Source organism: Castor canadensis, chromosome X (genome assembly GCF_047511655.1).
Source record: "Castor canadensis chromosome X, mCasCan1.hap1v2, whole genome shotgun sequence".
NCBI lineage: Eukaryota > Metazoa > Chordata > Mammalia > Rodentia > Castoridae > Castor > Castor canadensis.
This window is the reverse complement of record NC_133405.1, coordinates 135365813-135654170: the sequence shown is the minus strand read 5'-3', so window position 1 is coordinate 135654170 and position 288358 is coordinate 135365813. Positions and strand designations below refer to the sequence as shown.

Below are 288358 nucleotides of genomic sequence, written 5' to 3'. Positions count from 1 at the left end.
CATGAAGAAGAACGAAATGTTATCATTCGCTGGTAAATGGATGGAATTGGAGAACATCATTCTGAGTGAGGTTAGCCTGGCTCAAAAGGCCAAAAATTGTATGTTCTCCCTCATATGTGGACATTAGATCAAGGGCAAACACAACAAGGGGATTGGACTATGAGCACATGATAAAAGCGAGAGCACACAAGGGAGGGGTGAGGATAGGTAAGACACCTAAAAAACTAGCTAGCATTTGTTGCCCTTAACGCAGAGAAACTAAAGCAGATACCTTAAAGCAACTGAGGCCAATAGGAAAAGGGGACCAGGAACTAGAGAAAAGGTTAGATTAAAAAGAATTAACCTAGAAGGTAACACCCACGCACAGGAAATCAATGTGAGTCAATGCCCTGTATAGCTATCCTTATCTCAACCAGCAAAACCTCTTGTTCCTTCCTATTATTGCTTATACTCTCTCTACAACAAAATTAGAGATAAGGGCAAAATAGTTTCAAAAAGTCTTTGTTAAGCTGTCTTGAGGTGTTGGGAAGTCGGAGGCAAGTGGAAGGAGGCATGCAGTATACAAGAGCACATGAGGAAACTTTGATGTGAGACCTGGGGGTGTAGGTGCTCAGTGCTGCCCCAAACCCAGGCATTCTCACTCAAAGTCCTCCAGGGGCCCTGAGGAACAGTCAGGGTCCACAAGTGTACACTGACCTGTTTGAGAATGTCTGACCTGGAGGGCTGATGGTAGTTCTGTTACGAATGCTTGTCTGTTGCAGGTTCCCCTACAAAAGGAAGTTTAATGATGGGACTTGTTAAAGTTTGCATTATAGGAAGAGAATTAGTTCAAAGCACATTGTATGCATGTATGGAAATATCACAACAAAACCCCTTTGTACAATTAATATATACTAATAAAACGTTTGCAAGTAAAAGCATATATTATTAAACAACAGGACATTTCTGTGTGTTGACTGTTTGAATTGGACCAACTTCCTCTGCCTGGTCCAGGATTTGTGATAATGGTAGTCCTTGTGGAAGAGACCCAGCAGCCTGAATCCTGGGTGGGAATTTCTGGAATTTCCAAATAGAACCACACAGTGGAGCCTGGTGCAGTTACTCCAACTCCCTGCTATTTGGGAGGCTCAGGGAGGAGGATCGCTTGAGCCCTGGAGTTCACAACAAGCCTGAGCAACATAGTGAGGCCCCATCTGCAAAACAGAACTGCATATTGTTAGCAGGGGGAAAGTGGCAGGCATTGGGTCTATATGTTTCTACCCCAGAAGAGACCCTGAATTTCTGCTTGACTTTCATGGAAGACAAAGAATATGGGGCAGCATGAGTAAGACCTTCGTGATAAATTCTGTGTTCTAACCTTTCTACAAGATTGATAGTCAATGCCAAATTACTTTACGTGGGTACCATTCTGTTCAATTTTACATGCAATGGGTATGTACCTCCAACCCAACTAAAACCCAGGATATTTAATTGTGTGACTTTCAACGAGTTAACTGTCCTCTTTGAACATCATGTTCAAATATACATAACCAGATGATCATAAACCCCACAAGGGTAGGAAGGGTCTTGTCAGCCAAAATCATCACGTGTTCAACTAAAAAGACCCCACCAAGATCTCAAAATGGTCCACCCATAGACGGAATGCAGGACAGAGTCCTCTCTAAGGGAACTGTGTTGTCACAGGACAGACTGTTGTCTCAAAATCTTTGAAAGCCCATGTCTGTACTTTGCTAATGGCACTTCAACAAAGACAGGGGAATTATTTTAATAAAATTTGCATAAGATATATAAACAAATCATACATAATCACATAAACATACAGTTTTAAATCATAAGGAAAGAATATGTCTTACCATCCTATGCAGCTAGAACATTACCTAGAAAAGACAGAGCAATATATAAGTTCCATGTGGTCCCTCTTTTCGTTTTTTTGTGGTACTGAGGTTTTAATTCAGGACCTACACCTTGAGCCATTCCACCAGCCCTTTTTGTGTTCTGGGCTTTTTTCACGCGCGGGTCTTGTGAACTACTTGCCCAGGCTGGCTTTGAACTACTTGTCTTCATGCCAGGCCTTCAAGCCTAGAACTCTCTGTTGGAGAGCTGCACTAAGACAAGATCTCTTGTCTGTGGAGCATACTGTCACCTGTTTGCTGAGCTCTGCCAGCTCCCTAAGGGAACAGAGTCCTAACTAGACCTTCATGCTCACATTGATTGAATCTTAATTTTGGATTTTGCACCACAGACGATTTCCATCTTCAGTTCTCTCACCATGGGCGGTGATGCCCACATGATGTCTAGGCGTCAGACCTTAGGGAACCCTGGTGGTGTGTGGAAGACTGGTTTAGTGGAGAGCTTCTTATGCAAGGCTGGTGGCAGTGACAGTTGTCCAAAGGCAGCATGCGACTTTTTTCTAAGCATTGGTTGCATTTTTGGTGCTAGGAGTGGAATCCAGAGGCTTATGCATGGTAAGCAAATGCTCTAACACTGAGTTACATCCCCAGCTAACCATTGGTTCTAGACAATTCACCCTGACTGGGAAAACTCCCTCTGCAATGTGCTGTGGATGCTTTCAGTGGCCGAAAGATGGCTGTAGTTATAAGATAGTGATTTTCTAGTGCAAATCTTGCCTTTTGTGCTCCTATTCAGACACATGTCTATGTGTGATCATTGATGATAATTGCTACTTATCTCTTTTGGCCTCCAAGTCTGTTACCATCCCATGAGGGCTACATTCCATGTATTATAAGATCCCTTCCTCTGGTTTTTTGGAGGTTCTAGGGACTATCTCATACCTAAACTTGATTTTTTTCTGCCATAGAGTTTAAAAGTTCTGTGCCCTTTTTACTGATTGAAATAGCAAGATTCTAAAGAGACTCTTACTCATTAAAACAGGACTGTCATAACGTCAATTTCCAATTGTCAAGTCACACACTGGTAGAAAAAACTTGCAAATCTTGTCTCTAATAAAGGATTTGTATCCCAAGTGTATAAAGAACACTCATAACCTAACAGTATTAAAAAGTGGGCAGAAGACTTGCATAGACATTTCACCAAAGAGGATGTATGCATGGCAAATAAGCACATGAAATATGTTTAGCATTGATGGTTTGGGTTTAGCTTACTTATTTTATCTAATAATTGTGGATCCGGTGTAGTTCTTCAAAACATGTTCATTTAATGAAATGCATGGGTAATGGAGAGCAAGTCCCTCAGATGACTTGATGTTTGGTAATATAGCCTTTGTTCTATCAGGGATCATCTTAATCCTCATTTGCCCTTAATCCCATAAAGAAGTTCCAGCTGGTGGGAAGATTTCCTTCTATCCACAGTGACACAAAGCACACATGTACACATGACAAATGTGCACATGTGTATGCTGACACGCACACACACACAGATGTCTTAAAGCAGTGAAATCCATGCTTCCTGAGTCACAGGCACTTGTGCAGATCTTCATGCCCTCCATACAGCCAAATCCAGACGGCAAAACGTTAACAGTGCAGGCAATAAACGGCATTTTAGGCAACCAGCCAATGCCAATAGTATGACTATCCTTGCAAAAGTGATTATTGTTCTTATATACAGCTATTTCTACCTTGCAAAGTCATTGCTCTGCCCCTCAGCATCCTTCTCTTTCCCTCCTGGTCATCCCTTGCTGCTAACACGGATAATGTCAGAAAAGGTAAGGACGGCTGTAAATGAAATCCTGGCATTCACGTTATGGGTTTCATAATATCACACTTGCTGACTTTTCATCGACCATTGTATGACAAATAGACAAATTCAAAGGTAGTGGACCAGGTTCCAACTGCCCAACAGAAGGAGCTGTTTAGACATATGGCAAAGTGTAATACTGGGAGAGTGAAAGAATTGGGGCTGTTAGTGGGCTCCATCTGCCATAGCAATGTCTGCTAATACAGAGTGGCACTAAAACATTCAAAACCACAGAGTAAACTTGCCCACAACAAAGCCACCTCTGTCATCTCCTAGTTGCATGGCCATGAACAAATGAACTAGCATCTTTGGACTAATCATATCCTCCCTTGTAATTGGAGGTGAACTGTTGTGATGTGAGCCAGTGTGTTAATGTTAGGCTGGAAGCCTTGCCTGGCTCAGAGAGTGCTGTCCAAGCTGTGAGTGCATCGTCCCCACTTATCCATGAGAGATACCTTCCAAAACCCCCAGTGGATGCCTGAAGCTAGGCAGTGGTTTAGATAGTGTAGGTCAATTCATGTCCCTGTGTCATTTTTTCTATTTTAATAGACAACTAGCTGTCAACAAAGAAAATTAGATAAATATATTATGGGACAATAAAGAACAAAGAAAATCGCTTGTCATCAGATAGAAGCACTATATCAGTTTCCTATTTTTTTTGTCTTTTCTTTCTTGGTGCTGGGATTGAACCCAGGCAAGCACTGTACCACCAAGCTACATCCCAGCCCTTCAGTTTCCTATTTTTGCTTTAACTAATTTTTGCAAATGTAGGCCAGATGTCCTGATGCACTCATCCCAGTACAAAGGAGGCTGAGATAGTAGAATCATGATTTTGAGGTCAACTTACAATACATAGTAAGACCTTGTTTCAAAAAAAATATGGCTACAAAGGTAGTGGTATAAACAATATTGATTTATTGTTACCACTGTGAATATCAGTGTATGGAATCAATGTCACTGAACTAAAGTGAAAGTTGTGAAAGTATTAGTAGAGGCTCTGAAAAATTTAATTCCTGTCTATTCCAGCTTCTATAGGCTATCCCACTAGTTGTCTCTTGCCACTTCCTCCACCTACAGAGCTGGCAGTTTAGCATTTTCAGTCTCTCTTTGCCCTTGCTTATACCATCATATCTCCTCCACTGACCCTCCCAACTACTGCCTCCCCATTACAAGACCCCACGTGGTGTATTGGGCCCTAACAAATAATCAAAGTCATCTCCCCATCTCAGTATTCTAAACTTAGTCACACCTGCAAAGTCTCTATTGCAATGAAAGGCAATTTATCCATTATTCCCTCCCTATCTCTTCCTTCCTTCCTTCTATTTCTCCTTTCCTTCTTTTCTCCTTCCTTCCTTCCTTCCTTCCTATGTTCCTGCCCTATTCTTCCCTTTGTTGCTTGCTCCTGTTCTCCTTTTCTTCCTTCCTCTTTCTTTGCCTCCATCTTTCCTTCCCTCATCATTTCCCTCCTTCCATCATTATACCCATTTTCCTTATTCTTACCTCTTTCCTCCTTCCTCCATTCTTCTCACCTTCCCATCTTCTATCTTACTCTCTTTATCCTGTCCTTCCCTCCTCATGTCATGACTTCCTCTCTCCCTCCCTCTCTTCCTTCCTCCCTCCATCTCTTCCTTTTCAGTTTGCTTTTTTAAAAATAGAAATACGATTATGCCAATGACACATTTTTGAATTCCGCTTTTGGTGTTTGGAGCTTTCCTTAATTATACTTCAACATAATATAGATTTGAGTTGTAATATCCTATTATAAGGATATGCAATGCTTTTCTAAATGTATTTTCTAAACGTTTTTCCCCATTTTTGTATGAGATATATAATCTCACTGGGTATACATTGCACTTAAATCTTCGTACATGAGTCTGGTCATTTGCTTGGAATAAATTCCTTATCATGGAAATGCTGCATACATAGAATTCCACTGAAATTTTGGTTTCTATATACTTGGTCCTAGTGCTGCATAACTAACATCCTTTGCCTTTTGGCGACTTTATTTCTCACACAAGGTATCCCAAATTTAGCAGGCCAATTTGTTCCAAATTAAGGATCATTGTCCATGTTCCACTTTCTTACCCATGTGAACCATGTTCCAACAAGCTATAATTCAAGGCCCTACTAGAAAGAGGCCATTTCCCATAAATTAAACCACATCTTTCCTAGGGGCTTAGTTGTCAGAGTGTTAAAATGCAGGAGGATGTCACTCTGCTAAAATCTGGGTTTATACATGGTCATTGCCTTTTCCAAAATGTCATTACCTCCTGAAATATGGAGTAGAAACCATTTCTGGTGATGGACAACAAAGAAAGTGACAGCAGACTGTTCTGAATTAGTCGGAGGGATCCTAAACATGGACTCTGGTGGTCCATAGGAAACACACCATACCCCACAAAGGCTGACAAAGAGGATACATGACAAGAAGGAAATTAAATAAATTGCCATGGTCAACCCTAAAATGGTGTTGCCATGACATTCGTGAGCTACCAGTTGAGAATTTGTAAGGCAAGGAACAGTGGGTAGTGGAACCTTCAGACAGAATAGAAGGGAGGAAGTACAGGAAGTGACAGTTGGGCCCATAACTGCCTGGACCACAGAGCTGGTGGTGAGGGGCTGTGAAGGACACTGGAGAGGAGCTGTGTCCACATCAGCAGCGCTGGCCAGTGAGCTGACTGTCGTCCTGCCACATCACTGGTTCCCTTGAAGACCATACTGTTGGTTAGTAGAGACTCTGTCGTTCTTTGTTGTGTTTTCTTTAAACTGTAGTAAAATATACAAAATGAAATTGACTCCTTTAACCAATTCTAAGTGTACAGTTAAGTGGCATTAGGTATATTCACATGGTTGGGCAACGGCCACCACAATTGATCCATAGGACATTTTTATATCCACCCCACACTTAAGCACTATCCCTATCATTATTGTTATTACTGTTATTATTTTCAGTACTTCATTTTTCCCTGGGTCAGTCTTGGACCGTGACTCTTTTATGTATGCCTCTCACATAGCTGGGATTTACAGGCATGTGCCAACATGCCCAGAATACTGCCCACATTCAATGCCATTTCCCATTCCTCCCTGCTCTCACTCCCTGGCAACCACCATTCTTTCTTTCTCTGTGAATTTGACTCCTTTGGGGATATCATAAGTGGAATTACAAAGTATTTGCTTTTTTGTGACTGGCAGCTCATGCTATAATTTCCTTCCTTTGTAAGGCTGTGAGTTGGAATATTTCATTATCAGTAATAGACAAATGGTCCTAGATTTATAATGTTAGGTATGATATTTAGAATCGTGGTTTAGATACGAAGTATTGCTTGAAAAGGTTCATGTATTAAATGCTTGGTCCCCACCTGGTAGCACTATTTGGGGAGGTAATGGAAACATTATGTTGTGGGTCCTCCTAAGGGGGTGTATCTTGTCCTGGGTGCCTCTCTCTCTCTCTCTCTCTCTTTCTCTCTCTCTCCCCTTATTTCCCTACCTTCCTCCATCCCTCTCTTTACCTCTCCTGGCCATTACGAGGTGAGTAGCTCTTCAGCACTCTTCTACCACCATAATGTGCTGCCTCTCCAAGGACCCAGAATCAAGAGAACCAAATGACCATGGACTAAACCCCTGAAGTTGGGAACAAAGCAAATAATTCCTCCTTTAAGATGTTCTCTCAGTTATATTGGCTAAGGCTATGAAAAGCAACTAACTCAGAGGATTTGACTTATGATGTCTCGACCCATTGCCTTCCAATTTTATGGTGTTAAGGAAGCAACAACACATTCAATAGAAACCATATGTAGAACTTTCAATTTGGATCTTCCCCTAGGATAGCCAAATGCTGTGTGATCAACACTGTCATAACACCAGGCAGGAGCATATCATTTCAGAGCAAGACTAAGGGCTACACAATTACCCACATATACTTACAGGAACATACATTGACTACATAAATGTTCATGGATTCATTTGCATCCTTTTCCCAACTCAATATACAGTGTGGATCTCCTATTATTAAACATTATTGAGCATTTCACTTGAGTAATATGCCATCTGCTCTGGAATTAGGACATTCTTTGAGCATTGCACATTAGTCTACATACTAATGGCCTCCATATTTTCCTGTTTACTGCTGTTAACAGTGTTCTGAGTATCACAGCCTTTTCCACTAGAATTGACTCCATGAAGTGGGGGATTGAGTAGGAAGATGCTCATGTTTCATTACTCTCGGTAATGAACTCATTAGCTGGTTCACTTGTATGTTTGGATCTCCATACGTCCCACCGTTTTCTCTGGTTAAAAAAGTGAGAGAGCCTGTGGCTCATACATGTAAACCTTGGTACTGGAGAGGGTGGGATAGGGGTAATCATGCTTCCAGGCCAGCCTGGGTTAAAAAAGTTAGTGATACCCCATCTCAGTCAGAAAAACAGCATGGTAGCACAAGACTGTCATCGCAGCGATGGCATGAAGCCTAAAAAGGGAGGGTCACAGTCCAGGCCTGCCTGAGCCTAAAGTGAGACCCTACCTCCAAACAAATAGGACACAAAATGTCTTCAGGTATGGCTCAAGCAGTAGATCTCCTCTAGCAAGTATCAAGCTCTAACTTCAAACAACAATACCACCAAAAAAATGATAAAGTCATCCTAAAACAAAGAAGAAAAGGGAAATACTTGGGAATCTGGGTGTTCAGATAAATCTTGCTTTATATTACCTGAACATATTTCATGATGGGCAAGAAACAGACCATAGTTGTCTTAACATGAGTCAATTTTGATTCCTAGAAAGTTAAGCGACCGATGTAATAAAGTAGGATACTTCTACACATAAACCCTTATAGTTCATCAAAAACAGTTAAAATTCCTGTCCAAAAATATAACTGCTCTATACAGGAAAGTTAGCCACACACATCTCCAGCAACAATGAAAATATAGACTTTTCACCTTTGTTTTGGGGGTTTCTGTTTGTTCAGGGTATTTATGTTCTAGCATTCTTGTTTTCCTTAGTGTTTCTTTCATACTTTTGTGGTTTTTATACGTGAGAAACATATATATTCATGGATGTATACTCACCTATATATCCACTTATGTAACCAACCCTCTTTAGTATTCAATTTTAACCATGTATTCTCCCCCTTTCTCCCATTGCCCTCCCCGATTTCTACTTCCTTCTGTTCACAATTGAACTAGGTTTCTTTTTTCTTCTCTCTCTATTCCCCTGTCCTTCCAGGGAATTCTCCCTGTCCTTTCTCCTTTCTTTCTCACTATACCTTTATGTTTTCTATCTCCTTCTTCTCCCTCAGTAACCCCCTCTATTTACATTAGACATGTCCCCTTCCATCCTTATTGTACCATACATCTTGTATGATGTATTAGAGTTCTCACTCTTACTTTCCTTCCATTACTACCCTATTAACTAATGTCTTCCTAGTTCTTGAAGTAGTAGATATAAGAAGTCAACATACTGCATTCTAAACTTATTTGGCATAATGATTTTCTTTGTATGGCTACATCAACACCTTGATAAGCAAGTTTTAGCTTGTTTTCTAGTTTTGAGATTGCTTTTACCTTTTTGACAGAAGCTTCTTTAGGAATGTGTGAAAAAGTTACCTAATTTCCAGTGAAAATTCTAAAAACAAGCTTATCCTGGAAGACCTCTGAATAAACTTTTGTTCTTATCCCATGTCTATTCTCCCCCAACTTCAGTAACTCTTCAATTTTTTGGTTCATTTTCAATTTTTTTTGCAAATATAAAGACATGTGTTTAGCATGTATACAGTCACTTTCACAATGCTCTCATGTTATGTACATTGTTTGCCACCTTCCCTTTTTGTCAGGTGACATTCAATTCCTGCAGGACACTCTACATCGTGTATAGAGACCAATTAATTTTTAATTGATACATAACAATATGCATATTAATGTGGTACCATGTAATGCTATTATATATTATAGAACTGTATTATGTAATGCTTAAATGAGGTAATCATTTCTATCTCCTCTAACACTGACCATTTCTTATTGTAAAATCATTTCTTATGGTAAAACATTTTCTTTTATCATGTTAAAATGTACAGTATAGTTTTGTTACCTGTGGTCACCCTCCTGTGCAATTTCACAACAGGCTTCTTATTCTTGAAAGTAACTTACTTTCATTGATCAAACTTTGCCTCATCTCTCCTTTCCACTACACATATTTCTTAATTATTTTGTCAGTGCTAGGATTTGAACTCAGGGCATACACTTGCTAGGCAATGGCTCTACGACTTTAGCCATGCCCCCAGTCCTTTCCTCACTGTTTTTGTAGCTGCTTATTCTTCCATCATATGAATGTACACTAGTTGGTTGAAGCAGTGATGCATGCATGAGTGTGTACATTATAACTGTGCTTTTACCATTATGTACTTTTGCCAGTTCATCCTTGGGATAGATTCCTATCACTGCTGATGAAACGGTTCATGAGTCTATGTGTATGTATATCTATCTATCTATCTATCTATCTATATGCATATGCATATATTTTTTACCTGCACTGGGAATAGAACACAAGGCTTCAGGCTCTCGGGCCAAGCCTTCTACCATTTCAGGTGAGCCCCCAAACTTGTAATATTTTTAAATTTCTAATTCTGTTATTATCAGAATATTCCGCTTTTTACCCCAATAAGCAATCTATGAAATGGTCTGCTCCTCACAAGCTTGTCAGAATAATACACTGTAAGACATCTGAATTGTGCTTCAATGCGAATGTCAGAAATGCTATCTCAGCATCCATTTTAATGTGTATTTCTTGTATTAGTGAAGTTGAGCATTTTTTCATAGCTTTAGACCAGTTTCCAGTATTATCTTTGTGATATTGTGTTACTCAGCTTCCTGTTGCTATAACAAAATACCCAACAAAAATCATCTAAGGGAAGAAAGATTTATTTTAGCTCAAGGTTTCAGTCCATGGCAGGCTGGCTCCATTGTTTTTAGGCCTGTGGCAAGGCAGGAACATCATGGCAGAAGGGCATGTGGAGAAAAGCTCCACACCTCGTGCCATCCAGGGAACAGACAGAGGAAGGACGTGGGAAAAGAGGTACCCTTCCAGTGAGTATTTGATGCAAACTATGTATATGCCTTGGTATGTGTCCATTACACAGAATTCCCCAACCAGCCCTGATAGTCATGGAAACTTACGCATGTTTGAGTTATTTCTGTTACTTCTGGCAATCACCACCATTTGTGTTTCTGAGAAGAGGTCCCTGAGATCATTGAGCCTTCCAGGGCACCAGCTTTAATCATTTCATGATCTTCATGAAATGGTCTAATGTTGTTGGATGGTTCCACAAAAGATGTCTGTGGGGAGTGGATTATGAGAAGCCTATGAGAACTTGATCCACAGGCTGAGTTTGGCATGGCTCCAGCTGCAGAAGAGATCCAGAGGCAAGATGCCTCACAGCTGCTTTCCTAAGTCGTTTACGTTCAGAGAAGTAGGAACACAGGTTTCTCTTGTTACAATGTCACGCCCCTCCCCGAGAACTGTTGCCCCACCTCCTTGTTAACCACTGGCTGTAAAAGACTCGCTGAGCTATTCACAATAGCCAAGTTATGGAAACAACCAAGATGCCCCAATACTGATGAATGGATCAAGAAACTGTGGTACTTGTACACAATGGAATTTTACTCAGCCATGAAGGAGAATGAAATCTTATCATTTGCAGGTAAATGGGTGGAACTGGAGAACATCATTCTGAGTGAAGTCAGCCAGGCTCATAAGACCAAAAATCATATGTTCTCCCTCATATGCGGACTTTAGATCTAGGGGAAATGCAGCAGTGTGGTTGGACTTGGATCACATGACAAGGGGAGAGCACATACGGGAGATATAGGAATAGGTAGAAAACCCAAAACATGAAGGCGTTTGATGTCCCCGCTCCAGAGGCACTAATAACAAAAACCTTAAAGCGACAGAGGTTATCATGAGAAGGGGATAAGTAACCAGTGTAAAGATCAGTTAGAGATGAATCAACATAGGTCATAACACATGTGTACACGAAAGCAATGCTAGGAATATTTCTGTATATCTATCCTTAACTCAGTAGCAAAAACGCTTTGTCTTCCTTACTATGCTTATGTTTTTTCTTCAACCAAATTAGTGATAAGGGCAGAACAGGACCTGCCTGGAAGTGAGGGGGGAGAGGGGAAGAGGGTAGGGGAGGGGGGCAGGGGAGAGAAATGACCAAACAATGGAAGGACATGTGAACAAATGAATAATTTTTAAAAAAGACTCAATGAAGTAGGATGTGGGGTTTTTTGATGGGGGATGGATTGATTGATTGGCTGCTTGTGAGTATGACGCTGCTGGTGGGCTGCTGAGTTATACTAGAGATTAAAAAGGACATGGGACAGTGTAAGTCTAAGGAACAAGACTTTAAGGGTTATGCTAATGCAGTTTTTAGGTGTGCCTGCTGTTGTTTGTTTGCAAGTCTGAGCACCGAGACTTTAAGAAAGTTAAAGAAAGAACATGACACAGGGCAAGTCTGATGGGACAGTGCAAGTCTGAGGGCGAAGACTTTAAGAGAGATTATGCTAAAGAAAAGTTAAGAGAAAACATGGGACAGAGCGAGTCTAAGGAAAGAGACTTTAAAGAATATAATAGAAGCACGGTTTTACAGAATTGTAAAGGAGTAAGACCTTAAAGAATAAAGATAGAGAAAAGAAGCCACATAAAAGAAGAGTTATTAGAAAAAAGAAGCAACGAGGCTGTTGTGCGTCCCCATCCAAGTGCCCAGCACACCTGGCCCCAACTTTCTGCATGTTTGTCTATCGTTTATCCTTTCTGCATGGCCTGTCGTCCCCCAGTAGCCCCAGTTAGGGTCAGTAGTAACAAGAGAACGAGAGAAAGCTCACTCCAGAATAGGGAAAGGGAAGAAAACCTAAAACTTGAATGCATTTGGTGTGCTCACTATATAGGAGTGAATACAGTAATCTTAAACTGGCAGAAGCAGTAGTAACAGGAGCTAGAGAAAGCTCACTCCAGATGTCATCTCAGCTGAAACTTATTTTACATAAAGGGTCCTCATTATATTTCAGCATGATCTACTAAAACAGTTGGCATTTTTAGGTGAAACCATCTGCACGTCACTTAGAATGTGAATCGTGACTCCTGCTGTGGCTAATATCATCTCCATAGTCACACTGGAATATGCACATAAACAATTGCGTGATTGAATGTCCATGGGCAAAATAAAAAATAACTTATGACATAGAAACTGAAGTGATGATGTTGCCAAGCCACCTAGTGTCTTTCCTTTTATAAATGAAACATTTCTTTGCTCTTGTAAAGCACCTGCCCTTTTTGCAGGTAAGTTTTACTATGGCAACATACAGACATAACATAAAATTTCCATCGTAACCCTTCTGAAGAGTATAGACCACTGGGAGGATGTACATTTAATTGTTTAAATCCATCTCTAGAACATTTTTATCATGCACAAGTGAAACTCTGTCCACACTCACCCCCAGACCCTCCTCTCCCCAGTCCCTGGAGACCACCATGCTACTCTGCCTGCGTGACTTTCACTCCTCTAGGTAGCTCATATATGTGGAATCATACAGTAGTTGTTCTGTTGTGACTGGTTCACTACACTTAGCATTATGTCTTCCGGGCTCATCCATTTGTAGCATTTGTCAGAATTTTCCGTCTTGCATGCATGTATAGACCGCTTTTGTGTATTCATTCATCAGTCTCTGGACATGCAGAATTGTTTCTACCTTTTGGGTATTGTGAAAAATGCCATGAACGTAGATGTACGGAGCACCCTGAATGCTCTTAGGTACATGCCTCAAGTGGAACTGCTGGGCCATGTGGTAATTGTGGGTTTAAGTATTTGAATAATCACTGCTGCACCCACTTTACTTTCCCACCAGCAGTGTACAAGCATTGCCATTTCTCCACATCCTCACTGACATTTGTATTTTTCCTTTTACATGAAACTATTGTCCTTTAAACCATCTTTATTCAAGTTGACATAAAGGTAACGAGGAGGCAAGTATTTTACAATTTCCATTACACTTGTGTCATTTATTTTCATTTTATATAGAGCAATGATGGCCATTGTAATTGACATGTGATAAGTCTGCTTGCTGACACGTTTTTGATGGAGTAAGTCCCATCCGAATAAAGAGACTCAGAGGCACTGAATCTAGCCATCAGGCACCTGAGACCTTCATTGCCCTTTGTACCTGTGTAACTCAGAACTTGAGCATGTAATTTAAGCTGTGCTCTGCCTCCTTATGCATAACATGGGGATCACAAGTGTATGCCTATCATTGGACTGTCCAGAGAACTGAATGTGACAATCTTACTGAAGTGTTTACAATGGGCTTGGCCTATGCAAAGTGTAGGGTAAGCATGTAATGGATATTTTATGAAAAACAGGAGATTTGTGACACTTTGTTCAAGCCCCAATCTCTACCTCACATTACTGCTTTTGCTGTAGGTGGTTCACCACATTCTGGGGACATTTCCGGGTTGGCTAGACGTTCCCCTTCCAGTACAACACTTCCTACTTCTTCAAGAACATTTGTGATCCTTCCATCATCGAAATGTGTGAACTCATACACATGATAGAAAGGTAAATAAAAAGAATATGTTATGAGAAACTTTTAAAATTTGGAGGGTTCTCTTGGAGCATCATTATCTGACTATTTCTAGCACACCAAAGGATTCAAATCAACAGGTGATCCAAATAATTTGGTCCACAGTCTAAATGCAATGTCTCAGTTCTCTTTTCTTTCCTTTCTTCTTCTTCTCCTTCTCCTCTTTATTTTGATGGTACTATGGTTTGAACTGAGGCACTTACATTGCAAGGCAGGCATACACCACTTAACAAATGCTCCATTCCACTTTTTGTTATTTTTAAGACAGGGTCTTGCATTTTTTCCAGGACTGGCCTCAAACCATGATACTTCTATCTATGCCTTACCCATAGCTTGGATTGCAGATTTAAGGAAACAACCCAAGCTAATTTGGAGAGATGGGGGTCTCTACTTTTTTTCTGGGCTGGCCTCAAATCTCAGGATCTCCCTGCTGAGAAACTGGGATTATTGTCCTGAGTCACCTCACTTGGCCCAAGTGTGAGGATTTCTTCATTGGAGATATTTAATTCCTGTAAAATACATCAGGATGCTTCTATGTTGCACATCAAAACAGCAGTATCTAATGGTGTAGATTTTAGTAAGTCATGGGTAAAATATGTGAATGGCCATGATTTGTCATGTTTCCCATACAGATCTTTAAGGTCCTGGTCACTCTGTTTTTAATTATAAAGTATGTATAGGTTTTATTAAAAACTTATAAACTTTAGAAAAGATATATAACAATGAGTGTCTCTCCTAGATCTTATTGATAGCCCTAGAATGACTCTCTTTTTGTGTGTCTTCTTAACTTAAAAATGTTCAATTCTATTTGTATAAGGAACATGGTCAGGAAATGTTTTCTTTTGAGACAAATGGGTGTGCCATATGTATTATTCATTGTGCTTTTTTTGGTGTTTTCCTGCTGTTCATATAGATTCAATCACTGCTGGTAATAGCAATTTTATACTCCACGACAATCTCAGTATACCATAATTCAATGGAGCATTCCTCTATTCATACCCAATTAGGTTATTTCTAATTTTTCTCTATTGCAAGTGGTGCTGAAACAACTAACTCTTTATGGATGAGTTTGCAAATTCTCATCCGAATATAAATTCCCAGAATGGGAGTTGTAGATAAGATGCACAAACATTGCAACTTTTGAAAGATATAGCCAAATTATCCTCCAAAATAGCTCACAAAATTTTTTGCATCCCTGCGATGCCGGAGATGTAATTCAGGGCCTTGCACATGCTAGGCAAGCTCTCTGCCTCTCAGTTACATCCCCAGCATGTCTTAGAAATGGGTACTCTTGCCAGAGTCATGAGTTTGTCATCTTATACTCATCTAAAATTTTAGAACAATGATAGGTATATAGAATTCTTACATATGTCTTTCAGACAAAAATGACTAGATGTAATAATTAGCACTGTATGAATCATGACACATGCTCTCTGTTCCCCTCCCCGTCCCCTTTCTTTTCTGTTCCTAGGCTGAGGTTTCATGTACTGAAGAACTGCAAAATTCTTGCCTTTCTTTGCACGATTATTGCCTTGGTTCTTGGGATAATTATAGAAAAGAGCACATGCTGGCGTGTGTGGGAATTCCACAGCCATTCTGTCCATATTGTGTTTATTGGGTTCTGGGAAGCATATTATTGTCAAGTGGATAACATCACAGGTTCACTGGTTGAATGCCCAATACACACCACTGTCAACGAGAGCTGGATCATTCCTCCTGAACTTTACTATGGAAAAGACCTGATACTATTGGCTAATTTTATGAAGTTAGTAGTCCTTACTTTCATGATGGATGCTGCTTTTGTCTACTGGATAAATGTCCCACATCCAGATTTCCATAAATCATGTGATAACTACTCTGTCCTTTTACTTCTACTCAGCAGTTGTAGTACAATGATTGCTGTCACCTGGAACTTGGCAATGGAATTTTACGGCCAAACCACTCTTGAATTTCCAGGAAACTTTCCAGTTACAAAAGAAGCCCTGAGAAAGAAATATCTCGCCTATGTGTTCCCACTAGGGATGCTAACATCCACTATCTCGCTCTTTGTTGTCACCATACTAGTCTGTAAGAGGAGTTCAATGAACCGCAGAAGGTATTTATACCGCAGGTATCTGGCCAAGCATGTCTTAAGAAAGGGGTGAACTTGGTGTCTGCATATGGACTGCTGCCAATCATTTTTAAAGCAGTTCCTCAAATGCCCACAATACTGTGGAATTCATCCACTCATTTAAAATAAAACACTGATGTGATTTCCCACGGTGTGTCTAAAGTTTATATCCTCCTCACTCTACAAGTCCATTCCTTTCCCGAATGTTTTCAATTCCTGAAATCTGCAGGCAAACATCCCTGCATATAATGGGGAAAATCAAAGCAGGGAAAGCACAGGTGTAATGAAAGCATGCATCATTGAACACAACTGACTCCAAGCTGAAAGAGAGTTTGTTATAAGCTCACATATACACACAGGAAAATATCCATATTATAGCTTCGTGATCCTAAAGACCTATTGGTCAGCTGAGCAGGGTTTCTCGAACTTGGCACTGTTGACACTTTCAGTTGAGACCTTTTGGGGAAGCTGTCATTGAGGATGATTGGTAGAATCTGCCTGTTCTCCCCATTAAATGTTAGTAACACTCTCCGCAGTTGTGAAAACCAAACATGTCCAGACATTTACAAATATCTTCTGATGGGCAACGGGACCCATAGAAGACCATTGTGCTGCATTTAGGGGATGACACATGCTAGAGAGCTATTGTATATAGATAAGATTTTAAAGAAAATTGCTAACCAAATAAAAGTGCACAGTCTCAGGGTAGCATCTGCTGGCTACCGTGGAGTTTATAGGTGATGATTTTCCTTACTTTTGCAGGGGTCTATTGCAACGTCAATCAAAAATGTAATCTTCAAGTTAACAAACCTTGCAGAGGGTTTCAGTAGCTGGGTATAAAAGAGGTGGTAGGCACCCCTACTCCCTGGGGAACACAGAGACAACTTAAGCATTCTTAGAACAGGTGTGAAACACTCTTAAAGCACTATTGCAGATGAGCCTTTGTTGTAAGCACCCTTTTGAAAGTTTACTTTCCCTTAATGTGCTAAGATCTTAGGAGTCTGGGAAGGGTTGAGTCCTTAATTAATAGTTGTTAGACATTTCTCCGGTACCCTGGCTGCTCGCCAGGCACTCAGCCTGTCCTCATGCCAGCTCAACCACACTGAATCCAAAGCAGGACTTCACACTGAGAAGGTACTTGAGCTTGCAAGAGTTTTTGGCCACCACAGCGGCAAGTTCCACCGAGGCCACAGGAGGAGCACTCCTTCTGGTCATGGCCCCAATGATATAACTGTGATCAGTGACAGGGACTGTGTTTTGATTGATGCAAACACAACTGTTCATTTTCATTTGGGGTGTGTCATAATCAGGGTTGACACCTCATTATCGCTTTCTGCCTATATAAGCAGACTGCTCAACTCACTTCTTGACCAGACAGGAGACATCATCCTGTGCTGTTTCCTGGTGCTGTAGCAGCAGGCCCAATAAAGACCTCTTTGTAGTGGTCTTCCTTCCATACTACTGAGTCTCATCATTAGTAGAGCAGCTGAGCTGGTAACAGGAAGAAAAGAGGAAGAGAAGATGTGGCAGTGCAGGCAACAGACACAGCAGGAGGGGAGGTGGGAGATTTTGCCCTGCAGCTGAGCAGCAGCAAGGACACCAAGTGATTGCCATGGTCGAGGGAGCAGACAGCAGAAACAGCATCTTGTCGACAGTGGCCAACCAGTCCTGCTCAGCAGAGGCTGAAGTATCAGTGATGGGGTAGAAAGAACAGCAATAGGGCAAGCGACAAATATAGCTGCAGCCTGGGGCAGGGAGCAAAACGGGTATCAATAGCCAGGGCTTAAATGAAACTGACAGGGTACAGGGACTCTGTGGGCAGAGAGACCCTTCCCACCTTCCCGCCACAGATGCCTGCCTGAAATGAAATGAGATTAATCACTGCAGGCCACGGGCCCCATGCTACACCCTAGCAGTAAAGGCCTCTGGCTGATTGCCGCTGCCTACTGTCTTCCACTACCACTGCTTGCAAACACCCAGAAGGGTTTGAAATTACTGGAGGAGTGACTCCTCCTCTAAATATGAATTCCATCTGGGTAGAACAGAAGGACTCAGTCAGCATTCACCGCATTAGCCTGTATGGGACATTTCATACTCGAACCATAACAAATGACAAAAAACATACAATCATCTCAACAGAAGCAGCAAAGACATTTGAGAAAATTCAATGTATTTCCATTAATAAATAATCCCATCAAATTAGGTAAACAAAGAGTTTTTCTCAAAACAATAATATCCATGTATGGCAACCCACAGCTCATATCATAATAAATTTTAAAAAGTTGAAAGCTTTTCCCTTAAGATCAGGAAAAAGACCAGGAACACCTTTCTTGACACTTCTATTCAACAGAGCACTGGAAGATCTTGTGAAAGCAATTAGGCAAGAGGAAGAAACGACTAGCATGGACATTAGAAAGGAAGAAGTTAAACTGTCCCTCTTTACAGATGATAGGCTCCTATATACAGAAAATTCTAAGAAAACCTCCCCAAAATGTTAGAACTCATAAGAATTTCAAAAACATTGCAGGATACATACGCAACTATAAAACTCAATGACACTTCTGCACAGTAACTACAAACTATCTAAAAATAAAATGATATAAAGAACCTCACTAAAGTAGATTCCACTGTGCTTGGTGACACACAGCTACAATCCCAGCACTCAAGAGGCTTAGACAAGAGATCCAGGGTTTGATCCCAGCCTGCTCTACATATGGAGACTTTGTCTCAAAAAAGTTACCAATAAATCAATTACCTTGGATTGAATTCAACCCAAGAAGTGACTATCCTGTACACTGAAAACTATAAACCATTGATGAAAGAAATTAAAGAAGACACCAATAAGCAGGAGGGTAGTCCGTGTTCATAGATTGAAAGAATTAATAATGCTTAAAATGTCATTATACCAGTGTGATCTAAAGACTCAATGCCTTTGTTATCAAAATACCAATGGCAGTTTTCATCCAAATACAAAAGCAATCTTGAAATTCATAGTGCGACCATGTTTACATACCAATAATCACAGCTACTCAGCCTGGCCATCTTATGTGAGACACTGTCTCAAAATACAATGATAGAATAAAGGGTTGGAGATATAGTGGTAGAAATCTTGCCTAAAATGTGAGAGCCCTGACATTTGCAAAATGTGCAAATATATATTTATATATGTTTATTTATATATCATTATTTATATATTTATGTATATCGTTAACAGGGGGTCTTGTGAACGGTTTGCCAATCTGGACTTAAGCCATGATCTTCCTGATTTCTACCTTCCAAGTAACTAGGATAAGAGACTTGACTGACATCTGGCTCAGGCAGTTGTTTTTCACAGTGGACCCAGGAACATACAGTGGAGAAGTGAAAGTCTCCTCAGTAATGTGTTGTGACAAGTGGGTGTCCATATGAAAAAAAATAATAGTAGTCCCTCATATCACACCATATAAAAATACCTCAAAGTGAATTATAGACATAAATATAAGACTGGCAAGTGTGAAGCTACTAGAGAAAACAGGGCACAGCTTCACGGCATGGGTCTGGACAAGGGGTTTTGGGATATGAACCTGAAAGCACAAGCAGCAAAAGCAAAAATAGACACATGGGATAATATCAAACTAAATTGTGAACATCAAAGGAAACAGCCAACAAAGTGAGGAGACTGGTTATGGAATGAGAGAAAGCATCCATAAACCATACACATGGTAAGTGATTAATATTCAAACTATATAAAGAAATCTACTCAGTAGTAAGAAACCAAATAACTCAATAATAACATAAGCAAAGGGCCTGAATAGATCTTCTCAAAAGAAGAGAAGCAAATAGCCAATAGGTGTGTGAAAAATTGCTTATCAGTCCTAATCATCAGAGAGTTATAAATTAAAACCACAATGACATATTCTTTCACAGCTGATAGGGTGACTGCTATCAAAAAAATAAATTAAAATGTTTGGCTAGTCAAGGGAATGACAAACTCTCGCTTTGCCTGGGGGTCAGAACTGGCTGAGCATCCACCTCCTCTAGCTTCCCTTAGTACTTGTTGATCCCAGAAAAATCTGTCCAACTAAACTGCCCCTCCAGACCCCTCCCCTATACCTACTCCAAGTCTGTAAGCAGCAGTGGAATTCTGGCTTTGACTGGAAAATCTCCTCCATAGGGTTCCCTTCAGAATAAATCCTTTAATGGTGTTTGAAAAACAAAATGTTTGGCTAGGATGTGGAAAGTCCTTGACATTACTATTGAGGAAGGTAATTAATGCAGGTGTTATGAAATAAATCTGTAGGTACCTCAAGACATATATCCATTGTTGGTGCCCTAACCACGGCCACTGCAACTTGGACTATTAACATAATTTCTACATGCATTCCATCATTCCCACATAGTAGGATGTTTCTGCTCCTTCTCTATTGTGAACACCGATGCCCAAGTACCTTTATCTTGTACACTTCATTGTTACCTTGCTTACTCACAGAAATCTGGTTTAGAGATCTAGCTGGGTATCTATACAAGGTATAAATGATAACACTTTTTGCAAATGCCATCAATTGAAGGCAGAAATGTATTAACTTTCAGAGTGATAAATATACAAATCCTATAATCAGAGACTGGTGAACTTAAATTCAGTGACCTACAAATGAGGATATGTTGGTAGATACAGTTTATGAATTTGTGTGACAATGAGAATCTAAAAGAACCAACACAAATTTTCTAACAATCTGTTTAATTAGATTTTCATTTTTTCCTTGTTTTACCTTTTACTTACATTGGCATTTTTCACATGTGAAGCAGCAAGGCATTCTGGAAGTTGAGTGCCTGAACTACAGGTGAAGAATAAGAAGTCCTTGGCCTGGAAGAGCAAAGATTGAGAGGGATGTGTGTGTGGGCAAGGTCACAAAGGGTGACTTCAATTGAAGCAGCATAAATGTTTGAGGGCTTGCTTGTCACTGCACAAACCAAGTCTGTAGGTGGGTCAGACATGGAGCCCCACATGACAAGGATGGCAAGTAGCTGTGTCCATGGCCACACAGTTGTCTCCAGACCCACTGGCTATGGACTACAGACCCTACTGCCACTGTGAGTGTGCCCACTTCAGGGCAGTAAGCCGCCATTCTCCTAAAGAAGGAAGACCTTTTGGACCCCTGACAAGAATTGGTATGAATTTCACCCTCAGAACTGAAGTCATCTAATTATGGCTAGGGTTTCACAGATGGAGTACTTAGCACTCATCTCATTTTTAGACTGTTTTGACTCAAAGAATCATGTCTCCAGAAATACCAGAGCATATGAGCAATTTTAAGAATCTTAAAACAGCTTGAGTTAGTCTAAATCAGCGGTTCTCAACTGGGATCATTTTGACCCCACAGGGAACAATGTCCACAGACATTTTTGCTGTCACAACTTTAAGGGTGCAGTGATACTGCTGTGTAATGGATGGGGGCCAGAATTACTGCTAAACAACTCATGGTGTGAGGACAACCACAACCACAAAGAATTATCCAACCCAAATGTCTGCTGTACTTAATTGAGGAAACTTGGCCTAAGCCAAAAAGTAAACTATAAAACAAAACAGAGTTTATTGGAAGAGTCTGGAGTAATTCATAGACTATGAAAACTTGAAACAGTCTTTTCTTCTATTTCACTGCTTATCCATGATTCTGAGCAATAGAAGAAAATCATGGACATCCCACATGGTCAAATGTATCTATGACTTATCTCCCTAATTCTCAGTGTCTCAGGTGAGAATTTCATTGTCTAGCTTAGATCACAGTGTACTCCATGGAAATCTGGCTATGACCAAGCTCAGGGTCATGTGGTAGAGAAGTGGCACATTCAGGGCATTCCATAGACTTGTCTACATGAAGGAATGACTTGACTGCTGGTGGCCAATCCTGTGAGCTGGGATTGTGTTCTTGAAGATTCACACATATAAATCAATATATTTTCCTTCAGGATTAGCTTTGTCAACTATTGTTCATCCCTTTCTGTTCATTCTCTCCTGAACCCTCTTAACAACTGCCATCAAACCCCCAATTTCATTGATATAGGCAGTCAAGAACATAGGCTAAAGTCTCCTGTATATTTTAGCAATCTCCAAATCTTCTGAAAACCAGGAGCAATTTTCTTTGACCTTCAATCCCAATCCAACCCATTTTTAACGATTTTATTGCACAGGGGGGATATATGGTGATATTTACATAATGTGTTTAAAATACATCTTAGTTGGATTTACCCTCTCCATCATTCTCCCTCTCCCCTCTTTCCCCTTTTTTATAACATTTTCAACAGGATTCATTCTTCTATTTTCATATATGGATACAGAATACATCTACCATGTACACCCTCATTCTCCCTTTCCTTGTGCCTACCCCCCTCCATTGATACCAATCCTCAGAAAATATTTATTTTTCTGCCTTTCATTTTTTTTGATTAGCTGTATGGTCCAAGTGGGTTTCACTTTGGTACTATATATATCATGCTTTAATCAAATTACCCCCCTCCTTCTGTTACTCATTCTCTATCACCATGTTACCCTAATATTCCTGAGCTTATTATATATTCACATATACATGGGTTCTTTCAATGATTTTCATTCTCTAACATTTATCTCTCTCAGCTCCCATAGCCCCCTCAGATGGATTCACTAATACAACTTAGTTCATTCTCTCTCTCTCTCTATATATATATATAAAATCATATTTACACTGCTTTTGAGAACTGTCTGTTCAGTTCCAAGCCAGCTCATTCTTATAGCACCTAATTTCCTTATAGCACCTAATTCTAGGAAATACCTAGAGTTTTCCTGACCCAAACTGGTTGATAGCAGCAATGGTTTCCAACACTCCTCATTCCACCCTTGATGACTGTAAGCCATTTATCGGCAGAACGAAGCCATAAAAGATGAGGGGACTACTGAGTCCTGCTCAATAGCCACTTTAATGAAACATATTACTACTTTTATAAACTCCTTTTACACAGAGAGCATTTGGTCAGAAAAAGCATGTCAAGTATTACATGTCCAGGTTACATTAGTACAAGGAAGACAGTTAAAATTAACTCTTTGTTATGTCTCCTTTAAAACGGGAACAGAGAAGCAGGAGAAGCACACGGTCAGTATAACTTTCTTATTTACATCTGAGGGACAAGAAGCCATCTGGGAACCTTGAATACTGTTTTTCTGGATGTCTGGCTTTCTCACAAGGCCAGAAACCAACTCACACAGGCACAGTCTGGTCTGAGACTTTTGCCCCAGATCCTTGGGGCTTTCTCACAAGGCCAGATGCCGACTCACACAGGCAAGTTCCCACTGCTGGCTCTGACAGATGATCTGTTGGCTAATAGTCTTGTGGAAGTCTCATAGTCTTCTGAACCCAGAAATCTATCTGCCCTTCACCAGGTCCAACTTGATTGCAAAGTAGAAATTACTCAGGATGGACTGTGTATTTCCATCCCCAGAGGACTGTTAAAACACAGTTCTTGGACTCCAGCCACTCATTTCTTGTTCACTTAGTTGTACTGTAACTCTGCGTTTTCATTTATATTTCTTTTTCTTGTTCTTGTTGTTACTGGAGATCAGCTCAGTGCCTGTCATGATAGGTGAGTGATCTACCAGTGCACTACACCCTAGCCCAGGAATCCCCATTTCTAAAAAGAAAAAAAAAAAAACAGGTGAATTCTGATGCTGTTGGTGCAGGTCCATGTCCTGGAGAAATTCCTAACTAGTCCTGTCAGTTCTCCCTCAAGTTCACCCACTTTAAATCTCTGGCTGATTAATAATTTTATTTAAAAGGTGATTCTCCAGTGAATACTTGTGGCAAGAGTGGCATTATGCTTTGCAACTTCCCACTCTAGCTTTTTACCACCCCAAAGTCTGTGTTGTTCAGGCAAAGAAAGCTGGCTTTGGACAGGGTGAGATACTTCATTTTGAAATAGGAAAACTGAGCATGTATTCGCCACTTCAAGGGAACTTTTCAGTTGACATTTAATGGAGAGCAGTAACAGGTTGAAAATAAACCAAATCCCTCCTGTCAGCTCCAATGTGAGTCCACTCTTCTGTCAACCAATCAGAATGCAGCTGCTTTGTAAAGCATGATTCCTGGAAGCCAGATGGCTATTATTCAGCTTTTAATGTGAATGAACACATACTGTTAAAATAGGCTGATAGACAACCTGCAGCCACTAATGGGTCAGGTGGACATATCTGCAGCTCGGGACTAGAAAGTAGGCTTAGATAATTCTCTGTGTTGTCAACAGTATTCATTTTTGCAGTGGTTAAACACTTTGAAATATGGTATTAAAGTCATTAAGTTTTTCAAGGGGAACAGGTACTAGAGAAAAGGTTAGATCAAAAAGAATTAACCTAGAAGGTAACACCCACGCACAGGAAATCAATGTGAGTCAATGCCCTGTATAGTTATCCTTATCTCAACCAGCAAAAACCCTTGTTCCTTCCTATTATTGCTTATACTCTCTCTACAACAAAATTAGAAATAAGGGCAAAATAGTTTCTGCTGGGTATTGACGGGGGGGGAGAGGGAGGGGGTGGAGTGGGTGGTAAGGGAGGGGGTGGGGGCAGGGGGGAAAAATGAACCAAGCCTTGTATGCACATATGAATAATAAAAGAAAAATGAAAAAAAATAAATAAAGTCATTAAGTTTTTCAAAGAACAATGTATTTATTTTAAAATTATTTAAAATTTTGTTATATTGCCTACTTCAAGGCTTAGTATCTGCTTCTGTCCTTCCTAAATCCATGTTCATAGATAAACTCTACTTACCCACACCATCCACTAAAAGAAAAGATTTAGATCTTCTTTAAGTAAAAGAGACATACACTTAACATCCAGCAGTCTGCTTTTTGTGTTTATCCAAACAAGTTCACATCTCCTATTCACATAAAAATCTGCCCTCACATGTTTATGGAAGCTTTATTCACAATTGACAAAATTAATCACTACCTTATCCCAGGAAGTGAATAGATAATTAAGCTGTAGTTCATCAAGACAATGGATATTTTTAAGTTGTAAAAGAAGTGAGCTACCAAGCCATGAAGACACATAAGAGCCTTAAATGCATTTACTCAGTCAAAACAGCCAACTGACAAGGCTACATAATATATGTTTCAAATGATTTAAATTCTAGAATAGTTCTAACTATAGAGTCATTGTAAGGATAAGTGTTTGCCAGGGGTAGGGGCAAGGGAAGGGTGAATAGTTGGAGCAAAGAGGATTTTTAAGTCAATGAAAGAAATCCATATGAAATTATTATGGCAGATGCATGTCATTACGCATTTCTCCAAATGCACCAGATGCACAACACCTTGAGTGGACCATAATATAAGCTAGAGATTTTAGATGATAGTGATGGGCCTACAGTGTCATAGTGCAACTATGGTTGGGAGATTTTGCTTCTGCTGCAGTTGTGTGCTCTGGGGCCAGCAGGAGCTTTCTGTACATTCTGCTTAATTTTGCAGTGAATCTAAATAGTCTCTAAAATGTAGTGTAAACTATTCTTTAAAAGAGAAGGTAAAAGGGAGGGAGAGAGGAAGAGAGAGAGAGAGAGAAAGAGAGAGAGAGAGAGAGACTAATATGTGTTCCTCCAGTTCCAACAAAAAAAAAGCTTGTCATAGACAATGATAAGGGAGAATTCTAAAGCTGTTTTCTTTTGAGTCCAGAATAATGATCAGATCCCTCAGGTTGCTTTTGGTTTCTTCATGAAATTTGCCCTCAGTAATCCTCTGTGTGGAGAGCTCTCTATAGTCTCTTCTCCACTTGTATCATTGGCACCAGCCAAGGCCATGCTCACAACATTCTCTCCTGGAGTGCTTCATGCTCATCTCTGCCTGTTGAAGTCTTGAGCATTCTGGACGCCTCTCTCAAATGACCTCTTCTCCAAGAGGTGCTTCCTGATCTATCCACCCCTCCACATTTCTCTTCTTTAGGATGGACCCCACACTGCTCACATTTTGTTTTGGGGGAATAGTGTTAGTGTCCATGTTTCATGATCTGTGACTTCTTCAAAAAGGGAGAGACTTGTCATAAAATGTCACACCAGCCTAGACATGGTGGTGTTTGCCTGTATTCCCAGCACTTAGGAGGCTGAGGTGAGAAAGCCCTTGAAGCCAGAAGTGTGAGGCCATCCTGGGCAAATAAAAAGAAGGTAAGGGAAAGGTCCCAAACCACTGAGACAAACCAAATTGAATAGCTATTCCCATATCAAACTTCTTCCAGAAGAGCTAATGAAATTAGGGCTAGCAGCACAGTATATATGCTTACACCATCATGCCAGTGGGCATGGAGTGTTGGATACTAGTGGATACAAACTGAGCATGGAGCCCTGAGGTGGCCTTGAGAATGCCTAGTGAGAGTAGATCCCTGGGACAGGCATGCTTTCTCTGCTGCAGAGACCATCCACCTGATTGGGCAATACCAACCTCTTCACACAAGACAGAGTCCTGAAGAACAGCACAGCCCTGACACTAGCCACAGGTGTTTCTGGGAAATCATGGAGCAGACCAAATCTGCCATGATAATGTGAAGAGTCAGCAGTCCCAGATCCCAGGGGGAACAATGCCAGTTCAGAGAAGAACAGCCTGTGATTGGGCGGGGGCCTGTGAGATGTGGAGCATGCCACAGGTGAAGCGGAGAGTAAATCTGGTGTCTGGGAGCAAGTAGGGGAACTTTCAATCAGAATTTTAAGTATATTTTTCAGTACTGGGGCCCTAGTTCAGGACCATGAGTGGCCACATTTCCATTGAGTTAAATTTCCAAAGCAGACAGTCCTTACTAGTCTTATCAGTTCAAACTTAAAAACGAAATGAAAGAAAACAAAACAAAAACCCTTCTCAGGAAAGGAAAGGTAGCCACCTTCTTCCTAAGCAATGAAGAAAATACTGACCATTTTGTATCTTGATTTCTTGGGTACATTTTTGGGGAAAAATTTTTGTTCTTTCCTGCATGCTTCCTTTTTTGTTATTCTTTTTCTCCTTCCTTTTTTGTGCAGTCATTGTATGTGAGCTACTACATCCAACTTTTAATATTCTATTTTAACTATGTTTTTACCTCCCTCTCCTACTACCCTCCCCCATTTCTATTTTCTCTCTGTCCACAATTAGCGTAGTTCTCTTTTATTTTTCTTCTCTCCCTATCATCATCTATAAATTGTTCTTTATTCTCATCATTTTAGCAGGTTGTTAGATAGCCTGATCCCTTTTATTCCTCTTTTACACAATACCTTTAGCTGGATTGTTTCTATATATGTCTTTCGTCTTTCACATTATCCTCCTCTATTTGCTTTAACCTTCCATTTTTATTACACCATACATCATGTACTATTCATTAGCATTTCACCCATCTTCCTCCTGTTACTACCCTTATTAACTAATGTCTTTCCAGTTCACAAAGAATTATTTTTGCTACTTTATTGCTCTAAAGATACTGGAACATAGAGGTGATCTTTATGGATTACTATCAGTCTCATACTGGGTGTGTCTATTGACTGTGATTGACTCTACAGATAATCATCTTCTCCTTCAGTGGAGTATGGAGTCAAATGCTTCAAAACTGAGCCACACCCCCATTTCAGTGGTGAGAGAATACACCACAACCAGGCCACTACTCAATATTGCCTAAACATTTTCAATACTCCCACTGAAAGGTCACAGGAAGTTGAAACCTACAACCAAAACTTGGCCATAGATATGTAAATTACAGTGGAGAAACACAGGTAATATGAAAAGAACAAGTCATTATATCTCCTCAAAAAGTCAGTAATTCCACAATAAAGGTCTTGAATGATCATGAAGTAGAAGAAATCTCAAACAGTGAGCTCAAAAGAACAATGATAAGAATGATCAATGAAATTGAAGTGGACATTTATAAGTACAAAGAGAATACAAACAAACAGGTGAATGAACTCAAAGAGAATTCAAATAAACTGCTATGGCAAATATGGAAGAAAATACAGGATACGAAAGAGGAATTCAACAAAAATATAGAAATCATGAAAAATATCAATACTGGAAATGAAAACTTCAATACCTCAAAAAACCCAGTAGAAATCCTTGTTAATAGAATTGAACAAGGTGAAAGTAGAATATCAGGGTTTGCAGATAAGGTAGAGAAATTAGAACACTCAGATAAAGACAAAGAAAACATATTAAGAAAGTATGAATGAAACATGCAAGACCTCTGGGACATGATAAAAAGATCAAACCTTTTAATCATGTGTACAGAAGAAGAAAAAGGGGTCAAGTCAAAGGCATAGGTAACATTAAATAAAATAATAGTAGTAAAATTTCCTCATTTTAAAGAGAGGCTTATATAGGCACAGGAGGCTTTTAGTGCAACAACAAACAAGTTCATAAAAGAAGTTTACAAATATATAAACTAAATATAGTTAAAACACTATATTTACAAGCCAAAGTGAAAATATTGAAAGCTGTGAGAGTGAAGTGACAAGTCATATATAAAGGCAAACCAATCAGAATAACAACAGATTTCTGAACACAAATTCTAAAAGCAATCATTCTAAGACTTAAATGAAAATAAATATCCACCTAGATTACTATATCTGGTAAAGCTTTCATTCATAATTGAAAAATAGAAACTTTCCACAATAAAATAAATATAAAGGAATTCATAATCACAAAAAATGGCACTACTGAAAATTCTTAAGGGAATCTGTTACACAGAAGATGAAGATAAATGCAACCAGAAAAATATGAAAAGAATAAGTCCCACTACACATGAATATAAAAGGGGTTATGGGAGATGGACCAGTGAGAGGGGACAGGGGGTTAAGAAAGGGTACTATGGGGTGAAGAAGTTCAAAATATATTACATAAATATTTATGAAGATACCAAAATGGAACCCATCAAATGTTGCTTTGAAAAATGGGGAGGAGGAGGGGGGCCTAGGGGAATACAATGGAGTGTTCAAAGTATACAGTACACATCTGTGAAATTGTCACAGTGTAACTCCCTAGTACTTTTAATGATTCCTAAAAATAAAAAAGAATAAATCCCACTTCACTTGTATATAAGCAAATGAGAATTAGGAAAGAAATAAACATCTTAAAAACAACAAAATGACAGGAAATACTACATACCATTCAATGATAACACAGAATATTAATTGTCTCAATTCTCCTATCAAAAGACATGGACAGGCATATTGGCTAAAAGATAAAACCTGCTATTTGTTGTGTATAAAAAATTCACTTAACTGACAAAGATTGGATTAGAGTGAAAGAATGGAAAATGATATTATAAGCTAAAGAACCTAGTAGTTGTTCTCATACATAACAAATCAGAGTTTAAACCAATGTTAATCATAAGACACAAAGAATTTCAATTTATATTGATAAAAGGAACAATCCATCAAGAGGAGATAACAAATACAAACAGATATGTACCAAATGTTGGCATGCCCAATGTCACAAAAACTCTACTGGAAAAAAAAGCACAGATAGACCCCAAAGCAATAACAGCGGGCCACATCAGCACCTCATGATCACTAATATAGGTCACCCAGGCAAAAAAGCCAACCAAGAAAGTTCATGATTAAAAGACACTACAGATTTAGAGATTCATATGACGTAATGGACATCATGGGTTACTATGATATTATTTCAGTTGGCCAACAATTTGAGTTATATGCAAAGATTATATAATGCCTAGTCAGGTTACCGTTGGTTACAGGACTTGCCTACAGGATCTCACCATGCTTCTTGACCTTTTCTTTCCCATGAGGCACTAGAAAGTGGAGGGCTTGTAAAAATGACAGGTGTGGTGGTAGGATTCAAAATCAGTGACTTGTATCACAAAGGTGGCAGAAGCTGTGAGACCGAACAATGACCTACAATTATCTTGGTCCAATCTTCTATGCAATTGCTCTTCACTTATATTATTCTTTTAAAAAAAGGATGTACCCTTGAAGAGAACAGAATCATAAACTGCATCTTTGCAAAAACCCATAAGCAATTTGAAAGAAGTAGTGTTAAATACAACCAAGTTGTTGAAATTGACTGGGTTCACTATTTTAAAAATCCCAACCAGAGCATTGTGATCACTTATACATGCACATGTGCATTCAGAAAATGAGCATTTGGGGATATCTGTGATGTGCCAGGCTCCATTCTAGGCACTGGGAGGCAAACACATGAAGGTGTGAGGTCAGGGTACTCTGGGAAGCTGGGCACACACTGGAACTATGGCAGTGGGGGAGCATTCATGTCAGACTGGATGTGGGCATGATCGTGAGGTAGAAGAGCAGAGGGTGAAGCACAAGAAATAGGCAGAGGAGACCTCTCATGGAATTGACATGGGGTGGGAAGAGAGGCATGAAGGGGATTTACATTTTGAGAAAATCCTTCTGTCTATAAGTGAGAAGGGGCAGCTGTTCCAAGTACCTGGTGGCAAGAAATGAGACTGCCTTTGTGTGAAAAGTGAGAGCTGTGCACGTGAGACCTCCTGGCTGTCCCAAGCAAGTATAAGCCAGGGTGAAAAGCTCACCAGGTTGCTTACCTGTTGAGGGCCCAAGCTGGGTGTTGGACAGAGCTGAGTTCACATTCTGCCACTGCCACTTATTACTTAGGGGAAACTGGGCAAACTGCCAAATCACTTTGAGCCCCAACTGAGATCTTGGTAAATATGGTTTCAGTGGTGTGTAGGGCCAGTGTAGATCACCTTCAGAGCTGTATCAGAGTGAGAAGGAGGTATGGTGAAGCAGTGTGGGGCAGAGGAGGAAAGTTGAGTTGGCAGAGGTCTGCATTGTGAGCTTAATTTGGTTTTGCTTGGAGAAGGACATAGGGACAGGTACTGAGTAAATCTTGTGAGTGGTTTTGAAACCTTCTCTCTTAGATCTCACTGAACATTCTCTGAGTCATTTAGGTGGAGCAAAGGGAAGGGGCATTCCCAATGGGATTCCTTCATTCTCTCCCTCATGTCTCAAAGGAACAATGCTTACCAGGCCCAGATCTGGTGCACAGGAGACACTTAAGCTTGTCCTCCTCGGAGGGTGCTCCTGCCATTGGGTTGCAGAGACCAGGCATGCTGTTAGTCCTACAGTGCCCCAAGTCAGCACCCATGTTAAGCCATCATCTGGCCCCAAATGTCACCAGTGCTGGGGCTGAACAAATGAGATTAAAGCACTACTCCTTGAAGACCTACTATATGCCAGCCTCAGAAGCCTAGAATAGGGTGGTGATGCTGTGCCTGGTTCCCAGAAGGAAGACAGAACATGTAAATGAGAATGGCACTCCCTCTGCCCAGGGCCATCATATGGGGAACAGGGGCTGCTAAAGAAGCCCAGACAGCTTCAATTGATCAGAAAGCACTCTTGGGCTGGGACAGACATCAAAACCATGCTCAAAGAAGGGGACATGGTTGCCTTTAAAAGGCATGTGGAGGCCTGAATTCAGGGAACTTTTTCCAGGAGAAGGTAGGTGCAAAAAGCCCAGAACTGAGATCAGCATGCTCCCCTGGGAGTACAGAGAAGGGAGGTGGAGAAGGACCAGGCAAGAGAAGGAGTCTAGGGGCCCTGCAAGCTCATCAGTACTACAGCATCAGAAGCCAGAGGGCTCCGTGGATGCAGGCCTGTTAGGAAGTTGGAGAACTATGGGGACCTGATTGGCCCTTACTGTGGGGCTAAAAATCAACAACTTTTCCATGCATCTTCAATATTCAATCAGAAATTAAAATTGAAACAACATCATTTAACAAAAGCAATAAACTCTGAGACGCCTAGCAATAAACTTAACATGACAGGTACAGGCCCCTGTACATTGCAATTCAATGTTACTAAACTGAAAAGAAGCTATAGAGACATGGTTCAGTCCCTGATGAGAGGATCTGACCTTGCAGAGTTTGTCCTGGATTAATTTGCTGACTTGCTGTGACTCTAACCAAATTTCTTATGATGCAGTGACATATGAAAATAATGTGTAAAATCTACATATCTTAAGAGTAATGTAGTTGAATGTGGTGGGCCGCTTATAATTCCAACACTTGGGAGGCTTTGGCAGGAGGAAGATGAAGAACCAAATGAACAATGAACACAATAGACAAAAGCTGAAATGCCCATCAGGGTACAAAGAAACATAAATTAGCAATCTCACTGATAATAGAAGAAATACAAACCTAAACGATAAAAGGATATAATTTTCTACTTTGAAAACTGGCAAAAATTAGATGGAAAAGTTGAATGGTATTTGGTGTTGCTCAAGTCTGGGGACTAGGAAACAAGTACTCTTGCACTGATGGAAAGCATAAAGTGATGCAACCATCTGAAAGACAATTTGACAGTATTTATTGAATTCATAAATGCATACAGCCATTGACTGACACTTTGCTTGGAATTTACACTCTGTAAATATTTATAGACTTTTACCACATTTAACTATATACAAACATTTTTATCATAGGAAATAAAAGGAAGAACTTAAATCAACCATGGTATACGAATACGGTGAAACTGTTTGCTACTTTCATGAATAAAGAAACTTGGGTTGGGGAGATGACTCAAGTGGTCGCATGTCTTATGAATAAAGAAACTTGATTATCAGTAAGCAAAGCAACAATCACATATCAGAACCAAGTCCAAGGTTAGCATCCAAATAACAGAAAAGCTGACTTTATACTGAGAGAAGTACTGCACCCCAATGTTTACATCCTCCGTCCAGGAACTCAGAATCTTGAGTTAATACTGAAGACAAATTGTTAAGTCTCCTTCCTTCCTTCCTTCCTTCCTTCCTTCCTTCCTTCCTTCCTTCCTTCCTTCCTTCCTTCCTTCCTTCCTTCCTTCCTTCCTTCCTTCCTTCCCGCCTTCCTGCCTTCCTGCCTTCTTTTCTGTCTTCCTTTCTTTCTTTCTCTGTTACTTTCTTTTCTACTTCTTTGTTTCTTAAGTGTCTCAATATGTAACTCATGCTGCCTTGTTAATTCCAGATCGCCAATTGTCAGTAACTGCATTCATTAAACATTTCATTTGTCCCCTGAATGGCAGCCTAAATACAGCAAATACTACCAACAAAAATAGGCTCGAGCTACATGGCAAAGTATTCTTCCATTTGTGCACAGGACACCAGCATAAATCCATCAGATACACTAGTCACAAGAACAATCTCAGAATATGTGGTCTGAAATTGAGTGCTTCTGTTAATTGCTCGCTTATTTTTGACATGTTACATACAGAAACAAATCATTCATTAGTTCCAATTCTGATGAAATGACTAAATATTCCTTGCAAACTTGGTATATAGGATAAAACACAAGTCATCTACTGTGGCAATAGGCAGGTGTAGGTTGAATTCTAAAATTTATCCTCATGTCTATAGATACATGATGTCAAGAGGAAGATACAAATTTTAAACCAAAATATGCCACCCTTACCACTGTTTTTTAATCTGTCCTTGTTAGCAATATGTCTTGAGCATTTTCCCTTTAGTGATTGCATGTATAATCCCAAATGCAAACCTGCCTCTGAGTGTGTGTGTGTGTGTGTGTGTGTGTGTGTGTGTTACAAGCATGTTTCTGCATGTCTGAGCATGTGATGACATACAGAAGTGGGAATATCTGCAAGGCACAGCAGCTTCCAATGAAGTAGTCATTCTTTCTCTCATTGGTCATAATACATGACTGCTTCTAAAGGTTTTACTGCTGAAATGATTGGCAGCCCAATTTAGAAAGGTCTACTCCTGTGTATATGGCAGTTTCCCACAAGTCACATAAAATATTGCAACTGATATAAAGAGTTCAGAACAAAGCTGTATCTGAGAACTTTCACAAAAAATACGTTTTTATAAATTTTTTTAATTATTTAATTAAAGGAATGTACATTTATGTCTGTATTCGATCAGTGTGTTTTTACTACTTCATGATTCTCATATAATATACCACCATATAGCCTTATGCTGTCTGACAAGTATTAGGAACTGCTACTGGATTAGGTGGCAACGGGTACAGGTATGGGAAAACATATGGATTCAACTTCTTAAAGTGGCCTAAGGGGTTTTTCAAGATACAGGCCCACTTGCATGCAGGAAGGAGGAATTCATGTAACTTTTATTCATTCTTTCTCTAGACAAGTAGATGCCCAGTGTTAGTAAGTCAGTCCAGGAACATCACAAGATCCACCAAATCAGAACCCACGGATCCTGTCCACATCATCTGAATCATCCCATACTTGGGAAGCCCAGAGCTGCCCCAGGATGACCAGAGCTTAGAGGGAAATCTACCTTGAGAGTACAGGTACTATGAGGTGAACACACCCACAGACTTGGGACACCGAGCCCAGGCAGCCCTTTGTCCCTACATGTTCAGGAACATGATTCATGGCTGCTGAGCTCAGCTCTGCTCCACAAAAAGCCAGCCCCACAGAAGGCTTCAGAGCCCAAGAATGAACCTGGGTAGTATAGGGTAGCTGACAGCACAACTGCAGATGCTAACCAGATGATACTTGCCTGGACCTTCCCAATGCAGTCTCAGGAGACCCTGGATGCATGTGTGACCCACCTATCCCACTCCCACAGCCCCTGTGCCCAGCCCCAAGACCACCAATATGTGAATGAGGACAGATCTGGTCATAGGCCAGACAAAAAAGCACTGCTCCTTTCCAAGATCTGGCACCTGCAGACTTCTGCCAGGGAAACCTCTTGCTCCTCTTTGCCTCAGGTTGCCCCAGATAATCTGCCTGACAAGACTCCCCTTAATGAGGTGTCAGGCTTTCATCTCCTGTTACTAACTGTCTTCTATAGGCAAAGTCTTCAGCATTTGCAACTGGTGCCTTGCTTCAGCTTGAGACACTGGATTTCAAGAAAATGACCTAGAGGAAAAGTGATGGCTGCAGGGATCAGTTGGGTTTTTAACTCGCTGGGGGGCTGCCCTTGCCTACAGAAAACGGCCACCCCCAATCCCCTTCACCTGAGCTGAATGCATTTATACCTGCGTGACCCACAGTGTCTGCAGACTAGGAGTGTTTGTCCCATGCATTTAATATTTATGGTCACAGTCAGGGTTTTCCTAAGCAAGATATCTCTAGGTAAAATTGGTCTTTTGTGTAAAGTGCAGTACTTAAATACTCCTTTTATCTGCATTTTTTAAACGACACAAAGTTCATCAGGTACATACCTCCTATTAAACAGAAGAAAAAAATGACTAATCCCATGGTGTCAGAATTTCAGGCAGAAATGGTCTATGCTGACTGTCAAGATGCTGATGAGTGCTGCCAGGCAAGTAGACAGGGCAGATCAGAGGTGGCTGAAAGGAAATGAAAGAGTTAACGTAAAACTTCATGTAGTCAGCTAAACAACTCCAAAGTCTGCCCCCAACTGCCCATATTGTCCGTTTTGTGGTAGGTAGCAAGGAAGAATCTCATCAGACAGTAGAGTATGTGTAGAAATACCATTCGATATACTTAATTGACTTTTTCAGCCACTTTTCTACTTCAGACCTCATGCATATTACCCACACCTCATGCATACCATTTAAAAACCCTGGAATCAGTATAACAAGACCTTGTCAGTCAAACCTGCTAATCACCCTAGCTCCTGCAAAGACCACCCAGGTTTTCCCTGCTAGCCTGACCCTACCACATAGAAGACAGATAAATTCCTGATGGTGGGCTTCCTGTGCTACTCCCTGCTCAGAGCCTGTGGTCCACCCTTGATGGTGTAATATCACTTTCTATCACTTTAATAAACTTTAGCTTTGCTTGGCACTCTGTCTCCTCATTCAATTCTTGGCTCAAGACATCAGACAAGGACCCAATAACCATCTGAGGATCACCATAGTCCACCAGTTAACATCTAGATGGTGAGCCAGCCAGGAGGTAAGGAGTGCCTCATTTTCCCCATGAAACATATTTTCTGCAACTATTTTTGTTTTGACTGGGAATCCTAAGGACTCTAATTTGTCTCATCATTTATTCCCCTTGTGCCTTCCTAGAGGTCCTGTTCATTCTGCTTTAATTTGAATACTTGTAACCACTTCTATGTCCTCTTTCATCATTGCAGCCTCCCTTGTCTTCTAATATTCCCTAGGGAATGGAGAAGTTTTTTTTACATCTCATTTCTGTGACCCTTCTCAGTATACAAGTCCCTATTTTTGGATCTAGAACCTTTACTTCTGGATGGGTCTGATCCTCCTTCACTCCTCCAATACATCAGCCTCTTCCCTTGAGTCAGGGACCATCATATCTCTTTAAAAATACTTACTCTCAAGGGTCCAATTCAACCATCTCTGCTACCAAAACTATTTAGATGCACGTAGATGAGCCATCCACTTTGTCATCCCCCACCTCATCATGAGACATGGCCTTTGGAGGACTCCATTGGACAAGAGGTGTACACCCATTTCTGACCAAAGAAAAAAGAAAGCAGAGACACATTTCTACTTCCCAAATCCAAGGACCCCCATGGGGGTGCTGGATGAAACCTTAGTATTTGACCCTTCTCCAGAGGCAGAAAATGGAACTACTTACTTTTGCCTTTTTTTCCTAAAAGGGGATCCAATTACATTCCAGCTGAATCAGGGCTTGGTCACGCCTGAGGCATGGGGACCGCTTTGATCTGGATAACCTGAGAAAGGAACACCTCAACTGTTGTAATGTATCATGGCCCCAATATATGCTGGAGGATCAAGAGAAATGGTCCAAAAACGGTTGTTTAAACCACAAGACAATTTTACAGCTAGATCTTTTTTGTAGGAGACAAGGGAAGTGGATGGAAATCACGTAAATCCAGGCTTTCATGGCTCTGTACCCTGACTCCTCTCTCTGTTGAGAAACTCCCAATAAAGGGGAAAAGGAGCTTGATGAGGAACCTGTATACTTTCAAGATGATCCTGGAGTGCAAGGAGTAGCCCACGGCTCTTAGGGCGGAAGTACCTCTCCTTGTCACATCCTACCTCAATCCTCCTGGCTGTCTTAAACCCTATGGCCAAAGGTCAGTCCTTGTGGATCTTTGCTTAGTCCCACTCAAACTTGCAGTGGGACCTCTTATTCCCCAAACCCATCCTTTATGTTCCTGTGAGAAGCAGTAGGTTCAGAAGGAGTCCTTATGCTCATCCAAGTCCCCTTTTCTGTGGCAGATATTCAACAATGCAAGGAAAGTCTGACCCATTATTCCAAAGACCCAGGCAGATTTACTACATTATTCCATACTCTAACCTTGACTTTTGACTTGTCATGGAGAGATATTCAGTTCATCCTAGCCAGTTGCCGCACTACAGTATAAAAAAAGAAAGGATTCTTACAACTGCCCGAGGAGAAGCAGGTATGTTTGCTAACAATTCTGCTGACCAAGTGGCATGGGCAGATACTTTTCCCCACAGAAAACCTCTCTGGATCTAAAACACCCATGAAGGTGTGCTAAGAAAGGAGAAGATGAGCAAAGCCCTGTTAGCAGGAATGGAGGCAGGTATGACTAAACCTGTAAACTATGGCAAGTTTAAGGGCATTACTGAGGGGCCAAATGAGAATCCTATGTCCTTTTATGATAGACTAGAAGAAACTCTTAGTAAATATACTAACATTCGTCCCACCTCCAGAGAGGGTGGAGCACTGTTGGTACATTTTATTACCCAGCTGACCCTAGCTATTAGGCGTGAGCTCCAAAAGTTGCAGCTGTGTCCACAAACAACTAAGACTCAACTGTTGTATGCAGCCTTTCTAGTATATAGTAATCTTGATCTGGAGGAGGAAAAAGGGACAATATAACAAAAAACGGCAAGCCAAAATTATGGCAGTCATGATTGGGGAAGCCCTGAAGGGCCCTAGGAGGTCCCAAAGATAAAAAGTGAGATAAACCCGATGAGTCCACTTGCTGCAAGTGCAAAAAGCTAGGGCATTTTGCAAGGGAATGTACCTCTTCCCGGTCCTCATTGCATCTTATTTAAAGAGGACTCAGGTCACTGGAAGTTTGGCTGTTCCTGTTCCCAATGAGGAGAGCAGCCAGACAAGAACTTGGTTGCCAGCTTAGCATCTGAAATGGAATGGGGAGGTTTGAGACACCCTCTACTGCCACCACAGAGAATCGTCATCTCCTAGGAGAAAGTTCAAATAAACATGGACTTCCTGGGTGAGCAAATTTCATTCCTTTTAGATATGGGGACTGTATATTCTTGTCTACTCTCCTATGTGGGGGAACATTACTCCCAGACCACAATAATAATGGGGGTCAAAGGAAATCATAGAATTCATAAGTCACTCCCAAGATACCATGCAAAATTGGGGAGCCAATGTTTTTACATAGATAGATTACTTATAATTCCAGAATGCCTCACCCTTTTCCTGGGATGATATATAATGACTACATCGGGCATGGCTTTGGCAATGTGTTCCAGACCTGGGCGATTCATGCTCAGGGACTCTGTTCCCCAAATCCCAATTCCCCATATTCCAAATAAAATATATTTTCAAGTCAACCTTCCACCTTGGTTTGACAGAATCCCAGGTAGCACTAGGACTTTGGTCTTTGTTAAAATAAGACTTAAAGATCATTATCATTTCCCCAACCCAAATAGTATACAATCAAAAGAGAAGACAGGGAGGGACTTTAGCTCATCCACAAGAGGTTCTTTCAACATGGATGTCTGGTGCCTTGTCAGTCTCCTTGTAATATCCTTATCCTACCTATTCTAAAGCCCACCAGGAAATATGGGATGGTGCAGAATCTCAGATTGATGAATGAGACTATGGCTTCAGTACACCCCTAGTAGCTGATCCTTAACCATGTTGGCACGAATACCTGAGGATAGTGACTGCTCTATTGTTCTGGAACTTCTCTGTTCTCTTATATACTCAGACTCTTCATTTCTTTTTGCATTTGAATGGGAAGATTTAGATAATAAAAATAAACAACTGACCTGGACAGTCTCACCCTAAGGATGCTGGGACAGTCCTCACCTGTTTGCTAGGGTTTTAGCCAGGGATTTAAGAGATCTCTAGTTTACCTCAGGAAGAATTCTTCTTTATGTAGGTGACCTCCTGATTTGCAGTCCTACTTGTGAAATCTCAAATGCAAATGCCATTATGATCCTAAATTTTCTGGCATATAGGAGATATAAAGTATGAAGGAAGAAGACCCAGATTTCCCAACAAGATGCACAATACTTGGGGTATGTTTTAACTCCAAGAACCAGACATATATCAGCTGGAAGGGTTGGAGCCATTTGCAAACTGGATGAACCTTTTACAAAACACCATTTATGCTCATTTTGGGGCATGGCAATCTTCTCTCATAACCGGATCACAAATTTTGGACAAAGCCCCTATATGAGGCCACAAGGGGATCAGAGCGTGAACTCCCTAATATGGACTAAGGAAATGGAACAATCCTTCAAGGCTCTAAAATGAGCATTAATGGAGGCACCAGCACTGGGGATTCCTGATTTTACTAAACCTTTTACCATATACGTTTCTAAAAGGAAAGGGATAGTGGTTGGGTATTAATCCAAAAGTGGGGAACAGAAACTTGTCCCATAGCATATTTGTCAGAAAAGCTAAATGGAACTGCCTCGGGGATGACCTGGAAGCTTATAGGTGATGACTGTTACCATATACAGGTGGGGGCGGCAAGTGAAATTAGTCCAGGACATCCCTTGGTTGCTCTCACTCACCATTGAGTAAAGGCTATCATGGAAATGAAAGGCCATGTTTGGAGGACAGGAAAGCACTTAACTAAATATCTGTCTACCCTCTTAAAAATGCAGAGGTGACCATGCAAATCTGTAATACCTTGAATCCTGCCTCTTTATTTTTCTTCGAGCTAATAAATGAGCACCTCTGTGAGGAAATAATATCCCAAACCATTGCTAGTAGACTAGACCTAACCGACAAGCCTCTTGAGAAGCCTGATGCTCAGTGGTTACAGATGGGACTAGCTTGGTACTATATGGGATGCAAAAGGCATGCTATTCAGTAGTTAGCTAAGAGGAAGCCATTGAATCACGCCCTTTACCAGCAGGTACTGCTTTCCAGAAGGCTGAATTGATAGCCTAAGCAGAGCTCTGATTGTGAGAAAAGGCAAAAGACTTAAGGTTTATACTCAAAATATGCATCCTTGATACTCCATGCACACACAGACATACATAAAGAAGGAGGTCTCCTGACTGGTCACCAGCCTCCAATTAAACATAGTAAGGAGATCCTCCAGCTACAGGAGGCAGGGCAACTACCCTAGGAAGTAGCTGTGATTCACTGCAGAAGCCATGAAAAGGACTTGTGCTTGGTATCAACGGCAATAATAGTGCAGGTAAGGAAGCCTGCCAGATGGCTTTCAGGAGCCCCACTACTGTGCTTGCTCTAGTGCCTTCCCCAATAGAACAGATCCCCAATAAAACCCGAGGAGGAAAGGGATGCTTCCCAAAAAGGGGGACATAAAGAGTGGACATGGTGGGAAGTGGATACAAATTATACCTACCCAAAACAGACCAACGGAAGCTAATTACATCTGTATACAGTTCCTTCCACATGGGCCACAGTGCCACCCAGGTAAGGTAAATAAACTGTTCACAGGACAATGATGAAGTGCTGTCACCAAACAAGTCTACAGGGGTTGTTCCCTATGTGCTTACAATAACCAGGGACCTACATTGCCTCCTTTAGTAGAACTGTTACAAAGAGAGGTACCTATCCTGGGGAAGATTGGCAGGTGCACTTCACTCATATGGTCAAGGACACCAGCTCGTGCTAACCTTTAGTGATACATTTACTGGGTGACTCCGGGCTTTACCTTCTAGAACAGAAAGGTCTATGGAAGTGGTAAAAATCCTTTTGAAAAGAAACTATTCCTAGATTGGGGTTAGCTAAGAACATTCAAAGTGAAAACTGCCCTGATGTTGGTTTGCAGGTTACCCAGGGGACAGCCAGGTCTTTGGGCATTAATTATTTACACTCAGCTTGGAGGCCTCAAGTCTCCAGAAAGGTTGAAAGAGATAACCAGACCTTAAAGAGGATGTTGGCTCAACTTTGCCAACAAACTTCTGAATTCTGGGTAACTCTTCAGCCTATATCTCTCCTAAGCATGAAAAATTCTCCAAGACCCCAAATTCACCTGAGCCCTTATGTAATATTATATGGCAGACTTTTTCTTTCTGATGACTTACTCATTAATTCTACAGTAAATGATCTGATAAGGTACATAACCACCTGGGTCAGGTCCTACAGGCCATTAACGACATGGGGGAAAATGTTTTCCCCTCCCCACAAAAAGGGGAAAAACTCCAAATTACTGTAGAGGAGCAAGTGCTCATGCACACCTAGAGGGATGGATGTCCTGCAGATCAACTATAATCTAAATGGAAGAGATGCTACTCAGTGATCATGGCCACTCCCACTGCCATTAAGATACAGGGAATAGATAGCTGGATTCATTATTCCAGGGGAAAAAGTTCCCGGAGGAAACTCCCTTGAATCTCAGGTGCCTGAGGACTCCTATTCCTGTGAGCCAGTGGAGGAGCTGAAGTCCCTCTTCTAGAAAAACAAACAATATTCAGATAAGTAATGACCAACACTCATCCTCTATCTGGCTTGTGCTAATTCTGGGAAATTTTGTCGTGATTTTTGACTGGTACATGAGAACATGTATGCTCCCAGATGGGTGGAATACTGCCAAGGCACAGTCTGAATCTCCTCTCTGGTGTTACTGGAGCTGACAGGTTCTTCCTAATAATTCTTTTGTTCTTTTTCTTGGGGACCTATTACAACGTCCATCATCCACTGCCCTCTGTTTCCTTCACTATGGGAAGAGTAAGGGCCCCATTCTTGGTTTTCTTAATGCCTTGTTCTGCATTTTGACTCCTCTAGTCAGGATTTGGAATGGGAACCCTGGAACAGGGAGGACAAATAAGTTCTCTATAAAAACACATTCCTGTTTTGGGGAGGCTCTTTTCTTAATGCCACTAAGAGGGATATGAATGAGACCTTTGCAGTAATTAATAGCTCATTTTCCAACTGCTATGACATAGAGATGGGACAGCGTACTGGACAACTACTCAGTATCTCTGCCTACACAAACGGGAGCTGGCCTCCTAGGGTTTAGCTTAAGAACGATGTGATACAAATGGTGTTTTGAACTTGGTTTGTCAAATCGCTTGCATACTCACAGTGTTCCTCACCCATCCATTTCATCTTTTCGCATAGATGTTTACTTTTAAGGCAGGAGACCACTAGGAAAATCTTGGATTGCCTGAGAACCCACTATATGGGGACCTGTTTGTCGCCACCACCTATACTAAGTCTTGGATACAGGGATAAAACACACAAGTGAATCTTTGAGGAACTGGGTTCGGCTTCCCCTGTGGAGATTAGCTCTATTTTATACTTCCCAGGAGCTGGTCTAGACATTGTGGCATTTTAGCTACTGTCCCTGATGTCACCTATCTCCAGCCTTCTGAAATGAATACCTACCTCTAAAGGATCCCTAACCTAGGATCCTTCCTGAAGCTGTCCCTTCAGGACAAAAAAAACCTCCTGGCCACTGATTTGATCAACATGGATTGGGGAGGGCATGCTCACAACAATTCTATTCATAGGAACCCAGGCATCAGTCACAGCATTTGGAGAGGGTTCTTCTGATTTACTGGAATCCCCCTTGTGGGAAGGACAATACTCAACCTCACCATCATGGTCCATGAGTCTTAGAGGGCAACTATTAATGCCTTTGATCTCCCTCAAAAGAGTACAGACTCATTAGCTGAGATGGCTTTCCAGAACCAAGGTATCTGGGTCTCCTCACTGCATGTCAGGGTGAACTTTTTCCAGTGCTTAATGGGACGAAAAAGTTATCAACTCCTCAGGAGTTATGAAAGAAAACTTCAAAAAATTAAAAAAAATTAGGATTATTGACAAAGTAAAAAAAATAAGCCTGTGTGGAACAGAGTCAGTTGTCAAGCCTCCAGTCCTCAAACAGGAATAAATTGGTCATTTGCCTACTTCCTTTTGTTACCCTGTTGTCCTTAGTTTTTCTCTGTTTCTGTTTTGGCCCATATCTACTAAGCTTGTGAACTCACTTTATCTCTTCTAAATTACAGGCCATCCACCTGCATATGATGCTCCAAGCTCCAGGGAAATCTCCCTTTCTGTTTTTAGGACAATCAGATCAAGCTGGAAAAGTCTTTCAGTGCCTAGCAACTATGTCTTCTTAAGCTAGATTAGAGACACTCGTTCCCTCTTAGGTAGGGCCTATGACTCCCTTTTCAGCCTTGAGGCAGATATAGAAACCAGACTTTTGTCCTTCAAAACCCCAAAAGAATTTAGGGATCTTGTCTCTCAGGGGGAAGTGGTAACAGGGCAAACTGGACGGAGACTAAAGGGTTAACATAAAACTGCAAGTGGTCAGCTAAGCTACAGCTCCACCCAACTTCTTCCCCTAACTGCCCATACCACCCATTTTGCAGTTAGTAGTATCTGCTTTGTGGTTAGAAAAATCCTTTTAGAAAGGGAGGTATAGGGAACTGGCTCTCACCAGACCATAGAGCAGAAATAGCATCTGATGTCTTTAGTTGACCTTTTCAGCCATTTTTCCCTTCTTAAGACCTTATGAATATTACTTACGTCTCATGCACATCATTAAAAACCTGGGAATCAGCATAAGTGCATGCACAGCATACCCTGTTATATAACAAGACCTTATGAGTGAAACCTGCTAATCACCCTAGCCCCTCCTGCAAAGACCATCCAGATTTTTCCCAGCAGACTGACCCTATCCACATAAAAGACAGATAAACCCCTGAGGGCAGGCCTCTTTAGCCAGAGCTCAGAGCTGGCCATCCCCTCCTTGATGGTCTAATATGGCTTTTTTTTTTGGTGGCTCTGGGATTTGAACTTGGGACTTCATGCTTGCTAGGTGGAGACTCTTTACTGCTTGAGCTACTCTGCCAGTGATGTCTTTCTATCACTTTAATAAACTGGCTTTGCTTCACACTGTTTGTTCTTCATTCAGTTCTGTGCTTGTGGCATCAGACAAGTACCTGATAACCAACTGAGAACCACTATAGCCCACTGTCACTCTGCCTTCTGTCAGGTTGCCCTGAAGATGGTGACTGACAAGTCTCTATTTTCTTACAATCATATTCTCAGTTTCTATTTGCATTTGAATGTGTCAGAATTTCAGGCAGAAATGCTTTGTGCTGACAGTTAAGATACTGATGAGGGTTGCCAGGTAGTGTGGAATGATTATTCAAGAGTACTGACTGCTTTACTGTTTTCACACAGTAGTCCCCCTCCATGAGAGACTTTTAGGAACTGAGGAATGGAAGATGAGGAGAACTTTCTTCTCATTCTGTACAGCAGTGGTTCTCAATCTGGAAGATGCAATGCAGTGTGGGAGCCCAGGGGACCTGTGGAAGTGTCCAGAGACAGTATTTGTGGTCATACAGATGCTGCTGGCATCTAGAGGATGGGGCCAGGGAAACTGTTGACCACCTACAATGCACAGGAAGTCCACACAATGGAGTTATTGGGCCTCATGTGTCAATTGGCACTGAGATTGAGAAGTCCACTCTAGAGCTGATCTGTGCAGTACAGAGGACAACTGTCACTTGTGCTGTTAAGTTAATGAAAACCAAAGGAAAGGAATTCAGCACCTTGACTGCACCAGGTGTGGTTTGTGACTGCTGTACTGGAGCACACAGAACAGATATTTCCCTCATTGCACAGAGTTCTCTTGGATCTCATTGCTGTGAAGTATCAAGCTATTTTTGGTTTTATCTTTAGAAAGACTCAGCAGGAAAGGATGTTTTTGATACTGTTACATCTCCAACAGTGGCACTGAAGCCATAGCTTTATCCATGTGCCTAGACTCTGCTTTGTATCATTTAAAGTGTAGATACCATGTAATGATCTTTCAATTGATATCATTATAGGTTCTGAAAGCAGTGGTTTTGTCCATCAGGACTGCTATAACAAAATACCAGATGTGCAGTGGCTTATAAACAAGAGAGATATATTGCTCTCCATTCTGGAGGCTGGAAGTCCAAGCTCAAAGCATGGCAGATTTGATGTCTAATGAGGCTGCTTTCTGGAAGGGGCAAGGAGCTCTTTTATAAGAACACTAATCCCATTGATATGGCTCTACCCTTATGACTTAATCATCTGTCCGAAACCTCTCCTTCTAATGCCATCACTTGGGGGTTCAGATTCAACCTAGGAGCTCTGAAGGCACACATTCAGGTCATAACAGAAGGAAAAAGCAATAATGTGATCTCTGGGGTAGGTCAAATGTGGGGCATTTTCTCACATGAGTCCAGGTTCTGTAATGGGAAGAAGTGGACATGACAGCTTGCACCTGCGTGGGCTTTAGGAGGTGGGGAGTATCTTTCATTTGTTCTTGTTCACGTTAAGTGTGAGTTTTCTCACCCTGTCTCTTCTATGTGTTCAAGAGGGATTAAAACCATCTTCAATAAGTGAAGGGATAGGCATTATTTCATGTTCCCATACAACACATCTTTTGGGACAAAATGGTGGCTGCAATCTATGCCTTAGGCTCTGATGTTGGCTCGAGCCAATACCCTGTAGTATGTGAGCCACTTTCTAGTTGAGAGCTCAAGAACAGTCATAGCCTGTGTTCCCACTATTCTTCTCTGGAAATATAGTCAGGCAGATGATGGTCATACCACCTAGAATGTTGCTACCATGGAGGTCATTCATCATGCACTGAATTGAATGTCACCGTCCCAGGGTGTGTGTTATTAATTAGTGTTAGTATGAAAATGTGGAATCCCAATTACCACTAAGACTCTTAAGAAGCAGGAGTTCAGCAAGGGTTCTGTCGCAGCTCTGAACCGGGGTGAATAACTGACAGTCTTCCAATAAAGTAGCTTCCCAAACTCCTGTCACATGGACATGGCTCAGAAACACTCTTTTCATCTTACCTCCTGGTGGCTTCTTTTGATTTCTTGAGCATTACCACCCATGTTATGTCTGTCCCTCTTCTTCCATTTACTGTGAACGTCCATGCAAGCTGTAACTCGTGGCAGGCATTCATTTCTCAATCAGCTTCAGTGTGTAGCAGGTAAAGGTTGGCAGTACAGATGCAGAGAGAGAAAGTAGAACACCCAGGAAACTTACTCTTAAAACTTTTTAAATTCTCTGAAATTTTGGATTTGTTTTGGTTTGATTTTTAAATTTTGAAACAGCAATGATGGGCAGTAGAATCTTCTCTTTTGTGGGTGAAACTGAGAGGTGTGATTATTCTCAGAAGCATTCTTGTGCATATTTTCTTTTCTATATATGGGAGTGTGTTTGAGCAAGAGTGAATGAGGTTGCTCCTGACAGTATTGTTGAAATTGGTGTTGGCAAATCTTCTGGGCAGGACACATGGAGACACAGAACAGCAGACTGGACTGCAGGGTGCCCACTTGTGACTGTGTGAGTGGAGCACTTGTTCTGCTCTATGACAGCTGCATCCCTTGTGCAGCTGGCCACTCACCTGGAGGGAGGTTTGTGCTCTGAAAGGAGCCACATTACCTGCCACCTGGCCTGAATTATCACAACGAAACCATTTTTACAATTAATATATGCTAATAAAAAAGTATGCATTATCATTGCAACAAGCAAATAATATTAAGCATCCAGAAGCTGAATTTGGACATCTGCATGTGCGTGCTGATAGCTTGAATTGGACCAACCTCTTCTAACTGGTCCAGGACATGTGATCACAGTGGTCTTTGGATAAAGGAACCAGCAGTATGAGGCCTGGGTCATAGTCTCTGGAATTCCAAGATAGAACCAAATATTGGTGTAGTGACTCCAACTCCCAGCTATTTATGAGACTGAGGCCAAAGTATCGAATGAATACAGGAAGTCATGACAAGTCTGGGCTACATAGCAAAGTCCTATCCAAAAACAAAAAAAGCAAACCTGTATGTTGAGGGTAGTCAGCAAGTGGGAGATACTGAAATATGCATTTCTAATTCAGAACAGATTCTGCACCACATATCTGAGGACATTTCTGATCAGCTTTCATGTGGTGCAGCATAAGTAAGCCCTTTGTGATTAAACATGTGTTCTAATCTCTTTACAAGTTTAAGAACCAATGTCAAATTACTTTAAGTGGGTACAAGTCTGTTTAATTTTAAGTCAAATATATATGTCCATTGTATACCAGCAAAAATCCAGGGGACTTAACGTTGTGGATTTCAATGTGTCACCTGTTCTCTTTGAACAGAAAGTTCAAATATCCATAGCTAGATGATCATAAATCCAGCAGTGGATCACAGAGTGATTTGTCAGTCAAAGTCATCATGTGTTCAATTCCAATGACTTCACTAAGGCCCTGGAAGAGCACTCTCTAAGGGAGTTGTGTTGTCATGGCACTGACCCTTGTATCAAAATCTTTGAAAACCAATGTCCATACTTTGTCAATGGCACATCAACAAAGACAGAAGAAATATTTTAATATAATTTGCATAAAAAACATAAATGTATCAATAATGAACTTCAAAACTCTCCAGAGTGTCCAGTTTCAGGGTATTCTGGCTAGCGTGGATTTCAGAGGAAGGTTTTCAAATACAGGTGTAAAATTCTTAATCACCATAATTGCTAAAGAATGTTGACACTGAAAAATTACTCAGGGACTAGGGGGTTAGTTCAGTGGTAAAACATATGCTTAGCATGTGCAAGGTTCTGGGTACTACCTAATCTGTAGATATCTACATTGCTCTAACTGTTTGTTTAGGTTAGGACTAGTGTCAGGCAAGAATCTAGAAAGTTCTTTACCCATTTTCTGTTTTGTTCTTTTCCCTCAACTGACAAATATCTAAAATATGGCCATATTCTTGCCATGAATTTGAAGTTTATTTCACAAATCTCTCCAGATAGGTAGGGAAACAAACAAAAAGATGAACATGTGAATATGCACACACACACATACACATAATCATAAAAGAAGGGCTGGAAATGTAGCTCAGTGGTAGACTGCTTGCCTAGAATGTGCAAGGCCCAGGGTTCCATACAAGGCACTGCCAGTAAGTGAATAAAATTAAAAGAAATCTAGAAATACACATTTTTTATGTTGTAAGGAAAGAAAATGTCTTGCCTTTATGTAGCTAGAGGCCAACCGAGAAAACACAGAGCAATTTGTAAGTTCCACGTGAACCCTCTTTGGAGAACTTAACAATTAGCAGGTTGGTATGACAGTGACAGCCTGTGAAAATAATCCCCATTTGATCTAAGGGAAGGCCAGAAACACTGCTCATCCTAAAGCAGACTGAGCCAAGAGGAGCTCATGCATTTCACATTTGTGGGCTTCGTTTGCATCCATACATGCTGGGTCACAAGAGCTATTCATCCCTCACTCTACAAATGAAACATTAAACTGGAGGACTGAGTAGAAAAGGGAAAAGCTTGGCGTGGACAAGACAGAGCTGCCACTGGATTTTCCGAACAGGTCAAGGTATGGGTTTTGAGAGTGGCAGAGTGTTCCCTAACCCATTAGCTGTACTCAGAGTTCTTGCCAACAACCTCTGACTCTAACTTCACATATGTGGAACCTCCTCACCACACAACAGGGCAGTCCAACCCCTGGGAATTGCTGCTACTCCACAGAACCTTCCCTGCCTCACTCCAGCAGCTACCCTTGGTCCAGAGCCTTAACTGACCTTGGAACACCACATCCAGACTTCATTCACACAATCAAGGGCCCAGAGGGAATATGTGAGTCAGCGCATGAGGTGAATTTTAGACAAAAAGCTTAGGACCAGAGATTGGAGGAGAGTATCAACTGTATTGATAGAGCCCAGGAGGCATAAACTTTTCTCAAAAAGGAAGAAATACTGACTTAAAAAAAATTTCCAATTTAAAATTTTTTAAATTCTCATTTACAGTTTTTTGATTGGTGGCTTATTCTACTGCCTTGTTAAATTACTCTAAACTGTTTTTGTAGCTTTACAATCCCTGAGTAATTATATTCTTGCACATTAATATTTTGTTTACTTTTAGCCCACACACTGAACCCCACTTCTTACTTCTTCCTTATTTCTTCCTTCACCCTCCTTATTTTTTTACCACCTAGCTTTAACTCCTATGCAAATTTTTTTCTAACCCACTACTGTACCACATAAGGATGCTCATCTCTTTCACATACAGTGTGATTGGTTGTATAGGTGATGTCATCAATAGTTTTTCACTTCATATTAATACCTGGTTTGGTATTCAATTCATGCATTTGTTATTGCTGAGATATACCCCAGGCCTGTAGTGACAAATGGCACATCAACCCTGCCACTATCCAGTCCTGCCAGAACATAGAGGATAATTCAACAGAAAAAATTCAGGTGATTAAAATCTTCAACCAACAACTTTACTTCAGATGAGCAAAACTCAATGTAGAAACACAGGAAGTATAAAAAAGCAAGGCAACAGTGAGGAGATGAAATCTCAAATCTTGAGCACAAGAGAATAATGAGAAGAATAATCAATGAGATGAACAGGACACATATAAAAACCTCAATGAAACCAAAGAGAATTCAAATAAACAGTTGAACAAATTCAAAGAGAATACAAAACAGCTATATGAACTCAAACAGGATATAAATAAGCAACTAAATAAACTAAAAGGAGAGACAAATAAACAGATATATGAAATAAGGAAGACAATGCAAGACATGAAAGGGGACTTCAATAAAAGTATAGAAATCCTGAAAAAAATAAAATTAAAGTTCTGGAAATGAAAATCTTTTTAAGTCAAATAAAACATTCAGTTGAAGCAGTCAAAAAGAGTCTTTTAGCAAAGAAAAGCCTAGGACAAGATAGATTCACTGCTGAATTATACCAGACCTTTAAAGAACTAGCACCAATGCTCCTCAAGCTATTCATAAATCACAAAGGTAAGGAACACTACCAAACTCATTCTGTGAAGCCAGTATTACCCTCATATGAAATCTGGAAAAGGACTTGTAACAAAAGAAAATGATAGACCAATTTTGCTGATGAGCATAGATACAAAACTTCTTAATGAAATACAAACTGAATTAAACAGCACATTAAAAAGAGCACACATCATGATCAAATTGATATCATTTCAGGGATGTAAGGATGGTCAACATACATGCAAATGAATGTAAGGCAGCACATAGATCAAATAAGAGACAAAAATCACATGGTTGTCTCAATAGATGCAGAAAAAGCCTTTGGCAAAATTCAGCATTCCTTTAGGATAAAAGCCTTCTAGAAACAATAACTAGATGGAGCATCCATCAATGTAGTAAAGACTGTATGTATGTTGAATGTAAACATTGCAACCAAAAACATTACAAATGGGGAAAAACTGAAGCCATTTCCTCTCATATCAGGAATGAGACAGGGGTGTCCACTCTCTCCACTCTTATTCAATCTAGTGTTAGAACCATAGCCAAGAAAAGAAATAAAAGGAATACAAGTAAGAAAGGCAGAAGTCAAAGTATCCTTACTTGCAGGTGATATGATCCTATTCTTAAAGGACCTAAAGACTCCACCAAAAACCACATAGTTCTGATAAACATTACTGGTCAAGAATCAGGATGCAAAATAGACATAAACTATATACCAACAATAAACAGACTGAAAAAGAAATCAGGAAAGCAATCGCATGTATACCCCACCAATTGACCATTTGCTACACAGCTGTGTGGCCAGCCCCCAAATGCTGCCATGCTTTCAAGGAATTGGCCAGATTCCTTCCTTAGTCATGACCTGAAGGGGGCACTGTTTCTCACGCTCCCTACCTTGCTGGAGCAAGGTTTTCTTCTCTTGCTCCTTGGTTATTACTGAACCTAACTGGGCTTAACTGGGGGGTGATTGGAGATTTTACAAAATATACAGGATAGACAGAAAGAAATTTGGGGTCAGGTGTGTTGTATGCTTGGCTGGAGATGCTCAATTCTCATTGCTTCTCTTCTCTATCTTGATTTTTTAAGGCCTTACTCCTTGTAGTTCTTTAAAACCTTGCTTCTAAAGCCTTCTTTAAAACCATGCTTAAAACCTCTTTCCTTAGGCTCGCTCTGTCTCATGTTTGCTCTTAATTTATCTTTACCTTAATTGCTCTTAAAGTCTTTTGCCCCTAGGCTTGCACTGTCCCATCTCTCTTTACCTCTCTTAAAGCCTCAGTGCTACAAATGTGCAAACAGCCCTACCTATGACCTGCAAGTTCATAACTTTTAAAGTCTGGGTCCTTAGACTTGCACTGTGCACTGCCCCATGTTCTCCTTGGTTTTTCTTTAGCTTTAGCTTTCCTAAGGCCTAAGTATAAAGTTCTTTCTCAGCTTTGTTTTCTGAAGCCTATGTTAAAGTTCCCGGTGCAGACTTTCTATCAAAGCCTCTTGAGCATTTTCCCTTCAGCAATTTTCCCTTTAGCATTTTCCCTTCAGCAATTTTTCCCTTTTTCCTTTAGTATTTTCCCTTCAACAATTCTTTTCCCTTATGCAATTTTCCCCTTCAATAATTCTTTTCCCTTCCAAAAGCTTCCCACACCAAAAGCCCAAAGGAAAGCCCCAATAATCAAAGGCAAAAGCCAAAAGCCCCTCTTCCTCCTTCATGGGTCTTTTATAGCAGCAAACAAGGTGGAGCCACTGGGAGGAGCATGACATTGTAACAGGAGAAACCTGCATTCCTGCTTCTCTGGAATCCCGGCCACCTACCTCAGAGAGGAACACTTTGTAAAGATGAAGTCTGCCTCATCATCGAGCAGCAGGAGCTGGAGGACAAAATCCACCTCGGTGAAGAGCAGCTGAAGTGCTTGTTTGACAGCCTGCAGCCCGAGAGAGGCAAATGAGAGCCCCACACTGCAAAGGCCGACTTGGAGCCTTGGAGCCCTGGAGCTCTGCTCAGATGTGCAAGTGAGACCCCAGCCAGTCATTATCTCCTGGAGGGAGATTCCTCCCAGAACAAAGTGGCTGGTAGAAAAGCAGTAACGTCCATGTTTGTCTGGCATGATTTAGTTAATTTTTTATTCCTGCGGATGACAAGCCGTGATCCACCCCCTATGACTATACACGATGCAGGGCTCTGCTGGCTCACCAGGTCCCCTGTGGCTGTGAAGGGCTGGGACCACAGCAGGTGGTGGATTTCCACTGTAGGGCTGTAGATCCTCTCCTGTTCAGAGGCCCAGGTCGTCCTCAAAGTGCAGGAGAGGGGAGACCCTGGGTCTTCTCTTGTGATTGACCCTGGCACAGATTATTATGTTTTATCCTTGCTCTTTCAATACCCGGAGCATTCATTGTCTCTGCAGAGGGCTGGCCTCACAGTACATGCAAGAGGTCATTTTCCACTGTTGGTCCAAGGAAGGAGGTACTTAGTAACAAGGCAGGGTGTGACATGGGGAGGTGTAAAGAATTAGGGCTCTTAAGAGACTCCATTTGTCATAGCAATGTCTATTAATACAGAGTAAAACATTCAAAACCCCACACTAATTCCCACTCAGCAAAGTCACTTCTGTCACCTCCTCGTTGCATGGCCATGAACAAATGACCTAGTGTCTCTGAGCCTACCAGGCCCTCCCCTGTAATTGGAGATGAGCTGTTGTAACATGAGTGGGTGTGTAAATGTCAGGCCGGAAGCCTTGCCTGGCTCAGAGAGTGCTGACCAAGTCGTGAATGCAGAATTCTCCCCTTATCCAGGGGACTTACAGTCTAAGACCCCTAGTGGATGCCTGAAACCAGGCAGGGGTTTAGACAGTAGCAGTCAGTTGATATGTCTGTGTGCTGTTCTTCCTTTAAAAGATAACCAGCTGCAATTACAGAAAATTGACACAGTATAGGCCAATAAAGAACAAATCACTTGTCATCTCACAGCCAGGTAGAGGCTGTAAATTAGTTTCCTTGCTGCTATAACAAATTGCTACAAACTTAGGCTGGATGTCCTGGTACACTCTGTTGTTTCAGCCCTCAGGAGGCTGAAACAGGAGGGTCAGAACTTTGAGGTCAACCTAGGCTGTCGGCAAACCTTGGTTGGTAACAAATACTGCCACAAACTTAGTGGTGTAGAGAACAAAACTGATTTCTTGTCACCATTATGCAGGTCACAAGCTGGAATTAAGGTCACTCAGCTAAAGTCAAGGTTGTAGAAGTAGTAACAGAGGTTCTGAAAAATTCATTTTCTTACATTCCAGTTTTCAGAGCTTGCCCCAATTACCTGTCTCCTGGCCCCTCCTCCATTTACAGAGCTGGCTGGCAGTTTAGCATGTTTAATCTATCTCTGACACCACTTCCGACATCCCATCCTCTCCACTGACCCTCCCACTCCTGCCTCCCCTTGGGATGCACTGGGCCCATGCAGGCAATCCAGGCTCATCTCCTCACCTCAGGATCCTTAATTTAGTCACATTTGCAAATTCTCTGTTGCAATGGAAGGCGACATACCCATTATTCCCTCCCTCCCTCCCCCTTCCTTTCCTCCTTCTTTCCTTCTATCCATCCTTCATTCATTCTTTCCTTCTTCCTCCCTTCTTTTCTCATCCCACACTCCTCCCTTCCTTCCTCCCTGTCTTTTCAACTCCTCTTCCTTTAATTCCTGCCTTTTCCCCTCTCCCACCTTCCCTCATTACTTCCCTCCTTTTCTTCTTCTTGTCTCACTTCTATTTCTACTTTCTACCTACTTTCCTCCTTCCTCTATTCTTCTTCCATTCCTCCCTCCTTCCTTCTTTCCTCCTGTCATCCTGTCCTCTATTTCCTGTTTTTCTCATTCCTCTCTCCCTTCTATCTTAGCTCCTTCCTTTCTTTCATCACTTTCAACTTTTTCTCCTCTATCCCTTTTCATTTTGCTTTTTTAAAAAAGAAATAGGATTGTGACAATACACACTTTTGAAATGTGATTATGACACTGGAAACTTTCCTTAAACAAATTTCAACATAAGGTTTATTTGCAGTGTAATATCCCATCATAAGTATATAAAATGGTTTACTGGATGTATTTTCTAAATATGTCTTCAGGAGTTTTTCCATTTCTAGTTAAGGTATACTCTCACTGGATGTACTTGCACTTATGTCTTCATCCACCTCTTTGGTCATTTGCTTGGGATAAATTCTTCATCATGAAAAGGCTGAAAGCATAGAATTCCACTGGGATTTTGGCTTCTATATAACACATGATCCTAAGTACTGCCTCACTGACATTCTTTGCCTTTTTGGCAGGTTAGTTTATTGTAGAAGCTCCATTTGAAGCCTTCCCAATCTCAGCAGGACAATTTCTAACTAATTTAGGGACCATCTTTCATTTTCTACTCTCTTACCCATGTGAATCTCTGCCCTAGAGCCTTAGTTATCAGCATGTAGCAAACAAAACTTACCCAGGTGGATGTCCCTTCTGCTAGTATCTGTGTTTATACATACAACAGTCTTTTCTAAACTGTCACTGCATCCTACGATATGGAATAAAAACTACTTCTGAAGTGAAACAAAGAAAGTGATAGCAGACAGGTATGATTCAGTCAGAGGAATTTTAAGCATGGACTCTGGTGGTCCACAGGAAAGAACCCCAACCCCCAAAGGCTTAAAAGGGATAAATGACAAAAGGAAATGAAAATGGAGCTGTCATGGCATTCATGAGCTAGTCAGTGAGAATGTGGAAGGCAAGGACAATGGGTGATAGAATCTTGTGATAAAATAGAAGGTCTAGGCCTGGACCGTGAAGCAGTAGTGAAGGGCTGTGAGGCACTGTGTCCACATTAGTGTCACTGGCCTCTGAGCTGACCATCATCCTGCCTTGTTGCTGGTTCACTTAAAGATCATACTGCTGGACAGTGGAGGCTCCATTCTTCTGTGTTGGGTTTTCTTTTTATCGTGGTAAGATATACACAACAAAACTGACCCCCTTAACCAAGTTTAAATATACAGTTAAGTGGCATTAAATGGGTAACCATCACACCACCAATTCACAGGATATTTTCATCTTCCCCAACTTGAGCATTCTCCCCATTATTATTACTATTACTACTACTTCTATTTTTATTTTTGGCACTATGTTTCTCTCTGGGCCAGCCTCAGACCACGATCCTCCTATGTATGCCTCCCACCTCATTGGGATTGTTTTTCTGTGTCAACATGCCCCGCATGTTGCCCACATTAAATGCCATCTCCTCATTCCTCCCTGCTCCCAGCCTCTGGCAACCACCATTCTACCTTCTGTCTCTGTGGAATTGACTCCTCTAGGGACCTCATAAGTGGAATCACAGAGTATGTGAGCATTTCTGACTCGCTTCTTCCAATTTGTATCATGTTCTCAAGGTTCATCCATATTGTGGTTCATCTCAGAATTTCCTTCTTGTTTAAGACTATGAATTGAAATAATATTCCAATGTCTGTACAGATACAAGGTCCTTATTTATGATCATATTATGGTTCAGATATGAAGTGTCCCTCCAAAAGGCTCATGTTTCAGAGAATTGGTCTGTAACTGGTTGCACCATTTTAGGAGGTGAAAGAGATATTAGGAAGTGGGACTAAGCTGAGGAAACAGAGCTCTGGTTGCATCTTGTCTTGATTCAATTTTTGGTCTTCCAACTTCACAGTGATGTGGAAACAATAGCACATTTAATACAAACTGTATTTAGAATTTTAAATTTGGATCTTCCCCAGCCTAGCTCAGTGCAGTGTGATCTATACTCTCTCATGTTGCAGGGCTTTGGTATATTTTTAAATAGCAGACTGAGAGTCATACAATTACATGCGCATACACACACACAGGGACATACATAACTACATGCATGCTCGTGCATTCATTTGCATCCATTTCCCTGCTCAACGTACAGTGAGGATCTCCTGTTAGTAAAACGTTTTTGAGGATCTCCCATTGAACAATATGGCATGTCCTATGGAATTAGGACATTTCCTTGAGCATCCCACATTGCCTCACAAACTAATGGCCTCTAAACTTCATGTATTCTTGCTGTCATCACTGCTCTGAGTATAACAAATCCATGTAGAATTGACTCTGGGAAGTGGAGGATTGAGTAGAACGATACATTTTATTACTCTAGGTATTCATTAGCCAGTACATTTCTGTGTTTGTATCTCTGTATGCTCCACCATTTTCTCCAATTAATAAACTGATAGAGTAGCATGTAATCCTAGCTAATAAAGAGACTGGAATCGGGGGGGCCCATGGTTCCAAGCTAGCACAAGCTTATATAGTTATGGGAACTCATCTCAATACAATGTAGCTGGGTATTGTGGCACAGCCTCTCATCCCAACAATGATAGGAAACCTAAAAAAGGGAGGATCTCAATCCAGGATGGCCTGGGCAAAAACAGAGACCCTATCCCATGATTAAAAGGGCAAAAAGGTCTGGAGGCATGGCCCAAGCAATAGAGAACACGCCTAGCAACCTCAAAGCCCTAAGTTCAAATCCCAGTACTGATAAAAAAAAGTGATAGATGTATCCTAAAACAAAAATGGAAAGAAAAATCATGAGTAATCCCAGTGTTCAGATGAATTTCGTTTTGTATTATCCCAGCATATTTCATGATGGCCAAAAAATAAAAAGACATAGTGTTGTATGTACTTACTATTGTGTGTGCATTTTAGATGTTGATTCATCATCATTTGTTCAGTTCCTAAAATGGATTGCTTCACAGTACCATATATTAAAGTGAATATTTGTACCAGAATTAATTCATTCCTATATTACTTAACAACATATTAATGAAGTCTTTTTTGTTTTCTTATTCTAAAAAATCATCCTCATGACAGAAATATGTAAAGGTACTGAACAGCTAGGCATTATTTAAAAACCACAAGCTGAGCGTCATAAGCACAATGGCTAAGTGACAGAAAGCTGGCCACATAGCAGTGCCAACTCCACAGCTCCCAGTGTGAAAAACAGGAAAATTACACAGAGATGTTTGGGGATGCATGCTGAGTGGAGTGGGTACAGGTAGAGAGAAATGAATGGAAGCAGTTATGCGGTACCTTTAACGGACTGGTGGCTACATGGATGTGTGCCTCAGGGTGATTCATTCAACCAGATTTTAGATTTCCTCTAGTTTTCCATAGGTATGTGATGCTTCACAACCCCAACAGCTTTAAAAATACCTCATAATCCTTCAAACACAGTTAAAATGGCTCCCTAAAAAAATACAACTGCTTTGGAGAGAAAAGGGAGCCATCCACCACCCTAACAACGAGAAAATACTGACAGTTTTGTCTTTGTCTTTTGAGATTTTTTGTTTGATTGGCATGTTTATGTTATCTAATCTGTGCTTTTTTTGTTCTTTTCTCCCTTCCTTTTTGTCTAGTCACACAAATAGATATCTTGTTCCAGCCACAATATATATTCACATATATATACCTGGCTTTTAAAAATATTCAACTTTTAACCATGTCTTCTCCCTCTTTCTCCTGCCACCCTCCTCCATTTCTACTTCTTTCTGTCCACAATTGAAGTAAATCTGCCATTGTTTTTCTTTTCTCCCTATTTGCCCCTCTTTCAGAGGCATTTACACCCCCACACTTCTTTCTCCTTTCTTTCTCACAGTGCATTTAGCTGGATCTTTCTATCTATCTCCTCCTCCTTTCTCATTACCCTTCTATTTACATTAGCCACCTTCCCTTTCATTTTATTACCCCACATCTTGTATGACTCCATAATATTATCCCTCCTACCTTCTCTCCATTACTGCTCCCATTAACCAAAGTCTTCCCAGTTGATGAAGTATTAGATAAAAGTAGTCAGAACACTGCATTCTAAAGTTATTTGGTATAATGAGTTTCTTTGTGTGGTTACATTGGAGGATTGTAAGTAAGTTTTAGCTTATTTTCTACTTTTAGGGATTGCTTTTGCCTTGTTGGTAGTGGCTTCTTTTGGAATATCTGAAATATTTACATAATTTCAAAGTCAAAATTATAAGAACCAGGCTGATTCAGAACAAAGGCTGAATAAACTTTTGTTCTCATCCCCTTTCTGAACTCCCCAATCATAGGTAACGTTTGAATTTTTTGGTTTATTTTGATCATTTTCTTTTACAAATATATAGGGGAGGCACTTAACATTTACCAACTCTTTGAAAATGCTGTCATAATATGTATATTATTTGGTACCTTCCTTTTTGCAATTGACAATAAATTCCTACAGATCACTATATAGAAGTGTATAGAGACATTTATTCATTTATTTATTTATTGTGGCACTGGGGTTTGAACTCAGGGCCTACACCTTGAGTCACTCCATCAGCCACTTTTTTTATGTGATGGGCTTTTTCAAGATGAGGTCTCACAAACTATTTGTCTGGGCTGGCTTTGAACTGCGATAGTCCTGATCTCCGTCTCCTGAGTAGCAAAGACTATAGGTGTGAGCCACTGGGCACCAGGCAGATTTAAACATTTTTTTTTACATTATGTAAAAATATAGATATTAATTTGGTACAATGAAATCTCTTGTTTTATGACTATATTGTTCAGCCCAGCCTTGGTGGCTTATGCCTATAATCCTAGTTACCTAAGAGGCACAGATCAGGAGGATCAGACCTTTAAAGAAGAACTGATACCAACCCTCCTTAAACTGTTCCATGAACTAGAAAGGGACGGAAAACTGCCAAACACATTTTATGAAGCCAGTATTACACTTATCCCAAAACCAGGCAAAGACACCTCCAAAAAGGAGAACTATAGGCCAATCTCCTTAATGAACATTGATGCAAAAATCCTCAACAAAATAATGGCAAACCGAATTCAGCAACATATCAAAAAGATTATTCACCACGACCAGGTAGGCTTTATCCCAGGGATGCAGGGGTGGTTCAAAATACGAAAATCAATAAACGTAATAAACCACATTAACAGAAGCAAAGACAAAAACCACTTGATCATCTCAATAGATGCAGAAAAAGCCTTTGATAAGATCCAACATCATTTCATGATAAAAGCTCTAAGAAAACTAGGAATAGAAGGAAAGTACCTCAACATTATAAAAGCTATATATGACAAACCTACAGCCAGCATTATACTTAATGGAGAAAAATTAAAACCATTCCCTCTAAAATCAGGAACCAGACAAGAATGCCCACTATCTCCACTCCTATTCAACATAGTACTGGAATTCCTAGCCAGAGCAATTAGGCAAGAAGAAGGAATAAAAGGAATACAAATAGGTAAAGAAACTGTCAGAATATCCCTATTTGCAGATGACATGATCCTATACCTTAAAGACCCAAAAAACTCTACTCAGAAGCTTCTAGACATCATCAATAGCTATAGCAAGGTAGCAGGATATAAAATCAACATAGAAAAATCATTACCATTTCTATACACTAACAATGAGCAAACGGAAAAAGAATGTATGAAAACAATTCCATTTACAATAGCCTCAAACAAAATCAAATACCTAGGTGTAAACCTAACAAAAGATGTGAAAGACCTCTACAAGGAAAACTATACACTTCTGAAGAAAGAGATTGAGGAAGACTATAGAAAGTGGAGAGATCTCCCATGCTCATGGATTAGTAGAATCAACATAGTAAAAATGTCGATACTCCCCAAAGTAATCTACATGTTTAATGCAATTCCCATCAAAATTCCAATGACATTCATTAAAGAGATTGAAAAATCTACTGTGAAATTTATATGGAAACACAAGAGGCCACGAATAGCCAAGGCAATACTCAGTCAAAAGAACAATGCAGGAGGTATCACAATACCTGACTTCAAACTATATTACAAAGCAATAACAATAAAAACAGCATGGTACTGGCACAAAAACAGACATGAAGACCAGTGGAACAGAATAGAGGATCCAGATATGAAGCCACACAACTATGAGCAACTTATCTTTGACAAAGGAGCTAAAAATATACAATGGAGAAATAGCAGCCTCTTCAACAAAAACTGCTGGGAAAACTGGTTAGCAGTCTGCAAAAAACTGAAACTAGATCCATATATATCACCCTATACCAAGATTAACTCAAAATGGATCAAGGATCTTAATATCAGACCCCAAACTCTTAAGTTGATACAAGAAAGAGTAGGAAATACTCTGGAGTTAGTAGGTATAGGTAAGAACTTTCTCAATGAAACCCCAGCAGCACAGCAACTAAGAGATAGCATAGATAAATGGGACCTCATAAAACTAAAAAGCTTCTGTTCATCAAAAGAAATGGTCTCTAAACTGAAGAGAACACCCACAGAGTGGGAGAAAATATTTGCCAATTATACATCAAAGGACTGATAACCAGAATATACAGGGAACTTAAAAAATTAAATTCTCCCAAAACTAATGAACCAATAAAGAAATGGGCATGTGAACTAAACAGAACTTTCTCAAAAGAAGAAATTCAAATGGCCAGAAAACACATGAAAAAATGCTCACCATCTCTAGCAATAAAGGAAATGCAAATTAAAACCACACTAAGATTCCACCTCACCCCTGTTAGAATAGCCATCATCAGCAACACCACCAACAACAGGTGTTGGCGAGGATGCGGGGAAAAAGGAACCCTCTTACACTGTTGGTGGGAATGTAGACTAGTACAACCACTCTGGAAAAAAATTTGGAGGCTACTTAAAAAGATGGACATCGATCTACCATTTGATCCAGCAATACCACTCTTGGGGATATACCCAAAAGACTGTTACTCCAGAGGCACCTGCACATCCATGTTTATTGTGGCACTATTCACAATAGCCAAGTTATGGAAACAGCCAAGATGCCCCAGCACTGACGAATGGATTAAGAAAATGTGGTATCTATACACAATGGAATTTTATGCAGCCATGAAGAAGAACGAAATGTTATCATTCGCTGGTAAATGGATGGAATTGGAGAACATCATTCTGAGTGAGGTTAGCCTGGCTCAAAAAACCAAAAATCGTATGTTCTCCCTCATATGTGGACATTAGATCAAGGGCAAACACAACAAGGAGATTGGACTATGAGCACATGATAAAAGCGAGAGCACACAAGGGAGGGGTGAGGATAGGTAAGACACTTAAAAAACTAGCTAGCATTTGTTGCCCTTAACGCAGAGAAACTAAAGCAGATACCTTAAAGCAACTGAGGCCAATGGGAAAAGGGGAACAGGTACTAGAGAAAAGGTTAGATCAAAAAGAATTAACCTAGAAGGTAACACCCACGCACAGGAAATCAATGTGAGTCAATGCCCTGTATAGCTATCCTTATCTCAACCAGCAAAAACCCTTGTTCCTTCCTATTATTGCTTATACTCTCTCTCTACAACAAAATTAGAGATAAGGGCAAAATAGTTCCTGCTGGGTATTGAGGGGGGGGAGCGGGAGGGGGTGGAGTGGGTGGTAAGGGAGGGGGTGGGGGCAGGGGGGAGAAATGAACCAAGCCTTGTATGCACATATGAATAATAAAAGAAAAATGAAAAAAAAATACACAACACAAACAATAAAAAGGTCTGGTGGAGTGACTCAAGGGTACAGCACCCGCCTAGCAAGTGTGAGGCCCTGAATTCAAGCCACAGCTTATATATATTCAATGGACATTTTGTCAATGACAGGGATTTGAGAGGCTTTGTTCTGAGTCTCAAATACTCCCTAACGTTATTTCATTTCCTGTAGGTCATTCTCCACTGTCTGGGGATCTTTTTAGGTTGACTGGACTTTCCCCTCCCTGTTCAACATTTCCTACTTCTGCAGAGAATATTTGTCATCCTCCCGGCTTCCAAATGCATGAATTTCTGTACAAGATACACAGGTAATTTAAAAAAATAAGTTATAAGGAAGTTTTCAAATTTCGGGGGTGCTCTTGGAGCATCGTTATCTATTTATCCCTAACACAGCAAAGGATTTAAATTGATAAGTGATCCAAATAATTTGGTTCACAGTTTAAAAGTGAGGTCTAAGACTTTCTTTTCCTTTGTATTATAGTTTCTGGCGGTACTAAGGTTTTAACTCAGGGCCTGTGCTTGCTAGGCAGCCATTCACCACTTGAGCCATGCCTGATCCCATTTTTCCTTTAGTTATTTTTCAGAAAGTGTCTTGCATTTTTGGCCAGGGCCAGCCTCAAACCACAATACACCTACTTACGAGATTGCAGGTGTGTGCCACCATGTCAGGCTAATTTGCTCAGATGTAGTTTCCCTGACCTTGGGTTGAGCTGGTGAGTGGCTGGGATTACAGGCACGATCAGCCACAAATGCTCCCAGCATAAGTTTTTCTTCATAGAAGATACTGGGTTTGTGCAAAACACAACAGGATATTTTTAAGTTGCCCTTAAAAGAATCTGATGTCTAGCACTAGAGTTTTGAAGAAGTGATGGGTACAAAATATAAATGGTCATGATTTGTCAAGTTTCACCTGCAGGTCATGGTCACTCTGGTTTTAACTAAAAAAGTATGTATAGGTTTTAACGAGAACTTACAAATTTTAGAAAATAATAAGTAAATAAGATTGAATGTCTCTCCAGGACCCCACTGATATCCTTAGAATTACTTGTCCCACGTGCATACTTTAAACATAAAGAAATGTTTGCATCTATTTGTATGAAGAAAGAAAATAAGGAAGTGTTGTCTCTTGAGACAAATGAGCATATCGCACGTTTTATTCATCTTCCTTTTTTCCCTGCTGTTCATATACACAAAATCATGCTTGGTAACGACCATTTTTAACTCCACGACAGTCTTGGTCATACACAGTTCATTTGCGCCTTCCTCTATTCATAGCCATGCCATTCAGGTTATTTCCAATTGTTCTCTATTCCAAGTGGTGCTGACACAAATATTCCTTTAGAGATCAGTTTGCAAATGCTCATCGTACTACTAATTCCCAGAGTCGGAGTTGCTAAACAAGAGGTTGGAACATTTCAACTTTTAAAGGAGTCTGCCAGATTGTCCCCCAAAATGTCTTATAAAATTTTGGCATGGATGTGAAGCTGGTGCTGGAACTGAAGGGCCTTGCACATACTAGGCAAGCACCCTCCTTCTGAGCTACATGCCCAGCATGTCTGAGTGCATAGTCATGGATTTTAAACTTCTTTTATTCTTTTTTGGACTTTTATATTCTTATCTAAAACATTTAGAGCACTGATAAGTATGTAGCATGTTGCTGCACATCTTTTAGACAAGATGGATTAGATGTGACTACTTAGTGCTGAATAAACTATAATATATGCTCTTTGTTCCCCTCCCCTCCCCGCTTCTCTGCTGTTCCTGACCTGATTGATGCCTCCTGAACATCATCTTCAGCTTTCCCGAGTTGAAGAACTGGAACTACAAACTGGCTGGTGTGGTTTGCAGTTTTATTGCGTGGTTCTTGGGTATAGTCCTAGCCAATAGCAGATTCTGGCGTGTGTGGGAATTTGAGAGCAATACTGTCCACTTCGTATATATTGGATTTTGGGAAGCTTATTATAATCTAAAGGTTAACATCTCAGGTTCAGTATTTGAGTGGACAGTACACACCACGATCAGCATGAGCTGGACCATTCCTCCTGAACTGCACTATGGGAAAGACCTGATACTCTTGGCTAATTTTATGAAGTTGGTAGTCCTGATTTTCAGCACGGAGGCATATTTCCTCAGCTGGGTCAATGCCCTGTACCCAAATTTCCGGCGATCTTGTTACAATATGTCCATCTTCTTTCTTGTCCTCAGCAGTGCTTGTACAATGGGTGCCGTGATCTGGAACTATGCTGTGGACTTTTATGGCCAAACCACCCTTGACTTTCCAGGTACCTTTCCAGTTACAAAAGAAGCCCTAATAAAGAAACACCTCTCCCATGTGTTCCCATTAGGGATGCTAACGGCCACCTTCTCACTGATTAGTGCTGTCATATTTCTGTGTGAGACATATCTAATGAAGCAAGGGACCGAAGGAAGCCCACGGCTCTGGCTCAATATGGGCAACATAAGGACTGGGCTCAGGGTTACTTATCATTTTTGAAGCAATTCCCCACATGCACACAATGCTGTGGCATTCATCTACTCGTTTAAAATAAAATACTGCTATGATCTCACTGTGTGTCCGAAGCTTATATCCTCCCCGCTCTGGAAGGCCATTCCTTTCTTTGAACGTTTTCACTTCCTGAAATCTGCAGGCAAACATCTCTGCGTATAATGGCAAAAATCAAAGGCAGGGGAAAGCACAGAGAAAACACAAGCATGCACCAATGAACACAACTGACTCCAGGCTGAAAGAGAGTTTTCAAATAATCTCACAAATACACACAGGAAAATAACCAGTTTACTGATCTTTAAGACGTTATAACTGGTGGCTGGGCTGGGTTTCTCAACCTTGGCACTGTTGACACTTTGGGTTGAGATCTTTTGGGGAGGCTGTCATTGAGGATGATTGGTAGAACCTGCATGCTCTCCCCACTAAAAGCCAGCAACACTCTCCCTTTTCCCACTTGTGAAAACTAAAAATAACCAGACGTTCACAGGTGTCCTCTGCTGGGCAAATGGGACCCATGGACAACCACTGGGCTGCATGCAGATGATGACCCAGGCTAATGAAGTGATAATAAGCTAAAAGGATTTTGAAGACAATGGCTAACCAAGTTAAACTTTGCAGTATGAATGTACCGTCTCTAGGCTACTCTGGAGTCTACTGGTGATGATTTAGCTTTACCTTTCAGAGGTCACTTTGCAATTACAACATCGACATAAAATGTAAACTTCAAGGTGCCAATCTCAACAGAAGGCTTCCATAGCTGGGCACGAAACAGATGGCAGGCACCCCTCAATGCCTAGGGCTCCCAGTCAGGACTTAAGAAATTGTTAGAGCAGCATTAAATACTGTTAAAGCACTGTTGCACATGAGCCCTTGTTATAAGCATCCTATTGAAAGTTTATTTATCTTTTAATGCACTGAGATGTTACTGATTTCTTAATTGAAAGCTGTTAGACATTTCTTCATGGGCCTGGTGGCCTTAAGCAAAAGACTGCCAGCTGAGCAAAAGATTGCCAGCCGAGTAGCCAGACTTTCCATACGTCAGCACAAACTGCATTGAACTCAAAGCATGACTCCAGATCCAGAATGTACTGCTCCATTAAGAAACTTGCACTGGATTTTTGCCACCACACTAGCTAGCAACTTCCACCCAGGCCAGAGGGGGAGAGGACATAACTGTGATTGGTGATAGGGACTATGCTGTGATTAGTGCAAACTTAATCACTCATCTGCATGAACTGAGTGCCATTATGGGTACATATGCTCCCTTCTTCCTAAAGAAGCAGGCTGCTCAGCTCACTTTGTGACCAGCCAGGAGACACAGTCCTATGCTGCCCCCTGGTGTTGTAGCAGCAGGCCCAATAAAGACTTCTAAGGAGTGGTCTTCCTTCCCTACTTCTGATTCTCTTCATTAGTAGAGCAGCTGAGCTGGAAACACGACGAAAAGAGGAAGGGAATGTGGCAGAGCAGGTGGCAGAAACAGTAGGAGGGCGGGTGGGAGCTTTGGCCCTGCAGCTGAGCAGCAGCAAGCAGTTGCCATGGTAGAGGGAGCTGACAGCAGAAGCAGCATCTTGCTGAGACAGTGGCCAACAAGTCCTGCCCAGCAGAGGCTGCAGCAGCAGTGCTGGGGTAGAAAAAGCAGCAACAGGGCATCCAACAGGAGCAGCCAGAGAGAGCAGCAGGCACCGGCAGAGAGAGCAAAAGTGGCATGGGTGAATAAGTGAAACTCCTCCCACCACAGACTCTGGATGAGGTCTAAAAGAGATGTAACACCTCAAGCCATGGGTCTGAACCCTGAGTCCCAGGACCCTGTGCCACAGCCTGAGCTGTCTGCCACTGCCTGCTGTCATCCACTTCAGCCACTTTCAAACACTCACCAAGGGCCTAAAATAACTGGAGGAGCTTCTCCTCACCTATCCATGATTTCCACTGGGGGGAGCAGAAGGACCAGCCAGCATCCAAAACAGGAGCCTGTGTGGGACAGTTCGTATCCAAACCATAACAAATGACAAAAACCATAGGATCATCTCAACACAGGCAGCAAAAAAAAAATAATTTTATGTTTTAAAACTCTCATCAAGGGCTGGTAGAGTGGCTCAAGTGGTAGAACTCTTGCATAGCATGAATCCCTGAGTTCAAATGCCAGTACCACCAAAAAATCTCATCAAATTAGATATAGAAGGAATATTTCTCTGCACAATAAAATACACATAAGACAAACCCACAGTTCACATCATAGGCAGCGATAAAAATTTGGACGTTTTTCCCCTAAGATCAGGAAAAACACATGGCTGGGCACTCTTGCCACTTCTATTCAACATAGTTCTGGAAGATCATGCAAGAGAAATTAGGCAAAGGAAAGAAACAAATGGCATAAATTTGGGAAAGGAAGACTTTACATTCTCCCTGTTTGCAGATGACCTGGTCCTATATATAGAAAATCCTAAGGACTACACCAAAACACTCTCAGAACTAATCAAAAAGATTCATAAAAGTTTCAAGGTACATAATCAACATATACAAGGCAGTAGCCCTTCTGCACAGTGACAACAAAATATCTAAAAATGAAATGAAAGCAACCCCATTCAAATAGATATGCCTGTGCTTGGTGGCCCACACCTGTCAACCCATCACTCAGGTGGCTGAGGCAGTAGCATCCTGAGTTTGAGGCCAGCCTGGGCTACATAGGAAGATTCTATCTCAAAGAAAATTTTATCAAAAACATTATGTGCCCTGGAACGAATTCAACCAAGGGGTTGACAACCCTGAATGCTGAAAACTATAAAACATTGCTGAAAGAAATTGTAGAAGACACAAACAACTGGGAGGATAGCCCATGTCCACAGATTAACATAATACTGTTTAAACTGTCTACTACACCAGTATGATCTACAGATTCAATGCAACCCTTATCAAAATACCCATGACATTTTCTGTTGAAATACAAAAAGTAATCCTAAAACTCACACTCACAACTGGTGGCACACACCTATAATCACAGCTACTCGCCTGGCCAAAGTAATTGAGACTGTCTCAAAATACAATAATAAAATGAAGAGTTGGGGATGCAGTTCAGTGGTAGACAGTTTGCCTAACATTTGTGAGACCCTGGGTTCAATCCCTAGGACTACAATATATGTACATACATATGTATTACTACCACTCTAAATGGTGTAGTAATCAAAATGGACAAAAACTGACACATTGACTAATGTAAGCAAGAGCCTCTTGCTTACTAGGCAGGGACTTTACCACTTGAGCCATTCTGCCAGCCCTTGCTTTCATTGGTTATTTTTGAAATAGAGTCTATCTTTAGCCCAGGTTAACTTGCACCTCACAGCTGGGATGTACAGGTGTGCACCATAATACTCAGCCATTTGTGGAGATGGGGGGGGTCTCATGAACTTTTTGTCCAGGATGGCCTTGAACCATGATCCTCCTGATCTCCACTCCTGGAGTAGCTAGGGTAGAAAGGCTTTACCCACCATTCCTGGCTTAAGCAAATGCTTTTTCACAAAGGGCCCAAGAACACACGGTGGAGAAAGGACCAGTGCCCTCAATAACTTGTGTTCTGACAAGTGGATATGCACATGCAAAAGAATAATAGGAGTCCTTCATCTGGTACCACATAAAGACACCTCAAAGTGAATTACAGACATGCACATTAGACTGGTTAGTGTGAAGCTAATAGAGAAAACAGGGCACAGCTCCATGGCATGGGCCTGGACAAGGGGTTTTGAGATAGGAACCTGAAAACACAAGCAGCAATTGCAACAATAGACAAATGGAATAGTATCAAAAACTAACTTGTGAACATCAAAGGAAACAACCAACAACAGAGTGAAGAGACAACTTATGGGATGCGAGAAAATATCCCTAAACCATACACATGGTGTAAGTTGTTAATATTCAAAATGTACAAAGAAATCAACTCAGTAGTAAGAAACCGAATTACAAGCTAATAAGAAGAGCAAAGGGGAATGCAGTGTGCCCAGGTACTGCGCAGGCAGCTGTAGAGTGGCTCCTGGGCCTATAAAGGGGACAAGGTGGCGCCCCAGGAAGGGGGGGATGGAGGGCAGGTGGAAGGGACAGCCCAGACACACATCATCCACAGGCCCTCGGGACTGGAGGGACTAATGAGCCGGAGCCCAGACACTGCGGTCCCTCACAGGCTGTCGGGAGCCTGCGTGCCACCTACCGCGAGGGCTTCTCCAAGGAGTGCATGCAGCGTGTCTCTAAGTACCAGGGTGAGCAGAGCTGTCTACCAGGCCGTCCCCCTGTCGCAGACTGGCTGCAGTTTGTGGCCAAGCAGGACTCCTGCGTCGAGGTTATGGATGCCAACACCTTTGGTGTGGAGAGTACCGTCGCTCCGCCAGCCACCATGGCCTGTTCCGCCAAATCCTCGGCAACCCGTCGGGGTCCCACGCGAGGGGACTGCTGAGGCTGCGACCATCCCCCACACAGCTGTGCGCGGTGCCCGCCGACGAGCGCGAGCGCCAGGCGCTCATCGACGAGCTGCGCGCGCGGGGCTTGGCGTGCACTTCCAGCGCGTCTTCCACGGAGCGTCAATGCCAACGGCGGCTGCGTGCTGTTCCCGCGCAGCGGCTTCTCCTTGCCCCACCTCACACAGGAGGCGCAGAGGGCCGAGCCCAGCGCTTTCCGCGCCACCATGGTGCTAAAGCAGATGTGCGCCACCACCTGCGACTGGTGCCCAAGGTGCGCTGAGCACGGCCGCCTGCAGGGGGCGCCCCGAGCGAACCTGCCGGGGAGTGGGGAGGAGGGCATGGGGGAGAAACGGGAAAGACAGTCTGGTTTTCTACTCGCTAGGCCCTTTCGCTTCCGTAGGTCCCTCCGGAGATTTCTGGAACTTCGTTCATTTGGGGGCTGGCAGCGCGGTTCCGAGCCGCCCCCTATCTATGCAGTTAACCAGGCCGGCTGCCTCGCCACTTCCGCTGCAAACCATCAGCTCTGCAGTCTGGCCACACCTTGGAAAGCAGCAGTGTTTAAAATACGAACGGGAAGAAGGGGCTTTCTGACAGGTGAAAGTAGGAACACCTTCCACTGCTTTAAGTGCTGCTAAAGTCAAGGTTGTAAAAATAATAGCAAAGGCTCTGAAATTTTCACTTCCTTGCTATGCTGGCTTGTAGAGGCTATTCAAGTTCCCTGTCTCCTGGCCCCTCCTCCATCTACAGGGCTGGCAGTTTAGCATTTTAATCTCTCTGCCCCTGATTCCACAATCCCATCTCCTCCACGGATAGTCCCCCTTCTGCCTCTCCCTTACAAAACCCTTTGTGATGTATTGGGCCCACACAGATAATCCAGGGTCCTCCCTTCCTTTCTTCTTTCCTTCCTTGCATCCCTCACTCCTTCTTTCCTCCTTCCTCCTTTTCTCTCTCCCTCCCACACTCCTGCCTTCCTTCCTCCCTTTCTCCTTTCCTTTTCTTCCTCCCTGCCTCCCTCCTTTCCTTCTTCCTCTCTTTATCCTGTCCTCCTGTTTCTCCTACTTTTCTGCCTCCCATCCTCCTTCCTCTCTCCCTCTCTTGCTCCTCCTTTCTCTTCTTCCTTTCTTCCCCACTTTCGTTCTTTTTCTCCCTCCATCTCTTCCCTTTCAAAAAATGAAGTAATACGATTATGCCAGTGACTGATTTTTGAAATTTGCTTTTTACATTGGGAAATTTCCTTAATTACACTTCAACATAATGTTGACTTATAGTGTAATATCCCATTATAAGGATATAAAATGGTTTACTAAATATACTTTCTACATGTTTTTAGGAGTTTTTTCACTTTCTGTATCAGTTACAATCTCACTGGGTGTACTTTGCACTTATATCTTTGTACACATCTCTGCTCATTTGCTTGGGATAAATTCCTTACCATGGAAATGCTGCAAGCATAGAATTCCAGTGGAATTTGGGCTTTTATATAACATATGGTCTTAAGTATGCCTTGCTGATAGCCTTTGCCTTTTGACAGTTTTGTTTCTTCCAGAATCTCCATTTAAAGCTATCCCAATCTTAGCAGGTCAATTTCTCACAAATTAGGAATCATTTCCTATGTTCCAGTTGTCTTACCCATATGAACCATGTTCCCACAAGTCTATAATTCATGCACCACCTAGAAGGAGGTCATTTCCTATGAATTAAACAGTGCCCCTCCTAAGGGCTTGAATGTCAAAGTGTCAAAACTAAATCTCATGCCTCTTCTGCTAAAATCTGTGTTTATACATAGCTATTGCCCTTTCTAATATGTCATCACCTCCAGTGATATGAATTAGACATTTCTTCCAGGCTGAAACAAAGTGATAGCCAACAAGTATGAATCAATCAAAGGGATCTTGAACATGTACTCTGGTGGTCCATAGGAAAGACACCCCATCCCCCATATGCCGACAAAACAGATAGATGACTAAAGGAAACCAAAGATAGTGCCATGGCCAACCCCAAAATGGTGTTGCCATGCATTCATGAGCTAGCACTTGAGGATCTGGAAGGCAAGGACAGTGGGTAATGGAATCTTCTGACAGAATAGAGGGTGGGGAAGGTCCTGGAACTGCCAGTTAGGCCTATAACTGCCTGAACCACAAAGCTAGTGGTAAAGGGTCATAAAGGATACCTGAGAGGACCTGTATCCACATTAGTGGTGGTGGCCAGTGAACTGTCTTCTTGACCCCTTGAAGACTGTACTGCAGGTTAGTAGAGACTATGTCCTTCTTCGTTGTGTTTACTTTTTATTGTGGTAAGATATGCATACCAAAACTTACATTCAACCATTTTTAAGTGTACTGTTAAGGACATTAAGTATATTTATATTTTTGGGCAATGATCACCACCATTCATCCATAGTGTTTCTGCCACTTGAGACATGTCGCCAGGCTTTTTTTGCTCTGGTTTTTATTTTTTTTTTTTTTTAGTATTGTGGTTATTTTTGTTTGATTGTTTTTATTTGAGTCAAGGTCTCACTATTTTTACCCAGGCTGGCCTTTTAAACTCCTGGGCTCAAGCAATCTTCCTGCCTCAGCTTCCCCAGTAGTTGGGATTAAGGTACATGCCAGGGCACCCAGCTAGTTATGCTATTATTCTATGTTGTTTTAGAAGTTCTTACCAATTCGAAAAGACCTAGAAGGTTTGTTTTCTTTTTTGTTTTGTTTTGGTTTGGTTTTTTGGCGGCACTGGGATATGAACTCAGGGCCTCACGCTTGCTAGTCAGGCACTCTTATGCTTGAGCCATTCTTCCGTTATTGTATTGATAAGACCTAAAACAGAAATAAGATATTTAACTGTTGGGAAGAAAATAAGATTATCTTGCCAGGCACTGGTGGCTCACACATAATCCTAGCTACTCAGGAGGCAGAGATCAGGAGGATCTCTGTTTGAGGCCAGTGGGGGCAAATAGTTTGAGAGACCCTATCTCAAAAATACCCAACACAAAAGGGCTGTCAGAATGGCTCAAGTGGTAGAGTGCCTGCCTAGCTAATGTTAGGCCCTGAGTTCAAACACCATTGCTGTCAAAGAAAATTTTTAATAAATAAAAATAAAAAATCTTGTGTAAACTAATATGATGAAACCCCTCAAGACTTTATAGAGAGTTGGTAAATAGTGTAACAACTTTGTTTTATATTTAAACATGTAATTATAAAGGCATCAGTAAAAACAATATATACATTCCATAATATTTAGAAATTCTTGCAGTTACTAGTGACATATCCTAATTGTTAGCAAACATATTTATATTGCTTCTATCTCTCCATTCTCAACAGTATCCATTAGCCACATGAATTATAGCCAGTCTATACTATCTGAATTGATACATATAAAACACACAGATTTGGAAGACTTGGTATGAAATAAAATGTTTTTTTAAAATCTCACTTATAATTATGTTATTACATGTTTAAATAATATTTTGGATGTGCTGGGTATGCTCATTGTGTTATTAAAGTTGTGGTTATTACAAATTTAATAAATGTTGGGTCACTTTTGTGACTGGCATTACATTTCTGTTGGTCTTTTACATATATTCTTTTGTACCTTACTGCCTATTAGAATTACCTGGGAGCTTTTTTTTTTTTTTTTTTTAATTTATTTATTTATTTATTTATTTTTTTATTATTCATATGTGCATACAAGGCTTGGTTCATTTCTCCCCCCTGCCCCCACCCCCTCCCTTACCACCCACTCCACCCCCTCCCGCTCCCCCCCTCAATACCCAGCAGAAACTATTTTGCCCTTATCTCTAATTTTGTTGTAGAGAGAGTATAAGCAATAATAGGAAGGAACAAGGGGTTTTGCTGGTTGAGATAAGGATAGCTATACAGGGCATTGACTCACATTGATTTCCTGTGCGTGGGTGTTACCTTCTAGGTTAATTCTTTTTGATCTAACCTTTTCTCTAGTTCCTGGTCCCCTTTTCCTATTGGCCTCAGTTGCTTTAAGGTGTCTGCTTTAGTTTCTCTGCATTAAGGGCAACAAATGCTAGCTAGTTTTTTAGGTGTCTTACCTATCCTCACCCCTCCCTTGTGTGCTCTCGCTTTTATCATGTGCTCATAGTCCAATCCCCTTGTTGTGTTTGCCCTTGATCTAATGTCCACATATGAGGGAGAACATACGATTTTTGGTCTTTTGAGCCAGGCTAACCTCACTCAGAATGATGTTCTCCAATTCCATCCATTTACCAGCGAATGATAACATTTCGTTCTTCTTCATGGCTACATAAAATTCCATTGTGTATAGATACCACATTTTCTTAATCCATTCGTCTGTGCTGGGGCATCTTGGCTGTTTCCATAACTTGGCTATTGTGAATAGTGCCGCAATAAACATGGATGTGCAGGTGCCTCTGGAGTAACAGTCTTTTGGGTATATCCCCAAGAGTGGTATTGCTGGATCAAATGGTAGATCGATGTCCATCTTTTTAAGTAGCCTCCAAATTTTTTTCCAGAGTGGTTGTACTAGTCTACATTCCCACCAACAGTGTAAGAGGGTTCCTTTTTCCCCGCATCCTCGCCAACACCTGTTGTTGGTGGTGTTGCTGATGATGGCTATTCTAACAGGGGTGAGGTGGAATCTTAGTGTGGTTTTAATTTGCATTTCCTTTATTGCTAGAGATGGTGAGCATTTTTTCATGTGTTTTCTGGCCATTTGAATTTCTTCTTTTGAGAAAGTTCTGTTTAGTTCACATGCCCATTTCTTTATTGGTTCATTAGTTTTGGGAGAATTTAGTTTTTTAAGTTCCCTGTGTATTCTGGTTGGTACCACATTTTTAAGGGGTTCTTTTTGAGACAGTGTCCCTCAATGTAGAACAGGGTGGCCCAGAACTCTAGATCCTCCTGCTTCCACCCCCCACTTCTGTTATTACAGGTGTGCACCCCCATGCTGGACTCATGCTTGGTACTACTGACATTTAGTGCGAGATAAATCTTTATGGTGGGAGCTGTTCATGTGCCTCGTAGGATGCTGAGCAGCATCTTTGATCCTACCCACTGGATGCATCAGCACCTGTACCCGGTGTGACAACCAAAAAGACTGTGACATACAGAATCCCCATCAGTCACTCATATGCTGCCACCCTTGATGTGTTACCTGCTGTATATACATGAAGTGGCCAGGGCCACTTATCCCAACGCAGGGCACAGCTTGTGGCCTTCAACAAACATTGACAGTGTGGTCTTGGATAGACCTTTAACTATGCCCCTCAGTTTCTGCATCTCTAAAACTGAAGCATTAGTTGTTTTCTCTTCATATGAATGTGGTGAGACTAAATAATACAAGCAATGTCCTGCAAAATTTCTAGGCACATATTATACATTCAACATACATCTGTTGTCACTGCTATCACCACGGCCACTGCAACTTGGACTATTAACATAATTTCTATATGCATTCTTTCATTCCTAGATTTATGGTTGTTTTTATGTTCTTTCTCTATTATGAGCAATGTTGTCCAAGCATCTTTATCTTGGCCAAGTCTTAGGTACTTTGCTTATTCACAGGAGTCTAGTCTAGCAGTATGGCTGGTTTCTACACAGAGCATGTATCATAATACTTCTTTTTGCCAATAAGAAAATGCCAGCAGCTGAAGGCAGAAATGTATTAACTTGATTTTTAGAGAGAAAAATAAGCAAATCCTAGATTCTGAGAACTGATAAACAATTTCAACTATCTGCAAAGTAAAATATGATGGTGGATATAATTTATAAACTCATGGGACAATAGCAATCTTCAATAACCAACACAACATTTCAAAGAACAGTCTCGCTAATTAGATTTTTCCTAGTTTACTTGCTACTTAGATCAATTAATATTTTAGGCAGAAGGAGAAGCAGGCATTCTGGGATTTGAGTGGCTGAACTGAGGGGGAAGAGCCAGGAGACCTAGGCCTGGTAGAACAAAGATTGTGTGGGAGGTGTGGGTGTGGTCACAAAGGGTGACTTCAGTTGAGACAGCATAGTTGTTTGAGGCCATGCTCTTCACCCCACAAACCAGACAAGGAGCCAGAGAAGAAGCCACACGAGAAATAGATGGCAACAAACCCAGTTAGTGCTGTAGGAAGGGACCACAAATACACAAAATGGCTGTCTATGGCCACAAGGCTGACTCCACACCCTACTGATAATGGATTGCAGGCCTGACTGCCACTGTGAGTGTGCCCATATCTGGACTCATTGCCCATTTAAGGGTAGTAGCCTGTGTTCCTCCTGGAGAACCAAGATCTCTTGGACCCCTGACAGAAGTTGACATGAATGTCACCCTCAGCCCTGAAGCCATGTAATTATGGCTTGGCTTTCACATTGAGAAGTTATTGCTCATCCAATTTTGAGACTCTCCTGAGTAGAAGAATCATGTCTTCCAGAAATATTGTGACCTTTATTTCAGGTAAGAGAAACCAACTTGAGTTAGTCCAAACCAGTGGTTCTCAACTAGAATGATTTTCTCCCTGTAGGGCTTCAGTGCCACTGGCATCTAGTGGATGGGGACCAGGGACAGTGCTAAACAATTTCTGCTGAGAGGACAGACTTATCTGGCTGTACTTAATTGAGAAAACCTGACCTAAGCCAAAAAGTAAACTAATAAACAAAACAGAATTTACTAGGACAGTCCTGGGATAATTCATAAGGTATGAAAACTTGAATAAGACTTTACAATGAGTCTTTTCTTCTATTTCACTACTTACCCATGTCCTGGGCAACAGAAGAAGATCATAGACATCCCACATGGTCAAATGTCTTTATGCCTTATCTCCCCAATTTCCAGTCTCTCAGGCATGAATTTGGTCTATCGTGGGTCAGAGAGTACTCCATGGAAATTCAGCTGTGGCCGAAAAGCAGGGTCATGTGGTAGAAAAGTGGCACACAGAGGACATTACACAGATAACACCTCATGAAAGAATGACACAGTTTCTGGTGGCCACTCTTGGGAGCTGGAATTGTGTTCTTGAAGATGAGGTGGAAACTCACAAGTAAATCAATACATTGGCCTTCAGTGTTAGCTCTTGTTAACCTGTGTTTATCCCTTTCTGTTGTTTAGTCTCCAGAGCCCTCTAGTATTCACCCTCAAATCCCCAGTTTCAGTGATACAGGCAGCCATGAACATAGGCTAAAGTTTCCTGGCATTTCAGCAATCTCCGGATTTTCTGAAAACCAGCAGCAATTTTCTTGGACCTTCACTCCTCAAGCCAGCCTATTCTTGCAGCATCTAATTCCCTGTATTAAATCCTGTCTGTTTGAAATACTTACAGTTTTCCTCACATAGCAGGAATGGCTTCCAACACGCCTCATTCCACATAGTCTGGTGGAAGGCTACCTCTGATCCCAGAAATCTATTTCCTTCCTCCCAGGTCTAATCTGATTGAAAAACATGGATTCTCCAAATTGACTATGCATCCATATCCCTGGAGAACTTGCTAAAACACAGATCCTGGACTCCAGTTCCTCATTTCTTCTTCACTTTCTTGTTGAGGTCTGCATTGGAAATTTACATTTCCTTCTTTTTTCATTGTTGAAGACCAAACATAGTGCTTCACATAATAGGAAGTACTCTATCATTGTGCTACACCCAAGCCAAGGAATTCACATTTCCAGCCAGCTCCCAGTGAATGCTGATGCTGTTGGTTGGTCCAAAACCAAGTCCTGGTAAACATTCCTCACTAGTCCTGCATTTCTATCTAAAGTCACTTATTTTGAACCCATGGCCAATTTATTAGTAATTTTATTTAAAAGTGACTCTTTAGTGAATACTTTGCTATTAATACTTTGTGTCAGGAATGCTGTAAAAAGGCATTATGTATTGCTATTTCCCAATCATTGATCTTTTCACCTTTCCAAAGTTGTGAGCTTTCAAACACAGAATGAGCTGACTTTGCTTATCACACATTGTGTGATAAATGAGAATGATAACTGAGCATAAATTTGCCTCTTCAAGGAAAAATTTTGGTTGAAATTAAATGGAGAGCAAAAACAGATTAAAATTAAACCAAAACTGTGGTGGAAAAAGAAAGAAGAAAGAAAGAAGCTCAATATCTGGAAGATGAGCAAAACAAGACTTGCATCGGAAATATTCTTAAGGAAGCTTGAGATCAGTCATGTAGTTTTTAAACAAAATCTACTTCCATTACTATCCTTATTAACTAATATCTTCCTAGATCACAAAGTATTATCTTTATTACTCTAAAGATACTGGAGCAGTGGTCTCTACTGTTGTTCTTAATTACAAATTACTGTATTCTCAGAGTGGCTGTTTCTATCACCTGTGATGGATTCTACAGCAAATCTTCTCCCTAAGGGAAGTAAGTGGATAGACTCGATGTCTTCAGCATGGTATCTTTCACTACTGAGCCACACCCCCATTCCAGTAGAGAGAAAATGCACCACAACTTAGCCACTACCCAGTATTGCCCACGCATTGTCAATATTTGAACTGAAAGGACACAGAAGATTAAAACCTCCAAACAAAACTTGGCCTCAGATATGTAAATCCAAATGGAGAAGCAGAAGTAATATGAAAAAAACAAAGCCATATATTGCCACTAAAAGTCAACAGTTCCACAAAAAAGGACTTAAATGATTGTGCAGTGGAAATCTCAATGAACTCAAAAGAACTATGATAAGAATGATCAATGAAATTAAAGAGGTTATATCCAAAAAAACAGACTATATATATATATATATATATATATATATATATATATATATATATATCTGAATGAAAGCAAAGAGAATACAAATAAATAGCTGAATCAACTCAAAGATAATTCAAATAAACAGATGAATGAAATAAGGAAGACAATACAAGCTATCAAAAAGGAATTCAATAAAGATATAGAAGTGATGACAATACTCAAATGGAAATTCTAGAAATGAAAACCTCAATAATCCAAATAAAGACTCAGTTGAAATCTTCACTAATAGAATGGAACAAGGAGAAAATAGAAAATCAGGGCTAGAAGATAAAGTAGAGGAATTAGAGTACTCAGATAAAGACAAAGAAAATACTGAAAGTATGAATGAAACATGCAAGATCTGTGGGACTCCTTTAAAAGAGCAAATCTTGGGCTGGTGGAGAGGCTGAAATGGTATGGCACATGCCTTAGAAAGGACAAGATCTTGAGTTCAATCCCCAGTACCACCAAAAAAAAAATAATAAAGATCAAACCTCTTAATCATGGGTATAGAAGAAGAAGAGATGCAAATTAAAGGCATAGGTAACATATTCAATTAAAAAATAGCAGCAAAAATTTTCCCAATCTTAAGAAAGAGATGGTTATCCAGTTATGGGAGGCTGTTAGGACACAAACAGACAAGATAAAAAAGGAAGGTCCCCAAGACATGTTATAGTTAAAACACTAAATATACAGAACAAAGGAATATTGGAATCTGCAAGAGAGAAGTGAAAAGTCACATATAAAGGCAAACTAATCAGAATAACAGCAGATTTCTCAATGCAAACTCTAAAAGCAGAGGACATGGAATTATATATTCTAAGTCCTGAATGAAAATAGCTGTCAACTTAGATTACTGTATCCAATAAAGCTCTCCTTCAGAATTGAAAAATAAAACCTTCTACAATAAAGAAAACTAAAGAAAATCATGACCATTAAACCAGCACTGCAGAAGATACATCCTACATATAGAAGACAAAGATAAATGTAGCCAGGAAAATATGGAAATAATAAATATAAATATAATTGGGGGGTTGGGGAGAATCAGTGGGAGGGGGAGGGAACAAGAGCTGTTCCATGGGTAAAGAGTTTCAAAGTAGATCACATGTATATTTATGAATATAGCATACCGAAACCCACCAAATACTGTTTAGAAAGACCAGGAGGAGGGAGGGACTAGGGGAATATAATGGAGTATTCAAAGTACACATCTATGAAATTGTCACAATGTAACTCACTTATACTATTAATGATTCCTAAAAATAAAAAAGGAATAAGTCCCACTAGACAAAGTAGATAAGCAAGTGAGGATTAGGAAAAAAACAACAAAATGACAGAAAACACCATATATCTTTCAATAATAATACAGAATGTTAATGGTCTAAATTCTCCTCTCAAAAGACAAAGACTGGCATGTTGGGTAAGAAAACAACACCCAACCATTTGCTGTTTACAAGAAATGCAACTCACTGGCAAAGCAAACATTGGTTTAGAGTGAATTGATGGAAAAAGATTTTCAAAGCAAATGGAGCCCAAAAGCAAGCAAGAGTCACAATTCACATATCTGGCAAAAAAGATTTAAAACCAAAATTAGTCATGAGGTACAATGAATGTCAATTCATATTGATAACGGTAGCAATCTATCAAGAAAAGATAACAAGTATAAACACATATGCACCAAACTTTGGCACACCCAGTTTCATAAAACAAACTCTACTGGACACAAAAGCACAGGTAGACTCCAACACAATAATAGTATGTGACTTTAACACTTTACTCTCACCAATCGATAGATAATCCAGGCCAAAAAATCAACAAATTTCAGAATTAAATGACACCATGAATGAAATGGACTTAATAGACATCTATAGAATATATTATCCAATAGCTGCACAGTACATATTCCTTTCAGCAGCTCATGAAACTTTCTCCAAAATAGATATTTCACACATACAGCAAGTCTTCACAAATTCAAGAAAATTGAAACTACCCATTGTATTTTATCAAACTACAATGGAATAAAACTAGAAAACAACAGCAAAAGAAACTAGAGTAAATATTCAAATATATGGAGACTTGTTGGCCAGTGCAGGTCATCAAAGAAATAAAAAAATTCATCCCAGACCATGTAATAAATCTCCTTTCTCTGCAAAAAAAATGACTTCATGGATTCCTACATCTCACATGGACTTTCTTACTTCTGTGAACCAAATCTGAAGGAACCCCAACTTTTGAATCCTAGGCAAGGACTTCAGACACACCCATGTTTGACTATTGAAGGACACTAATTAGCTTCTTATGAGAGAAAACGGTTTCACTCTGGCCTAACCCAGATCACATGTTGTTACCTGACAACATAGAGGAGCTAACACACAAATAGCTTGAAATCCTTCTCACCCAGGAAGAATGTATCTTCTTGGAGCAGCTCCCAGAATAATCTACACGTCATCAAGAAGCCTGAAGGGATTGTGCACAAACTTGCATCAGGACAATGACACTTCTGGCCTCAGTGTCAGGAGACATGAGCAGCTGTCTACAGGAATGTACAAGACCTCCTGCCTGTCCTGAGCTAGTGTAACCCAGGGTGAGAAGCTAGGCAAGGCTCAGCTATTGATGGATGTTCAACAGAGCTGAGTTCAAATTCTGAAACTGCCACATATTAGTTATGGAACATGGACAAACTGCTAAATCTCTCTGAGCCTCACTTGAGATTTTGGTAAATGTGGTTTGAGTGCTGTGTAGGGCCAGTGTAGGTGGCCTATTGGAGCTGTATTGATGTGAGAAGGTATAGGGAATCAGTGTGGGACATGGGAGGAAAGCAAGTTGTCAGAGGTCTGCATTGTGGACATGGTTTTGTTTTGCATGGAGAGAGACATGAATTAGGGTACAGAGTAAACCTTTCTTAGATCTCACTGCATATTCTCTGAGTCATTTAGATGGAGCAAAAGAAAAGTGGCATACTTGACAGGATTCCTTCATTCCCTCCCTCAAGTCTCAAAGTAGCAATGCTCAGTCAGGCTCAGCTCTGGCTCCAAAAGATTATTAGGTTTGCCCTGATCAGAAGGGTGCTCCTGGCATCGGGTTGGCGAGACCAAGCATGCTGTGAGTCCTCCTACATGCCCAGGTCAGCACCAAGAACAAGCCACCACCTGTCTCCAAACATTACCAGTGCTGGGGTTAAACAAATTGGATGAAAGCACTACTCCTTGAAGATCCACAAGGTGCCAGGCTTAAGAGCTGGGAAAAAGGGTGGTGACTCTATGCCTGGTTCACTGAGGAAGGACAGAACATATAGATCAGAACTTAGCTCCCTTTGCCCAGGGACACTGTATGGAACTAAAGAGACCCAGGCAGCCTCAGTGGATGGGGTGTGTGTAGACATCAAAAGCACACTGCAAAAAGGAGGATTGGTTGGCCAAGGAAAGACTGGGAGGGCCTGAGTGAAGGGAAAGTTTTCCAGGAGAGAAACAACCGGTGCAAAGGTCCAGAGGTGAGAGCCATATGGTTCCTAGGAATGGAGAGGGTGACTGGGAGGTGGAGCAGGACCAGGCTGGAGAGGAAGGCTGAAAGCCCCTGCAGGCTCGCCAGCATCACAGTGGCCAAGGCCAGTGGTTCCTATGGGCCTAGGCCCTGCATGAGTCTGGGGAGTGACAAGGCTGGATGGGTCCTTACTGCAGGGATCATGCTGGCACACAGAGCCACCGGAGCCAGGCTGGGGACCCACGGGGGACAGCAATTTCAAGGAGTGATGGTAGCCTGAGCAGGTGGCAAAGGCAATGTAGAGAAGATGAGGAGAGATGGAGGAGGAGGCAGTGGGGGATATGGGGGTAGTGGGAAGAGGACAGCAAGTGTGCCCACTAAAGGGTTGCCTGTGAGTCTGCCTTGAGTCACCTATGCACTCACAAGACACAGCAACCAAAGACTGAAGATCCTACCTGAAAGATATTCATTCCTCAAGCCTTAGGTTTCCTGGCTACTAGGGACCAGCTAGCATTGGGGTACCTGAGAGTAACCCAAGAGAGACCAAAGACATGTTAACACACCCAACCAAAGGGCACTGAAGAGATCTTGCAAGGTCATCACACCCAGGCTGTGAATGGAGCTCTGCTAAGACATCATAGGTCTGGGATGGCAACTGTCATGCACACAAGGATAAACTTAGTAGCACAATCTGAATCCTCTGACTTGAAACAGGTGAGCTTAGTGGGAAGAAATCAGGAAAGGCTTTTTTTCCTCTACTGCGTACAACCTTGAAAACAGATGTTGGGTAAGGTCACAGCATCCATCTGTGACAGGCAAGGTCACAGATAGTACAACTGTGCCCTTTTGAAATGTCCAGAGTAAACACATTCGTAGAAGCAGAAAGTAGAGTAATGGTTGGCAGAGGCTGGGAGGAGGAATGGGGAGTGACTACTATGGGGACGGGTATTTTGGGAGGTGATGAAAATGTTCTATAATTGATGAAAACCACTGGCCTCTGAACTCTAAATGAGGGAAATTGTGTTTTATGTAGATTATAGCTCAATATAATTATTATATATACCTACATAAATAGAGCTCCACACCATCAATACTTAAGAAACACTTTTTGTAAACTCAGAAACAAGGCACTTCATTCAATGATACTTCTTTATGTACCTTAGTGAAACAACCTTAGTGCCACTGTTTCCTAACCCCAGTGGCAGGTCATCTCAGAATCACCTCTGGAGCCTTTCAAATGACCGTACCCCCTTGTCACCTAGAAAAGCATTGCATACTCACATACATACACCGAGACTGTCACTGGGATTCACTGCATTAGAGGAGTTTCCTGAAAATAAGGAAGCAGACTCAAAAACTTGTCATTACCACTGTCACATAAATTTGCTCTGGGGCCAGGCATCAGTGGTTCATGGATATAATCCTGGCTACTTGGGAGGCTCAGATTGGGAGTTTGAGGCCAGCCTGAGCAAGTTGTTCATGAGACCCCCATGTCCAGGAAAATCACAGCAAAAAATGGACAGGAGGCATGCCTCAAGAGGTAGAGTGCCTGCTTTGCCAGGTGCAAAGCCCTGAGCTCAAACTCTAGACCCACGCCCCCCAAAAAAAAGATTGCTCTGGAAGTTGTAACTCAGGAGTGAGCGCAAAGAAGTCTAATCATCTCAGAGGGGTGTGTGAATCCTTGCTCTGCTAAGTTGATCCTAAACCCAAAAGCCCCAAGAAAATCCCAGGAAAAGTTTTTCCAGTCTAGCAGAAAGGTCAGTTAAGTAGCTGGACCCTAACTACTACAAACATCAATAACTTCCACGTAGCTTCACTAGTCAGTCAGAAATTAGAATTGAAACAAAGTCGTTTAATGAAAGCAATGAACTCTCAAGTATCCAGCAATAAGCTTAACACGATAGGTGCAGGCCCCTGTACATTGCAACTCGCTGTTACTAAGAATGCAAAAGAAACGGTAGAGACAAAGCCCAGTCCCAGGTGGGAGGACCAGATCTTGATTAGTTGGTTCACCTTCCTGGATTAATTTGTTGATTTGCTGTGACTCTAAGCCAGCTGTTTATGGTGAAGTGACATTGAAAAGAATGAGTAAAACCTACATATCTTAAGAGTGATGTGGCTGGGTGTGGTGATACACACTTGTAATTCCAGCACCCCCGGAAACTTTGGTGGAAGACTGTGAGTTAGAGGCCAGCCTGGGCTTCATAATGAGACCTTGTCTCAATAATATATGTGCATGCATGGAAATGTCATAATGAAACCCATTACTTCGTACAATTAATATACACTAATAAAAATAAAATAAAATAATAATGCATTGTGGATATCAATGAGCTACAGGACAAGATTACGAGTGTTCTGATCATAAAAAATTATAAACAATTGAGGTGATGAATATGTTACTTACCCTAATTGGATCATTACAAATGCACACATATATTGAAACATCACATTATACCCCATTAATATGTTCAATTGTCATGTATCAAATAAAAATAAAAATAAAACATGAAAACAGTGATACATTTATCAATATGTAAAGAACAGGCAGGGTGTGGTGGGGCATGTCTGTAATCGAAGCCAGCCTGGGCAAGTTAGCATGAGATCTTTCTGAAAAAGAAACTACAAAAGCAAAAAAGACTGGGGGGATGACTCAAGTGGTAGACAGCTTGGTAGCAAGCCTGAAGCGAGGCCCTGATTTCAATCCACCATATTGAAAGAAGAGTGAAGATATATCTATATTTTAGCACCTATTCTTTTTTTTATTTATTGTCATACTGGGGGTACATTGTGACATCTACAAAAGTTTTTACAAAATATCATAGCTGAATTCACCCCCTCCATCATTCTCCCTTATCCTCCCTCCCCCCATTCTTAGAATAGTTCTAACAGGTCTCATTTTTCCATTTTCATACATGAGTACACAGTAGTTCCAGCATATTCACCCTCCTATAGGAGGTATACCCTTTCCTTATATCCTCCCCCTGCAAGCATGCTTCCATTTCTCCACAGGATGGCAGCACAACCACGTGACAGCCAGTGCCAGCAATACTAGCTGCTCTACATTTATAAAGCATTGTTCTCCTTCTCCACAGGATGGGAGCATGAACACATCAAGCAAAACACCAGCAAAATAATCCCAGAGTATTTGATCTGAAATTGACAGCTGTTGTTAATTCCCCAGGTTTTTTTTTTTACATGTTGCTAACACAAATTATTCATCAGATTGTTTTTCTGATAAAACAAGTACATATTCATTGTAAACTTGGTACACGGGAGAAAAACAACCATGGCCATGCTCAGGCATGGCCAAGGTTAACAGTTTAATGTGTTTCTTCATATTTACAGATACGTGATGAAAGAGGAAGCTACATGATTTCAAAAGAAAGTTTTCCTTGCATACCATTGTTTTCTATCTAATCTGCCCTTTCTTATCAAATATGTCTTGGTGTTTTCCCTAAATCCCTTGATATGGCAATTTTTAAAGGGTATACAAAGTGTTCATCCTATGGACACATTGCAACTTGCTTCACAATTTAGAGTACTTATTTAGGCTGCTTAACTGAACTTTTTTTTCCCTGGCAGCACTGGGGCTTGAACTCAGGGCCTCACACTTGCTAGGCAGGCGTTTTTATCTCTTAAGCCACTCCACCAGCCTTTTATTGTGATGGGTTTTTTCGAGATAGGGTCTTGGAAACTATTTGCCCAGGGCTGGCTCTAAACCTCTATCCTCTTGATCTCTGTCTCCTGAGTAGTTAGGATTACAGGCGTGAGCCACCAGGATAGGCCTGTTTAACTAACTTTTAAATTATACAAGATTTCCCATGCTGGATGCTAGTGGCTCACACCTGTAATCCTAGTTACTCAGGAGGCAGAGGTCAGGAGGATTTCGGTTCAAAGCCAGCCCGGGCAAATAGTTCCTGAGAACCTATCTTGAGGAAACCCATCACAAAAAAAGGCTGGTGCTATGGTCCAAGGTGTAGGCCCTGAGTTCAAACTTCAGTACCACACACAAAAAACGATTTCCCGTATACAAAATGTGTAAAAACAATACAACTACCAAAATAATAATGATGCAAATTTGATACATGTTAAATTTTTGCAAACTTTGCTTCAGACATTTTTAAAGTAATGGTTTACAGGTACAGCTGAAGGGTCCCTTTCTGGAGTTTAACCCAATTCTTTCATTCCCCAAAGGAGTTCTTATTCTGAAATTATTGTACCTTCTTCCTATTCTTTTTTTTTTTTTTGGTGGACCTGGGGTTTGAACTCAGGGCTTCATGCTTGCAAAGTAAGCGCTCTTGCCACTTGAGCCACTCCTCCAGTCCCATCCTTCCTGTTCTTGATCTCAGACTGTAACTACAAAACTATGTTCCATAAGTAATATAATATTGTTCCGAGTTTTAAAATTCTACCCATAAATACAATCACATGGATATATCATTTATTACTTAGCATTATGACTGGTTAAGTATACTCCAAGCTAATTTTGATTGTTCCGAGATATAATTTATCAATATAACATAATTTATTAACACACTCCCCTTGAGATGAACTCTCATGGTTTCCCATCATTGGACATCAGAGCTCCTGTGATGGGCAGGTGGATGGATGGATGGATGGTGCTAGGAGAAGTCCCAGCCAAGAAGAATGGAGGGAGGAGGTGGGGATTCTTAGAGGAGGTGTTGCTGATTGACAATGGTGAGTCTCTTTAATTCCCCTAGAAATCACCAAATTGCACTCCCCAGATCCTCCAGGTTACAACGGAACCAGCAGCGAGTGAACTATTTCCTCACACCTCAGCACTGCTGCGTCTTATGCTTCTAGGCCAGCAAGTTTTGACTTTTGTGAATTCCTTTCTGTCACCATTGCTTGTCATCTTGTTGGATTTTGTCCTTTTTTTTCTAGTGCTGGGGAAGAACCTAGGACCTCTTGCATACCAGGCAAGTGCTCTACCACTGAGCTTAATCCCCAGCCCGGACCAGATCTCTACAAGAAGAATGTGGCTTATGTAGACCAGATAATTTAAGGACAGTTTAATAAAGTAAGCCTGTAATCCCAGCACTCAAGAGGCTACGGAGTAGGACCTTGAGTTGGAGGCTAGTTTGGGCTATGTAGTAAGACCCTTTTTCAAAAAGCCAAAAAAAAAAAAAAAAGGAGGACATTGGAACATGTGTTTATACCAGTCTAAGTAGGTTTCACGAGGCAGGGAGGACAGAACCTGGCAACAGTGATCTGTGCTCAGCATGGCTGGTCTGAAGTAGGGGGGAAAGTATTGGATGACAATTCTCCCTGGATTTCCCAGCATTCCCTTGCCACAGGGTGTTCAAAGCAAAGGGCGCTGACAAGCTTTGTTCCAGTTGATTGAATAGCAACTAGCCTTGGGAGCTGCAGATAGTGGGCCTCATAAAGATAGGGAACATATCCCTCCCCAGGGGCATTATGACATCCTAAATTCCTCTTCCCCTCCCTGGAGCTCACCTTCCAGCTACAAACCCAGGGACCCTTTCCCCTCTGCCCCCAAGGCAGTTAGTGACATTCCAGGTAATGGGTAGGTACCCTGGAGGAGAGGATAAGCAGCCCTGATAAGCGCTAGGTGTCCCAATTCAGCAGTCCTTTCCTGTGGTGCAACCCAGGCAGGTGCAGACAAATGCTTGGCCCTCCCGGTGTGGCCTGTGGGAACTGGGGTATTGGGAATCAACCAGGGAGAATGCTTAGGGCTGATGCTTTTTACTGTGACTAACAGTCTGTATCATATCTCTGCCCACTGCTCTGGGGTCTTGGTTAGGATACGCACAGGAAACTGAGGCAGACGACCCCCTCGGATGACAGGAGGGGAAAATCTTGGCCCTTCCACAGTGTCTGACTTCACAGGATGAGGAGCCAGAACTGAACTATACAAAGAGGAGCTAGGCTTTGATGGAATGACACAGACAGTCCTGAGCTCATTTCATACGTGGATACCAAAGAGTAGTGGTTGGGGTCTGGGAGAGAGAAGAGTGGGGAGATGGCCCAAGGGTATAATAAAATTTCTGTTATGCCAGATGAGGAAATTCTGGAGACCAAACACAGCATGGCAACATGTAGGTAAAAACACCATTCTGGGTACTTGAAATGTGTGAAGAGGCTTGATCCTAAGTGTTCTCAGGACAAAGAGAAAAAAAGGAAAAGGAAAGGATATGAAGTGGTACATAATAAGCTTGATTGTGGTGATTGTTTCAGTGTATGTGTACATCAAATCATCAAATTGTACACCTTAAATACATACAATAAAACATGTTTTTCTAATCTAAAATGTTAAAAAAATCTTTCCACATATCTGTTTTTTGTGTGCTTTCATTTTGGACCATCATAGGGTTGATTTAGTTGAGAAGTGAGTTACTAATGTGTATGAGATAGAGTGAAACTTAGCCTGCTTTAAAAGTAAGACTCAAAAAATTCAGCAACTTAAAGTACAAACCTCACAAAGTGACTGAGATGAACATTCCAGATCTGTGGGTGCCTTGGTTCCAAACTGCCACTTAAGGATTTATGCTACACCTTGTTCCCCTACCTCCTCTAGTAGTAACCCTTGTCTCCAGGTCAGTGCTGTGGAGCCCCCATGCTGGGAAGCAACAAGTAAGAAAACAATGCACAATTATTATTTTACGTTCCATCAACAACTTTGGAGTAAAGCCACCCCCAAACACAAATGGGGCTACCAAATTGATTCATGTGTCCTGGAAGAAGAGGAAATGGGTTTGGGTAAGAACCACCAGTCCCTGCCTCAGGATCCAGAACAACTTTTTTTTTCCACATGCATTTGTACTGCTGCTTTATCATATTCTAATGTTTCTTTCTTTCTTTTTTCCTTCCTTCCCTCCCTCCTTCCTTCCCTCCTTGCTTCCTTCCTTCCTTCCTTCCTTCTTTCCTTCCTTCCATTCTTTCTTTTCTTTCCTTTTTTTTTGACAGTGCTGGGAACTGAACCCAGGGCCTTGCTCACACTAGGAAAGCACTTTACCAACTGATCTACCCCCCATTCCTTGGTTTTCTGAGACAAGGTCTCAGTATATAGCCCAGGCTGGCTTTGAACTTTAGATCCTACTGCCTCAGCCTAAACAGTGCTGGGATTGCAGACCTGTACTTTCACACCCAGCATACACTAATTTCTTATACTATGTAGTAATTTCAGACCATTTCTATTAATCTATCTGCTTATTAATGCTTCAGTAATGTTTTTTAAAAATTATGGCAGCTTTATGGTACGTTTTCCTACCTAATAGATGGAATACTCGCTCCTGTACTTTTCCCTTTTAAAATGTCTTCTGCCTTCGATTCCTTATTTTTCCATATTAACCTTAAGATAGCTAGGTTATTATAACAATATGCTGTTACATTTGAGACTTTGTAAATACTGTAGGTTAATTTGGAGTTTCTTACTCAAGTGCTTCCATCTCTTCAAGGCTTTGTCTTCTAATAGTGTTTTAAATAATAACAATAAAAAAAACCACATAGATTTTACCTGTTTCTTCTTCGGTTGATCCATGTCAGTTCCTTGAGTATAGACTTTAAATGATTGGCTTCTCGCTGGTGTAAGACACTATTTCATACCTTTCCTGATTTCTTTTTGTTATTGACATGATTCCTATTGTCAACTGCTGCATGATTTCTTCTGCAGGTGATTCTTTACTATCCATTGCTTTTTACAATTTTCTCTTGGCTTTTGTCTTCTGAAGGCTTTGCTTTTGGTTTTGGTGGTACGGGGGTTTGAACTCAGGGCCTCATGCTTGCTAGGCAGGCACTCTACCACTTAAGCCTCAACCTCAGTTCTTTTTGCTTTAGTTATTTGGGGGATAGAGTCTCACCTTTTCAACTAGGCTGGCCTGGACTGTGATCCTCCTAGTTCTGCTTCCTACATAGCTGAGATCACAGGCAGGTGCCACCACACACAGCTTTACTGGTTGATATGGGTTCTTGCTAACTTTTTGTCCCAGATGGCCTTGAACCATGATCTTCCTAATCTCTGCCTCCTGAGTAGCTAGGATTACAGACATGAGATACAGTGCCAGGCCTGAAGTTTTAATATGATATGTACAGATGTGGATTTGATTTTGTTCATCTGCTCAGAGAATTTGTGTATTCCATCAATGCCAAAAATTCTCAGCTGCTATCTTTTCTAATATTGCCACTTCCACATTTTCTCTATTCCCTCCTTTGGAGCACGTTAGACATGTGTTGGAATCTCTCGTTTTATCCATTATGTCTCTTAGGCTTCCATTGTTCTCACTTTCAATCTTTCTGTAGTATATCCATGGTAACTTTCTCAAATCTGTTTTCCAGGTTCACAAATTTTCTCTTTAGCTCTTTAATCCATTGTTTTAGTCTATTTCAATGACATTCTTTACCCCTTGAGGTTCTCTTTTGTTCTTCTAATTTTCTCCCTACTATTTTGTTGCTGTACCTGGTTATTTTATTATTGTTTCCGGTTCCTTCTTTTATGTTTGTAAACAATTGAAACCATTTACTTGATGGGGCTGTCGCAAATGGTTTTACTGCCGTAAATTCTCAGGCCTGGGATCCTCCCTGCTGGGAGACCTTTCTCACTTTCTGCAGGATGATTCTTCTTGGAGGAGCACAGAATGCCTTGGGTCATAGAAGAGCCCTGTGGAGAGTAGATTGCCTTTGTTTCTGCCAGACACACCAGGGCTGGGCTGGGGCCAGTTTTCCCTTAACTTTCTCACCTTAGGATTTCCCTGCCCCAAGGATAGTGCACATTCTCATTCTGAAAGTATGGTGCATGTGTTTGAGGTTTTCTTTTCTCAGAGCATTCCTCCAGCTCCCTCCCTTGTAGTGTCCTCAAGAAGCGAGGCTGCTTGCCTTTTGCCTGGGAGGATGCGATGTTGACCTTGTCCTTCCTTTCGTGGAGAAGGTAGTCAGTCAGTCCATGTCCCAGCTTTATGCAGCAGTCCCAGTTTTAGTCCCCATTTTGGGGTATCAACATCACGTCTTTGATTCCTATACTAGTATTGTAATACCTCAGCCCCTAACACAGAGGGTCTATGATCCAGGAAAGAGATCTGTCTTCCTGGTAGTCTGTGTATTACATATTTGTGTTACTTTTTATGCAGCATGTCTATGTGTTTGGAGAAATATTGGGAGCATGGGATGCATTACTTCAAGCTGCCCAATTGCCAAATGTGGAAGTTGGAGTCTGTTTTCAATTTTTCAACACCGTAAATAATTCTATGATGAATATCCTTGCCCATTAATCTCTATGCACATCTCTGGTTATTTTCTTTGGATAAATGCCTAGAAATGGTCAAAGGGTATGAACATTTTAAGGCATTTGATATGTATATATAAATGCCCCATTGCTAACCCCAAAGAATGCATGGCTTTATATTCCCCAAGAAGTCCGGTTTACCAGCACCCTTGCCAACATTTGGAAGCTTCTACAAATATTTGCCATTTAGTTAGGTAAAAAGTATAGTGTGAAAACAATAGTTTTAAACATTTTTAACTTGTTAGTAGAAAATTGAAGGAGGAATGAAATTTTGTGACATTATAGAATTACACGAAAGTCAAATTTCAGCACTAACACAGTTTTATATTGGAGTACAACCATACCCATTTGTTTACGTATCATCTATGACTGCTTTCTAAGCACAATGGCAGAAATACTTGTGACACACTCATGGACTACTGCAAAAAATATTTACTATCTGACCATTTACAGAAAAAGTGTGCCAAACCAGTTAGATAAAATAAGCCCACATACACAATGGCATATACAAATTGTGGCATGCCATTACAATGGAGTTCTTACCATTTTTGGGAACAAATGAGCTACAACTCACAAGAATGAATCTCACAAGCATAAAGTTGAAAAAAAAGAAAAAAAGAAGCCAGATGCAAAAAGTACAAGTAGCAGGAGCTGGACATAGTGGCTCATGCCTGTAATCTCAGCTATTTGGGAGGCAGAGATCAGGACAATCATGGTTCGAGGCCAGTCTGGGCAAAAAAATTAGCAAGACCCCATCTCAACAAACAAACCAGGCATATTGTGGTGTGCCTGTGATCCCAATTACGTGGGAGGCAAAAGTAGGAAGAACAAGGTCTAAGGCCAACCCTAGGCAAAACCCACAAGACCCTATGGGAAGAGGGAGGAACAACTAAAGTAAAAAAGGGCTGGGGGCGTGGCTCAAGTGGTAGAGCACCTGCCTAGCAAGCCAGAGACCTTGAGTCCAAACCCCATTAAATCCTCCAAAAAAAGTACAGGTAGTATGCATCCTATGGGGTCAAGTGTGTTGGTATACTCCTGTAATCCCAGCACTTTGGAGGCTGAGGAAGAGGGATTGTGAGTTCGAGACCAGCCTAAGTTACATAGTGAGACCTTGTCTGAAACAGGCATGGGTAATCTATGCTGACCAAAGTCAGGAGAGTGGAAGTTTTTGGAGGAGCAGGATAGTGACCAGAAGAAGCCATAAAGTCCAAAGGTATACTCACTCAAAAAAGAGAGGAAATAGGCTCCTGTGGCCTTCTTTAATCCACCCAGGCCTTTCTCTAGGGTAATAGAGGAGATGACTGGAGTTTACGCCACTTCCTAGAATCTCTATGGTGCAAGGGCCTCAATGGATCACTGCAGATACTTCTTTACCCTTTCCATGGCATGGAAGATTTCTGCAGCACTATTAATGTAGCATGTTTATGGCAAGCGCCATTTGCGTTAGCTCAATAACAAATACACACACAATGTAGTAATTGCAGAGATGATATACAGTTAATTGAACTGGAAAATGTTAAACAAGCAAACAAGCTACTGAGCATGAAACTCAAACAAGACATCACTGAGAGAGATCACTGTGACCTGAATTCTTGTCTAGGTTGATGTTAATTGAAATTGAATGTACATGGGCTCAGGTTAGGATCTGGCTACAAAATAGGTTCTGATTCTTCAGGGCTCAGCTGTAGTGTTGGATTTCTCATTTCTAATGCAGATGTTGCTGGTGCAACTTTGTGGACCACAAAGGACGGTTAGCTCACACTATTGTCGGCCACAATTAGACCACAATGGGATTCACCCAATCAGAGCTCAGTAACTTCCAAAGCCCATACTGGCTACAAAAATGGCTACTTGGACCTTCCATCAACACTTCCTTGCTATATTGGTATGCAATTAAGCTGATCCTCTATTAGGAGCATAAATCAGTTGACTAACCATGAAGTGATTTCTTCAGTGGACAGTCAAGCCCCCCACCATCCCCATGTGCACATGCACCTGTGCACACACAGATTTATAAATGGGAGAGAAAGTGACAAGAGCAGAAAATTAGATTCAGATTGTGCAAAAACAGAAACACAAGCACCTTAGGAGGAATGAAACTTGCATCATATCAGATTTTATCGGCTCTGGATTGCTGAGCAAGATTTTAGGTTTGGGTGGAATGTCTCTGGTAAACAATATTGGTATTTGTGTTATCTACACAGGGTTACTAAGATGGATTTGTGATTTTTTATGTAAGCACATTAATTTGGACATTGTACACTCCTTCAAAAGCATTCACTATAGCCCTCAAGAGTGGTGTGTATACAAAAATATTTTATACAAAATTGATAGCCAATTTATTCAAGTTAAAATTTCAAATGCCTAGTTTTTGCTATCCTTGTAAGTGCAGTCTAGAAACTTTATCATTATTTTTTTCTTTTTAAATTCTGTTTTAAGTATAGCAAATGCCAACCACTTTTAAGGGACCTTTGGAAAATAGCTGATCTGATTTGCTTAATTAATTAAACATATTCATGCATTTTAAAGCACATTTAAAGCTTTTGGTATACTGCACTCATTCCCTTTTTAATCACTTTAGTTGTCACCGTTAAATACATTCCTGAGTAGACAAACAATTTTTTGATATTTTATGAATCAAATTTACCTAGTGAATCTTAAGGTCTCTTAAAATGTTCAAATACGTATATAAAATTAGTTTTCAACTAAAATCACTAGTTTAGATTGCTCAATTATACATGTTAGAGTGATTTCCAAAACTCAGAAATTCTTTTAAACTTTACAAATACAGTTGGCTCTCTGTATTCACATGTATTCAACTAAGTACAGATCTTAAAAAATTGCATCTGGACTGAATATGTATTGACTTTTTTCTTTGTTACTACAAAGCTACTTACATAGCATTTATGCTGTATTAGCTGTTATGTGTCATCAATAGGTGATCAAAAGTATACAGGAGGATGTATGTAGGTTACATGGAAACACTACAGCATTTTATGTAAGGGACTTGAGCAGCCTCGGATTTTAGTATATTCAGGGGTCATGGAACCAATTACCTATGAATACCAAGGGACAACTGTATACACAGATTCCTTCTACATCCCAAATATGAATCCTATAGTTTTGATTCTCGTGAAGGTTTTTGTGCTTTTCTACAATCTTCCTGGAACTGAAAGATTCTCCTGTATTGTAGATGAGAGTTACCAGCCCAGGAAGTGAGCCTGCATGCACACCCAAGATTTGAGCCTAACCTTGACTACATTCTTGTCAGTGTCCCTGATACAATATGTAACTCAATTAATAAATTTTGTGTCCATGACCCCATAATTCATGAGAAGTTGTCTCAAGGCCCCTGACCTTTAGTTTTAAGTTACATACATTACTGATTCTCCTGTGCACACGTAGACATTTGTAGAGCTGGTAGCATTGATCATTTGATTGGATTTTGCATTTTTTTTTGTTCTCAAGATATGAATTTTTCCCTCTAGCAGTAAAGACCTTTGCACTTAAAGGAATCCTATTGTAGATAAGTGTTCTTTCTATGTACTCAGAAAGACCTTTGGAATCCATGGAATTTTTCTGGAAGCTTTGATCGGATTTGGGTTAGGGGCAGGATTGCCTCACAGTTGGCGGTATTTGTTTTCTTCCCTGGAGGCACATCATGTTTGGTGTCATCTCTTTGTGATATCAGCAGAAACATGTATTTTTTGAATATTCCAAATAGTGATCAGTTTTGGACGTCTTGCATGGCTTTGTCTGAGTTACGATAATTGGTTTTGAGGTCATTTTGATGAGAAGGTATGATGTAATGATTAACAAGATCATACTTTATTCATTCAACAAATACATCTTGATTACCTTTTCCTTGCAGATATGCACTAGAGAATAACACCTGCTCTTTGCTCTGTTGCTTCCTACCCAGGGTTTCTCAACCTTGGTACTGTTGACATTTAGGGCTAGATAAGTCTTTGTTGTCCAGGGTTTATATGAGGGTTAGCAGCTTCCTATCAGCAACCTCTACCCACTGAGATTCCAGTAGCTCTGCTTCCTGCCCCCCATCCCCAGTCTTGACAATGGAAACTGTTTCCAGACATCCCTAAATGTCTCTGGGAGGCAAAATCATCTGGTTAAGAGACCCTGTTCTAGTCTAGTTGTAGAGAACTGATATCAACAAATAAACACAAATGCAAATTTGAAAGGAGCCATTAAGGGAAATGATGTGGTACTATGAGAGATAGTAACAGACAAATCCTAATGTCTTAGTCCATGTGGGCTGCTATAATAAAATACCATAGGCCAGGAAGATTAAACAGTAGACATTAATTTCTCACCATTGTAGAAGCTGTACTGGGGTTTGACCTCAGGGCTTTGCACTTGCTAGACATGTGCTCTACCACTTGAGCCACGCTTCTATGAATTGAAAGTCTGAGATTAGACACCAAAATATCATGGTTGGGTTCTGGTGAGGGCCTTCTCCAGGGTTGCAGACTGCCAACCTCTCATTGTATCCTCACATGATATAGAAAGACAGCGAACTAATTCTCTGACCCCTTTTTTATAAGGGCACTAATCCCATTCATGAGGGCTCTATGCCAACACCTAATTAGTTCCAAAGGTCTTACCTCCTAACCATTTTAACCACTATTTGGGGTTAGGATTACATTGCATGAATTTGAGGGGATATAAATATTTCATCCATTCTCTGATCTAGTCCTGTAGTCAGCAAATGTTTTCTACAAAAGGTCAGATGGTAAATATTTTCAGCTTTGGGGTCCATGACTTCTCTGTTGCAACTTCTCAACTCTACCATTGTACCTTAGGGGATCAATCACATGCAATATATAAATAAATGATCATGGCTGTGTCTAATAAAGCTTTATTTACAAAAGAAAAAAGCAACTTGCAAGATTTGGCCTGTGGAAGTCAACCAAAGGAGAACATGATACGTTATGCTTACTGTCTTAGCGACATCAAAGAAATGTTTGACATGTCTTATTGCACGGCCAATTGAAGCTTAATTTTCACACATCTCCCATTTCCTGGAATATGGCAACTAGATCCACAGGCTTGGATCCCATTCAGGTTGACTTTTTGGCAAGACTATGTTGTAGGTGATATGCTCTTCTATGAAAGCACATTAAGTCTGGTTGTCTCTTTTTTTGTGATATTAGCAACTGTTGATGCTCAAAGTTGGGTTCTAGTCAATTCTTGGAAGTTATAGTCCTTTGTTTTAATTACATCACCCCTTTAGGACTACCTGGAATGCTTCTATAAAGAGACACTTCCCTCATCTATAGGGTGGATAGCCAGCCAGAGGTCCAGAGTAAATCTGAGCTTTGAGCAGCATGTGGCAGATATGGACCCTTCTGGTTTGCCTCTGGCCTCCACTGGATGTTAGCTATTATATTTTATGGAATGCATTCATGGACTCAAGTGTGTTCTACCTGGGGCTCCTGGGTTTGGCAGGATTTCATGGGGTGAGTTTCTGTTTCTTGGGATTTCCTGGCACTGATTGGGACAGAATTATATAGACTCCAATCCCCACAAAAGCATCAGCAGAAGCCTGGGGACAATTCCAGGCACATTAGTTCTTAGGGCCACTGCAAGAAAGTGCCATACACTAGGGAGCTTCAAGCAACACAAATTTATTCTTGCCCATCTCTGGAGGCTAGTGATCTGCAATCAAGGTTTGAGCAGGGCCATGCACACTCTGAAGGCTCTTGGGAGGAATCTGTTCCGTGTCTTTCTTTATCTTAGCATCTGGTGGCTACCAGCAGTCTTTGGCATTCCTTGGTTCATGGCTGCAGCACCCCAGCCTCTCTGCCTCTGCCTGCATTTTCACATGGCCCTCTCCCTGGATGTCCACCTCTTCTCTCCCTCCCATAAGGACAGCGGTTATATTGGGGTAAAGGCACACTATACTCTAGTGTGACCTAATCTTAACTGATTACATCTGCAAAGACCTAATTTCCAATCTCCAATTAGGAGACCTAATTTCCCTGTCCCTGCATCTGTGGGAACCAGAAGTTGGAACCTGGACACGTTTTTGTGGCAAAAGGGGCACAATTCAACCCCAATCCTAGGGAACCCAAGGAGTCAGCAGGGTCATGCTGACCTTGGGGAGGTAACTGGGCAGGTAGAGAAGGCTTGGGCAACAAATGTTTTTATTTGCAGGGACAGGGCTGCCTTCTCCCAAAACAGTCTCTCCTGCTGTCACTGAAAATTGGTACTTATTTGGAATTTTCAAAGGACACAGTGATCAAATCTCAAAGAGCCGACTTCACGGGTTGCTACTTGTGCAGTCATCATGCTTACTTTATTTTATTAATTTATTTTTGAGACAGGGTCTTGCTATGCAGCCCAGGTTGGCCTGGAACTTGCCATTCTCCTGTCTTGCCTCACAAGTGCTGGCATTACAGTACACACCACTATACTGGGCTCGTGCTCATTTTAATGTCCTACTGTTATAAACTTGAAATTCTTTGGACTTTCTGAGCAAGGAGCTAAATGCATTTTCATTTTGCATTGCAAATATAGGCCATAAATTATATAGTCTGTCCTGGGTAGGGACAAAAATCAAACTGCTTATAGTATGGTTGGCCTAGCAGCTGCTTTTTGTCCATTTCTACTTCCATACCTGAGCAGCCAGACTGAATTTCCCAGTGACACAATGTAAAGCTGAGTCAGAAAAAGATCCAGGCTCTTAAATATGCTCACTCTGCACAGCGAATGTGAAAGTGGCATGCGATTACACTTTGATTAGTGCCTGGTATAGGGCCCAGCACCCCTAAATGAAAACAGACCCTTAGAGATTATGGGGTGAAGTGAGGAAAACACTACCCAGATAGGTCTTGAATCAGTATTGTAGTATAAATGTTATTGAAAATTGCATTCATTTGTAAGATTTCTCAACCTCAGCACTTGTGATATTAGGGGGATTGTTCTCTGTTGTGGAGGCTGACACTGTGGGTAATGTAAGAACTGTTGCCGCCACCCCCCCCACCCCCCCACCCCGGTCTTTACCTACTAGATACCAGTCCTGCCCCTGTCCTAGTTGTGACAAATAAACATGTCTTTAGACATTGTCAAATGTCCTTGGGGCATACAATTGCCCTCCCTAGTTGACTGTTACTGATAAATACCAGCCATCTTGGGACATTGCTTCAGGATCCAATGAGGTTACTTGTGTTCACAGGCTGTTCCATTCATGCTACAAAACAGACTAATTTGTAACACTAGTGTCATAAAAAAAAAAAGATTGCTCATTTCTGTGTCAGATAAATTCTCCTTGTTTCTGCAAGCTGAGACTTCTGAGCTATTCTGCTTAGCTCATCCAGCAGAGATCTGCAGTTTTAAGAATCTGTTTTTTCAGATACACAGGGGACCAGAGTCATAATCCTAAACAGGAGAGAATTCAGCTAGAAGAAATCATCTTGTATGCTGGCTCATGGCAGCTGCATCTTCCTAAAATTATGGTTTGTCTGAAATAAATGTTAAATTGGCTTGCCAACATTTCATTGAACAGAACCCATGGGATGGAAAGAAAAAGAAGTAAAAATATAGTATTGGGAGAGGAGGGATAGAAGGGAAAATCATGGGTGACTTTCTTTTCTTTCTTTCTTTCTTTCTTTCTTTCTTTCTTTCTTTCTTTCTTTCTTCTTCCTTCCTTCTTTCCTTCCTTCCTTCCTTTCTTCCTTCTTTTTTTTTGAGTCAGGGTCTCAAAAAAAGCTTCCTCAAACTCTCAATCCTCCTGCAATCTCCCAAGTGCTGGGATTATGGGTGTGCACCACCACCACACTCAGTCCCAAGGTTTCTTAAATTTGGGAGATAAATTGGTATTTTTTTAATCTGCACTTTAATAATCCAGGTACATACCTACACAAATCAAGGAAGTCCCACGTGAGAACAGTGCTTCCAGGCTCCCAGTCTACCCACAAAATTCTAAACAATGACCTTTTTAAAAAAAATTACAAGTCAAATAAATGTCTAAAGTTCGTGTCTTCACATAAAACCATGAAATAGGCATCAAGGAACAACCGCATCCCACCTCAATTTCAATTCCTGAGCCTGGGGAGAGAGCTCCTCAGGAATCTTTGCACTTCCCTCCTTCTCAACCTCCAAACCAGCAAGACAGGAATGAACAAGAATAACTTCTCCTAATCTTCTCTGCTACTGGAGGATTTGCATTATTTAAATATATGAAAAGCACCTATAATTGAGTAATTATTCTACCATTTAAAGATCACCAAATAATGAACCATTTCTTCTTCAGAGCCAATCCAGCCCCATTTCCGTTGTAGTTTTAGCACAATGTGTAGAATTACTCAATGTGTCACTTCCTAGAACACTTGATTGTTTATACAAGGTAGGCAAGACTCCTTATCAGTACTGTACTTATTTTTTCTCATTTTAGACTTTATGATTTCAGCCTTCATGGATTTTCCTTTTCTAGAAGCTTCTAAGTATTGTATATGTATAGATCCAATTTTGTATCTTCCTTTTTAAAATAAAGGTTGTCTTTGTAGAGACAGGTAGGGAGAGAAGGCATAATCTAACAGAGTAAAAATCTTCAATCTCTGTCCTTGATTGTCTGATTTACTCTATAACAACCATTTTAAAGACAGCATTCTGCAAGTTATATATTGGTGCATTTTAACAGCTTTAGAAAGGGGACTTCCCCAGAGGGCTTGGGGGTAAGAGAACAAAAACAGTTTTGCATATCCTTTACCCAGAGCCAAAGTGGATTTTTCTGAGCTGTTTTTCCATCTGAAATCTTAGTGGGAGGATGGATCACTACATTGCTGTTACTTTTTTGTTGGCATGGCTGTTGGTTTTAATGTAGAGGAAATAAAAAATGCATAATTGTGTATTCAGTTAAGACTAAACACTCTTTTACCCTGCAGTGTTGTATGTATGCATGTATTTTTTAGTTCAACATGGAATGAAAGTACCCTTTGACTGCAAGAATGACAGGTCTTATTTTCCCTCAAGGTACACACACACACACACAGCCCTTTCCAAATTATGGCAAAGCTGGGAAGTCATGGGCTTCTTCATTCCTCTACTAACCTTTTTTCCTTACCAACTCCATTCATAGGTTTTTAGGGATAATCAACAGATGCCTGCACAAACATTGCAAATCAGATAGTACTAATGGGGTGATCAAGGTCGTGGTCACCCCAAACATTGGCTTCTTTGTCTCTGGCTCTGCTCCTTTTATGATGACAAATCTTAAACCCAGCTCCACTTTAGTTATCTTAAGCAGAGTGGTCCAGAGGTAGTGGTGGGTGGGCTTGTGGATTAAGCTTTTTCAGGGAGAGTCTCCAATCTCTCATCACTGGCATGCCATGTCACTGTCCTTTCTTCTTTTTGTATGTGCAGATGAAAACAAGAATACTTACAGACATTGTGATGATGAATTGAGCTCAGATTTACTAAGTGCTTAGACAAGAGCAGACATGCAGGAAACTATTCCTCGTCAGGCTCCTGAGAAGCAGTGGCTGAGATGGGTTTCTCCTATGAGCAACTGACTGGGGCATATTTACATGGATGTGGGAGGCAGGATGGGGCAAGGGAGGAGCTGGCAAAGCAATGGTTTGGAGAAGGTTAGCCTCAGTCCAATCCTCTGGGCAGCTTTGAGTGTGAAGGGCACTAGAATTTGTCCCACTGAAGAAAAGTGGGCAGACTGTTATACTGCATAGTCTGTCCCTGGGGTTGGACTGGGGTGGATGTGAGTGTGCGACCTCTCAGATAGCTCCTGTCAAGGAAGGATTATCATCAGTATCTTCTAGAGAAAGGAGCTTGCCTCAACCAAGGACAGGCCACAGCAGCATTTGCTACACAAATCAACAAGGATTTGATGACAGCAGCTCCATGTACCAAGGCACACGAGCTCAGAACCCAGGAATCCAAAAGACTGGAGCCTCAGTTTTCCCAATTAAGCCATCTTCCTTTCAGTCTCACAAGACCTCCCCTGAGTCCTCAACTTGAGGCTGGCACCTGGCTTCATTTGTGCACAAGTCACTATGGTATTACAATTGCTTATTTGTTTGTCTAGTCCCTAACTGTGTATGGGGGTCTGTTGGAGCACAGACTCTGTGCTGTGCTGTGTTGTGTTGTGCAATATCCCAACACTCAGCATAATATCTGTGCATAGTGGGCCAACAGCCCACACTTGGGACCAGTAGAATGGGTATAGAGGGCCCCTTACTCCAGTGAAGGCCAGTCAATACTGTCTGTGAGCTACTGATTGAATGCAGATCCATCCATCCCTCCTTATCAGTGCCTTCTTCATCTTGCCTTGTCATCTATGGGTCCTTCCATGTGTGGAATAGCTGCTCTCCCTCTCTTTCCATCTCTCTCTTTAGAGGATGGTTTCACTTCAGTATGCTCTAGTTCCATTCAGGGTAGTTTTGAATGCTACATTTTTGGCAGATTTGTGAGATTCTGAAATGACAATGTGTCCAGGAGGGTGGAAATATAGCATCAGAAGGGCCATGTTGGGTGGTAAGATGATTTCACAGTGGGGTAGAAAGGGAGAGGAAATGAAGGCAGTGGCAGCCCCATTGGGCACAAATCATGCTAATCAGAAGAGATCAGAGAGGGGACACCCAGCATTTGAGACATTCTGTAGCACATGCAACATCACAAAGTACAGTTGTTCTTCCATGTCCACCGGGCATTGGTTCCAGGACACCTTCTCCACTGGATATCAAAATCCTTAGATGCTCAGGGCCCTTATATAATATAGTGTGATATTTGCTTATAATCTATGCAATCCTCCCTAATACTTTAAATCCTCTCTGGATTAATTGTAATACCTAATACAATGTTAATGCTATGCAAATAGTTGTTATACTGCATTGTTTAGGGAATAATAGCAAGAAAAGAGTCTGCACATGTCCAGCACAGATACAACCATTGTAGGCCTAACTATGTAATACATACCAGCAACAACGTGACATTTTCTACTCTTGGTTGGTAAAATCTGTGAGTGTAGAACCCATGGAGGGCTGACTGCATTTGCTTTTATGATTCTCCTCTCCTTTCCCTTGGACACCTAATAATCGTTCATGGTTCACTAAAAGTGTCTAACTGCTACCTATTAAAAGGACCCAAGTGATGGAATTTCTAACATAGAACATTCTGGGTGGGGTAGGCAGATACTTGAGGAGCAAGGAAATTTCAGGGTTGTAGTGGGAGGTGGGAAAGAAAGACCTTCCTTGGAGAGACTCCTGGCAGTCTTTGTATTTTCACATTTTTCTTTTTAGAAACAATTCTTTTCCTTATAAAATAGTATCATCTTACAAAAAATTCGGAAGGTGAATAATTAAAAAAAAAACCCCAAAACATCTTACGCAAGGAATGCAAAGTACTGTGAGCACTTGGGGGGACATTTTTCTTTAGTTCCTCCCTCTCCGTACATTGGATACAGACTTGTTAGACGTTTTAATAGATGTTGTGTATCACTGTAATAGTATTTTAAAACTTCCCTGACACTTTCCTGCATTTCCTGGCATGGTGTGTTATGGCCCTCAGGCTGAATAAGGGGATTTGGAGCAAGGCACAGCTCCAACCCTGGGACTTTCCATTTCCCTACCAAGGAGATGTGCACAGAAGTTGCCACCTAGGTTTCAAGTTTTAGGAGTCGGTCTGGCGTCCTGTCCAGCAGTGGCCTATGTGGGTCTCTGCTCAAACTGCTGGGCCCCAGGAACTGGATGAAGAGCTCAAGGAGGGTAATGGGGCCCCTGCCTAGGGTGAGGCGCTGCCTTTTTCCAGGTGTGGCTTCCCTGCTCCACCCGAAAGGGTCTTGAGGGTTCCTCATTCAGCTCCCGAGCTCCCGCCGCCTTCCTTAGGGGGTTTCGCCCACTTCTGTGGGGCCGGCTTGGGGATTCGGGAGACCAAAGGCGCAGCCTCCACTCAGATGTACAGACGGGAGGATTCCAGACGTCCAGGGTCTGCAAGCAGGTGAAGTAAGGTGACTGCCTTCTCCCTCGAGAATTATTTGGGCTCTAGGAGTCAGCCCCAAGCCCGCGGCGCCGGCAGCCCGGGTAGAGCTTAGTCTTCCCAGCCCTCCTTTCTCTCGGCTGTGGCCCGGGGGCGGATTGACGTGGCGGCGCCCATCCTGGCCCCCTTGCGGTTTCCCGAGGTGGGAGGAGGTGGGGCTGCAGGGAAGAGGGAGGAGCGCACGGAGCCGGGGAACCAAGGCGGAGGAGGAGCCTCTGGCGGGCGTGGGGGGAGGGGCAGAATAGCTAAGCGCAGAGGAGGGGGCCCCGTGGGAGACTGGAGGAGGAGCATCCAGCAGGGAGGAGTCGCTGAGGGAAAAGGCAGAGAAGCGGGAGGCGGAGTTAGGGGCAGTGGGAGGGAGGGAAGCAGAGGTCGAGGGAGGAGGAGGAGCCTTGGAGGGATACTGAGCCGAAGAGTAGCGAGCAGGGGCGGAGCAGCTGGGGAGGAGGCGGAGCCTGCTAGCGCCCCGCCCTCCAGACCCGGTTGCGCGCAGGAGCGAAGATGGCCGGAGGGGCCACAGGAGTGAAGGGGTTGCCGGTTGCGGCGGCTGCAGCTCCGGTTCTGGGGCTGTGACTTCACGCGCGGCAGTGACCCAAGCCACCCGGGCGAAGCGGGCGGCGCAGGCAGCGGCGCACGCAGAGGCGCACAAAGCCGGTTGGGCGCCGGTGCGCGGGCGCCCGGCGGAGGATGCGCCGGGTGCAGTGGGCGGCTTTCCGTGGCCGCCCCCGCGCCCTGGGCGCCGGGCCTTAGTGCTGGCTGAGGAGGCGACGCGCGCGGGACGGCCGGGCGGTGGCGGGGCCCGCGCCGTCATGCCGTGGCTGAGCGGTGGCCGGCGGCGACGGCGGGGACAGTCGCGGGAGGCCCAGCGGGATCCGCCGCCTCCCGCGCAGCCCCAGCGGGAACCGCCGCCAGCGGCGTCCCCCGCCGTGGTCCCCGCAACCTCGGTGCCCTCCGCTCCGCCGCCGCCGCGGGCCCGGGAAAGCGCCGAGTTGCCGCTGCCTGCCGGCTGGGAGGAGGCGCGCGACTACGACGGCCGCGTCTTCTACATCGACCACAACACCCGCCAGACGTCGTGGATCGATCCTCGCGACCGGTAAGGGGGCCTCCGGGACCCGGCGTGGGTGCCACCACAGGGGATGCGCTGGCAACACGCCCAGATCAGCGCGGGGCTGCCAAGAACCCAGGGGTGCCCCTGTCCGCGTTCCCCAGGGCCAAGATGGGTACTATGATCCGGGAGTCTCCACTCCCGGAGTTGGAAGTTTCCTGGAGTCCCTAATTCGGGGTATGGTCCTGCCGACTCTAACCTTTGGGCCCAGGGAGAAGATTGAGCACACCAGGAGGCCCCCGGGCCTGGCCAAAGTTCGTGCATCTCTGGCGTTGGGACGAGGATCCGAGCCCCTCCACCCCCACACCTCTACACCCAGGGTTTTGCCCAAGGATGGAGGCTCCTGCTCTCCAGGGCCTTGAGTCCCAGGAGCGAGTAGCCCTGGGCTCCTGTAGGTCCCCTGTCGCGGGGCAGACGCTGTGATTCGGTTCCCTCACGTCACCCGCTGTCCGGAGCCTGGGAGCTGGGCCCCTGGAATTTCCTCTCCCGAGGTTGACGGATGACCCTCTTTTCCTTTTTCTATGGTGGCCTCGCCCATGCCTGTCCCGGGCCCCTGCGGCCCACGGGCAGGCATTCCCTGTCCCCGTAGTGGCAAGATGCACTGTCACCTTGATCACAGACGTGCACCCCAGCTTTGGGGTGTGGGTTCCTTGTCTGCGGGTTCAGACTAGTTTCCATCCACAGCCTGGTGCCAGATGGACAGTAAAGGGATTCGCAACCCTTTCGGAATTAGGAGAGACTGTTCCCAAACTCTCTTGGTTGTTCTAGCGCCTTAAAAATCAAGTGAGGTAAAATTCTGTTTGAAATAGCCTTGTGTACTGTGGCCAGAATGGGATATGATTAGTCCCATATGCTTTTGGAATAAGTGAAAAACAAGTTGTATTTTAAGTTTCCTTTTAGTGTAAGATATGCACAGGGCACAGAGTTGTCATACTATTCGTGTAAAAAATCGGATCCAGTGAAAGCACTACCAGATTTCATTTAGTTAATTTCATGAGTGAAGTTATTTCCTTAACTTTTGCCTGATTGATTGCTGGTTCCAATGGTTTAGCTGCTTTTGGAGAGATGTATTTTTTGTGGAATTAGGAATTCTGTTGAAACCAAGTGTTTCCACTGGTTATCTGATATCTTGTCCTTTTTAGAGCAACTTCTCTCCACCCTGGTCTGAGTGCCAAAAAGGAAATACTGCAGGCTTCCTAGTAATTTCAAGACTTGAAAAGGCCCAGTGTGGTGACATTGTGCCTGCTTCCTCCCACCTACACAGGAAAGGCAGGCTGCATGGCACTAGTGTTTGAAAATAAACTTTTGAGGAGGGAAACTGCTAACATGTTTGAAGATTTCTATGGCTTTAGATAGGAAAAACAAGACCAAACAAAAGGATCATGGTTCCCCAACATTCTCTTGGAACATTGCAGACCTCTGGGCTCAGAAATTTACATAAATCCTAGCACAGTTTTGTGGGTTAAAAAGATGCTTAGTTATTTTGAAAATCAGGTGACATCATATAATTTTAGCCAAATGTGAGAGCCACATCTGTTTGATCAAATCTTGGACAGTTCTGGAATTGGTAGAAAGAACTGCTTGGAATATGGCACTCTTTTGTATGGTATGTCTGTTAAAAGCCCAAATGACAAGAAAATGAACCAACTAAAATAGTATTTTGCACCCGGTGTGAAGGTACAGGCTTGCAATCCTTTGAGAGACTGAGGCAGGAGGACCTCGAGTTCGAGGCCAGCCTGGGCTGCATAGCAAGACCCTATCTCAAAAAAAAAAAAAGAGTTTTGCTTAGGGAAAGGTAAGGCTCATTTTATAAGGCAGTTGGAATATTGGAATGGGAATTCTTAATGAAAGATAAATATAAATGTTTTTGTTTTAATGCAATAACCCACAAGAGAGGTACTCAGACCCTACAGAAATCAGCATGTAGGATCTTTGTTTCCATGTATTTCATATACATTTCCTATGTTCCTCTTTCCAGAAATCTGTTTGTTACTGAATAACATTTTTCAGTCTTTTCAGACATCACTTAGCTTGCAGGTTTTTTAAAGTCCTGTTTCTAGTGCTAAATGTTGATTGAGTGAACAAAAGTGGGTATTTTACATTTTTTGTAAAGTAAAAACATGTGTGTATTTTATGAGACATTGTTTTTATAGTGAGTGAAAATTCAGCTGGAGACAGCTTGAACTTCAGCTCCCATAATACCTTGCCCGAAATATGTATGGAATGTTCAGCAAGCCACAAACATTTCAGTGGAGTTGGCTGAAGGGTGTAATAGTCATTCTTCTTTCTCTTTCAAAATACAACGTTGCTGACTTTTATAGGTGACCAAGAATCCTTTAAAGTTGTAATTAACTTTTATTATATGGACAGGACTGTATGTCAGAGTGCAGTGTTTTCTCCATGTGCATTTGACAGTTAAAACCCTTTTTGAATCTTGTTTGATTCATAGGACTGGAAAATGGTCTTCAAGAAATAAGAACTTCCACCAAACAGTTTCCAAATAGAGAGCCGACAGGAAAGGCAGAAACAAAGTTTTTAAAGAAAATGAAATTATGGAGGAATAAATGAATATAGTAGGTTAAGCGAAATTGCCAACTTTAAATAGTATTTTATATGTAATTTAGCAATTACTGCAATAGCATGAGATATGCTGTTGTAAGCGAAATAATTGAGGGCCAAGGGATGTAAACAAAATCTTTTCTAAATTTACAACATTTGATATTGCCAGCTCAGTATATTGGTGAATTACTGAAACTCTATCTCTTTTTTTTTTTTTCAGAGACAGGGTCTCATAGCCCAGGCTGGTCTGGAATTTATCCTGTAGCCCAGGTTGGTCTCAAACTTGAGATCCTCCTGCCTCTGCCTCCTGAGTGCTGGGATTATAGGCTTATGCCGCCATTGCTACCTTCTTAGAACCTTTATTCAGTATTAATTAATAGGACTTTGATAATACTTATCCTACAGAGTCTGTTTCTGGATTATATGAATGATCAAGTTGAACTTTCTGGTAAACAACTAATGATTTCTCTATTTTTCATTTCTTTTTTTTCTGAGTCAGGGTCTGTTTATGTAGCTCAGACTGATCTTGAACTTGCCATCCTCCTGCCTCATCCTCCTAAGTGCTGGAATTATGGGCATGGGCCTGGTTCATTTTTAATTTTTTTAAGATTATTGCTAATGTTTGTATGAACATGAGGAAGTGTCTGGCTTTTAACACCATCAGTTATCAGCTCCTGGAAGAATCTTCTCTTGCTTCCATTTAGAATCTCAACAACAATTTCTTGGTCTATTATCTTTCTTTTCCTTTTTTTTTTCCAAAAAAAGTTAATGGAAAAGTCATTTACTTCCCAAAATAGCTCCCGGATGTTTGGAAATATCCCAGCTTCCTTCTCTTTTCCTTTCACTCCGATTTGGGAAATGGAAATAATGTGTATCACTGTCTCTGGTAGGTTCTACTTCAGGAACTTGTGGGTACAGTGACATGATCAAGGTAAGCCTGAGGTGAGCCTTTGCCTTCTATCTAGCCCATGTCCTTTGCTAATGTTGTCTACCTTTCCAATAAATTCAATAAAATTACTCTGATGGAAGAAACGTAAAGTTTAATTCTGCTGATCTCAGGTATCCACATTTCAGTTTAATAAAACAAAGAAATATTTATGGAAATTCCTGGCCTCTTTGTGCCTGGACTGTATATTTAGACCAAGTTTGTCTAGGAGATGGGAGACAAACATGTAAAATTAAGGCAGTAATGGTCACAAGACATCTCAGGATTTCAATTCCTTATGTGGTAATCATGTCCATGAAAAGGAGGGGCTGTTCTTTTGAATCTGGGGTGGCATTTTTCCTTGTCCATTAATCTCCCAAAGTGAGGAATTTTAGTGCTTTTATAGTGATGAGCAAGATAAGGTGGGACATGAGAAAAATGCTGGAGATGAGGAAGTTCTGCATGTGTTCAGAATAAATGAGGGAATAAGGTGATTTGACTGACCTAGAGGTTTCCAGTGAAGGATGGAAGACTTGGGGTAAACCATGCATAGCTTAGACAGCTTTGGGATCAAAAGAGTAAGGAACATCTTGTTTGAACTCCTCTTTTTGCACATGAAAGCATAGCCAAGTGGTGTGTTCTGCAGGTAGTTAGAAGGGCATGGACTTGTGCTGGGGTCTTCTGACCCATGATCCATTGCTGTTTCCTATATGCCACCCAACTGCCCAATCCTCACCCATTTTCAAACATCCTACCTCTGTTGATTCATTTGTTCATTCATTCATTCAACAACTGTTTATTACATATCCTCTTAGTCTTGGGCCTTCTTCCAGGGTTCTTAACTGCAAGGGTGGGTGACACCATGCAGGTCCCTGTCTCTGTGAGGCTTATACTACATTGGTGTTCTTCTCCATGAGGCCTTGCCATGCTGTCCCTGCCTGCTGGTTTTTCCCTGCTGGGATCCCTTGGTTCTGTGCTTTTTTTTTGTAGTGTTGGTGATGGAACCAGGGCATCGTGCATGCTAGGTGAGTGCTCTACCACTTAGTTTCCCCAGCCCCTGGCTCAGTGAATATGGTGAACATATGTTGAGTGCTTATCATGTGCCAGCACTTTAGGCATTTGCATGGATGCTTTCATCAAAAATCCCCAATGGCTGTGGGAGGTGCAGGTAGACATGATGAAACTGAAGCCAAGGGAAGTTGAATTGCATCTCATTCTCATAGCCAATGAGTGGACTAGAGATGAGCCCTGATCCACTACCTGTATTTTATTTTCCCTTGGCTGGGTAGCTGTATGCATCTTGCAATAAGCTATACTGGTTATTTTGATCTTGTGTTCCTTGTTGTTTGATATTTTATATCCCCCATGGTATGGCCCCTAAAAGATGTCACTCTCTTAATTCCTGAAACCTGATAAATCACCTTCCATGGCAAAAGAGACTTTGAAGGTGTGATTAGATTAAGGATCCTGTGATAGGGAGATGATCTTGGATTATCTTGGTGGGCTCAGTGTTATCACAAGGGGTCTCGGAGAGAAGCAGGAGGGTGAGAGTCAGAGGCAGAGATATGACGACAGAAGCAGAGGTTGGAGTGATGTGTCCATGAGCCATGGACTGCAGGTGGCCTCTCAAAGCTGGAAAACGCAAGGAAATGGATTCTACCCTTGAGCCTGCAGATGAGACACAGCCTTGCCTACACTTTGACTTTAGCCCAGCGAAACTGATGTTAGACTTTGGACTACTAGAATTGTAAGATAATAAATTGGTGGTGTTTGAAGTCCCTTGATTTGTGGCAGTTTTTCACAGCATTAGTAGGACTAACTACCACAGTTCCAACCATTCTCAGTGAGAATGGAAGCATCTGGTCAGCTTGGTGTGTTTGATAACAATCTCAACAACTGAAATTTGTCACAGGTGCCTTGCTAAGCATTTTTCAGCTGTTTTCTTTCCCTGGCTCCTCACAGTACCATTAGTGTGTCCTCATTTCTGGTGGACCAGGTGTGGAGACTCACATCAGATGCAATACACCAAGTCATATGTGATGAGCTAGTCATGTATGGGGTGGTGGGCAAGTTGGATTTTTGAGGGCAGAGGCAGTTGGAGACTATTGGGCTATGGGTGATGGGCTTGAACTAGAGAGATTGGAGTACTGGGGCTAAAAAAAGGCAGACACTATGTCATAGAACTTGTGAGGAAAACAAGAAGTATGGAGGATTTAGGTAATGCTTGAACTAAGTCCAGTGCAGTCAGGAAGGGGTCAGAGGAATCTTTCTGACACCTTAGAAGTAGTTGAGGCACACTAAGGCCAACCTGAAGGCCTTTTAACCACACTTGGAAGCCTTCATTGTTTGCTGTTATTTTGTGTGCTCAGTAACTTGGTTACAATAGAGAAACGTATTCAGTCATTCAAGTTACTGCTGATGGGTAGTATCCTAAAAGGTATCCAAAGCATGAAAGTGTTACTTTAGGGTATTTTGGGCATTCTTTGTTTGGGATTGTCTTGTGTAGCATAGGATGTTAGATCTAGATACCAGTAGCAACCTTCCCAGACCCCAAGTTCTGACAATCAAAATTGTCTCCAGACATTTCCAAATGCTCTCTGAGGATAACAGCCACTGGTTACAACATTTAGCAGAAGTTTTAAGCTGACTGAGAATTCCTAAGGTACTGTGTGATGGCAGGTAAGACCACAGAGGCTTTATTTCTGTGCTTTCACAAAGAACAGAAGTTAAAGATATTTATGTGAAAACCCTGAACCAGTGTATAAATTTTGGGAACATATATTACTATACATATTACTTAATTCTGAGAATACTCTCAACTGACAGGTATTTCTGGACATGTGTATACAACACATGTACAGTGGAACAGCAGAAAATGATTCTATTCACACTTCATTGTTTTGTAGCAGCCCAGATTGTTGACTGGCCTTTTGAATATGCACATGTGCGTGTGGGATCAGCTGCCTGAGATGCTTCAAACTGTAGAGTCTTCCTTCTGTGAATGAAGGAGGATTGAGAGGATTGCTCCTGCCTTTGCTCAGAAGGTCTAGAAACACAGAGTTAGCACATTTCAAAAGGCTGTTCATGGAACTTTGAGCTCCCCAGTGTTTTCTATCTGGAAAGTTCTCTCTATTTCCTTAAAGTGGAAGTGGATCAGAAAGAGTGGAAATGAGGCAGGAGGAATGTTGATGCTGAGAATGAGGAGGGGGCTGACTGTGCCAACCCCCAGGCAGCCAGCCCTGTGTATTGCTGGGTGGACCATTGAGGCAGATGGGAGGTGCCTCGAGCAGCAAATAGCACCAACCTCACTGCCCACAGGAGAGTGCCCCTACCTACGTGACAGTGGCAGTGCCTCCAGACTACCTGGAGCTCAGCCAGGAGACCCCATGGTCATGGCTATGCTTTAGAACTCTATATCCCACAGTGGAGGAGGCCTCAAAGTGTGCAGTTGAGTGATTTGCCCACGAAATTATCTGTCTCAAAATTTTGAGATCTGATTCATATACTATAAGATGTATCATTTTAAAGTGTACAATTTAGTAGTTTTTGGTATTGATAAGGTTGGGCAACCATCACAACTATCTAATTCTAATTATACCCAAAGAAACCCCATGTTCATTATCGGTCACTCCCTATCTCCCCAAACCCTGCAAACCATTAATCTCATTTCTGTACCTATCAGTTTGTCTCTTCTAGACTTTCACAGGGACCTCTCTGGGTAATTCTTTATAACTTTCTGTGAATCTCTTAATTATTTCAAATTAAAAATTTTAAAAAGGAAATTGAGGAATGAAGGAACCAAGCAGAGACCTATTTATTTATAGTTCTTTCAAAATTAGATCATCTCCTTTCCTTTAACTCAATTAATTTTATTTTGCTTTGTCTACACAGTGCTGACATATTAGTACATCCTCAATAAATATTTATTAAATGTAATCATGCATACAGGCACAGATTTTATTGCTTTATCGGGATCATTTTGTATTTCTGTATTTCACTGCGTTTTTCTCAGTTCTAGAGTTCTCAAGAGCAGTTCCTTCTTGCATGCTGTTAGTACCCTCGTTTTGGGGTGGCCTGTCTTCATTTTGACTCAGGGGAATGGGACCCTGTCTGCAGTTCCTGGTGAAGTCCAGATTGCTCTAAGCCAGTATCTCTCAACTGGGGAGTATTTGCTCTCCAGGGGGGCATTTGGCAACATTTGGAGACATATAGGGTGTGGGTTCAACTGACATCTAGTGGGTAAAGGCCAAGGATGATGCTAAATGTCCTACAATGCATAGGATAGTTCTTCACTACAGTAAAGAATGACTCGAATCCAAATATCAGTAGTGCCTATATTGAGCAGAGCCAATTATACAGCATCTATTCCTGCAATTGACTTAGACAGGAGCTTATGACTCAAACCTGTCCAGTGAGCAGTTAGGGGAGGTATGAGGCAGGCATGGTGAGAGAGAAGGTCTTTGTCCCTATAGGCCTACATGGAAGGGACTCCTGCTAATTGATGTCCTGTCTCCATGTAAACCTGGTAGCCACATTGTTTCCATACGGCCAGGAGGGAGCTGGCTGAGAAGCTGAAGGTGGCAGAGTAGAATGACTTTGTGGATATATGAATTAAGCCTCTGGAGCTGTCTGCCTTCAGCATCTTTCTTATGTGAAAAATGAAAGGCATATCCTTATCCTTTAAAACCAGTTCAATTAGAGTTTCTGTTTTTGCAGCCAGGAAAGATTCACACATGTGTTTTCTGCCCCGTGTCATCTGGTAGTAGATTTCATCATTGGCATTTAAAAAAATTAACTATTTTTTAATGATTATTACCTTTTTTGACAGTACTAGGATTTTGGAATTAGGGCTTTGTGCTTACTAGGCAGGCACTCTACCACTTGAGCTATGCCTCCAGCATCATTGGCATTCTTATTGGGGGCATAGGCTGCCATTGAGCACCTATAGTGACACCAATTGTCAGGGGAGAACAATACCATGTAACAACCTGCTAATCATTACTAGAGTAAAATGTAGCTGGTTTTTTCACTTAGAGCAATTCATCTTATACTATGACTCGCTCATACTTCTGGTTGTTTTAGTAAAGTTGAGGTGGTATTGGGTGGAAAGAGAATTTTGTGGAAAAGAACCAATTGATAATTTGGGCCATTTAAGAATCAAAATTCTTTTTCTTTCACACATTTTTGAAAAGAACTCTTAAGGTTTATTTCATGTTTTTATAATGCTTTCTTGGTAGTTAGGGTTTGTACAGATGACTGTCAAATAAGGTTGATATGTCTTGTTGGAAGGTGCCACTAACCACATGGGCTGCAAAAGTGAGTAGTCCTGATATTAGACATGGAAAGCCTTGAGTCTAACTCCTGTCTCTGACATTTGCTGTGTGCTCCAAAGTAGGTAATTTGGGGTCTCTGAGCCTTAGTTTTCTCTTCCATAAAATGGAGGTGAAATATTTGCCTTCTAGGTTGATTTGAAGGTTTAATAAGATTGGGTAAAGCACTTAGATCAATGTCTAGTGCACAAAAGATACTCACATTTTAATTGTTCTGTGGTCATATATCATAGTCATTCAGTTTTGTGATTCTTCAGTATCTTTATTCTTCAGCCTGTCAAAATTTACTCCCCTCAGTATATCACTTTGGCTTCTGAGTTTCTTCCAAGTTGGATAGCGCTGGCAGCTCACCTGTGTAAAGACAAGTGCTCAGAATTCACAATAATTATTTTTCCTCCATGCTTGCAGGTGTTCTTTGCATTCTCATGACGTTGTGGCTGGGTAAGTAAAGTTGGTGGAAATGAAATGTAACTAAAGAGAGCCAACAGATTAGAACAGATCCATCAAACTCTTTCTGTGAAGGGCTAGACAGTCAATATCTTAGGTTTTGCAGGCCATAGATCTCTGTGGGAACTGCTCACCTCTGCTGTTTTAGCACAGAGACAATATGTAAGCAAATGGAGCTGTCTGTGTTTCAATAAAACTTTATGTACAAAGATATAGGCTAGACTTGGCCCACAGGCAGTTTACCACCCCATGGTTATGTCATGATTGTCTGTTTACCATGTTAATACAGCTAAAGCTTTTATGTCAAAAACTTTTATTATTGTTGTATTAGTCTGGCTGCAAATCTGAAAATACCCTGAATATGTGCAGAATTACTGATTTTCAGGGTGTAGATTTCATTGTGTTCCAGAACTTGTAATTTGTAGCACTCAGTGATATTTGAGATTGTAAAAAATTGACATTGTATGATCAGACCTTGTTCCATAACTAATAGTCACTTAATTCTGGACAGGCGGAGGAGGTGGGGGCAGCTTGTCCATATCTACATCTCAGAAAGTCCTTGTTCTCATTGTACTCGTGGACCATTGGTGGGAGATGGGAAAGTAGGCGAAGCAGGACTAGAGAGGCAGCAGAAAGCAGTGAAAAGTTAGCTTAAATATTTCCCTAGCAGCATGTGCCCAGAGCTATGAATTCACCTTTAGGTTCACAAATTCCACTAAAATCATAGTGGTTCTCAGCCAGGGATAATTTCGATCTCTAGGGGACATTGACAATGTCTGGAGACATTTTTGGCTATCATAACTTTGTGGGGGTAGTGAGGAAAATGTGTGCTAAGGACATCTAATGGGTTGGAGGCCAGTAATGCTATTTGGCATCTTACCGTGCACAAGGTGCCCTGTCACAATAAAGAATGGGCTAGTCTCAGGGTCCACAGAGCTGAGGCCAAGAACCTGTTCCAATGATCCAACAGTGAGCCATTCTTGGGCAGTCCTTGTCCATGTTGAGCTTCCAGGGGAGTGTTGCCAAATAGCAGTAGTGAGTACCTTGTAGGGCAGGGCAAAAACTGGTGGGTGAGGTTGAGAGGGAGTCTAGTGGGGTTAGGTGGCCGTGTTGTGGAGAGCATTAGGGGAGCCCTCACCATTTGGGCAGCTTTGAGCTGATGCCTGCAGGAAGTGAGGAGGGAGCTGGAGGGGCTGGGGGCAGAAGCCTTGGTGGGGATGAGAAACTGGGACGTGGTGGTTGTGGGGAGGTAGCTCTTGAAGGGCCCTGTGGGCCATTGTAGGGACTCTGGCTGTGAATCTGAGCAAGGGAGCCATTCTATTGGAATAACCTCATATTTTATTTGGGTTTATCTGGCTGCTGTAGGAGACTTGGAATGTTAGGGGCTGGTGGCTGTCCTTAGGGCCAAGGAGGAAGCAGTGGGGGGTAATTTCAGACCTAGATATGGTTTCTTGAGGCCCTAGATTCTATTATTTTGGCCCCTGGTCTGATCAACCCATTCTTGTGGCAGTCCCTCAGAATCCCTGCCAGCCTGGGGACTAAAGTGGCCTGCCAAAATGGATGTCAAGGCTGTAATCCTTGGATTGGCACAGAGTTGCTGGGCTTTTTCTTGTTCTCTTTCTCAGCTTTGCTGCTGGGGCTATAAGAAATTCTGTGATGCTGGAAATGCTGTGCTGCACATGCATTAATGTTCTCATTATTTTATCAGTCAGGCTGTGTACTTAAAGATGGCATCTATAGAGGAAATTTATATATTCTCTTTGAAGGCCCATGAGTCATAAATAATTGTGCTTAGAAACTGCTATTTTATTATTATTAAAAAGTGGTGATTGCTTACTAATGGCTGGAGTGGTTTAGAATCTAAAATGACAGGGCTCATGTCCATGGTGGCCACCTCCATAGAGCTTGTTACAGTTTTTTCTTCAGGAGAACACTGAGTTTTCTTCAGAAGCACTATGACATTGTTTTATTTGGTATAGATATACTGATTCAAAAAGCATTCCAGATAAATCATTCTATGATTGACCTGACCCAGGTTAACCCAAGATTGTCATCTTGTTAATCTCAGTATTAAAAGCCAAGACACCAGAAACCAGCCTTCCCTCCTCCTCAGCCCATATCATAAACCTCTAAAATGTCACCATGTACATGGCATGTTGACAAAAATGTCAAGGATTACCAAGAATAGCTTCTTGCATTCATATGCAGTTCCAAGACAAGGACAGAGTAGCTTTTGCATTTTAAGTGCTATTGCAGTGGCCAGAACCAACAATTCTTGTTTGAACAACTCCCAAAGCTCAGCTTTACCTTGGGGCTTTAGACATACTTACTTTAAAATTTTAAACATGAATACTTACTATGCTTGTAAAATTATTGATAAAATTCTTCTTGTTGTGCCTTTTATCACCCAGCTCCCTTTAAAATATAGATGACCAAAGTTTTCATGAGCCTGTGACTGATTTTTCCTGAGTCATTGTCAGTGTCTCAGCTCTCAACCTAGTGCCAATTCAGTCAATATTTGATGGAATCCAAAGTCTGCATTTTCTTCAGATGTGCTAATTTTCTTGTTACATAAAATGGAGAAACGTAGCACTTTCTTTCCATCTGTTTAAGAGTGGCCAGTAGCCACTCTTCCATCTGTTGCAGTGGGTATCATTCCTTTTGTGCACCAGTGAAAATAACACCTTAGTCTTTTACTTCATGGACAAATGCCACTTTTATCATGTTTGGAGCTCTAAAACTATGTGGTTTAACCCCAACCAGGTGATAGGGAACAAGAACTAAGTTGTTTCTTCCACCTTATTACCTGTGATATTAGCTTGGAGAAGAGCCCTCTCCAAGCCCATGGGTAGTTCCCAGAGAACTTGGATTCCTCAGTTTTAAATGAACAGTGAGGTCTTCGCTAACTGTGTCACAGAAAAAATGAGCCTTCCTCTCTGTCTTTTCCATGGTCTTTTTAATGTCTCATTGGTGTTGGGTTGGTTCACCCCTCCATCCTGAGTTAAAGAAGGGCCCTTAGCATATTCCAAACTATTAAAAAAATGAAAATTGGGAAATTTTCCATGAAGCAAACCAATGACATAATGATATCTCAAACATATGAGTTACTGGAATTGGTTTTGTGAAATGGTTGGCCAGTGGTGTTTGCAAAGCAGGGGAGTGTAAAGAAATGGTTACATTTTCCCTCTCACCAAACAGGCAGCTCTATGTTAATGTCCTAGTCTATTAATTAATGGTTTTGAAGAAACTGATGTCTATAAGTTCTTTTTTCTTCACATGACTTGCTGCAAAAGTAAAGATGAAACAGAAATACAACATTTAGGCCATGGTTCTTTAGGTTTTATACTTATTGGAAAGATGGGACAACTCTCCAGAAGCAAGAAAAAGAAGGTACTAGAAAAAGATGCCAATTACAGCACAAATGAATACTGTGTACAGTGATCCTTCATAGTAATTAATTCTACTCCAGTGGAAATGTTTAATAAAACAGTGTCTCAATAAAACAGTACCTTGCCATCGCTGATCAATGTTGTTAACATCTGATTTCTAAAATACTTTCAAGAACTACAGGGAACAGAATTGGAACATCATAGGCTTGAAGCCTATTTTGAGGTGGGTCTTGCTTCTCAGATTTCCTGCAGGAATCAAAGACTCAGAGCGTTGGTCCACCAACAGTCATGTGGCCAGGTCCTTCCTGCCAAGTGACATCTCTAACCACTGGGAGTAAGCCAACTGTGTGTTAGAGCCATCTTTCTTCTGTTGAGCTGTTCATGACTGTAGCTGAAGTTTCACCTACCCATATCATCCTGATTGGATCTCCTAAGAGTGCATTTCTGTCTGTCCTCATTTAGTGTTTATAATGAGCACACCACAGTCTGCTGATGTTTGATGACAGCTCTCTAGTTTGTTCGAAGTGTTCGTCTGTGCCAACTAAACTGTCTTTACTGCTTTGCATCATTCTGAGGCATGATTTGAATGTACTTACTGTTCTCATTATGTTCCTCTTCAGTGCCTTGTAGCTATGATTTTGTTATTACCTATATTTTCTGAATGCTACACACTTACTTGTTTTAAGATGCACATTTTTTTCTTCAGGGAGAAGGAGGGGACAGCAATGTCATGGCCTGATGATGATAGCATCAGGTTAAATCCTGAGGTCTTAGCCACAGAAATATTCCATTTTTATATTAATTGGAAGTAGTTCAAATCCAGAAACCTAACCTGGTGCTTTTTCAATTCTAGCTGCAAAGTAACATTAACCTTGGGGAGCTATGTATTTGTATATATTTTTACTTCTTTATACACACGCACGCGCGCGCTCACGCACACACACACAGCCCCAACCCCAGAAGATTCTGATCAGTAGGGCACAGGAAGCCTCTGATATTCATTTTCTTACCATTTAAAATATTAAGGTTAAAAATTAAGGTAAAATTCATATAGCATAACATTAATCACTAACCATTTTGAAGTGTACAATACAGTGACATCTGGCACAAAATTCATAGTGCTGTGCAACTATCACCTTTATCTTGTTCTAAGACATTTTTATCAGCTCCAAAGAAAACCCTGTACCCATCCTCCCCTCCAGCCCTAGGCAATTATCAATCTACTTAATGTCTCTTTAGATTGGTCCATTTTTCACATCTCGTATTAATAGAATCATAGAAGATGTGTCCTTTCATGCCTGGCTTTCACTTTAGCACAGTGTTTTCAAGATTCATCCATGTTGTACTTTGTGTCAATACTCCATCCCTTTTATGGCTGAGCAATATTCCATTGTGTAGATAGACCATGTTTTGTTGGTTCATTCATCCATTGATGAATAGTAAACATTTTGGCTATTCAGAATAGTGCTGCTATGAACATGCATGTGCAAGTATTTGTTTGTGTCCCTGTTTTCAGTTTCTTTTCTTTCTTTCTTTTTTTTTTTTTTGGTATGTATGTAGGAGTGGAATTGCTGGATCATACGGTAATTTTGTTTAATTTTTTAAGGACCTACCAAACTTTTCCCAGAGCAGCTGTACCATTTTGCATCCCAGCAGTGATTTAGGACAGTTCCAGTTTCTCAAAATCCTTGTCAGCATTTATACTTTGCACTTTTTATTTGTTTTTCTGCTTTTGGTTTTTAAATAGCCAACCTAGTGTGTATGAAGCAGTATCTCCTGGACTTAATGTAATTTCCTTAATGACTAATGCTTATTGGCCGTTTATATATTTCCACTAAATAATTTCTGTTTAGGTCCTTTGCACCGTTTTCAATTGGGTTATCTTTTTGTTGCTGATTTTTAGTAGGTTTTAAAAAATACATTCTGGATACTAGACACTTCTCAGATAAATGATTCCCAACTGGTGCATTTCTTTTGAAAAATACTCCTTTGGGGTTCCATTAACAACTGGGCTTGCGAACTACTGATTTGGGCCAGCAATTCTTTCTTTGGGGTTTCCTACAAAACACCTGGGAACTCCCCCCACCACAAGTCCAAAAACAACAACAAAAACACAGTCCCTTACTCTCGAGTCACGCAGGTGATTCTTATTACTCCCCGCCCCCCCAAAAAAAAGCAAACATAAAACCACATGGTAAAGCAGTTGTTTAACTAAGGTGACCGATGACCTAAGTAAATGAACATGTCATCAAAACAGAGAACTCAGTGTTTCCATAGAGAACCAGCCACATTAATTCCCTGCTTCACCTTCCCCAAAATGTTCTATGCAGAGTATTTGTTAAATGTGCTAAGTAACTGGCTGCCATTTATCATGATCTCCCATGTTGTAAGACATCCCAGCCCTACCAACCAAGACTTGTCATGTTGTCAATTCACTTAGGATCTAATGCTTTGTTCACTCTAAGGGCACCTCAGTATTCATGTGTAAGGCCTCGAGCTGCACCATTATTATCTCTTTTGAGCTGCTTTGATTCAGAGAGCAATATTAGTGCTTGCTTGGAATGTCACTTTAATCATGTTAATGTGGAATATTGAGGTTTTCTACTCTAAAAAACAATATCACCAATTTTCTTTGCCCCCTTCTGGCACACCCATAATTTCAAAGAATAACTGAAAGCTTGTCTAAAAATTAACATGGTAGGAGGGTTCCAGGGATGTTGGTGGAGCTTTCTAATGACAAAAGTTCTATACAATAGGAAGCTGGCATGAGGCCATTCCCCCCAAAAACCCAGAGTTCCCTGTGTCATCGGTATCTCTTAAGAGAAAATCCCATCCACTGCTCTGGCATCTGCTTTCTTGCAGCATCCTTTGTGTTACCTTGGTGGTTCCCTTCTTGCTCCTGGGTCCAGAGGGGCTGGAGAACCTGCTATGCCGTAAGTGGTCCTCCCTGCTTGCCACCTTCCTCTCTAGTCTACCACCTCTCCAGTCTATCCTTTTCTCCACTTATGTGATGAAGCCACCATAAAAAATTCCCAAAGTATGAGATTCAGATAGCTTCTAGCTTGGCAGACATATCCACATGCTAAAAAGGAGCATACCCCAACTCCATCCCTGGGGACAAAAGCTTCTGTGCTCCTCCCTTCTCCAAGCTTCTGATCATAGCTTGTTCTTTCTGGTAACTAGCTCCCATTCAGGAATGCACAAAGAACAAAAGTTGGTCTCACTAGAGCAAAAGTTGCTTCTATTACCCAGAAGTTCTGTGGTATTGGGTGCTCTATGTCAGGCCCAGGGACATAGTATATTGTCTATCACAATATCTAATTCTTGGCTGTCTACCCAGAAGCTTCCTTTTCCACATAGACAACAAGCATTCAGGAGACATCATTTTGACGCATCACTTTGACGCACAGTGGTTTTCACCCCAGACTTCAAATCTGAATTATCTAAAGAGTATTTAAGAAATACCATTGCTCTACCACAGACCAGTTATGTCCAAATCCCTGGATGAATCCAGATGTCCCTGGCCAGACTACTTCTTGCTCACAACAATTAATTAATATTTGTTAATGATTTCAATCCTTTCCTGAAGCTTAGACAGGTAAACCTTGGCCTTGAAAACTAGAAATGTTGGAGTTGTAAAGGAGAAAGAAAAATAGAATAGCTATAAATGCAATTATATTATTTCTTTGTAGTGGGGAATGAGAATGGACATTAAGTTTGGTGTTCTGCTGACCACAAACTAATTTAGGCCGGGCTTGGTGGGTGGCTCATACTTGTAATCCCACCTACATGGGAGGGAGAGGTAGGAGGCTTGTTGTCCAAGGCTGACTCTGAGCAAAACAAATGAGACCCTATCTGAAAAATAAACTAAAACAAAAAGGGCTAGAGTCATGGCTCAAGTGGTAGAGCACTTGCTAAGCAAATGCAAGGCCCTGAGTTCAAACCCCAGAACTTACAAAAAATTATATTTATGTTGAATGCTTCTTAGCTTCCATGGCTCTCTGTGCCCTTCTCATTGGGTGAATGCGTTGGGTAGTGGGGATATGTTATGTGTTTGCTCCCTGGTAGAGCTGAATTCCTTGAGGTTAACTCCTGGCACTGAGCATTTCAAATAGCTTTCCTTCAGTGAATATTTAAGCAAATGAATAGCACTTTGCAGTTTTCATAGAGTTTTTCCCAGGGTGGGGTCCTCTAGTTCTCTCATCCTTAGCCAAGATTACATGCCTGAGGCTTGCAGGCATCGTTTATACCAAGCTTCATCCATGCCTCACCTGGCAGGAGCTCTCTGTACGTACCATCTGTCTGCTTGGCTGTTCCCACCTCTGCACCTCAACTTGGTGTGCTCATTACAGACTAAGATGTCCAGCAGGATTGGGCCCATAACCAGATGGCCAGATGTCAGAGCTAACAGGAAGTGGTAGGGACTGTGGTGAGCTAGCAGGCAGCCCTTTCTAAAAGGATGGCTCTAGTCAGCTTTAGCCAGCTTTTGTCTTTGGGGACTGCAATCCCTATGTACCAGCTCTTACAATTTTCAGGAGCATAAGAAATTCCAGATTTTGAAATGAAATCTCTTGAATCAAGTGCTAACAACCCATTGAGGTCTTTGAAGAGCACCCCAAGGGCCAGCACAGCAAGCTAGACAGAACATGCCTATAGGTGGAGGTGGCCTGGGCAACTTTAGAGTCCTGTGGTTCTAGTTTTCATCACCTCCCTCCACCAGCTTGGAGGCAGAGAGAAACAGAATTTGGAAAGAATTCAGGGATGGCCCCTCTTGCCCTCGGGGATCATGGGAAGAGGAGGGCAGATTGGATTCTGGGTAAACTTTAAGAAAATGGCTTATTTTCCCATCTACTCTGTTAACAATTACATCTACATTTGGATATCTTCTCTTTTTTCTTTTTGTAAACAAAAGAATCAAAAGGCGATCATATATCAAGTAATTGTATAGTCACTCTTTTTCCTGACCATTTATTCAAAGCACTCCTGTCTTATTCAGCATACTTTAAAAATTATCCCAGGTAGACCTCACAAGGATGGGAATTCTGTTTTGGTTTTTTCTCTATCCACAGCATCCAAGCAGAGCCTCACACGGAGCTGGTATTCAGTGAGTAACTTTTTTTTGAGACAGGGTCTCATGGTGTAGCCCAGGCTGGCCTTCTATTCACTATGTAGCCTGGGCTGGCCTCAAATGTGTGATCTTTCTCCCTCAGCCTCCCAAGCACTGGGACTACAGGCATGAGCTATCACCCTGGGTAATGAATAACTATTAAATTATTGTTCGTATGCAAGAATTTGTTGGATCACATCCTTAACATTGGACATTTGGCTTGTTTTCTTTTTCCTGTTATTCTAAACAGAATATCAGTGCACCTTTTTATACATTAAGCTCTTTATATATTTTAGCTATTTTCATAGGTGATGCTGTATTTTCATTTGGGGCAGGAGTATTCTCTGTGGTGGGGACCATCCTGTGCATTAGGAGGTGTTTAGCAGCCACTCCTACACCCACTAGATGCCAGGAGCACTTTTGTCTTTTGTTAATGATAACTAAAAATGTCTTCAGACATTGTAAAGTATCCCCTGAGAGACACATGGCCCTTGGTTGAGAATCACTGTGCCAGTGTAAGATTTTGGACCTTAAGATATATACTGCTCACCGTCTCTGTCTAGCCCCAATTTTACCTATTCTACTTTCCTTGGGGGCTTGAGGTCCTCCTACTGCCCTTGACTTCCAGGAGCAATGAAATTTGTATGTCCTTGTGTGGCCTTAACAGAGCACCCCTGGCTTGGGGGGTTCAACAACAGATGTTTATTTTCTCACATTCCTGGTGGCTGGAAGACCCAGATCAAGTTCTGGCAGGGTTGATTTCTTATAGGGACCCTTTTCCTGGTTTGTGGAGGGCCACCTTCTCACTCTATCCTCACAAAGGCAGAGAGAACACACTCTTGTTTCTTTTCATCTTCCTTTTTTTTTTTTTTTTTTGGAGATGGGGTGTTGCTGTGTAGCCTAAACTGACCTCAAACTCATGATCCTCCTGTCTCAGCTTCCTGACTCTTCATCTTCTTTTGGGGACACTATCCCTATAGAATTAGGCCCCCCACCCTTATGATGTCATTTAACTTTTATCATCTTTTCACAGACCCTATTGTCAAATATAGTCATCTTGAGGATTAGGACTTCGATATGAGTTTTTGTGTAGCATTCCATCATTGGTCCCTCAAAACTCTTGTATTCACATATAAAATACATTCCACCTCAACAGCCCCCAAATCATTCCAACATCAGCTCTTAATGTCTAAGGTCCAAAGTCTCTTCTAAAGGTTATCTAAGTCAGCTATGGCTGAGATGATTAATTCTGAAGCAAAATTCCTTTCCAGCTGGGAGCCTGTAAAACCAGAACAGCTTTGTACTTCCTAAATACAATGGTGGGACAGCCGTAGGATAGACATTCCCATTCCAAAAGGAAGAAGTAGACCAAGGTTGGATCTCTTCCCCAGCCATGAAGGGCTACAAGCCAGAAATCCAGATATTACCTCAATTCCTCTTTCCCTCAGTTGTTCTCAAAGACCTTCATTAACACTACTGCAACCTATTCACTTATTTTCACTATCACCACTACCTTAATCCTTTACAGCCTGGACTACTGTGATCATCCTCTAACTTGTCTACCTGGAAATTTTTACCCTCCCAGTCTCCTGGCCAGTATATTCTCCACTCCACTACCAGTGTGATCTTAAAATAAATAATGGTAAATATTTATCTTCAAAGAAAAAAAAAAAGAGGGAGCCAGGTGCCGGTGGCTCATGCCTGTAATCTTAGCTACTCAGGAGACAGAGATCAGGAGGATCATGGTTCAAAGCCAGCCCAGGCAAATAGTTCACAAGACCCTATCTTGAGAAAAACTATTCACAAAAAAGAGCTGGTGGAGTAGCTCAAGGTGTAGGCCCTGAGTTCAAACCCCAGTACCACAAAAAAAAAAAAGGAGAAGTGGGAAGGCATGGCTTTGCAAAGCCAGGAGGAAACACTTGTCCCTGTGTCTGTGGTAGGAATGGCAGTTTTGATGGTTTCTAAATTGCTGTCAGGGCAACTTTTTGATTTTCTTGAAGAATAGTTCATATTCGTATTGGAACATCTCTATTGTTGCATCCTGTGGAATCCAAGAAGTCTGACATCCTTTTTTCATTTCCCTCTGATTTCTGTTTTCCCTGTAGTTCAAACTGGCAGTCTCTGTTTCCATCTCTATTCCCAGATGCTGCTGAGATGGCATATTAACATTGTGGGTAACAGCTTAGTGATTGTCCAGCCACATCCTTGCCAGAACAAGTGTCCTCATTTTTCCACATCCTTTCAACCCCTTGTCCTTCCCAATCCACTCACCCATCCATCCTTCCATTCGTTCTCCTTCCATCTCTCCATCCATTTGGACATAGTGCACCATGGTGGTCCTACTAGGTCCTGGGGGACAAGACTTCTGTGATCCTTGATTTTATGGTATACAGAGTCTGGTGAGTGCATCTGAAGACACTTCTGCTACAGTGAAGATTCAGAGCACAGCAGATACTTGGGATTGGGATTCCTTACGCTTATGCTGAGGTAACCTCTCCAGGGGAAGGGGTCTGTGGATGCCTGGAGGGAAGCGATGTTTTGAGATAAGGTCATTTCTGGGTTTAGAGCACTGGGCTGGTGTTTTGGAGGATATAAAGACAAAAAGCCTGTATCCTTACAGTCTCCTATGTGATTGGATGCTGGGCCTCATTCTAAAAGTCAGGCAGGCATGGCCCTTTGGCTTTTCTTGGTTTCTGCATCTTAAGGTAATCCCTTACTCCCGTCATGTCCTCCCTACCATCACGAAGTAGATTTGGGCACACAAGGTTCGCGTCAGCAAAGGAACTCTGCACGGAGTTCTGATAAGCATTGTTCCAGCGATATGGGTGACCAGACAGTACTGCACATTAGCAGATCTGATTTATCTTACAGTTCCCTTTGATGGTAATGCTGAACTCTTTGAACAGGCCCAGAGTGTGTCCCCTGAGGGAACCAACTCTAAGCCAGCATGCCCAGCCAGCTTTGGTTGGTCCTGGCTTGGTGTGCGTGGGCCAGGCTGAGAGATTATCTGAGCCTGCTTGTGCATCTCACTGCTGGTACTTGAGAGGCTCAATATGGATGTTAATGTCCTTCTAGATGCTTTAGGGTCCAGAAAAATCTGCCATAGTGTCAGGGGCATGTGGCAATGGGTTCTGGCATGGTTCTGCATACTACAGAGTTTAAGGTAGTTGGCATGATGTGCAATATTCTCTGTGCTTCTCCAGGAGAGAAACTTGAGTTTCTCTGCAGTTATAAAGGAGAGTTTGCAACTAAGCTACTACATGGAACTGTTCATTGGTCTGTTGGTCTGGTCTCCAGAGATTTTGAGTCAGATGTTGTTGTCCACAGTTCTGCTTTGAGGACTTAAAAAAAGATTCTTGTGACTTGATATTGAGCAAAATGGCAGTCCCTGCACCAGTACCCATTATTTTGGGAGTGGCTTCCTTTATTAAAGAATGCCTGAGTCCAGCCCAATAACACCTGGACTGCTTCACTTATTTGTTCACATACCAGCATGCCGGACCCCTATCAGAGTGCTGTGAAAAAGACACCAGCAACCTGGTTCCTGCCTTATGGGAGTCTTAGAACTGGAGACCACAGTTCTGACTTTGGCAGGCATGAGTGAGTGCAGATGCACTGCAAAGGCTCACACTCGATGTCTTTCTGATGTCACTTAGGAGGACAACTGTCAGGTCATGGGAATAAGCAGGAATGGTTACAAAGTAAGCCCAAATGTTTCCCATTGCTCTTGCTATGGCATATGATGAGGTGATGCTGTTTTCTCCACTCGTGGTCAGGGTCCTGGTGAGTGACTTTAAATGGAATGAAAGATCCTGGCCCTGCCATGGTAGTTCCTGGCCCAGTGCTAGTTTAGGCAGGCCTCATTCCTGCTCTGTTCCAGCAGCCAGCTCCCTACTGCCTACACTTCCCCTTTCTCTCTGTTGTCCACTTTCTCCTTTGTAAAGCCCATCTGCAGATGACACAACCTACTTCTCATTCCTTAGTGGCTTCATGCCATCTGCAGAGCTCAGCTTGTATTCCTTATCAGGACAGCTCCAGCTTTCTTTAGGAACCTTCTCTCCCTGCTCATGCCCTCCCCCACCTGCATGAGGCTAGGGCAGGGCCCCACTCTGACTGGGACTGGCTTGTCCAGGCTCAAGGGTCCTCCCCTCCTACCTTGTGCTCCCAGGCAGGTTTTAGGCAGCCTGGTGCCTCTGTTAAACCAGCCCTTCCACCTGAAGCAGTGCTTGTTTACCCTGCCGGCTCTGCCTCTGGGCTGGGAGCTTTGGGAACAGGGTTCCTGAAACTGGAGTTCCCAGACTAGCAGCATTGTAGCTGTATGTGTAGGCACGTTTTTCTAGGAAGGAGATTAGTGCTTGTGTCAGATTCCCAAGGAGATCCAAGATCTAAAGAGAATTACTGTTCCTTAAAGCTTATTATTCTTCACATCCTTTCCTGGCACTCAGTTAATACATTGTAGATGTTTGGTATTTACCCCCCTGTGCTGTTGTTCATGATATATGCAAAGATGGATCTATAAATAGAATTCTCATGCCCCAAAGAAGGTGAGTTAAGTGACTGCTGAAAAGTTGGGTTTTTTTTTTTTTTTCGGTTGTGCGGGAGGGAGGAAGAATGGTAATTAATGTAGAAAAAGGTGGACAATAAAATCCTTTTGCTCTTACTCCTGGAAGCCTGGTTCAGGACATTGTTGCTGGGTTCCAGTACAAAGAGGAGAACTTCATCTTGGCAATATTTGCAAAGTTTACATTGAGATTATACAGCCCAAGGGATGGTGGCACTACTGCCATTGGTTGTCTGGGGATGGCTGAGAACATCCTGGGTCACCTCCCCTGTGATGGCATTTCTAAAGAATGTTATTGTTCAGCCTCTTCCCTCTCCTTGGCCGGTATGGTTTTCCTCCCCCATTTCAGTTAATTCACTTCTTCCGTTGATTGTTAATATTTGTTTCTTTTCCCCCAAAATCCTTCTTTAAAACCTCCCCTTTTAATTTTAATAACTCTTCCTGTCTCTTGTGTTCAGTAGTAAATTAAGAACCAAGTTGTGATAATGATGGAAAGGACTGTGTTAAGATACCCTTGTAGCATTTTGGCAATATTAAACGTTTTAAAAAGCTGGCCAGTAATTTCCCTAATAGTTTCACCAGAGAAATCATCATTAGAATTTTGTCAAGAGGGTAAGGTCGACAAGACAATCATTTAAAAGCAGAGTATGGTGCATGTTACGCATATTCTTAAAGTGCTCATGGAACCCTTCAATATTGCTTCAAATGTGGCTGGTTTGGTGCGCTGGCCTTGACTGCCCTGCATCTCTTTACCATTTCTTAGGTGTAGGTCCCTGAGCTCAGTTTCCTCCTAGTTCAAATGAGGATGGGACCCAGGGCTTCTGTGCATGCTAGGCAAGTGATCTTGCACTGAGCTGCACCCCTTGGCTCCCATACACCTCTAAAAACTGGTGTGATGATGACACGAGAGTCCTCCTGTTAGGCCAAGCACTGTGATGGGCTTTGATGTGGGGTTGATGAGTGTGGTAGCACAGGTTTAGTTGTGACGGCAAAACTGGCAGCATCATATGCAACAAGTGGCCCTGTTCATTAAGCACTTCAGTGGTTATATGACTGGATTGGTCTATATACAGTCAGCCCTCTGTGTCTTTGGGTTCTGCATCCCTGGATTTAATCACTCTGGAGGAAAATATTTGAAAACTTGTCTCTATTTTGTAATCAATACAGTGTAACAGCTACTTACATGGCATTTATATTGTATTAGGGTTTTTTTTTTAAGCAATACTGGGGGTTGAACTCAGGTCCTTACTGTTTGCTAGGCAGGTGCTCTGCCACCTGAGCTATGCCCTTTTTGCTTTGGTTATTTTTGAGATAAGGTCTTGTGGTTATGCTTGGGTCAGCCTGAACTGAAATTCTCCTATTTATGCTTCCAGCATAGCTGGGATGACTTGGTGTGTGCCACCACACTCAATTTTTCATTGATTGAGATGGGGGTCTTGAGAACTTTTTGCCTAGACTGGCCTTGAACTGTGATCCTTCCAATCGTTACCTCCTGTGTAGCTAGGTTTACAGGCATGAGCCATTGTACCCAGCTTGTATCAGGTACTTTAAGTCATCTAAAGATGATTTAATGTATGCGGGAGGATGTGTATGAGTGCTGTGCAAACAATGTACCATTTTACATAAGGGACTTGAACACTCATGGATTTTGGTATTCACCAGGATCTTGGAATCAATCTCTTATGGATACCAAGGAATCACTGCATAGATATATCCTGGAGCCTTGCCTTTTCACCTATTGCTGTTACCAAAAGTAAGGAGGCTATTTTATATCATATGTACTAAGGTCACGATTTGCTCTTATACTTTCTTTTTAAAATACAACATTGCTGAGGACCTACTAACTCTATTTCATTGTTCACTGATGGGTTATGATTATAGTGTGAGAGCCCTGATGCCCAGTAATGTGATGAATGAATAGAGACCATCAGAGAAATCAGTGGTTTAGAGAATGTTTCAATATGTGTTCAGGTATTTGAAAGATGTTCTGTGATATCCATCAGCTATGAATTAGAATTTATGGATGAAAATCACCAGATGCATCTAACAGCTGAATGTGAGATAGCATTCATGTCCTCTGAGTTTTTTCTTTTTTTTTTTCTCTGAAGTGTTTCATAGGAGTTGGAATCCTGAAATTGTTTTTTCCCCACTGCAAATGAAATACTCAGTAGGAATCTTAGTGTGTGTGTACATTTGAAAAAACAGCTTTAGTGAGGGTGTAATTTATATACCATAAAATTCTCTCATTTTAGTACAGGGTTCCATGAGTTTTAGTCAATTTATACAGCTGTGTGACCATCACCACAATTAAGTTAGAACATTCTCACGCTTCCCACCATCCCCCATCCTGCTCCAGCCTGTGACTTGGTGGCCTGCTTTTCTGGTTCCTCGTAGGAAAAGGTGTGTTTCAAAAGCCAGACTCTCCTGAGTGTCATCTCTTCTCCACCCTCCCTAATGAATGAACTGCAGTGGCTGGGGTTTTCCTTGGGGGCTAGCCAGCTGCCTGCTCTAGAGCCCAGGAAGGAGGACCCAAATGGGGTGGAGTGGGGGCTCCTGAGGGTACTAAGGGCTGCTTTGCACATGCATGGGATGGGCCTGGGGCTTGTGAGGCAGCCAAGGAATGAAGGCTCAGAGTTGACTTGGGGTCCTCCTTGCAGGGTACCCTCCAGTTTGTGCTGGCTCCTCTCCCTTAGTTCTGTGCATCTAGTATGTCATTCCTAGTGTCATGAAGCCCATGATTCTGATGGTGCTGATAAAGAGAGTCTGCACACCTGTTGTGCCCAGTAAGAATTTGAGGAGGAAGCCATGCCTCTGTCATGCTGCAGCCCACTCTCCCTCTGGTCTGGTCTCAAGCCTCAGATGTACACACCTGTTCATGAGTATATTCTCTTGAGACCAGCGTCATCTAAAAACAGCTCCAGAACTACCATAGACATCTATTTGGGTGGCAGACTATTCAGTGTTGATCAAGTCTGACTCATCCTGTATGTGCAACAGAGCACCTGCTGGGCATGCCCCAGACTTCCATGGGGATTGAGTCAGAGTTGGAGATGCCAATCTTGCCCTAAAGGCACCAATACTAGGGGAGATGCGACATGAACAAATAACCACATTCTGCCTACAGTTTTAATGAACATTGTAGAAGAGGGCCAAAGAAAGGGCACCTTGCTCCCTGCTAGAACGATGGGCTGAGTCTGCACCATAGGAATCTGGACCACATCTTGGAAGAAGCATTAGGATATGAACAGGAAGGGGATGGGCAGGAAGCATGGCAAAGAGAAAGAACAAGTTTGGGGATAAGAAGTTCCTGTGCATTGCTGGGAAAACAGCTGGACAACAAGGGGCCATAAGGAAGCCAAGAGTTCCTTGCTTGATGTTTTGTGGTCTCAGAAACCTGGTTCTTTCAAAATTCCTTCCAGGGGATTGTGGAAGATAGTTCTCTGGTTAGTTATTTCTTCAGTGGCCTTAGCCTGAGCTGGGTGGATTTTGTTGTGATCAGTCATAGAATCAAACAACTATAGAACTTAAATGAGACCTTAGAACCACAGTCTTCAGTATGGTAGCCACAGCCATGTGCCACTTAGTGTTTGACTCTTGGTGAGCTCCAAATGGGAATCAATGGGTAAGTCTCATTGTGTAAAATACATGCTTGATTTCAGAGTTCATACAAAAAAAAAAGAATGTAAAACATCCCACGTATCATTTTTATAGTCACTATATTTTTAAATGCTAATATTTTCAATATATTGGGTTAAGTAAGATATTTAAAATGAATTCTTCCCATTTTCGTTCTTTTAAGTATAGGTATGAGAAATGTTTGAATTAAGTTTAGATTTTGAAGTAAGTGTAATTCAAAAATTTTGGTAAAGGAGCACTGTGCTTCCATTGGGCAATGAGGCCCTAGGGAAGTCATTTTACCAGCTGGGCTAAATTTTATTTTGCCTTAATTTGCATCATTAGAGCTTATATGTGGAGGTGAACAAAATGTTTTCATGTCATTTCAGGAATGTGTGCTTGATGGACTTGCTGACAAATTCTTTTACTTACCCCTGCTGGGTGTTGTATCCAGCCCAATGACTGCCACTGGGGCCCTCCTCTGGGTGTGGTTTCCTTTGGGTGGTACACTGGCAAGTTGGCCTGAGGTCAGTTTGCTTTTGAACTATGTTCTGCTCATACAGTCTTAGGCACTAAATCAGAATAGTAATGACATTCTTCTAGTTTTTAGAGGAAAGAAAACACACAGAAGGAGAACAAACCCTTATGAAGTGTATAATAAGTTCCAGAAACCTTGATAATGGTCTCTGACTTTCTGCCTCACCACCCCCATAGTAAAGAGGAGAAAACTGAGGCATAGTGAGAGCCCGGGCTCAACAGCATTAGTATGTGCTTAAAATTTAGTTGCTTCTGTTTGAAGTTGTTCTCCCTTTAGAGTTTTGGAAGGCTATTGCCATTTATACCTGTGATTTAATAAAATATATACTGAGGGACCTTACATTTATTCATTCACTAGTTGAGGGCATCCCAGGTCTTCTTACTTCTATGGTACCAGTGCCTGAACCTGTTTGAGAACCGGTTGGATCAGATGGTTGTGGGAGCAAAGCCTGGGAAGTTTGCTCCTCTTCCCAAGTGCCTCCTCTACTGATTTGTCTCTGGACAGTTTATTCTTCGCTGGAAGATAGAACATTTTGCCCAGATCATGCCTGTTTGTCTTCTCTGGATACTTCCTTTCTGGTGGCTGGGCTTATATTCAAGAAACCATCTAATACATCAGAAGTTGGTTTGGTCAGTAGAGAATCAGAACAAAAAGGTAGAGGAAGTCTTCGCTGATATTTCATTAAGCTCTGGTAGCCTGATGGATCACCTTCCTTCCTTCTAAGGCTGACTCAGTATAAAAACAGAGATGCCCAAGTGAGGACTAACTGTAGTACCTAAGTGTCCAGAGTCCTGCTTTTCTTATCATCTGGGCCTTATGATCTCATATTCAGAATGCCCTTTTCTTTCTCTCTTCTCTCCCCTTTCAGCTGTTAATACTGTTATAGGCTCCATTCTAGTTTCTCCACTATTTAAATTTCTGAAATTGGTTAGATTAATTTTTCAAACACTTCTATGAAGTATGAAGGCCTGTTGTGCTGGGGACTCTGGCTCAGAAAGGCAAATCAGAGGAACAGCATCTTTTCTTTCAAGGAGCTCACAGAATAGGAGAGATAGCCACATCACAGAATGACTACACTTGCAAGTAAGAAGCACTGTCCATAATAGAAATATGGACACTGGTTATTCTTCTCTAGAAGACTCCAGAGTTAGGGAGGGACAAGCCATCCAGTCCTCACCAAAAAATGTCTGTACTTGGGTATTTGTGAATCACTAATGACATTCACATCATCACATGAGATTACATATTGAAACTTTTCATACATTCTGATTATTTCTGTCCTTTGTCCAGATCTCCAAGTGTGGTAGCCAGTTAATTGCTTTAGCAAACAGTTTCAGAGTTTCTATTACTTAACAGAATAAGTTTCTTGCTCATGTCAGTTCCATGTGGGTGGTAGAGGGGCTTCCAAGAACCTCTGATCCACACGGTCATTCAGGGACCCAGGGTTTCTTCCATGGTGTGGTTCATGCATCTTTTGGAGCTCTGTTACCTTTTGCTTGCTGGCTCCTCTGCTTTTAGACAACAGATAAGGAAAGAGAGAGGGCATGGAGACCCTGCCAGAGCTTAATGAGACAAGCACAAAAGGGGGTGTACATTACTTCAGCTCACATTTCATTGGCTAGAGCCCAGTCATATAGCCACACCCAGCTGCAAGGGAGGCTGGGAAGTGTGTGACCTTTCTATGGGCCCAAGAGTCACATAGCACTGTTGCTGTTCCATTGCTTTGAGTAACAAATGCTGACTTACAAGCGGAAACCTTTAAATATTGGCTCAATTGATAGAGTAATATTGTTTTATTGGCTGTTGAAAAATGCACTTGGCACAGTTCTCACTGGGATTTTGTGACCTGAGTGATACTGCTGCTGGGATATCAGTAATTTTCTCCTGGGAGCTCAGACGAGTTGACTGTGAACTGGTTTCCTCAGCTTTCTCCAGCTGGCTGGCCTGTTGCTTCACTGTGAAAATCTGTACCCAGTGGAGCATGCCATCCTGTGGCTTTGCAAGTTGCAAAATGGCAGTTCTGGAAGACATGTGCAACATATGGGAAGTCGTATATCTGGAAGAGACATAGTCATTTAGAAAAATCTCAGTGAGCTATATCTGGTTGAGGGGTAAAGAATTGTATTACAGGGCTGGCAGAGTAGCTCAAGTGGTAGAGCACTTGCCTGGCAAGTGTGAGGCCTGGAGTTCAAACCCCAGTACCACCAAAAAAAAAAAAAGAATTGTGCTATAACTTGTTGCTTCTGAAGCAGTGAGCTAAATCTGGTGACATACCTTCCATTTTTCAGACTGAAGACTTTGAGACTTGAGGTCTCCGGCAAATGCACTTTTGCACTATTCAGGCAAAGGGGTTTGTTTACTGTATCTAGTTCTCTGTGGTCATTTGTCTTATGGGTTTACTGCCTCTCACAAAACCTCGAAGCAGCCTTTTCCCTAGAGATAAGATTGAGGAGACATTTGCTTTTCAAGTTAGTCTGGGAGTCTCTCTGTGAATTGTGACAGTTTTGTATTGAAGACAACAAAAAGACTGACACTGTATACTATTTTGTTTATTCTCAAGAAGACTCAGTACTTTCACACAGAAATTACAAATATTATTTAGGAATTGACTTGAGTTTTGGGTGTGATTACTCTTCAGTGTAAATTCTAAAATTGGGACTTGATGATGAGTTCAGTTTCTATGCATATTCTAAATAAGCATATAAGGCAAAAACATACATGTAAATAATTATTCCACATGGCAGGTCTGTGGTACATTTACCATGTTTAAAACTGATGGACAATTGAGGAATCTTTATAAAAGACCTTAACTTCATTGGGGGAGGGGCAGTTGACATCCCCAGGAATCTGCTCAGTGTTACTCCCTGTTAAGTGAGAATTCTGGCTCTGGAGTATAAATGTGATGCTACCAAAAGCTTGGAGAAGCTATAGCAAACATGTAGAGTCAAATTCACCACATTAAGTAGCCACAAACTGATGTCTAAGTTCCAGTGGGCTTCAAAACCCACTGGGAGCCAGGTATCTCAGAAAAAGTAAAGAAGGTCATTATGATGTCTTGAGGGTTGGTTTGGAAATGAAATTGAGATTAATAGTATCCTTTCTGAATAGCATATTAAAAGTAAGCATGAGGGCTAGCAGAGTGGCTCAGGTGGTAGAGTGCCTGCCCAGCAAGCATGAGGCCCTGAGTTCAAACCCCAGTAACACCACCAAAAAAAAAAAAAGTAAGCATGAATTGGAAATATAAAGATTATTTTGTTCCAGGAGTCTAGAAAGTGTAGCACAAGTGCCAAAGGATTACTCTGGTCACCTAATAAAGAAAATATGTACAAAATCAGTGTTTTTGCTTTGCTCTCTGCTCCCACCTTCTGACCCCCACCTCTATTTCTCTACACTGTGGTGTGGCCAGTGTCAGATAGTCCAGCCCCCTGAGCCTGGCCTGACTGGGAAGGAGGGTGGGGGCTTCTATGCATGGGACTGCCACTGCTGCCCTGAAGTCTCCCCAGTTGCTTTGTGGTCAGCAGAGTAATGGCCCCCAAGATCATTGTCCATGTCCTAATTCGTATAACCTGTGGAGATGTTGTCTTATGTGGCAAAAAGGGACTTTGTAGATGTGACTCAATTAAGAATCTTGTGATGGGGAGATTGTCCTGGATTATCTGGCTGGGCCCAGGGTCATCACAGGGATCCTTCTAAATGGGAGAGGAAAGAGAAAAGAGAGAGCCAGAGAGATGGTGTCCCAACAAAGGCTCCACTGGCCATGGCTGCCTTTGAAGATGGAGGGAGGGAGGGACCACAAGCCAAGGCCTCCAGAAGCTGGAAAAGGCAAGGAAATGGGTTCTCACCTAGAGCTTCCTGAAGGAAAGGAAGCCTGTGGACCCATTTTAGATGTCTGACCGCCAGAACTCTAGGAGAACAGCTTTGATAGATTAAAGCCACAAGTTTTGTAGTAATTTGTTACAGTAGTGAAAGGAACCTAATCCAATCTGAAACAAGTCTTACTGGAGACTGAAAGGGCAGCAGGAAAGAGTGTGAAAGCCAACTGGTGTCCACACAGCAGCTACAGAGGCTGCCGCCAGCTAATGTGAGGCCTGTCTGATATCCCCAGTGTAAAGATTAAGAAACTGAGGCCCAGAGAAAGATGAAGTGACTTATCTGGGGTTTCATGGCAGTACACAGCCCTCTTTGAACTGGTCCTAGGATGGTACATTGCCACCTGTTGAAGAGCCCAGCAGGATGTGACAGATGAAAAAGAACAGAAAGAAGCCAGCATCTGTGCCTCCATCATTCTCTCTCTTCTTACTGCCCTACTCTATGATTGGCCAGCCAAACATATTCTCTTGCTCTGAGGCCAAGAAGCATGATTTGTTTAGGGGAGAATCTGCAATGGCATGGCCTCTGGGTGGCAGCCAATGGCAAAAAAAAGTGGTGGCTCTTGCTTCTCAGTTCATGGTTACCATCTTCTCTCCTCCCTCCCATATTCTGAAAATGCTGTAAGCCCTTCCTGCTTATTCACTGAAGATAAAGCACACTCAGGCTAGATGGGTTTATTCTGACCTCTTGAGAAAATGCATTAAAAACATCCCCAGAAGGCTAAAGACCTTCTCTACCTCTGCTGGTGAGAGTATGGGGTGATGGTAATGTACTTTGGCAATGTATATTGAGCATTTACTGTATGCACAGTCTGCTATTTACAAGGAAGAGCAGGCAATTGGGACTTGATGAAATAGTTGACTGGAGGTGCCTGATAAATTAACTGGGGTCTACTGCACATGATGGAAGATTCCAGGTTATAGAAAGTGATACTGAGAAAGCTAAAAGATATGAAGTGCTCAACTGAAAAAAATCAAGAGTATGATATTGTATCTAGTATGCTGTCAGCTATGGAAAAATGTAGGGAAAAGAGGGAGGAAAGCTAAAATATTAGTCCATGACTTCTGGATCATAAGTGATTTTATTCTTTGTTCTTTAAACATTACTATCTGAATTTTTACATTGAATTTAAGATATGGGGGGGAAGCTTCATGTTCTTTGACTTTGAAATTTAGTTCTGGGAATCTTTATAAAATAATTATAAATAGAGCTTATGAATCTTATATGCAGATATTCCTTTCATTATCTTTTAAAAAAATTAAGGTATAATTCACATAGGCCATAATAATCGCCAGTGTACAATTGATAGGTTTTTAGTATATTCACAAAGTTGTGCAACCATCATCACTATCTAATTACAGAGCAGGAATTTGCTTTTCTCAAAGGAAACCCTATACCCATTAGCAGTCACTCCCTATTCCCTCTATCCTATGGATTTGCCAATTTGGACTTTTCCTATAGATGGCACCACATAACATGGCCTCCTGTTCTGGGCTTCTTTTACCCACACAGTGCACTGACTTCAAGTTGATCCACATTAAGGCATGCATCGGCATTTATTCCTTTTTATGGCCCCAAACTATTCCATTGTATGGATAGGCCATGTTTTATTTATCTATTAATTAGTTGATGGCCGTTAGTTATTTCCATCTTTTGGCTGTTGTGAATAATAATGCTTCTAGGAACATTTGTGTACAAGTTTTTGTGTGGATAGAGGTTTTCATTTTTCTTGTGTATACACCTATAAGAGGAGTTGCTGAATCAAATGGATAACTCTGTGTTTGAGTATCTGAGAAATTGCTGAGAAAATGAGTGGTTCTCATGGATATTTACACTGCTGAAAATTTGGAAATAGTGTACATGTCAATAGTGGGACAGGGCTTAGGTAAATTACATCAATCCCTTGAGTGAACAATTTGTACAAATGCAAGTTATTTATTTAGCAAATGTTATTGAAAACCTACCTCCCTCTATCCTGACCAGATCAAAGGCAATGTTGATGGAGTAATTGTTTTTAAGGAGTTTGAATTAGTCACTTATTCCAGGTGATGTTCACAAGTAATTTATGACAATGAGGTCAGAATTCTTATGTTGTAGTATTAGGCTAGTTCCAGTCATATTTGGAGAGACTCAAGGTATAAATTAACATGTGATAGCTGGGCTCCAGTGGCTCATGCCTGTACTCCTAGCTACTCAGGAGGCAGAGATCAGGAGGATTGAGGTTCGAAACCTGCCTTGGCAAATAGTTCGCAAGACCCTATCTCGAAAAAACCCAGCACAAAAAGAAAAGAGCTGGTGGAGTGGCTCAAGGTGTAGGCCCCGAGTTCAAACCCCAATACCACACACACAAGAAAAAGTCATAAAACTAAGCAGAAAAGGCTGAAAATTTTGTACACTGTGTGCTCATGACTATGTCGGTAAAAACAAAAAGAGTGCACTGGAAAACAGGAGAAAAACACCCAAATAGGTGGTGCAAATGCACATCACTCTCCTGTTTAGGTATGTGTGCTAAACTTTCTATAAGGGAAACAGATGTTGCCCCTTTTGTCTGTGAATGCCTGTGGGATGGCTTGGTTTGTGAAGAAACTGGTATCAAGTTTTTGGGGAGATGTGAGCCCAAGAACCTGGGCTAGCAACTCTCTGGGTAAAGATGGAACCTGCTAGCCTGAATCCATTCCTCCTTCCATTCTCAGATACCTAACTCCTATTACATATCCCCTGCCCATCTATGGCCCTACCTGGGCACTAACAGTTCCTCACTGTGTAGTTAACAAGGAGGCTTTTTAACTTTTTCAGAAAAATGGACTTCAAAGTTAAATATCTTAACTGTGCTTTTGTAAGAAGACAAAATTGAATTACTTGTTTATTTGCTCAAATAGTAGTATCCAGTCTTTTCCCATAGATTAAAAAGGATTCCCAGATCAGAAATGAGAAGCTGCCCAAACCAGCTGTTCCGGTAGCTTTGCCTATTCCGGAATGTTCTATGTTGGGCTGCTTGAGAGTCTCCCTTTGCAAGCACACTTACCTCCATTTTAAAGAGAAAGATTGGCCTCTTTAAAGGTGGATAGGAGTGGTGGGAAAGCACAGTTTGCATGACTTTACCACAATGCAAAGAGTAGGAGGAAGTGTTAGTGTGGGGAATCCTGTCATAGTTGGGTGTAGCAGAAAGCAGAGAAATAGAGCAAAGAAAGTCTAACACAAAATGCTGTTTCTTTTTAGTTTTAACTTAAATTGTTTGTTTGTTTGTTTTTGAGACAGGGTCTCTCTGTGTAACCCAGGATGGCCTGGGACACTGTATATAGCCCAAGCTGGTCCTCCTGCCTCAGTCTGGGATTACAGACATGTGCCATCATGTCCTGACTTACCTTTATTTTTAATGGTGTGCTCAGCATTTAAAATAGTAAAAACAAATATAAATGAAAATCAGTTGCATTTACAAAAATAGAAAATGTTCCCCTGTAGCAGTTCAATCACAGGATGAGAAGTCCCATATCTTCGGTAGTGCAAAAACAGCTTGGGGAATTAAAAATTTGGTGTAACCAAATTCATGGTGGTCTTTGTGAGTATGAATCATTGGATGGTGCTGTGGGAGGTTCTGGGAGAGGCTGAGGCCACTGTGTCCTTTTGATCTTTTACTAAATCGTCTCAGATTTGGTGGGTTAAGTTCTTATGGTTTGTTTTTATAACTTTCCTGTGTCTTTCCACTTATCAATAAGCTCTGTTTTCACTATGCTGCTGCCTTTATTAATTAATGTACCCCTTTCTGATTCTGAGTTGTTCTTCTGTTTTATTGTAAGGGAAATAAGTTACAATGTTACCATTTCCTTGCTTTTGTATAATAGATATAAATGTGGGACAGCTGAAAGACTTAAGTGTGTTGGGAGAAATTGTAAGGACCGGTCTCTCTGCCTGGAGAACTGAAAAGGATGTCAACATCTTCAATTCTGCCTTATCTTTTACACATAGATTTTGACATATTTCTAAATTTTGGTTCAGTTCCATTAAATTTGTTCTTTTCTTTTTGGATTCAGCCGAATCCAGGTGTTATCTAAGGTTTTAGCCTTTCCACATACTGAGTAGATGGAACTGCATAAAGTCCATACAACCCCTCTGCTAGTATTAGCAGTTTCATTTTCCCATCCTTTTATTTGATAAAATAATATAAAACACAATGTGTTTAACCAGTTTTGAGCCAAGCTGCTGTGAGTCCTCTTGGTTCTTCCTCCTCCTGGTCCACACTGGTTCTACCTGAAATAGTTCTGTGTTCCTACTAATGACAGTTTGAAAAACATGTAGTAAAATGTACAAATTATCCACATGGTGCCATACAGGTAGGTATAAAGAAACCCAAACCATCTGAACTGAGCATTTTTTTTCCTGTGAGAAGGTCTGGATCCTAGATCCATTGGGAGCCACCTATAAGAATGAATCTGGCACTAAAGGCCAGTTTTGGGGTATTAGTGTAGTTTAAACAAAAGGGCCATTTGTCCAGAATTGGAGACATGGATCTATTGTAGGGCCATCATGGCTGTAACTTCTCTAAAAGGACTTGCTTAGGAGGAAAGCAAATGTGCTTTGGGCTGACTTTTCATTCCAAAGCCTTCTTTCCTTCAGTGCCAGATTCTGATTGAGTAAGGAGGCTACACAGTGAACCTTCATTTAGAATGTTCACAAGGTTTATGTGGAGGAAGCATACTAATGTAATAAACATGGCCAGGAGTAGCGTTTTGGCCCAGTGGGCACAGTGATAGGAAAATGGAAGCAGCTCTCCAGCAGTAGAGATGGTAGGGGCTTGGAAGACAGGCACAGTTTTACTGATGATTTGTATAGGGCTGAGCTGACCTGTACAGGGTGGGTAGAATTTGGGCATGAGAGGGGAGTAGAAATCTTAGCCACAGGCCCAGGAAAGACAGAAGACAAGATGCTAGACGCCAGTTGGGGTGATGTTTTGTGTGTGGAGGGAGAACTCACTCATCTACCTGGAACAGAGGTTGTGTGTGTCTGGCAGGGAGAGGGATTTGAAACAGGAAGAGCAGAAGCTTTGTATGGGTTTGGCTTGGGGAGAACTTTAACATGAGCCCAGGAATTTTGCCCTAGGAGACTCAGTGCTGAGCAATTTTGTATGGAGCCACTAGGCTTGAGGAAGAGTCTGTGGGCATCAGTGTCTCTGTGCAAGTGAGGGATAACAGCTGGCAAGATAAGGGATCATGACACTGTTCAGGATGAAGAAGCCTAGCACCTTATTTAGAGTGCTGTTGATACCCCAGCCAAGACTGAGTTCTCTCATGAGAGGCTCCCCCCAGTCTGACCCTGACAGACAGGAGCCATGCTTTTCAGCTAACAACAGCCAAATACACTCTTACTAAAAAGCTAACACCAAAAGAAGTCAACTCCAGTGTTCCGAACCAACCCCAGACAGTGCCCTGCTGACAATGATGGTCAGTTCTCCTCATTATAAAGCTGTGATCAGATTCTGAGACTGAATAACTCATCTGAGTGATTTAGTTATTACTGAAGTAATGCTATCCAGCAACACCTTTCTTGGGAGAAAAACCTCCCTTTGATATTGGTACAGTTTAGAATATTCATAATAGCATGTTCTGTGCAGGAGGAAACCATGAATTCCCATAAATATTTTGGAATGATAATTAGGAGAATAAATTTAGACTTTTCAATGCTGTTGTTGAAAATTGCATCAGGATTCAATGAAGCCACAACTATCTGGACATCTTGGGGGATGTGTCACCTTTTTATTTTTTTTTGGCAGTACTATGGTTGGAACTCGGGGCCCCACGCTTGCTAGGCAGGCACTCTACCACTTGAGCCATCCCACCATCCCTGGGATGTTCATCTTGACACATAAATTAGAAGAGCAGTGTGGATGTTTATTTTAATGCTCTGAGTTTCTGTCTGGTAGCAGATGACAACCTGGATCCTCCGCACAAAGGTCTGATCTAGTGTGTGATGGACTGAGAAGGGATGTCACAGCTTAAGGACTAGTTCTCTGTTGCTACATGCTAGATTAACCTGAAATTTCATGACTTCAAATGACAGGAAGCATGATCTTCCATGATTTGTGTGGCACAGGAATTTGGAAGAATTCAAAGGGGCAGTTCATGTGTGAGGTCTCATGAGGTTGTGGTAAAGATGCTGACCAAGGCCACGGTTGTCTGAAGGTTGGTCAGGGGTTGGGAAACCTGTTCCCATGGTGGTTCCCTCTCATGGCCTCTCCACAGGGCTGCTTGAGTGTCTTTGCAATGTGTTTGCTGGTTCCTCCTAGAGCCAGCAGCCCAGGAGAACAAAGCAGACACTATGGACTGTGGTTGTAGAGACCTTGCTCTTGACATTAGTTGGACTCTAAGAGGTGTGACTTCTCTGAGGCTTGTGTTGAAGCACTCATTCTGTGTTTGGCTCACAAAGGAAATAGAATTGTGAGACATGTAGCTTCTACATAAAGCCAAAAGGAAATTCACCAAAATGGCAGAAGTATTGTTCAATTTATTTTTGGAGTAAGGAGTATGGAACTGTTAGTATAATAACCTGAGGGGGGTGGGTTGAGAAGAGAAAATGGGAAGATAGGAACTCGTAATAATTTTATAACAGTTTTGAATTATAAAGTAAATGGATTAGGCTCAGTAGTGCTGTAAGGATGGGTTTCCCACCTATATTTGTTGATTAAATGAAATCACATATGTAAATATGTGCCTGTGCTTGGGCGTTTTTCCCTAGGCTAATATGTGAATACTATAATACTGGGGTAGAAGAGATATGCTCAGGACTCAATTTGTGTTATAGTATGATTATTATTATTTTTGGTGGTGGTGGTACTGGGTTTTTTTTTTTTTTATAACTCAGGGCCTCACACTTGCTAGGCAGATGCTGTGCCACTTGAGCCACTCCACCAGCCTACAGTAGGATTATTTTTGCTGTGATTTGATCCCGTTCAGGACTTGAATCCTGACAACTTTCTGCCACTACTTGCTTGATTTGGAATCCTATCTCCGTCATACCATTGCATCTGGTCATGTTTGGGAGGATGTCCACAAGTCTATTTCATCTTCTACATATATCTGTTTTTGTACTGACCCTAACTTCTTAAAACCATATATTTAAAATGAAGATTTAAATCAGTGTTGTTCTGATAGTATTTATCAATTTCTCAACCCTACTGGGAGAGATAGTTTTTCCGTCTAACCAGTTCAGAGAAATCACATGTTCAAAATTCATACTGGTCTCATGGGGCCTGGCTACAGTTGTGACGTCTCACTTTCCTGGGGCCAGGGACTTGAACAGAAGTGGGAGGGTTGAGCTTGTGAAATTCAGGTTATCGGATTCCCATGCATACCAGTCAGTGTGCATTTATAGAGACAACCAAAGAGATAGCTGCCCAGACTCAGACAATTATAGGTGTGTCCCGTTTTATACAACAGCTGCTGCCCTAAAACCTCCTGTCAATCAATGTGATCATAGGGAAGGAGAGTAGAGAAGCTCTGCTTAAAATGGAAAACCCTTTAAATCTCTTTTCAAGCCCAGGTTTTCTTCAGATTTCCTTTAAGGAAAGATGTTGGTAGGCATTGTGCTCTTGTTTTTCTTTAGAAAAACAAAAAGGACCCATTGAAATTTCTGATTCCTATATATGGAATGCAGGAAGTATTCAGAAAGACATCTCATTGTATTGCTGGGTTGCTTGGCTTTTTGCATTTGTTCAAAGGTTGATGTTGAATTAACTTAGGGTCACGGGTAGATGAAAATATTACAAGTGCGTTGTGTACAAGTGCATTGTGTATAGATTTAAGCTGGTGTTCACATGCACTGTATGGAAGCCGAAAGTTGTGAGGGAGGCTATTTCTCAGAGAGCGAGAACAGAGCATGGTGCTCCTATCTGGAAGAGTTACATTCCATTGCTGTGGCCTCACCAAATGTACTGCATGAGAGAAGATGCTTGTTTTACCTGTTTTGTTGGTAATTGTCAATATCTGTTTTTACTGGTATTTAAAATACACTTTGAAACAGTAATGCTTTAATGGTGAGTATTATTATTTAGGCAAACCTGGTGCATTAATTTTCCAACCAAATAGTTGGGGTAAAAGCAGTCAAGTAGATAAGATAAATGTATAATTTTGTATCAAAATCTAATTCTAGAGTCAGAAAAGTTATACAAAATTGAATTGACTTTCAGATTTTTTTTCATAATTTTATTTTGCAGGATAACAAAGCCACTGACCTTTGCTGATTGTGTTGGGGATGAACTTCCTTTAGGATGGGAAACTGTATATGATAAACAAATTGGAATTTATTATATGGACCACATAAATAGTAAGTAGAGTGCCACACTTGCATCATTACATGTGAATGAGTTTTCAGGTTGAATGTTAAAAATGCTAAAACCTCGTTTTGTAAAGCAAACCAATCTTACATGCTCAATGCAACATTAAATGGGATTTTACACATGTAATGTAGGGTAGGCAGGTGCTCTACTACTTGAGCCACTCTGTCAACCCTTTTACACATGTAATGTGAAGTTTTCTTTAGGCTGAGCATGACTACATGAAGCTTGTAGTAGCTGGATCTCACTTCTGTTTTTTTTGAGGACTACATGTAATATGTTTAATGCAGGGTTTATATTTAATATAAGGAGTAAATTTCCCAGGCAATCTGGGAACAGAAATATCTCTCATGATAAAAAGTCTATTTATTGCAAAGTAGAGCTTTTGAGTTCTCAGAACAGTAAGTGCCCAAGTGGTTATCTTAGCTTCATTTTGTCTTGGCCATTAAATTTTAGCACACTAAACCTTTTTGATCCATGTGTGTATGAGTGTGTATGTATGTGTGTGTGTAGATAATGGTGTAAAGATTACAGGTCTTTTGTAGGACTGTCTGGAGCTGTGGTTCTCAGCCTGGGGTGACCGTGCCCCTGGGGCACTTGATAATGTTTGGAGGCATTCACCATAACCATGTCTGAGAGAGGTGCTGCTGGTGTGTAGGGATAGAGGCCTGGGACGCTGCTAAACATACTACAGTGCACAGAACAATCCCACCACAAACAAGAGGAAGATTCCAAATGGGAAGGGTGCTGAAGTAGAGGAAGCTTGATTCAGAGGCTCTACCTCATTCTAGAGGTGTCCGCCATCCCTTGCTCCTGGCTTTTTGCCTCTTCATCAGCCATCCTTGATCAGATCTCAGCAAGGGTTCCCTCTGCATTTATATCATTGTCATTTTTTACTTCTGAGGACATGAAGCATGGCTTCCCCTTGGCATGCTTTCTACCCTTCAGTTTATTAAGGGTGGGATCTGGAGATGCATGGTGCTTCTCACCTCAGTGATTTTGATGCTCTTTTCCACTCCTGTCCTATGACTCTACATGTTCCCTTAGTGTGATTGACCTAACTTTGTGTCTTCAGGACTGATTCCTGAGTATTCAGTTGCCTATGACTTTCTGAAGTTGTGCATTTTCCTGTCTCAGATCTCGGGGCAGTGGGGTTTCCCATGCCTAGCACTAGGCCTTATGCAATTCAACTGTTATCAAAGTCTGGCCATTGGTGGAAATGGGGGTAAGTACTGTCCTGACCCCACTGCCCTTCCATGCAGGTATTCAGGTGGTAGGAAGCTTCTAGGTGAATCTACCTCCTATTGGAAAGGGCAAGGTACCTGGTAAAAGAGAAGCTGAAGGTAACCCTCCCAGCTGCCCTCAGCAGGCTCCTTGTGGCTGAGTGTGTTCAAGTGAATGTGATCATCTGGGCTTGTCTTCCCAGCTTAATGGCCCAAAACTCCTGACACAAGAGACCATGCACTATCCCCCAACTGAGAGGCCACTGTGCTACAGGTCTGGGCACTGTAGCTGCATCTCCAGGCTTAGCTCAGCTCAGAGCCAGGTGGCACAGATGCTTTCCAAGTGACATAGACACCTTCCTTCCACAGCCTTTCTAGGAAACCTACCAGCCCAGGATCTGTTTTGGCCTATCTCTCATAAGCCCAGCTTCCTCATTCCCTAGTGCCCCCTTGTTTGCCACTGATGTTCCTTGCCCACTCACTCCCTGAATCACAGTAAGCATCTATAAAGTACCTCTGTGTTGCCCATTCTGTGCAGGCCCCGGGGACACAGGAAAATGAGGCCTTATCTCCTCACTCAAGGATTTGACACTCTAGACGTGGCAATAAACCTTAAGAACATAGTCACCAAGGAGCATAAGGAATAGCTTAGCATATGTGTTTGGTGGGGGTGGGGAACAAGACAGCAGCTCTGGGGACACACCATGTCCTTGCAGGTCTTCAGGGAACCCAAAAATCTCAACCACAAAGTCTTAAAACTCTTTGACGCACACAGTCTGAGGAGTCAGATATTAAAGTTGGAACTGTGTAGGTTGATGGGGTGAGGGACCAGAGGGCTTCAGGTTAACAGCCTTAGAGGTTCCCAAGACCCTCCAGAGTACTGGAATAGTGTGAAAGATGTCGAAGGCTGCAGTGGATCTCACAGCTGAATAAACACTGAGACTATCTGGGCAGTTACAAGAGCCCTGCTCTGCCACAGACCCTCTGGAACTGGGGGACGGAACTCTTAATTCTTGTTTTTTGGCTTTTCTGTTTCCCCATGTAAGGGTTTAAGATCTGGATAGTCTTTCTAAGAATCTGGGGTTGCAGAGTGAGGGCTGTATATGGGCTATCTGCAGGAAAGTAAATGGAGGAGAGTGTTAGCAAGGCAGAACTTACCTTGCAACAGTTAGCAAAGCACAAGTGTGTCTGTAAAACAAACATAAGATAAAAATTCCCTTTCTAACTTTTTTGAGGTGAAATTCACAGATCATAAAATGAACCATTTTAGAGCCTGCACACTTCAATAGCATTTGGTTCATTTGGTGTGGTACAACCTCTACCTCTGTATAGTACCCAAACACTCTCAGCAGACACAAAGGGAAACTCATCCTTGCTAAACACTCCACATTCCCCTCTTCCCCAGTCTCTGCTTTTTGTCCCTGTGGATTTGCATGTTGTAGACATTTCATATCTATGGAATCATATAGCATGTGGCCATTTGTGTCTGACTTCTTTTACTTAGCATAATGTTTTGAGGCTCCTCCATGTTGTAGCCTGTTAGTGCTACAGCACCAATTCTTGATGATCCTTGAAGTATTCTGGGAGGAAGATCTCAGAGCAGGAGTTCTTTGAGGATGAGAGTCAGGTTGGATTCCCAGGCAGGGTAAGTGGGTGGTACTACTCACTGTGAGAAGGAAGTTAGAAGATGAAGCAGCATGTATTGTGTGTTGTTGGTTTGGTTGTGCTTTTGGTAATGAAAGTGTGGTTTGTGAGAATGAGTTGTGCTGTCTCAGAATTACTTTGGTTCTGTTCAGAAGGAGATACATCTAGGAGGTATCTTGGAATCAAAGATTGGAGCTCAGGAGAAAGGATGGAGCTAGAAGCAGGCACAGGCCCTTTTGAGGGCCTACAGTATGAGAAGATAGTAGTGGGAAGTGGGGGAGTTGTGGGCTTGAGGAGATAAGGAAGTCAAGGAGGAATGAGAAGAGAAGAGGAGGAAAGGAAGGAGCCAAATCCGGGCACGGTAGTGTTTATAGCATCCCATGGTGAAGAACTCATTGAGAACAATATTGTAAATATTGACTAGTTGGGTGGTTCTGAGCTCATTTGGATTCATCTGCTCCAACACTTATTTAAAGTGTGGTCTTTATGGGTGAAAAAAATTGTCTTGTATTGTCTTTCCTCCTCAATGGACTATTCCTTATCTTCAAAATTTTCTTCTCATTTGAACTGTGGACACATAAGTAGAATGTATACCACACTTTAGAAAGGTTCACGATGTAGGATCTCCCATAGTGTGTATTCTGGTAATTAATTTTCATGTTGACTAGCAACATAACTGCATGACTGTAGGTGAATCTGCAGACTTCACCCTTAGGTCACTTGTGTTATTTGCCCTTTTCATTTCAGAGCTGACCCAGATTGAGGACCCAAGAGAGCAGTGGAGGCGAGAGCAGGAACGGATGCTGAAGGAGTATTTAATTGTAGCCCAGGAGGCTCTCAATGCCAAGAAAGAAATCTACCAGATCAAGCAGCAACGGTTCGAGCTGGCTCAAGAGGAATACCAGCAGCTGCACAAATTGTGTGAGGACGACGGCCGCTCGTATGCCAGCTGTGAGTTGATTTGTCTCCTCCAGTGAATATGTGTGACTTGAAAAGCCAAGCCCCTGCTGGCTTCTCTGCAAATGCCCAGCTTTACTTGGGCAAGAGAGCTTTATAAAGGTTCCAATCAAATACTGTTAGGTAATTGATAATTTCAAGGGTCTACTTTGTGCCCAGACACTGGGGTGTGGTGGTGACTTACAAAGAAAGGTCAGAAAGGGGACAGTAAAAAATAAATAATCACATAAATAAAATTTCAGGCCATAATGTAAAACAACCTCCTACTCAGTTTTGAAGAGGGCTTCACCTGCATCTCTTGGGAAATTCACAGAGTTTCCCTTAATCCTGAGTAGGAAGATTCAGGAGTCTCAGGCCTGCCAAGCACTTGTCTTTCTGTAGAGACCTTTCTTGGGCTTTAGGCTTTATTGGGCATTCCGCTGAAGGAGAAGGAACTGAGTCTAACCAGAGCATTGTGTTTGTGTGTAGGTGCAGGAGATCTCTCTCTGACCCTCAAATCAGAGGCTGTACCCTGGTATTCTCAAAGGAACCCTTCCTTTTTGAAACTAAGGAATCCTTCCTTTGTTTCAGAGGCTACCACAGGTGGCCTTTCATTACTATTTAGCAGGTGCCCAGGTATAGGAGTCAGGTTCAGAATAAGAAGCCAAAGCCTTTTGTTACTGAGAATTAGTCACTGTGTGAACCAGTCCCTTCCTAACAAGAGTCCTCACATTGCATAGCCCACCATAGGTACACATGACCACTACTGTTTTGGGTGCCAATGAACTTGGAGAGAATATATGAAGTTGGTAATACTAGCTTTTACTTTTTTGAATACTTAAGCCTAGTTGAGACATGGGGGAACTTGTGTGTGACCTTGTTGCCAGGTATTTGGCAACAAGAGCTTTTAACATTAAAGATAATAATCATAGCTTTATTCTGTGTTGTAAATCAGAATGGAATTAAGGCCAAGGGGCCATATGTCTTGTGCTCTTTTGTGTTGCAGCTACTCTTGAAGGAGAAAAAAACCTAGAAACTATGGACAATGGTGAGGGTAGCAGGAATTTAAGATATTTCTATTACCATGTGCCTTGAGGGAGTGCAGGCGACTCAGGTATAACGATATGTTGCTTCCAAGTCATCTTATCTCTTGGTCTTCAGATATTGGTTCATACTAATTTATTTTTTTTTAACTTTTCTTCGGAAGGTGATAGATAAGTCGATAGGCAGTCTAGTGCTGAATTTTAGAGGCATTTTCTTCTCTCTACAGTGTAATGTCTCTCTGATTTTGATATCACAGTAATACTAGCCTCATAGAATGAATTGAGAAGTGTTCCCTCCTTGCCTCTTCTCTGAAAGAGTTTATATTGGATTGGTATTACTGTTTCCTTAACTGTTTAATAGTATTCACCAGAAAAGCCACTGGGGCCTAGAATTCTTTGTTGGAGTGTTCTTTGTAGGTTTTATATTTCTTCTTGAATCAGTTTTGGTATTTGTGTGTTTCAAAGAATTTGTTTCATTTAATCCAAAAGTCAGCAATCTTTTCTATAAAGGATTAGTAGTAAATATTTTAGGATTTGTGGGCCATTGCATCTCAGCGAGTGCCAACTACTCAACCCTGTTGTTATTGTGAAAAAGCAGTCAGAGATAACATATAAATGAGTGTTTGGCTGTGTTCCAATAAAAGTATAAATATAGGTAACAAGCCAGATTTGGCCCACAAGGAGTTTTCCAAATGATGATCCGAGCTGTAACTGTCAAGTCTACAAAGTTATCCTTTTAATGACTGAAGAGTCTGAGGCGGTGGCCTCTCTTTCATGGATGATACTAATAATTTGAGTCTTCTTTCTTTTTTCTTAACAGTGTAGCTAAACTTTTGTCAATTTTATTTGTTTGGGGTTTTTTGTTGTTACAGTACTGGGATTTGGACTCAGGACCTTGTGCTTGCTAGGCAGTCACTCTACCTCTTGAGCCTTGCCCCAGTGCAAATTTATTTATCTTTAGAATGAATTGTACTTTGGTTTTCTTCCTCCCTGTTACTTATCTGTTTCCAATTGTATTGATTTTTCTTCTTTATCGTTTCCTTCCTTCTACTTAGTTTGCCTTTAATTTGTTTTTCCTTTTCCAGCTTTGTGAAGTGGAAACTTAGATCACTGATTTTAGACCTTTCTTACTTTCTTACACAGCCTTTAAAGGTACAGATTCTCCTCTCAGTTCTCTTTAACTGCTTTCCACAAATTTTGGAATGCTATGGTTTCATTTTCATTCAGCTTAAAATATTTTCTCATTTCTTTTGTGATTTATTTCTTGGCCCATGGATTCTTTAGAAGTAAGTTATTGGGACTTTTAAAAGATGTCATGTTGTTACTGATTTCTAATTTAATTCAATTGTCAGAAGCTATACTAGGTAAGATTCCAATTTTTTGAAATCTATTGAGATGACTTTTATGGCCTAGCACATGTTCATTCTTGGTGATCTCATAGCATCAGAAGCCCAAGGACTTGGTACCTCAAGGTCACACCTAGCTGAAGCATCGACTTATTACAGGTTCTGAGATCATATAGTTAGCAATTCTAAACCTTTCAAAAAGCCACTTAGCAGAAGCAAGATTGAGCCATACAAAATTATCATTTTTACAGGGAAAGAAGGGCTGAAGGTTACTGATTTCTTATGATTCAACCTAATAGTGTATTTTTTTGCAGTATCCCTTAAGTACTTTATCTGTTACATGGTCAGGTTTGGTTAAGTCTCAAAAGGCTCTCAAGTCAGTCTTTCAAAGAATGGACTGGAAGAAGTACGTATCAGAAAAACTTGGCAGGAAGTTTCTTCAGAGTGATTGAAAAGAAAAATTGAGTCAAGAGAAGGCTTGTATTATATATCAGTTACTAATAGTGCAGTCAGGACTTCAGCTGCGGTGACTGTGGGGACTCTGGACTATATGTCCAGAGAGTACCTACCTTGAGGAGGAATGAAAGGGAAACCCCAACCTATGTTGAGCCCATAGGGTAAGGTTATTCCATACTTAGAGTCTTTATGGATTGGGGATATTCAACAAGATCAGTTTTTGTATTTCCATGAATTTTTCACCTCTTTGACACTTAGGCAAATAAGGAATTGTACTCAATTACATTCCTTCCTGTACCCCATGGAATTTTATTATTGCCCAGTAAATGAAATACTCAAGATGCCCTCTTTGAAGTGGCATTTGTTTTTCAGTAGAGGCATATGATGCTTCCCTGGTACTGAGATTCTAACATGCTCATCACATGCCATTGCCTGGCTTGCTAGAAGTCTCCATGTACTCACAGTCCCTTCTTCCCCTTGAGTAGGTTGCCTTGGAGGCCAGAATTTGGCATGTCTGTTTTCATGAAAGGGCTGGAGATGCCAGTGGAGCTTCCTGGAGCCTATCAGCTCACAAGGGAAAAAGTCAGCTATGAATGGAATCTAGGAGTTAATCCAAGTGGTTTATCAAGTTGCTGCTGTCTCTAGGGTTTCCACTAGGCCCTTTCAGTCTGCTGTTTAACTTGAGCTACTGATTACAATGAGGAAAACCCTGCTAGTCATGACTCAAATTAATTCTTTCTGGCCACAGGGTAAAGTTCAGTGCAGTGATCCTGTTGGCTTGAGTTGCTGTGATCTAACAGATGGCTTGTATGGCCATGCCAGAGGGACTGGGCCCACATTAGGAGCATAGCACACCTGGTTCTAGTCAGCCACACGGGATCTCTCTCAGTGCCAGCTAGTCATCTCAAGCACTCCTTGTTCTGGTAATGGGAACTGAATATCATCTGAATTTAGTTCCTATTACTTCCTTCATCGGTAATAACTTGAAGAAAAAGGAAACAATATTCAATAAGCTAGTGTTTCCTATGCATAGTTATGGTTAATGTATTGTGAAGCACATACTGTTATCTTCCTTGTTCTCTTGAGAAACTGGGTATCAGTGATGCTAAATTACTTCTTCAAGGTTATGTATCCAGGAAATGATACAATTTGGATTTGAACCCAAATCTGTTAATTTGTTGCCTTTGTTTTTCTACAGTATTTCCTAGACAAGAAAGAAGCAGTTCCAAAGAGCTGATTGTATTTTTGGAACACTTGCACCCCCTATCCCCCATTTCCTATTATCTGAAAACAAAGACTGGTTATAAATTGACAAGTTATCTGACAGTCATGTAACAATACAGGGGACAAGTGAAAGACAGAACACTTTCTACTTCTTGACTTTCTTGGGTCCCACATAGGATCACTAAGCTATTCATTCATTATTTGGACACATACTTATTTAGTACCTGAGTACCTGCCGTCATTATATCCTAAATGTTGGGAACACAATTTATCCCTAATGGCCGATTGAAGAGGAAAATGAGGCAATAATGATGAACATAGTAATGAACCTAGACTAGCCCTTTCTAACGTTGGAAAAGAAGGGTGTGGGGAGGACTGCAGGAAGGGAAGTGCATCTCATCCACACCCTTCACAGAGTTCCCTCTGAGCTATGGAAATCACAAGACTAAAACTCCATTCATTTGAAAGGAAAGATTTTGTGTCAATGTTGGCCCATCTGGTATCTAAGAATATCCAAGCCTTGACTCCTTTTGTTCCTGGTTAAAAAACAAATTCAAATGTTCTGCCAGATTAGAACACACATGGCTGCAGGAACCAAGATCCCAACTCTCATTTATTTCTGTGAGCCCCCGAGCTCACTGCCTGGTACCCAGTCCTATTTTATGCTTTATAGAGCACTGGGATGAATCTGACCCACAGTGGACACATTCAGTGACACACCCAGTTTTTTCTTTACAGCTCCATTTTGTAGAGTTCTCTCCTACATTTTTCATTGGAACATGTTCTTCTGTTTGCCTTCCTTTTACCACTAAATGCATTCATTATCTTAGAAACTTCTTTCTGGAGTTACTCCTTCATTCTTGAGAAACTCTAGCCTCTGCATATATTCGATTAACTATGACCATTTGCAGAATCTTTTGGAAAAAATTCTTATGTGGCATAGAATTACCATCTGAACCACAGGCCTGCAAACTACATTAGGTCCACAGGCTGAATCCTATCGGTGTAGGTGTTTGCAAATAAAGTTTTCTTGAAACACAGCCATGGCCATTCACTCACTATTGTCTATGGTAGCTACAATAGCAGAACTGATTATTTGAGACAGATGGTATGGTCCACAGAGCCAAATATTACTGTCTTCCTCTTTTCAGAAGAAGTTTCCAACCCAGGGTCTACACCAGTGATTCTCAACCCTGACTGCAAGTTCAAATCTCCTGGAGGGCCTTTACAAACTACTACTGCCTGGGCCCCAATTCAAGGGACTTTGATTTAATTAGCATTGGATGATGCCTGATATTTTTGTTGTTTGTGTCTTTAAAACACCCCAGGTGAGGTCCAGTGGTCTAGATTAACTGTGAATGTCCCTTCTAGTAGCTGGAATATGACTGTTATCATGGCTCCAGGAGTGAGACACCTAAAGTGTCTTTTGGTGCCTGTGAAAGAGCCAGCCTTATCTTTGGTGAGAAAGTGCTGACTCACTCTGGATTCTTGGGTCAGGTGGTGGCAGAAGCTTGACCTTATCAGCTATCAGTTCTGCCAACATTCTTTCTGAGGCTCCAAGCCCATCCCACTCAGACTATCTTCCATCAGCTCTGCTAAAGGGTTTCTCATCTGCTGTCTGGGTTAGGATAAGGGCTGCAGGCAATCCTCTCAGCCTTTTGTTTTCCCTCACACAAGCATGTTGGAGCAGGCAGGAGAAAAACAGATCACACAGCATTTTTCACACGAATTAACTGGCAAGTTTCAATCTTGAAGGCTGTAGCAGAGATAATCCCCTAGGAGCCCAAGACCTAGACATGAATACTTCCATGAATGATGGCATACTTGTAGGTCAAGTCACTGCAAACTGAGTCTTTTAATCTACAAAGTAAAGAAACATAATAATCATCTCCCTTCCACAAAGATTTTATGAGAATAGATGAAATACATGTGAAAGGCACCATATAATAGCAAGGTCTAATAATTTACATTGTTGTGGTCCAGCTAAGCTGTACCCTTATTATTATATATGCAAAGCAATATTATATGCCTGGGCAGACTCCTTGAGCTAGTTAGCAACTCTGCACACTCAACTCTCAAGAGAAAAGAAAGCTTCTGAGGTGGAAGTCTGCTCTTCATTATAAACCTTGAGATTGGAGACATGCTTCACAGAGGAAGGTAGTTCTTTGTATAAATGTTGTGAAGTGTATGCTGTTAAAAGGGGTCTGGAGCCCTAGTGGTTCCTTGGACTCTGTAAATTGTTCTGTTAGACTCATGCCAGATTCTAGGAACTGAAATTTTTACTTATGAATTGAATTATACTATTAGAAGTTATACCAGTGTTCACAACTATTGTTAACATTTGGGGATAAAATATATTTACAGTCTTAGGTACTTGAATTGCCTTTTCCCTCATCCCAGACATGGAATTTCCCATTTTTAGAGGCCATATGTAGCAAAGGTAACTTGTGTGGTCTCAGTAAAATCTACCTTTAAGATCTCTTCAACTGTAAGTAGTAGAAGACTGACTCCCACAGGCCTAGACAAATAGGAAATTCACTGTCACATAACAGAGTCCTTTGGAGGTTGGGTGGGGTTCTCCATGAGGGATTTCATGGCTTCATAGTGTTTTTGTTCCATCAAGCTCTCCTTCTAGAACTGAGTATATACTGAGTCTCCTCGGTGAGAGGTGGCTACAGGTCAGGATCTGGGTTCTATTACTTAGGGAGATATGTGAAGGGTTACTGTGTAGATACCCAGCAGTATCCACCACACCTCTCATGTGTTATTCAAGTCTCTGCTAATTTTCTCTATGAAATTGCACAAGCAGAAAATGTTTCCTGGAGTTTATTCACCACAGATACTGGTGATGATTTACAGTTATCGTTACTGATGTTTAACATTGAAGTTAACTTTTGAACTTTGGTGGTGGGGTTACTTTTACCCTTAATGGGAAAGATCCCAGGTGATAACTGTTGGCATTGTCCTTCTGACTGTTAAATTGACAAGTTTAACACTCACGTAAGGGAGGATACAGACCTTTGCCTCATTTGCAAATTGCTCCCTCTAGAGTGGAAGGTCTTCATGCTCAGGTCTGGGAGACTTAAGTCCTGGGAGTTTAATATGGAGATATTCTATGAATGATTTCTGCCTTTTAAGGTTATTGTTTGAGGTGTCACTTTCATTAGGCAAGATTAAAGCTGCAGGATTTGGAAATAGGCATTCTCATTTAAGAAAGAATTTTGTGTGTGTGTGTGTGTATGGTGTTGGAGATTGAACACAGGGCTTCAAGCATGTTAGGCAAAGTGTTGTACCAATGAGCTACGTCCCCGGCCCAAGAATTCTGTTTTAAAAATATTTTAATCTATGTCTTTGAGCGATCACAATTCTAAGTATAAGAAAATTTGAGATTAAGCTGGCAAACACTTAGGTCTTCTAGATACTTGTTTCTAGTACATTCAGTTTGAAGTTCTGACTGAATAGGCTTAAATAGTAGATTTTACATAGCGCTGTTTTTTAAAATGGAGGATCCAAACTGCTCAAATTAACTTTGGATATGATTCTAACTGGGGTTTTAAATGATATTGCTATATAAACTACATAATGGTTTTGAGCCATCCTTTCCAATATAAAGTCAAGAAAGGATTTTGAATTAAATTCTAGTTGTAAGCATCTAAGTTGATTGTGTGACAGTCAACCTTGGGTACCCACATCTAAGAAGTAAAAGAAATGGGTGCTGGTCTTACAGATGGGTCTTCTGAGCAGGTGATATTAAGGACAATCATCAGGAAGGAGGCTGATGATCCCAGTGTGGGGGTGACTCATAGATGAAGGCAAAGGAACCAAGAAATAGAAGTCAAGTTGCTGTAGTACAAAAAGGCCCATGGCTTCAGACGTCAAGAAAAAGAGTGCAGAGAGGTACAAAGGATGGTAGAAATGAGAAACAGCCATTGACTTCTTTGGCTGCTGGAACATGGGAAAAGGCTTTCAGCTCTCTGTGTGGACAGAAATTGGCAGTGTGCTGTGCATATAAGCAGCTTTGTGGAGCTTATTCACCCCAAGTATTGGCTATTCATACTACTGATTCTGTGTCTGTAAAAAGAGTTTAAATCATGTGCACTGCACTGTTTAAGAAAGCATTGAGTTATGTGGTGTATTTCAGCCAAACAAACTTAGTGAAAAAGTATGAGTGCTTCACTTCAGTTTCTGGGGAGCAAGCAACTTGAGGGCACAGCTTTCTTTAAGCTTGCTACACTGACATGGTACTAGATACTGACACAACTAGAAAGTTACCTTTTTAATTTTTAAATTCTTAATTACTTTTTTTTCTTTCCTGTCAAAAATTATTTAACTGGAGAATATAGATTTGAAGAAAATAAAGCTAAAACCTCTTGCAATGCAGCCACAGAAAATAATTACAGTTAATCTTTGAGTTCTATCCTTCAGTCTCTTCCATGTGTGTACTGGAAAAGAAAGTATAAATGGGTTCATACTACAGGTGCCATGCACATAATAAGAATAGTTTTCCATACCATAATCATTTCCCCCTTTTGTGTGTATAGTTTTTAACCCTAGTAGATTTGTAGTATAAGTAAACAGTTTTGATTTACCTACAGCCATATATTTTTCTTATGTGGAATTATGTAGAAAATCCTGGTGCAAAAATATGAACATCAAGGGGATTTGATGTTATGAAATGTTAATTTTGGGAGGAGGGTGGGACTAGGCTATGTATAAACTCATGACTTACTGCTTGCAAAGCAGACGCTCTTACTGCTTGAGTCACACCTCCAGTTCATTTTGCTCTGGTTATTTTGGAAATGGGGGTCTTGGGAACTATTTGTCTGGGCTGGCCTTGAACAGCGATCTTCCTGATCTCAACCTCCCAATTAACTAGTATTGTAGGGGTGAGCTACTGGCACCTGCCTCCCCCCAGTCTTCATGGTCATCTTGTGCACAGTTACTCTTAACTGCATTCATTTCAAATGACTCACACTTACCCTGTCACTCAAGCATTCATTTTCATTTAAATGATATTAGTGTCATCGGTGAATAAGGCAATGGTCAGAATCCATTTATAAATCTGAGATTTAGAATTAATTATTTAATATGGTAAACTGGAAGTTTTTATGTGCATTTATTTATTTTAAAGAATCCATTATAAAATATTTTCCTTTTGTTTAGCCTTCTCTGGATATTCAACAAATACAAAGTATGACCCACATCAGATTAAAGCAGAAATAGCAAGTCGTCGGGATAGGGTGAGTAAAACCAGTGTTCTTACACCTAGAAGCCCCATACATATTTTTATGTAACGTTACTTATCATGGTTCATTTTGTGGTCATTAGCATGACTAACACTTAGATTTTAGTAAGATTTCGATTTCATTAATTATTGTTATTATATTTTGTTTTGCTTTTCACTTTTTTCCAGTAAGGAAAAAGTTTCATTTTAAAGCCATAGCTTATCTGACATGTTTCATAGACTGGACTTAATGACATCGGGACCCAGTGTCATGGGGCTGCTTCCCTGTACTAGCAGGGTGCTGACCTTGACTGTGGCAGCTACTGTTTTCCCTAGTCCTAGATGGCTGGGTTCTGTAATAGTGCTTGACCAGAAGGGTTCTGGTGCTCCTTTCCTTGTGACACCTGGATTCTTCAAGTGTCACTTCGTGTTGTCTCTTCAGACCCTTGTCTCCTTGGGTGTCTGGGAAGGGTCACACTTGTGCTGAGCATAGCTCAGAAAATGCGGTGGATTTTGAAATCTGTTTAAAGAAATGTACCAAGAGATTAAGTTTCAGGTAGACCTTGCTTTTAGAGATTGTTTCCTAGGTGGGATTGATGAGTAGTAAGTAGAAGGAAAGATGACAGAATCATAAGCTTGCTAATTGTGATGTGTTAATCATTACCTTGAAAAAAATAGTTACCAGTTCCCCATTTGGATATGTACCTGTCATGATTGGGGATTCTTGAGTCTAAGCAAGGTGGTTTTTCTAGAGTGGCGGTTTTACAAGTGTGTGAATAGGAGTTCATGGAGAGAATAGATACCCATGGAATTGTGAGCTAAATAGGAACTTAGATGACATGGCAAATAACAACTGTAGGAATAATTTTTCATAGCTTGTTTTTAGAAAAAAATGTAATTTGTCTTTAGCTTTCCAGATTAAAACGAGAGCTGACCCAGATGAAGCAGGAGCTGCAGTACAAAGAAAAGGGCGTGGAGACCCTGCAAGAGTGAGTCGCCTGAATGTGTAGATGGGAGCATTTGCCTGTGACTTCCTCGTGTTCTGACATGTTTGGTATCTGAACATGTATCCAAAAGCCTATGACCTTCACTTTTATGCCTTTACTTATGTTTCTTATTTCCAATCCTAAACAGCAGAGTTTCTCTTTTTCTTAAAGATACTTTATTCCTTTAAATGGAAATGCTTGTGAAACAAGACATCTACTTTATTTTATTTATTTATGCACTACTCTGTAGATATAGTGTCTAAGATACAGATAACCATTTACATTTATTTGTTTATTTTTTGATGATTCTGGGGTTCATTAAGGCCTCATGCTTGTTAGGTAGGAGCCACTTGAGCCATTCTGCCAGCAACCACTTACATTTAATTTCGGGTTTCGTTTTATTTTCTTAAAATTTTTCATTCTAAAATTTAAACTTAAATTAATTAAAATTTAGTTCCTCAGTCTCAGTAGCCACATCCAAAGTGCTCAGTGGTCACATGTGGCTAGTGTGAATTTTCTTTATCATGATACCAGTGACATTTTAGACCAGATAAACTTTGTGGAGGAAGTCCTGTACACTATAGGAAGTTGGGCAACATCCCTGGCCCCTTCCCACTAGGTGCTAGTCGCACCCAAACCCCCATTGTGACAACTGAAAATGCCTCCAGACATTCTCTAATGTCCCTAGTTGAGAACCACTGAGGTAGCGGCTACTTCCTAGGCAGCACAGGCAATAGATTTCCATCATCACAGGAAGTGATGTTGGACAGTCTCATCGACAGGTATTCATGTTTTTACAATTAAATGAATAAAAGTTGTTATTTTACAAATGGTGGTGGCATTGATATGAAAAACATTGATTTTTCTGAGAAAAGTTGTTGTGGGCTTGTTGGCTGGGAGTCCTTTTCTCTTGATTCAGAGACTGCCTTCACTGGCTGAACCTGGGCATATGCTACACACTTTCTGTGCCTAATTTCTTATATATCTGAAAATGGTGAGTGTCTTCATCCATTCCACATGAAGACTGGGTGGCTTGAACATCAGACATTTATTTCACAGTCCAAGACTTTATTCCTAGTGAGGGCCTGATTCTTGACTTGCAAACGGGAGGGAAGGAGGGAGGGAGGGAAAGAGGGAGGGAGAAAAAGAGAGAGAGAGAGAGAGAGAGAGAGAAAGAAAGAGAATATGCAAGTACTCTGGCCTCCCTTCCCTTGGAGAGCACTAATCTCATCAGTGAGATCTTACCCTCTGACTTCATGTCAACCTAATCGCTCTCAAAAGCTCCATCTCCGGATTCTCTCTCATTAGGGGATAGGGCTTCAACCTAAGAAGCTGGAGGGGACACAAACACACAGTCTATAACAGTGATGATTTTCCAGAGGGTAGTATCAATGTCTGCTACCTAGTCAGCCTTCAATAAAGGCAGGAACCTGCAATGATTGCTGTGGTTGACAAAGGTGGGCAGCAGCATGGCATGCTTTGTGTCCTAGGTACAGACTCAGTAGCACTGTTCCAGATATGGCTGCAGTGTTGCTTTTTACGGGGAGATAATAGATGAATGTTTGACAAGTGCAGTTATCTCAGTCTTGTGTAAAGTGCAAGAACTAGGCATGTTGTTGAACACTAGGTTGGGATTGACTTTCTTAAGTCAGTCAGAATTCCTTTGTGTGTCCTTTTAGATTAAGGTCATCTAGGCACCAGAGAAGACACAAAAGAAAGGTGAACTGGGTCCTACTTAAAGAGGCTTGGTTTTCTCTGGCCCTCACTCCCACGATTGTTAAATGTTGACAGTTTATTCAGAAACACTGCCATGCCCCCTGCAGGTGAGTTTTGATAAGCCCATTAGCATAGTATAATCTGAGTTCTTTTCAAGTCATTGTCTGCTCTTTGCTTTTTCTATTACTCAGCAGTATTTGTGTGTACTATCTTGTGTTTAGGATCTACAATCTGAGATTCTTTTAATAAGCTCTAGTTGATTTGTACACTGGGATTTGAATTTAGGGCCTCACGTTTGCTAGGCAGGCGCTGTTACCACTTGAGCCACTCTGTCAGCCCAAGTTTTTTATGTTTAAGTTTTGTCTTAAGCAAATCAATCTGCTTCTCCAGTACTGTTACCAGCTACTGGTGTTGTTGCTTGTTTAGTCCACTTGCTAAGTGCTTCCTAATGCACTGATACAGGCTCTGATTTTACCCCTGAAGTCCAGCTAGTCTCCAGATGTTCTGGCTCCTAGGATGCTTCTGTGTGTGTTGTGGCTCTGTCATCCTGTGTCACTTCTGCTAAAAGGATGGAAGAAGAATAAGAACAAGCAAGTAATTTGATTTGATAAATCACTAGAAGTTGCTAGACTCTCTAGTTGAATTGGAGGTTAATTTTTAGCTCTCATTGGGTCCTACTGTAGCTTTCTTTCACTACTCTACAGCTTCTATGGATAGATAATTGGTTACTTTAATGGTAGGCATGTGTGTGCTAGAAGTTGAGGTCTATCACATTCTTACTTGCAGAAGCTCTGAGGAAGGTGACTGGGGCTCTGGAAGAGTCTGAGACTGGAGCCTCACAGGGAGCCAAGCCCTATGCTCTTCCCAGCAGGCTTGCCAGGCTCAGTGCCTGCTCCTTTGCCTGTGCTCTGTCAGTCTGGACAGCTCTGTTTCCCCGTTTTAAGACAAAGGTTCTATTGCAATGTGAGCTTAAGACTGAATAACCTAGAATATAAAATGTGTTGGGGACCAAGGAAACTGCCTTGCCCTTGGCCTTGCTGGGAAGTAAATCCATCTTGGTGTGGTTGCAGTTGTTTCAAGGATTGAAAGAGGAGGCTTTTGTTTTTCTGGGTGTGTATTAGGGAGGTTGGGACCAGTACAGGGAGAGGGTTAACTTCATGCCTGCAGCCAACACGGAATGTGAGTTGTGCTTCTGGAAGAGAGAAGGACGGTGTTGTTTGTATTTTTTGTCTGCTTTTGTTAGCAAGATCCCACGCTTGGGAGTAGTGATTGTAAACTTGCCTTTTGCCAAGGGAGGCTCTTCTTGCCTGCCAGAGCTTATGGGGACACCCGCCTTCTCTGGGGAGGCAGAGGAGTGGCAGGGAAGGCTGTGGACCTGGCCTTGGTCCTGAGGGGTCCACCCTGTGCCCCCGCCAAGGGGCCAGGCGGCCTTGCATGGAGGCCATGCACAGAGGCCTTGCACAGAGCTCACCTAGCTAGCTCTGACTTCCTCAGCACACTGCCACTCTATTTGAAGCTTTGTTGTCACTATGTTCTCTGACTCAGCCTTTCAGGAGAAAGAGAAAACACAGACACTTACGCCACTCTTAAAATTCTTTATAAGTGAAAAATAATCTGATAGCCTTTTCCTCAGTTCCACAGGCTATGAGATTTTCATGGCCCCATTATTTTTCTGGTATTGAAGGTTGGGTATTTACGTTTTGATCAAGTCATGCAAATTTATATTTATCATTTATTGAGATACAATTACCACACATTAACTGAAATCTTGACTATAAGTACAGATAGCACGTGAGGTGTTATACATAAAGGTGAAGCTTCTCTGATTTTACTTCCAGTATTGATTTAAGTTAGTGGCCCTAGATTTTTCTCTAGAACTTTTTGCTGTTCTTGCTTCCAGAATCTCCAGTGTATTAATTTCCAGAGCACCTCACCAGGACTTTGGCTGCTTATACCATTTTAAACTTGACTTGTTTATCTTGGTGAATTTCCTGGCTAGCAAGGAAATTCATCATTATGCTTGAGTCCAAGTGAGGAAAAAAGAACCTTTTGTATTTTTAAAAATATCTGTATATGTTGTTAATATCTGCGGAGGGGAGCTGGCCATGGATACATTCTCTGGATTAATGTTAGAATATATTGTATGTGTGTATCTAGAGAGAGAGAGAGAGAGTGTGTGTGTGTGTGTGTGTGTGTGTATAAATTTCCAATGTTGGAAAATGTCAAATATAAAAGTGGAGAAAATAGTATAATGAAACCCTCCTGTTCCCCTCACCCCATTCTAACCACACAATGGCCGATCTTACTCATCTGTGGCCCTGTCTCATTCACTAAGCTCTCAGTCCCTTATTGAAGCAAATCCAAGAATCATATTTAATTGATACATATCTCTCCTAAAGTGTGTTCTTCTTTTGGAAGCATTACTATAGTACCAATATCCCAATCATTAGACATCTCTCTCTAGCAAACTTTCCTGCATCTCCTCTCAGTTTGGGACCAGATTCTAATAACACCCAATGCAGTGCGTTTGGTTAATGCATTTCTTAAGTCTTCATCTCTGGTCCTCCTCTTTTTTGTTTTCCTGATAACCCATTTGTTGAAGAATGTAATTTTCTCGTTCCATAGAATTTCCCTGATAGCGGATTTTGCTGCTTGAATTCTCAGGGCATTACCCAACATGTTCTCTTATCTCCTGTTATTCATGCACACAGATTAATTAGTTCAAGAAGCTGGTTCAAATTCAAGTTTATTTTCCTTTTCCTTTCTTTTTTTCTTCAGTATGAATGTTTTGTAGGTGGTAGCATTACTTCCATCCAGAAGCATGTACTCTGGTTGTCTTTTTTTGTGCTATGAAGATTTTCAGTGAGTTCTGACTTTTTTGGCCTGCTGCATCGAAGTATTTTTCCCATTCATTTTTTTGCCTCGTGTGCTTCTAGATCTTTTGGGACAAGTTCCTGAAAGTGGGCTAGCTGGGTCAAAGGGTGAATGCATTTGTCAAATTATTAGACATTTCCAAATTCTCCCCTCTAGGGGTTGCACCATTTTGCCTTCCTACCTCTGACATATGAGTGTTCTTGCTTTCCTTGACTTTGCCAACAAGATGTATTGACAAGCGTTGGCATTTTTGCCCGGCCCATTGGTGAAAGATAGCCTCTTAGTATGGTATTCATTTACATTTCTCTTGAGGTCCTCTATAAAAGTCTTAAGAAAATAGAAGCATCACTTGTAGCAAAGTTTTAAGAAAAAGCGAGCTTTTCCTGTGAAATATCTACTGGACTCTGTTACCCTCAAGTTACTGAAGCTTAATTAAAAAAAATTCCCTTAATGTGACTCATTGCTAAATGTCTAGAGGCAAATGGAAGGATGCAGAGCTAGATTATATGCAGTGCTTCCCAAACAGGTGATCCATAACAATGGGTTGAGCATGCCCATTGGTATGGGGAGATGCCAGTTTGTAATTCCCTACTGGAGATCTGGAATGTACCTCGTGTTAGCTTCTGAGCTGTCCTGCAGAATAGCTTCACCCTTTGTTTCCCAAGCTTATGTGACATTGAAGCCTTTTTCTGGCACGACAACTATAATGTCCCCTAGTGCTGGTGCAGCGGCCATAATGTTTCCCTGACCCCATTGGTCATGGGGTCATAGTTCCACACCTTTGACCCTGATCTGTTTCACAGATTCTACCATGACTGCTATTATGACTCACATTCTCACGAGGTAACCACAGGGATTCTTTCAAATGTTTCCTGTGCTTGTGATCCTCTTGTGGCCTTCTCTCTCCCCTACCATACAAGCCAGACTCCACATGAGTTGGCTTCTTGGCCCATTTCCCACTAGTTTCAGCCTCACTTAGTGCCAGCCACCCTGCCCACTGCTGGCTACCCAGACTGCTGGGGTCATCCTGCCTTTACCATTAGCACTTGTGGCTCCTGTGCCTGCAGTGCTCTTTTCTCCAAATTCCTCTCTCCCTTCCCTGGGTCTCTGGGCAAGTGTTGTGTCTTGCTGAGATCCTTGATTGACCATGCTATTTAAAGAGGTACTTTCTCCATCACGTGCTGTCCCCAAACTTGACTTATTTTGTTTAAAACCTTGGTCACTACCTGACCTAACTATTTATTTTTTCTTGTCCATCTATTGACTTGAATGACACTGCATAGAATAAGGGCTTTTAGCTTGTTCTCTGCGCCATCCGGAGGATCCAGATGGTTCCTGGCCTAGGGCAGGACTCAGCGGAAGGAATTGACAGTAGCCTAGGTGCTGTGGCAGCAGCTGATGTCACTGCTCCTGCCACTGGTATCTGTCACATAGTTCACTTCATGCTTGGCTGCTGGGACCCTCTGAGCAAGAATAGGTCATCCTTAGTCAAAAAGTTTACCTGGGTGGGTAGGCTCTCCGGGAGGTCTGTGCACATTGACCTGGTCACTTTCTTATTAACTACCCCTAGCATTCTTTTCTCTTGCACATTTTGTGTGGTATTATGTTTTAGCCCAGGATTTAAGAACTCATGTTACTTAGGACTGCTATTCAAATCACAGAAAGGGGTATCCACCAATTGTTCCAATAGCTAATTTCTACCAAGTCCATTCTTAGCCAACAGGTGAGCCTCTTGGCTTCAAGTCTTGCAATTGCTTGAGGAACTTACTTCCCTGTTGGTATGGGATAGATGGAGTCACACCCACTTGTCTTCTTAAGTAAAAATGACCATAGACTTCCAAGCATTCAGCAACACAGGGAGACTTTACTAGGTAGGAGATCTAAGCATGTTCTGGTAGTTTTGGAGGAGAATGGGATTTTTCCACAGTTGGAGAAGGTGTACCTTGACACTATCCTGCTAACGAGCACATAAAGTATGGCACAAGCAGCAACCCCAGCAGTGCTTAGGTAACAGTAAGACTTACAGAGATGGGAGTGGAAACAAAGAGTATTGTTCCTGGTTATGGGACAGGCCTAGTGTTCCACACAGGACCTACTTTGACAGAAGACTATCAGAAGCTTCCCAAGGTACCCCCCCCCCGAGGCCTTCACCAGAGTTGCTGATGTAAAAGGTAGAAATGGTAGCAAAACTGTCCATTCTTTTTGGCTGTAATTTGTGATATTAACATGGAACAGCTTTAGCAGCCTGGCAGCCCTTTTCTCTAAGAAGGTGTTGGTTTTACTCTTGTTTTTACTGGTACAATTCTCCCGATATCTTCAACTGAACAACAAAAATGGAACCCTTGGGGCAACAGGAGGTAGAGATTGATGATAAACATCTCTGACATGCCTTTTTTGACTGTACAAGGTTCCTTATCAGAAGCTGTATCTTTTCCTCCATTTCTCTTTGACCTGCCTCTTCAGAAGCAAACCATAAAGAGCCCCAGTTTACTTTGGGATGACATTTGACTGCTGTGGGGGTAATCTTCAGCTTTTATATAGTGGGGTATTTGGAGTCCTTGACTTTGAATGTGTTGCTAAACCAGTGATGAAGAGGATGAATGCTTGCCTGAGGGCTCTCAGCTGGGCTCCTTGCTGTCTCTCTTTCTGGCTCCATGACCTTCAGCAAGTCACTCAGCTTCCCTGAAGCTATGTGCAAAATGTAGAGGGTGGAAAAGTAAGGGCAGTTGAATGTAAATTGAATTTTTTCCATACTGTACAATAACTCATGTCCTTATTAGTATTGCCTTTTTATTTTTTCTGAGAAATGATTGCTTTTCTATCACTTTTATCTGCAGTGTGCTGTATGAACACCGATTTGCACTCTTAATTAAAATTAAAAGTAGAATAAGACAATTCTTTGGCAGTCATAGATGTTATGATTTTCTTTATGAGATGAAACACATTGATGTTTTAGAAAATAACAAATCATTGAGTACATCATCTGAATTTGGAGTTCTATTAGGAATTTTTAAAAAGAGAGGGAACTCTCAAATAAGTGAATTTTGCAGAAGTGAGAAAAGAGGTCTTGTACCCTTTGAAGTTTTTGTTAGATAATAATTGATCATGATTGAAAAATAGAAGCAGTTTGAGTACTGTCAAATGTAACTTGCCCTTATAAAAAATAATATCCAGACACCCAGTGGCCGATCTGAGATGTGGGGTGGATATCGCACCAGCAAGGAGGGGCAGAGGCACCACCATACTCTGTGATCCTGTGCAGGCTTCAAACTCAGGGCATGTGGATTTGAATCCCTGCTCTGCTATAGATTAACTTGTCACCTGGGCACTTAGTTAACTACTCTGATCCCCACCTTCTTCATTATAAAGTCTAAGAAGATTATGTTTGTCTCATAAGGCTGTTGAGAGGGTTAAATGAAGTGCCAAATGTAAAACATGCAGCAAGACCCTGTCATCTAACAGGAGCTTGACATATTGTACTATTTTTAGATTATATTCATATAATTGTACCATAATATGATCAAATAGTATATTTTATATAGTAATAACTTTCTATAATAACATACAACTTTTCATGTAACAATGTTTTATATAATAATAATAACTACTTTTTATTAATAGTTTTTCAGTGATTCCTGACTTTGACATTATGCTATCCAGTGGCTCTTACACTCTTTTTTTTGGCGGTACTAGGGCTTGAACTCAGAACCTACACCTTGAGCCACTCCACCAGCCCTTTTTTTGTGATGGGTGTTTTCGAGATAGGGTCTCACAAACTATTTGCCCAGGCAGGCTTCGAATCACAATCATCCTGATCTCTGCCTCCTGAGTAGCTAGGATTACAGGCGTGAGCCACTGGTACCTGGCAGCTTTTATACTTTTCCCTTTTCCTTCCCTGCACATGACTCCTTGTGTGGAACCAGAGTATCTGTGACAGAGCACCCTGCAGCTGTGGGGAAACAAGGCTGGGATCCCTGAACCCCGCCTGGCTTCCTATTCTGCTACTGGACTTGCTGGTCATAGTACCCTTGGAACAGCTATTTTAGCTATCCTCTGGTCCAGTTTTCTTCATTCCTCTCCAAGGTCTCACAGCCATTTGGCTAGAACTGAGGTCAGAACCCAGGTCCCTGGCCTCAAAGTCACAGTTTATTTCTCCAAAGGGCTGTGCAATGCTCTGTGATATTGTTGCTGCTGGTTTTCTTGCATTCATGGGATTGGAGTCTGTTCTTTTTGATGTGGTGGTCATTTCTTCTAGAACCTGGTGCCTCAAGAGGCTGCTGGCTCCATTCCTGGGTTTACCAGTGTCCCTCCTAGGTGTTGTAGCTGCTGAAAGCCATAAGGCATACATAGCATTCAAGTCTAAAATAGGAATGGGTGATATTAGCCTCTCAAACTGCAGCCTTAACCATGTTGCCTGGATATATGTCAAAGGGTATTTGATTTAGCATCCATTCCCAGGCAATTGAAAACTTTTGTTCAATGCCATAGAGCTCCCTCCTCTTCTTTGGGGGTCAGTGTCAGCTGATGATAGCTTGCTATAGTTTTTATCCTGGAAAAATCAACAAGTCCAATTAGCAGAGACACTTTTCATTAATTATTAGAGAACATTCAGACTTCTGGCTTCAGGGTTTCATCTGGAATTGTGATATCCCTTCTCTATAGATTTCATCAGCCTAAATGGGTTGTGGTTTGACATTTAAAAAGAGGTATTGGAAAACCCTTTATCAGAAGAGGTATATAAAACATTATTATATAAATAAACCTAGATTTCTTCTGCAAGAAAAGTTTGGTGACTTTTTTTGGCTGGATTAATGCTTTAAAATGTAGAGCCTTGCCTTGTGCCGATGGCTTACACCTATAATCCTAGCTACTCAGGAGGCAGAGATCAGGAGGTTTGCGGTTTGAAGCCAGCCCAGGCAAATAGTTTGCAAGACCCTGTCTTGAAAAAACCCATCACAAACAAGGGCTGGTGGAGTAGCTCAAGGTATAGGCCCTGAGTTCAACCCCGGTACCGCAAAAAAAAAAAAAAAAAAGGTATAGCCTTTTATTTCTGCTTTAGCGATTAGAGACTCTTGGTTTTCCCTCGAGCATCTAAAATGGAAACACACATGGGCTTTCCCAGTTTTATATTTTCTTGTATCATCTGTATTGGTGTTTATGTGATCTTTATAAGATGAATGGCTCTCAAAAGACATTTGTTTCGTTTCGTTTCGTTTTTTGGTGGTGAGGATTGAACCCAGATCCTCACACATGCTAATCATATGCTCTAGCATTGAGCTACACCCCAAGCCTGAGGCAAATAGCTGTCTACAAGGACCTTACTGCCATCCCAAACTCCTGAACCAGACACGGATTGAAAGAATTTAATCACTGTTCCTGGTGTTGCTTTGTCCTTGAATAATTTCATACTGAAAGGATTCTCTATCACAAGATTCTCTCTACTGTCAAGTCACTGGGTATTTACAAGTGCAGACAGAGACCATGGAGTTCAATTTAATGATAACTATTATATAATGTCTATCAGCGAGTAATAAGTAGGATAAGAAGAGGTTCCTTTTTTCTGGGAACTGGTTGTTGAATCAGCAATCTCTCAGTTTCACCTATAGCAGGGATCCAGGGGGTTATGTTTTTTTCTGGTGATTCCCCATTCTGTAACCCACACCATTCAGTGATAAAAGTTTCAGTAAATGATACTGATTTTTGTTGTGAACTTGTGACAGGTAAGAAAGTAGAATATGAAACTTTACAGACTATTGCTCTCAACTTGAAGGTCTGGGTAAAGTGCCAGGAGTAAGTGCAAAAGCCAGCCATTTTGGTAGATATGAGGCTGATTTCGAGGGGTAAACAAGAGTTGTAAAAATGTACTGGGCTTATATGCCTACTGCTGCCATTTTTGCTATTGACGTCCATTTTTTAGTAGCCACAAAATGGCGGGCTGATACTGTTCTGGGAAATCTATTTTATGTGTATGTGTTGGTTTTTTTAATCCAATCTGGCCTCAAACTTACCATCCTTCTGCCTCACCCTCCTGAGTGCTGGGATTATGGGGATGTGCCACCATGCCCAGAAGAACCTGTTATATATTTTATCACTGAATTTCATGACAATCCCCAAGATAGTCTAGAGTTAAAGCTAACTACCTCAGTCATTTGGATAAGCTGTTGTGAAAGAACTAGAGTAGGGACAGAGCAGAGAACAAAAAAGAGAAAAAAGAAAAACCATGCCCACAGCCCAAACTAGTTCCTGCTAACTTATTTTAACTTTTGGTTGAACACTATAGTTAAAAAATACATGTACCTTGGTCTGAGGTGTATGGCTGAAGTGGTGGAGTGCTTGCCTTGCAAGTGCAAGGCCCAGAGTTCAAACCCCAGTACTGCCTCCAAAAAAGAAATACATATATTTTATTATAATGGATAACTAAAGAATTTTGCTCTGTAGAAACAGACAGGGCAATGTGTATTTGAGAACCTACAAGTTTATAACTGACCCATTATGGAAGTGTCTGTGGTCAGACCGTGCTTGGATTTAGGGACAGGACATAGGATCGGTCTTCATAAGTGTTTTATTATAGTTGGTGGCAATCACAGCAATGCTATTTAGCCCTGCTATGTGTGGGATGGTTTTCTGCTTCTTGAGTTTGCTCTTCTCCTGTTCCAAGGATACTAATAGCTCTGGTCAACTCTGGTGCCAAGCTTTGCTGTGAGTTGTGTCACTGAATTTATTAATATAATAGCAGAGTTGGCAAGTTATTTACTTTTTCTCCAATGAGTAAGTAAATTCCACGTTATCCTGATAGTATTTGCCATCACAAACATTACATGACAGGTCTCCTGCAAATAACCCCTTCCTTGCATTTTCTCCTTAAATATCACACCCATTCTATGGGAACGGTATTTTTACTGTCTCCATAGGAGACACAGGAAACAAGTGGGAAAAGGGGAAGGGTCCCACAGCTAGTGAGTGGCAGGTCTGGAATGCTACTCCCACTTGGTAGCATGCCAGGAGGGGTCTTGTGTGGTGGAAAACAAGGCAGCTTGGGCTGCCTGTTAATGATACACATTTTCAGGATAATGTGTGGGAAAAACACTAGCACCTGAACCTGTGTAATGGTAGGCCTATAACTTGAAAAGCAAGCTAGTTGCTTTCCAGGGAAGGAATTCATGTCATCTCTGGACATGTTTCCCAAGCTCCTTAGCCCTGAGGGCTTCCAAGGCTTGAGACTTAGGTATGGGAGACATGACAGAGGACGTGCTTCTGAGGCTGCCTGCTCTGAAGGAGGAGCCAAGTCTTGTCCTGTTCTGTACTCTGCTTCTACCACCCCGAGTCAGCCCTGGGATGTACATGGGTTGGCTGGAAGGATGCATAGATAAAAGGAGGGAGGGAAGGACAGAAAGGGATGGAAGAAGGGAAGAAAGGGAGGAATTTTGGATGAATGGATGTTTGTATTGAAGTAAAGAATGGAGGGGGTAGGTAGGGGAAAAAGTGATAAATGAGAACTAGAATGAAATAAGAGACAGAGGAAACATAAACATTTCCAACTTTTGCACAAAGCACCATTGTTGAAGCTCACTACTTATTGCTGTTTCCCATTTACTCCTGCTTGCACACAAATCTCATTCATAGGCTTTTTTCAAAAATATTGTTAGCCATTAACCTGGATGCTGGGGATAAACAAAGAAGACTCAGTCCTCCTTCCAGAAAAGGGAGTGCATAATGTCATCCTTTACTCAAGCCCAGTGATCTCACTGCTGGCTTTTTAATAAAGGGCATGGACCTCTTCCCCTGCAGAGGATGCTCATGGAGCTAAGGTAGCCAAACTACTAGCCAAGTCTTAGGTTTTTGTAGGAAGGTTTTGTGGGTCTTTCCTGGCCATGACAAAACATTGCTTTTAATTGTTGCCCACCTTTCTATGAAGCTTTTGGGATTTTATTGTTGTTGTTTAAAGGAGTGTTATGGTCTCATGTGGAATGACTCTAATTTTTCTTTTTTAACCAGGATTGATCGGAAGATGTCAAGTGCTCACACCAGCTACAAACTGGATGAGGCCCAGGCTATCATGAGTGAGCTCCACACCATCAAGAAAGCCATTTGTACAGGCGAGAAGGAACGGCGGGACCTGATGCAGGTAAGGCCTGAGAGGCCCCCTGCAGAGCCAGCCCACCTGCCTGCTTGTCCATCTGTCTTTTATTTATTATATATGTTACATATTTACTGTATATGCAATTCATATATAATATTTATGTATATTTTACATACAAATGCTTACAGTATATATTTAAATAAGTATATTATTTTCTAGGGACTGTTATAACAAAGTACCATTAACCAAGTGACTGGCTGGCAGAATGGCTCAAGTAGTAGAGCACCTGACTAGCAAGTTCAAACCCCAATACCACCCAAAAAAAAAATTACTGACTGAACCAAGTGACTTAGAACAGTAGGAATTTAGTCTGCCTCTTCTGGAGGCTAGAAGTCCAAAATCAAGATATGAGCAGGGCTCTGCTCTCTCTGAAGGCTCAGGGAGTGGGTTAAGTTCTTCCTTCCCTCTTAGCTTCTGTGGCCCCAGGTGTTCCTTGGTTTACAGATAATATCACTCCAGTCTCTGCCTCCAATGTCACATCGCCTTATCTTCTCTCTATGTCCAAATTTCCTCTTCTTATCATCATACCCATCATTGGATTAGTGCCTACTTATCCAGTATGACCTCATCTTCAATAGATTACATCTGTGAGAACCCTGTTTCCAAATAAGGTCACATTCACAGGTTCTGGGGATTGGACCTGAGCATATCTTTTTGAGGGACATAGCTCAACCCACACAATGGGTGATAAATTGATGTTAATCAAAATAACTCACAAGGTTGCTGGTAAGAAGTCTTGATACTGCTCTGTCCTTTTACTTCTTGTAACTACTTTTATTCTCTTCTTGCATAACCTTCAAACATTCATGTGGATTCAGAATAAATGTGAATATATATTTGAATTATATAGGTGGGATCATTATAGCTTTATAGTGCTCTATGTTTTTGCCCCTTAACGTTTATGTCTTTCATTGGTTTTAGAAAAAGTTGAGCTTTTGCAAATGTGTACACACTGGTCTTTATACTTGATGCTGGAATGCATTCATTGCTGTCTGTTACAGCTTTTATTTTTTGAAAGCAAAAATGCACTAAGAGAGCACCTAGTGCCTAGCAGGCATTCGTCTAGATTCTATAGAATGTAAGATTCAGAGGACGTAGAAGGCAAAGCCCAGATTTATAAACAAAAATGAGAGATGCACAAATAGTGACTTTGCTTGGCAGTGGTTCCTAAGGTTAAGGACTTACACAGAGAGTTCCCATGATGACTGTTAAAATGTAGTTTACTAGGCTCCAGCCTAGTCCTATTAAATTAGAATTTTTGGAGGTGAGGCTCAGAAATCTGTATTTTCAGATGACCTCTCCAGGTCCTGATAGATAAATGGTCCATTGCTAGATTTCTTTTAGGGACACTGGTAGCACTGAGGGCATCTACCATTTACCAAGGTCTCTGTGTGCAGCATTGGAACAAGATATTCTATGTCTGTTATCCTTGCCAACACCCCAGGGTGAACCAAGTGGTATTTCATGCTAGAGACAGATAATGTGTCCCATGAGATCAAGCAGGACTCCCTGCTTAAACCACACTGAGTGTACATCACTGGGAAAAGCCATCCAGTTGCCTCACTTGGATTTTTCATCATGGAGGCAGGAGATATAATTTCTGGAGAAGCTTCCAGACCCACTATCATCTTTGAGGTCTCCACAGTCTCTCCTACTCTGAGAAACCCCAGGGAGAACATGAGCAAAGTTCTCTTCCACCAAAATCAGTAAGGTTGTTTGTCTTTGTTATATGAACTTCTGTGACTGCATGACTGGCTCCTTCCTAGAAGCCTTTGTGTAAATTTTGAGCCAATTATGCAAGTTCTGCCACACTTATGCATTCTGGTTCTGGTGACTGCAGTGATGCTAAAATAAATGGTAAAAAATCAGATTTTTCTTAAATTTCCACACAAAGAGATTCCATGTGCCTAAATGCATATTTGTTATAATTTTTGGCAGACTAATATACATATGAGATTACCTCTGACAATGTAGATTTATGACTGAAAAATCAGGATATAAAATGCGTAAGCGTCATCTGGAGCTTTCATCTTCTATAATTTATCTATAGAAATGTCAAGGTGGCCTGCATCTGTGTCAGACTCATTTATTGATCAAACACTTTAGCATTTTGGATAGGAATGCTTATTTTTTTGTTTGTTTATTTAGGAGACACGAATGTTTAAGAAACTGTAAAAGCAGTACCATAACTGGTGTCTATTTTAATATGGGCTGCCAAGAGGACTCAATCACTCTCTGATTTAAATGACTAAGAATTTTATTAGAAGTGTATGCAGTGAAAAATGTGCATTTTAAATCTAATGCTAATGGAAAGTGGGGTGGGATAACTCTCTAGTCATAGAGCTACATACCTCAAATAGGGAGGAGATGGCTGCTTCTAAAGGGAAAGGAAACCTTGTGATCCCCACTCAGAGATATTGTCTCGTTCTCTTCCAGAGCCTGGCCAAGCTTACTGACAGCTTCAAGAATAGCTGCTCCATTACCGACTCTCTGCAAGATTTTCCTCACAGCACAGGCACGCTTGGTGACTCTGGCATCCCTCAGCAGTTCTGTGATGCTGGCTCTCAGACAGATGCCATGGGGGAGGTATGCTTGCCCAGGGCAGAAACAAATGTGCCCAGAGAGAAGAGTTGTTAGTTTTGTGTTGCTGTCACTCATTTGGTTTAATTTTCCATTTTCACTTCCTAAATATTTTGGCTTTTGTGCTGTTAAGTTTGAAGAGAAAAGAGTGTCTCCCATATCCAGCTGTGATGGTTCACGGGCATAGGATGTAACTGAGTGGCTTATTGCCTTGTAATTAGGATTCTTAAACATGGCAGATTCCTTGTGAACATTGAGTTTAAATGTTCTCTTGACAGATAATGACTATTTAGAGCATGACTTGGCAAAAAATTCTATAAAGGATCAGCTAGTAAATATTTTAGGCTTTACAGACCAGGCTATCTGTGCTGTGACTGTTCAGCTCTCATTATAGTGTAGGAGCAGTCCTAGGTGATATGTGAGAGAACAGGCTTGGCTGTGTGCCAATACAACTTTATTTACAAAACAGCCAAGGGGCTGGACTTGTCCCAGGGTCATAATTCTCTCTGGTTTAGACTAATTCTTTCTGAAGGCTTTATGGCTTTGCCATCTTGGGTTATACTGGGTTTTTTTTGCCATGTCTTCTTCTTCTAAAAGAATGTCAGGGAATCAAATGGAGCTAAAAGAAGTTTTGTTTGAGACTTGGAATAATCTCATCATATGCCCTCCTTTATAAGGGACTGGGGTTCAAACTCAGGGCCTTGTGCTCCCTACGCTGCCACTCTACCACTTGAGCCATATGCTCCCAGACTTTTTAGATAGGATCTCCTGATTTTTTTCCCTGGGTAGCTTTGCACAGAGATCCTCTTACCTACACCTACTACATAGCTGGAATTACAGTTGTGTACAGGTGTGGCCTCACACCTTTTAATAATTATGAAACCTTGAGTTAGACACAAAAATAGACTTAGGAGAATCATCATTTGAAACTGGGCAGTGAATAATCAAAGACACACTATTATAATGTTATTGAGTGAAATTTGAAATTGATCTGCTAACAAATGGGAAAGCAGTTTGGAGGGCTTCTTTTTCTTAGGGATTTAGTAATCTTTACTTAGTAGTAAAGATCAATGGAATGCGCAATGCAAATCCCCTAGTTAAATAAAAGGAAAGCAGAATAGGGAGAATTATTGGTGTAAAACTGAGTTTTGAATAATTAGTGTGTATTTTGAAATTTTGGCAAATAGTGCCTTTTTGAGAGGAATATAATGTAAATTATGACTATGTCTTGAATGTCCTGGACACATCCTATTTTCATTTTTACCCTCATTGTCATCAAAAGTGTATTTGGACATTTTAGATGAGGTATGTTATTTGATTTAAAGAATATGGTCAACATCTGTAACACAGAAGAATCTGTGAGTCAAAAATGTTTGGCATTTTTGCCTAAAGATTTTGGAGGAAGGAAGCAAGTACAGGATTCATTAAGTTCTGGAAATGACTCCTTGCTGCTTATTATAAGGTTGCATTTAGAATTTACAGCTCTTAATTGGTTTGAGAGAAAGAGATAAGATCAAAGGCTCTCTAATGATTTCAGTAAGCCATTCTAAAATTGTCAGGTCAAGAGTGGTGGCTGATTCTGCTACTCTACTATAAATTGTCATGGTTTATGAGCCCCTGCAGTTTACTGGGGCTGGCTCTGGGTTAGCAGCTTCACAGCTGTTATCTTGGTTTAACTAGGTTTTTTGTTTAGTGCAGGATTCTGTTACTTTCAGCATAATCAATATGAAAATACTTAAGCACAACTTTTGGATCATATTCTGAGCATTTAAAGTATAACTCTAAGGCGATACTCTCCAGTTCCAGGCTTTTCCAGACCTCACTTTCCTTCCTTTTACCTTTGGTTCTTTTTCATGTCCTGTGACCTTAGAAGATGTCTTCTTGCCCCTACCTTAGGCAACTAGTTTGTCTTCTTCAGATCTTGGGACTTAGTAGAACATCATCATTACAGTCATCCTTCAGTATCTGTGAAAGATTGATTCCAGGACACTTCTTGGATATCAAAATTCACAGAGATGCTTAAATCCCTTAGGTAAAAATTGTGTGGTATTTGCACATAATCTACACACTTCCTCATATACACTTGAAATCATCTCTAGATTATTTACAATACCTAATGCAATATTGTTTAGGGAACAGTCATGAAAAAAAGGTTGTCCATGTTTGGTACAGATGCAACCATTGTGAATCTAACTATGTTTTTGATCCACACTGGTTAAATCCTTGGATGTAGAACTCATGAAGATAGAGGACCAACTGTATTTTGTATTTAATTAGGGATTAGCATACTGTAAAAAGTGGGATGAATTTTTTGCCTCTGTATCAACTTATACTAAGTAATTCCCTATTTCTTTCAAAAGCTGGCACCAGTGGCTCACACCTGTAATCCTAGATACCTGGGAGGCTCAGATGGGGAGAATCAGGGTTCAAGGCCAGCCAGGCCAAATAGTACGGGAGACCCCCATTTCAAAAATAACCAGAGCAAAATGAACTGGAGCTGTGGCTCAAATGACAAAGTGCCTACTTTGCAAGTGCAATGCCCTGAGTTCAAACCCCAGTCTCAGTAAAAAAGAAAAAAGAGTAATTTGTTATTTGGAATTACACAACAAGTAAATATACTTTCCTTAATTAACAAACAAAAGCCATACCTATTGTAGGAGAAGAAAGTCTTCCCAGCCTGACTCCCAACTCTCACCAGCCAGAGATGGCAGCAGAATATTATTTGGAGTGTTCCCTTCTAGGACTTGGAAAAATTAAAATTGAAGGACAAGTTAAAAGAATATTCTTCGTTCTTGCTGAAAGTTTAAATGAATTCTTATTTTGAAAACATGTTTTTAATGCATCTTTCCTTTCTTTTTCTCTTGTGTTCTGGAAAGTTTGTCTTTGATGATAAAACAAGACTTGTAGACCGAGTAAGACTTAATTGGCAGTATGAGGAAGCCCGAAAGAGGTAAGAAGCACATTCTTACAATCATGCCTTCTGCTCACTTACTTTACTCCATGGAAAAAGGTTTAGCACACTTCCATGTGTGATTGGTTACATTTTACTGGGAAGCAGTATCTGATAGAATACAAAACAAAGATCTTCATTTATAGGTAGCTTCTTAATACACATGGAAACTTCTGAGTACACTTAGAGTGTGAAATTCTTGACATTGTAAAGTTACACAGATGTGAATCATTAAGAGTAGAGACCTTTGTAATTTCTTTAACATACCAGGTAGTTCCAAACTTCCTCCCTTTCCTCCCACAGACTGCATCTGTCCCTCAGGCTAGTGGCAAACTGTCCTTTCTATATAGCTTCTGCTGCCATGAGTCAATGCAGAAAGGCATGAAGCTGAGTGTACAAGCCATTGTACTAAGTATTTGGTCAGCAGGTGACAGCAGTACGTACTTGATTTAATTTTGTTAGAGAGAAGTGATGTCACCTATGTTAACCTGCCTTATGACTCACCTGCCTTCTGCAAACTGAGATTTAGCTGGGTTTGTGCATTCCTCTGTCCCTCCCTCCTAGTCTTCACAATAGAACATGGGCCAAGCTGAGAGGTTTCCCAAATCCTCTCACAGCACAGTATTTCTGGTGCCATATTTTTAGTGTGTCACATTTCTCCTCAGGTACTCAGGGACCCCATTTTCAATATTCTGACCCTTTCCTGGCTTGCATGTCCTCTTTCTAGAGACTTTCTGTTGTGCCTTCTGGAAGGAGTCTTAGAACCAAATGATTTCAAAATGTGTGCTTCAGAAAAGTATGATAGATATATACCTTTTTAAGAAGTTTCCTTAGCCAGGTACTGGTGGCTCACCCCTGTAATCTTAGCTACTTGGGAAGCTGAGATAGAGAGGATTGCAGTTTAAGGCCAGCAAGGGCAAAAAGTTTGTGAGACCCTATCTCAAACAATAGCTGGGCAGCGTGGTGTTCTTCTGTCATCCCAGCTACATGGGAGGCTGAGATCAGGAGAATCACAGTTCTAGGCCAGCCCAGGCAAGAAAGTTTATGAGACCCCATTTCAATGGAAGGAAGCTGGGCGTGGTAATGCATGCCTGTCATCCCAGCTACGGCAGGAAGCATAAAATAGGAAGATCACAGTCTAAGCTAGCCTGGGCGAAAAACATGATCCTCTCAAAAAGAATTGAGCAGCTGGGCGCTGGTGGCTCACATCTATAATCCTAGCAACTCAGGAGTCAGAGATCAGGAGGATCATGGTTTGAAGCCAGCCTGGGCAAATAGTTTGTGAGACCCTATCTCGAAAATACCCATCACAAAAAAAGTGTGTGTGGCTGGGGTCTGGTGGAGTGGCTTAAGGTGTAGGCCTTGAGTTCAAGCCCCAGTACTGCAAAACAAACAAACAAACAAACAATCAGAGCAAAAAGGGCTGGAGGTGTGGCTCAAGCAGTAGTAGAGTACCTACCTAGCAAGTGCAAAACCTTGAGTTCAGACTAAGTTTCCTTGGTCATAAATGAAATATTACCTTATTATTTTGGGGGGAAAAAGGAGAAGAATGCCAGGTGGGGTGAGGGGCACCTTTCCAGAAGTTTGGTATTTTGACCTGCTCAATGTACTGTAGAGTCCATGAAGGTCTGGAAATCAACTTTTTGAGCTTTGTAGAAACTATAAAAATAGCAGCAAGAACAAACCATCTGACTCCCTGCTACAGAGCCAACTTAAACCAACGTGGCCTTCTGTTTGCTAGGAGGTGATAAACTCCATTCTTCCTGGTTCTTTAGGACACATTTGAAGCAAGTTTTAAATTTCCTTGCAGAATGCTGCCAAGTTGATTGACCAGTGCTGGTTCCCTCTGTGGTCACATTCTTTATTTTGCATGCATTCCTTCTCTGTAGCTTGCAGGAGCTTGTGAGGGGCAATTGTTTCTTCTGACTCGTCTTCTGCTCATTCGTGCCTGTTTCTAAGTGAAACTGGAAAGTGTGGGTGCTGGAATTTGCTGTAATGTATTAAACACAAAAGCTACACTTAGAACCATAATTGTATGTGTGTTGCTGTGACATTTAGCAAACATAGCAAGTTATTTCTTTGTTTTCTAGAAATGTTATCAGTATGCAGCAAGTAACTTTTAAAATGTTGCAGTAATACATTTGGGTGAAAAGTTTAGCATTTAAGAAAATCACTCAGGGTAGACACTGCACTTGATCATTATTTTTGAATATTATTTTAAGATCACCGTAACTCTGGGAAATGTACTACAGCTACAGTGCAGTGTCCAGGTACCTGCATTTCCACCTTAGTGGCACAGTATGGGCTTCTCAGAAATGCCTTTCTGGGCTGCATTAGAATGTGTAAAAATCCAAGATGTGGTTTAAAGTTTACCTTGGTTGGCTGCACAGGTGCTGATGGTCCTTTTTCCATGAGTGTAGTGGTTCTGAACACAGGGAACAGGACTTTAGTTTTCAGGAGACTTTGGCAATGTCTGGAGACATGTTTAGTTGTCACAACTGTGAGGCAAATGCTATTGGCATCAGATGGTCAGAGCCCAGGGGTGTTGCTCAGCAGCTTCCAGTACAGAGGTCAACCCTTATAGCTACAACTTGGATGGCCCAGTCTGTTGGTAGCGCTGAAGCTGAGAAACCTTATTTTTGGGCTTCTTACTGACTCACCCCTGAATCCTTACTGTGCATGGACCACAGGGGCTTGTATGAACCCCTGCTAACTCACAGGTATCAGCTCGCTTTTCTAAACTCTTACTTGCCCAGTTCCAGTGATGTTGGCCTCCTTGATAGTTCTCAGACATGCTTTTACTGAACAGCCCCGTAGGCCTGAAAGGCCTCAAACCTGCCAGGAAAATTCCTGGCTTAGTGCCTGGAGTCAGCAATTGATGAACCTCTGAATATGTTGCATTCCATGGAAGATGGGATTTTGCAGGTGTGATGAAGATAAAGACCTTGAGATGGGGAGATGATCTTAGATGATCCAGGGAGGCCCAGTGTCATCCCAGAGCCCTTATAAGAAGGAAGCAGGAGGGTCAAAGTAGTAGAATGAGATGGAATGATGCAAGACCATGAGCCAATGAAGGGGAGAGGCCCCCAGAAACTGGAAAAGGCAAAGAAATGGAGTCCTAGAGCCCTCAGAAGGAATGCAGCCATGCTGACCTATAGAACTGTAACAGAATAATGGTATTTCTTTAAATACCATTTGTGGTCATGTGCTAAAGCAGCAAGAGCAAACTCATACAGTGTCCTTGGCCCTTGAAATGGAATGCTTTCCCCCAAATTGTCATGTGACCTCTGATATGGATTGAATTTGAAACATCCCTTAATAGCTCATTTGTTAAAGGCTTGGTTGCCAGCTGATGAGTTATTAGGAGGTGTGGCCTAGTTGGAGGAAGTAGGTCATTGGGGTATGTGTTTGAAGGATAGATCTTGTCCCTGGATGGACCCTTCCTCCCTCACTGTCTCTGCCTCCTATCTGCCATGAAGATAGCAGCTTTGTTCCATCAGATGCTCCCCATTGTGGTGTTCTGCCTCACCACACATGGACCCAAAAACAATGGAGCAAGTGACCATGGACTGAAACCTGTGAAACCATGAGCCAAAGTAAATCTTTTCTCCCTTAAGTTGTTTTCTCAAGTATTTTGTCACAGTGATGAAAGTGACTTACAGCCTCTGCTTTCCTTTGATCACCTTGTCAGAGAGGTTTCCTCATCCATCCTGAATGAAATTATTGTACATCCATCCTGAATGAAAGTATTGTCCTCAGCCCTGTCACCCTTACTGGCCAAGCAGACATTATCACCTAAACTGGTGTTTACCGTCTTATTGTCTGTATTTTCTTACGAGAATGTAAGCCCCATGAGGGCAAGGATTATATAATGCCCTTGTTATGATCCCAATAGCTACCTACTTAGTGAATATTTTCCAAAAGCATAAATGTTGTTTCCATTTGTTGTTTGGCTTTTGCCTCTGGGAGTGGGTGAGTTGAAGCCATTTTGGGGCCTAGGATTACCTCTCCAAGGCCCACATCGTGGTATGAACCTTGGAGATTATCTCTCCTTGGCTTGAGAAAGGAAAAGACTCTAAGGTATGGGTAGCTTTAAGATCTAACCTAGACAGGGCAAAGTTTCTCTCTTTCAAGGATTGTTCTCACAAATATATAAACATGCAGAGTCAAGTCCTGGGTTCTTGGGCCTTCATAGACATTTAAATGGGCTAGTAGCCTTTGACCTCTCTAATAAAGCCTCTTTTAGGGGTTGGAGAAAATGGCATTAGAGCTGGGCGCTGAAAGAGTGCCAGGATTTGACTGTAGGCTATGGAAGGGCTTTCTCAATAAAGAGTAGAGTTGAGATTATGGCAGGGATGGGCAAGTGGTCCTCAGTTTGCAGCAGCTGGACTGCTCTAGAATGGAAGAATGGAGGGAAGTCTAGGAGTGGAATGAGCAAGGAGGCAGGGCCACATCAAGGGGACCACATACATAGGCCTTGGAGTATAGTGAACTTATCTGGAATGCTGAAGCTTTTGATTTGAGAGTATTACAGGTGAACCATCCAAATGGTGGTATGTCTGGGAGTGCAAGTGGCGGTGCCAGTATGAGTATTTTCAGCATGTTGATGGTACTTAAGTCACAGAGTAGCTGAGTTCCCCTTGGAAGAGAGAATACAGTGAGAAAGGAAAAGGCTGCAAGATGGAGCCATGAGAAAGTCCAATAAAAGGCCTGATGAGGTTGAGATTGGCCAGAGGGGTACATTAAAACATCCAAGAGAGAATGGCTGGTGACAGGAGGGAAAAAGAAGAGGAAGTAAACCTTGGGAACTCCTTACTTCCAAGCATCCAGCAGCAAAGGAGGAGCAGCTCACCAAGGACACTGCTGGGAGGAGAGCAAAGTCCAATCAGCAGCTAGCAAACCTCAGCCATACTGAGGCATGGGGAGGATCATTTAGATGATGGATCTTGATTTTTGAAATGAGTTTGGTGCTGTCTATGGACTTTCAGTAACTTAAACCTATCCTTGAAGTGTTCCTGTCAGTGGAGGCCTCAAGTATTTGCTCACAGTTCAGTCATTGATTATAGCCCTTCTGGGTTCTGGTGCCCTGATACAGTGGTGGCATTGTACCTCTCCAATCCCCTTGGAATCATTATACCCTGCCTATAGTCATTCCAAGTTGCTTCCTATAGACAAGGCTTGATTGGTAAGTGCTGTGTGCCTGAGTGGTAAACAACTTTGCTGCAGATCATGTAATCCCCAGTGGCCTTGGCACAGTGCTGTTCTCGATATGCCTGTACCATTGTCGGGGTAGCAATACATACCCCTTCCCACTAGTACACACAGGAAATTGTAGGGCTGGTTAATGTCATCAGGTCTTACCCTGCCTCACGTGAGGGATTTTACTACCATTGCTCTTTCTGGCTCTTTTTGGGGGATTGCCTATAAATGGAGCATATGATTAAAACAATGTAGAGTTGGGAAGAGAGTGTCAGCAAACAGTTCTCTGGCAAGAACTAAAATCTAAAATAGACATTAACATTCCAGGATCCAGATGGTGACCCTACAGTCAAGACCTTATGGCAATAAAGAAATGGGCAAGTGAACTAAACAGAACTTTCTCAAAACAAGAAATTCAGATGGCCAAAAAACACATGAAATAATGCTCACCATTTCTAGCAATAAAGGAAATGCAAATTAAAACCACACTAAGATTCCACCTCACCCCTGTTAGAATAGCCATCATTAGCAACACCACTAACAACAGGTGTTGGCGAGGATTCGGGGGAAAAAGGAATTCCCACTGTTGGTGGGAATGCAAACTAGTACAACCACTCTGGAAAAAAATTTGGAGGCTTCTTTTGGAGGCTTCTTAAAAATCTAAACATAGATCTACCATATGATCCAGCAATACCACTCTTGGGGATATACCCAAAAGAATGTGACACAGGTTACTCCAGAGGCACCTGCACACCCATGTTTATTGCAGCACTATTCACAATAGCCAAGTTATGGAAACAGCCAAGGTGCCCCACTACTGACGAATGGATTAAGAAAATGTGGTACTTATACACAATGGAATTTTATGCAGCTATGAAGAAGAATGAAATGTTATCATTTGCAGGTAAATGGATGGAACTGGAGATCATCATTCTGAGTGAGGTTAGCCTGGCCCAAAAGACCAAAAATCGTATGTTCTCCCTCATATGTGGACATTAGATCAAGGGCAAACACAACAAGGGGATTGGACTTTGATCACATGATAAAGCAAGAGCACACAAGGGAGGTATGAAGATAGGTAAGACACCCAAAAAACTAGATAGCATTTGTTGCCCTCAATGCAAAGAAACTAATGCAGATACTTTAAAGCGACAGAGGCCAATAGGAGAAGGGAACCAGGAACTAGAGAAAAGGTTAGTTCGAGAAGAATTAATTTAGAAGGTAACACACATGCACAGGAAAGCAATGCAAGTCAACTCCCTGTATAGCTATCCTTATCTCAACCAGCAAAAACCCTTGTTCCTTCCTATTATTGCTTATACTCTCTCTTCAACAAAATTAGAGATAAGGGCAAAATAGTTTCTGCCTGGTAGTGAGGGGGTGGGGGGGAGAGGGAAGTGGTGAGGGGGTAAGGGGAAGGGGGAAGAAATGACTCAAACATTGTATGCATATATGAATAAAAGAATAAAAAAGACCTATGGCTTTGAGGTCCTGTCCATGAACTCTTCATGTGGCCCTCTTCTTCAGACTGTGACACATCCCTGATACTCCCATGAGCATCACTGGAGGAGGGGTGTTCACCAAAGCATGAAATAGAATGCATGTCTTTTTTTTGTGTGGTACTGGGGATTGAACCCAGGATCTGTGCATGCTAGGCAGGCACTTAACCTCTGAGCTATATCCCTAGCTCTAGAGTGCATTGCTTTTAACAGTGTTAGTAAAGAATAGTGTGTCCTTCCCTGATCATTCATCCTGAGGCTAGTAAGCATCATATGCCCTTTTCTCTTATCCAAATGGATTTCTCTCATTTTAGTGCTTCGATGGAGGGTTTGGTCTTTTCCCTTCTGCTACCTTATCCATGGGCATCAGTCTCCCAGCTCTCATTTTTGAAATCATTCTACCCTGCAAAGTTTAGCTTATCTACTGTATTAGTCAGGATTCTCCAGAGAAATGCAACCAATAGGAGGTGGGGGGCATTGATTATAGGAATTGGCTCACATGATTATGGAGGCTAAGAAGCCCCATTATCTGCTGTCTGCAGACTGGAGAACCAAGAAAGGCAGTGGGGTAATTTGGTTGAGTCTGGTGGCCAAATAATCAGTATTTGGTGGGGGTGGGTAGGGTGATTTGGGTGCTGGTCTTAGTCTTAGAATTGAAAGACCCAAGGACCAGGAACTTCAATGTCTGAATACAGAAGAAGGTAGATGTCCCACCTCAAGAAGAGAAAGCAAGCTTACCCTTCTTCTGTCTGCCTTTTGTTTTATCCTGGCCCCCAGTGGATTGTATGATGTCCACTCACATTGATGAGGGTAGGTCTTCTTTACTTAGTCTACTGATTCAAATACTAATCTCTTCCAGAAACACCTTTGTAGACATACCCACAAATAATGTTTTACCAGCTACCTGGGCATCCCTTAACCCAGTCAAGTTGACACATAAAATTAACCATTATGCCCACTATCTCCAGAACCACTTGTCTTTTGCCAATTCCAACAGGTAGAGAAGGTTAGATCTTTTTGCATTTTGGGGATGTCTTTTTTGGATATCTAGATTTGAAGTTGTTTTTTAAAAAGTACAAAATTATCAAAATTCAGAGTCTGGACAAAGTGTGCATTTAGATTTAAAGGAAGCTTGTGGAAGTGGAACCTATAATGCCAAGTGGTAGTGTGATTTCTAGAGAATTCTCTGACCAAATAGCACTATCATAGTGGCTAGTTTTGTGTCTCAACTCTGGGTCACCTGCCTTTCCCTTTAGGAACATGTCTTTTGATTCCCAAGGCAGACCTTATGATCGGAATATTTTTACATTACTGGTTTAAAAATTTTAGAATTTTTTAAAGTGAAGCTAGAAGAGTAAGTCTTGAAGCAATCCTGATGATGCACATGGCTCCTTATTTTTAACTTAAGAATACTTGTTCCAGAACTGTGCACAAAATGTAGCTGTTACCATAGAAACGTTCAACTCAGATCGGAACAAAACATTTGGTGCGTGCAGTTTCTCTGTCTTCATTTTTGTCTCCAGGATCAGTCCTGGTATTCATCGGTTGTCAGGAGTCAGTGGTTGTATGAGTCCAGTTGAATTTGATCAGTTAATTGGACTTTCCCTTTATTTCTCAATGACTTTTTATTTGGGTTTTAAGGAGTGGGGTACAGCTATGAGAAATAAAGAAAAGCATCATTGAAATTGCAACTCTGTCTTCCCCATTTGGGTCAAGATAAACCAAAAGACTTGCTGTATTTAGGAACTTGCTCTCTGAAGATTTGTACATTCCAGGGGAGAAGATGTTGGGGGGGAAGCTGAGGACTGGGTGGGACATTGATTATTGGTAGACCCTTCTTGGACTAAACGTTCTTATGGAGGTCAGCATAATGGACACTGATTTATCAATGTTTAGTTCAATCAGCTGAAGTGATTTCATTGTTCATCTACCTTAGATCTCAGCTGAGATTTTCCTTAAACTTTGCTTTCATTTAATTTAAATAGATATTTTTAAAAAACTGAGAGAAGATGTGAGAAATACCAAATCTGTAGCACATACTTGAAATCTGAAGGCATGGGTCTTTAAGTTGACATCATGTCATGGAAGGTGGCATTAGGATCCATCATGACTGGTCACCGTCAAATAGAATGGTGGGTCGCCTGCAGTTCTGTTTGCTATTCTAGAAAGCAGCAGGATTTTAGGAACATGAGAGATTATATAGTAGACTACAGGTTTTAGGTATTCAGATAACTGGCAATTGCTCTTGATGTGCCTCAAAACTTTTTAATATTAAAAGTATATTTTTAAGGAAGAATGCAAATCATTTCAAATGTTCATGTGAATTGTGAGGGCCAAAGTAGTTTCTGCAGCAGAAATTGAGGTTTCATTCATGGTTTAATGTGACTACTTGTAACAGAGAAGGTCTTTGGGAAGAAATCATAAGGGAAAAATGATTCCTGTTTTACTTCTGTCTACATTAGACCTGCTCAGGGAATAGAATTTAGAAGTCACATAATAAATATGAAACCCAAATTCTTACTTAAGGGCTTGCTTTCATTTCTTCTCTGTTAGGGCATGGGGACATATGTTTTAAAGGTTTTAAAGAGCAGCAGCCATGGCTCAAGTTGTAGAGCTTGCCTAGCAAGTGTGAGTCTCTGAGTTCAAATCCCAGAACTGTACAAGAAAAAAGCTTTTAAAGATATTTGTGAAAGATTATATATAGGCTATACAATCTATAACCTACCAAAAAGAAAGATCAATAAAGCAGATAGTTGACTTGTACAAAAAAAGAAAAACGTGCCATATTTAAATGGCTCTCTATTCTCTTTAAAACAGAGAGGGTAAAGGATGGTGAATATGGTGGTGGATTATTTTGTATTTGTGTAAGAAAATAGAACAATGGAACTTGTTGAAATTGTTCTCAGAAGAGGGAAGGATGGGCTGGCGGAGTGACTCAAGTGGTAAGAGTGCCTGCCTAGCAAGCATAAGGCTTGCTAGGAGTTCAAACTAGCAAAAAAAAAAAAAAGAAGAGGGAAGGAGGGATGAGGGAGAATGATAGAGGGATGACTCTAATTAAGATATATTGTACGCACATATGTAAATGTTACAATATATCCCCTGTATAACTACTATATAAATTTTAAAAAATGAGCTCAGAGAAGTTTTTCTTTTTCCTGCAAATTTTAATCATGATTTTGCTTTGCTTCCATGTATTTAATTTCACTAAAATGATAATTCAACAAAAAGCATTTCTGGAAATTACTTTTCCTTTAATGCCCAGAATTGGAATGATGGCCCTCACAGGAATGGGGCCCAAACAGTGAGTGGCTTAGCTTTTTGACATGGATATAGAAGAAGGTGCATCCAACCTCAGCACATCTGTGTTTAGCCTTAGGCAGGAAGTCTGTTTCCTCCGGTAAACCTCCCATACTAAAGATACTTCCTGCTGATGGCTCATTTCCAGGCCCACAGCATGGCAGGCAGGCATACTGTTTGAAAGGCAAGGGGAATGTATGAGCTGTTGAAGGAATCCTTCTACAAGGTGCTTTTGGCTTCCAGAACAGACAAACAGATGTGCCTATGCTGACCTAGCTGAAGGGGGCCCCAAATGTCCACACCCAGAGTATGAATACAAGGAAAGAAAACACTTCCTAGTATATGCCAATATTCTTCTTTCATAAATAGTTTGAAAATTAACTTGCAGTCATTTACATTGTTGTGAAGTTTTACTTTAAAAAACACAGTGCTTAAGTACGGAAATGCTTGCTTAGTGTTCAGCACAGTCCAAACAACTTTTCCAGATGGGTTGTAAGAAATCAGCCTCATCCGGATCTTGTTTCTGCTGGAGTGTTGTTCCTTCCCATATGTCCTTGCATATTTTTCCTGCAAGCTATGGAAAGTCAGAGTACATGCCTTAATTTTTGCTGCTGTACTATTTCTTTTTGCCTGGGGTGATAGGCCTTTTGAAAGTTGCCCCTGATTCTCTCATCCCTCCTATTCATTTTCCCCTCATTCTTTTTTCTTGATAGTGCTCATTACTTGAAATTTTCCTGGAAGTGGTATAATTATCTGGAAATGGATCTCCTACCACCCTCATCAACTTGAATCCTTGTAAATACCAGCTAACCTATGGCTGGTATACTCAAAGGAATTATATCTCACATTTAAACCTCAGGAGCTTCAGACTGGGTGTACCTCAGTGGTAGAGTGCTTGCCTAGCATGCATAAGGCCCTGGGTTCCATCCCCAGCACCATAAAAACAAGAACAACAACAAAAGAACAACAGAAAAATTCAGAAAACTTGAAAGGACTGCTTTTAAGAATGTTTATATTATAGTATGACAATTAGATCTGGTTAGCTTTAGATGGGCTCAGATAGGCTAAAATATTTATATTATAGTATGACAATTAGATCTGGTTAGCTTTAGATGGGCTCAGATAGGCTGATCTGTGGATCCCATGAGTTGAAATGAACAAAAGTATGAGGACATAGTAGATTTTCTCATTGTTTTTCAAGTCTTTTGTTTTTAATCTTTACCTTTAACTTGTCTTGGTTTACAGTAGAGTGTTCTAGAAATTTCATTGGGCATAGTGTCTGATTTGGCACTAATTTATTCATATGTCTACTTGGAGTGTATTTTCCTTAGGCCTCAGTTATATGACTGCCATGAATTTTAATTAGACTAATTAAACATAAGTAGACACTTAAACCTAGTTATATTCCTAACTCTGTTCAGCTGCCTTTGTCATTAGTTTTTTTCAGTGACATGATTGGATATCATTTTCCAACACATTTTCAGGAAATTAGTTTGAAGTTGGGAAAAGAATTTGTCTAATAAAGCCACTGGCACTCAACTAGTTTCCTTACCTTTTTGGATAACTGGGCTTGGTGAAATGTGTACATTTAAGCTATAGCTTGTATACCCTTCTCTTTCCATGACTGTTGGCTTCAGATTGGTTCAATACCTGGAGAGGAATTGTGTCTGATCCTCCAGCCAGACTGAAAAACCCCTGTGCTCATATCTAGATCAGGCAGAGCCTGACATGGCACAGGACTGGACAACGGGTTTTAACGGGTACGTCACCTACAGTCAATTGGTGGCATTTGTGTGGAGCACAGTGTTGAGAAGGATTCTGAGGGTTGGACTCAGCAGTCAGGAAGCCAGAACCCAATTAGTGGCATGCATTATGGGAACTGGAGGTGGGTAGTCTCAGGAGTGTTTTTGCCCTGCATCTGCTTTAGTGAGGATCATCATCCTATCACTGCCTAATGCAAACCCCTGAAAACTCCAGGGCCAATTAGCACCCTCCAGACCAGGCAGGGGTGCAGAGAGGCATCGCTGTCTGAGAGCAGTGGGTGTCCAACTTGAGCAAGCATCAGAAGCCCCCAGAAGGCGTGTCAAGATTGCCAGATCCCAACCCACATCTTTGGATTCAGCAGATACAGGGTGGTGCCTGAGCTTTGCCTTTGTAACAGCTCCTGGGTGATGCTGAGTCTGCTGGTTCCAGGACCCTACTTTAAGATTCTCTGCCTTAGAGTTATATATACCTGCTCCTTGCTCTCACAGGTGTGTTATCTCAAAGAAGTCTTTGGATATTTTTAGGCATGCATGCCAAATATTGTCCCCTATAGCATCGGGTTGAAGTTGAGTCTGGTATTCCTAGTTTCTGCCTGGAAAGTGCCCTTATCTCAGGAAGGCCTTACTTAAGGAGCTTAAAACATACTGCTCCCACTTTAAAGTATGCTTTAAAAGCACAAGCCACGTCTATTTTACTTAATCTGCATTTGACACCACTTCAGGACATAAAAAGTGATGCAGTCTGCTTGCCAAGCAAGCACTTGGAAATTCAGTGGTGAGAGCCTATAGTTTTATACCCTGAGGTTTGTTGTGCTGATAACTTTGGTGAGGTTGACTGGTTTGTGTCTGGTCTTAGAGTATCTCCTGCCAATATCCACTCTCACGGGGTTGCCTCTCATGCTTTCCTGTATTGCTGGTATGCCTACCCACTGTTTGATGCACTTGGCTTTTGTTGAGTGCCTGTCCTCTGCAAGGCTCTTTGCATTCACATCTGGCCAAAGTCTCTGGGGCAGGACAGAGCACACAGAAGTAGCAGACATAGAACACTGGTTTCGGAGCTGTTCTCTTCAGAAGCCCTGTTGGTTGAGTGTATTTCTCTCCTGTTATTTTTCCAAGGTGTCTGGTAGCACTTAGGCTTGACCAAGGAGTCAGAAAGCCAGAAGCATCTCTTGGGTGTCTAGCTATGGATGAGGGTGGGATGAAGAGGGGAAGAAATGAATAGCTTCCTTCTCCCCTGGGACAGTATCATGTAGAAAAACAGGAATCCAAAATGACACACAGTAAGGGTATGTTGAGGACTTCTAGCCTTTTTATTAATTCTTTGACACAAACACGATGAAATTATTATTGTCTCAAACCTCAGACTATGGGAGACTATACAAAGGATTTTTATACTGTTTTCATGACCCATCATTTCCAAGTCCTGGTGCAGTCATTTCACTATTTAAACAAGTGAGTTTATAGAATCAGTGATGGTACAAAGAATGTATAAAAAACATATTTTTCAGTTTGTTGGTATATCTCCTCACCCTCCCTCTCTCTCTCTCTCTCTCTCTCTCTCTCTCTCTCTCTCTCACTCACTCACTCACTCTCAGAGTCTCCAGTATTCAGCAGCAGCTGGCCCAGCTTGCTAATGAGTCATGGCCAGGCATGGCCGAGGCTGACAGGGACCGGCTGCAGCTCATCAAAGAGAAAGAGGCCCTGCTCCAAGAGCTGCAGCTCATCATTCAGCAGCGGAGGTCAGCAGAAGATGTGACACGGCTGGAAGAAGAGAGGAGGCGCCTAGAGGAGGAGATCCAGCGTGCACGGGCCACATCTGCACAGGGTGCCACAGAAAGGTGGGCTGCTCTCCAGAGGTTCAGGGGCAGGCAGGACACTGCTTCCAGTGAAGAGCCAATTGGGAAAACTAAATGGATGGCTTGCATGTATCTTGAGTGTGTTCCTGATTATTACAGGTTGAATATGCTTTATCTGAAATGCATGGACCCCAAAGTGTTTCTGATTTTGGAATATTTGCATGAATTTCATCAACTGAGTACTCCTAATCTGATAATCTGAAGTGCTCCAAAATCTAAAACATTATGTACCACATGGGTGGGCCAAAAATCTTGGAATTCTACAGCATTTTGTGTTTTGGATTTTCATATTGGAGGTGCTTAATTAACCTCTAATGAAAGCAGCTACTGCCTGGCATGTATCTTTGTCAGGTAGAGGGCAGGCAGAGCACATGCCTTCTGGGCCGGGAGAGGTGTCAGCTGCTTGCCAGGCTCCTGAGGCTCCTGTTAGTGGCTCAGAAGTAGAAGATGTTAGAGAAGGAGGACAGAGAAAGTAGAGACAGGTGATGAACCACCTCCGCTGCACCTTTCCTGGCATAGGTGCTTGGTGCTTTTGCCTATATTTGTGGGACAGTGCCCTGAACAGACTTGAAGGCCTGGCAAGAAGATAAGGAGGCAAATGGTGGTACAGCTCCAGAGCAGGGGTACTCTGTTACCTTGGAAAATGTTCCCTGTGGCACTGTGGTAGTCTACCTACTGCTTTTATCTCTGACTTCAATTTCTAGCCAAGGAAGCCTGATCTTTCTTTTGCAGTAGGAAGTCAGCAGATTTTATGGGTCTGTTTCTGAATGTGCCTTTCCTCAGTTGGACTTGAGGCTCTTTTAAGCACAGGACACATGAAGCCAGTGTCTTTTGTATTCTTCAGTGCCAAGTTGTTCAGCTTTCATCGTGTGCCATGTCTCCTGGTTTCCATTTGCTGCCTGCGATTGCGGAGTGTGTCAAAGGCTAGGTCTGTTTTCCACATTTAACAACTGTCAGCAGTTTATCTGTGGCTATTTTCTGACCCTTGGAGAGCCCACTTCCCATTTATTAATATACTGCGTCCCTAAAATTCACTGTATTAACACTATTCACACAGCTGTAAGTTGTATCTCTCTGAGTCTTCTCTGCCTAGAGTTTAAGCCACCTGAATTATTTGATCTGCGTAGATACACATATAACTAATATTTCATCATATCTTATGACTGTTCTTGGTATCTGTTGGGTAATCTTTGTGCTTGGATGCTCAATGTTAACTTTGAGGGTAGATGAGTCTGGCGTGGCATTAGGGGCTCCTGAAAGCATTGAAGGGACATGATGGGGTTTGGAGGATCCAGATCCTAGTAATAGGTAGAGTGAATTTTCATTTGCCTAAGATGACAGCATGCTCTGCCATCTCACTCAAACCAAGAACCAAGAGAAAATCTTAAAAGGAACAATGCAACTGAACTTTTCTTTTGTGCTCTTGTGCTTCTATATTTTCTTAAACATTACCTTTTGTTCTACCTTGGTGTTCTCTGTGTATGTTCTGGGTAGGAGAGCCTGGAGTTCCTGTTGGTCTCAGTTAAGGGGGGTAGATTTGGTCCACAAATTCCACCTGCTTCCCAGGAAACCTCACCCATGTACACTTTGACTGTGTCTGTCCTCCCCAAATAGAAGTTCAGCACATACAGGTGTCATGGTTCCAGAGTATAAATCCACAGAACTCCATGGGGACAGTGTTAACACCTTATGCCTGTCTTTAAGTCATGGGTCACCAAATCTGGAGCAGCTTTGATCTAGATCTCTTGTGGGACCAGCCTAAGTGCTCAGTTCTGTGACCCAGAGCAGTCAGCTGGGACTGAATTGACCCAAGTCCTTTTCTTAATTCTGACACTAAATGACTTTGGCTAAGGAGGAGCATATATACGTGCTAAACACTTTTCTCCCGTGTACTTTGTCTGTGATCTCCACTGCATTGTGAGATGAAGTCAAATGGCCATGAGGGTTCCTGCAAATCTTGGCATTTTGTGCCAAGTGGATGCAGGGCATGTTTCTCAGTGCTACTTCCCTTCAATTGAAGTGAGCTTGGATTTAGGAAGTGTGGGGCCACATGGTAGGAGGCTTCTCCCAGCACAGGCTGTGGGCATTAGGAGACCCAATATGGAGCTGGCACAGAGGGACTGAGGTTGGCATCTTAGGGCTGAGTTGTGGTAGGTACATGTCCAGGGCCTAGTCTTTGCCTATCTCAGCTCCAGTGTCATCAATATGAAGAGTGGTTTCCAAATTATAGTTTGATGGTTTAGTGAGGGACATAATTTAAGCTCCCTTTCTTTTACTCTTCCCTCTACATTTTCTGGGGAAAAAAAGGATGAGATTTTGAGACTGTTTCCCTAGCTAAGCCTTAGGTAGGAATTTAAGTGTCACATAAAATCTGGGGAAAATATCATGATTAAAGGAAGCCCCTCTTTCTTACCATGCATATTAACAGCAGAATTGAATGGCAGGAGGCAGGGACAGCACAGTCTTAGTAAAGTTCTTGGCTTTGAGTTTAAACCAACTTGACCAAGCTTTGGACTTGCACAGTGCAGGTAAGTTACTTTTACTCCTTGAGAATCAGTTTCCTGATCTGTAAAATGGGGATGGAATGTAATGAGTGCTAAGAAGTGAGGTATGACAGATAAAGTGACTGGCATTATTTTTAAGCACTCAAGGGCATTACACTTTCTTATGTGCTCATATATCTCTTCCTTTATGGTATAGAACCTCCAAAGCATTGCTTTTTAAGAGTTATCTTTGTACAAATAATAAATTAAAATATTTTTCCTTAAAAATTATAGGTAAGTGGAATCTTAAAAATATTATAGCTGTTCTTAAACTTTTGAGTGCCAAGACATCCTTTCATTATTAAAATTACTAAAGACCCTAAAGAATTTTATGTGGATTTTTATCTGTTTATATTTACTGATTTAAAAATTAGAACTGAGAAATTTTTCAGTTATTTGTAAAATTAAAGATAACAATAAAAACTCCATTATATATGAGTAACATTTTTATGTCTGGTAACTTTTATTGAATCAAAAAAAATGGAAGAGTGGTATTATTTAACATTTTTATAAAACTCTTTAGCATTTGGCTTTCGAGAGGGCAGCTGTTTGATTGATGGACCTGTTGTGAAATCTCATTCGTGGTGAATATATGAAGATGATCTGGCTGCTCAAGGATATATATTTGGGAAAGTGGGAACTTCATATGACCCCTGAGGGAGTCTTGGCGATCCCCCTGTGTCTGTGGACCATACGTTGAAAACCATTGATTTTAATATATGCTACTCAGCTTTAAAATTGGTTGCGTAGTGGCTCTAGTTATGAAGATATTTTGAGTGGACAGTGTTGTGGGTCACCCATGCCAGAGCATAATGGAGCAGAGCCTGTTTTACTGTAATGTCAGTGAAGCTTTATGTTGTTTTTGCCTAGAATTGGATTTGTTCTAAGGAATCCCAGTACATTAATATATGCTGTACACTTGAACCCACCTTCAAGTCTAGTCTCCCATTGTTCTCTCTCTTCTACTCATTCACATTCTCCACTCACCTCACCACCCATTCATATAGCCATCCACATACTCACCGGCCCATCCACCTGTCCACGTACCCACTCAAGCATCTGTCCTTTCACCCATCCGTGAACCCTCTCCTCCTCCCACTTATCTACTGCCCCACCCACCCATATGTTGAGCATCTACAGAGTACCAGGCACTGCTCCCAGTGCTGGGGATGTGTTTTTCAAACAAGACAAAACCAGTCTTTATTATCTTGGCACTTATAATCTAAATGCTTTTAGAATTTTGGTAGTCCTTTCAGCCTAAGTCACTTCTGGGGAATTTATAGTTGAATTTCTTGTTAAGAAAATATACTCCTGCCTTTCTAATCCACTAGTTGACTATTTTCTTATCTATAGAATTCTACTTCAGGAAAAAAGAAGTTGTCTACTTATGCAGCTGGAGGAAGCTACCCGCTTAACATCCTATCTCCAGTCCCAGTTAAAAAGGTAGGTTACTTTAGAAGAAAAAACTATACTTATCATGCTACAGTGACATGTGCATGAACTTCATAATTGCCTTTAGCTTGAAGTTTGCTCCTCCTGGAGCTTAGAGCCTGAAGTGGGGTTAAAGCCATATACATTATGTTTTTAAGATAACTTGCTAACATATAGCTAAAGGAAAGTAAGGATAACCAAATTTGGCTTCAAAATAAATTAGTCTGAGCAGAATGAAAAAGTGTGGAGGTGCACACCCTATAGTCCTAGAACTAGGGAAACTAGACCAGGAGGATCACGAGTTCAAGGCCAGCCTGGACTACATAGTGAGATGCTGTCTCAAAAAAAAAAAAGAATAAATAAGTCTTAAGTCAAATTTATTACACTTACTAGATTTTATAATCTAATTAACAGCTTCAAGAGTGTTCATCTATGTTCATGCACATTTTTATTTTGGACTTTTTAAAGGATATAAGTATTTTAAGTAAAATCTGGATGCAGGATAGTAGCTTACCTTTTCAGGTGTTTACTATATTATGGGGCATAATGTTAAGGGTTAAAGGCTTTGTATGAACTACTTTCTCAGTTACTCCTAACAATACAGCGAGCAAGTGGGAGTCTCAGAGAGGTTCAGCAACTGCACTGATTGGACTGAGCTAGTCTGCTTTTGAGCTGCAACAGTCTTTGCAGCTCTGCCCACTGCCCTCTAGTGTCATTGAAAAGACCTATCAGCCAAGCTCTGTTCAAAAGCTCCAAGAGATAGAACCCTGCTCAGTTCCGGAGAGAATGAGGCTGGCGGCTGTCCAGAGCAGCAGCTTGTGTTTCTAAGGTTGTGACTCTCTCATTTCAGCCTGTCTGCCAGCACCCTGACGGTGTCCTCTGGGAGCAGCCGTGGCTCCCTGGCTTCCAGCCGGGGCTCACTGGCCTCCAGCCGTGGTTCCCTGAGCTCAGTCAGCTTCACCGACATCTATGGCCTCCCACAGTATGAGAAGGCTGAAGCTGAGTGTGGTCAGCTTCTACGCTTCGATCTGATTCCCTTTGACTCTCTGGGACGAGATGTTCCCTTTGTGGACCCGCCAGGCCACTCAGGCTTCCATAAGCAGAGGCGGTCCCTGGACACACCCCAGTCCTTGGCATCACTGTCCTCTCGCTCTTCCCTGTCTTCTCTGTCACCCCCCAGCTCACCCTTGGACACGCCCTTCCTCCCAGCCTCGCGGGACTCACCTCTGGCACAATTGGCAGATAGCCTTGAGGTGCCAGGCCTTGGCTCCCTGGATAGACTGCGAGCACAGGCCTCTGCCTTGGGAGATGAAGATTTGCAGGGTACAGTGTCGCTTCAGCCACATGGATTCTCGGGGGAAGGGGAAGGACTGCGTGATCGGGGACTCCAAATGGCTGCTGCTCCCACCAGTGGAAGTAAGTGGTGATAGGACCTCCTAGGAAGTAAGGTCTGAGATTCTGGGAGAAATCATGTTCCCTGGCATTAAGGCTGGTGACTTTCCAAGTCCCTGGTGAGCTGTTAAGGAATATTGATATGTTAGGAAGGGCCCAGACCTGCTCTAGTCTTTATTGTCTCTGTTAGGAAAGATAATTGACATTGACAAAGTAGTCTTTCCCAGGTATTTGGCTTGCTTTAAGAACGTACTTAATTATTGAAAATGAGGGTAATAACCACACAATATTCCACATTCACAGTCTGTTAAAAAGGTACTAAGATCTGAGTGTACTCTGAGGTTGTGTGTCAGGTAGAGAATGCTATGTGTGCACACCTCAAGACCAGTAGGCTGACTGGTGTCTGGTTGTAGCCCAGTGGGAATCTCTACTTCCTTTGTCGCTTTGACTTCATCTCTTTGTCCATATGGCCTTGTAGCTTTAAGGCTTTAATTCTATCAAATATGACAATGACAATAATTGCATGATCTTGAAAGACATGCAGTAAGCATCAGTCATGTCTACTGAATTCCTTTTTCTGGTGGCCTCCAAATAGAGAACCACTTGGCTACCAAAAGCCTCATCCACCCAGTTGTGAGTGGAGTTCAGCTCCTCTTTGATGCTAGTGTGCTTATTCCAGAAAATATTGACCCCATGTGTGTTTTCAAGGCAACCCCTAGCAACTTTAACTTCCTGAGGTTTTAAACAGGACCAAGAACAAGATTTCCCATTCCTGAAGTTCAGCCCATTAATTAACTTTTATTTGCACAGGAAAAATGTTTTAGACATTCCATTTAGACAAGCACTAGATGATTTATATAGCGTAGTGGATCTTCTCCTCTACCCCTGGGGTAATTTGGTAATTTCTGGAGACATTCTTGGCTGTCACAGCTGCAGGGGAGGATGCTCCTGGCATCTAGTGGGAAGTGCCCAGGGAAACTACCAAACAGCCTACAGTGCGTACTGCAGCCCCCACAACAAAGAATCATCTAGCTCCAATGTTAATAGTATGGAGGCCAAGAAACCTAGAAGCATGCTATTGAGTATTTATACACCAAAGGGTGGGAAATAAAACTAGAATACAAAACCAGTGTAGTGTAGTGGAAATAGCTTCAGACTAGCAGCCTGGAAACCAGGATTCTGTTCCCTGCATTGTTGACTTCTAGCTGTGTGACCTAGAGCTGTCTCACCTTCTCTACCCTTGGAACAAGATGGTTTTTATGGTCTGTTCCATTCACCACCATTCTGTTACCTTTGAAATAGATCAATTGATGGATGGAAAGGTCAGCTGATCTTCAGAGAGGCCTGTCTATAAAATAGTAGTCTGTCAGCATTTATATGTTTAACCAGAGATCATTATATTCTGGGCTGGGCTACCCCATGGCTTTTTGGCATCTGCTCTTTCGATGTCTTCTCCGCTTTGTTTGCAAACATACTTTTATATCCCCAGAGACATTGTTTCTGTAACTCACTATAGAGGTAGCTTTCATTTCCTTTGCTCTCCTTTACAATCACAGGTTCATTGCTCCATTTGTTTCCCCCACTCAGAAATGAAAAGACACAATACGGCCTGCATTGTACCTCAGTCATTGCTTAAATTACTTTTCATCTGTCTCCCTCTTCCCAGTTTACCAACTTCTGTAAAGGTTGGTTATGCAGAAATTCCACACAGGGGTCCCCTTGGGCCAGGGAAAAGACAGAGTGGGATGGAGAAGAGTTGACCTAATTTCTGATCCTTTTCCCTGTGTGTCAGACATTGTCACATTGTCATGTTTGAACAATTTAGAATGGAAGATACTTACTTAATCTGTGTTTGGATACTGCCACCTGATGGTGAATTCCTGCATGACATTGTCAGCTGACTTGTATCCTAAAGAAACTTGCAAAAAATTGACCTAGTGGGTTCAAGGTCCTTCTGGGTAGATAACCAGCTTCAGGCATGGACACAGAGGCACGCCTTGCTTCCCTTGGTGCTTTGGGAACTCCTGAGCCCAGAATTTGTCATAGCTTCATAAAGATGGAGGTTGGTGCTCATCAGATTACCCTTCTCCCATGAGTGCCCAGGGTCATGCATTTCCCTTCACCATTTCAGTCTTGCTAGGGACAGTACAAAGTTTGCCCCCGGGCAAGTTGTAGTAAGATAAAAATCTAAATTGCCTAACCCCACAAGGCAGTGATTTCTTCCATTGTGTTTTAAATTAGTCAGATGGACAGAAGGCGGGACAGAGGAGTGGGGCAATAGACTGTAATCTTGAATATTTTTTTGCAATTTTTTACAGTTGTATTCCCTGCATTTTGAAAGTCAAATATGTCATTATTTTGGAATGCCTTTCTATTTTGATTCACCTGTTAGTATTTGCTAGTTAAAATCCATAAAAATCTTGACTTTGCTTATCTGTTGATGCTTTTATTATATTCACACTCTGTTTGAAATTGTTGGCTTAAATCCTGCAATTTTTCACGTTGTGCTTTTTTTTTATCTCTTTTCTCATGCGGCTCCACAGAAACATTCACTGTAAGTGGCTTTGGAATTATCCTTGTTCCCCTTTGTTGCTCAGGCTTCAGGCACTCCTTTGTTGGGTGAATCCATGTGTAGGATGGGTGTGGGGTAGTTTATGGATTGTTACTATGTTTAATGTTCATGGTGGCTACTATTAATAAGTCATTGAAGAACTTTTCGAAAAGCTTTCAGTATTTACTCCCTGTGTGTATTTTTTTCCTCCAGAATTCAATGGCAATATTATTTTAATAGTAAGATGGAAGCTTTGGCTACAATGTGGTTTTCATTGTATTTCCTTCCTTTTTATCAAGGAAAGTCGATGTCATTAGGTTTTAGCGTCTGTCTGTCTGTCTCTTTTATGATGAAAAGGTCAGAGATTTTTTTAATGAACACGTAGAAGATTTTTTTTCCTTGCTTTGTTGGCATTGCATTCCATGATCAACCATGTTGCCTTGAAACCCAAGAATGGACATCTCCAGTATGTAGTATGGGGTATTGCTATGTTTTTTTTCTCTGACCCAGGATAATTGCTATGGGTTTTTTCTTCCGGCCACTTCTTCATCTAATTGCTCTGAATTTACTGACTAAGCCTGGGCTCCATGAAGATTAGTTCCTTAATTTCCCTTCTCTCTTTGTGGATTTCCATTGCAATGATGAGAGAGAAATTTGGTCAGAATTGCACCGTAGGACAGGACTCCTAGAAGGGCCTAGGATTGTTACCTGGGACTGTTACCTTAAAACGATTCAAAGCTGTATCTAGGAAGTATTTCCAGAGGGTGTCAGGGCTGGGAATGGACATATGGTGGGTTTTACTTGTTAGAGATGTGCAGTGAGAAGATCCACACACCTGAGTTCCATCTGCAGTCAGGGACAGAGGTTTGAGGTTCTTTCATGTGGCAGGGATGAAGGAAAGACTGGGACGATGCGAGTCCTGGCAATAGTTTGAGAGTTGGTACCTCTGACCACTCCAGGGTGGAGCCAGCTTCTGTTGCTGGCTGACCAGGGCAGGCACAGATAACATTACCCCAGGCTTCATATTGCAGAACTTTGGAAGACTAGTTTTTGTCTTCAGTTGACATTGAGAGACCAATGACCATGGCTTCATTTGATTTGTTTCGTGTACTCTTTAATGTGTTTTTGCTTAATAGGTGTGAATAATAACTTGGTTGAAATGAGAGATGGTCATCTTTGGACTCATCATTTCCCTCAACTTAGGGATGCACTGATGTCAAGATTTTCAATTTGTGGAGCTTAGATAGCCAAAGGAAAGTATAGAGACACCAGAGGGACTTGTATCATTAACAAGAGGCATTGTGATGTCAGAGCAGTGCTCAGTTTGGGGCTTCATATTTTATTCTGTATTCTAACCAAGTATACCCCTCTAGAAAACAATGAAGTTCCTGTGTACATAATCACATTTAACATAGAAGGATTATGTGCTTATTTTTATTGGTTTTGTTCGAAGGAAGTTACTGCTGTGAGGGAACGGGTAAAAGCAGTTAAGGAAATGTTAGAAAAGAAACATGCAGTCATTCTTGATTAAAACACATCTATTTGAAACATACTTGAAACAAAGATGACATGTCAGAAGTGGTAGTATTCTAAACCAGGAAAGTGAATCTAGAAGCCACTGTGGACCAGGGTGGCTGGGATACACTGCAGTTGAAGCGCTGAACCTAGGTAAGCTCCAGCGTTCTCCATGAAGCACAGGATTCCCAGGAGGTGTTTACAAAGGATGAGGCTGTTTTTAGCTGTGTCCTTTGCTTTGAAGGTCACTAACTTTGCTAGGGTTCATTTGGATAATTAATTTTTTTCTAACTATAAAAGCAGTATTACATATGTTTATTTTATAAAAAATGGAAAATACCAAATAGCATAAAAAAAGGGAAATGAAAACTATCTTTCTTGTGGTGCAATTTGAAGGTGCTTCTCACCTTCATCTTATGTTCTGTGTGCTCATTAAGGGACTGAAGAGAGATGTGTGAATCCAAGTGTCTTTCTAGAAAGCTTAAGAATATTTAAAGAAGTAGCCAAAGCTGGGCATGGTGGTGCATGCCTGTAAACCCATCACTTGGGAGGCTGACACAGGAAGATCAATAGTTGGAGGCCAGCCTGGGCTACACTGTGAGACCCTCTCTCTAAACAAACATAAAACCCCACAATTACTAGCCAGAAATCTGTTTCTTTTATTTTTTCAGTGTTAAAGACAATTGTGCGCAGTGTTAATGCGCATGTATATATCATGTCATTGTCTCTGGAGCACTTAGTAACTTTGTAGTGCTTTTCCATAGTGGTCCTGGTCTCCTGTGCTGTCATCTCTTAACCCAAGTGTGTTCGTTGTTTGCAGCAGTGACTCTCCGGGAAGACAGTGCAAAGAGGTTGGAGAGGAGAGCACGCCGAGTCTCTGCATGCTTGTCTGATTACTCACTGGCCAGCGATAGTGGGGTATTTGAACCTCTAACCAAAAGGTTAGGAGCCGATCTTATATTTCCTTTTCCCTAAGCTGAAGCATTAGTGTTACACATAACAGGATATACTGAAACTTTTACTTATTTATTTTTATTTTATTTTATTATTCATATGTGCACACAAGGCTAGGGTCATTTCTGAAACTTTTATATATTGAAACTTTGTATATCCAAGTGTGGAATATTTTCCTCACTTTTTTCCATTTTCTAAGGAAGTTGGGCCTTAGAGTCTTGCAAAGAAAATTCTTCTGACTTATGTGTAACATTTGGAAGCTGGTTCTCATTCCATTGTTCTAGGATAGCTTCTTTTTCCCTGGACCCATGGATTTAAGGCATAAGTTCTGTAGAGTTCAAAAAGGAGAATCGTGTACACAAGAGGGACCTACTTTTCTGAAAAAGACATTCCTTAGAAATGAATTTCTTCCTTCTGTCCTTAGATATAGGAATCCCTTGCAATTAAAAAAATATCTTTTTGGAATTCTGTGCTTTGTTTTGATTGAATGTTTTTAGATTTCATTTTTGAACATTGCCCTGAGGTTTTGAAAGGTTTGCAGTTATTTTCTAAACCAAAAAGAACATAAATAAGAAACAGCAGTTTGTGAGCAAGTATCCATGAGTATGGCTTGGATCCTAGGGACCTGCCATGCCATTTTGGCCACTTAATGAATTGTCTTATTTATGTCACAATTTGATGAAGCTCCTAAGAGTCACTCTCAGCATGAGAGTGCTTCTGCACAAACTGCAGTGAGCACTTCCCTTTGGAATAAACCCCAGTGAATTTCTCATTATGTTTAGGAATGAAGATGCTGAAGAGTCTGCTTTCGGAGACACGTGCAGTAACAACGATCCCCAGATCCACGTGGGATTTCTGTGAGTACAGAGCCACCTTCCCTGTTGTTAAAAATGCCCTATAGATTGGGGCCCACTTGAGTGCTGCTCCCCCACCCTTGATACATCTAGTCCTCTTCAGCCTTAAAGATGCCTTCTGGATTAGGGCTTGTCTGGTGGGTCCTCTCACTTCTACACACAAGCTACAAGAGGTGAAGGGACCCATGACCTGGAGGCTGCCCCTCCCATCCTTGATAGCCCTGTCCCAATTTGGCTGGTGTCAGGTGAGTTGACAGGTAGAGGGAAGGAGTAAGAGAGGAAAGGGGCTGCACTGCTGTCTTTTAGTATCAATGTCACCTTAGGGAGTTGAGAAGTTGAGGGCCACAACACAGGGGTACTCAAAAGCCCCTGAGAAGTTCGGTGAAATGAGGACATTTCATACATTTCTGCTAGGAGTTGATTGTGTTCATTGTGGCACAGATACCAGAGTCCTTCCCTCATCCCCAGAGTCAGCAGGTTGTTTGCAGCACAGCACTTTTTGGCTTCTAATTAGTTTCAATAAAGGCAGTAGCCATAGTGTTCACACTGGCAGGGCAGGATGTTCAGATCTCTGCTGTCTTATTTTGCTTACTCTTGTTATTCTGGTCCTGGTTTCCCAGGACTGTTGACATTTGGAACCAGACTCTTCTTTGCTCTGGGGACTGTCTTGTGCACTGTAGGTTGTTCAACATCCCTGGCCTCTACCCACTGGGCACGATGGCACCCTTTTCCTCCAGTTGTGGCAATAAAAATGTCTCCAGACATGGCACATGACCCCTGCAGGTAGGGTAGGGGAAAAAAGGCCCTCAGTTGGTGGCTACCTCTGCAGTCCAGTCAGAGAAATTTTCCTCCTTGGGTAATTTGTGGTGCACAAACTTGGGCTTTATTTTCTAGGCATGACAGTGCCAGTGAATGTCTCCTTGTGCACGTGCTGCAGCTGAGAAACTTTGCCGGGCTGCTGATGAAGGAAGACTGCAAGATGTAAGTTCCAGGGCTTAGAGACATGAGAACCCTGTACTGCTACCAGTGACCTCCCTTGGGCCCTCCACACAACGCAGCTCAGCAACCTATTCCGCTTGGAAGTTTGGGGATGGGAAAGACAGTTTGGAAACCTAAATATATAGTAAAACACCAAGGAATGTCTATCTGAAGTATAAAGGATTATAAGTTTTAAAAAGAGGCTAGTTAATTAGTTGAGGCAGATGAAGTTAATGGTACCAGTCAGGTTATGCACTGTGTTGAGGCCAAGGAAGTACCTGTCATTGGCAGTACTGGGGCTTAAAACTGTCCTGTGTCCCAGGGATGGGTGGTGATAATATGGGTCCACTTGGCCCTTTGAGCTCCCTGGAGTTGGGATCAAGGATTCCTTGGTTAAGGAGAGGAGCAGGAAATCTCAGTTGGCATCAACACTTGGCAGTCACCTGGTAACATTGACTTCTATTGTGAGACTGCTGCCTTGCTCTGTATGCTCCATGGCCCTAGGTGGGTGCCTGATAGTGGGTCCCACTTAGTGAGGTGAATGACTGCACCATTAGTGGTCCATTCAGGTCCAAGTTGGACCCCCTTCTATGAGTTGTCTTTGTGAACCAGTCTTCTAAAGGCCTGAGAAGCAACCTGGTATAAGTGCCTAAGGATCCACTCTGGGATTCTGTTCACCCTGCTAATGCATGTTACAGTGGTCCCAAATGTTGGAGACCACCCTGCTATGGGTCAAATTCTGGGCAGGGGGTGGAATGTGCAGGCGACATGGTGGTGGCCCCTGTGAGTGATTGGTTGGCAAGTTGGCAGGCAGAATTGTGAAGGCAGGGCCAATACGCTCCTGCTAAAACACAGTGTCCAGCAGAGCCTTGGAGCCTCCGGTCTTTAGGAGTGACCACCAAGTCTTTCTCTTGGCAAGAAAAATTTGCCTCATGAACACCTAAAGAGGGTGACACTCATGGGTGCACACGGGATCACATCAATAAGTGCATCAGTCCATGCTGCCTGCCAATGTTTTTCCTCCCCCTTCTCCCAGCCACATTCGTGTCTACTTGCCCCCGCTCGACTCTGGCACTCCCAACACCTACTGCTCGAAGGCTCTGGAATTCCAAGCTCCGCTGGTGTTTAATGAAGTGTTCAGAATCCCTGTGCATTCCAGCATGTTGACATTGAAGTCACTTCAGTTATATGTGTGTTCAGTGAACCCACAGCTGCAGGAAGAACTGCTGGTATGGCGCCAGGGCTCACTCAACATCGTGCCCTCCCTCCTCCCTTTCCTGCTCTTCTCCCTCTGGGTTTCAGTCTCTTTCCCTTCCTCCCCTCCTCCCTCCCTCCCTCCCATCCATCTTTTATTCCTTTTTCATTTGCCTTTTTGGTTTTTCTGCAGTACAGGGGTTTGAACTTGGCCTCATGTGTAAGTACTCTACCACTTGAGCTATGCCCCAGTCCTTGTCTTTTTCTTTCCTAGTTTTTGTCTGTTATTGTCTTTCTGCCTTCCTCCTTTTTGTCATCTTTTATCCTTGTCTCTGCTTAGAAACTGTTATAATGTTAAATCATGGTATCTGTGGCCGAGAGTATAGGAAGAGATGAACAAACCTATGATCTAGTTGGGTGTTTTGCACTTTAAATACATTGTCTCAGTCAACAGTTGCAAAACCCCTTCAGCTAGTTCTTATTATCCCCAGTGTCAGTCAAGGAACAAAGTAGGGTTGACTGGTTTAGCAAATAAAAATATAGGAAGATCAATTAAATTTGAATTTCAAAGAAATGATGGATTTTTTAGTATAAGTATGTTGCATGCAATAGTTGAGAGTTACTTATACTTTAAAAGTCCATTATTTATTTGAAATTCAAATTTACCAGGATGCCCTGTATTTTAGCTGGCAACTCCAGTACCAGGACTCGAGAGAGGTTGGGTTAGTCTTCATGAAGCACCTATCCAGCGATCCCCACACCGAGACTTGGCAGCCAGTGCTGTTTCTTTCCACATTTTTAGTCTTTCTCCTGGCTCACATGCCTACAGAAGGAGAACTAAGGAGTATAGATTCAGCCAGTCCTTTGTCATTTCAAAAATTCCTAAGAAAATCCAGCTCATCAACTAGCACAGCCCTGAGCCTAACTCAACACCCCAGTTGCTATCCTCTGCCCTTGTTCCTTTCCAGCACTTTCTGATCATGCTGAACAAGCAAGAGGGAGCCACCCCAGCGGGACCCTCTAGAACCCCTTTCACTCTACTGCCATCCTAATAAGAGTGAACTATTTTATGTCTTAAGATTGAAGTATGAGGCTGGTGAAGTGGCTCAAGGGGTAAGAATGCCTGCCTTGCAAGCATGAGGCCTTGAGTTTAAACCCTAGTTACCGCAAAAAAAAGAAGATTTAAGTATGAGTTTGGTATTTTAAGGAACTCCAGTTATTAAGAGAACTCATTCAGTGCTTGTTTTGGCTTTTCTTTTTAACCCACCTGTGCAGGGCATTGCTCAGATCAACTTGGCCGACTGTGACAGTTCAAGTGACATGCAGCTGCGCTGGTACTTCGTGCAGGTCTTTGCTAGTTCCGAGCCACCAAGGTCCAGGGAGTACTGGCGGGCTACCGAGAGTGCTGTGCAAGGTTCTGTGCATCCTGGCCTTGGGAAGACGGTATGTGGCTCTGGCTTATGGAGCAAATCTTTTGTGACCGTTTTCCTTACTTTGAGATTGGCTTTTGCTTTGGGAAGCCATTTCTAAGAAGATTCTATGTAGACCTCAAGTAAGAATGTAGCAATAAGGAAGAAGTAGAGTTTTGGGCTGGCGGAATGGCTCAAGTGGTAGAGTGCCTACCTAGCAAGCATGAGGTCCTTGAGTTCAAACCCCAGTACCACCAAAAAAAAAAAAAGAAGAAGTGGTAGAGTTTCAAGGGGCAGGAATCAAAATGGGACATGTCCATACATGTGGCCACATTATGATAATGCTTTTTGTTAAATGCAAACATGTTCAAGGTCATGAGTAGAATGTAGGTATCTTCAGATTTGTGCCTACAGAACTATACAACCAGGCCGAAGAATGTCTTACTGTGAACTGTGGACTGAGTTCTCCCCCTGCAGGGCATTCACACTGCTGTCCTCAGGTGGGATGGATGCTTGCTGGGCTGTACACCAGGTGCCTACTGTCAGCTTTGCTGCCAGGAGCCAGGGGCAGTGCTCATTATCAGAAGTGCCCTTTCCTCCTACAGGATGCAGTGACAGTGCTGCTGGCTAGAACTACAGCCCAGCTGCATGCTGTGGAGAGAGAACTGGCCGAGGAGCGTGTGAAGCTGGAGTACACCGAGGAGGAGATCTTGGAGATAGAGCGGAAGGAGGAGCAGGCAGAGGCTGTGTCTGAGAGGTGAGTGCCCCGAGTCCTTGCCATCCTCCTCCCCACAGAAAAGGGCAAGGGGCTTTCCAAAACCTCAGGGAGAAGAGGCATGTTTCCTCTGGGCAAGGCGAGTGTCAGTCAGCTGTGGCTCTCAGGAGAAGTGGTGTCTCTGGGTTCAAGTTGCTGTTTTCATCCACGCCTCAGTAGATATGCAGACAGTTCTTCGGTGCTATTGGTCAGGAGGTGGAATTCTGGTGGGGAATCTAATGCTGATCTGCACAAGGGCAATGCCTTGAGCTCCTGGCCCCAGTCCTCTGTGTGAACTTTATACCTTTTATTCTGTTCTGGAATTTCTCTTCAAGAGTGGGACTGTTGAGTGGCCTCCTTTCTACCAGCACTGAATACAAAGCTCCCTTTAAGTCTTTCTTTTTAACCACTGTATTGAGATCTAATCATTCTGCCATACCATTTATCCATTTAAAGTATATAGTTCTGTGGATTTGGGCACAGTCACGTAGCCCATGCCACTGTCACCACAGTCAACTATAGAGTATGTTCATCATGCTGAAAAGAACCCCTCCCCACCAGCGATTAGAAGTCATTCCCATCCCATCCCTCCTTCCCTCCGGCCACAGGCAATCACAAATCTATTCTCTATCTCAGTGCACTTACCTGTTCTGGAAATTTCCTATAAATGGAATACTGTAATGTCCCTTTATACATTGCCTGTGGCAGCTCACTGGTGAGTCAGTCCTTGACTTTGGAGGCCTGCATAAAGTGGATGAATAATTCAGGTGAACAAGCACCTCTAGTGAAGTGGTTTGTCTGACCTTCTTTGGAGGCACTTTCATGTTCTACATTGCTTCTACATTTTTCCATCATGAGTGTCATCTTTCCAAAGCTCCTTTCCCATGGCTTTCCCCCAATATAGTTTAAAGAAAAATTTACTTTGGAGAGGGATAGCACATGGCTGAGGGAGACGGTGTCATGTTCATGGATGGACAGTTATGCCAGGGGGGCTTCTGTGGTGGGAATTTCTGGCACCTTCAGTGACTGCAATCGGGTGATTAAAAAAAGCCCCCATTGATGAAAGCCCTTAAAGTATTATCTTCCCTAGAAAGCAGAATTGCCCTTCTACTTTATGAGAACAGTAACTGTCTTTAGTCATTGGAAACAAATACATTTTATTAGGTATCTCTGCTACCATGCTTTGAAAGCAGGCATGAAAGAAGTCCCTTCTGATGAACATTTTGGGGGCTTCTGCAATGTCCACCTGTAGGAGTTGGCAGGCTGACTCAGTTGATAGTGGCTGTAGCAACTGCACCCAGACCAGCCCCCTGTACCCAGAGCCATGTTGCATTGGTGTTGACTCCATCCATGGACACAAATTTGCTGGCCAAGTGGATCCTTACAGTCCTGAGAAACATCAGCTCCTGCCTCTTAAGGTAAGCAGAAAATGTCAAGGGATTTTATGGAGCCTTGAATGTTCAGTACCAAGCCAGCCCTGCAGTAAGATATGTCCCCATACCCATCATGGGAAATGTGAGGGAATGGTAAAGGAGAGTCCCTACAGGAAGCCAGGGCTGCTGGGTTCATTTGCAGAGTAGTACAATAGTATACTGACTAACAGCCGTGTTGTGATTGTGGAATATGAGGAAACATGGTATAAAATGGACAGTTCTTGTTGGATTTGGGCGTGATAGCTAAGCAATAGCTGTGTTTCTTTGAGAGCTGAGGGAAAGATCTGTAAAGGCCTTAACACAGCAGGTACTACCAAAATGTTCATCAACTCTAGAATGCAAGGAAGAACAAGTAGAATTTTAAAAGGTAGGCTTTACTCCTTCCTGTGCTGTTTTGTGGTGATCCATTTTCTGTCTTCAAATAAGACAAATAAGTCTTAGACAGTTTGCTGGGTCACAGTGGTTTGGGGAATGCTGTTAAGTACTTTTCTCCATTGTAACATGAAGAACAGCTCCTCTGGTCATTTGATCTGACATATTTGGTTGCTGCTATATCAGTGCCCTACTAAAACTTTATCATCCAAACTCTTTACCACACAAAAACATGTTATTGCCATGACTCCTGGCCTTACCCTAAAACACCACATACAAATTTGTTCCCTTGGCAGCTTCCTGCTACAGCCTGGGCAGGTTTGAAGCAGTTGTTTTAGACTAAAATGCCAGTAATTGCCACTGTCTTACTTTTTATGATGTTTAAAACTCAAATCAGAGTGAGTGACCATGGGAGGCTAATTTCATGTTTTCCCCTTCCCCATCTTTTAATTTCAAAAACCTTCAAATTAGCTGGGCACTGGTGGCCCCATCAGGAGGATCACAATTTGAAGCCAGCGAGGCAAATAGTTCTAGAGACTCTATCTCGAAAAAAAGGACTGGCAGAATGGCTCAAGTGGTGGAGCACCTGCCTAGCAAGCAGAGTTAAACTAGAGTTAAAACTCTAGTACCACCAAAAAAAAAAAAAATCTACAGAGAAGTTGCTAGAATAATGCTGCAAATACCCATATACCCATCACCTGGATCCCCCAATTTTTACTCTTCCCGCATTTGCATTGTACCTTTCCTTGTGGATGTAAGTCTAGCTGCTGGGCATTGCAGGTACAAGAAAGAAAATAAATAGGACTTATGCCCTCAAGAAGGACGCAGATGATAGCAAGGAGAAATCACTAAAGTACAACTGTGTTTTAGACAGTCAAAGGGGCCACCAGAGATTAAAATGGCAGGGAAATAGGGTTTCTATTTTTAGAAACGTTTGGAATTTTAGAAAGGATTTCTATTTTAAAATTTAAATTTACATTTACTTTTTAGAAAGGTTAGAATCATGAAATGATATAATTGCTATGGAAAAGAGCATGACAGCTCCTCAAAGCATTACAGAGAGAACTAGTATATGAACCAACAATCTCCCTTCGGGGTGTGTATCAGAAAGAATTTAAAACAAGATTCCAAAAGGATATTTGCATATTGTTACTGGAAAGCTGGTCCCCTGGCCTCAATACCAAATCACAAATAATGAGAGGAAGGTTTTGAGGAAAAGGAAATAAAGTTTATTACTCACCAGATGAAGAGGAGGCCAGTCAGCCACTCAAAGCTCTGTTGTCCTACTTCTGAGAAAAAAATGTCTGCTTTTTAAAGAGGATTTTGGGGGCTCAGCTTGAGTGCAATGATGAAATACATGTCCCAGAATAGATGCTGGCTTTGGTTCTCCAGGTGTTCAGGCACCACAACTCCAAGCTGTATGTCTTGGCTGACAGGTTCATTTTTCTGGTTGTGAGAGAGAGATAGGGTAGAAGACAGCCTGGTTTAATTGAAGAGTAAAGGGAGTTAACCTTGGACTCTCCAACATGTAGACAAAGAGGGAATAAAATGTTAGTTTAATTAATGAGTAAACTGGTAAGTATGAAAGCTGGCTACAACCAAAAGGTTTTCCCTTTTGTAGTCCCTGTGAATACCTCTGTTCCTAGAAGCATGATTCACAATAGCCAAAGGGAGAGAGCAACTGAAGTGCCCATGGATGGATGAGTGGAGAAACAAAATGTGGTATGTTCATGATGTAGTATGCAGCCTTAAAAAGAGAAATTCTGACATATACTACAACAAGGATGATTCTTAAGAACATTATGCTAAGTAAAGTAAGCCAAACATGGAAAGGCAGTTATAGCTGTCCCTCTGTATCTCTGGAGTATTGGTTACAAGACTCCTATAGACCCCAAGATCTGTGGATACTCAAGTCCCTCCTGTAAAATGCTGTAACCCATGCATGTCCTTCTGTATACTTTAAATCATCTGTAGATTACTTATGATATCTATATAATTTGTCTGTAAACATTTGTTATACTGTATTATTTAGAGAGTTATGACAAGAAAAAGGTCTGTCCATGTTCAGTATAGATGAAACTATCATAGGCTTAGCTGCATAGTATCTAAATGAGGTACAAAGCATATAGCAGTCAAAGACGTGCTAAAGAGAGACTGAAGATCTCTGAAATGTTAGGGTGTGCTGTACTTCATGTGGATTCAACATGGTGTTCAGTGCAATAAATTCAAGTTTTGCTCTTTGGAACTTTGGAATTTTTTGGTCACATATTTTCAATTTGCCATTGCTTGAATTCACAGATACAGAAACTGCAGATATGAAGGGTCAATGATTATATAATTCCTTTTATGAGGTACCTGGAATAGTCAAATTCATAGAGACAGAAAGTAGAATGGTACTTGCCAGTGGCTGGAGGTAGAAAATAGGGGTCATTGTTTAATGGGGATAGGGTTTCAATTTTGCAAGATCAAGAAGTTTTGGAGATCTGTTACGTAACAATGTGAACATACTTAATACTGCTGACCTGTACCCTTAAAATGGTTAGATGGTGATTGGGGTTTGAACTCATGGCCTCATGCTTCCTAGGTTGGCACTCTACCACTTGAACCCTTCTTCCAGCAAGATGGTTAATTTTGTGTGCATATGTTTTTTAACAACACGACTTAAAGATAGCTCAGGGAAGCCTCAACAAGGGTGAGGGGGAAGCAGAGGGGCATGTCTGGGGGAATTAGCATGGGTTGTCCAAGCTGAGGACAGAGGAAGCCAAGGAATCAGATGTTGTGATCAGCCCACTCAGGGCCCTGGCTTTTCTCTGACAGACGTGGGAACCCGGTAGATGGTTGTGAGCTTAGTGGTGACAAGATCTGACTTTTAAGATCAGATCTTGGGTTTTTTTCTAAAATAACTTAATGAGGTGAAATTCTCACAACATAACTGAACAATTTTAAAATGAACATTTCAATAGCACCTAGTACATTCACAGTGTTTGCTTCCTCCTTCTATGCATGGCACTTTCGTCATCCCAAATAAAAACTCACACCCCTGGAACAGTCCCTCCCCAACCCCTCACCTCACCCCTGCTGGCCATCAAAATCAACTTTCTCTTTCTGTAGGGTGACCCTTTCTGCATATTTCATGTAAATGGGATCATGTAAGGTGTAGCCTTTTGTGTCTGGCTTCTTCCACTCAGCATAGTGTTTCCATTGGTTGATTCACATTGCAGCATGTGTCAGCACTTCATTCCTTCTGATGGCTGAATAATATTCCCTTATGTGGATAGACTACATTTTATTGATGTATTCATCCATTATGGACATTTGGCTTCTTCCTCCTTTGGCTCTCTGAACTGTGCTGCATGAACATCCATGTACAGGCATGTGTTTGAGAGCCTGCTTTCAGTTCTTTTGAGTACCTACCTAGCAGCTTAGCTTTTTCCAGGGTCTCCCTGGCCACTGTGAAGATTGTGCATATTGAAGGGGCACAAAGGTGTGTAATTGGGGACACTGACAGGATGTTCATTGTTTACTCTGGCTACTTGATAATGGCAATTCCCATGAAAGTTTGGTGACAAATAGTCAAAATCCACTTCATCTTGAACATAGAGCCAGCAAGACTTTCTCTTGGACCAGATATGGGGTATGTAAAAGAGAACAGAGTCCAGGGTGGCACTAAGATATTTTTTCTCATGAACAAACAGAAAGTAAGATCCTCGTGGAAGGAATCCCCAGGTTTGAGGGGACTCTTAGCCATTCCATTTTGAACATGGTAGACACAAACTGAACTGCCAGTTCAACCTGCAGATAGAAACATCAGAGTGATGTGCTTGTTCATGCTACATGTACTACTTGTGCTATGGTCAAGGTAATAAATGGACCTCTACCTAGGTTGATAAGGAAACCACCACAGAAGATTTCTTCCCAGAAGAAGCCATGAGCATTGTGAAGGAGCGGCCCAGCCGCCGGACACGTGGCTCACCCTTTGTTCGGAGTAGCACCATTGTCCGTTCACAGACTTTCTCTCCTGGAGCACGAAGCCAGTATGTTTGCAGAGTGAGTGGGATTCCTTTACCCCCTATCCAGAACTCCCGTCCAGAACATTTTCTTCTTTGTTCTCACCCCATGGCTGTCTAATTCTGAATTTCTTCAGAATTCTAATTCTATCTCCCCTGAATTTTCAGTGCTGCATGTGCTCCAGTTCATGGTCAGGAGGCTGGGTAAATCATTTCTACATCAGCCTCAGGAGCATCAAGGCAAAACAGGAGCTGTCTTGAGTTGGGTTGAGATCTGGAAGGCCAGGTCCCTCTGCATGGTTAGATGTCCTAAAGTGTAACTGTATCATTGGGCAGCAGGTGCCAGCCACCTAGAACACTGAATGCTGACAAGTGGGTTCCAGCTTGCCTTCTCAACATTTAAATTCATTTCCCTTGTGGGATGGCAGGAGAAGCTTTAGGGCTCTGACCTCTGCACCTTGCAGTTGATTGTGTTGGGAGGATTCACCAAATACTGATATGCAGGTACCTCTCCTAGATATTTGACATTTGTTACAGGCGAGGCCTGGGCAGGAGAATTCTTGGAAGCTCCCAAGTGTGTCTTGTTTGCACACAGGGTTGACAGCCCTTGGGTGGCTTTAGGAGAGACCCAAACAAGTGTGGTTGTTTAAGACGATAAGTTAGAGGTTTGCAGGCAGTGACAGCATGACAGTGACAGCACAGACCTGACAGAGAAGGGTTTTTTTTTTTTTAAGGTTAAATAGGTGTGATGCTTATTCGGTTGATTAAGAATACTCAGCTGAATAACACCTTACAGCCTTCCTTATTCTAGGCTCTGACTGAACCACCAGGGAGTAGACCCAGGGCTGCTCCTTAAGGAGGATAGGGTTTGATGGGGCAAAGTTTGCTCAACCAGAGGAAGACTGCCGGCTGCTGTGCAGTAGTCTGCATACTGCATAAAAGCCTGCATTCATTGGTGAGGCTGTTAGAGGCCTCACTGTACATAGATATGTTGGTATGATCGCAGGGCAGGTAAGCTGCCATGCCACTATGTTTCCTGAGTATCTTGGGTTGACTGGCACAGAAAACAAGGCCATGAAGGCAAAGACTTGGGCTTTCACACAGGCTCACATTGATCCTATGGCAAGACCTTGCCACCACATGATATCCATAATGTCGTAGCTCCCAAAAAGAAGGAGTTCTTTATTTCCCTCTTTAAAAACAAACCTTTTCCCTTAACTGGCACAGCAGGAGTTGGTAATGTTGGCTTGTCCTACAATTACCAAGAATAAACCTCTTTTTCCAGAAAGCTGTTTTCCACAGCTTTTGCCAAAACCAGAAATACAACAAATGAGAACAGTTGATTAGCAGGGAAACACACTGAGGACAGTGCCAGCTTTCATAAATGTCATACCTAAAGTCAAGTTGTAGTTAGTGTTGACAGGGCATAAGTATAATTGATTCTTTTAGTCTGGAAACTTCCCATGGTTAGGTTGATAGACATGAAAGAGGACCAGATAGGTTGGTTTGGTTTGGTTTGGTTTGGTATCTTTTCTTTTCTTAAAACTCTTGTCTAGATTTTGTTCTAACTGAAATCCAAAGAGTTGATAAAAACATCAGTCCTAAGTTTGTTTGACTGCTGGTAAGAAGAAACAAAATAACCCCATTCTACATACACACAGAGAATGAGTAATGAATTTCTGATTGTTTCTAAACATCATGCTTTCTAATGCAGCTTTACCGTAGTGACAGTGACAGTTCAACGCTGCCCCGGAAGTCCCCTTTTGTCCGAAATACTTTGGAAAGACGAACCCTTCGCTATAAACAGGTGGGTACCATGTAAACTAATATGAAATCTGTACTTGCCCTGAAAGTTATTTTTATGACCTTTGAAAGATATATTCTTATGTAATATTTAAGGTCATATTAATTAAAAGATAATATTTTTATTTCCTTTTTTCTTAACATACTTTTGAAAATATAATGTCATAATGTTATCAGTATGTCTTAAGGTAATACAATTTCACATCATTCATGATTATATTCTTATAATAACTTAATCATTTCTATATAATAGGTTCTTTTTTCTTTTTTAAATAAGATAGATATATAGAAATTTTGATTTTCCTGACATATAACATTCTTCTACATCAGACTATTCTACAGTTTTCATTTCCTTTACTCACCAAGCATTTTTCTTTATGTCATGCCAACATAGAAAATTTTAGTTTGTAAGGTAGTGGGTCTCTGTCTTTTCTGGGCAAGAATCCTTTGGAATATATATTTTTTAAAAAATCCTCAATTTGTATGTGGTGGTTTTACTCAATAGTAGTCACTGACTGAGAATTATAAGAAAGGACATAATTCAGCTGCAAAATGTTTCTCAACAGCAATACTGTTTGACATTTTGAACTGAACCATTCTTTGCTATGGGGGCTGCCTTATGCTCTGTAGGATATTGAGTGGCCTTGACCCGGTGATGTCAGTACCATCCATCCATCTTATTTATTATTTAATCATTTGCCCGCTGTTAGGTATTTAGGTTTTTCCCTGTCATAAGCCATAATTGGACTACTTTTGTGCATTGGCAGTTGTAATTTTCAGATGCAAGTCAAAAATGAAATCTCAGACCAAAGAAAACCCACATTTTCCCATTTTTGACGTGTATTATCAAATGGCACTTTTGAAAGAATGCGCTCATTTTTTATCTTGTAGGCCCCTTATAAGAAAGCCTGTTGCTCCATACTTTTGTAAATACAATTACAGGTTATCATTAAAGAAAAAAATTGCTATTACTACCCTTGGTATTGAACTTAAGAGTTAATCTTATCCAAGTCTGTATTTTTCAAACTTGGGCCATGCTTATAGAAATACCCGTGTCACACCTATCTATTAATTGTGGAATAACCTTACAGAAGGCCAGGGTTGGTGTGCCCACTCACAGGAGCCATCTCCCACAGTCCTGCAGGTCTTCTCTGGCCGAGCTCATGGCTCGCACCTCCCTGGACCTGGAGCTGGATCTCCAGGCATCCAGAACGCGGCAGAGGCAGTTGAATGAGGAGATCTGTGCACTCCGTGAGCTGAGGCAGCGCTTAGAAGATGCCCAGCTCCGAGGCCAGACCGACCTCCCCCACTGGGTGCTCCGGGATGAGCGATTCCGCAGCCTGCTGAAGGAAGCAGAGCGGCAGGTAAGAGGTCTTGGTGCTGCAGCTGAGCTTGGTTCAGAAGTGAGTTTCCCATAATGACATTGTAATTGAGTGGTGTAGGCACTTGTCTTACACAGCTGATTCTCCCCTTCTGTGGGCCAGCAGCGTAGTGTTTGTGACGGCATCAGCTTACATCTGGAGACTCTGGGGGTGGAAGGAAAGGATCCCCAGCACTCCCTGCCTTGTGGGGAAAATGTTTTGGGACCCAAGTCAGCTAGGCCTTACTTTTACTCCAGCCACTCCTAGTGACGTCTGTGGAGAATTTCCCAATGGACCTGAATGAAGTAGGCCTTCCTATCTCCTGAATCTCCATGGCTGGAGTTGGTTCTTCTGGGTTCCACTGGGAGTGGACTCACTCCATATTTAAAAAGAAAAGGCAATAAAAAGTCTTCATCAAATGTTTCTGTTCCAGACTAGACAGACCAAGTTTGACTACCATCAAGAACAAGCAGCTGAGAAGATGCTGAAGAAGGCTTCCAAAGAGATCTACCAGCTGCGTGGGCAAAACCACAAAGAGCCCATTCAAGTGCAGACCTTTAGGTAGGGGAGAAACCAAACACCATGGCCAGTCACGCTTGTCACTGCTTTCTTGTTACTGTGATATCTTTGTGTTATAAAAAGCAAAACAAGCATTTAAAAAAAACAGGAATCTACCGTAAGCAGCATTCCCACCACTAGTAGCATTTTGATGTTTTCTTGTGATCTTTTACTTATACACACTTTTTCTTGGTGGACTGGAGTTTGAATGCAGGACTTCGTGTTTGCAAGGCAGGTGCTTGCAAAGCAGTCACTTTACCGCTTGATCCATACCTCCAGTCCATTTTTGCTCTGGTTATTTTGGAGATGAGGTCTCATAAACTGTTTACCAAGGCTGACCTCGAACCTCAATCCTCCTGATCACAGCTTCCAAGTAGCTAGGATTATAGGCTTTAGCCACTGACTGGGGTGCCCAGTTTGTACGCACTATTTTTTATGCTACATGTAATCCTAAAATCGCAATGCAGAGTCAATTTTTTTTAAAAAAATTAAAATAGGAGGGCTGGTGGAGTGGCTCAAGTGATAGAGTGCCTGCCTAGCAAAGCCTAGCAAGCATGAGGTCCTGAGTTCAAGCCCCAGTGCTGCCAATAAATAAATAAATTAATTTAATTAATTAAAATAGGACTGGCATAGTGGCCCAAGTGGTAAGATTGCCTGCTTAGTAAGCATAAGGCCCTGAGTTCAAACCTCAGTCTCACCAAAAAAAAAAAAAGGAAAAAAATTAAAATACCTCATGATGCCACATTATCTGTCAGCTTGTTTAATGGTAATATTTCATCTATTAGGTATAATTCACCCACTACTCCATTTTCTAACCAGCTACCTCTTTCTGAATGTTTGCTATTATGAATGATTCATATATATATACACATATGTGTCATCTTTGCTTTTTCGATTAACTTTTGATTGAAGCAAAACCTACATATAGAAAAGTATGCAGATGGTATAGTGGAGTGAATTGTAGCAGATTCAACATTGTGAAAATCAAGCATTATCAGTGTCCCAAGCTAGACTAACCACTGCCTTGAATTCTAACAGTGTAGGTTACTTTTTCCTGCTTTTGTTTTGTATATGGAGAATTACACAGATAAACCTGTATTCTCTTGACTGAAAAATTAAACTGAAATTTACTTAACATAAAATTAACAACTTTGAATCAATTTAAAATTGGGGTCAGTAATATTTAGTCCATTGATCATGTTGTGTCACCACCTCCTCTACCTAGCTCTGAAACACTTTCATCAGCCCCAAAAGAGAGCACCTGGTACCTATTTAGCAGTCAGTACCCATCCCCTCCCCCAGCCCTGCCAACCTGCAATGTGCTTTCTGTCTCTTGGAATTTGCCTCTTCTGGTTACATCATGTAAATGGGATCATACAATATGTGGCCTTTCATGTCTTGTTGCTTTCATTTAGTGTAATGGTTTTGAAGTTCATCCACATTGGAGCATAAGTCAGTGCTTCATTCATTTTTATTACTGAATAATACTGACTTTTAGTCTTAATTTTTGGATATTTATGACATTCGTAGCCCCATCATAAACTAGTAGGAAATAGTATAACTTCCTTTAATTATGATTTAAAGCTCATTCATTCATACAGTTTTTCCTTTTTTCATTCATGTATTAATAAAACAAATATTTCCTGTGCACCTACTATATACCAGGCAGTATTTTAGGCATGGAAGATAAGCCAACCCCTATCCTCACAGGGCTTCATAACTTCTATTAAAATTTAGAAACTTTATATACAAACAGATTTGTTACTGGGAATTTAAATTTAATTTGCTCTATGAGTTAGAAAAACCATCATTGCCATGAAAGCTTTCGGTATCTTCAGATCCACTTCTAATCTATCATTCTTTCCAACTCCAGGGAGAAGATAGCATTTTTTACAAGACCAAGGATTAACATACCTCCTCTCCCAGCTGATGACGTTTGATATAGTGCATTGTGCACATGAAGTATTTATCTGCCTGGTTTATTTTCATGAAGTTCTTAGATTAGCTAAATTTGTCTTTAAGATATTTGTGCAAAGCTATTAATATACACATTTTGTAAAAAAAAAAAACATATATCTATACATATATATTTTATAATAGTGACGGCAACAGGGCTTGGTTTTTCCTTGTTGTGAAATCGACATCTCTGAAGACAGGTTATTTTATAAAAGATCACCTATCATGTTAAGAGTGTACAGTTTTATGCTGGTTTATTTGACTTAATGGCTGGAAAACAGAAACGAAGTGAGTTCAGGCAAATTCACTGTATTGTAATTTATTTATAGTACTTTTTTCCTTGAAGGAAAATACTGACTTTAAGATGTATTTTAAGACTGAAATTTTGTTCTTCAGTATTTGTCATGCAGTAGAGTGGAACTTGGGGCCGGTTTTGTTTCTGACACCCGAAACGCAAACACTATGTGCTGATATTTGTCACTTGTATCAGTTTCTCTTAGGTACATTTACCATGTATATTGTGTACACTGTCATTCTCTTTGTGTTATGTTAAAATATCAACTGTAGCAGTTCAGTCATAATTTGTAATTCGCAAGCTATGTTCACAAGCTGTGTATGCGTTGCAGGGCTCAGTGTCCGACGTGTACTGGTCACTGCTGGCCCCTCCTTGCTGTGTTGTCGTCTAGTACATCTTTCTGTGCTTATGATGAGTCTGAAGCTGTCGACAGAGCCTCCGGCGTTCCAGGTTTTAGCCTGCCTGTCTATGGTGGCCCGTGGCTGTCCACACTGCCTGTGTTCATCAGAGCATATGCAGCCCGCCTTTGCTACCTCCAATTGATCTGACAGATGAGCAGGGTGGGGGTGGTCTCCAGCTCTACTACTGTTTTGTAAAGGAAAGTGACAGGGAATTTGGTGTGCATTTCCAGTGAGCTGAGGGTGAATACAGAAGTTACTAATGGCAGAGACATAACCGTTGAAGGTGTTTTTTTGGTGGGGAGAAGGACATGTGGGTAACTCAACTTACCCAGACAGTCATTTACAGCAGTGTATTTGAGTTAAATCAGAATGACCCCCATATTGAAGTCTACTCAGTAGTCCTCATGAAATCTTAAAACTAGCTCATGAGGGGAAAAAAAAAACTTAATGTAAAAGTATGCCATGATTCTTTTAAATAGCAAACGATACAGTTTGCCTGGCGCATATTATATGTGCCATGCGCTCTCCTTTCTGAGACCTTGAATGAGTAAATGAAGTGGTCACAGGAAGTGTCAAACAAAACAGAACTCTCTCTTCATAGATCTTTCTTCCCCTCCCTCAGAAATGTCCCTCTTAATCAGGTCTCTTTTCTAATCAGTCTATAACCTCTCTCCTTATATAACTCACTTTCCTTTTTAGATTTATTAAAAAGTAAATTTTGTAAAAGCATTTCATTGACAAGACCAATCACGGGCAATGAAATTTGTCAGTGGTGGTAAGGCTGAAAATTTACGCTTTTCATGGCTGCCATCTCTGCTATGCATTCCTGCTTCTTGTCTCGCTTTTTTTGCTGATTTTTTTTTTTTTAGCCAATTCCTTTTTGTACGGACCCACAATAGAGGTAGAGACCCAACGCATCGGTCCTTAGAACTGCCAGTGCCAGTTGCAGACAGCATTGCTGAGCAGGACCTCTTTCTATGTCCCCAAGCTGTTGGAACTTTCTGTGCCAAACAGAGCTGCCTGTGGTTGGATGCAGGGGAATGTGCAGGAAAGACTGTTCAAGTCCTGCACACAGGGATGGCACAGTGTGGGATGGTTCCTCAGATGCAGGGCCTAGGTGCTCTCTTTTATTAGCTGCCACAGGCAGCCACTAAGTGGGTTGGTGGGTCAAGACAGCTTTTCTGCTGGCCTCTCTTTTAGCAGTGTGGGGCAAACCCACTGTGCCCAGGAAGGAAGCCCAGACAAGCATTTTCCATTTAATACCATCACCCGATTTATACAGATGTTCATGTGGAGTGCTGCGCTCCCACCCTTGCCCCTCAGGAAGCACAGGCAGCCCTTGCTTTGGGATCAGGCTGAGTGAGGAGCATGTGGGTTTGCCGCCTTTCTGTTTCACCTCTTCCTGCCTCCACTCTTGGGTCTTGGGTCTGTGTTTGCAGCTGAGCGGAACGGTAGCAAGGAAAGAAAATCCAGACAATGGAGGAGAGGTGAGCTGTTCAGTGCAGATGCACAGTGTGGGCTTTTGGCCTGAGCAGGCAGAACACTGAGCACCCTCATTTGCTTCTCATTTATGACACGGCTGGTTTGGCAGCTGCTGCCTACTTAAAACTGCCAGCCCAGAAAACATCGCACATGTCAGACAAGTGAAGTCCTATGGGTTTAGGGAGTTCCATCTGCTGTTTTATCTTGTGCATACACTGGGCCTTGTAAGAAAGTCTGCCATGTTTCGGAGCAGTTCTGGTCCAGAAACAATTGGAATTCTGCCACCAGAGTTTTTTAGAAACAGCACTCTATGTAAAAGGGAATTTGGTTTCACTTTATCTAATCACTACATTGTCAGGCTTTGGTGATAATCGCTGAAATAAGTAACTTTCTGTTGTGGGAATAAGTTATAATCAGTATTCATCTCTTTGTTTTTGTCTCTGTTCTCTCTGTGTCATTTGTATTGTTTGAAAATATTTCTTCTATAAAATTAAACTAACCTGCCTTAAGAACAAAGTGGAAATGTGTGTTTTTTAAAAAAATAAATTAAAATTTTATGGAGACTTAAATACATAAAAACAGGGGCTGGGAATGTAGCTCATTGATAGAGCATGTACTTCGTGTGAGCAATCCCAACACCAAAAAATAAATAAAAACAAGCATATTTTTATTGCCCCTGGCAATGTCCAAAGGCAGATGCTGCCCACTGTGTGGCATATGGAAGCATTTTGCCTGAGTCCTGTGGCTAAAGGCACACAACCTTCTGGAATCTGTGCTTCCCATCAGTCCTATCAACAGACACTCTGTCCAGATTGCTTTTCCTTCCCTGAAATTATAGTCAGCATCCCAAGAGTAATAAACACAAATTGTTTTACTGCAGTGGAATTCGTTTAGCAGAAATGCTTTACAGCACTAATAGAATTCTGTGGTGATAGAATCACTCTCCTCCTGTGGAGATTCTAGAGTATGATGGCCACAGTGCTTCACTTTCTAACTCTCCATTCAGTAGAGTGAAACCAGCCAAGGTGGGTGAATTTACACCATGGGACTCAGCCCATGTTGTATAGCACAAGGCTCCTCCTGTTCTACCGTTGCAGTGCACTGGGTTTTTGGCATTAACTGGCACAACATTATACATATGCCAATTTGAGAAGATGGTCTCCTGAATTGCCTTAGTACAACCTGAGTCTCCTGGTATCCAAAGAGAAAAACCATACAGTTCTAGTTTTCAGAGAGGAAAAAACCTTACGGATTCTTACAGGAAGCAATACGGCTCACTCCTTAGGGCTTTCTCTCAGGCTTCCTAGAATGAACAGTAACCTCCCTGAGAACTCCAATGCAAAATGCAGCTTTAAAAGTTGACATTTGTAACATTAATCAAGGCAGCCGCTTTGGATAGGTGTCAGTGTACGGTCCAAGTTCTAGGTTTTCAGATGTCTGCTGTGATATATCCACAAACACAGCTATTCCACATCACTTAGTTACTCACCAAATCTTTTATGACATTAGTTATGTGCAGAGCTGCAAGACAGATGTGAGAGGAACTCGTTAGTTCATTTCATTCATTCATTCACTGGAGACAATGTATTCAGACAACAAAACTGAAGCCACAAGACAGGTGAAATAGGGCCCTAGCTTCCAAGTTTTATAAGACTCAATATTTATAGAATAATTTATCAGATAGTCAGGGCTGAAATTTGGAGGAGGCAAGAGAGGCACTTGCCTTGGAAACTTAAAGGGGCACCAAAAAAGTGATAAAGATAAAACATTTGCTGAAAACAATGCAAAAATACACAATGTACAAACACATCAAATTTAAAAATAGGCTGCTGTTGAGGGATCTGCGTTACTATTCAAGGGTAATGGCCATTTCTAATGAGCCGGGACTTAGGAGTTACATTGTTTCTCATGGCCCCCAAGGTGGGCTTATATGGATGGACAACGGCATGCAAATATATTGGGCAGTGAGTGGCTTCTTTATCTTTTTTTGGCGGTACTGGGGTTTGAACTCAGGGCCTCGCACTTGCTGTGCAGGTGCTCTACCACTTGGGTCACTCCATCAGCCATGTGAGACTTTTTAAAAAACGTTTTATTAGCTTATGTTAGTTGTACAGGAGGAATTCATTGTGGCATTTCCATATATGCTTATGATGAACCTTGATTAGACTCCTTTCCTCCGTCATTGTCCCCCACCCCCTCCCCTCCTTCTTAAAATAACTCCAAAAGGTTTCATTGTTCTATTTTCATACAAGTATATGAAGTACATATATATATTCACCCTCCTTCACCTCTCCATTCACCCTCCCTCCTCCCACTGTACCCACCCCTGGACAGGACCTATTTTACCTTCCTGTCCTTCATTTTTTAAGTGTGTATTCAGTATTCAAAGGGGTTTTGCTATGGTATTTCTTACATGAACACACCGTACTTTAATTAGATTACCTCCCCCCCATAACTTGGCCATGTGGGGCTTTATATGTAGCGTGTATGTGTGTTGGTTGTAGAGCTTTCATTAACTTTCTCCACTTGGTTTAAAATATGGGAGACTGTTTTGATAATTGTATATGGGGGATACATTTTTCTTGGCGTCTCCTGTTCCAGGAAGGCTCTGCTTCCTGTTTGCAGATCCTGCACAATGCCCCCAAATGGTGGATACGATTATTCAGCCTGCCTCTCTCCAATTTTGCAGAAGGGAAAATTAAGGTTTACAGAGACTTGGCAGTAAATAGCACAGACAGTAATATTGTAATTTAGTCACAATATGGCGAGATGGTGTATGAGTAAAGGTGCTAATTTTTGGTTGAGAACATTTGAGGACAGTTTTATTCTGGAGTATAAAACATTGTGTCCTTGAGGCAGTGCTTACTGCTGGGCTTGCAAAGACAGGTAGATGCAGCTCCTCACTCCCTCCAAGAGCTCAGGGGCCCTATGGAGCTGGGACCAAGCACAAACTAGAGGGGATGGTCAGGGTCAGTGAGTGCCTGGGGTAGAAGCTGGGGCATTGGGTGTTGGACTCAGTCTGACCGCAGGGTACTCCAGCCAGGGGAGCAGGTGGCTGATGGCAAGGTGGCCTTTATGCCTGTCTGCAATGTGTGTGTGTGTGGGGGGGAGGTATAGCCTTATCCTGCTTTCTTGCTGTCAACTCACCACCCCAAGAATGAAATGACAGTGTGGAGATGAGCATGTTTGTGCACTGGGCACGTGCTGCATGTGTATAATGGGCTTGGAAGTGTCTGTTTTAAAACTAGGTAGTGCATCTCAAACTTCTGGAATTTCCCACCCACCTCTGACCCAGCCCTTAGCAGTTTCCTGTGTCTGCTTCAGGGATAGTGTATGCATGGCGGGCCGTTGTACTTCTGAGGGTCAGTAGCCTCCATTTAAGGGATTTATAATGAAGCAGATCTTCTGGCACATTATACACCAGGAACTCTTCAGAATGTCTGGAAATATAGCACATTTCAGCTATCAACTTGTCCTTTCTTGGTAATTCTAATCCAGGGTTTCTCAGCTGCAGTCCCACTAATGTTTAGGGAAGGATCATTCCCTCTCATGGGAGCAGTCCTGGGCCCTCTAGCTCAGCAGCATCCCTGTCTCCACCTGCTGGATGACAGGAGCACACCTGTGTCCCCACAGTCCCTGAGTGGGGCAGCCAAAAAGGTCTCTTGCGAGGGGGGAGGCAGCACCATCACCCCCGTTAAGAACCACTATTCTAAATCTTGGGTGAGTGACATTTGTGGAAAAGTGGCATAATCAAGAGGAAGACATGTAAAAGATTCAAAGGGATAAAAATTAGAAATCCGAGAAGCCCAGAAGGAGCCAGGATAGAGAAATTAAAGCTCAATGTTTCCTCCATAACTTTTTAAGAATGTTTTCATGAGGAATGGTAGCAACTTTCTCTGCATGGGGCAGAATGGGAAGTAGGGCTGAAGGGAAAAGAAAATGAGGTGCTGGAAGGGCTTCCTCCTAAAGATGTTATGAGTGGAATAATTCAGGATGGCTGGAATTGTTCTCTCCGAGTTCTGTGGCTAAGATTTGAGATTCATCAAATAATGAAACCTTCATTTAAAAATTAGCCAAAATATTTATTTCATGACCATGTCTGCTATGATTCTTTAAAGAAAACTTTTTTTCTCATTACAAAATTAATATGTGTTAATTGTAGGGAAATTAGATTATATAGCAAAACTAACATGAAGAAAAATTAAAAACATACTTAATCCCACTAACCAGTGAAATGCCACTTTTGCTATTTTGCTGAATTCACTTCCTAATATTTTCTACATTCATACATAAAGGTATGTGTGTGACTATAAATACATCACACGTATGAACGAAATATGAACCACTTGCTACATAATGCTTGGAGGTTGACTGCTTTTCATTTCATCTACTGCAAATGTCTTATCTATAGGTAGCCACTGCCATACTAATTTTAATTCTTGCATTTTACAGTTGTCTTATAATTTCGTACACCTTCTGTTTTTAGAGATTTAACTTGCCTCCAGTGGTCTGAAGTCAAAAACAATATTGCAGCAAACTTTCCATAGTCAATTCTTCGCACACTCATCCCCACGCCTCTGCTCCGGGCAAATTCCTGAACATAAATTGAGCATGCTGTCTGGAGCACAGAGTAACCATTATGTCCACTTCTGGGCTTTGGGTAGGAATTGCTAAATGACCCACTAGAAAGATGGTTCAATATACATTCTCGTGGGTGGTACTGGGTTTTGGTTTTATTGTTTTTAATGTTTACCAAGTTGAGTATTCGTTAGTGGAGGGTAGAGGGTATCAGAAGCTGCTGGAAACTGTATTGCCCAGTTTTAGGCCTGTTGCAGTGTGTGTGTGTGTGTGTGTGTGTTTACAATTGAGCAATCACCTGAAAAAAGAGAAGGTGAAATTAACCTAAGGGTGTTGGCAAAAAAAAAAAAAGAAAAAACCAAAAACCCCAAAACTGCCCGCGGAAGAGGAAGGTGCTTATATTTAGTCATTTCAGCCAAGCGGAACAGAGCAATGCCATCTGTACCGTCGTCTTCTAGCCCAGGCCGGGCACATCATACAGCGCCCACCTCCCATTGATTCCAGGAAACCCGCGTCCCCGGAGTGCTGGCAGCCCAGCCTCCTAGGGCGGGGCTCCTGTCTCAGGGAATCAGGTTCTCTCTCCATTCCATTGCACCGAAGGTAGGAGGCGAATGACATTGGCACTGCGGCCCTCTAGAGCCAAGAGGTGACCAGGCAGCTGGGCAGAGCTGGGCTGGGCTGGGCTGAGTGGCTGGGCCGGACACGTGACGCTCCCACCCTCTCCTGGGGGCCCTCTGGGCGCCTGACGCCGAAATCGACATTTGCCTCTGGCTGGGAAGTGAAAATGAACTTGTCAGTTTCCGCCTACATCAGACTCTCAACCCAAAGGAGCAGGGGATTGTGGTAACATTTTAACTTTCTGTCTCAGGAATCTGACAGCCAAAGGTAAGTTGTTTATCACTCAGAAAAACAAACCTGAGAGGGGTGACCTAGAAACCCACACTGCCACTGTCAGTTTAAAAAATATGGTCTCGAAAATAACAGATGGTTGTGAGAGGCAAGGGTTGTATTTATCTCCAAATTAGACATTGACCTGCTGAACAGAAATTTGGTTAATCTGGAGGGAATGGTGGTAAAAGGGCCAGGGTTAAATATTGGACGACATACATGAAAGTTATTTGGAATAAATAGCAAGTCGATTTAGCTGTAGCCTGCTTGTAAAACATGTCTTTCGGGGGTTATGAGAGAAGGGAATGCCAAACTGCGATTTAAATTCAAGTGAAAGTAAATCCACATGGAATTGGAATACAAATAAAAAGTTTCTGCTTTTCTCCTTTTACGTTTCAAAAATTTTATGTAGTTTGGCAAAAGACAAGTTTATGTGTGAATTGCTTAAGCTTGAAATATGCTATTTCCAAACTTATGAAATGATCACAGAATTTTATATTTTGGTAGTACTGGGGTTTGAACTCAAGACCTAGGTTCTCTGCCATTTGAGCCACACCCCCATCATATCACAGAATTTTCTAAGTCGGTTTCAGTTGTGAATAAGAAATGTTGACATTGTACATATTTTCTGTAATAGTAAAATGACTCACTTCTTCAGAATGTGATCAAAATTAGAAAATGCGAAATAATGAGTTATTGTGGATTAACTCTTTCGTGCCTATGAGAGCAAATGCCTTACCAGAGGATTTAAGAAAATAAGCACAGATACAGTTATGCTCATGCAATAGTACTTCATTTTAAAATAATCAAATATTCAAGTAAGTAGTATTAATATGTGGTGTCACTATTTTCCTTTGGCAAATACAAACTAATATTGCAGTACAGCTATTGAGAGTAACTAAAGCATTAATCACCAGGGTGATTATCATATTCTGTAACGAATTGCTTCGAATCGATGTGTTCTGTAATATGTGACATACGATTTGAAACATGGAACGTGGACGCAGTGTTTATACACACTATATAAGTCTCATTTTGGTATGCACAAAATAGATTTCTTTGCTGCCCTTGATAAATACTGGTTTTAAAATAAAACAATACATTGTATTTCTTTTCTAGCAATAATCCTCTTATTGCTAGTTCTTTTGAAATCCTATTACATGCTTGAGCCTGTAATCATTTGGATTTCTCCTTCTGTGTGCTGTTTCCCAAGGCCAGGCCAGCACACATCAAGAGAAACACCCTGAAGGGAGTCAGAGCGCGGGTTTGCGGCCACTCGCGCCTCACCTCCCGGGAACTTCCAGGGTCTTTCCTCCCACCGCGCCTCGCTCCCAGCCTCGCTCCAAAGGCGTCACGTGGCAGAGTGGAGGCCGCCTCCCGGTGACGTCACGGCGCTCGCAGCCGTCGCGCTGAAGAAAGGATGCTCTAGGATGCTGTCCAGGTGGGCGGCCGCGCTGCGCGATGCTGCACTGCAGGTAAGGGGCGCGCGGCGCCCGGACGCCCTCCCGGACGCTGCAGGCGGGACCCCCCCAAACCGAAAGTGGGGCCTCTGGCGCCTACTGCCTACAACTGCATGCACCGGGCGGGGAGTGGCCTGGTGCAGGTCCATGCGTGGCTTGAGTCATGGCGTGCCCACCTCGAGGTGGGCAGAGGACAGACAGAAAGACGGGACCCTCTTGCTCCGGAGGGGAAAAATCCGGAATGACCACTCTCAGGAGAAAGCCTGACATTTAAAAACTAACCACCCAGTGTTGTCCCCTCTGTCATTTTTCTGCTTAAAGGATGACATAATTCTCCTTACAGGGGTTTGCCCTCTATAGGTAGCCTAATTTCTTTCAAAGCAAACGCTTGCTGGGGGGATGGCAACTCTGCTTAGCAGTATCAGGGGCAGATGCGCTAATTCCTTTCGTATTATTTTGCATGGTGCTAGCGTTTAAACGTCTGTGTTTTTTTCTTTCCGGTGTTTTGGGTAGATGTAAAAATAATGGTGCTCAATAAAATACAATAAAAGGCATCCTCCAAAGACAACAGGCCATTGTAAGAACAGCTACATCTCTAAGAACACAATGGGTTTAGCAGGGGGTGGAGGTGGGGATAAGCCGAAACCCAAAGAATTTCCAGCGTTCTTTTTAGTTCCCTTGCTGAATAACTAACTCGTTGAAGGAAGGGGTTTGATGACTCAGCAGCAGATGGAGGGTCAGGTGACTCTTCAGTTCCAGCATGACAGTGAGGGGGGATTTTAATAGCCTCTTTCTGACCCTGTTGTTTACATTCCTTTCTTCTGGTCTGTGGCACCCTTAGGAGGAGAAGGTGGCATTCTCCCCTGAAAACCAGCGCCTGTGGAAGGTGAGGTGGCCGGAAACTGTGTTGGAATTCACACCGGAATTCTGCCACTGGCTGCTTTAGGGACCCATGAAGCAGGGCTATTGCCTTTGGTAATTGAAGAAGGCATTGTTTCAGAGTGTGGGATGTCCTGATGTATTGCTGCAGTAATTCAGTAATTTATTTTTTCATTGAAATTTTCTTCCTTTGGTTCAGATTGGCTGCAAGGATTAAGGTGAATTAACGGTGTAGCTCATTGTAGATCACATGCTTAACATGTGCCAGGCCCTGGATCAATCACCAGCATCAAAATAAAATAAATTAAATAAAACAAAGTGATCCCAAGATCCCCACCTGCTTTCTCTCCTAGCCCAACCCTAGACAGAGGAAAGCAGGTGACATGGGCAGGTGTAGTAGAGACCTGGATTCCACTTCTACTTCATGACCCTTGACAAGTTACTTTGTGTCTTCAGACCTGTTTTCTCATTCTCCAAGTAACAAAGGGATTTAATAAAGGTTTCTTAACCTTGGCATAACTGGCCTTTGGGGCTGTCTTGTGCGGTGTCAGCTTCAGTGGCCTACAGCTGCTAGATGTCAGTACCAGAATTGCCATATGTCCCTCTTGTTGAAAGTCGCTGTTTTGGGTTTTTTTTTTTTTTTTTGTGGCTTTGAGGATGGAACCCAGGACCTCTAGAGTACTAGTTAAGCCTTCTACCACTGAGCCACTCCCCCAGCCCCTAGATGATCTTTAAATGTTCTTCTGGCTCCAACATTCTAGAATTCTTTTTCCTATGATTTGTTCAATGTGGAGCCCTTGGTCAGAAATCGAATTCCCTTTTATAATATGATAATGTAGAATACATTGGGAAATACATCATGAAGGCCTTTTTCTGTGTGTGGTTTTCAGACACCATTCCTGTTGTGGAGGGGATGTTTGCATGCCATTTGTAGCTGGGGGATGATCTGGCAAGAAGGCCAGTGTTGGGGGGGAAGAAAAACCAAGCACAGTGTGTAGAAACCTCCTGGGATGCCTGGAGAGTGATCCACATGGATGTGAGTGAAGGGATGGTGCTTCTGAGGTTAAGGTAGGAGCTGAGAGCTTTTGCCTTGGGTGTTTTCCAGCAGACCTCGATGTGCCTGGTGCATATAAAGTCTTAACCTGGGGTTGACCTGCCAGCAGAGAGGCTACTTCCTTGTCTGCAAGGATGACAGTGACAGTCTACACTTGAGGTGTCCTAGAAACGCTGTTCTGTGCTGGTCACATGTGGTGAGGACAGGATGGTTATGGCATCTACACAGCTGGGAGGAGACAAACACACCTGCTCACGGCCCCAGCATGCTGGCTAGTCACTCCAAGCAGCCATGAATGCTTTAAGCCTTAGGACAAGACTTGTGTCTGAAGGTCTGGTTTTGACACTTAGGAGGGCAGCTATGGCCACATCACTTCAGTTCTCAGAACCTGTGCCAGGTTGGTAAAGTGGGGCCAACCGTCCTTTTCTGGTCCTGCTTCCTTGGCTTTTGGGGAGGACCAGATGGATGGAAGAGAGCCTGCCAGCTGGGAGCCCCCGAGAAACACAAAGCCATGCTGGCACTGGCATTGCCAGGTATGGAGCAAGTTTCTCATGCAGGGAATGGTTAGAAGGGCCTGAAACTATTTCCTTGTCCCTCTGGCTTGGGACTGTGCTCTACCCTCCCCATATCTATCCATCTGTCCCTTCTTGGCCCAATAAAACCCATCTCCAGGGAGAATCAGGATGCCCTCCTGAGAAGGGAGTCTTAGTGAGAAAGTGCTGTCATGCTGTGAAGGCCGGGATGATAGCAACTGTCACTGGGTCCTCTCCAGGCCATTTTCTCCTCAGGCTTCCTTCCTCGGTGTCCAGGCAGCACTTCCTGTGTTCAGAGTAGGCCTCCCAAACTCTTGTGTTCCTCTGAAGGGTTTGGCGCTCTCTCTAGGTGCCTGGGCTTGTCTCTTCACAAGTAAATATCACAAAAGAAATTTGGGGGGAGGGGATAGTCTTTATCTATGACAAGAAACTGAATAGCCAAATATAACTTGTGGCTCTTGATTGGATCCTGGCCTGAACAAACATGTAGTAGTCTATGGGGACACTTGGGGACTTTATGTGCTTGCCTATTAAGTGATTGGTTGGCTATTAGGCTAATTGAGGTGACTAGTGTTGATTCGGTTAGGTGTAGTGTGGTAGGCAGCCTCTGAAATGGACCTGGGACCTTCACCCCTGGTGGCCATAACCTTGCATAATACTCTCCTCTAGTGACCCACATGGACACGATGTGACTGAAGGGATGGCACTTCTGAGATTAGGGTAGAAAGAGCCGATGGCTTCTGCCTTGGGTACGTTTCCGGGGTCACTCCACCGAAGAAGGGGGATGCTCTGCTGTGAGCAAGAGCAAGCTCTGTGGGGTAGCAAGCAAGGTCTGAAGGAACCCCCAGGAATTGAAATGTGACAGCAAGTTCCCCCTCCTCAGGTGGGCCTTCAGATGGGGGCCACCTGCTGAGAGCCCTGGAGCCCTGGTGCCCAGCTTAGCCACACCTGGATTCCTGGTGCAGGAACAGTGAGATAAGACACGTTTGTTTCTTGCTGCCATATCGTGCGGTAACTCATTACACAGCAATAGATAACAGTTGCTTGTGTTCGTGGAAAAGGGTCTTAGTTTTTGGAGCTGCATATTTAAGAATTTAGAGATAAAATGCCATGATAGCAGTAATTTGCTTTTTATGAATTCATTTTTTAAAAAGTGTTGGAGCTCTCCTTAGTTTTCAGCGGGCCAGTAGGGAGGGAATTGCCTTTCTCCGTGGGGGTGGGCTTCTTTTATGGATCACAATGTAGAATTTTTGCAGTTCCTTTTTTATTAAAGTGTATATTCATTGTACAAAAGGAGTTGCATTGCAGTGTATCCATACATCCATAATAATGCGCTTTGATAAAATTCACCCCCTCTATTAATCTCTTTATCCCCTTCTCCCACCTTTAAAAAAACAATTTTCATAGGTTTCATTATTCTGTTTTCATGCACGTATCTAAAGTACTTTGCGCCTATTCATCCTCTATCACTCTATCGTTTTGCCCTTTCCCTTCCTGCTGGTTCTCTCCCAAACAGTCCCCCTTTTACGTTTGACTTTCTTTTTTTAGGTCTAGATTCTGCATATGAGAGAAAACATGTGAAATTTGTCTGAGTTTGGCTTATTTTGCTTAACATGATGATATGTATTTTTATGACTTGTTTTTTGTTGAAATAGTAATACATGCACATGGTGAAAAATTCAAGGTTATACAAAGGACACTTAGTTTCCTTCCTGTTCTGGGTTCCCTGGCTTCCCTCCCAAAGGCAACCTTCAGCAGATAACTTGGTTATATGTTGTTTCAGAACCTGTCAGTTCAGATATACCCATCTGTACAATGTGCAAGTCACTTTCCTCTTTTTTTTTCCCCAATGGGGCTTATGTCAGTTGGTTTTGACAACAAGATAGAAAACACTACCAGTTTTCCAGAGGGTCCCATCCTGCCCCACTTCAGTTGAACCCTCTGGTAAGAGGCAACTACCTTTCTGCTTTCTGTTCAAGTTTGGCCCATTCTTGAACTTTGTATAAATGTATTCATACAATATTCACGCTTTCATAGTTGGCTTCTTTCACTCTGCATGAGCAACTCATTCCAGTTTCTTATAAACAGCACTTTTAGAGATAAAATGGGAGCCCTTGACGTACCCTGTTTTTCTGATCTTATTTGGGGGACCTTTTGCCTTAGCACACTCATGGTGTGTACATTGGGTGGGCAGTGTATAATTTATTTAGCCAGACTTTGATTGATGGGCATATGTATTAGTCCTTTGTAATCAGTTATAGGAATGTAAAAACTATAAAGAGGAAACGGTTCATTAATTAAATGAATAGAATTTAGGTGTTGGAAGTGAGTGTCAAAATCAAAGCAACCCTTATGTTTACATATGAGGAGTAAATGTCCAGAGAACTCAAGTGACTTGCTGCAGGTCAAGTGACCAATTGCAAGAGAGCTGTGGAATAATTGAGGTGTCTCAATGTTCCGTATAGAATGTTCTTTTTCCCAGCCTAGGCTCTGTGACGGCAAAGTCCATGTTTGTCTTATTTAGTACTGCAAACACAGTACTTAGCTCATAGCACATAGTAGGTGCTCATTAAATATTCGTTGAATGAGAAAATAAGTGACTCATTAATGTTCTGAGAAAAGACCTTCAACATGAGAACTGCAAAAACATTTCCATAAGACATGAGCCTCGACATTCATTCATCCAGTCACTCATTTACTACCTTAATTACATTGGCTTTACTTAATTAATTTTTTTGCTTAGCATAGCTCATGCATGTCAGGTAGGCACTCTACCACTGAGCTATATCCTCAGTCCTCTTAATTAGGTTTTAATTCAGCAACTGTTCCTTGGTTCCCTGCTATGTGTCTAGGCCAGGGTTACTCAGTTTGCTACTGTGGCCATTTGGTTTTGTAGTCGGGGCCATCCTTCACTGTAGGGTATTTAGCGGCCTTCCTCACCTTCACCCACATAGCAACGCTTCTCCAGTGTGACAACCAAAAATGTCTCCAGTCATTGCCAAATGTCCCCAGGAGGTAAAATTTCCCCCAGTTGAGATAACAATAAGTCTAGGTGGAGAGATAGAGGGCAGAAGCAAAGGGACGAAGCTCACGCCCTGGAGGACCAGTCCCTGGAGTTGAGGAAATAGCTGTTTTATAGGTTGTGCTGTTAAGTGAAAGAGTATAAGGCAAAGGACAGATGGCAGTTCTCGAGAGCAGAGTGCTCTGGCCATTGGCTGGGTTGGGTCTATTTGAGACCAGAGCCTTCCCTCAGTGAAGGTAACTTTAATCTCTCCTGAAGCTATACAAGAAGGGTGTCCTGGAGGGCTATGGGTCAGGCCCTTTGACCCATGCTAGGAATGACCTAGCAGGAAGAGCCAGGATGGCTGACAAGGCTGCGCAGTGGGTGCCTCCAACCGGGGTTGGCTGGGAGTTGGCTGGCGTGACAAGGGCCCACAGAGGTCTGCTTTGCCCACTCCATGTAGCCTGCTCCTGGCCTACCTGGAGCCTACTGACTTCTCTCTCCTGGTGGCCACTGCTGGGTGCTTGTCCAGCAGTCTTCTGAGAGCTCAGTGGCCTGACTGTTTACTTGCTTCTTGGGTCTTATTTTCCCTTCTGGGCTTATTTGTCTAAATGTGAAGCTTGCTTTTCCTCTTCCAGGGTCACCGTTGGAGATGCTAGATGCTGGTTGGACTCAAAGGACTTTGTGGTCAGGATACAGGAGTCCAACCATAGTGAGTTATTTTTCTCTTAGCTTAGTCATACCTTTCACCAGCACCCCTGCCCCCCAAAACATTTGAAGTGCCTGAAATTTCAGCCATCATCACAACAGATGATGTGTGATGCTGTGGCTAGTCTGAGGACACAGGAGAAATACGTCAAAGCTGTGTTTGATGACTCCCTGCACATAACCATGACAAAGTTGGGAGTGTCCAGTGTCTACTTAATTTTTTTTAATCTCTGAGGGAGAGTACCATAGGAAAGCAGATTGTTGTGGAGAAAAACTTGTGAGAAAATTGTTAACAGAAGGCCAGCGCGTGGAGTCCCAGGAAAGGGAGGGATGTGGAACGGTGTTTCCTTCTAGCACTGTCTTTGACAGCTGATAAGGGTTGAACTCCCTCCCCCCCTCCCGCCCTCCCGCCCTCCCGCCCCCGCCCAGTACTTCAGAAACTGACCTTGTTTGTTTGGAGGCAGGGTCTTCACGGAAGTAATGAAGCTGATGTAAGGTCATTAGGGCGGGCCCCTAATCCAGTAGGACTGATGTCCTCACAAGAGGAGGAAATTTGGGCACAGACACACAAGGAAGGCATTGTGAGGACAAGCCTGGTTCTTCCCTCAGAGCCCACTTAGACTTCAGCCGCCAGAACTGAGACAATAAATTTCCGTTGTCTGAGCCACTCACCGTCCCCTGCCCCGCCCCAGGAGGGAGATGGTATCCCAGGTGTCTTTGGTAAGCTCTTTCCACGTGGTTCAGTGTGGAAATGCCCTCTCAATGGAAGCAGAGCTCTCTTGGATCCTGAGATACCCAGAGGCTGCTGGGCTGCTGTGGAGGAAGGCCCTTGGGACCTGGGCTCCATCCACCAACCTCTTAGCTGCCTGTGAGATCTAACCTCTTCTCTGCCTCTGCTTACTTATCTGTAACATGGGCCTTGGGTGACAGTACTTAATTCATAGGGTGTCAGGAATACTACCGACTTCATGCTGTGAAGACTTAGAGGAGCCCCTGGCACACTGTGAGCCCTATACTAAATTGTTATTATTATTGGAAGGCAGCTCAAGGGAAAATCTAAATTGTTGTTTCTTGGCACTGACAACACAGAGACCTTATGTCCCCATCCCCCCTGGGTGAGGATGGAGAACACTGAGTTGATTGTGTCACCCAAGGCCACATGAGGTTGGCCTCATCTCCTTTCCAACATGCAGGCTGGGTTTCAAAATGGGACAGATAGCCGTGTGGGCCTGGGGCCATAGGAAGCCTGCCGTGCCCACAGCGGTTCACCCAATCCTGTGTAAGGAGCAGTAGTGGAAGGGCACAGAGAGTGCTGGCAGGCAGAGAGCTGTGCCAGGAAAGAAGGAGGAGGAGGAAAAAGGAAGTGATCATGTCTCCACTCTGTAGGCTGTAGGCAAAATTTTGAAACAGGCCAAGTTTGATTTTTCTCGTGCCTCTCTTGCATGCTCTTTTGCTTCCAGGCTCCTTGGACAGTCTCTTGGAGACCTTCTTCTCTTTGGTCCTGCGGCTCTTGGCCCCTCACTGACTAGCTACTGGGGGCCTCCTGTTACTGTCAACACCTCAGTCTCCTCTCTGGGGAACCTAGCCTGGTGTTTGGAGGATTCACTGGAGGAATGAATGAATCATGCCTCCCACCTTTTAAAAGTGAGACTCCATCAGATTAGATGAATTTGAAATGGCTGAGGTTTCAGGCAAGGCAGAAAAGTGAGGTGAAAACCTGTGGGGTGGGGCCAGCCTCCAAAGTAGCACTAAGGATCCTGCCTCCTGGCCTCCTGGCCACATGTTGTACCCCACCTACTGAACCACTTGGGGTGACCTGTATGGAGGGTACTTCATCTGCCCTCACAGCTCTGTGTAGGGTGTGTGTCTTTTTTCTCTCACTGCTTTCAAGTGACCCTCTTTTCCACTAGTTTTGAAAATTTGGTTATGGTATGTCTATGCAGTTTGGTTTTTTGTTTTTGTGTGTGCTTGGGGTTCATTGAGCTTCTTGTATCTGTAAGTTGTATAGTCCAATAGTTGAAGTCCTTCTGTAGAACATGATCGGCTATAGTGAATGCTCTGGTTAGCTTGTCAAAATTTATTTCAGGAAACTTCCTGAGAGACTCTAAACGAATGGTTTTTCTTTTGGTGGCACTGGGGTTTAAACTCGGGACCTTGCACTTTGTAGGCAGGTGCTCTACCACTTGAGCCACACCTCCGGCCCTTTTTGCTTTTAGGTTATTTTTCAGATAGAATATCATGTTTTTACCTGGGCCAGCCTACTGATCTCTGCTTCATGAGTACTTGATATTACAGCTGTGAGCTACTGTACCAAGCCAGTTTTTTTTTTTTGCAGTGCTGGGAATTGAACATAGGGCCTAAAGCATCCTAAGCATGTGCTGTGCTGCCAAATGCCCTGTTGTGCCTCCCTCCTTTGCCTCTGCATGAAAATGGCAAAGGGTTTGTCTCAGAGACTGCTATGTCATCTTTTTTGCACAGGTACAAAGCACAGACCTGGAAATGATCCCATTCAAGGGTCAAGGGAGTGGGGGTATTTTTACACCAGTTCTGAGAGTCCATGGTTCATTCTTGCTCCCCATGATGCACTTCAGGCATGTCACATGACAGAACCACTGTCTGTGGGTTCCAAAACAATAATGTCAGGCAGAGAGACACTGCTGGAGATCAGGCGGAGCTCACCACAAGACTTTGAGTGATATGGGTAGGGCACAGGCAGCATCGGGTATAGTAGCTTCATTCTAGAAAATGGATGGGGACAGCAAAGCCATGTGTACAGGGCAGTGTTGTACATGTGGTCATTTGGCAGTATTACAACTGTGGGTGAAGAGATCAAGGTCAAGGCTTCCTTGTAAATTTGTCAGGATGTGATGGGGTACCTCGTTAGAGGGCATTGCTGGGCCTGGAGGTACAGGGAGTGCCCCAGGCGCATGTCTCTGTTTGGTGCCTCCTCATGGCAGGGATGGGGAAGTATATGTGTGTATTTGTGTGTGTACATAAATGTATATGTATGTGTGAAAGTATGTGAGCATTTGGGGGCAGAAAATCCTAGTCCGTTTGTTATGGTTTTAAACTTCCGCTTGTCATCTTTCAATTCTGAGCAGCATGAATAGGCAGATAAAGAACTATTTGCTGTAGTCTTAAACATTTGTGGTAAGAACGTTTTTTTTTTGCCTCCATCCACACAAGCCGGTTAAGAGAACAGAGTGCTGTTTCATAATTTGAAGCTGGCGATTAATTTGTACTGGGTTGCAGCATGTCGTGTTGTGTGAACTGAGACACTGGGACTGAGTACAGGCACCCCAGGGCATCCTTGTTCCATGGAAGCTCCGTTTTACTCCTCTAGTCAGAGAACTGAGTGGAGAATAAAGAACCAGGGACCAGCTGGCCGGTCTGTTAGTAGTTCACTGGGGGTGATGACTACAGAGCCCCAAACTCCCCCATCCCTGTCCCCATGGGCTGCTTTCAGTCTTTATATCACCCATTGATCTTCTTCCTGGAGCACACGACATGCTGCTGGACAGCTTAATGAGTTGTAAAATAAACACTTGTGTCACCACCCCACCACTCAGGTCAGAACACAGCATGGCTGGCATCGTTTGTCCCCCATCCATTGTTCCCCCCACCTCTGGCCTAACCCAGTCTCCTGACTGCCATTGTGTGTGTGTTTCTGCTTTTCTTTGTAGATTCACCACTGACTTTGGTATTCCGGAGAATCATAGTTTACTTCTACCCATTTTTGAACATTACATAAGTGGAATCGCAAAGCATATATTCTAATGTGTCCAGATCCTCCTGCTCAGTACTCTGTGGTTAAGTCACCCGTTTCAAGCGTCTTTTGGGATGCACTTGAGACAGAGTGGGTAGAAGAGAAGCCACTGAGGGGGACAGAGAAACTACAGGAGTTGGAGGAGGAAATAAGTTGATGATTGTTGCTTGGGGCAGAGCTGGGGCCTGGAGCTATGCAGGTGGGTGGTTTTGGTGACCTGAGGTAGGAGCTACAGCTCTAAAGGCTGCAAGCCAAGGGGAGGAGCACAGATGAGGCAGGATTGGGTAGAGAGGAGGAGGTACGGGTTGGAGTGAGCTGGAGAATGGTGGAGGCATTTGCACGTGGTTGCTGGGCCAACAGATGCTGAACTAGCAGATGCTGGCGAGCTCCATCTAGTGGCCACTACTGGGCAGATAGAAGATGGGGCGGGTGGAAGGTCCCAACATTTTATGAGTGGATGTAGAAAATGATATCTGTGTACTGTGTGATGGCTCCAGATGGAAGCCACCCGAATGTTCTTAGAGAAATACACTGGGATTTATCCCTACAGTCAAGTAACATAGAATAGTGGTTAGCAAAGTACATTGGTCTATAGGCCAAAATCCATCTCCCCACCTGCTTTTGTATGGCTTGTGAGCCAAGAGTAGGTTTTACATTTTTATATGGTTGAAAAAACCCAAAATGAAGAAGATTATATGAAATTTGAATTTCAAGTGTTCATAAATAAAATTTTATTGAAACACAGCCCCAATCATTAATTTGTGCGTGATCTCTGGCTGCTTTTGAATGGCAATGCAGAGTTGAGTATGCCTGAAAGAGACCATGTGGCTCACAGAGCTTCAAACAGAAAACAGACCCTCAACAGAAAACATTTACCAACCTCTGTTATAAAGCAAAGAGATGAGCGAATAGTAATCATGTTCAGCAACATGGTGTGACCTTACAACTTAATGTGGACCACAAGAAGCTAGAAACAAAAGATTTCATCTTTACAAAGTTCAGACACAAGCAGCAGTAATCTGTGGTGTGAGCTGCAATGGTGTTTATCCTTAGTGGTGGGGTGCTTCTGAGGGCTAGTTACATGGACAAGTTCCCTTTTGCAAAAATTTGTAGTGCTGTACCCTTGTGATTTTTGTATTTTATGGGTAGTTATTTACTTTAATAAAAAGCTTGCTCAGGAAAAGTGATTGCAAGGACTGGGGTGTAGGTCAGTGGTACAGCACGTGCTTAGCATGTGTCAGGCTCTGTTTAACCAGCACCAAACAGAAAAGGAAGAGAAAGAAAAGAAAAAAGTGACTTCAGCCTGGTATCTCCTCAGAAGATTAAACAGCTCCCTTCTGAGCCAGCACTTTCACTTCTAAGCATATACCCAAGAGAAATGAAAACATGTATCGCTACAAGACTTCACATAAATGTTTATAACAGCCAAAAAAGTAGACACGACTCAAATGGCTGTCAGCTGGTGAAGGGACAAACAAAATGTGATATGGTCAGACAATGGGACTGTTACTGAGCAGTAAAAAGGAAGCATGCCCCACCGTGGGAGAATCTTAGAAACATGATCCTAAGTGAACGAAGCCAGGGACAAGGGCCACGTGTCACATGACTCCATTTATGTGAAACATGCAGAATCGGCAAATCCGTAGACAGAGAACGGGTGACTGGAAAGGGCAGTGACTGCTGGTGGGTATGGGGCTATTTTAAGGAGCTGAAAACATTCTGAAATTGGATAGGGATGATGGTTGTACAAGTTTGTGAGTGCACCAAGACTCACTGAATCATATGCTTTTAAAAGGTGAATTTTACAGCCCATGAGTTGTATCTAAAAACACTTAAATTGCTGCTATGCCGCCCCCACCCCGTGTACCTATACAGGTCTGAAGGCAAAGGTCTTTTTTTTTTTTAAATTTTTTTTTCTTTTATTATTCATATGTGCATACAAGGATTGGTTCATTTCTCCCCACTGCCCCCACCCCCTCCCTTACCACCCACTCCACCCCCTCCCTCTCCCCCCCCAATACCCAGCAGAAACTATTTTGCCCTTATTTCTAATCTTGTTGTAGAGAGAGAGTATAAGCAATAATAGGAAGGAACAAGAGTTTTTGCTGGTTGAGATAAGGATAGCTATACAGGGCATTGACTCACATTGATTTCCTGTGCTCCTGTGCATGGGTGTTACCTTCTAGGTTAATTCTTTTTGATCTAACCTTTTCTCTAGTTCCTGTTCCCCTTTTCCTATTGGCCTCAGTTGCTTTAAGGTATCTGCTTTAGTTTCTCTGCGTTAAGGGCAACAAATGCTAGCTAGTTTTTTAGGTGTCTTACCTATCCTCATCCCTCCCTTGTGTGCTCTCGCTTTTATCATGTGCTCAAAGTCCAATCCCCTTGTTGTGTTTGCCCTTGATCTAATGTCCACATGTGAGGGAGAACATACGATTTTTGGTTTTTTGAGCCAGGCTAACCTCACTCAGAATGATGTTCTCCAATTCCATCCATTTACCAGCGAATGATAACATTTCGTTCTTCTTCATGGCTGCGTAAAATTCCATTGTGTATAGATACCACATTTTCTTGATCCATTCGTCAGTGCTGGGGCATCTTGGCTGTTTCCATAACTTGGCTATTGTGAATAGTGCCGCAATAAACATGGATGTGCAGGTGCACAAGAGTGGTATTGCTGGATCAAATGGTAGATCGATGTCCATCTTTTTAAGTAGCCTCCAAATTTTTTTCCAGAGTGGTTGTACTAGTCTACATTCCCACCAACAGTGTAAGAGGGTTCCTTTTTCCCCCCCGCATCCTCGCCAACACCTGTTGTTGGTGGTGTTGCTGATGATGGCTATTCTAACAGGGGTGAGGTGGAATCTTAGCGTGGATTTAATTTGCATTTCCTTTATTGCTAGAGATGGTGAGCATTTTTTCATGTGTTTTCTGGCCATTTGAATTTCTTCTTTTGAGAAGGTTTTGTTTAGTTCACATGCCCATTTCTTTATTGGTTCATTAGTTTTGGGAGAATTTAGTTTTTTAAGTTCCCTGTATATTCTGGTTATCAGTCCTTTGTCTGATGTATAGTTGGCAAATATTTTCTCCCACTCTGTGGGTGTTCTCTTCAGTTTAGAGACCATTTCTTTTGATGAACAGAAGCTTTTTAGTTTTATGAGGTCCCATTTATCTATGCTATCTCTTAGTTGCTGTGCTGCTGGGGTTTCATTGAGAAAGTTCTTACCTATACCTACTAACTCCAGAGTATTTCCTACTCTTTCTTGTATCAACTTAAGAGTTTGGGGTCTGATATTAAGATCCTTGATCCATTTTGAGTTAATCTTGGTATAGGGTGATATACATGGATCTAGTTTCAGTTTTTTGCAGACTGCTAACCAGTTTTCCCAGCAGTTTTTGTTGAAGAGGCTGCTATTTCTCCATCGTATATTTTTAGCTCCTTTGTCAAAGATAAGTTGCTTATAGTTGTGTGGCTTCATATCTGGGTCTTCTATTCTGTTCCACTGGTCTTCATGTCTGTTTTTGTGCCAGTACCATGCTGTTTTTATTGTTATTGCTTTGTAATATAGTTTGAAGTCAGGTATTGTGATACCTCCTGCATAGTTCTTTTGACTGAGTATTGCCTTGGCTATTCGTGGCCTCTTGTGTTTCCATATAAATTTCACAGTAGATTTTTCAATCTCTTTAATGAATGTCATTGGAATTTTGATGGGAATTGCATTAAACATGTAGATTACTTTGGGGAGTATGGACATTTTTACTATGTTGATTCTACCAATCCATGAGCATGTTAGATCTCTCCACTTTCTATAGTCTTCCTCAGTCTCTTTCTTCAGAAGTGTATAGTTTTCCTTGTAGAGGTCTTTCACATCTTTTGTTAGGTTTACACCTAGGTATTTGATTTTTTTTGAGGCTATTGTAAATGGAATTGTTTTCATACATTCTTTTTCCGTTTGCTCATTGTTAGTGTATAGAAATGCTAATGATTTTTCTATGTTGATTTTATATCCTGCTACCTTGCTATAGCTATTGATGATGTCTAGAAGCTTCTGAGTAGAGTTTTTTTGGGTCTTTAAGGTATAGGATCATGTCGTCTGCAAATAGGGATATTTTGACAGTTTCTTTCCCTATTTGTATTCCTTTTATTCCTTCTTCTTGCCTAATTGCTCTGGCTAGGAATTCCAGTACTATGTTGAATAGGAGTGGAGATAGTGGGCATCCTTGTCTGGTTCCTGATTTTAGAGGGAATGGTTTTAATTTTTCTCCGTTAAGTATAATGCTGGCTGTAGGTTTGTCATATATAGCTTTTATAATGTTGAGGAACTTTCCTTCTATTCCTAGTTTTCTTAGAGCTTTTATCATGAAATGATGTTGGATCTTATCAAAGGCTTTTTCTGCATCTATTGAGATGATCAAGTGGTTTTTGTCTTTGCTTCTGTTAATGTGGTTTATTACGTTTATTGATTTTCGTATGTTGAACCACCCCTGCATCCCTGGGATGAAGCCTACTTGGTCGTGGTGAATAATCTTTTTGATGTGTTGCTGAATTCGGTTTGCCATTATTTTGTTGAGGATTTTTGCATCAATGTTCATTAAGGAGATTGGCCTATAGTTCTCCTTTTTGGAGGTGTCTTTGCCTGGTTTTGGGATAAGTGTAATGGCTTCATAAAATGTGTTTGGCAGTTTTCCTTCCCTTTCTATTTCATGGAACAGTTTAAGGAGGGTTGGTATTAGTTCTTCTTTAAAGGTCTGATAGAATTCAGCAGAGAATCCATCAGGTCCTGGACTTTTCTTTTTGGGGAGACTCTTGATTGCTGCTTCAATTTCATTTTGTGTTATAGGTCTATTCAGGTGATTAATTTCCTCTTGGTTCGAAGGCAAAGGTCTTAAGGCGACAGCCACCTCATCCATGCTGTCTGCTGCTTGTCACGTGAACATAACTAGAAAGTTGACAGAAGGAACTCCACACTTGCCCTCTACGTCAAGGCCACTTGAGTAATGCAAAGAGGTTTCTAGAATTTAGCTGAAGTGGACATGTTAGAGTTGCTACTTTTGTTTACTAAAACTGCAGTTCTCAGAAAAACAGGACAAACGGAAAGGTCCTAGATAACTCACTTCCTGGCCTCTCCCTCTGTTTTCCTTTGGTCTGATGGAGCACAGCGGGAGTCTTTGATGTCCTGCTTCTGGGCATTTGCCTTCCTGACCAGGACTGTTGACTCCTTGCGGTTGCTGCGAGGCTCCATTGCTCACCTGTTTGTGTTTTTATATGCCTCTATCAGTCTCTTTGGGGTTACACTGTTTAGTCCCCACTTGTAGAATGGTCACAGATCCCTGGATTGCTTCTGAAAGTTTGAGATGACTGACCAGGTTATGATAGTTTTCATTTTGCTGACACTGAAGAGTGTGTCTCTTAAGAGTTTCTGTTCCTTAGTGACTGATGAACACAGTTGGCAGTGAAGATAGCTCTGAAAGTTCTAGAAAATCCCATAAGCCTAAACATTATGCATGGCAGAAACAAATAGTTTTTTTTTTCATGGTATGCAGTTTGAACCTTTTTTTCATTAATGAAAAGTACTTAAGACGACTTAAAAGTCGGTTTTTTTCTGATAACTGAGTCAGTCTTCAGGTTGCTCTGTGATTCACCTTCCCAGAAAAAGGTAGACTGCACTTAAGGGCCCAGAATGCCCAGTGCCCAGGGTTCCCCACAATGGTGTGATTCGTGCAGGTTCAAACTTAAGGACATAGCGATAGTAGAGTTGGTAATAGCACCTGACATGTAAATAACCCTGTGTACTTCTCAGCACTTTCTGACACTCTGTTTCATTTCCAGAAGCCAACAAAAGAGCATCAGGCAGGAATCTATGAACTGGTGAGGCATGTCCTCATTCAACCCTCCCTTCCTCCCTCTCTCCTTCTCTCTCTCTCTCTTTCTCCTGAATCTTTTCATTCTATGTATGATAAAATTAAAATGTAGATATTTTTGGTGGGTGCATACATAGAACCTATAGAAATTCTGTCATGGGGGCTTTGCTTTTGTGCCCCAGTGGTCCAGAGATGTGCACACACTTAAATGAACTCAAGACTCATTCTTTTTTTTCTTTTATCATTTTTATATTTACTCACATGTATACATTGTTTGGGCCACCTCCTCCCCACCTGCCACCAAGATGTGTTTTTGAACAGTGACTGCATGCCAGGCCCGGCAGTGGAGGTGCAAAAATAAGGAAGTGGTTCTTGACCGCCGACTATCATGGGAGAGTGGAAGGGTATTTGTTGCCATCAAATAATTAAGAGTTCTGATAAAGAATTCTTTGAGGTGGCCAAACAGGATCCCCTCAACTTTCTGGGGAAAGGAATGCAAGTTTCCCAGATGGGGAGAAACAGGGCAGGGTTCTAGCAGGTGAAGTGGAGAGGAGAGGAAAGCTGTTTAAGGTGGAGGGAAACAAGCCATGGGTATGGCTTTCCACCTGACCTTTTTGGTCAGACGTGCTGGGAACCATGTTTAGCCCAGGGTGCCGTGGTCTATATTTACTCAAGCCTTCATTATCCTTTGACCCCGGCCTTCTTGATCTTTATCCAAGCGATTTCCTGCTTTCTTTCATCTTTTAGAACCCATTACATTTTGTGCAAATACCCAACTCTGCAAAGTCTAGGTTTCCTTTAAATGATACAGATCCCCATTCTGAGGGTAAGCTGGCCCGTTCAGTGGCTTCGAACATCAAAGTCCGAAATAACATCACCGATGCTATCACACTTAGGGCATGCTCGTCTTTGTTGTGCCCTGGCAAAGTGAGTTTTACTGCCCAGGGTCTGTTATCACCTGCTGTTGAACACTTTGATCCTGGCCTCTTGGGGGCTTCAGATACTTTCTTGCCTTAAGGGATTGCATAAAAGACCTGGGTGTCCTGCACGTCTTCCAGAGTCCCTTTGTAGGTAAATACTGGTTGTGGAGGAGCGATGCTATCTCCAGGCAGGATACCATCAGCATGAACTCGGGCAAATTCTGTTCCATGCTATCTCTGCAGGTGGCTTTGTCATGTATTGCTGCTCCAGGCCTTCTCTGAGGCTGCTCTGCACCGCCACAGAGCTGACTTTACTTGTCTTCATTTTCCTTTTCCTCAGAGCCCAAGTAAATTCTCTTGCTAGCCATTGTTACAGTGCTGCTACTAACAACTCCTTCAAAGAATTCAATGCCTTGTTAAAACAATTACCATTATTTTCTTGTTGCTGGGGATTGAACCCAGGGCCTTGCATATGCTAAGCGAATGCTATACCCCTGAGCTACGCCCCAGCCCCACAGTAACTGTATACTGTTCCCACAAATCTCCAGGTTGGCTGGTGGCTTGATCCGGCCAATGCTGGCTAGTCTTAGCTGGGCTCACTCATGCATCTATGGTCTGCTGGACCTAGATGGTCTGGAATGGGCTCACTGAACTGACCCAATGGAAGGCCAAGGAGTGAATCATCTTCCAGCATTCTAGCTGCAGCTGCTTCTCAAGGTAAAGGAAGAGGTCTGAAAAAACCCTGCAGAGCCTGCATTGCCTCTTTGGTGTCTAGGTTCAGTGCACACATGTTGCCTCTTCCACGTGTCAAGGCCAGCCCAGACTCAAGGAGTAGAGAAACACAGGCTGCGTTTTAATGAAGACAGACTGCACATTCACATTGAAAAGACAGTAGACACAGGCAGAGGTGGGGATATGGGCTGTTCTTCTATTAGTCTGCCTCATAGATCAGGGGTCAGCAAGCTTTTTCTTTCATGAGCCAGATAGTAAGCATTTTAGGTTTTATGGGTATGTGATCTTTGTCTTAACTACTCAGTTCTGCTGTAGTAAAGTGAAAGCAGCCACAAACATAATGTAAACAAGTGAGCATGACCGTGTCCCAATAAAACTTTATTTACAAAACTAGGCAGCCCCATGGGCTGCAGTTTGCTGAGCCTTGATCTCGGTCATCCAAGCCCAGTAGGAATTTCAGACCCAGGCTCTAGAATGCTGTCTTTCTTTGAAACTATGGCCTTAAGGCCATAAACAGAGGTGTTAGCTGCCAGCAGAAAGGCACCTGTTGGAGAGAAGAAATAAAACCAGGTGAGAAGAGCAAGGGCCCCCTTCTCAGGGGCAATTGACTTTGTGTATGCATTTGGAGCTCCTGTACCATACTGACCTGACAGAGGTCAAGTTTATTTCTCAGATAGCAAGTCCTTGGCACTCACTCTCTGTTGCCCCCATGTCTAGCTGGATTCTATTCCTTCTCCATCTACATCTCCCCTCTGGGTCCCAGTCAGTGTGCCTTCCATTTTCCTCACCCACATTCCCTCTTCCCGTACTTTACCTGGCCCTCCCTTTGCCTCCTCTCCTCATCTCTTAACTCCAACCTCAAGGGTGATGTCTTCACCTCCTTTGGGGCCTCTGGGAATCATCCAAAGCTCTGCAGATGGTCAAGTCACGTTCATTTTTCCTCTACAAATTACATGTGTAATGGGTGTGCCCATGTCATGCTCCCTCAAAGACCCAGATGGAATTGTCTCGGGCACTATTGCCTGGAGTAATTGCTCTAGTAGAGATTTGGTTAAGTTTCAGGTAGTATCAACTCCCCTTTAATAGGAAGCCCAGGCTTCTGGGCTTTTCTGACAAGGGCTCTGCATTGGGGGTCAACAACCTGTCATCTTATTTTTCCCATCAGATTTTCTTTGCCACATATCATAGAAGTCTATGACCATCTTGTTTTTATAAAAATGAAAATGAAATCTCTGCCTTTTGATTTTATTCCTTCCCTTATATTATCATTGTTATTGGTCGCTACTGCCTTATGCAATGTGATTCTTCCCTGGGTGCTCATCAGTGGATATGGTTCTCAACTTGGCATGGCTCAAACCTCAATCTTTGAAAGTTTGAAAGCAGCCGAGTTGCACAGATAAGTCAATCACTGTGGCCATTTTATGGCTTGTAAGGTGATTACCCTACTTTGCCCATAGTGACTCTTCAATTTGATTAAAATTCAGTTTCATCGGGTTGTGGTTGAATCCTGCAAATATATAAAGTTATGGGAGAAATCTGCACTCAAATATTTCATAACCACCTTCAACTTTTCAACCATCCATTCCAGCACTTTCGTGGTCCTCATCCTATAATTCAAATTTCCATGCTCCCTGCCAAAGTACTTTTTATTCAGTGCGTCTTCCAACCTCTTGTCTCTGAGTGTTGTATTTTTTCTGTTGACTGGGGAGAGCACAGATCCTGCTGCGAAGCATTTTCTCCATCTCAGATTAGCTCCTACATGATCTGGAAAATAGGCGCTGGTGGTGGGAGAGCATGAAGGTGGGTTGGTTCGTTAGTGACTGTTTTCCAGGCAAGGGAAGCCCGAATGGTGGGGATGGAATTGCTATCTTAGACTGCAGAGGATGACACCCTCAGCACTGCTACTGCCTGGCAGGATCCCTTTCGACTGTGTTTAAGAAAGGTTAAAAATGAATAGCTGTAACTGGAGCTCCTCACCCAGGGTGCTATGCTGCCAGCCCTGTGTGGCTCTTGGCTCCCTTGTCTGTCTCTATGGTGTCTCCCTGGGGGCAGCAGGCTACTCCCACTGGTGAATTGAAAGTCTTGCTTGCATTTCCACTCTGTGGTTCCTGTACATTTGCAATGTTCATGATGCAACTGCATAGGCTGCTGCCTCAGTGAACCACTTTATCTCCCAGGGGAAGCAATTATCAGTTTGGTTACAATTATTCGCTCCTGCAGCCTCTCCTTATGATGCCTTTCTTTTGCAGAACATGAGGTGTTTTGTATTTGCAAATTTGCCTGTTCACTAAAATGTATTTGTAAACTCCTGTGTTAGTCAGCTTTGTGTCACTTTAACAAAATGCTAGAGATAGTCAATTTTTAAAGAGAAAAACTTTATTTGGGCTCCGTTTTGAGGGTTCCATGATCAATTGGAGTCCATGAGCGATTGACTCCTTTGCTTTGGGCCTGTGGCAAGATAGCACTTCATGACAGGGACATGTGGTGGAACAAAGCCACTCACCTCATGGCTGGGCCATAAGAGAGAGGGGAAGGAGATGGACGCCACAATCCCCGTTGGGAACACAGCTCTAATCACCAAAGGGTCTCCCATTAGACTGCATCTCTTAAAGGTTTCCCCAATCTCCCCAAAGCACCTCCCAGAGGTTCAAGTTTGTAGCACTTGGGCTTTTCGGTGACATTCAGGATCCACACTATAGCACCCCCAGTCAATCCTGTGGTGATTTCAAGAGTCTTCACAGACATGTGCCCATGGAGGGTGGCAAAAGTTTGAGTTGCCAGAAGCCCATGCTCCCAGCTGAGGTTGGAGAAGGCAGCCCTCTGCCTTTGTGTTTCCACTCTCATGGCATGAATCAGTGTTCTTTCTATGTTGTCTCTAGTGCCACATCTTTTGCATTTTTGTGCTTCTTTTGTTGGTAGCTTTACTGTTTAAAGTGGCCCTGAAATGTGGTACTGAAGTGCTGTGGGTGGAAAGATTGTGGAGAAAATACCTGTGTTAGAGAAACTTCATTCCAACATGAGTGGTTGTGCAGTTGGCTGAGTTCAGTGATATGATATAGATAGATAGATAGATAGATAGATAGATAGATAGATAGATAGATAGAATAGTTCAGTGAACAATATATATAAAACAGGGTGCCTTCAAACAGAAACACACATAAAACAAGGCTATCTGCCTACTGATAGGTTGACAAAAATGTGTGACCAGAGGCTCCCAGGAACCTAACTCTTGATTCTCTTAGGAACAGTTGGTCAGTGTTTTTCTAATTCAGCCTTCAGGGATGAATAGTGAGCATTGGCTATGTAGGTACTACATGACAGCAGAGATGCCTGTGTAGAAATGACTTTTTCCTATATGAGCCAAAGCAACCTGTGCCCTACTCTTCTGCCATGTCTGTGTAGAACTTCTGCTTCTGTTTTCTTCTTGCAGTGCTAGGACTGGAACCCAGGGCCTCATGCATGCTAGGCCAGCTCTCTGCCACCGTGCCTTGCCCCTGGCCCCTGTGACGTTCTTAACAACTCTCATCTCTTCCAGGAGTGACTAGCATGGTCAATGCAGGAGCCATGAGTGGCTCTGGAAACCTGATGGATTTCCTTGATGAGCCATTCCCTGATGTGGGGACGTACGAGGACTTCCACACCATTGACTGGCTGAGGGAAAAGTCACGGGATACTGACAGACACAGAAAGGTGGGTTGGTGAGGGGGGAGAGGGAGGGGGCAGAGGGGAGGGGAAGGGGTGGGGGAAAGAGGGGAGAAATGACCCAAACATTGTATGCACATATGAATAAAAGAAAAAAAAAGGCAGTATGCGTCTAAGCCAGTAGCACACACCTTCTGAGTCCCGTCTTGATTTCTGAACCTGTGATCTCAAGATGGGTGTTAGAAGCAAATAAAAACCACATTTATTAATAATACACATGACATTAATCTTGACCACCCTGCAAGGGGACACATACTGTCAGTGCTAAGCATCTACAACCCCATAAACACTAGGATTTCAGGATGTTTTTCTGGCTAACTAGGACACTCTACATTTTTCAAATTTGTATCTAAAATGTACCCACCAGCAATACTGTCTTAAGTGATGCCCAAGGGATTGGATCTTATTATCATTTATTATTTAGATCTGCAAAACAAATCTAAATATGTGTTGTGCTGCTTCTTATGTACTATATTCCTCTAATTTGCAGCTGCCATGAAGGAAAAAGTTTTGCTAATACAATCTAAGTCAACCTTGTAGCAATGTGTGACTCAGAGAAGGAAAAAACACAAAATCCAAATAATAGTATCGCTTTTATAAAATTGCTATTATTAAGATGATTCTAAAAGATTATTCTTAAAGGACCATGAGGAAAGAACTATAACCTAGTCGGCTAGGCATGGAATTCATTTCTATAGTCCTAGCTACTTGGGGGGCAGATGTAGGGAGGATTGTGGTCCAAGGCCAGCCCAAGTAAATAATTCAAGAGACCCCATCTCAACAAATAGCTGAGCACAGTGGTATGTACCTGTCATCCCCAGCTACACAAAGATCAGTCTAGGCCAACCTGGGCATAGAGTGATATGCCCGAAAATAACCAACACACACACACACACACACACACAAAGGAAAGGTGAGTGGTGCCCCGCAAAGCCATGGTAAAGGAGATCCCTGCAGTGGCCACCCCATGTTTCACCCATGCCTTATGGAGGTGGGGCTGAGGCTCACGTGTCACACTGTAGGTTAGGTTGGGAAGAGAAGGGCTGGTGGGAGAGGCAGACACAAGGACAGAGAATTACAATAGCGGGTGTCTTGGGTGGAGCTGGGTCATGCTGAGGGAATGTGGTGTTGTGGTAAGGAGGGCACCCTGGAGTCACACAAATCCAGGACACATCCTGCCCTTGACACTTTCAGACTGGGCCCAGTGTCCTTGTCTGTGAGGATGGAAGCATTTTGCCTGAGGAGCAAATGAGACCATGTGTATGAAAGCAGTACTGTGTATGGTGCCAGGCGTGTAGCTGGCAGTGGTGTGTAGTGGAATGGCTCACAACGAAGGTACGTGTCAAATGCCATGCAGTTGTTTAGGATGGATGGCTAGGGGAGTTTTTCAGAGAGGGTGACATTCCATTGGATCCTGAAGGATGACTAAGAGTTTGCTAGTCAGAGAAAGGGGAAAGGAGTCCACATATCAGGAGCGGACTTTTGAAAAGTCACAGTAACATGGAAGAGCATGGCACATTTGGGCAATTCAGGGAACTCGTAGGGTCTGGTGGAAGGGGAGAATTAGAGACGCGTCTGGAAATGTAAGCAGCAGGCCCGTGTTGAGAAGGAGTTTGTGTTTTGTCCCACAGGCCACAGAATACAGTAAGGATGCTTTGGGAAGGAGGACAGGAAGCTGAGAAGTTCCAATAATTTATTTATTTTTTTGGCAGTACTAGGGTTTGAACTCAGAGCCTTTTGCTTGCTAGACAAGTGCACTGCCACTTGAGCCACGCCCCCAGCTCTTTTTGGTTTTAGTTTATTTTTTCAGATAGAGTCTCATGCTAACTTTGCCTCCTATCTCCACCTTCTGAGGTAGCTCGAATTACAGGTGTGTGCCACCTTGCCCGGCACCATTTGCATATTCCTTATGGCTCCTTTTGTGCTACAGTGGCAAAGTTGGGTAGATGCAACAGAAACCATTTGACTGGCAAAGCCCAAATATTTATTCTCTGGTCCTTTAGGGATATATTCTACAGGACCTCAAGGGGAGTGATGATCAGGGCTCTGCTAACACAGGAAAGAGAAATCCTGTCCTTACCGCGTGCAGAAACGTATCCACCTGCTTTTGAGCAGAGTAAAAGTTCTTGCTGTGAAAATGTAACCTTGAAAGCAAAGTAAGAAATGTGGTCTATCCAATTGGCTTTTCCATGAAAAGTGTAAGTTAAAATAGTGACCCATATTCAAAATGGTGACACTGGACTATTGTCTCCCTTCGGAATGCGTTTTAAATAACCAAAGAGCAAATCATACTTAGTATGTGTTTTTAATTAAGTGAATTTTTTGGTGCACTAATTCTTGGGAGACAACTCCAGCATTTTATAGCTCTGTGAACTAGAAAGCCCATTTTATCATTATAGTGCATTATGGAAAAAATAATGTAACTGGGAATTTAGCTTCTTAATTACATCCCTTTTCTCAATCACTCTGGTTCCTGAGGAATCCATTTCAGGGAAAGAAACCTGAATTGGAAAACGTGTCCATATCAACTGCTGTATCTGCTTTGTTTCTAGATAACCAGCAAAAGCAAGGAGTCCATCTGGGAGTTCATCAAGAGTTTGCTGGATGCCTGGTCAGGATGGGTGGTGATGCTTCTCATCGGACTGCTGGCGGGTATGTGGAAGGGCATGCCAGGGGGCCGTGACCCCCCAAATGCCAGCTGTTTGGGAGGATGTTGGGAATATGTAGTGTTTCTCTTTTACCCTCATGCAAGGCATTTACTACCGAAGTATCTAAGAGCAAAATACATGACCATATACTTAGCTGCATCCTTTCCTCAAGGCCAAGGCAGGAGCCCAAGCTAGTGTAATTACAGCACTGTGGCCTTCCCACACTCTGCAAAGGTCCAGTACTTTGCTGGATTTATTGAGAGTCCACAGTTTACATTTTATTGTACTTGGCTATGTAGGGAGCATCAAATACGGAAATGTTTTGATGTCTAATCACCAAATACCATACAAGATTGACTTTTGCTATTACTGGAAAGCCCTGAAATGAATTGTGACCATCCTACAACACTCAGAATAATGTCAGACACCTAGAAAAGATACCTCCAGCCTCTATGTTGTTCTGACCCTCAGAGACTTGCATCCTTTGTTTTTTATAATCTCAACCATGTTTGTGAACAGTAAATGGTTTCAGAGTAAATGAACGACTATTTGGAAGGCAACCTTTTCCTTTTAAAACCCAATGTACTGGGTCTTCATAGCAATTGTTTCCTGAAACTTTCTTTTAGGAGGCTGTGAAGGTTAATGTCTAAGAATAAAAAAAAATGAGCTGAGTGTGGAAGAGCACACCTATAATCCCAGAACTCAAGAAGTGAAAGCAGGAGGATCACATTCAAGGCCAGCTGGGCTACATAGTGAGACCCCATCTCAAAAAAAAAAAGCCCCCAAACCAAAAGTCGAGCATGTTGAACAAATTTTCTTAAAAAAAATCCCCTACATATAACAAAATAATAGTTATGCTTAGAGAATTGATCAGAGAAATCAAAGCATTGACAGTAATAGACATGATTTTGGATTATACTGGCTTTTGGTTTCTATGTGGTCTTTTATGTACTCCAAAAGTAATTATAAGATGGCCTTGATTGTGTCTTTCCACAAAGAGCCAAGAGGAATGCCTGGGGCATGGGCTTCCCTTCCTACTAGTCACAGTGGCTGTCTGTCCACTTCTCCAGTTCTGTCTTCCCTCCCACAGTGGTGTTTCCCAGTATATGATGGCAGCCACCAGAGAAAGGATTTGGAATTGGTGCAGTGTTCTGTCACCAATTGTGCTTGACTTCTTCTGTGAAGTCTTTCCACAGTGGGCAGAGTAGGAGTTGGCTGTGAGTTTTGATAACTGTAGAAGAAATTCCTAAAACTTTACAGCATATCATTACTCTTGGCTTTTAGGAAGGAGAAGTAAATAGGGGAATGAAGAAAGTCAAAATAGGTGTTCTGGTGTCTTGCAGAGTAAATGGCACAGCTTAGATTTATTGACTAATCTGGGGGGCCTGTTGAGCTTCCTTTAGTGCATCTGACTTTGACCAGCTGGCTTCATTTGCAGCCCAATGTCCATCCGTTCTTTCAGGTGGACTTATCAGGAGAATTAAAAATATACTGCTGCCCAGCTTCAACTAAGCAGGCTCTCTGGAGAGGGCCCCCTGACATTGAGTAAAGACCCCTTCTTTTCCCCCCATGACCCTCACGTGCAGTCAGGGGGAAGAAGTACTGATGAAGTAGATCCCAGGGATACACCAGCAGACCAATTCAGGAGGGGCAAGAGTGGGGATATTGCAAACAGAGGTAGCTTAAGTGTTCTTTGGATCTGACTGCCTCTCAGAGGGAAACGTAGTGAGTTGTGCCCTTTCCCACTGCTCTAGAGGCGGAGAGGACTCAGGCATCTCACTGCTTGGCATGCCTTCCCCTCGGTGGCCACCTAACCATTTTGTTTAGGAGGCCACTGGTGAAAGAAGTTTTGGATCTCTTCTGCAGGGCACTTATCAGGAGCTACCACTGGGTGTCGCTGTTGTATCACAGAACAAAGCTGAGGCCCATCACAAAAAAATGGAGCCCATATCTGCAAGATTTGGATTGCAGAATAATGTGACTCTAAATGAATGAAAAAATGATGGAATTTGGGGGCGATCATTGGGTCTTGCCCCTGTATGTTCGCAGGACTCCTCCTTCACCTTTAGGTCTTTGTTCAAATGTCACTTCTTCAAAATCATATCCTTCCCTGTCTGAGCCTACCTCCCTCAGTTAGTGTGTATATGTATGTATGTAATGGATTTATTGACATACAATTCCCATACCATACAATGAACCTACTCAGTGTGTAGTTTAGTGGTTTTTAGGGTATCCATCATCTCAATCAATTTTAAAACAAAAGACCCTTTTGCCCCCTTTAACTATCAGGTGCCAGCCTCCTCTCCCAGTCCTGAGCCATTGCTAGTTCACTTTCTGTCTGTGGGTATTTGCTCATCCTGGACATTTCATATAAAGCTGATATTTTTGTTTGTTTTGGTGGTACTGGGGCTTGAACTCAGGGCTTGGTGCTTGCAAGGCAGAAGCTCTACCACTTGAGCCACACACCCAGCCCTTTGGACATTCCATATAAACGGAATCCTACACTGTGTGGTCCTTTGCGATTAACTTCCTTTACTCAGAATATTTTTTCGAGATTCATTCACGCTGTAGCACATGTCAACACTTCATTTTTATTGCCAAATATTATTTATCTCTTTGTAAAGCTAGACCACATTTTACTTGTTCATTCATCCATCCACTGGTGGGTAACTGAATTGTTTCTACTTTGGGGCTATTTTGAACAGCATTGCTGTGACCATTTGTGTACAAGTCTTTATATGGATGTATGTTTTCATTTCTCTTGGTTGTCTGCCTAAGAGTGGAATTGTTTGGTCACATGGTAAACTCTGTGCTTAACTTTTGGAGGACCTGCCAGGCTGTTTTCCTGGACAGCTACACCATTGTCGGGTGCTCTATTTTCTCTCTAGCACTTATCACCTTTTAATGGAGCCCCTAATTTACTTACTTTGTCTGTTGTCTTCCTCCCTTTATGAGGTGCAATGGGTTTGCTAGTTCACTGCTGTGTTGCCAGTGTGGTGGAATAGTGACTGACATATAGTAAGCAGGTCCCTGCTAAATAACTCTCAAGTGAACAAATGCATCATAGTTTCTGATTTGGCCTTCACTTATATATTGCGCTCATTCATTCAACATGGAGCTATAGTTCCAACTGTGTACCTGACATGGATACAGCAGGGTAGATAGGGTTCAGATCCACTTTAGAGTAGATGCAAGGTCTAGATGCCTGGCCTGACTCCCACTGTGGTACAAAAACTAGACAACAAAACCTTCCCTCCACCACTTATAAGCTAGTGGAAATACAATCACCCGTGATGCACGGACACAGAGAAAGACATCTGTCTAGGCACTCAGAGAAGAATGTCAGAGGTATGGAGGTGAGGGAAGGACGGGCAGCCTCGCAGTACCTGGGAAGTGTACGTAGCCCAGGCTTAGGAGAGGTGAGGCTGCCGCGTTCCAGGAGCGTGGCGTGGGCGCTAGAAAAGGATGACGCTGGAGAGGCGGGTCTGGGGGCAGCTGTCAGGGACCCGAGGGGGATTTAGGCATCCTCCCAAGAACAATGGGAAGCCATGGCAGGGTATTGTGAAGGGGGCGGCAGGGATCGGATTGCATTTTTGAAAGCCTGTCTGACCACAGTGTGGAGAACCCATTGGATAGGGCAAGACTGGGGCAGGGAGACCCAAGAGGAGGCCCTGGCAGCAGCCCAGTCAGAAATCATTTCAGAGGGTAGCCTGAATGGCAGCAGAAGCCTGGGAAGTGGCACAATTCAAGAGGCATTTCAGAGACAGAGTTGCCCTGATGTGGGGATTGCCCGGAAAGGGGCTGCTTACCCAGGTTTCTAAATGGCACGACTCCTTGGATGGAGGGCTCTTCTCCCAGCTGAGAACAGAGCTGAGGCTGGGAGCGAGATCCTTGTCTTCAGCATTCAATGCCGGAAGAGAGAGGGAGCCAATGTGGGTGCTTTTGGTGGTGATGCAGAGCTGATACTGTAAGGAGGATCCAGGAAAAGTTTGAAAAATTAAGAAGCCTGAAAAACGCACCCTGACTTTATAACAGACTAGAATGGGTGATTTTGGAAAGAGACCCAAGTCAGCCTTTTGTAGCCCACTCAACTGCACATTCAATTTTTCTTATGTCTATAAATTTTTACGTATTGGTGGTACTGGGGTTTGAACTCAGAGCCTTGCGATTGCTAGGCAGGTGCTCTACCCCTTGAGCCACACCTCCAAACCTCTATCAGCATGTAAAATGAACTTTTTTTTTAACTTATAAAGACCCAAAGTCCCCATCCACATTTGTTAAAACCCAGAAACTTCTGACAAGTGAGGTTTTCCCAAGTTGGTACCCATTTGTTGGGAAAGTGCTACTCATTTAGGATGTGAGGCTGTCATAGTCCTTGTGTGTGTGTGAAAAACGTCACTATGGGTGTCCCAGTATCCCACCCCCACAACCACTGAGGGGGTTATGCTTTTCGTGGTGTGTATTCCCAAGTAAAAAATTTGGAAAGCAATGAATCTCAAAAGCCCCTCAGCAGGGGCTTCAGAAAAGACCATCTCCATGTCTTTCCTATCGTATTTAAGTCACTCAGCCCTTTGTATCTTCCATCAGGCTGGGCACTGCCTTACTTGCACCATAAAAGCTCAAGTGACTTTCAGGTGGAAAGAAGCAGCTTCCCATTTCAATGGCAGCCCTGTGGCATGCGTGTGCCCTGCTCTGGTGCCTGGGCCTTCGTGGCCACTACACGTGTTCTTGTGATGAAGGGTGACTCCTCTCAGTGGCTTGTGCTGCTTCTTCCAGGCACCTTGGCTGGAGTCATTGATCTTGCTGTTGACTGGATGACGGACCTGAAGGAGGGAGTCTGCCTGTCTGCGTTCTGGTACAGCCATGAGCAGTGCTGCTGGACATCCAATGAGACCACTTTTGAGGACAGGGACAAGTGTCCCTTGTGGCAGAAGTGGTCAGAACTGCTGGTGAATCAATCAGAGGTGGGTGTGTGTGCAGGGTCCTGGCTCGGAACCCCTGCCACCTGGCGATTCCTGGGCCTCTGTGCTTTTACCTTCAGGACCCTGGCCTCATCCTAGTGCTGCTTGCCTTTTAGTTCTGCTGCTGCCATCAACTTCACTTGGAAAAGCCTTCCTTCCCTACTGTTGGACCATGCATGGGCACAATGTACACATTTTAAGACACCTTGTGTTGGGCTTTTTCTTACTGATGGTAGTTTCTTGACCATGCTGAAGAAATGGCATTGATTTTTACACCTTCTAATAGAGGAGAAACGATGCTGTCTTTTTGTTTCAAATAACAGCTTCAGTGAGATAACTTTTCAGTTCATGTGATCCTTCCATGAAGTTCTGCGACTATTTTAGAACACTTCCATCACTCCCTCACTGGCATCCCCAGGCAACCATAAGTCTACTTTCTGTCTCTAGAGATTTGCCCCATTTACTTCACATAAATGTAATGATGCAATGCATGGACTTTGGTCACTTATCACAGTGTTCTCCAAGATCCTTCATGAATCCATGCGTCCTTTTCACCGCTAGATAATATCCATTGTATGAATAGGTCGTATTTTATTTATCCATTAATCAGTCGGTGAACATGGGTTGGTTGTACTTTTTGGCTATTTTGAATGATGTAACTATGAACATTAGTGTGCAAACGTTCTGTGGACATTAGTTTCATTCCTCTTGGGTGTACATGGAACTGTCTGGTCACATGGAAACTCTAGGATTAACCTTTTGAGGAACTGCCAGAACGTTTTCCAAAATGGCCACACCATTTTACATTCCCACAAGCAGTGTGGAAGGGCTCCAATTTGTCCACCTTCTTGCCAACACTTGTTAATATGTGCTTTTGATTGTAGCTATCCTAGAGAGTATGAGACAGCATCTCATTGTGGTTTCTGTTATTGTCTCCCATTGCATTTTATGGCTGCATTAGAGGGTGTTTCTAGACCCGTGAAGAGAATGTCTCGGGCACAGATCCAGTGCTTGACTTCATGGCAATCAGAGCTGCAGATCCTTATAAAAACCTCAGCTGAGGAAAGGGTTAACTTTTAACCAAGTTCAGTACTTACCACAATGACCGGGAGAGTCACTGACAGAGCAGAAGCCTAGGTGAGGGTAGCTAGGAGCCTGAGTTCCACCTTAGGAGAAGTGGGAGAACTGTTCCTCCAGAGCTGTACTCAGAGGATACCCATAGTTTATTTCTCCTTCTCTCCCCACTTTTTTGTTTTTTCTCACTCACTTACTTCAGCTGAAGATATTTGGAACGCACTTCACCATTTTGCTAAACCTCTCTCTCAGTGGAATTGAACATTTATTCCTTCACATCTCAGAAGTAGACAGGGATCTTGAAATCTCACACATTTGCAGTGCTTTCCATTACTTCCAAAAAGAAAGTCTCTCTGTGGGTTGAGGGGAATGGGCCAGCAGGATTGGCTGGGTGCCATCTTTTCTTTCTTCTCTCCTATTTGCAATATGTGTTTCAGGAGAAACATGGCCATCCATCTTTTCAACTGGTTTTAAGCTTTCTACTTTGATTTAAAGAATTACTGTTTGAAAGAGTGAGAAGTTATTTTTAGCCTTGAAAAAAGTACATATTGAAGGGGGTGAAAGTATTCCCCCATCCGATTGCTTCCCATATAGGGTGTGAATATATGTGTTTACAGTGCAGCCTCCAGGAACATGTCTTTACATTTAATAGGCACACTTGTGGTCGTGGCAATGACCATGGCCTGGCCTGAAGGTACTCTCTCTTTCATTTCCTCCTCACTTGAGTAATCCAGATGGTGAGAAGAAGTTGAGGACTAGAGAAAGGAAGTCGCCACCCAGTAGATAGGTGCTTGACCCAAAAGACCCCAGACTATGTGTTTGTTTCAGAAAATGTTCTCCACACATCAGACACTTTGGAGTACATGGTGCAGTGAATTCTTCTGAAGGAGACAATCAAGCTGTCCCTCTAATGGTGCTTCTCAAATGTTAGTGCCCTGGAATCTCCTGGAGGGCTTGTTAAACTCATGGGGCATGCCCTTACCCCAAGTGTGTGCCTTGGCAGCTCTGAAGTGGGACCAGTCATCTCTGTTTCTAACAAACTCCCAGGCGACGCTGATGCTGCTGGTCCACAGACCACACTTGGAGGAGCAGCGTTTCAAACACAGGTCTGCCCCTCACTCCCTGGCAGTGTGGTGCTTGCCGTGGTCCAGGCGCAGCCCTGATGAATGCTAAGAGGCCCGCCCACCGCAGACAAGACAAAACAAATCTTCCAGACTCGGAGGCAGAGTTTTCTGCGTCACACCTTTTATTTTCTCTAGTGCAAGTGGTGATTACAACCCAACATCTGTCCTGGTTTCCATTACTGCTGAGATCTCACCCCACGGAAGGTTCATGTAAACAGCTCCTGGAGGAACACCCGAAGCTGTTTATGGGTAGCGACTGTAGCAATAGCAACAGCCCACAAAGCCCTCACTGGCCCTTTTGTTTGTGCAGGACAGGGATGAACCTGCCCGATCCCATGGAAGCTTTGCTTTCCCGACAGGGAGGAGGGGTGGTTGGGTATGTCGTTCAGGTCTGCTATGCTTCATGTTTTCTTCCTTGTTTTGTGTCTGCTCTTTAGGGCGTCAGTGCCTACATTCTGAATTACCTGATGTACATCCTGTGGGCGCTACTGTTTGCTTTTCTGGCTGTCTCTCTGGTGCGAGTATTTGCGCCCTACGCCTGTGGCTCTGGTATACCAGAGGTGAGTTGTGGCTGAGTACCTTGGAACAAAGAAATAATGATAAGAATAGCAAATACTTCTGCAGTGCTGCTATGCTAAGCACAGAGCCAAGCCTCCGAGGTAGGGAAGTAAAGCACAGACAGGTATAGTCACTTGCCCAAGATCACCACGCTGGGAAGCTGTGAGTTGAACCTGGCAGTCTGACTTAAGGATTAGTACTCAGGATATCAGTCATTCTGCTGCCTCCCAGGTGATTAAGACTCTGTCTTTGTCATCCTGGCTTGGCTCTTAAAGCCTGTAGAAGCAGAGTTCATTCCCCACCCACAGAAATGTGGCATCGCAGTTACTCGTCAGCACATCTCTGATGTAATGTGAAAATAGACGACCGTGGAGGACTGTTGTTGAGAAACCTCACTGATGATCACTCTCCTTTGTCTCTTTGTGCTCTTCCGGTGACAAGGTAATAGCAATCTTTAAAAAAAAATTAATTCCACTTTCAGTGCACACACTGGGAATTTAGAGTTCTGGGAAGTCGTTTTCAGCACTTTCATGTAACCAGCACTTGAGGGAAATGACCTCACTGATCAAGGGGAATGTCTGAGACTGACCTTGAAACACAGAAGAGTCCATTGGGTAGAAAGATGGCAATTGAGCTCATTCCTGAAAAAGCCCACCCAACAAAAGTTTTAGCCAGAATCAAGGCTGGAAGTTCTTGTATTTTCACTCCCATCAGTTCAGTCCAGTTCTTCTTTGAGTTGTGCTTTGGCAATGCCCACAGGTAGATTGAACACAGAGTCGTGGGCCCAACTGTGGCATGGAGCTTGACCTTCTAGTGCCTTCCAACACCGATGCCAGGCCAGGCAGTTCACAGGAAGGGCTGTAGTTATTAGAAGATGGTCACAGGAAAAACACAGCATGATTTTACTTCAAGAGATATAGAAAAAACAGCCTTACTGTGTCTTACTGAATTTTTGGTGGTGGCTTTTTTTTTTTTAAACGTGTTGTTTCAGAAACCTGAAAACCAAACTGCATTACCATCCTTTTTCCTTGGTGTAGCCAGTTTTGCTGGAATGGGACATGTGCACTTTGAAAAACCACTATGCTATGCAAAGGGGCACGCTGAAAACCCCGGGGCTTATGGAGATGAGTGAGGGGCCACACTACTCAATTTCCTTGGTGACACAGGGGGAAAAGATGTAGCACAGTTTTACACATTAAATGGCTGAGACATATGCAAATACCACAATCCATATACACCACTTGTTGAGAAACCTTGACGTTTGCTTGTGGGAATGGGCACCAGAGGGCTGCAGCCTGAGTATTACTATGAAGGCGGGCAGGAGGCTGATCTGAAGTCAGCAGGAAGCTGTGGCAGCAGGTGTGGATAGCCACGGCACCCTAGCACATGTGTGTAACCTGGTTGGTGTTTGAGGCATGTGCAAATGTGCATTTTGTGTTTTTCTACATGACTCAGTTCTACTGGGTGTAGTTTTCTGTGTTCGCCATGTATTTCCCCCAGAGAAAATTGTGCATAAACAGACACAAAATGTTCATCACGCTTAAACTCATCCCTAATGTGTGAATAACATTGGGACCGATTTGCATGTTCAAAGCAAGCGTTACAGCAGAACTGACTGTATTTTGATACCCAAAGGCTGGACAATAAAGGACAGATCATTATTGGTGTCCCAGTGTATGGCCCCACTACCTACTAGTAGGCATTTTTGACTCATGCCTTTCCAAAAGAAGGAGATGGTCAGTGGGGAGCTTGTTGAAAATGTAAAGCAGTAATAAAAGACGTAATGTGTGTGCCCCCTCCCCCTCCAAGCAGCAGAGACTCAGGGCTCAGCTGGTGATCATATAGACAGACAGGAAGCTTGAGCATGAATTTGGTCTTTGAGGAGCTGCTTGGACTTTTCTTTTCTGAAGTGGACATCTTTATTGGTGATAGCTGAACTCAAAGGGAGTAAAATACTGAGTAGAGCATTTAAGTTTCTTATATGACAAAAGGACAAGGAACACCTTGACATGGATGAAACTCAAAAGTGTGCTGTCAAGCGAAGAGAGTTGTAGATGGATACATAAAGCATGATTTTACTCATGGGAAGTCCACCAGCAGTCCCAGTGAAGCAACATATGTGCTAACCCAAGCAAGCAAGGCAGAGAAATGATTGGAAGTGGTGCAGGGAAGGAGGGAGGTTCTACTGGGGAAGCAAACACAAAGCTTCCAAAGGTACTCACCCTTGTTTTATTGACATGCTTTTAACCACACAGAAGTATGCAATAGAATCACTTCTCTATTTATAAAAGCATTCGTGACAAACTTTTAAAGCATCAGAAACTAATAGAGGTTTTATAATTACATTTGGCTACTAAGACTCAGTAGCAGTATCAGCGTTTTCACTGTTAGTGTAGTAGAGCTGGAACTCCTTCTCCTGGGATGCAGAACCTACCCCGGTTCCTGGAGGAAACAGCAGAGTAAAAAGCCAATGTAAATAAGTAGGTTGTGAATAAAAAAGAGGCTCTTCCCAGTCAAAACCCAGCTCAGTATAAACCAGCTTCAACTCGGACGTTGAGCAGTGCTCCCTCATGTTAGCAAAGATACTAGCTGAGCTATTTAGAAAATCTATTTATCATTGCTAAAAGTACTCTTCTGTAATCTGTTGTATGTCACGTAATATAAGAATGGACTTTGAGTACAATGTACATAGGCACATTTTAAAATTTTTTGACAATGCTGGGGATGGGATCCAGGGCCTCCCACATGTCAGGCAAGTGCTCTACCACTGAGCTACATCCCTAGCCCAAGGTACATTTTAAAAATTTCTCAGCCTCCCTAGCATTTCCTTCCAAAATATTTTGATTACTTGGAATGAAAATTCCTTTGGAAATACTTTAAAATGCAAATTTAGAAATTTTTTCTGTGTAATGAATGCATTGCATAAATTGTATGAATCCCATTCACAAGGGAACACTCCTGGTTTCTTTAATTTGGGAGTTGAGAGAGAACCAGGCAAGTGTGCGCCTCTTTCCACTTCTTTCTTCTTCATCAGCAGAACCACTATCAACCATATAAGAAGTCACACCCTCTCAGAACTTATTAGGCATTGACGTTTCTGTTTCTGTTCCCAGAAAACACAAACACTCATACAAATATTAATCAGTCACACTGGGTTCTGGTTTTAAGAGTAACACCACTCAATCACAAATCCACCACAATGCATCTTGTTAAAACCCTGCTTTCTTCAGTCTCTGTGAGTTCAAATTAACACACGCAATTGGATTTTGGCATCTACTGGGAATGAATTCGGCTTCCTATTCCTAATTCAGTCATGACAATTTTATAAAATCATTTTAGAGAATTGCAAAATACCTATTATATTGTTCAATTTACCACATGTCATGACTGGCAAAGGCTCAGGTAATTTAGATGCTTGTAATTTTCCAAATGGTAATACGCTTTTAAACTGTACCCTGGGGTCCAAACCCACATTAACTAACTGACAAAAAATTATAGATAATTTTATTCAAGGCAACACAAAAGGGCAGGATTATGGCAGGCATAATAAAATATCCCTTAAATAAAGGGATCTGAGATCCCCAGAGCACAGAATCAATTAGACCAACAACCACTAGTCAAAGACTAGTTTAACCACTGCTAGTTTGTCTGGCATTAGTTAAAGGCTAGCTCAAGAAATACTGAATACAGTCAGGAGACCTCATGTGCTGTATAAAAAGAGGCTTCCTGGAGCTTTTCGGGGAACACGCACATGTGCACACACACACGCACATACACACATCCCACACATACACTTTCTTGGGTGCTCTCTCTCTTCCCCTCACCCTCTTTTTCTCCTTCAAGTGTAAAAAGGATCTCTATTAATAATTCCTGAGATGAAAACTGGCTTGACCAGAGCCCTTCTCAAATCACCAAAGTTGACAAGATGGAGCTAGTGAAAGAACAAAGAGTGTTTTGGGGCTGTCCCTTAAATATTGAGAAATTAAATTTGTGCTACTCTTTCATGAGTGGAACATTTAGAATCACCTGGAGAGCCTATAAAACTCCTTATACCTTGGATGCATCTCAGACCAATTACATGAAATCTCTGTGGGGAGTGCCAGTCTTCCATACTGTGTTTTCTGACACTTGATACCATGATTCTTATGAGCACCAAGGTTGAGAAAGAATGAAGTAGCTATTTGAGAACTTGCAAGGAGGCATTTTGAAGTTATGTAAATTACATTGACAAGAGATGACATTGCTCTGTTACATAGTACACAATGGGAAAACAGACATTGAGAATTTCATTGACTCAGTGTCTAATTTATTATAAGTTGCTAGCTCAGCAGTAAACACTCCATTTTAGCCAATTATGGGACAGGTTAGAGGTAGAAAAGTTATTTAGCCATTGGTGATGCCTCTCTCTTCAAAAGAAAGCTAAGATTGGAATCTAGTTGAATTCCAGATGTGCTAGGCAATAACTCAAGTGCACTTGTAGGAAGAAAGCCACTATTTGGCATTTACAAAATGGAGCAAGTCTGAAAATGGAGCAAGAAAATTCCCCCTGTAGTCAAAGTCCTTTTCAATGCAAGAGGTAAGATTTGATGGAAGAGAAGGGTCATTGTGGATTCAAACACAGTATTAGAATGTTGACTACCTTAATTTTCCAACATTGTACTAAGAATATTTTCAAATGTACAGAAAAGTTGAAAGATTTGGACAACAAATTGCACACTGTTCTTAGCATAATAAACATCTCTTATCTTCTTGCTCCATCCTACCTGGAAGACATGAGTCATCCCTTTATCTAGCGTGTCCATGCTGTATACGCTGCCCCCTTGTTAGTCATTTTGTAGGTGTATTGGTTGTCAGGTTGACTGCTATGGCATTGTAGTGCTTGTGTTCAAGAAACCCTTATTTTACTTAATAATGCCCCAAAGTACAAGAGTGGTGACAGTGGCAGTTTGCATATGTCAAAGAGAAGCCATAAAGTGCTTCTTTTAAGTGAAAAGGTGAAAGTTTTTGACTTCTGGAAAGAAGAACCATCGTATGTTGAGGTTGCTAAGATCTCTCTCCTTTCCATGAAATTATGAAGGAGAAAGCATTTCACGCTACTTTTGCTGTCACGCTTCAAACTGCAGAAGTTATGGCCACAGTACACAGTAACTGCTCAGTTCAGATGGAAAAGGCATTACATTTATGGGTGGATGACATGAACAGAAAACATGTTCTGATTGTTATGTTTGATCTATTTTATTGACAGTTTTTGTGATTAAGCTCATAATCTTTATCATAGGTATGGATGCATAGGAAAAAAACAGTGTGTAGTATATGTAAGGTTTGGTACCATCTCAGGCTGCAGACATCCACTGAAGGTCTTGGAATGTATTGCCATGGGTAAAGGGAACTATTGTAACACACACTTCTCTTGGTATAGAATTATAGCTAAATCACAAACTGAAATAACCTTCCTTCCATGTGATTTAGTGTCTCTAGCTCACAGGAATACTAGCCGTTTTCCTAGCCATGGACGGCAGTGGTTCATTTCCCCTTGCTTTCCAATCTGCTGTTTCAGATAAAGACCATTTTGAGTGGCTTCATCATCAGAGGCTACTTGGGGAAATGGACCCTGCTCATCAAGACAGTCACCCTGGTGCTGGTCGTGTCCTCCGGCCTGAGCCTTGGAAAGGAAGGGCCACTGGTCCATGTGGCTTGTTGCTGTGGCAACTTCTTCAGCAGCCTTTTCTCTAAGTACAGCAAGAATGAGGGCAAGAGGCGCGAGGTGAGCCCACTCAGCCACTGCCTGCAGAGGAGGTTTCTACTCCGAGCTTGTTCCCTGTCCCACCTGTGCGGAGGGCCCGGGAGCCTACTTATAACCCCTTGCCTTGTAGGTGCTTTCGGCTGCAGCTGCTGCTGGAGTCTCCGTGGCCTTTGGTGCTCCCATCGGGGGTGTGCTGTTCAGTCTAGAGGAGGTGAGAAGGCCAGCGGGGCATGCATGGTTTTAAGTTGGCAGAGCAGTGAGCTCTCATCTCCTGCCCTTTGAGAATTAGATTCACAGAGGTATTGAATGAGGTTCCTGCAGTTAATTAAGAAGCCACAGTTCCTTCTGTTACATACACAAATATTCCTTTACAAATTGCCCAAGTAATTTTCTGGGAAGATGTACAGTATCCTCATCTAATTTGGTTTTGAAACCTGAATGGATCATACCATAAGTTGGCAAATGTTTTCTGAAAAGAGCTAGATAGTAAGTATTTTAGGCTTCAAGGGCCACACAATTTCTGCTACATCTGTCCAATGAACTCTGCAGAAAAACAGCCAGCTAGTACATTCAGAGTGGGTGTGGCATGTGCCCCATTTCCCCTATGGAATCCAAAATTTAAATTTCATGTAATTCTCAGGCGTCACAAACTGTTTTTCTTTTGAAGGAATATTTTGTGTCATGAGTAGTTTTTTTTTCTTTTCCAACAATTTAAAACTGTTAATAACAATTCCTAGCTCATGTGACATACAGATATTCTCTGGACCAAAGCTGCCTTGTGGGCTAGGGTCATCAGCCCTTTACCTGTTCTATTGTCTAGAGAATCAAATCCAGAGGTCTGTTTGCTTTTAGGAGAACCTCTGCGCTATGAACAGTATCATGAATAAATATTTTCATTTTTTTCCTCTTTTTTATGCTGGGGATTGAACCCAGGGCCTTGAGCGTACTAAGCATAGGCTCTACCACTGACATACACTTCCAGCCCTTTACTTCTCTTAAAAATGTAGTTCAAACCCACATTGACCGGTATCCATTTCACTTTTTTGACATCGATCCCTTTAAGTATCTTTGTTGGTGTGTTTTGGTCACAAGTAAACCTAGCCTGATGAAGTGAGTGTGGTCGACTCACTTTATAGCAGTCTGATTGTGTATTTTATGGCAAGCAACAGCAGGTGGCTGCAAACCCAAGGGGAACACTCTGAGCAGCTCTTTCTCTGTCCACTCTCTGATTCTCTCCTTGTTCGTCCCAGGTCAGTTACTACTTTCCCTTGAAGACCTTGTGGAGGTCATTTTTCGCAGCCCTTGTGGCAGCCTTCACTCTGAGATCCATCAACCCCTTTGGGAATAGCCGCCTGGTTCTCTTCTACGTGGAGTACCATACGCCCTGGTACATGGCTGAACTCTTCCCTTTCATCCTGCTTGGCGTCTTTGGGGGCTTGTGGGGAACTCTCTTTACCCGCTGCAACATCGCCTGGTGCAGGAGGCGCAAAACTACCAGGCTGGGGAAGTACCCGGTGCTGGAGGTCATCGTGGTGACAGCCATCACTGCCATCGTTGCCTACCCCAACCCCTACACACGCCAGAGCACCAGTGAGCTCATTTCTGAGCTGTTCAATGACTGTGGGGCCCTTGAGTCCTCCCAGCTATGTGACTACATCAACGACCCCAACATGACTCGGCCTGTGGATGACATTCCAGACCGGCCAGCTGGGGTTGGGGTTTACACGGCTATGTGGCAGCTGGCCCTGGCATTGATCTTCAAAATCGTCATTACCATATTTACCTTTGGCATGAAGGTAAGTGAAGGGGAAGAGAGGGAAGGCATGGCTTTCTGGGGACAGCATACTGTTCTCCAGAATAAAATTGTGCTTTGAAGGGAAGGGGAACTGACCTTTCTTGAATGTTCTTATGTACTTGACATTCTTTGAATCATCAGGAAACAATTCTCTTAATAAGCAACAAGCCAATGAGGTAGACATTTTAATCTCATTTTCCTATTAAGATTGCTAAAGCTCAGAGGCCACAGGTGGCTTGGTAAGACCCTCAGTTTATGGGAGACAGAACTAGGCTCCAAAGCCAGTTTATCACCTGCCCAGACCAGGTGGTAAGCACAGGTTTACCTGCCCGCTGGGTGATGACAGGTGGTAGGTGGATAAAGCCCAGGTTTGGCTCCATTTGGATCAGTAAATATGCCTTGAGCATCGACTGTATCCTGGGCACCGTGCAGTGTCTGAGGGACACCACCCAACACAGAATGCTGTCCTTGAAGAGCACATGGCTCTGGGAGAGACCCATGCAAAGCCAGCATTTGGATTCTGTGTGGGGAGCGCCCCGCACACCAAGCCAGTGCATGAAGCTCAGAATGAGCACAGCCCTGACCTGGATGTGGCTGGGACCATGGCAGAGGCTCACACTCATCCTCTCTTCAGGGTTCCTCCATGCTGTAGCATGTGTCAAGGCTTTGATCCTGGTTTTGGTGTAATAGCATTTTTCATTCCATGGATATTCCACATTTTGTTTATCCACTCATCCTTTGATGGACATTTGGGTTGTTTCTACCTTTTAGTTATTGTGACTCGTACCATTATTGCTTATTTTCGTTGGCAGTACTAGAGTTTGAATTCAGGGCTTTGTGCTTGTTTAGGCAGGCACTCTACCAGTTGAGCCAAACCTCCACCCCCATTGTTGCTTTTTTTTTAAAAGCTTATTAGAATATATCATTCATACAGAGGTGCACAGCTTTTTTAAATTTCACAAAATACACATGCGTGTAACTAGCACCCAGGACTGGAAGCAGAGCACTTCCCCAGCCCTCTGTTCTGTTCCATTTCTATTATTTTTAGTGCAGTATTTCTATGAATTGTCTCTTTGTAAAAGGTCTAAGAAATGGTAGGTTCTTTTTTTTTTTTTCCTGGTGGTTTTGGAGGTAGGGTCTTGCTTTCTGCCCAGGGCAGCCTGAACTATATCTTCCTATTTTATGCTTCTCGCCTTTGCTGAGATACCAGTTACACAGCACACCCTACCAAGCCCAGCTTTCTTTCTGTTGAGATGGGGTCTCGCAAACTTTTTTGCCTGGGCTGGCCTGGAACCATGAACCCCTCTGATCTCAGCCTCCCTCGTAGCTTGGGATGACAGGCACCTGCCACTGCACCCAGCTGTTGCTTGAGATGGGGGTCTCATGAACTTTTTGCCTGGGCTGGCCTCCAACATCTACGCCCCCATCTAGCCTCCCAAGTAGCTAAGATTTGAGGTGTGAGCCACCAGGGCCCAGCAGAAATGGTGGGCTGTTAAAGCACAATTGGAACTTGTGCCTTAAGAACAAGGATGGTGGACTTCATTAAACAGCTGACTGCCTCTGATCCAGAGATTTATTTTCATGTCCAAGGAAGACTTTTGGTGCTTGCTGGGAGAAGTGTACTTGGGAGTTACAGGGGAGGAAATGACCGTATAATAAGGGAAATTCAGAAAGAAACAATTTACTAAGGAATGTCCTAAACTGTAGAACTCATATGTGAAGATCCAAACTTCCCTTCAGTTGGGTAAAAGAAATGCTTGCAGCCAGGCATTATGGTGCATGCCTGTAATCTTAGTACTCAGGAAGGAGATAGGAGAATCATGACTTCAACACCCGCCTAGGCGCCATAGAGAGACCCCATCTCAAAAAAAGAAGAAGAAGAAGAGAGAGAGAGAGAGAGAGAGAGCTGCTTCTATCCTTAGATCATGGACCCCCCTGGCATGGCAGAAATGCAGCTGCTGCTTGGCATGCATAAGCATGTGGAATCTCAAAGAACACAGGGAGTCAGACATGTTCTGTAACACATGTATGGTCACCAGATAACCCCAAATGTATTTTCATTCAACTAAGAAAACTCGCTGCTACTGAAGTCTCTTAGTTACGTGGTCTGTTTATTTGATGCCCTTAACCTAACTAGAAAATATTCAGAGTACTTCTCATTATGAAGGGGGAGCTTTTCCTTCTCTCTCTCTCTCTCTCTGACAGGTGTCAAGCCACCATCCTTTAAAGAGGGCAGTAAGCTCTTGAAAAGCTTTTCGGAAGATCAGGGCTGCTGCACAGATGTGCTCTGCTTCTTTTTTTTTTTTTTTTTACCTGGGAGCAGTTTCAGGCCCTTCTTTTGCATTTTCATGCTGTGACTTGCATTTAGTTTTCAAAGCCAGTCTAAATGACACAGCAAGGGAGTGAGAAAGCGGTGAGTCTCAGGAGATGGGCGCTTGCTTTGAATGCTACTTGCAGTGGGCTTTATCGTTCTTTAATCCACAGCAGACAAACTGGCCAGCTTTTCAAAGAGAGGAAACAAAAGTGTCAAATTGCATTCTCTCCAAGTCACAGTACACTCCAGTGACTAAGCAGGTCAAATCACTTGTCCCACCTTTTCCCCACTGACCTGTTGTAAAAAGTTGTGCCTCTTCTGAAGACTGAAGGCAAATGCTATCTTGTAGAGAGGGGACCTCCATTTTCTGGGGGCTGGAAGGTATGAACTTGGCTTCCTTATCTCAGCCTGCTTTTCTGTCTGTGCTCCTTTAAGATTCCCTCTGGCCTCTTCATCCCTAGTATGGCTGTAGGAGCCATGGCAGGCAGGATGGTAGGAATTGGTGTGGAGCAGCTGGCTTACCATCACCACGACTGGATCATCTTCAGGAATTGGTGCAGACCTGGAGCAGACTGTGTGACGCCAGGACTTTATGCAATGGTGGGAGCTGCAGCCTGCTTAGGTACATCCACATGTGGGGACGGGATGGGATGGGGGCATGCTGATCTGGCTTAGAGGACCAGCAAGAAGGAAGACCTTTGTCTTCACTCAGGATAAGATAGTTGCAGTGTGGTAACAAGTAATCTACATCTCAGTAGCTTAGCACTTATAGTGAACTTAGATCTTGTTCGCTATATAAATATAACATATATATGTATAGATACATAATATATATATATATATGAAACATGAGGTAGCAAAAGACTGTTCTCCATTTGGTCATTCAGGGCCCCAGGCTATACCACCTGGGTAATACTTCTCAACCAGGGTGATTCAGCCTCCTTGGGACACTTGGCAATAATGATGTCTGGCAGGATGCTTGGTGATGTCTGAAGACAGTTTTGGGGTGTTGCTTGTGTGTAATGAGTAGAGGTCAAGGGTGCTGCTAAACTCGCTATAGTGCATAGGACAGTCCTGATAAAGAATAACCCAGCCCTGGGTGTCCTTAGTGTGACGTCATGAAAACATGGCTTAAGTTTATTACATTAGGAGTAAGTTTGGATTCTCTTTGACTGCAAGAGGATGCAAAGCTGGGTGCCTCTCCAATCTAATCCCTAAGAGTCGCTTAAATTTTGCAGCTTGTGGACTGCTTGTGTAGTTAGAAGCCTTCATGGCCCATGTCAGATCCACTCACTAAAAAGCTAGGCTTGTGGTCTGGGTGATTAACCCAGGGTCTCCTATAGGAGCAGAGCCCCCAGTCAGGCACCTCACAGTTCCTGAGTTCAGACTGAGTTTAATGGAGCCCAAGCATGGGCAGCATATGTGAAGGACTACTTGGAACAGGAGAACTGAGTCTTCATTATCCAAGGAGAACCTAGCCTGGATTGAACCACATTTCTGGGCTATAAGCCTGTCAGTTTCCACAAGTTGTGCTCTCATGAGGATTTGGGGTGAGTTTTGGAATACCACTCCCCTCTTCCATTGCAGGTGGAGTGACCAGGATGACAGTGTCACTGGTGGTCATCATGTTTGAATTAACGGGAGGTCTGGAGTACATCGTGCCCCTGATGGCAGCAGCCGTGACCAGCAAGTGGGTGGCTGATGCCTTTGGGAAAGAAGGCATCTATGAGGCCCACATTCACCTAAACGGGTACCCGTTTCTCGATGTGAAGGATGAGTTCACCCACCGCACCCTGGCCACTGATGTGATGCGGCCCCGACGGGGAGAGCTGCCACTGTCGGTCCTTACCCAGGACAGCATGACCGTGGAGGACGTGGAGACACTCATCAAAGAAACGGACTACAATGGGTTCCCTGTGGTGGTCTCCAGAGACTCTGAGCGCCTCATTGGGTTCGCACAGAGGAGGGAGCTGATCCTAGCAATAAGTAAGTAAGGGCAAGGAAGCTCACCTTTCACTAAGACACACATAGGAGCCTGTGGACCCCTAGGGTTGTCACAGGGATTCAAGGGAATGTTCATTATGCCAGGAGCTCTCAAGCTTTAATGCAGATCTGTCACCTGGGAGCTGGTTAAAATGCAGATTCGGATCCAATAGGCCTGGTTGGGGCCCAAAAACTGCATTCCTCCTGAGCTCTTCCTTCACATTGATGCTCCTTGTCCCCAAGTCATACTGTGAGGAACAAAGGTATAAATCCCCAGCTCAGGACAGACAACCACACGTGCAGGCAGCCACTGGGCAGCACTGTTACCAGAGGGCACACTACTGCTCTGTTTTTCTGGAGCTGTTGGATGATCTGAGAAGGAAGGGGTGGTGTGAGAGGTCGGAGATGCCCCTGCGGAACTGGTCTCAGAGATGGAGTTTCAACCCACTTAGGTGGTGAGTTCTCTGCCCTCATACCACACTCGCCTCTGCACAACTCTGCTTCACTGTGTGACCTCAAGTCCCATTCTGCCATAGAGGCCCATATGGATTAATGAGCAGCATGGCCTGAAATCAATTCCATGTAATTATTTCAGTTTGAATAGCTGCCCTGGGCCAGGCTGTTGAGTTGAAATAGGAGAGAAGAGGGTGATGCTGAGGTGGGGTGTCCCAAGACAGGTAGTTCAGAGAGGTCAGCCTGTGACCCCATCAGTGTAGAGACAGTTGCAGTGGAAGGGGAGTTGGATGGAGGTAGAAGGATTCCAAAGGCCAGAGGCCTGGGTGAGAGTCATGGGAAGCCCCAGGCAAGGAGAAGCACTGAGCTTCAGAGAGTCCTGTGGACCTCAGGATACTGCAGGGGCAGGGACCAGTGTAGCCCATCCCCCCCCCCCAGCAAACACCACTATTCAGCATTCTTGCCCTTGATCTGTGCAACACCCCCGAATCACGTGGTAGACTGGGGCCCATGGCACAGTTCACATGTGCATGTGACAATGTCACTCCACTATATGTTCCAGACTGTTCCTGTAACACACCATAGGATTTCCTTTCATTGGTACGGCTGTCCATTGTCCCACTATGAACACATCTTCACCTTCCTGTTTCTAAGGCACTTGCCTTCCATTTCTACCACCTCTCGCCCATGCTAAATAGCTTTAAAAATAACTTTAACGTATCTTCCTCAAAGGCTTTACAAAAATTAGTTTAGGTAATCTGTACCCTCTAATTTTCATGTTTAGCTCCTCCAAGCAAAGATTGATTCTGCCTCTTAGATACCATGGCAAGTTTGTGCTTGAGTGCTTGGTGATAGTTCTGTTTATTATAGGTCCTGTCTTGGAACAGGTAGGTGCCTTTAAGGTAAATATTGCCTTACAAATAATGAGAGTTTTAAAAAGTTGTTTAAGTAGGGCTGGGTTTGTTTTAAAATAACATAATCAGCAGCCTTTAAAAATTTATTCAGTCCCTAAAATATTTTAAGCAAAGGCTGAAATTTAGAATCTACTGTAATAAATGTCACCAAATCCATTACCTATTGTGTAGCTCCAGGCACACCTGCTAAGAGATAGCTTACTAATTTTGCTGAAATCCATTACTGTAATCAAGTGGGAAGCAGTAATTGACATCAACTAGATGGGGAAGAAATTTAAGCTTCGCAAGCAAGCACTCTCTCAGAAGCTACGTTTGGAATGTCTGAAGAGGCACCACGCGGTGTAAATCATACCTCTGTGCTTTCAGTCCAGCCGATAATGGAGGAGAAGCTGCTATTTAGATGGTTTGTGAAAAGGTGAGGCATGTTTCACTGCAAGGAATCAGACAAGCTGTTTTCCTGATCTGTGGAAATTGAAGACACACTGTATTCTGGTGGCGAAATTCATGGCCTGTATTTGAGGAATTACACACCCTTGTATGAATATAGAAATATAACATTAAGCATTTAGCCAAAAGCTGTCCCATGCCAGGTTCACTTTTAGGGGAATTGGAAGCAAAGATTATCATGGGATGCAGATCCAGGATGATTATAAGATAAGAATGGTAAATGAGGCAAATAAGGATTTTTCTTACATGTCATGTTTAAGATTGCAGCAGCTTGCTCACATGGAACTGAAAATGTTTTGTTATTTTCAATCCATCTCTGGAATGCTGAGCACAGCCCATTGTCTGTGTTACAGAGTGATGTTTGCACCACCTGGCAAAGCGGTCCTCTTTACAATGACGGATTTGGATCCTTGTCCAAATTCCTGGTAACTGGGCGTTTACCTCTTGTTACTCTTTGCACATACGAGGGTCTTTCTGTACTCAGCAGGACTCCGGCTCTTCTAGTGTTGACTCTTGCAAATTAAACAAGTAAGGGTTCACTCAGTGGGAAGCCGCAAAGATGATTAAAGGAATGGAAAGTTAGAGTTATGGGGAAGAGTTAAGGGAACTCAATTTTCTCATCTGCTGGATGATTCTCCAGCATGTGGAAGATGCTAACTTGCAGAAAGAGATCTTTGACCAGGCCTGAACCAGAATATAAGTGTCGGATCTGTCTAATGGGCTGCTTGGGAGGGCTGTTAATTATTGAAATAGGTCATGGAGAACAGTGGTATCACCTACTTCTGTCTGCTGAGGATGTTAAAATGTATGGAGATATGTATATACAGAAGGACTTCTCCTGCATGCCTTAGTAGATAATGACTTATAAAATAATCTGCTTTTTCTTCTATATGGTCTTTACTTTTTAAATCGTATCTTTTCAACCACTGTAGTGGTTGATTCCAAATTTGCATTTTAAACTGTCATTAATTATAACTGTCTTATGGAAGCAGTTTCAATGCACAGGATGGTAGAGTTTTCCCTCCTCTAAATGATTATTGTAAAATAGAGGTCCTTGCCTCAGTACCACTGATGTTTGGAGCTGTTGTGTGCATTGTAGGGTGTTGAACCACATCCCTGGTCTCTCCTCATTAGCCCATTAGTAGCACTGGCCTTTTCCAGTTGTGACAACCAAAAATGTCTCCAAACATTGCCAGATGTCCTCTGAGGGTGGGGACAGAATTGCTTCCAGTTGAGAATCATTGCTCTAAAGTCACTCAGTAGCTTACTGGATGTGGGATTATTTCCAATCTTTTAAAATTCCTTGATCTATTGTAGTGTGTGAGAATCATCTCACCAACACTTTATTAATTACCTTTGTTGAATTTGGCATTATTGTTGCTAGAAAGTGGAATGTCAAGTTGAATAACCTTAGCAGGTGCTCATGAAATATACATAATTGTTCAGGAGTTGTGTCCGTTGAGACTAGATCTAATGTAATTTATGATAAGCCCTCTATATAAAAATATATTTATTTATTTATTTTTGAGGCAGAGTCTATCTGTGTAGCTCAGGCTGGTCTCAAACTCATGATCCTCCTGCCTCAGTCTCTTGAGTACTGGAATTACAGGTATGTGCCACCATGCCTGGCTCATTAAAAACATTTTAAAAAACAGTTTAACTGCTTGAACTTTCAAAACATAAAATGAAGTGGATTATATTTTTAAAAGTAAAAATGATATGCAGATAGAATTTTGGAAAAATCAGAAGCAAATGGAAAAATTGAAAAAGATACCCTCTTTCTCACCACTGTAGAAGACCATGGTTAATATTCAGGCATTTTTTTCCTTCTTGTTTGGTGAGACTGGGGTTTGAACTCAGGGCTTCACGCTTGCAAAGCAGGCACTCTACCACTTGAGCTACCCCTCCAGCCCTCAGTGCATTTTCTTAATGTCTTTTGTTTTGGATCTTTAAAAATATGTGTTTGAGGCTGTATTATTATTATTATTATTATTATTTCTTTTCCAACATGGGCTCCCAGGAATTGTTGGGGACTACACTTCTGTTCTCTTGTAGCACATATTCATCTCTGGGTGAAGAGTTGGTTTATCATTTGATACAGGAACTATTTCTTGAATGTCCACCATGTGTAGATACTCTCCTCGGTGCTGGAGTCTAGGGATGTCACTATACAGCATTTGTCCCCTGTGAACTGACGTGTTATGGTTTTGTTGCAGGCATTTTGGTGAGCGATGAAGATTTCTGGTTCAACGTAGGGTAGCTGGTTCACTCCAGTAGAGACTTGCAAAGAACTCTCTTCTGGTTTGTGTTGTTGTTGTTGTTTTCCCATTCATTAGCTTTTGGCCAGTACATAGTGCCTCCACATCCAAAGTTTGAAGCCTTAATATAAGAGTTTATAATACTTCCCAAAGTGGCCTAGTAAAGCCTTTCTGAGGAGAGCAGCGGCTGCCACCTGGAGCAGCAAGGAGCACAGATCAGATCTCCAGTGCTGACCTCGGCCTATGTTGCAATCCTTGCTTGGCATTGAAGAGCTCCCAGGCTTCCCTTCCTAATGCCTCCTCTGTGAAATAGGTTGTGTCCTACATGACGGCAGAACTAGATACACTGACCTGTAGTGGACCGACTCATCCATTCATGCATGTGGCAAATGTCTGGTTTGGGTCTACTGTGTGCTAGGCACCGTCTTGGCACTGATGAACAAGAGGTTATTGAGTGAGTAACAGTTAGAATCAGGGCTTCTAACTCAATCAGTAGATTCAGAGAAAATACGAGCTTATTTATTTCAGCAACTGGGTGGATGATTCACTAAGTTGTATTTGCTTTTCTAAGGGCTTTGGAAAATCCATGTGATCAGTTCTTGATAGGGGTTTATGGCTTGATCTAATCCTGATGTTCAATCTGCGTGTTAAAATAGATGGAAATCCTGTTATGTGGGACTTTAAGAGGATCAGTTGGTCTATGAGAGTGAGCAAGTAGTACGTGCTGACTGTTGCCTCCTGCCTTAGTGCTTAAGAACAGAGCCATCTTGGTTCAGGAGAGAAGCACACAGTGTATAAATGGCTGAATGTGTCATGCAGGATCTAGATGCATTTGAAAACATGTTGAGCACCAGCGTTGTCTGGTATTTGTGGTTGAATCATATCCCATTTGATGTAACTAGATTTAACGTGACCCATATAATGTGCAGGCATTTGCCCAGCAGGCCCTCTGTTCCTCTTTTCAACAGAGACCCCTTTTCAGAGTCAGCGTGACCCCAAATGCTGCCAGTTTTCCATTAGAGTGCTCGATTGCACTAAATGGCTTTAGAGGAGGCAGTTAGAATTTTATTTTTGAAAGAACAATATAGGTGAATAGTTGTCTTTGAGAAGGCAAGAGCTGTATTATAGAAACCAGGATTCATTTTAAGGCAGGCCCTGCTGTACATTTTTCCTAACCTTTTCCCATGAACCAAAAGAAAGATTAAAATTCCAACAGAAGGAAAATTGCCTTGGAGAAATATCTTGAGACGGATGGATTTATTTCATGTGTGACTTAAAATAGCCTGGGTTTCTAGCACTGCAGTAAGCTGTATTTCTAATGAGTTCCTGTTACCCTACTTTTATTCAGCTTCACGTGGCCTTGCCTACAGACAGAAATAGACTAATTGCTACCATAACAGTTTTACTATCTTTCTTTAAGAAATCGACGAAATGGCCCATTTTTAAGAGAGGAGATCCAAGGAGTGGGGGGATGCAGCTTTTCTGGGGTTGTTTCTTTAGTCCCAAGGGTCATATTTGGGATTGAGCTGCATTTCTGGGCTGTGAGCCTGGGTTGGTCTTATTGGTTCCTTATTCCTCTTAGGATTCATAATGCCAATTAAGCCAGTTGTAAGTTTGTTTGTAAAAAAAGAAAGAAAGAAAGAAAGAAAACAATGTATTAATGTCCCTGGGCGGTTAAATGAGGTTTCTTGTCAGGCAAACTTCAGCCCACGATGAGGTGAAGGAGTGTTCATAAAGCAAGGATGGAGGGTCCTGGGTGGCTTGGGGTGCTCTGGGGGTCCAAAGGGAAGCAGTGAATATCCCCAAAGGAGCCATGTTGGTCAGGCCATCTCGCAAGACATTGGCAACAAATGGTCTGGTCTCAGCAGGGGGCCCCTCACCAGCATTTGTTTAAGAGAGATGCCAGTTTCACAGATGTTTGGCTGAAGCCCTCATGATGAATGTGTCATTTGCCCTCTGAACCCCTTTTCTGTCGGATTCTAGGATGCTGGGGGGGATACGGAGAGCAGCTCAGTGAGGGGTTTTGTGTGGCTCATTGTTCCTGCTTACCCACCCCCACTGTAGAGAATGCCCGGCAGAGGCAGGAGGGCACTGTGAGCAGTTCCATCCTGTACTTCACGGAGGAGCCCCCTGAGCTTCCGGCCAACAGTCCACACCCGCTGAAGCTGCGGCGCATTCTGAACCTGAGCCCTTTCACGGTCACTGACCACACCCCCATGGAGACGGTGGTGGACATCTTCCGCAAACTGGGGCTTCGCCAGTGCCTGGTGACACGGAGCGGGTGAGTAACTGCATCAGTGTGAACAGAATGTGTGCTGCGGCCAGACTTGGGAGGAAAAGGTGATGATGAAGGCACGCGTCTGCCCTTAAGGAGCTCTCGGGGCACTGGGGCAGGCCATGAAGACAGGTGAGGCCAGTGAGCGAGCTGTATATATCCAGAACCAAGCAGGCAGGGGACCTTGAAACTTCAAGCAGGGGTGTGGGGCCAGTGCAGCCTGGGAAGGCCAGGGAAGCTTCCAGGTTACACGACTGTCTGGGCTCAGCCTGAAGGTTGAGTCAAAGGGGAGGAGCCTGAGGAGAAGGGCTTGGTGTTGCCTTTTCTACTTCCACAGGACACTTAGATTAGGGAAGAAGGTACAGCCAGTTCTGCTATAATATGACATATATGCCCCTCAAAATCACAGTCCTACGCAGAAATGAGCAATGAAATCACAGGACTTATGGGAAAAATGGGGTTAGGCATGCAATACTCAACAACCTCATCTGTGATACAGTGAAACAAAGGGATGGGAACCTAATAAAATGGTAATTTTACATTACGTCGTAAAGTGACGATAACCTTGTCACTTTACCTGAGAAAGGCATGAAATTGGCCATGGACGTCTATATGGCTACAGCTCATGAGTTACTGCACAGGGATGGAAGGAAGGGAATTTGAAATTGGAGGGGAAGCTGTCACAGCAGGCTGAATGGATGTTGGCTCTTAACAAGGCGCTAATGGAGGCAGCACTTGGGTGGGTGAGAGGTGTGTGCATGCGTATTTTGTGTTTTCCCATGCTGCTGGGTGCAGCTGGGCACAATATTCTGTGCTCTCCTTTGCTGGGGATGGAATCACTGTTAGGAAAACGCCGCACACCGCACATAAAGGAGGCTCACGAGAGTTATCTCATGTCCAAAAGTTTAATAAGCAGGCTGGCTGGCGGAGAGAAAATGGCGCAGCGGCTTCTCTCGGCCCGTCTGATCTTAAGTAGCATTTGGGAGAAAGCAAGGGCAAGAGATGGTCTTTGATCTGTAAAGGAAGAGGCCAGCTGCAGGAGCAAGGTCTAGGGGCAGGCAAAGGGAGGTGGCGGGAGATAGGGACAGTGAGCTTTGTTCTGCAAGGGGTGAAACCAGCTGTGGCTTAGGCTGCAGAAGGGGCAGTTCTTATCAATCACAAATAAGCAAACACATATCCATATTATGCTTTCTTTCATGGTTTCCTGAAGTATCAGCCTGTTTGAAACACCTTCACCTTTGCCAAACAGATGGTATTGGAGAACAGAGATCTGAGAGCCCCGTGGCATTGTCTCGAAAACTTTTGTTTTGTGTTGTCACAAACCAGGAAAGCGGCAATGCAAGGATCAAAGGGCCATGCTCCCGAGGGCCAATCTTCAGGCTCAGAGGCGTGCCTCAAGTTCCACAACCCCAGAAAAAGTTTGGGTGGAGAAAGAGGTCGGCTCAGTCAGGGTGGCCTGGAACTCAGGTCATCTGCCCATGGTATCCCTTCTGGGCAGAGATGAGGGCATGGGTTGCGGAGCCACTGGGACCCAAGATGGTTTATTTAGGCCTTCACAGAACCCAGAGTTTCAACTATGTAATGTGGCTTACGTGTCTGGAGCCAGCGCTCTCTCGTTTAACCCAACAGTTCTCAACAGGGTCTGCAATTGTCGATGTTACCAGTGGAGAGAAAGGTGCTACTGGCATCAAATGGGAAGAGGCCCAAGGGTGCTGCTAAATACCCTACAATGCACAGGATGTCTCCCACAACAAAAATATATATGCCTCAAAATGTCACACCTGTGCTACAGTCAGGCATCTTGGGACTGGCTGTGCAGTCTAACCAAGTCAGCAGTCCTGTTCACTCAGTTTTCTGCCTGCTGTGCTGGCAACAGGGGTCCAGGCTCTCCAAGGGGTTCAGTGTGCACATTTACCTGCAGAACTCCGAATGGGTGGGAGGAGGGTCCCCCTTAACTCTCGACTGCTGCCAGAAGGGTGTCTTGAACATGGGAGGTACAATCAATGGAGAACGAACACATGAATCTTCCAGGCTACAGGTCATTTTTGCCAATGAATTTGAAAGGAGTGCCATGGTTTCTTACACTGGAGTGTGCATTAGAATGCCTTGCAGGATTAAACCTCCAGGTAAAAGCCAGTTTGCTGGGCCCTATCACAGACCTGCTGATTTCTGCGGCCTGGGATGAGGCCCAAGAATGTGCATTTTTAACAAGTTCTGGGGTAAAGCTGCTGGTCTGGGGAGCTGCTAAGGTTAATTTCAGCGCTTGGATTTCTAGCACTGGGCACAAATACCACTGTGACCGCCTGTGTCAAGTGTATAGCAGTTTCTCCTTTCTTTGAAAATAATAATCCACTGTCAGTTATCATTGGAATTTCCAGTTCAGGCAGGAAATTCTGCCCTTAATGCCCGCTCACACCTCATAGAGCCCCATGAGGTTTTCCTGTGAAGATCTGGGTGCCAAAATTGGCTCCGAATGTTCTATGAGAAAACAAAATCACTCTCTCTCTCTAGCTCTACATATTTTAAACAAACACAGATGCTGATACGTTAATGCTGGCAAGAGATCCTTGTTTGCGGGGTCTTTCATCTTCATCTCCTTGGGCTTTCAGCCAGGGCAGGCCTGGCTCAAGGCAGCTCTTGTTTTTGATGCATTCCCTTGCCATGTGCCTTCCCTGCTCGGATGGCTGAGAGTCCCAGCCTATCCCTTGACCTGGATCATCTGCAGGAGGTCTCAGGATCTGGGGCCCAAGGTATTCATGAAGCCAGATCAGGAATCAGAGAAATCTTTGTTCCCAGAATGCAGAAGCCTCCAGTGAGTAAGAATGAATTTCAGTGAGATTGTCCCTAGGAAGGTTCTAGAAAGGAAAAGCAAGTAGGGGAAGATGGTGTCAAATTCCTCCCATCACGCTAGGTGGTCCACAGGGGCCCAGGCGTGGGGTAGGTTTCTCAGAAGAACCTGGCTGCTCGAATCTGCATTAGGCTCTTAGTCCTAGATCTGGCCATTTATAATTCAGCGGATTCGCTTGAACTGCCACTGAAGGGGCTGGACGTTCGGACACTTGATTTAAACCAAATAGGACATTCCACACCACTAACAAAGCCTGCTAGATTTGATGTTGCCTCCTTCTGTGCTGATGTTTAGCTTTCTTCTTTTGTGGTAATTACTGTCACAAGCCAGGGTACAATTTATACTCAAACCCAAGGCAGCTCCTGAATTAATATTTCCCCAGTGCCATTGTAACCAAAAGCCTAACTTTCAGACCCTATAGTCACAGAAGTTTAAGATGAGGTTTGTGGAATGGTAAATGCCTGATCTTTTTTTTTTTTTTTTTGAAGCTGGCTCTGAGCTGGACTCAAATGATCCTCCTGTCACAGCCTCCTGAGGGCTGAGACTGCAGGCCTGAGATATCATACTTGGCTGTGCCTGATCTTTTGACCTTGTCTCTAAAGTAAAGATAAGGAAACAAAATTCAGGCCTTATAGATACAGGAGGGGTGTGTGTGTGTGTGTGTGTGTGTGTGTGTGTGTGTGTGTTAGTAAAGATCTCATCACTTTTCAAACACCAATGGTCATATATTTTGGCAAAAATATGTCAATTTAGCATTTATTTTGACTGAGAATTAGAGAAGGCTTGAAAAGTTTTGTTTTTTGTTTTAAATCAAGGCGTTTAGCATCTACTAAGAGACACAAGAATCCAATTTAAGTAGCATCACCCGAGGTAGGCGTTTCAGAGGAGAGTGTCCTGAGCTGGGCTTTCTAGCAGAAAATGGATAGCAGAGCACGAGTGAACTGCTTAAGCTGAGGGGCTGCCCACTAGTTGGCGATTGCCGGCTTTCCACCCTTCCCATTGTCTAAGAAAACATGTGGGTGCTCTTCCTGTGGACTGACCTGCTCAAACCTGCTCAGATTTTGCTCCTGATCATGGCTGGCTTAGTGGCACATTATAGGTATAAGCTGCTGGCCTTGTAACTGTTCCTTTTTAATTCTGAAAGGACAATTTGAATCTCAACACTTGCAAATGCTCGTGCTTTTTTTGCCCTTCACTTGGCCATTCTGTTTTCTGGGAGGGGCCAGTAAGAGAATTCTTCACCTGCCCTTTGTCCCTCTCACCAGATTCTTAGCATCTGCATGGTGAGTGGGGCTTTTTGTAGCCCATGAGGCCCTGTCTTTATTTTTATTGATTGCTTTATTGAGATAATTCACATACCGTGCAATTCACCCATTTAAAATGTAAAATTCAGTGGTCTTAGTAGAAAATGAGTTGTGTATCTATCACCACCATCAACTTCAGAACATTTCCATCACCTTAGAAAGAAAGCCTGTGTCCCATTGGCTGTCACTTCCTATACCACAGCCACCACTACTCTCTTCTGTTTCTATGCACTTGACATATCAAGGCAGCCATGTACTGCGTGGCCCTCAGTGACTGGCTTCTTCCCCTCAGCATAGTGCTTTCAAGGTTCATCATGTTGAGGCATGCGTCAGTGCTTCATTCTGTTTATGGCTGCGCAATCTTTTGTGGTATGAATGGACCACATTTTCTTTATTCGTTCTATTGGTGGACACTGGACTGCTCACACTTTGTGGCATTATGAATAGTTCTGTTCTAAAGGACATTCATGCACTGTTTTGGTGCAGGCCTGTGCTTTCAGTTTGCCTGGGGAGCATACTCAGGAGTAGGATTGCTGAGTGTGTACTCACTCAAAGTTTAATTTAGTCCTTCCTTCCTTCCTTCCTTCCCTCCCTCTTTTCCCTCCCTCCCTCCCTACCTTCCCTCCCTTCCCTCCCTCCCTTCCTCCCTTCTTCCCTTTCTCCCTCCCACCCTCCATTCTTTCCTCCCTCCCTCCCTTCCTTCCAAGGTATAATTTACATGCCATAAAATTTATCCCCTTAAAGTGTGCAATTCAAGAATTTTTGTTATATTCACCCCTTTCTAATTCCAGAACATTTTTCATCATAGCCCCCAAATCCAGTTCCCATTAGCAGTCACTCCCTATAGCCACTGGCAACTACTAATCTTTCTGTGTCTTTGGATTTGTCTGTTCTGGGTACTTCCTATAAATGGTGTCATACAATACATGGCCTTTTGCTATTGGCTCCTTTTGCTTAGCATAACATTTTCTTTTTTTTTTTTTTTTTTTTTTTTGTTTTAAAGTAAGTCGCATTTTGTTCTTTTTTTTTTTCATATTATATTTCTTTTTTTTTTTTCATTTTTCTTTTATTATTCATGTGTGCATACAAGGCTTGGTTCATTTCTCCCCCCTGCCCCCACCCCCTCCCTTACCACCCACTCCGCCCCCTCCCGCTCCCCCCCTCAATACCCAGCAGAAACTATTTTGCCCTTATCTCTAATTTTGTTGTAGAGAGAGTATAAGCAATAATAGGAAGGAACAAGGGGTTTTGCTGGTTGAGATAAGGATAGCTATACAGGGCATTGACTCACATTGATTTCCTGTGCGTGGTTGTTACCTTCTAGGTTAATTCTTTTTGATCTAACCTTTTCTCTAGTTCCTGGTCCCCTTTTCCTATTGGCCTCAGTTGCTTTTAAGGTATCTGCTTTAGTTTCTCTGCATTAAGGGCATCAAATCCTAGCTAGTTTTTTAGGTGTCTTACCTATCCTCACCCCTCCCTTGTGTGCTCTCGCTTTTATCATGTGCTCATAGTCCAATCCCCTTGTTGTGTTTGCCCTTGATCTAATGTCCACATATGAGGGAGAACATACGATTTTTGGTCTTTTGAGCCAGGCTAACCTCACTCAGAATGATGTTCTCCAATTCCATCCATTTACCAGCGAATGATAACATTTCGTTCTTCTTCATGGCTGCATAAAATTCCATTGTGTATAGATACCACATTTTCTTAATCCATTCGTCAGTGCTGGGACATCTTGGCTGTTTCCATAACTTGGCTATTGTGAATAGTGCCGCAATAAACATGGATGTGCAGGTGCCTCTGGAGTAACAGTCTTTTGGGTATATCCCCAAGAGTGGTATTGCTGGATCAAATGGTAGATCGATGTCCATCTTTTTAAGTAGCCTCCAAATTTTTTTCCAGAGTGGTTGTACTAGTCTACATTCCCACCAACAGTGTAAAAGGGTTCCTTTTTCCCCACATCCTCGCCAACACCTGTTGTTGGTGGTGTTGCTGATGATGGCTATTCTAACAGGGGTGAGGTGGAATCTTAGTGTGGTTTTAATTTGCATTTCCTTTATTGCTAGAGATGGTGAGCATTTTTTCATGTGTTTTCTGGCCATTTGAATTTCTTCTTTTGAGAAAGTTCTGTTTAGTTCACATGCCCATTTCTTTATTGGTTCATTAGTTTTGGGAGAATTTAGTTTTTTAAGTTCCCTGTATATTCTGGTTATCAGTCCTTTGTCTGATGTATAATTGGCAAATATTTTCTCCCACTCTGTGGGTGTTCTCTTCAGTTTAGAGACCATTTCTTTTGATGAACAGAAGCTTTTTAGTTTTATGAGGTCCCATTTATCTATGCTATCTCTTAGTTGCTGTGCTGCTGGGGTTTCATTGAGAAAGTTTTTACCTATACCTACTAACTCCAGAGTATTTCCTACTCTTTCTTGTATCAACTTAAGAGTTTGGGGTCTGATATTAAGATCCTTGATCCATTTTGAGTTAATCTTGGTATAGGGTGATATACATGGATCTAGTTTCAGTTTTTTGCAGACTGCTAACCAGTTTTCCCAGCAGTTTTTGTTGAAGAGGCTGCTATTTCTCCATCGTATATTTTTAGCTCCTTTGTCAAAGATAAGTTGCTCATAGTTGTGTGGCTTCATATCTGGATCCTCTATTCTGTTCCACTGGTCTTCGTGTCTGTTTTTGTGCCAGTACCATTAGCATAACATTTTCAAGGTTCACCCATGTAGTAGCATGTGTATTTCATGCTTTCTATGGCTAAGTAATACTCTACCGTACAGAAGCACCACATTTTGTTCATCAATTCATTAGATGATGTACATTTACATTCTCTTTATTTTTCAGATGAGGATGTGTGACCCTTAGGCTAAACTCCTTGCTCTAGGGTAATGGGAATTGGTTGCAAAGCCAATCCCACCTGGGATCCTTCCAACTGTCCCATTTCCTGAGGCTCAACTGGCTCCTAGGTTCTGAGAACTATGCCACTCACTGAAGTTAAGAATACAGGGCCAGATTGTGGAACTTCCCCATTTCCTGCTGATGGCATATTGTCTATTTCCCACAGAGGGCCATTCTTATTTGAAAGCTCCAGCTAGGAGTAATACTGAAAGTGCTTGAGAGCTGGTGCCGGATAGTGGCCCTTTGTTATGAATTGTGATGAGATCAGTGGGTTATAGAAGTAATATGTGGGTGGGAGGCGATATTCCAGAGCATCCATGTCAGTGACTGTAAACCATCAGGTATGGGAATACTTCAGTGCTTTTCAGTTTGGACAATGGTTTGTTCTCAACAAGGGGCGATCTAGAGCCCCAACCATAGGAGACATTTGGCTGTGTCTGGAGACATGTTGGTTGTTACAACTTGGGGGTGAAGTGCTGCTGGCATATGGTGGGTAGAGGCCAAGGTGCTGCACAAGACAGGTCACCCCCAACAAAGAGTGGTCCAGCTCCAGTTGTCACTAGTGTTAAGGTGGAGAAGCCCTGAGTAAAGCCTTGCCAGGCACAGAGTGGTGGAGAGAGTCCTGTAGACTCAGGTTGGCTGATGCTACCTAGAGGGACATCACTGCAGACTCCCTTTTGCCTTTAGGTAGTGGCCCCTCCCAGGATCAAAGCTGCCTCTCCTTGCTGCCCCAGTGTCCCCTTAAATTAACTAGTATCATGAGAGCAAGAACAAATATATCTGAACATGGGGGGAAATCTCTTCTTTACTTGGGCCTTCTAGCCCTGGGCAGCTATTCTCAGCAGCCATAGATGGATGCCAAGGCCCAAGGACAACTCCAATGAGACAGGGGCTCCCTGAAGCAGAGTGATCTGCGAAGTACCAAGTTGTAATGCCCTTGGGAAATTTCCACCTCTGGTGGGATGAGTGCAGTGGGCCCTTGCTATGGCAGTTCACTCCCAAGAAACTAAGACAAGTCAGGATGGAAAAGAGTGTGTTCAGAAGCCACCAGCTGGGCCCAGCAACTTTCATTCCTATATGAGGAGCCTGGAATCCTCCCCTGGCCTACCTTCTCTCAGCCATGTTCATGCTCCCAGCTGAGTTTCCTGGGAGAAGCCAGCATGTTCTACAAGACGAGTGATGATGCTTGGTTCCTTTAGACATGTCTTCTTTCAGTACTGTACCAACCTTTGGGGAAATAAGCTGGGTTCATCTAAATCGCCTCTATATTTCTTACAAGCTTTAGAATCCCACATGGGGCAGGAAGGGAAGCACAGAGAGTGCTTTGTGTTCCTTCAGCTGGTCAGTGTAGAGGTGGCTGAAGGACTGTCATGGACTGAATTGTGTCCCCCTCTAAATTCCTGTGTTGAACACTAACCCCCCAATGTGACTCTGTGGGGAAGGGCTTTACAGATGTAATTACAGCTAAACAAGGCCATTATGGTAGAACCTGATCCAACAGGACTGGCATCCTTAAAAAAAGAGGGAGAGGCCCAAGGAGTATCCGTGTACAGAGAAAAGACCATGTAGGGACACAGTGAGAACATGACTATGGTCATCTGTGAGCCAAGGAGACAGCCTCTGGAGCAACTTGGTCTGCTGGCATCTTCATGTGACACATTGAGAAAATGAATGTCTCTTGTTTAAGCCACCTGGTCCATGGTATTTGGTTCTGGCAGCCCAGATTGACAGACTACCATAGTAGGTTTGGTAGTATGTCATCTGTTTAATGGGAACTCTTCAAGTTGACTGCATTGTGATTGGTTGTAGAAGAGGGTTGAAAGTAATGCACAACCATGCTTAAAGTCAAAGAGGAGCCCAGAACCACTTGAGTCCAACCCCCCCACCCCTGGCTCCATCCCTATTTAGTCACCTCCTCCTCCCACAGCTTTTTGAGGTGTTGGGGGGTTGAACTCAGTGCCTTGCATGAACTCAGGGCCTTACTAGGCAGGCGCTCTACTTGAGCCACGCCCCCAGCCTAGCATGCTTTTAATGACCCACTTTGCTGCTTTCATCTCTTCTGAAGATGTTCCCAGTACTTGCCATCTACCCTAGTGTGAGACAGGGGGAAACTAACACTAGAAAGAAATCACGTTTTCAAGGTGGTTCAAGGTCCAGTGTGGTCAGAGTCAAAAAGTCAGAATTTCAGCCTGACTGGCTTGCCAGGTCTGATTTGAATACCCCTTGTCATAGTCACTATTAGGAAAAGGTGAGTTTGGCTTTTATTAAATTACCTTGCCATTTTTGGTATGTCATAATCTCCTTTTCTGGACTACACTGGAGATAGAGCGAGCCATCATTTGCAACCTTATTTAGCAGTGGAACTTTTTTCCAAAGAAGTCATGCACATTCTCTTCTATCAAACCTTTCACTTTACCCAGCAGTCATGATTTGTTCCCACGGGTTGTGATTTAAGCATCTAATAAAATGATGAAGCAAGAGTTGTGTTGAATGGTTGTGAATAATGCAGGGAGCACTACTGATATTGCAGTGCTTGTGCAGTGCTCCCTGGGGTTGTCGATGTACAGTTGAGATGGCCCTATACCAGAGGCCCTGGCAAGGGGCGTTGTTTGTATAAGTTGAAAGCAATGGAATTTTTAAAGAGGAGGCAGTTTGCATTTGTGGTCAGAGATGAATGTCAAACAGTGTCCCTTCTAGTTGGGCAAAATTAAAAAGAAAATACATTTTATCTTGTATTAACATTTCTTATACATAAAATACCTTACACTTGGAATTTCTGTAGAGTCATCAACTTTTGACAATGGCTTTCATAAGCCCTTTTAAAATTGATTATAACCTTGAAATTGAAGAGCATGTATTAGTCATAGTAGGTTTACTGCCTGTATAATAAACAAGCTTGCAACGTCAGTGGCCTTTTCCAATAATGTTTATTTTTCTCACATGTCACATCCTATGTGGGTTGCAGGTGTGATCTCTTGACCATACATTAAGGGTCCCCAGGTCTTTGAATCTGATGCCTCCTCTGTGCCTCAGAGTCTTTCACTGACTCCTCTGCCTCTGGCGGCTGGATGACAAGAGAGGGAGCGTGAGGAAATACACAGGTGACCTGAGATTGGCATCTGTCATCTTCACCCACAGGCCATTGGACAAAGCTCACTCTGTTAGCCCCACCCAACCACAAGGGAGGCTGGGAAAGTTCACCTGTCCCTGTGCCCAGGTGGCAAAGGATTTGGGGGCAGAGTGGATCTGTATTACTAGGCTGACCTCTTTTCTTTCTTTTGTTTCCACTCCAGGAGGCTTCTTGGTATCATCACAAAGAAGGACGTTCTGAGACACATGGCTCAGATGGCCAACCAGGATCCCGAATCCATCATGTTTAATTAGCAACAAAGTGGCAGTTACTTTGAGAAAACCACCGGCTATATCATTTTTAAAGGAAAACAAATGATATACTATTATATGCACTGGGGGCAGCAGAAACAAAGCTTTGTTTGAAAGGGGGGAAGAAGGATAGAACATTAAGGAAAAGCAAAACCATCAATAAGTAGGCATTTTATAGCTTTAACGCCGTGTGAGTTCCAAGCTGTTTCCCAGTGAGTTTACTACTGCTGCAGGGGCCCGTGGGTGGGGTAAATGATATGGTCGATTTGAGGACATGGAACACAAATGCCGAGTAGAGAAGCCTTGACCCCTTTTACTCAAGGCTGATGTTTGTAACTTCATAGCACATGTGAAGCTTTGAGTCCGCAAGACAAAGGGGTGTCCGTGTGTCAGTGTCCTTATTTATTGGTTCCTGATATTTTGCTGCTGCAATGTTACTGAGTCAGACTAAAGACATTTGCTCTTACTTTGTTGGAAAAGAGAAAGAATTTAAAGTTGCACACAGTGAAAGCCACAAGCATGCCCCAGCGGGTCTGCTCGTGGCCATCCCACCTCTTGCTGTGGCTTCAGCTTGTTCTGCTTCTTTGTCAGTTTCAAAAGCAACATCAGAGGTGCCCGCCATGACGGATGTGAAGAAACCAGTGTCTTGGAGTGGACAATGAACTTTTGGAGCATGTAGTGCTGTGTGGAGCTTCTTCTTATGCAAGGGAACACGTCCTTATTTTGAGGGAACACACGCCTCATCATTGATTTGCATCCTCATTGCATTTGCTTCATTTATTTATTGCTGTTGCCTGAATATTCTTAAATATTGATTGGTCCCGCACTTTCCATGGGTTGTGGCCTGTGTGCTCACAGCTTGCTGTAGTCTCTTTTAATTTCCAAGTAGCATATGCCACAGTCAAAACCAGCTACCCAGTGTTACTACTTACTTTTCCCCTCAGGAGGGTGAGGCAGATGAGTTCTCAGTGGGAACTTCTCCAAATGGATTGCAAGAGAAATACTAAATTGATTCCAAGCATGTTCCATTCTCTTCTCTGTTGGATGCAAAATGTCCAGTTTTAATGTCTAGGCATGCACTTTCATACCAGCAATCACAGCGCAGAAGGACAGAATTAAAATTTCTACAGCCAATTTAAGCATCGGGCATCTTTGTATTTGAGTGTAATGACATATTTAGTCAAGATTTGTGTCTTTAAGAAATCAAGCTGTTTTAGGCCCATTGTATGATCCATGTAAGGTTTATCCCACTTGCCCTTTCACTTGTCCTTGTCCCTCCCCTTTTGCTGCTTCACTCTCACCCCTTTCAATCTCAATGTCATTTAATATTGATGCATCAGGTACATGTGCACTTGACTGAAAATAACAGAACACCAAGACAACAGTGAGGGCTTAATAAGAAACCTGGGAGTTGGCCACCCTGGGACTGTCTCCATAACATCACCGGGGATTCAAATTCCTCGTATTTCTTTTCCACCTTCCTTTTCCTCTTCCTTTGGCTTATTGTTTCATAGTTGCAAGGTGGTTGCTAAACTGCTAGCTACCATGTCTGCTTTCTACATGGGAAGAAGGAGGAAGAGTCAAGTAACAAGATACAATATATATATCAGGAAAGGAAAGGTTTCCCAGAGATGCTCAACACGCAGCCATTGGCTGGAATTCTGTCACGTGGTTCCTCTCGTGCATGCAAGTCTGGGAAGGAAAATTTTTAGCTAGGCACATTATTCTCCTAAATTTGAACTTTCTTAATATGCAGTGGAGGGTTGGTTCTTGGGGTGGGAACACATCTGCCACATGAAATTCCATCATCGTGCCTCACATTGCCTCCATGTCTTCTTTACTCAATTGATCTTGACAAGCCCCGCAAACATTCTTCTAACTTCTTGCTTCCTACCCCTTTTCTCAGATTTGATAGAGAACTCCCAAGCAGAATCTACCACTTCTTAACTCTGATAAGAATTTTTATTTTTGAATAAAAACCTAGCTACAAGTGGGATTTCTACAAATCTTCTAGTTGTTATAAGAAATATATGTTCTTCGGATTAAAACAATTTAAGTTGGATCATATTGGCATTTATGGAAAACTAGTTCCAGTTATTTATTTCTGTAATTAATTCCCCCGCCTCCAAATGACCTCAAATATCCATTTTGGTATGGAAATATCCAGTTAAGAGTAGGGAATTTAAACCTTGGTCTTAGAGTGAAATTCACTGACTCATTCACGGCAGGTAAGTGTTAAGTCATAGATCCTAGTGTCAGTGTTGTTTTTGGGTTTCTACAGAATATGTGCAAGGAGGGCAGGTTCTCCCAGACTGTAAATCCTAAGTCTTAACGGTTGCGTCACGTAGGTCTCCTCAGCCCAGGTGGCCCCTCAGAGCTGACCTGTAATGGAAAGAGAGGCTTTAGTCATACCTTGGCCTTGGATAATCCAGAAGGCCCCTTTAGCCAGAATACTTCAGAAAGAACACGGGACAGTGGAAAGATAGTCAAAGGTCAGTGAAACCACAGTTTACTTCTAATCCAGCTGAGGCCATGGAGGCAGTTGAGGGACTAGTTTACTCTGAGCCAAGGTCACTGGGGGGGGAGGGGATCTTAAGAACTGTGTCCTTCTCCCCAGTGCTTTCCACAAGGTGTTTGTGAGCTCACAGAAACCGTTGGAAGAGTGATTTGACTTAGAGAACACAGCTCATTTTTCCTCTGCATGTTGATCCTCCAATCTGATGTGGGGTTCAGGATCTCCTCCACAGAAAGTCAGGGCCAGCCAGGAAAATTAAGGTCAAGGATGGAGAGTCTGCAGTTGGGGACTGCCATGGCGAATGGCCTTCTTCCCAGAGAGCCCACTTCAGCTATATGGTCCATTTGCTCCACTGGCCAAGGCCTCATACAAGCTGCACAGGGAGCATAGCACCCCATTCTTTGCCGCTCTTTCTTGTGAAAGTACCCAGGTAGGGACTCTGAAGGTGTTTGCTCTACCCCAAGTGAACTTCAATTCACTTGACCTGGTGATGTGACGAAGAGAACTGGGGTGTGGAGGGGACAGAAACATTATTTAAAATAATGTTTTCTTTTCCAGAACCAAAGGCTTTAGACATCTGTAGAGTTTTCAGAATTCTTTACGAATCAATTTTTTAATGTAAAAAACCAGAAACACCAAGTGGAAAAGGAGTTCTCTAACGAGGTGCATCTCTAATTTCTTGTTCTCCCTTCCTATCCTCAGGACACCAAATAAAGGCTATCTCTAAAGTGCTACGTGGATCTTTTTTCTTCGTGTTTTTCACCACATCTCTTGGGAATGCTGCCGATCCTGTGGCTTTTAGGGAAAGGCAAATGTGCTAGCAGGGAATCACCCCTTACTCAGCACTCCCTGTGCTTAGAACCAGGCGGTCTCAAAGTTCTCTATTCCGTCCTTCCCAAAGGCCTCACCAAAGAGAAGACGTGTAAACAGATACATTTGAGCACTAATAAGTCACAGAAACCAGAAATTTGAGAGCAGTTTGTTTTATTTAGGTGAGAACGGATTACTTTAAATTATCAACATGTGCAAATTCTGCTCAGTACTCATTATCAGATGCTGAGCTGGGGAAGATGAGAAAGCCAAGGAGGAGACTATTGAATTCCCACGTAATTGCGATATTACGCTTTCATTTTAATTTTGAGTGGGCAGTGTTTTATCAGACTCGGCTTCTAACATTTGAAATGATTTACCCGAGGAGCGAGCCTGTGTATCTGACACGGAAACATTAACCAGATCCCATTTTCACTGGTGTGGTAATAACTATTTATTTGCCATCCTAGGTGTGTTGGGAATGAGCCTACATGCGACTTTTACGAGATATGTTCACAACTGGTGTTGGAATAACCACATAGCAACGTGTCTTTTTTTATTGTAACACTGTGTAAACGTTGGCACCTTATTAAAAATTAAATGTTTAAACTCTATTTTTGAAAATAAAACAAGCACAGAGTCCTCAAAAAGCATGTCATAAATGGAAGAGATACTGATTTCACAGTATGGTCCTGCCATAGAGCCTCTGGTAACCCGGTCCTGGTAACATTGCTAAAGCATCCAGTGATATTAAAGACCCATGCTTAAGGTTGTCACACAGATTGTGACATCAATTTGCTTGGCCTCAAAATCCTTTGTTCTTGGCTGAGTAGGCAATG

The 288358-nt window shown here is 42.3% G+C and overlaps 4 protein-coding genes across 7 annotated transcripts; all 4 read left to right on the top strand.

Moving 5' to 3' along the window:
- The first annotated feature begins 15545 nt into the window (after positions 1-15545).
- On the top strand, positions 15546-16489 carry LOC141419510 (uncharacterized). The gene is made up of 2 exons (XM_074062299.1): positions 15546-15556; positions 15817-16489. The coding sequence occupies exons 1-2, from the start codon at positions 15546-15548 to the stop codon at positions 16487-16489; spliced, it is 684 nt and encodes a 227-aa protein (XP_073918400.1).
- A 35888-nt stretch (positions 16490-52377) lies between these two features.
- LOC141419509 (uncharacterized) lies at positions 52378-64250 on the top strand. Its single transcript, XM_074062297.1, has 2 exons — positions 52378-52475; positions 63554-64250. The coding sequence occupies exons 1-2, from the start codon at positions 52378-52380 to the stop codon at positions 64248-64250; spliced, it is 795 nt and encodes a 264-aa protein (XP_073918398.1).
- Positions 64251-102971: 38721 nt separating this feature from the next.
- Wwc3 (WWC family member 3) lies at positions 102972-217649 on the top strand. 4 transcript variants are annotated; one of them, XM_020178474.2, is made up of 23 exons: positions 102972-103255; positions 141815-141924; positions 145549-145752; positions 154970-155046; positions 155940-156019; positions 168602-168731; positions 171183-171332; positions 174203-174276; positions 187630-187872; positions 191787-191876; positions 192715-193280; positions 198143-198263; positions 199059-199133; positions 200025-200111; positions 201145-201337; positions 202578-202745; positions 203317-203468; positions 204718-204883; positions 209153-209317; positions 210992-211084; positions 212217-212444; positions 212875-213002; positions 214873-217649. In XM_020178474.2, exons 1-23 carry the CDS (start codon positions 102972-102974, stop codon positions 214937-214939), a joined length of 3651 nt encoding a protein of 1216 aa, XP_020034063.2. In that variant the 3' UTR covers positions 214940-217649. The 4 variants fall into 4 exon arrangements, with proteins under 4 accessions (XP_020034063.2, XP_073919253.1, XP_073919252.1 ...); XM_074063152.1 differs by lacking the exon at positions 102972-103255 and adding an exon at positions 126775-127338 and having other exon boundaries at positions 198146-198263; XM_074063151.1 differs by lacking the exon at positions 102972-103255 and adding an exon at positions 126778-127338.
- A 4703-nt stretch (positions 217650-222352) lies between these two features.
- On the top strand, positions 222353-287441 carry Clcn4 (chloride voltage-gated channel 4). The gene is made up of 13 exons (XM_074063899.1): positions 222353-222596; positions 223813-224074; positions 245047-245201; positions 247766-247865; positions 252638-252825; positions 255458-255580; positions 261136-261342; positions 261452-261532; positions 262572-263117; positions 265866-266052; positions 267018-267416; positions 273550-273766; positions 284107-287441. The coding sequence occupies exons 3-13, from the start codon at positions 245058-245060 to the stop codon at positions 284195-284197; spliced, it is 2283 nt and encodes a 760-aa protein (XP_073920000.1). The 5' UTR covers positions 222353-222596; positions 223813-224074; positions 245047-245057; the 3' UTR covers positions 284198-287441.
- The last annotated feature ends 917 nt before the right edge of the window (positions 287442-288358 follow it).

Coding starts and splice junctions, on each gene's coding strand:
- LOC141419509 (XM_074062297.1), top strand. CDS start 52,378: ATGACAAGCCGTGATCCACCCCCTATGACTATACACGATGCAGGGCTC. Junction 52,476..63,553: donor AAGGGCTGGGACCACAGCAG/GTGGTGGATTTC, acceptor CATCATCTTCAG/CTTTCCCGAGTTGAAGAACT.
- Clcn4 (XM_074063899.1), top strand. CDS start 245,058: ATGGTCAATGCAGGAGCCATGAGTGGCTCTGGAAACCTGATGGATTTC. Junction 247,866..252,637: donor TCTCATCGGACTGCTGGCGG/GTATGTGGAAGG, acceptor TGCTTCTTCCAG/GCACCTTGGCTGGAGTCATT. Junction 261,343..261,451: donor ATGAGGGCAAGAGGCGCGAG/GTGAGCCCACTC, acceptor CTTGCCTTGTAG/GTGCTTTCGGCTGCAGCTGC.
- Wwc3 (XM_020178474.2), top strand. CDS start 102,972: ATGCCGTGGCTGAGCGGTGGCCGGCGGCGACGGCGGGGACAGTCGCGG. Junction 103,256..141,814: donor TGGATCGATCCTCGCGACCG/GTAAGGGGGCCT, acceptor TTTATTTTGCAG/GATAACAAAGCCACTGACCT. Junction 200,112..201,144: donor ATGAAGGAAGACTGCAAGAT/GTAAGTTCCAGG, acceptor CCCTTCTCCCAG/CCACATTCGTGTCTACTTGC.